General features: G+C 40.0%; 6 protein-coding genes and 2 long non-coding RNA genes across 13 annotated transcripts; 4 read left to right on the top strand and 4 right to left on the bottom strand.

Moving 5' to 3' along the window:
• Window positions 1–4379: 4379 nt before the first annotated feature.
• LOC110968512 (RNA-binding motif, single-stranded-interacting protein 1) lies at window positions 4380–25172 on the top strand. 2 transcript variants are annotated; one of them, XM_022218424.2, is made up of 14 exons: window positions 4380–4696; window positions 7255–7436; window positions 9798–9856; window positions 10954–11045; window positions 14913–15070; window positions 16254–16333; window positions 16854–16969; window positions 21116–21165; window positions 21269–21356; window positions 21635–21685; window positions 22344–22454; window positions 22574–22654; window positions 22761–22839; window positions 24345–25172. In XM_022218424.2, the coding sequence occupies exons 1-13, from the start codon at window positions 4646–4648 to the stop codon at window positions 22830–22832; spliced, it is 1191 nt and encodes a 396-aa protein (XP_022074116.1). In that variant the 5' UTR covers window positions 4380–4645; the 3' UTR covers window positions 22833–22839; window positions 24345–25172. The 2 variants fall into 2 exon arrangements, with proteins under 2 accessions (XP_022074116.1, XP_022074108.1); XM_022218416.2 differs by having other exon boundaries at window positions 22761–25172.
• Window positions 25173–29121: 3949 nt separating this feature from the next.
• Window positions 29122–34592, top strand: cd302 (CD302 molecule). Its single transcript, XM_022218435.2, has 6 exons — window positions 29122–29287; window positions 31408–31533; window positions 31645–31755; window positions 32805–32984; window positions 33123–33140; window positions 33250–34592. The coding sequence occupies exons 1-6, from the start codon at window positions 29203–29205 to the stop codon at window positions 33450–33452; spliced, it is 723 nt and encodes a 240-aa protein (XP_022074127.1). The 5' UTR covers window positions 29122–29202; the 3' UTR covers window positions 33453–34592.
• Window positions 34593–40610: 6018 nt separating this feature from the next.
• On the top strand, window positions 40611–90125 carry LOC110968541 (bromodomain adjacent to zinc finger domain protein 2B-like). 2 transcript variants are annotated; one of them, XM_022218453.2, is made up of 39 exons: window positions 40611–40796; window positions 46815–46857; window positions 67305–67466; window positions 69241–69426; window positions 69856–69987; window positions 70282–70475; window positions 70602–70805; window positions 71118–71786; window positions 72514–72575; window positions 72679–73145; window positions 73341–73625; window positions 74494–74554; window positions 75502–75610; window positions 75760–75861; window positions 76136–76346; window positions 77257–77349; window positions 77430–77491; window positions 77788–77853; window positions 78587–78652; window positions 79039–79083; window positions 79280–79306; window positions 80009–80074; window positions 80737–80877; window positions 81426–81692; window positions 83132–83355; window positions 83890–83964; window positions 84079–84313; window positions 84423–84485; window positions 84575–84719; window positions 84816–85480; window positions 85680–85968; window positions 86106–86261; window positions 86422–86576; window positions 86760–86968; window positions 87152–87284; window positions 87802–87948; window positions 88119–88405; window positions 88661–88804; window positions 88924–90125. In XM_022218453.2, exons 3-39 carry the CDS (start codon window positions 67307–67309, stop codon window positions 89066–89068), a joined length of 6747 nt encoding a protein of 2248 aa, XP_022074145.2. In that variant the 5' UTR covers window positions 40611–40796; window positions 46815–46857; window positions 67305–67306; the 3' UTR covers window positions 89069–90125. The 2 variants fall into 2 exon arrangements, with proteins under 2 accessions (XP_022074145.2, XP_022074138.2); XM_022218446.2 differs by having other exon boundaries at window positions 87149–87284.
• A 1854-nt stretch (window positions 90126–91979) lies between these two features.
• Window positions 91980–133029, top strand: LOC110968557 (WD repeat, SAM and U-box domain-containing protein 1-like). The gene is made up of 11 exons (XM_022218465.2): window positions 91980–92500; window positions 93632–93819; window positions 95883–95969; window positions 97399–97492; window positions 97990–98023; window positions 98192–98232; window positions 98572–98678; window positions 99229–99261; window positions 104205–104381; window positions 131141–131275; window positions 131387–133029. The coding sequence occupies exons 1-11, from the start codon at window positions 92103–92105 to the stop codon at window positions 131536–131538; spliced, it is 1446 nt and encodes a 481-aa protein (XP_022074157.1). The 5' UTR covers window positions 91980–92102; the 3' UTR covers window positions 131539–133029.
• LOC127537017 (uncharacterized) lies at window positions 92398–97644 on the bottom strand. The gene is made up of 3 exons (XR_007946292.1): window positions 97374–97644; window positions 95756–96017; window positions 92398–92516 (listed from the first exon to the last, which is right to left on the bottom strand). It is a non-coding gene; the product is annotated as an uncharacterized LOC127537017 (long non-coding RNA).
• tanc1b (tetratricopeptide repeat, ankyrin repeat and coiled-coil containing 1b) lies at window positions 132861–242131 on the bottom strand. 3 transcript variants are annotated; one of them, XM_022218483.2, is made up of 27 exons: window positions 241991–242131; window positions 230620–230713; window positions 207039–207245; window positions 197529–197633; window positions 181535–181668; window positions 179015–179204; window positions 174291–174629; window positions 164270–164392; window positions 160989–161270; window positions 160538–160692; window positions 156468–156699; window positions 155507–155673; window positions 152636–153243; window positions 151026–151134; window positions 150543–150665; window positions 148264–148500; window positions 147904–148089; window positions 147051–147129; window positions 141061–141194; window positions 139562–139685; window positions 139261–139436; window positions 138970–139102; window positions 138239–138268; window positions 138044–138135; window positions 136603–136749; window positions 135689–135789; window positions 132861–135611 (listed from the first exon to the last, which is right to left on the bottom strand). In XM_022218483.2, exons 2-27 carry the CDS (start codon window positions 230678–230680, stop codon window positions 134012–134014), a joined length of 5874 nt encoding a protein of 1957 aa, XP_022074175.2. In that variant the 5' UTR covers window positions 230681–230713; window positions 241991–242131; the 3' UTR covers window positions 132861–134011. The 3 variants fall into 3 exon arrangements, with proteins under 3 accessions (XP_022074175.2, XP_022074183.2, XP_051814546.1); XM_022218491.2 differs by lacking the exon at window positions 138239–138268; XM_051958586.1 differs by lacking the exons at window positions 207039–207245; window positions 230620–230713; window positions 241991–242131 and adding an exon at window positions 197755–197880.
• Window positions 242132–248842: 6711 nt separating this feature from the next.
• Window positions 248843–252069, bottom strand: dap1b (death associated protein 1b). Of its 2 annotated transcripts, none has more exons than XM_022218511.2 (4): window positions 251892–252069; window positions 249659–249755; window positions 249443–249506; window positions 248843–249350 (listed from the first exon to the last, which is right to left on the bottom strand). In XM_022218511.2, the coding sequence occupies exons 1-4, from the start codon at window positions 251959–251961 to the stop codon at window positions 249234–249236; spliced, it is 348 nt and encodes a 115-aa protein (XP_022074203.1). In that variant the 5' UTR covers window positions 251962–252069; the 3' UTR covers window positions 248843–249233. The 2 variants fall into 2 exon arrangements, with proteins under 2 accessions (XP_022074203.1, XP_022074194.1); XM_022218502.2 differs by having other exon boundaries at window positions 249443–249509; window positions 251892–252064.
• On the bottom strand, window positions 250817–251885 carry LOC127537207 (uncharacterized). Its single transcript, XR_007946829.1, has 2 exons — window positions 251767–251885; window positions 250817–251633 (listed from the first exon to the last, which is right to left on the bottom strand). It is a non-coding gene; the product is annotated as an uncharacterized LOC127537207 (long non-coding RNA).
• Window positions 252070–260913: the final 8844 nt, after the last annotated feature.

Genomic DNA, 260913 nt, shown 5'->3' with positions numbered 1-260913 from the left:
ACCAAACAAAGCTTGCAGTGTATTGGTGAAAATGTAAAAATGCAGGCCACAAAATCAGTTTGTTTAGTTATAATGTTATAATACAAAAATTGCCTCAAAGCTAAATCGACTTTGGGGGTTCTTTGTGTTTCTAATGAAAAACAAATATCATTCATCTTAATAATGGATTTGACTACAGCGTTTTTGGCATAACAGAGTTTAAAGTCACTGGAGAGAGGACTGCGCTTTTTTTTTAATTCTAGTTTTCTCTTTCAAGACCGCTGTGATTTCAAGCGTGCCACAGATAGGGATTGTTCAGAAACAAGCAAAGCGGTGATGGCTGATGGTTGGCTACCTCCACCAAAGTAAACTTCAAATCATTGTCAAGGTGAATGCATTAACTGCTGCGGTGAGAATGTGAACAATGGCATTATGCTGAGGCTGAACAGCACCATACAATGTTTACAATAAAGTTTGAAGAGTTGCCTGGCAGCAGAATGTACACAATGGATCAGCCCAGTGGCGCTGCTCTTTATGTCGGCGTCAGGCCTGAAAGAACTGCCTTTGTACACATATTACTCCTGTGGGACATTTGACATGAGCAAAATGGAGGCCAAGCACCACAATTAAACTATTCTTGCTTCTATTTCCTCAAATGCAATATAACATCCTAACAAAAGTTTCAAAAGTGCGGAAAAATGCTAGTGACAAGTATGAATTAAAAAAAACAAACACTTCTACAAACCACTGTATGTGAGGCTGATTTCAATAACTAACATGCAAACGATTATGTGTGATATTATGTAGGCCTATAATGTGTCAAAACATTTGCAAACCTGTCTTTATGGTTGTTTTTATATCACTATAGTAGTAATAAGGAAAAACTCATGTCAGGAATCTATAAACCTGAACTGTTATGTATCATCAAGCTTCAGCATGTCTTTACAGAACGCAATGACCTGTTTATGAGATGTAATAATGAACATTTCTTGGTGGCTGGTTGCAGTGATTTTCAATTTCTTGCTTCTTGGAGTCATAATTTGCTCTGCCTCATGTTTTCTACATTAAGTCAAGCCTGCGAAAGTCACTCCAAAATTAACGAGTATGTCAGACATTACCTCACATCTGCAGTAAAAGGTGCATAATTATGTGCCTATGGTACCTTTTTATATACATGAATAAATAGGTTTCAAGTGTTCTAATGTTGTGTGACCCTCATAACTGCAAGCATTTGCTCACCTTAACAAAATGATGAACACAGTATTAGTGAAATGGACGTGACAAGGGATGGCATTGCTGTAAACAACAGCATGATAGTATTCAAGTCCTCTAATTCTGTAATTAAAGTACAGATAAAGTACCACACGCTGAGAGATTTTCAAGGATTCCACTAAATGTTATTAAAGACTATCCAAAAATCTACATGTTTAATCTATTCAACCATAAAATATGATGTATTTCTTACTTTTTAAAAAGATCTTCTCCAATTCTTCATTGAACCAGCAAAGTGATTCATCAATTTATGGATAACTGAGAGGAGCTGTCATGAATACCACCCGTTCAGCAGCCCCTCAATTAAAGACCACTGAATGTGGCCCTTTCTCTTTGTGACACACACTTTGGCACTCACAGACATTTTTTGTGGGTAATTTACAGTCACAAGTCAGAGGAAATGAATCTGCTGCTGGCAAAGAGGGGTTACACACCCTGAACCAACCTTTCTGTCTAGCCAGAGAGGTACAGAACTGTTTCTAACAGCTTCCTGGAGCCGCTAAAGCTCTGTGCAACGCTGACTGTGGCAGTGCCACTTCTCAGGAATCTTACACTGGGAGGAAGTGAAGACAAACGTCTCTCAGCCTTTCACAGATTCAGCTGTGAGACTGTAATTGCTGTTATAATTTGTGAGGACAACACAGAGAGCAACACTTTTTCGTATACCTCAGAGTTGCAGAGACTGTTTTCATTAGTTCAGGGAAGAGTGAGAACAAGTAGCGAAGTAGCACAATGTCCTAAAATAACCCTACTCTCTTATTTCCCTTGGAAATACCCAGAGTGTATGTGTGTGTGTGAGAGACAGAGAGAGATATAGAGCATGTTGTATAGTTATGTGTACAAGTTAGGCCTTAGTGATCTTGTAATCTTTGCATCTATGCGTGTTTCTACCCGTCTGAGTTATTATTCATGTGCAATCAAACCATGCACTATAATGAATGGCGGTTTCATTCAGGGGAATTACATGCACTCTGGATATCTGTGTGTTCCTCCACTGCCATTTCAAAATTATCTAATGGTGTCTTAAAATGAGTTAATGGTGTATTGTAGATATTGCAGCCCTTACATTTAAACAGCACATTAATTGCAAATTTCTTTTGCTAAATGACATTGAAAATGGTTCATTTACGGATACTATTAGGTTCATTTAGGGATTACTAGTGCTACACAAACACCGAGATCATAGATAACCTTTCTTTTTATTGCTTCATAGAAGGTGGTTGCTCAATTGCCTCTCTGTCTACCCTGCCCCCTGCCTTTAGTATCCTGGGGGGAGTGCTGAATCAGACCTCTCTCCCTTTTCCTCTAATGCTGACCCACTGACTCCTGTTGGCCTGGTGAACTTCTCTAAAGGAATGGTGACCTTTGGTTTCATTTAAATTGACTTACCAGATATCACTTTTATGAATTTATTTTGGACCAATGCCTTCGTTAACGGGATACTGATATCACAGTAGGCTCACAAAGACTATTTCAGGGATGTTTAAGGCTCAGGGCCCCATTTTTATATTATATGTGCAACTAAAGCACAGTATGTAACAGCAATGTTCTCTACAGTAATTTCACAGTAGTTTAACAAGTTAGTGAAAGAGAATACAAAACAGCTGCTACTCATACCGAAATCAGGAGACTCTAAGAAACTGTTTAGGCAGGCTATGAATGCAGAACTAGACAGTGATTATAGCATTGCGCTTGTACGTTTTTAGAAGGTCGCACCTAATTCACATTTTCTTCCACCAGTGTTGGTTTTCCAATCAGAGGCTGACAGCGGTGGGTAGATTGCCTTTGATTTATAGCCCAGCCTGCCCCTCTTACCTGCTCCAATAAAGACAAACCCACATACACTCAACTACCCCCACAACCAGCCATCAGTCACATTAAGAAGGTCTTACTGCACAAAATCCATAATAGAAGCCACCTCTCTCTGCAAAATTATACTCAACCACAAAACGACTGGTTCATCAACACAAAGAAAAATATTTTATTCAATTCCTCAGGTGAGACCTATTGTTAGAGGTTTTGTAATACATATATCTAGTGCCACGATTCTGTTGCTCCCAGTGGAAGTAGAATTTTTATATATTAAAAAAGCAAAAAACAAAACAAAACAATGTCCTAGTCAATCTGAATTATCTAGAACAAATCTGTATTATTTACTGTTAAATTTAAGTATTAAAATTAAGTGCTGTGAGTGACTGTGCTGTATAGACACAAAACTACACTTTACTGGGGAGGTGGGACAATAGGAGGACAGGCTTTTTCTTTAAAGGCAAATTAAATCTATCTTCCTACACAGCATCCATTTAATTAATTTTTATTGTGCTGTTTGTTATATGGGTGATTTGATCACTTATCACCCATGTCCAGTTGCAATGATCTGAAATTTAATGCCACTGTTAGCAAATTTTATATTAAGGATAGATAAGTTTGCATAATGTTATGAGTATTTTGTGTAAAACTGAGGTACCGTCTGTTTTGCCACTTTCAGTAAGATGTTGATTGGACACTTATGAACGAGTTTTGCTTCTGAGTATGAGATTTTCTTTCACCATATCTCATTTTACGAAGACAAGAAATGTAGCTATGCCTGTTTACGCCTGATACAAATATGCAGCTCATGCACAAAATGACATTAACTTTCTCTGATTTGCGGCTTGTTTGGAACCACATCAATCGCATGACTCCATAACATTGGCACTCGTGTTATTCATATATTGCTACACATGGCATCATTCATTGTACTTAATAACTACCCTTATACAGAAACATGGAACTTGATTTTACCTGCCCTTCTTTATGAAAAAACGAAAAAAATAAGAAAACTATCACATCCAGAACACCGGCGGCACGGTGGAACGTTTGGTATGCATCCGCTAATACATAAACAACAACAGGGGTGGACGACGCGTCTAGATAGCGTGTGTTTGAAGAACAAAGGCAGTGAAGATAGTTTTAAATACAAGGGAGTGAGTTGAAATATGCAAAAAATAATTAATTTACAATTTGTTTTAAAAAATGTCCAAATTGCGATATATTTTGGCAAACAAATGTACCGGTCTCCCCTACAGTATGAGACGGAATGGTTGGTCCCACCGTAGCAGCGCCCGTCCTGCTCAGCGCCGACTGCAAATCAATGAAGCCAGTCATACGGACGGGGCTGGGCGGTCGAAGTTGGGACAATTTACGGAGGTTTCTGTTGCCGGATAGTCGACGACAACAAGGATATGTATACAGCGAATATGCGTAGAAAGCTATTTTCTTGTCCTTTAGCGGAGTAAGGAGGATATCTATGCCAACCAAATTCCTACTTATGCGTGGAGTTTGATGTATTTTGATAGAGAATTGTAGCTAAACAAAACTAAACCTCCCCCCCACCTCCCCGTTCCAACCGAGGATGATTTTTGCTAATACTGGAAACCCGCTGAGGACTCCGTATCGCAAACAGGTAAATACACAAATATTGACCAAAGAACAGACTTTATGTCCACACAGCTGACTCCGCGAAGTCGCAAAAATGGGTCTGTTTGACAGCAGCTTACCGCCCGATTAACTTCATGTAAGCCAAGAAAACTTAGTTGTGACATTTGAAATAGCTAGGTTGTGTTCCTGTGGGTGATGTAATATCCAGATAGACCACTTCTGTATAATGAGAATACCTGCTGCTCGGGTTGTGGTTCAGGTCCAGTAGTATTACAGACATACAGGCCGATGACATGAGTGCAGGCTCAATGTTATGGCTGCTTAGCAAAATAGTAGGCTTACCCTTTCCATTACCATCTCTCATTTAATATTTTGTTGTTGTTGTTGTTGTTTTTACACGAGCTGGTCAATGACACGACTTTACAGAAACTCAACCAAACATAACAATGTCCATTTTGTATGTGCTTGTTGATTTGGACCTGTTTATTACTTTGGTTGGTTTCTGTTTCATTAAGCTCGCGTTTATTTTAATAGGCCACTGGTTACTTTGAATAATTGGACAATACACACCGTAAATGCAATTAATTCAATAGATTTTCTTGGTTTATTGGGCTTCCATCTATTGTACACTTTGTTACACAGCATATAGGACTAATTTTCCACTGATGAATTATCTTTGGCCCAGTTATTTATAGATTTTGAAAACTCCCTTTAGTCAAAAGATTTGAATAAGCATATTTACTCTGCGGTGCTCGTGCTGTTATCCTGTGGCTAGAGCTCCATGGGCGAGGCCTGTTACTGGAAACCCTGTGTATATTTCCAGCTAGGATATGACGGGCTCTGCTGGTCTGGAGCTGGCTGATAAGATGCTGTCCTCTCCCCGTCTCAGTCTCTCACAGTCCTGCATCTGAGTCGTCAGGCAGTTGTGTGAGAACAAAATTTACTTGAAGTCTGTCAGAAAAAGCAGTCAACCGAGTCCCATACTCAGAAAAATGAGGGGCTGGTTGGCGTTCTCTTTTAAGACTACCTTGTCTTGTGTTGGTACGAACAGGCACTGAACTGTATATGATGCATGTCTTGTTTTTTTGTTTTGTTTTGTTTTTGTTTTTTTAATAAAAGCCATTATATGACATGTTTTTGGTACATTTTACAATGCATTTTTGTCTAGCAAAACTTTTTTGGTTGTGCTTGTTCTCCTCATCTCTTTTCCTCCAGTTCAAGTCAGTAGTGTTTTAAGTTGTTGTCATTACATTATGAAGAAACTGGGGGGGGAAAAACACCACCCTGGCATTAACATGAAATTCACGAATGAAACTTAAGCACCCAAGATGCTTTAGCTTTCCGTTTTTTCCAGGATATGAGTCATAATTCAACACTTACCAGTAAAGAATCTGTCTTTTGAGAAGCTGATAATAAGCTGGAATTTCAGTCATTTCTTGTATTACAGTGAAGTCCTATCAAGATTGGCATATGCAGTGTTTCCTTTAAGACTGAGCTGGCATGATGACACATGAAAATTTGGTATTTAGTGGTTAGTACATTTGGGCAAACAATCTGTATTCCATGTTCCCATGCCCCAATAGTAGCAACTGTTGCTTCTGAGGCAGTTAATTAAGACTGAGGCCAGAAAACCTGAGCTGATCAAATCTTTCCAGGTTATTCCTTACTTAAAGTATGTTTATTATTTAACTATGTCACACAGGCCATGCTTTATAACACATGTGATTGGTGGTTAGGATGGAGTAAATACGGATTTCTGCCACCAATCAGTTGGAAAACAGTAGGTCAGACTTGTTTCATGGTGAAGGCATGTGAGGCGGACGACCGGTCGGTCACAAGAGAAGATCCTCTAGGCTGAAATCCTGACTTGGGTTGCTCAATCCTGTCACCACTTCATGCTTGGGATTCCAACAGCTTCCTCTCAGCTTGTGATTCCTCAGAGCAGGGGCTGGGGGATAATCAGTGTGAGATAATAAGGAAGAACACAGATCCTCGAAGTGGATATCTCTGTCAAACAAGTACATCTGTGTCTTGTAAACATAAAGAATAAAGTTCTCAATCGCTAGAGGAATGCTGAAAGTTAAAAAAAAAACCTTGATTAATAGAGAAAAGACACGGTTAGAATCACTCCAATCCTCCTGAACAAATAAAGTTACCCATTAATGTGAGCATTAATGTGAAGAAGTCTAGCGCTACACCAGAGGTGACTGCAAATAGCTTATTTGACACCATGAGGCATTTTGGCATCGTTGTGACACCAGTGTCAGAGATAGAGGTCCCTGTGGACCGATTGTGTTGACTGGGAAGGTGTGATGGGGATTGCTCTGCACACATGGATCACTGCTCAGTAAAACATTAATCCTCACTGGACAGAAACCCACATGATACAACTGTGATGGTGTCCAGTGACCAGACAGATAATTTTTCTACCCTTTTATTTAGGAGAATTTAAACTTATAATTTAACTTAGCCATGTTTAGATACATTTGACACAAAACAATTACCGGTAGATGGATTGATAGTAAACAACGTACAACCTGACCTGCACATGAATTGAACCTATTGTTTCTTCGCCTACTCCAGCCACCTGTCGTCCCATCGTCGCACCCCATGGCTCCACCCAGCCCGAGCACCAACAGCAGCACCAACAACAGCAGCAGCAGCAGCAGCACTGCAGGCTGGGACCAACTCAGCAAAACAAACCTCTACATCCGAGGTCTGTCCCCTTTAACCACAGACCATGACCTGGTCAAGCTCTGTCAGCCGTGAGTACCAAATTTCCTGTCATTATTATCTGCTATTGATCTGCAATGGATTTTTTTAGCCTACTTAGTCTAGTTTCAATTTGCAGGGGCAGTCACTTATTGACATAAATTTGTGAGAGTCCAAATGAGGGGTGAAAAAGTTAAATGTAAGGTTTAAATCTGCGACCACTTTGTATTTATTGTACTGGCATTTCTGAAAATGTATATAATATTGCTGTATATACTGAGGCAGTACTGCAGGCTTCACTTGAATATAAAATGAACAGTTATCTTAAAGACCACACATGGACAAAGAGGAATCTAATATTACGCAGCTTAAGAGCATGCAGAGTACAGGAGCAGAGATTTCATATATGGTGTGTGGATGTGAGTCAGCGCTGGGCTTTTCTACAGCTCTCTTTGTGTGTTGATTACTTTATATATGCCAAGCAGAGAGACTGCCCGGGCGCTTCAGAAATTTCATTTCCTTTTTTCTGAGGCCCCATCTTCACAATATAATACTGAATAAGATCATTTTCAATTCAGTCTTTGCTCCTTTAGAAATATATTGCAAACTGAAATTGACCTAAGCTGTGGCATACACACCTACTGGCCACTTTATTAGGTACACTTGTGTAATGCTGAAAGTCCTGTGCATCACCACCACCCACTATGATCTCAGTAATAAACATAAAGAAGAATGATCTTCTTCTTGCTAACTCCAAAAAACAAAAATTTAAAATGTAGAAGCTTTGGGGAATTTCTGGTATAATTCTTGTAGTGGACTGCACAGGTGTACCAAACAACATGAGCGGATATCTTACTTTGCGGTTGAAGCTGGAGGTCCAAAAAGAAAAATACCTGACTTTCCTATTAAATGACTTTGAGACTCTCATATGGGATACATTTCCAAACACCCTTGAATGCGATAGCAATCATATTCATTTGTTGTGATGTGCCTATACACATCACAAAAGTCTGTTTCACCACTTCCTATGTAAATCTAGGAGCAAACATGATTTTAATTTTCTTGTGCCTTAAAATTTTCCTCACAGGATCACATTTAACAACGTTGAAGTGGTGTTGGGTAACAATATGTAGAAAGAACATGCAAACACACTTAGTTTTGATGGTGCTGTACTTAGTAAGCACGACATGCTCTCGCAAAACGATTTGAGATTAGAGTTGAGCAAAAAGAAAGGTCATAAGGTCATGCTCTTTCACCCAGTTTAGCATCTATCGTAATCCCCTGCTAAAATATCCTCCTGGTTGACTGCAGGGTACATTGTGGCTTGTATCAGTGTCACTTCAGATTACATAGCTCAGAAGAGTCACACTTAATTTACACTACTGAAGCCTTTTTTGAAGGATTTACTGAATTATGAAGTGTATAAACACAGAAATTAACAAGCAGTTACAGAAAGTGATTATGAAGAACCTTTTACTTCCAAAAAAAGCCTAGCCAGTTGTGTGGAAAATCACAGAGATACAATTTTTTAAATGGCTGTCTTTGATTTTTCTGTCTTTGTGACAATTTTAATAACAGATGTTATTTTCCTACACTGCCTCTAGTTTGACAAAGCACTGAAAATGTACATATAGAAGCGCCTAACGCTCTAATCCTATCTTATGCTGAGATTTTTGTGAGAAGGCAAGTTTGGGTTTTTTTCACTTATTAACCTCAAGATTGTTTTTACCAGCACCTGCATGAAAATGTCTTTTAAGAAATGACTTGTCTGGTACTCTGAGGTTCTCATCAGTGCTTTCCTGTGGTCTGCACGCACACTGTTACAGTTCTGTTGAAACTATGGCAACAACATGACCCATAGCAGCGTTCTGAATGCCATGATGTCCTTTGTTTTTGTTCTGCGGTGGTGGCATTGGTCTGCCTATCTGTGACAATGTTTGTGAAAATGTACACAACCTGTTAAAAATTTACAATCTATACAGTTCAGCCGTTCTGTCGAAATATAAAAGAACAACAGTATTTATATTCCAATAATGTGCCTTTACATATAGATGACTCCCCATGTAAATAAATAAAGACATTAGTCTTTCATCATCCCAGCTGTACAAGAGCTTAGCCAAAATGGTACCCAAGTGACCCAGCTGCTCCCAAGAGCGACTTCGGTGCCTCTGTATAGCATTTGATATGGTCGTTTAGTTTGGCTAAAGAAAAAGGGGCTGTTTGAGATTAGAGATTAGTGCTTTGCACACATGGTGGGGTTTTCGGCACCACATGGAAACCGCTTCCTGCTTCTCATATTTTTACAGTGATGTCATGGATTGTTGCTCAACCCTCCCTCTGTGTGTGTTTTATAACTGGCTGAATCTGGTATATAATCCTGCTAACAATACCTCGCCTCTCTGCTCCTCTCTTAGGTATGGCAAAATTGTATCAACAAAGGCCATCATGGACAAGACTACAAATAAATGTAAAGGTGTGTGATGTTCTTTTTCCTCTTTCCAGCACTGCCCTCCTTTGTCTCTCTTTTAATTAAATGTTTAGGAAAGAAATCTAATGGACAGTCCATGCAGGACAGTGTGAGGGAATACATGACTAAACTTTCCCAAAATTCCCCCAAAATGGTAGACATCCAGTTTGTGAATACGATCGAAACATTAAGTCATTCAGCAGCTATGCAGTTTCAGCTTGTGTTATTTTAAGCCACAGCCCTTGTCTGTTGGTGTGACACTGTTCTGCATGGCTCCTGGGAAGAAGTGGCCGACTCTTCCCCTTCCTGTTGAGTAGCATTGTTGGCTTTGTTCCAGTTCTAGTAGACTGCCCATCTGACCAAAGAGGGACTTAGTGATTCTCTCTAGCGGTGATGGGATTAAGAGATTGCTTTGTCACTCTTTTCTGGATTATACAGATGCCAGTTAATTGAAGGCTCTCAGTGAAAGGGGACACCGTTAAAGACCTTGTAGGGATCTGCCTTAATTTTAAATAGAACTCAGAGGTGGCTTTAGCAATAACCTTGTGTAATCTAAAGTTTCAATAAATTCTTTATTTGACCAAAGTCATTGCTTTCAAGAACATTTTAGTAGCAACTAAGACAAAGATTCACATCAGACTTTTAATGACATTGTGACCCATTTCTCAGGCGAAAGAATCCCGGCACATTCACCATCATTTATTTTGAATAGGTTACATGTCACAAGTGCAGTAGAGGCTAATGACTATAGGTACGCCCTGTTTGTACCTCCCAGGACAAAAAACTGACCTGAGCCACTGGCATCTGCACCATCAGCACTGTTTTGCATCTACTTACACACAACCACAGCACACACACGGATACACAACCACACATTCAATTTGATGGGCCTGCAGTATGTATTCCTGAGGCTTAAATATACACACTGTAAAATGACATTAGAACACACCGTATGGTACTTTTGTCAGAGTAATACATTACACTCACTAATGAACTCCCAGTCTACTACCATGAATCACAGAGAGCCCATAGCACACAGTGGTTCTGCCATTATTTGTGCTAGATGCAGCATATTGTCCTAACTGCGCCGCTTGTCTCCTCAGGATATGGCTTTGTGGACTTTGACAGTCCTGCTGCAGCTCAGAAAGCCGTTGCTGCCCTGAAGACCACTGGTGTTCAAGCTCAGATGGCAAAGGTGAGGATTCATTACAGACTAATCCTGATATCACATCCATACAAGTCAGTCACCCAGTAATGCTGTAGTCCCCGATCTGACTGGTCAGGCAACTTAAACCTAATCCTCGCGGTATTAAATAGCACGAATGGAATCGTTGACTGCAAAGTATATGCTCCACAACCACTGGTGTGTTGACTGCTCAGTAACTCCTGAGATCACCAACTTGAATCAGAGTGGAAGCAGTATGTGTATGTATTTGTGTGTGTACTTTATGTGTCTGTGGAACATTTTAGGCGTTAGTGTAATTCAGCACTAGAATTGCTTAGAGATTCACGTCCATCCATTTTCAGGTGCACCAATCTGTTGCAGGGGACTAGTCAAAGTGTTCATGTGTTTAAAAGGCGTTTCTATATCTTTATTGATCATGTAGTTAAAGAAGAAAAATAGCAGGATCAATAGAAATGGTAGGAGGACATGCTTTATGTTTCTTCTCCTGTGGACTGCAGTCACACAATTTTCAGTCATCATTAATGAACAAAATGTTAGGTCATTGTGTAACAGAAACAGTGGGTTGTTGTTGTTTGTGTTGATTGAATGTGATTCCATTGAAGTTAATATTCAGTGAACTGTGAGATCACAGTTACTTTTTTATTTTGACAAGCCATTAACAGTGGGTTTTTACTGCACTTAACAGTAGGATTCTACTGTAAGATTTGCTCTATCAGCATCTCCACCCTCCACCCACTGCTGTCTGAGCTGTTGGTGCTTCATCTGTCTTTCTTTCTTTTTTGTGGCTTTCTTTCTCTCATCTCGTCTCATCTTTTTCCATTTGGCTTTTACCTTCCAAGAAGTCTGTTTGACTCTTGTTGCAGAAATAGAATAGTTAGTAGTGTCAATACATAGCACATTTGTGCCGAGTAAAATTGCCTCGCTCTCTGTGTTTAAATGTATTTGTTATTTTGCTTACGTGCTGTTATGTGGTTTATAATGTATGCAATGGAGTTGAAAAGTTTGAAAGCACATTAAAAAATCTGTCAGATTTTCACATAAACCTGAGAATAATCATAAAGTTTGAGGATTTAGAAATAAAATTAGAAATGCAGGTTTTAACATGTATACAGAATAGAATGTATTTTAGATTCTACTCTGTTTGGGGCGCTAATCAAACGTAAGCAAATGTGAACTCTTTAGATTAAAGGCACAAAGGTTTCTAAATAAAGAATGCAAGACTCCAATCAGCAAAATCCCGTCAAAACAAGGCTGTCTATGAGTGGTAGGATAAGAAAATTAATGATCTCTGAACTGCTTCTCTGGAGGGGAAACAAGGTCAAAGACTTGGGATGGGCCTAGACATACCAGCATTGCACGAAAGATAAGTGGAAGGAATGGAGCAGAAGGGTATATGTAAAGAGAGCGTTGAAAAACAAAAGGAGAGAATGACAGTGGATCAAACTTATAGTGAAACACAGGGGTGCGAATATCCAGAGATTCATGCTGCAGCTGGGCAATGAGCTTAAAAACACCTCAAAGCTTTGCAAGAACTCCTTGAAGACCAAAGAATCGCACAGTCTCGCAGTCACCTGACCTCGAACTCAGTGATCAACGGGGCCACCGGAAGACAGAGAAAGCCAAGCATTCCTGACATCACAGGAAGCTCTTTGGAACTGTGTCAGATCACGCTGGGATAACACAGTTTATCAGGCTTTGCACACACTTGTGGAGTACATGCCAGCTCAAGTGCGTGCTGTCATTAGAAGAAGGAGGGCAGACAAATTCTAAGATTTTCTAAAATGTACGTGCTTTTTTTCCCAGAGTTTTTTGCTCTAATTGTTGAGCTGCTGTTTTCATTTGTAAATTAATGTTTTGGAATACATTCCAAACTGTTATTTTCCTAGTGCTCTCAGATGTTTGGATCCCACTGTTTTTTTTTTTTTTTTGTGTTGTCAATCAAGTGTTGCATGCATATGGGTCATTGATGGATCCCAAAGTTATTCCCTCAGCTGACAGCCCCCAGCCACGCTTTAGTGGGGCTTCAGTCGTGAATGGCGTCATCAGTCAGACTGTAGGCCGTAGAGACTGGTAGTGCTGACAGCAGGATGATGTACATTATCTATCATACGGATGTACTTTCGAAGCACGTCTGTCCATGCTGAGAGTAGCCTTTTGTCCACCCCAAAGAATCTTATTACATGCAGTGTCTCCCGGTAAAATATTATCTTAGTAAAGCCCCTCTGCAAGTCAAGTTGGAGTTTTTGAATGCTGTCAGATTAATATATAATATAGGATATTATCAGATTATGGGTTTTAAAGAAAGGCTGTATTACTTTAGACATTTTACTGGTCTCTGGCCACAAAAGAGGATGTAAATAATGTGCGTTGTTATGGTAGCAGGGACTCAGGGAACAGAGAAAATTAGTTCCCACACAGCACTGAGCCTCATTTCCTTGTCTGGGGTTCTGTGGGACTTCTTGAGATGCCTTCCTGTTGCCATTTTACTTTTTAATTAAAATAGAGCAGCTCTGAAGGGCATGCTCAAGTTTAATCTTTGTATTGTGGAAGGTAAATGCTATTATAAAGTGTGAGCCTTTCATGCTTTAGTCTGACTGTTGCAGAAGTTTGTTTGGGCTTAATGGACTCTCTGACAAAGGTCCTTTTTCCTGTTTTTTTTCTGCCCAGGCACCCTTCAATAGTCTTTCACTCATTATTATTTCAAAGGCAGGTGGTGGGAAGTGATCAGATAAGAGGTTCCCTTCTTTTCACCTCATGTTACTTCACTGAACGTCTTGTGATACTTCACTGTGTGCTTACCTTTTTGTGGATACATACAATGGATTTACGTACCTGGCATTTGTTTAAAAATGTAGCAAACTTGAATCAGTATGAAAAAATGAGAACCTGTTGTTATTTAGTTATTGCATCAATAAAACGTAGCCATTCATCTCACCCTCAAACCTCATTTTAGGTCAAAAGTAAGACTTCCTCTCTAACAGACACTATGTGGTAGTGACTCGTCTGGGTAAACACCAGGTCAAAAGTAAGCTGGAAAAAAAATTATAATCAGGTAATGCAAAGTGGAAAAGGGGTCAGCTTTCTGTGGTTAAGAATTTATCAGTGTCCTCACCGGGGGTTCATTTAGGTTCCACCTGTACACTCTTGTCAGCTGTGCCCATAAGACTGAAAAGGTAAATCATTTTATTCCTGGGTAAAGTAGGAGACTGAAACACAACCATGCCCCCCTCTCTCCGTCCTCTCATCTGTCCTTTAATCGTTATTTGGCGCTAATTCCTCTGATTGAACACATTGCCTGGGTTTGGTGCAGCCTAAGCTGCAGCTCATTCATTGTCCTCTAAATGTGAAATGTTGATTTTTCTGTCACTGTATTACTTTTTGCCATCCAACCTGTCCCTGTTGCTGACTCTGAACAGCACAACACTGATGAATATTAATGGCAAGAGGCTGCTCCCCAGGGACTCCTCGCCGTGTTTTATGTTTCTGCTGATGCTATTAAAATACAGCATAAAATCAGCTGATGTGAGCCTTAAGCCACTATGGGCTGCATGTAAATCTCTACTTATCTCTGCTCATAGTGACCCTTTATTACCTAAAACCCCCCACAGGAAGAAACGGTGATAAGCAGAGACACGATATCCCAATTACTGAGGTTCATCTCAGAAGTATACTAAACATTGAGCCATTTCTATGGATAAATCATAAGGAATTTGCAAGGAAACTCACACTTCCCTTCCCTCTTATTCCTTCTGCTTCACACATTACTAATGCCAATGTGAATGTGAGAATATAAAGGAATGTCTTTGTGTTTCAAGCATTTCCTGTAGTGTAACTATAGTGCGTCTGTCTACCTCTTTTATTTTTCTCACCATGCAGCAACAAGAACAAGACCCAACAAACCTCTACATCTCCAACTTGCCTTTGTCTATGGATGAGCAGGAACTGGAGACCATGTTAAAGCATTTTGGCCAAGTTATATCCACCCGCATCTTGAGGGACTCCAGTGGAGTCAGCAGAGGAGTCGGCTTTGCAAGGTAGGATTCTATGAACTTGAAACAGCATGGAGAGACACTTTTTTATTTGTGCTACGTGTAGAATTTTGTCATAAATTAATCAAAATGATGTCAAATAATACACATTTTTATGAGTAAATTTAATAAATTGTATCCAACTGAAATGATTGACAACCTCCTCTGGCCTTCATTTGCATTTTATAGGGCTTGCAGAACATTTGTTCAATTATTCTATGATCAAACAAGACATTTTTACAAGACTAAATAAAAAGAGACTGCTGTTTGATCAGTGAATGTAGTATTGCTGGTGCCAGGAATTAGAGACAGATGGCAATTTTACCTCCACAACCTTCAACAGAAAAATACTGTTAATTTAAATACAATCGTTATAAGAATACTACAGGATTAGCATCATGTCTCCCAATGATAAAGAGATATTTTAAAATGTCACATATCGGTGCCTGTATAGCTCATCAGGTTAAGCAGGCGACCCATGTACAGGGGCTGGTCTCTGACGCAGTGGCCCGGGTTCGATTCCTGCCTGTGGCACTTTGCTGCATGTCTTCTCCCCATTTCCTGTCACTCTTCACTGTGACTATCACAATAAAAAGGCAAAAAAATAAAATAATTAAAAAAAAATGTTACATATAAAATGGTTTTAAGAAGATGAACCACAAATAGTTTTTGTTAATTTGTTGTCATAAAAATCTAGAAACTGTTTCGTGTCTATATTTCATACTTAAAAACACAAGGCGATGATGTTGACAACAAGGTAGAAAGTGCAGTTCATGTATGGACAAATGGAAACTCCTTTTAAAAAATAGTTTCACAATGACTGGTTGATTTAATTATAGTGGTAATGCTGGCTTCCGCCAGTCTTACTTGCATAACCTGACATCTGACTGAAATACTTGACAGACAAAGCCTGGGTTATGACTAACAAAACAAAAATATCATAGTGTATCATAGGAATTTTTTGTGTGTGGGTGTGTTCTAATAGGCGTGTGGCTAAATGACGACGACTGCACGAGTTGGTTCCACAACATGTACACCGTAAACCAGCAGATAAAGATCTTTTATGATATACCACCACTTTCATCAACCCTTAAAGGGACCAGTTTTATTAAAGCACCTGCTCTCTTCTTACTGCAGTTATCATTAATTGTAATCCCTAATCTACTCTGTGTGTCTTTTCCAACTTCAGGATGGAGTCAACTGAAAAATGTGATGCAGTCATTTCCCACTTCAATGGAAAGTTTATTAAGACACCTGCAGGCGTCCCGGGTAAGAACATACTATATAATAACCGATACAATTAATTTTAAATAACATGTTAAATAAAGGAATAGAAGAAGAATGGTTACAGTCAGCTTAATGTTAAAGGGCAGAGTTGCATAGGCAGGAAGAAGTGGTTGGCCAAATGACTCATGCTTCCAACAGGAGTCAGAGAGTCTGCTGCTAAAGCGCTCATATACACTAAGCCCTAAGTGGCAGAGCATAGACAAAGAAAGCGAGAGAGAGCTGCTCTGTGTGGCCTCCATTCCCTCTCTAAGCTTTTTAATTGGATTATTAGACTGAAATAGTCTCTGCTGGCCTTGCCTCCTTTAGGAAGGGGAGGGGATTACAGCTCCACAGCTGCCAAATGAGATGTCTGTGTTCCCAGGCTGGCTAGTAAATGTGTACTCCCAGGCTGCAGGGAGTGAATGACTACATACCAAGCAGTGACAGACAACAATGTGTGTGTGATACTGTTTGTTAAAGACAAACCCTTCACTTCATTTTATTGCTGTTTCTCTCTCTTTAGCCCCATCTGAACCATTGCTGTGCAAGTTTGCTGATGGCGGACAGAAAAAGAGACAAAGTCACAATAAGTTTGGCCAGAATGGTCGGGCCTGGGCAAGAGATGGTGATTCCAGACTGGTAAGTTCTTCTTAGGATGGAGTGAATAAAGGACGCATTTCAGGTCTTCAAGTAGTGTAACAAATATTCCAATCTACCAAAAATAAAAATAAAATAAAATTCATTGTTCGTTATTACTGAAGTAATTTAAAGAATTGGTTCTTAAAATTCTTCTGTATTCATTGATTAAAACCTGAAAACTAATCTTTGTGTATCATTGTTACATATTTGGATATTTTGTGCCTTAAAATGGCTTAGATGTAACTCTACACTATTGTTTCCATTAGAATGTGCAGATCAGTGCAATCCTTGCCTCTCTTTCCACCCAATGCGTGACTCAAACACTGTAAAACTACTGTATTCTGTGCGATTTGCAAGTTGTAATATTGGAATAATTCTGCCATAAAAGTTGGAACCGGAGACCAGTTCTTAGGAAGAGTGATGATGAGGAAAGCCCCACCCTGCAAAAATGTTTCTTAGGGTTGAGGCCTTATTTCTTAAACTGTCATTGGTACACTGCAGCTTCAAGGAGGAAATACTCAGCAATGGTGGTGACTACTTTTTCTCATGATGTGTCTTCCAACATTTAAAAAAAACCCCACCATATCAATATTTTAACAAGGTAAAAACAAAATATTCAACAAATGGGGTTTAGGAGTGAAGAAAGAATGCATTAATAAGAAATTTAAAAAAATAATTTAAAAAGGCTGCACTCCTTTTACATTAAACTGACAGAATATGATATCATCTGCCCTTCTGTTTCGCTTCTCCTGCTGTGAAGAGACTCTCTTTTTGACAGGAAGCGCAGAGATCAGGAGGACCTGGTTGTTCTGTGTCAGAGTTTCCAACAATTCAGCTAATTTTCATTTATGTAGCTAATTAGTCTCAGTCATTGCAACAATTTGGCTGTGTAAAACACTGAGTTAGTGGAAAAGACGGGACACAAAGTTAAACGCTGGCTTGCAGCTAAAGATGCCAGGTTTCTGAAAGTTTGTATTCAGCTTATTTAACCAGTATTTGAGAAAATGTTTCTGCTTTTTCCTTTCCTTGTGGATTTTCTTGCATGTACAGATATCATCACTGAAATGAGTCTGTCCTCTAGGAGTGTCTGTTTTTAATATCATCACAGTTGACACGCTCTTCCTCTCGCTAAGAACACCACACTTTACTGAGTTAGCTCCGTACTGCTAATTAGCTGTGTTTTAACTTGTCACTTCAGACTTGCGAATGGGTACCTTAACTGTTAACAACAACAGACACAGTTTGTAAGATAACACCTGGGGAGCACTGAGTTTAAGTACATCGCTCCGTTTGTAAAGCCTCAAGTTGGCTAGCTTCTGTTTGGCCTTGCTAACACGGCAATTCACAGTGAGCAATAAACCTAGCACTGCAAAGAACTCTTCCTCTGGTATCTGGCCTCTCATTGAGTGACAAGGCTGAGCCTGAGTGTATGTGATTTGTTGCCAGATCTTTCAGAAGAGTGGAGGACAGCAGCAGCGCTCCGATAAGAACAATACTATGAACATTTGTGGTTTGTAGAAAGATAAGCAAGGTGCATCAGGTGATCTGGACAACATATCCTTTTTCTCCCTATCGTCAGGCAGGTGGAAAGCTGAAGGTAGAATGCTCCTCCCCACTGCTGGTCCTGAAACCAGTAAGGCTTGCAGGGTTTTTCCTCCCTCAAGAACCAACAACAGTTAAAAATTCTTTGCCCATCTACCCAGACTTTGTTTAAAGCTGACTCACTCACTCACTAAACCTGGAACAAACCACATGTCTCCCCACATCATGGTGACTGACTATGGACAGAATTTGGATTTGGATGGTGTGGTTGAGGCTAGACTGGTTAACCTGCCAACAATGGAGCCCTCTTTGACATCTTATCTAACACCCACATACAACCAATGAGTGTCCGGACCCACAGCCATTTCCTACCCAGACACTGCAAATTTTCCACCTGGAAAAAATGTATCGGGCTCAGACATGCACTGCCCTGGCTCTGAGCTCTGTGGCCATTTATCAGGTGATGATTTTGGCAGAGCTTGGAGGACAGATACCACCAGAGAGCGAATCCAGTAATGCTGTTCTATGGTGGCACACCAGAGACCAGCAGTCTTCTGTTGGTACCTGGCGAACCAGCTGGCTATTTCCATCCTGGTGCAACAGATTACGGTTTCAGGAGTGTATAATAGTAATAATGGTCTCTTATTAACGCACTCATATTGGGCAAAGCTTAAATAAATACTGTTCTAAAATGGTTAGCAAAATTGTTGGTTCTTCATAAAGCAATTAAAGGTTAGGACAGCCATTTTTCTGACCACAACTATGCCGGAGAATTAGTTTTTGACAATTGATCTCACAGATGCTTATTATCACATAGAGATTTATGACCTCACAGTCTTGTGTGTACCTGATGCTGCTGTATAGTCTGTCATTAGCCCCCTGCACCGTAAAAAAAATGCGTCCAGGAAATAGCACCACATCAGGATGAAGGATTCCAAATATTGTCTTATCTAGATGATTGTATTCTGATGGAGTGCGCTAAAAAGCAGAACATTTAGTTCTATCATTCATGCTTTGGGCTTCGAAGTGAATGTCTGAAAAACTCACACTCTGAGGCAGCAGTTTTTATTTCTCAAGCTGAGAAGATGTCCGTTACCAGCTGAGCACATCTGTCAGAGCACAGAATGGCCCATTTAAGCACTGCCTTTCTCATTTTCTGTTAGGACACTGACAGGATATTTTACAGCTGCGAGACATCCGAGGTCTTTGAGCTCCAGAGCTTCTTCTTCTTTTCCCTTTGCATCTGAGGAGCAGGGACGGTTTTATACCTTGCGTCCTTTGTGTGCATTACAAATTTGCATGGACTTTACTAGGAGTCTGCATTTATGTGACCAGTTATTTGAATGGGTTTGCCTACTCAGCCAGAAGCAAAGCACTGCCCCAGCAGCGGCTCTTTCACTACATCGATGAGATTATTTCCCTGGACTATACCAGCAAAGGTGTCCTCTGGCCTCAAGGTGTGAGAGACATTTGACCAGGGCTATAGCAACACCATAGGCATTGTTTAAAGAGCAGCTTTTGTGCACTAGCTAATTAGTCAGCACGGTACTCGTTTGTTAGGTTTTATCGTGAAAATGCAACAAAGATGAACCAAAGTTGGAGGCGTATCTTTCATGTTGGTGACTGCTCTGCATTGTGTAAATACAGGGGTTTTTTTCAGGCTCAGTATTAGAAGGGAGGAAATCGGTGAGAGTGAAGGAGAGGACTGTGGGATTGAAACAGGCACGGCAGGTGTTACTTGTGATCTTTATTTATTTATAAAATTTTGCAGGTGGTGTTGATTTAAATATTGTAACTGTAGAGTGAGTGGCAGTCTGGAATGCAAGCTATATACATGCATTAATACACAGAAAATAAGCTTCATTAAATTGAAAACTGGTGGAGGAGGTGGCTAAAACAGCCAAGCAGACCAAAGAATAAAGTGTGGGCGTACCAAAAGTCCTCTATGCTCCCCTGAAATTTATATTGTACATTGATTGGGTGTTGTACCCAGTGAGCTGAATGACAGGGAATTATAATAATAAACTGTGTGCCCCGCAAGAGACGAACCACAATAGCATTTTTCAAACAACTTACATGTGCAGGTGGGACCACACATTCCTTATCACAGGCCGTCTTCTTTTAAGGCGTGAATCAGTGAGGCTGGTGATACCTCTTACAGTATGTGCTGTACCTTGTTCCTCTCCATCAGGAAACAGAAGTTGCCGTCCCAAGTATTTTAAATGTCAACTAACAACATCTGCTGTTCAAGGTATACCACAATATGTTACAGATGAAAAAAATATATGCCTCTACTGAAGCCACAGATTCAAGGGTGGGGTTCCTGTTTAAGCCTAAAAACTGTAGTATCTCTTTCATGCCCTGCATAGTTTGATGTGATTGTACTGATCAGTATTTAGAACCTGCATCGAAAATGCGGTATGTTGCCCAAGTTCAGGGTGGAGTGTTTTACTGCGTCATGCCTTTATCAGAAAATCTTGTGTTGTCTACAGCGCCAGTTTTTCGGCTTGAGAGCTACAGAATGCTTAATGTAGATAATTCTATTGCTGTTTGAAGGTGCAGGCTTCGGCTGAGTTGCTAATCTCGTGTCCTCTTTCTCTCCAGGCTGGAATGACGCTCACGTATGACCCCAGTACAGCTGCTATGCAAAATGGGTAAATCAGATAAACATATACAGCCTATTGCACTGTTGTGGTCAACATATTTCATTCGTACCATACGCAACACAACTGACCACACTTCAATTTGTGTCCACAGATTCTTTCCACCACCATTCAGTATTTCAAACAGGATGATTGCGCAAACGTCCATGTCTCCTTACATGTCTCCACTTTCAACATATCAGGTTGGAATCCTCTTCTTAGAAAGAAACTTGCAGAATCATTTCATTCAGCTCTATACACCATATCTCAGCATTTATGTTTCTAAACCATGTGTCATCAAAATTCAGTGGCTTGTCCTTTGGGGCTTTAGAGATGTAGGCCAAGTATGTGACAAAGGCCACTGTGGCCTTTCATGCTTGTTGCTGTGCCAATGGCCGTAGCATGTGATCCCTGGAAATAGCATCCGCTCAGTGCCAGTGTGTTCACAGAGTGTGTGTGTTTTGTTTTTTTGACGTTCCAGGTGCAGAACTCATCCTGGATGCCTCATCAGCCCTACATCATGCAGCACCCGGTAAGAACCAGATCTGTCCTTGCACTCATTATCACTATCTTCACCACAATTCTCTGTCCCCTTTTTTTTAATCGCCGCCTTCATCAAAACATTTCCCTCTGTGGTTGTAACAGAATTGAAACATTTTTGTGTAAACAGACAGACACAGTATGGGAGAGTAGTAGTTCCACATAAGGTGACACTGATCCTTGAGGATTTTTCAGCACTAAAATGTTTGTGTAGGAATGTAAAAACGACTGCTTTGGAGAGGCTATATAAAGCCGTGTATTTAATGACAGATGCTAAATATCTTAGAACAGATGGGTTTAAATTGAGAGAGAAGAGTCCTGTCTTGGTTTGGAAATGAGCCAGCATAGATGGGAAAAAAACACACTGCTCGGTGGATCAGGCCTTCCAAGATGCTTACAGACAACTTGCTCAACTTGCAACTTTCACCTTCTGCCGTGGGCATGAGATTAGTCGGTTTGTCTTTGCCCGAAATCTGGTCCCACAAAACTCAATATGCATTTCATCCCAGTTGTCATGCATGGTTGTTGTGGCATTCAGTCGGTTTTCTTCAGTGTGTTTTGACGGTACTTTTAGTTAGCAGAAAGATATTCTTCAGATGACTTTGTGTATATACCAGCTGCATGCTTACCTGTCCACACTGTTCTTTTAGGGTACAGTGATATCGCCCTCTATGGACCCATCCATGTCACTGCAGCCCACTTCCATGATGGCCCCTCTCGCTCAGCAGATGAGTCACCTGTCTCTGGGTAGTGCAGGAACAGTGAGTGAATGCTGCATTGGATCAGAAATTCGATCACACGTTATATTCCATAAGTGCTTCATTGAACTGTAAAATATATAGACCACGAATAAGCCCTCTATGTGTCTCTTTTCTTGCAGTTTATGGCTGCTAACACAGCTATGCAAGGCGCATATATCCCACAGTATGCACACATGCAGACAGCAACCGTTCCTGTCGAGGTATGTTCAGCATCTTTATTTCAAATTTTTATTTAAAATATCAGACTCAATTTTATCAAAGTGGCAGCAGCAAAGGATTAAGGTTGTCTCACTCTCTCTCTTCCAGGAAAATGGCACACAGTCACAAGTGGACTCATCCGGCAATCATTCCCCCTATTCCTACCAACAAGCCAAGTAGTGCTGAGGTAACATTTGGACAACAGCTAAAACAATCATGTCTACACATGCAGTGGACGCTAAGGATCTTTCACTGTTTTGCTCAGATTTTGCAAATGTTTAAGCGAGGCTATTTTTGGTATCATTTTCGGAGAGTATATCTGAGTTCATGAAATGATTCAAATTATATTTAAAAAAGTTTTATTTTCATACTAGAAAACGTTTATTTTTTACTAGGGTTTGCCGCAGGATACAAGAAAGAATCATGTGACTAGTTGTGCAAAGTTCTTGGTAGTAAATACGTCTTTTGACTTTTTCTTTCTGAAGTTTTTTTTTTTAATCCAGACATTTTGAAAACGATGTTTTCGTGCTTGCCGTGTGAGTGTTGCTATGGTGAAGTGTTCAGTGTTGTTTTCTTGTAAAGTGATTTCTCTTAGAATTTTAGATTGATCTTGCTGTCTGAGTAAAATATGCCTTAATAGTTTTGATACAGTAGTTGTACAGACCACCACGGAGCGGCAATAAGCAAAAAAAGTTGGAATTTATCGCCTGTGAAATCAGACTTTTTTTAATGAAATCTGTGTTTTCACTTTTCCCCTCCCAAAACTAATAGAAAAGCAGAAGAAATTTGAGAAAAATGCAATGAATTGAATGACTCCAGATCTGATTATTTTATTGGATGCAATATTTATTTCGGCCCTACGTTTTGTTGATGTTGGAAATGTTAGAAATTCCGCTAAAAGGTCATATTTTTAATCTTGCCTTTTTAAATACGTGGTATTGTAGAGTAGCTGAAATCGGTGGGGTGGGGGAATAAGATGGGCAAATGTTTTTTGTTTGTTGGTTGTGCTTTCGCTTTTTTGGATGCTGTTAATTGTTATGTTGACGGGGTATGTATTTTTCACTTTGATTTGAAAAACTAACAGAAAAACATGGACGTATGATTGTGAAGAAAAAAATCGAAGCCTTATATTAGAACTTAGGCAAAAATCCAGCGAGTTGGGGGATAAAATGAGACTAATGCGTGTATTTTATCGCGCCTCACTCTTTGATAGGAAACAAACAAACTTGGCACTTTCAAATGTAGTTTACTTCACCAAAGATTGTTAGATAGTACACTGAGGAAATAGCATCATTTATCTCTTTAACCAGGACATGCGTAACTCTGCAAACTAGGTTGCAGTTTGGACAGTGTGCCTTTTTTATACATTTACCTTCAGTTCTCTTAACTTTTAGTACAGTACAGACACACGCAAGCATGAAGGAAGGCTCCAAGTGCCACAGATGACTTTCATGATGACAGGAAAAATGGGAAATGCAGCATTATAGTAAATATAATAAATTAAAAAGACAAAATATTAAAACTGTCAAATGGCAGCGTGTCTGATATGGCCAAAAAAAGTGATTATATTTTGAAAATATAGGGATAAAGCAAGCATTTTGATTAAGGTGTCCTCCAGTCAGCCTGTGATTCGACCTGGTGGTCAGTCAGATCAGTTATCTACCTCAGAGTTTTCTTTCTTCTCTGTATTAGGTCGGGTTAGCAGGTCCAGCCCGCCCTTCCAGACCAAATGCCACACTCAGGAGCTGGCCACATACAGCTGTTTCCTTTCAGGTTGTTTTGAATACTTCTTGATTTTCCTCAAACCTGTTTTTTTTTTTTTTTTTTAATATCTCTTATTGTAATCACAAAGAAGAGGGCAACGACATGTTTCTACTAATGTCCACACGCTCACTTTTATGGCATCAGATTCCAGAGCCCGATCCAAAGCTTTTAAGATCAACAGAGCTTCGTGGCGTTCACTGGATCTGTTTCTACTTTCAACAGACATGTTTGTTGCTTTGTCTTGGGTCTAGAAAAAGCAGCATTTCCTCTGCAGTTAGCCGGGGTGAGCGAAAAATGTAAAGGGCCGCTGTGATTATACTTGAGATTTCTGTGTAATGCCTGAGACTGACAAGTAATACTGTCTTGTGAGGTTAATGCTGCTAGTGGTGTCTGAACCAAGTGCCATAGTATCTGGGTCAAGAGTTGAAGAGGTGCATCCATGAAAAATTGCTCATATAAGTAACCACCATATTGAAAAGTCATTAAGTTATATGAAAAAGTTCTAATTTATGAAGATTTTTTTGTACAGACAGCTTAAGGAAATAAGAGATTTTCATAGAGCTATATGAAAGTTACTTGTTTTTTTTCTTTATTTTTTACTTGTGCCACAATTACCAGAGGTAACTTGTATGTACAGTTTAAGGACTCTCTCTTCTGTATGTTTGTTATATAGTGTTTGTTGAAGCCCAAGATTGTTGCCCAAGGTTTATTCTGTTAATTTCTTTGACATTTTTGAATAAATTTTTTTAAAAATCAGTTAATTGGTTGCAAGTCTAGTCATTATTTTCAAAAGGATCTTTACAGTGAATCTCGAGTACACCTGCTTTAATTAAGTGCTTCCAATTGGTAACCTTTCATTGATTAATGATGATAGTATGCGTATTTTTTTTTAAAACACTTGAACAATAAATTTGAATATGATGGTTGTTACTGGAGCTTGGCTGCAGATTCAAAGGGCTGAAATCCAAAGACGTTTCTCACTTTGTCTCTCGCTTTCGTTTGATGTTTAATAAGGAAGCTGGCCTTATTAGAATTTGGAAAATGTGCATGCGTTAATGAAATACCTTTCTTGCGACAACTTAAAAATAATGTCTTGCTCACATTATCTTTACAAATCATATAAATTGGCAAACATAATTATATACCGAAAGAAACATACATAGCTCAGTCATTTCTGGCTCTGTCTGAACATCTTATTTCTAAATACACGATAGATTCAAGATGCAAAGATAAAGTGGATTTCCACCGACCATTTAAATTGGAAGAAAAGCAACATCTGTTTAGTTCCCTCGTCAACGCAGCAGCTGACAAAGGTCACTTTGCTGTCAGTTTCCTCCCAGAAAGCAGACTCCGCTAATGTGACCGTGGCCATCTCCTACCTTGCACATTAATCAGTCTTTCATATATCCACTTAGTGAATTATTGAGACATTATTATCTCTTGCTGCTGGCTAGAAACATTTTACCGTGGACTGAGAAGTTGCCATGTATCAAAGGAAATGCTTTCCTCTAAAATGTGGTATAAGATGAGATATTTATTAAACTTATCCCATATTAAATAGCAATCAGATAATTCTAGTTGTCTGAGATCATTTATAAAAGCTAAACCGAGGCTCAGTCTTGTTTTGATACAGGAAAAGGAAATTCTTCTGGCATATCCCTCTGAGGAAGACATTAAACTACTTGTATTGTTGAGACAGACTACCAATATTTATGAATTGCTATGCTTTCAACCCAAAAGGTGAGGACCTATTGACGACTATATCAACACTGTCACATGGTATTGTTGACAACATGCACGGCCTGGACAGGGTGAGTCTGGGTATCAGGGGGTATGACGCGGGGTGGGTGGGTGGATGGGGGCACTGTGGAAGCTTGGATGTGTCCGTCTGTGATCAGAACTTGCCACGGCAGATGGGCCCCCACAGTATCCTGCAGAGTGTTGTGCCACCCTACGGGGAGCCACCAGCTCCAGACGAGGAGCAAAACTCACGCTCCAGCTGTCTGTGTTTGTGCCACATGCGCCTACAAGCAAACGAGTCGAAACCCCCTTTTTCCCCCAGAACAACAACCGCTCTTCCTCTGAGCCTCTCTGCCCTCCCCTTCCTCGCCCAGACCCATTTCAATGTCTAGGAAGAGGAAGCAGCTTTTTCCTATACACTAAAGATGTAATCACAAACTATTCTCATTGTGATCTTTTCGGGCTGCACTGTCGTGTTATTGTCGCACTGATTATTGTACCAGACTGATGTCTAAATAGATACGCTAATAATAAAAGTTGTACTTCCAGAGGGTGGACACAACAACACAATAAATGTAATCAATGCACTCAATACAACCGTAGCCAATTTTATTCAGTTTTGGTTGGTTACCACACTGTTTAAAATCACTCTATTGCTAGTAAAAGTTCTGCTTTCAAATACATATTTGGGTAAAAGTTAGGGATGACAGTGTGAACTGTTGTTTGAGACAATTTTTTTTAAGACTTTATTTTCTACAACTTAAGTTGAAATAGTTTTCTTTTTCTGCACAGACAATGTTTACATTTAGAAAGTCTTGTTGCATTTTAGACTGCATCCAGTGGGGCATCATAATAAAATTTGGCATGATGTATAATTCAACAACAGTAGACAAGTGATGCTACCTAAAATCTGTTAAGTAGCCCACATATATCGATATCGGTATCGGTTGATATCGGAATTGGACATTGGGAGTTGGACAATATCGGCATATCTGTTGTTGTCAATTAAGCCCATATCATACATCCCTAGTAAAAGCATGTTGGTATTACCGGCAAAATGTATGTCAAAGTTGTCACTATGCAGTAAAATGTTCAATGCAACTGTTTTGCTATTATATATTATGTTTTTAGATTAACATTGATGCTGCTTTAATGTGTATGTCACATGTTACTGCTGTAATTTTCACTACTTTATAGACTGTTCAGCATTTAATCTACAACAATGTAGCATGTAGTGGATTAAAAGGTGATATTGTGTATGAGAAGTAAAGTTCTAAGTAGAGTCCTTGAACAGATTGCACCACCAATGATTGGTATTTAATGGTCATTTCACAAATAAAGCTAGTGCTACAAATACGACTTAATGTGCATCCTACTAGATAACGCCAGCGTAATCCAAACCACTGAACCACAACGACAGACAGATACGTTTGCTACAATGTCATCTTGCAGCATTTACAGAGAACGTTTGTTTGTTGTCCCCTCTGAGTGTGAGCTGTAGAACCCTGAGCATACAGCACCATCTGCAGGCTCCTGTGTGCCAATCACACAAAACCTGATCCTGGAGGATTGTAGTTTCTGTTGATTTATGACAATGCAGCAGCCCAGCTACCAAGGAAACATTTCCACACTGTTGCACATCTATATGAGTTGTCTAGATGCTGTATTTTTAGAATGAAAAACAAACAAACATAGAAAATAACGTCTGATCCTCTGAAACCAAAACCGAGTATGTATTATTTTTCTGAAAGAAGAAAAAAAGCCTAAATTATGCCATTTATCATAACAAGAATCTGTAAAAACTGAAAAAATAAACAAACTGTCCACTTTCGGCTGGTCATTGAAAATGCTATTTATGACATGTAGTTCCATCATGAAAATAACTAAATCTGAGCACACAACTATTTTCACCAGTTCCCGAAAAACACAGAAAAACTCTGTGCTTCTCAGCACAACTGAGGAGCCATGACGGACACTCATGTAACGTAAATTAAGGGACTATTCGGCTGAACTGCAGGCTGTATTTGCACATAACAAAGAAGAAATAGCAAGAGAGACTGAGAGGAAAAGAAAAAAATAAAATAAATGCAGCGAGGTTCAAAAACAGTAAACAGAGGAGCAAGTCACCAAGTTGAAGATACATTCAGCATGGTGAAATGTCTTTTTAGTGCTGATGTCCACAGCAGAGTAACAAAAAAAGCAAAATAAAGTGTAAATAATTAAACGTCTATAGTATGTAGAGTCAACATATTTTCGAGTACAATTATAAATATTATTAGTAGAAGTAATAGTATGTTAAATAATCAAGGAAATTCTTTTTTAAAAAAACAACAACAAATATTTTGTTTTTTTAAGGGAATTATGGCATTATAAGTTTGCTTTAAGACGTTTCTGAGTTCTCTCTACTTGTAGTCATGATTATGCTGTTTCCATAGAGGTGCTGGACTGCAATCAATAATGAGGCCACAGTGAGCAAAAACGAAGCAAAAAATCTATAAAATTAAACAAACAAACAAACAAATTTTAGAACATAACAATACTAACAATATTATAATAATAATAATTATTATTGTTATGTTGTAAAATGCATAACCAAGAAAATTCACTTTACACATAGAGGGCTTTATACTGCAGTGAAAAATTAATTACAGTTAGGAAAAATAATAAATAAAATTAAACAAATAATGCTACTACTACTACTACTACTACTACTATTAATAATAATAATAATAATAATAGTAATAAAATGAGAAACTTCCTGGTGTTTTAAGGCTGGATCTGCTTCAATCTTGTTGATAATAAAACACTTTTTAAAACACAGACAGTGTTTCTGTGATTTAAAAGCAGTAATTCAGTGGAAATGAGTTGCTGGATCCGTGCAGACTGTGTCGGTGCGGCGCTGTGCTGCTGTCTCTCTCTGTGTGTGTGTGTGTGTGTGTGTGTGTGTGTGTGTGTGTTTTGTATGTGTGTGTGGGAGGGATCTGCTCACTGACAGTGCAACTCTCACTACTAGTTTGGAGCTCCAACATTTCTTGTGTTCGCCGTCATGGAGTCTCGGAAGGATCGCCTCGGATCACTGCTGTGTTTTGTGTTCGTGCTGTTTGCTCACCTGCAGCTGGCCTGGACGGGAGGTTAGTGTCAGATCTTCTCTCTAAGTTGAACAAACGCGATTTTATGTAGACAGATCTGTGGTTGTGCGCCGTTACGCTGCGTAGGCCCATGTTACAGTAAAGTGTCCTCAACTGCTGTAGCGTTTGTTTGCTGCTGACTTTAACTCAGGAGATTAGGCCTGAAGGTTATTAATCAGTTATCAACTTCCCTGAATGTCGACACTGTTGTTGTTTTGCATTTGGCAGCAAAACTTCTGAACCCACGGTAGCGCACGTAACGAAGGTCCAGTGCTTGTATGTGTTGCGAAACACTTATTTGCAATAAAAAGAGTGTTCCATATTAAAAACGTGCTTTTTGTCTCTTTGGATTTTTCTAAAGGAGACATCATAATGCCCATTTTGCAAAGAAATTATACCAATCCCAATGTATAGATCGATTTCTGGATAGTTATATGGAGCAATAATTGGTAATATTGGCATTTAAATGTGTACAAAAGTTAAAAAAAGCACCAACTGTGAATGAAGTCTTTGTTTCTTAGACGTGCATAGATCAAAATAGGTGAAATAATCTGATGTTCCCAAGTGCACGATCCCATAGAAACCACAAACAGAATCGTCTAGAAAATCATGACAGCATTTTCCAGATACAGTCATTGGCAAAGAGGAACAGTGATCACAAGCTGAAACTTACCAACACTGTGGAAAAGCTGTTGTAGCTTCTTTAAGTTGCGTTTTGACCATGTTAGTGTGGTTCATTTTCTTTCTAGACCTGCTAACAGTGATCCAAACAGCTAAAATCAACTGTAGATACACTGCAGATTGTGAAGTTTGACATTTATTGTTCTTATTGATATGATTCAGAGCAATCACTTTGAACTTTAAAGGGCCAGATTTGAGTGTGTCAATACTGAAAGGGCTGTGCTGTATTTGATGCATAACCCTTTTATAACTCTTAAATGTTCTGTTTTATTGTAAGTTCATGCACAGAGAAAGTCGCATGTGGCTCAGAGCTGATCCAGAGTTGTTCCCTGGTTTTCCAAAACAGTTGTGTTCATTCTAAAAAAGCAGGTGTGCGCAGGAATACCAGAAAATGGCAAACAACTTGGTCGACCAAAGGAACACAAGCGTTGTGGAGGAGCGGGAAATCATTTCCATGGTGAAGAAAAACCCCTTTATGAGTGCAAACCCTTGGGAGACTCAAAAACAAAAAGACCAGATGGCGTTTTTACAAAAACTCACAAAAAAAAGAGACTGGTAGAGTTCTGGGGAAAACAAGTTATATGGGCAATTTAGTCAACAAGAAAGCTCTATGAAAATGATGGAAGGAGGAGAGTGGAGAAGCAGCTCCTGACCCAAAGCATACCGCCTTATCTGGGAAACGTGCCGGGTGTGGAACCAACAGGATGAACGCAGACGTGACCAGAAGCATTGCGTGCTGAGGTTCAGGCAGGCACTTCAAAACTCAATGGATGACGTTTGAATGATCAGGACAATGATCGAAGGTGGAATATCCTCAGCTGACTGAACTGCTCACTTGGTCTTAGACCCACTGAGCTGCATTTGTAAAAGGCCAGACTAAAGGCAAACAGACCTACGAGAACTTCAACAGAGAAACCATCAAGGACATTTGACCCCACAAACTTTGGGAATTATATACTATCGTTCAAAAGTTCAGGATCACGAAAAGGTTTTTTTTTCAATGAAGATACCATTAAGTTAATCAGAAATACAATCTGTACATTGTTAATGTGGCAAATGACTATTCTAGCTGGAATTTTTAATGGAATATCTCCGTAGGGGTACAGAGGAACATTTCCAGCACCCATCACTCCTGTGTTCTAATGCTGCGTTGTGTTAGCTAATGGTGTTGAAAGCCTCATTGATGATTAGAAAACCGTTGTGCAGTTATGTTAGCACATGAATAGAAGTGTTAGCTTTCATGGAAAACATTAAATTTCCTGGGTGACCCCAAACTTTTGAACAGTAGTGTATGTTGAAATGACTGTTCTGGTCCATACAGTTCTTCACCTATTTTCATGCAAACCTTGAAACTCAAAGAGCAAAAAAAAAAAAAGAAAGTGTGTAACTGTTCAAATACTTCTGGTCTGGACTGTTGGTCAGGTGCCAGTTCTTTCTTTCAGATTGCCCTGCAGACGGACGCACCTGGGTGCCGTTTGGAGACAGATGTTACCACTTTGTCCACGGAGAAGAAGACACCATCAAAAGCTACACTTTTGTCAGAGCAAACACCCTCTGTCAAGGCTTTGGTACGTGAGACATTTGAATTCCAAATATTCTGTGAAAGACTAAATGTGCAAATGGGTCATATTCTTAACATGTGTGTGATCACGTTTTCATACCTGCTGGGCTTTTTCTAGAGCTTTTGACCGTCCAGAGTGCTGAGGAGAATGACTTTATCATTAAATATAGCCCAGAGGTGTGGAAAGGAGAGGTCAGCATGTGGCTGGGAATGTATTATGACACAAACAGTAAGTACCATGTGACCAGAGGACACTGAGATAATGCTGGCTGGTTTCTTCAAAGAAAACCTGATTGTCAAGAAGAATGACTGTTTAACTTAAATTACAGTTTTTCTTTCTTAAATTTTAAAAATACTGTCCTAAAACCCATGGATCATCTGGCACTTTTTCCACACTTTTCTGAACAGTTTTAGAACGTGTTTTCAAAAGAAAGAGTGTGAAACTTCATTTTGTGCTTGTGCCAGCTCTTTTTGAAAACTTGCATGACAACAGTGACTCATTTTTCTCTGTAAATCTTGACACAGTTTCACGAAATGTTGCGGAGTTTTTTTTCTTCTTTGTCATGGGAGGTGTAGCAAGAGATGCTAAGCTAACAGAAGCATTAATCCTCGTGTTGTCCTGCGGGTCAAATTGACCCGTTTTAAAGTTTGAAAATGTGGGGAAAAAAATACATTTTCACAGCGATGTCCACTTTTTCAACTTTTTTGGGAAGTTTTTGAACATTTTTTGGTGGAAAAAAAGAAATTGATTTTTTTGTGAATGTTAAAGAAAACATTAGAAGTTTTACTGATACATATATTTGGGGACAAATAAAGTTTTTTGAATTGAATTGAATAATCACTTTAGATATTTTTAAGATTTCTTTTGGAAGATTTTTACTCATTTTAAAAAAAAAAATATTTACAAGAATTTTTTTGCCAAATCTTGGGGATTTCTTTTTTTAAAATAAAACTTTTAAGGGAAGCTTTTAAGGAAATATTATAATTTTCATCCTGAAGGTTTTGAAAATTTTCACAAATTTTGGGAATTTTTTTGCTGAATTTTAGTTTTTTTTTCAGACAAGGAAACAATATTTTTTGGTGCCCACAAATGAAGACAACAGGAGGGTTAAATCACATATCATTTCATTATTATTTTATGTTGTGACACAGAAAATGTAGTGTTTAGAGAAACCAAAGCAAAAGTGATGCTATAGCTCTACCTTTAAATGTTGCTGTTACCTGTAACAGTGGTTGGTTTTCTCACTGGATGGGGTACTGACTGGTGTATCTTTCCAGCTGAAGACATGAAGTGGTTTGGTGAGGACCCAGTGAGATACACCAACTGGGAGAATGCCTTCCCATCAGACCTCCTCCCCATGGAAACATGTGTTGCTCTGCACAGCAAGACTGGAAAGTGGGAAAATGTCAGCTGCACAGAGGATTATGAGAACGGCGTGGTCTGTGAAACAGCACAGAGTAAGATTTAAGTCTGAGTTTTAATGCAACACTTACTGGATTTCTGTTGATGGCTTTATTATATTGTATTGACTTCATAAAATATGTTTGGGATTGTTGCCTCACAATGTGTTTTCTGTTTTTTTGGCTTCTCTAAAGAAGAGGAAGCCAAACGGAGTAAGTCAACCTTTGAGCTCTTTTTTCTCCGCTGTTTCTTTGCTTATTCCTTTGTGATTTTGTGTTAACAGTTGTGACCTTCCTTGCATTGTTATTTGTCCTCCTTTAGAACCTAGCGCACTGCTCTCCGCCCTGGTCATTCTCAGCGTGGTGGCTATCTTGGGAGTCTCAGCAGTTATTTGGTTTGTGCACCAGAAGCACAATCTCGGCTCCACTATCCTCACGGCATTCGAGCACCACCCTCCGTTCCGAGTCCTGGACATGGACCATACCTGCCTGGTGGAGGCTGAGGAGACCGACAGCACACCATAACACTAACCCCTTCACTCTTCTGCTTTTTTCCACTTGCACTAACTAACAATCATGTGTAAATTTCACCGACTGGTGCGTGTTCATCACCTGCCACGGAGTGTAACATCAGGTTAAAGTGATTGTATAGCAGATACTACGGAATGCTTCATTAACTTTTGGGATCGCTATTTCTCTTTCGTATATTAAAAGAAACTTACTGTTGCTTTTTGAAAGAGTAAGGGATTACAGGAAAAGCAGAGCTCTGTTTCTGTTACAATGATTTGCATTCCCACAAATGTGGGACACTAAAAAGAGGGATGAAAATAAGAAAGATCATTGTATGCAGTGGAGATTGAGATTTATTTTGTGTTTAGTTTCAATTATGTAAAAATGCTGGATTCTACACTTTATGTAACTCAATCAATCATGCTTTCATTATACCTTCCCTGCCTGGTAGATGCTCAAACTCCAGCTTGTCACACAGGCTCTCTGTCAAATTCAATAACCTGATCATCTACTGAGGGTTAGTTTTAAGACATTAGAGCCACGTGAGGAATTATACAAGTACGATGAGCATATTGACCTTTATTTCAAAAATCAAAGAAGTGTCACTTTAGCCAGTATTCTTTAAAACAGGAATCCTCAGTCATAAGCTATGAAGGGCACATTTAGATGGATTTAAATCCAAACGACAGCCCGATTTAAGTATGAGCAGTTGCCTATAGATGTAGCCAATAAGGTTAAGTTGCGTAGGCTATAAAGCTAATTTGTGTTTTTGAGGAAAGATATTCCAAAGAGAAAACTTCTCCTAAAGTATTACTGTTATTACAGAGACATTCTGACTAATATCTGTGCATTTGGTCAACTAGTTTGGGCACAATGTTTTTTTTGTTGTTGTTGTTGGCCAAAAGCACACAGCTTCCCCTCTACTGTGACAATACAGCCTGTAAGTATGAAACTGTTGACCTCGTCTGTCACAGTAATTCTCTCCATCCATAGAGTGCATCTGTCATTTTTGGATTGTTTAACTGGTTAGAAGATTCAGTGTATGTTTTCAAATGTGAAGTGTATTCTTGCTCCCCTGTGAAATACAACCTTGGTATTATTTTTTTTTAGAAAGTTATAAATAAATCGTCCCGTGAATGATTCACGACAATCAGATTTTGGTTATGTGTTGGATTTATTGTAGAATTATGGAAGGAGACGACTTCTTCAGGTGACCCATCTTAATATTGATAATTTTAATACATTTGCACAATTTTTTCATTTTGTCATTTTGGGTTATTGAGGGTAGATTGATGGGCTGAATTGCAATAAAAATGAACTCAAAATGTGCAAAAAGTGTGCAATATACGAGATTCATTTGGCAGGATCTGAAGCCTTGAGTGCTTTCATAATAAAATATGCTTCACTGTAAGAGGAACTTCTTTGCTTTTATGTAATTAATCTAAGTCGAAAACTGCTACTAGGAAGCACTTCTTATATTATGTCACCAGTAACTTATAGCTTTTGGTTATCCAGCAGTGCCAGCTGAGAAAAAGGACTGATTCCTCTCTATTCTGTGTGAACTACATCGAACATTCCTGCTAAATATATATATGTCAATGCATAATTAAGGCGAAAAAGATGAATTAGGACACCAAAATTGGGGATAGAGTCTAATTAGTTCTGAAAGGATATCTACATCACTGTCAGCTGAAGTGTCACTCCTTCGAAAAGTCCAGTGGCTCTGTTGACATCTCAGTGTCGCCGAGATGAAACAGAACTGAAAGAAGTCAGCAGGATATCTGTTGTTTTTTCCACTACTTCCATGCACGTCTAATTTTAGACTTCCAAGAAAGCCTCAACAAAGAAATTCTCTTCAAATCTCGGCATCAAATTCCTCTTTGTTGAATATGTTGATGTTTAATGTTTCACATTTGGTGATGAATTGACAAAGGCAGTTGTGCACCAATATGTACGGATGTAGAGAATCACACAGCAACCTTCATTTCGTCTGAGCATTTTTGGTCATTTCTAGATTTGGCCACCAGGTGGGACAGTGAAACACATTTCTGACAAGTGCGTTTGTCCCATCCCTGTCACTGCAGGGAAGGAATGTTCTTCCACAAATGAATTAGATCTGAAAACATGGACAATTAGAGTCTGACACACAGAACATTTACTGTTGGACAATAATCTATAAGATGGCTAGTTTCTAAAAGTAGCACACTAGCTAAAAAAATGTAAGGAAAAACAAAATTCAGAGATAATAAGTACAAAAACTTGAATGCATAGTAAATATGTTTGTTTAATTAATTGTTGATGACAAAAGTTACATAGCCTCGCTGTGGTTGCCAATAATTAACACGTGATGCAAGAAGAGGGTCAAAACAACAGAATAGGACCGTTGACCTACACAACAGGGGCTTTGTGAGGCAGTTTAAACTGTGGCAGTGGTGCCCTCGAGGATGTGTGACGCTGTGTGTACTTGGAGATGTTAAATTCTCATCAAACATTTTGGAATTTAGGAAATGATGACATTTATAAAGAGGCATCTTCAATGGAACTTAAAGGCCTCTATATTCTCACATGAACCAGAAATTGAAACACAACTTACTCTGAGTTTTGCAGGTCTTGATATAGCAACAAGTAGACAACCGAAACTGTATAAACTGGCAACAGAGGCCTATATGGTCAAAAAATGATTTTTGAGAAATACACATAACACTGATTTTCATTTCAGTTAAGTGCGTACAGCTTGTCAAATCTACAGAATGTGTCTTTCAGAATGACTTAACTGGTCAAATTGCAGCAGATATTTATTTTCAAAACTCAAATTTACCAGTTTTCATAAGACCAAAGAGTGATTCATCCTTATGAATATGCAATGAGGTGTAATATATTAGAGTTACAAGCTGACTGGTCTGATAAATGCAACTCTGGATGATGCATTTAGAAAGCCTGGAGTGTGATGGTAAATGTCCCTTTTTTCCACACAGTGTACACAGTCTAGCCCACTTTCAGACATGTGGATCGCTGCCTTTATTTAATTTTTTTTCTTCAGAATTTCAAACAGAATTATTTAAGGCTGATAATCATTCTGTATAAGGTCTGCTGAACTTGCACAGTAATTGTTTGCAAAGCTACTGCAAAATGTTTCAGTAAAAAGAAGTATTCACAATTTCTTGCACAGGCAATTATGGTAATTAGAATAATTATATTCTTTGAAATAAGAGGTAGGGTTTTGATTGAATTTCTGATCAGCCTTTCAAGTCAAATAACTATTAGCTTTTGCAGATGGCAACATATGTAATTCATCCCGTTACATCCCTAAAACATTTTTTTTTCTGTTTACCTGGAAAATATGTAATCTATTGTCACCCGGTGGCACAAAAAGCTGTAATGGCCTATTTTCGCTAAAATAAAAGCACATGAATTTCATTCACACATCTGCCACACCACTGCTCGGGGCAGTAAAAGGTCGATACTGACCCAAAATGACTAATTAAAATGGACATTGGTATGCATGAATAAGACGGGGCATACAGTAGCATGACAGATGGACTAAAAATGGGAGCCACACTGGATCACAAGACATAAATTCATCAGGCATGAAGATAATCAAATTATGTGCCAATAAAACACAAAATGGACCACAAATGAAAGCCCTGTCTTGCTCATAAATGTAGCATTGTAAATACTTAGAAAGGAGCCCTGACACTGGCCTTTATGTCAGAGGATTTTTACATAAAGACCAGATCTCATTTCTGCCTTTTCAGCTTTGTACTCCAAACCCTGTGTCTCTTTCTCCTCAAGACTCTGTTAGGTATCAGTTATTACTGTTTGATGTCCTCTTCTATTCATGTTCCTGTGTTTCCCAGAAAAGGTGTCTGTACATAGAAATACGGAGCATCTGTTTCTCATGTCCTGCTCCTGAAAGTCTCATGTTTCTCCCCCATTCACTATCCTGGAACATGCTCCAATTAACAGAGGAAAACAAAGGCTATGCACGCTCTGCTCTCTGACCAGCCCTTCTAGACACTCCATTTTATGTCAAAAAAGAGATGCTTCACTTCCTTTAAAGGATAACTTTGATTCTGTTCAAATTTGCATATATGATATGAATTACTCTACAGAATGTCACATGTGCAGGGATTTATTTGGTGTGATGCTGAAAAAATTGTGCTACATTATTAATTTCACAATGCAGTTTCAATCTGAATATAGGCTCACATTTTGATATCAGACAACTCACGTGGTGATGCAGATTTTCAGGACTCTGAGTTAAATATTCCACACACACAAAGCTTCAAACTTAAGAGATGAATGCACTCAGTTTTTAGCTCACACACTGTGCCATTTTCTAAATCAAATGCATGTGCAGTGCTGGAAGGCTTTGGTGTTAAAGGGATCAGAGCATTGTGTGCTGACATGATTAAAATCTGTATTATTTAAATATGTCAAGCGAAAACAAAAAAAAAACTGCGGTAGTGAGTCCAACTCTTGTGCCTTTAGGGTATCCTGAGCTTTCTGATAAAATAATAATAAAAAAAAACAAACGCACATCTTAATTTGTTTTCTGTCAGTCTCTGGAGAGATCATCTTTGCTGTGTCTTTGGTATCTCATTATACTTTCTAATCAAGACTCTTTAAAAATCTCTTTAAAGGGGACAGACTATTCGCCCTTCCCCCAGCACGCTGCTTGCATTGCAGCCATCGACTGTGACTTATTATGTTACAAATGACCAAGGTAGGCTGACATTTTGATTTTATGTGATCGCTTCCATAGCTCATTCTCTGCCATTAAAACCCCCTGGACCACAAATTAATCAAATCATCTATTTCCCTCCCTCACCCTCATCTTTAGCCAGGGTTGTGCCTCACTCAGTCCAGATAGTTGCTCCTGTGACTGCAGCATCTACAAATGACGCAGAAGGAAAAAAAAAATCAATGCACACCGGGGACGATGAGCAGGAAAAATAAACACGTTTTAAATTACAAATGCTGATCAAGGATTTGTTTCTCTACATCTTTAATTCAAACATGCCTTTGTGCCTTAATTACTGTATCCAATTAACTGAACCTCACATCCAGTGTGCTTCTGCAAAAGGCGCAGTGCCTTGAACTGAAACACAGCTTCTTCGCTCAAAAAAAGGCAACATGGTGCAACAAGGTGTAATTACAAGTCAGTGTGGTTTTATCGCTGTTTTAATGTGTCCTGAAATAAATCTCATTGCAATAATTTTAACCTCCCAGAAGAAGCTGATACTCAACTTACAGTGTTCTAAGAAATGTATTGCAAAATTATGTATAACATGAAATATTTACCACACTTATCTTATGGGTAAAATGCTTCACTTACACTGTATTATCAGTGTTTGTTGTTGGCTGTAATTAAAATGCACCTCTTTTTGTTGCCTGTTGCTAAGTGTGTTCCTGGTTAATGATCAGAAAAGATCAGATGCTTGTCCTTGACTAAATGGGGTCACTTTATTGGATGAACACAGTATTTTTATGTATCTTATTTTAGCACTCATCAACTTGCATTAATGCGCTTGGTCCTTAGGAGCCCACACTTTTAGACAATTTAAATGGAAGTGTTTGGCAAGAAGCATACAGAATCATTTTCACTGATACACACAGTAATTCCCCTTAACTAAAGACTGAGCTGCAGGTGCAATATAACCACACATTTATTTTTAATTTCATAGAAAAACATCCCTTCATTTGCAGTCCAAGCTGATTTGCACCTTCTGCACTGTCACACAGCAATAAAAGCTTTTCCTACTTTTTGACATGTTCTCATTCACTGGTTAACTGCTGAAATATGTCGACTTTACAAAATATAAACAGCATAAAAATCACCTTAAAAAGCAGCTTTATTCAGACTACTTCATTCCACGGATAACAACAGAAAGATCAGAACAAACTGTTGCCAGCTGGATGCAGGTATGTCAGCCAGAAACTTTAATTTCCACAACTGAATTGTTTGTTGTCTCAGAAATAGTTTCAGATAGAGCTGTATGAAAGGCAATCCACCACATTTTGCTCTAGATAGATGTGTCCAATCGCTTAGATGATCATTTATTTAAGATATCACAATTTGTTAATGAGTCAAGAGGTGTCTGTATTTGTTATCTAACATGCATCTGAGCAACACAGGTAACCTTACAGGGCTGATGCACAGAGAGAGGCGGAATGTGATGGTAGTGCCTCCGTTGTAATCTGTCAACACACGTTCCTACATTAAACTAACTATATGTTTGGCATTATAAGTGAGAAGGTAATGTGGTTTTTAGTACGAGTGGTGCTTCAGACTGACACACAGAACTCTCAACAAGTGGCATGCAAGAAGACAAATGATCAGTCCACAAGTAACATCGGCAGTCTCGGTAACTCTTTGCAGATGTGTGACTTGTGACTGACTTCAGTCTTGATCTACCTCTAATCTTTTCCAATACTGGGTTTTCTCATGATAATCATTCTGTTTTAGATATGCCATAGAGCCTATCATAACAGCAAATACTGATTCCCCTATGCTATTGACAGAAATTAACAAAATATTAGACGCTGCAATTAATTATACATTTTAGCTTTTTACTTGTTCTTATTTTAATAAATTGATATTGCACATTACTTTTTCCCACCCTCTTCTTTGTGCTTGTTGTTGGTTGATGATGCTTTAATGTCTCAAATCTTGCTTGCACAACAAAACTGTTAGACTGCACCATCAAATCTACACACACACACAAAAAAATAACAAAAAAACATAATCCTCAGTGCTGCAATCAGTGAGTATTAATGCTTCCCCTCCTTTATGGTTATTAATCACAAAACAAGCTAGAAATGTGTATGTATTTTAACCTTCTTTTTCTCTCTTTTTTTGAATAAAATTATTCATACTTACCCTATGCCATTATAAAGGTTTGATTCCAGACTATACACAGCTGGATGCAGGCTTGTGCTTTCACTGTCCACAACAGGGATGTAGTGGGAAATCAAAGCAACATGCACCTGTCAGTGAGAGCAGAGTTTAGCCACTATGAAGACCCCCTCAGATCACTGATAAAATCACCAGTGTTGTGGGTCAGTTTGTGCACTCGCAGGCTGCAGAACTAAAAGTTTGCGGTGAAGAAGCCGAGCTGACGTCAGTTCTCCGAGTTGCTGGCAGAGAGTCTGAGCAGAGTCTCCTCAATCTGCGATTAGACACCGACACGTTCAGTCACACTCCCAGCCAGACTCAATTACTGACCGGGGCTCTTCCATTCATCTCCTCCAACAGCGCCAAACTGGGAAGTTAAACCGACACTTCTTCCGTTTCTCTCTCTCTGTCTCTGCGTCTGTCTTGTGAAGGAATACGAGAGGGTTTTTTCCGGCGATAAGGTGAGTTCACAACCTTGGCTCGTTGTTGTCTCTCTCACATTTGTGCGGCTAACAGCTAAGCTAACGCTGTTTGGCTACCGAAACCAGCAGCATCCTCGGCGACACTTGCCACACTCAGCCGCTCCGCGAGTCGATAAAAAAAAAGAAGAAAGTTGTTGTCCGAAAGTATTTCTGGTCTTTTCTGTGTATTTGTGAAGCTTTGAACTTTCCCCCAGCTGTCATTGAACTTTTAAAACAGTGCTCTTTAACGGACTTTAGCAACTAGTTAATGTTATTTTTGTCTTCGTAGCGGATCCACCGTGTGTCCATAAATGATAAGTTAGCTTGGCAGCAGGCTTCTTGTTGTGTAAAAAGTACTGCCCTTTTAATGCTAGTTTCCTGTCACAGTATGTCATGAAATTAGTAGTATAGGTGGGTTTTTATTAATGTTAGAGCTTCTTCATGTTTCCCTACAATGAATTATTTGTTATCAGTGTTAAAAGCCGGGCTGCCCGCTGCTTTCTTCTCCCCCTCTGGATCCTCTTTTCGCTGCTTCCTCCTCAAAGAAAAGCTGCAGCTGCGGTCTGGACTGAAATTTACCCTTTGAGATTATGACAATACCCTCCATTTTTTGTGTGCTTTCATATTAACAACAAGGCATTCGCCATCTTGGGCTACTTAATATAGCACTGTCTATTTAAATGGGTGTTTACCTGATGTAGTAATGAAACTTTGGAGGAGAAAAGACATTAATTTCTGTCGAGGTGCAATTAAAAGCATTTTTTTTCACTGAAATGTAATGTGTTTTGGAGTTGTAGAGGGGATATTTTCAAACTGATTGGGTTGAACTGTAAAACACTTCATCTCTCTGTATGTCACAAATTTAGTCTTTTAACCTTATAATGACTAATCTAATCTGAGAGCCACAAGCACAAACTAGGCCTAACTTCCAAACAGAAATCAGGGCATTTTAACACTGTCCTGATTTATTCCCTGTGCTGTGTATTTTTTTTTTTAAATAAAAGCTGGGCCTACTTATCTTACTTTAAATTTGAAGAAACCTTTCTGTGTGTCAATTCCCAACACAGACTGGCACACATAAGCACAAACTTGAGGAAACCTAATAATTGATGGCTCCTTTTTGACTTGTCATTGCAGGAAAATCACAATTCTTACCACTAATAGCATGAACAATGAATTTGTCATGTTTAACTGACCCATAAGTCATGATGGTGTAACACATAATGCGAAGACTGTAAAACTGATGCAGCTGCAGGGATTCAGGCTTGATTTCAATCATTTTTTAAGAAGTTTTCCGACTGTGACATGTCAAATTACCATTATAGATCTTTTTTCTCGAAATGCACATTTATTATGCCTTTATGAAACTTCGCCACGACAGCATCGTTTGCTCTTTTCATATGCCATGCAAATCAATGTGTGAAACATGACTCATGCAATCCATAGGGCTTGTTTTGATGGTGTAAATTCATCATGCGTCATTTTGTCTCCTCTGGCAGGCATCTTTTGTTTGTTGCACGCTGGAGCTGATTTGTCTTTACGGATGCAATTGATAGTAATGAACTAGCGTGTGACCTCAGTGCAACGCCGTCTCAGTGAAATGGCAGCAAACATTAGTTCTGCTAAAGTTCATCATTTAAATGGCTTCAGTAGCCAAGGCAGCGAGATAAATCAGATCACAGCCTTGATGTGTTATGCATGCATCCAGTAACTGCCAATGAATCAAAACACAGGTAGAAGGTCACTAAATTTGCCTCATATTTATTCAGTGCACACGTCCTTGAAAAGCTCTGCAGACAGAACAGTGGTGTAAACTCCTATTATGAGTCTTTAACACTGGAAAAAAAACAAAAAACAAAGGAGTCACCAACTTGGCATTTTAACGTTAAAAATGTTGCGAGGTTTTGTTCTTTCAGGGTCTGAAGGGAAATGCTGCTTGATAATTCAAACAGCACTTTTAATTTTTGCATCCCTAGGTGCAGTATTTAAAAATATTTTCAGCTCAATCAGTCATGTGATTATAGACAATACTGCTTTATACGTATAGATACTAAAACGCCATTTGAAATATACTTCATGGTTTATCAGCTTTGTAAGATTTTTGTCAAGGTATATTATTATGTTAGATTTTAAAAAATGTGTTTTTCTTTGCACACTGCTTGCTATTTCAAGTAGGCATCACAGTTTTCTCTCGGTATGATCGTACACAATATGAGACGACCCCATTTTTATGTTCCTTTGGCTCTTATTATGGCCTTATGAAAGGACCAAAGGAAAAAAAAATGGGTCTGCTAATAATTGTTTCACCCATTTTCGCCCTGTCTCTCCTATTCTTACCCTTTCCACAAGTTTGCACTCATTAATCAAAGATGCTGGACTCCTGCTGAGGGCTGAGCTGCAGGTTCATCAATTTGGCAGCCGGCTTTCTGTAAGGAACAGTGCAGAGGCTCTTAACACACAAGCATAAATAAATCTATGGTCTTTATATGCAAGCCCTGAAGGTTAATGCTGTATAATTCAATGTACCCTCTTTGTCTGCCGTGATTGATGTTTTTAAACATGTAAGGCTTGACGGGAGTCCCTTTTTGTAGGTCAGTGTTGACACTTTATGATTGGGTGAGCTTGGGGGGAGCGGCACGAGGGAGGTGGATTATTAGGAATATGTCAGGGAGATTACTCTTTTTCACTCATCTTCCTGGTCTATTTTCTCTCTGCCTGGAGATGCTTGTCGCTGTGCTTTATTTGAGCCACTGATGCCTCTGAGATTGAAGTCTGCCTGCTGTGTTAATGCAGCTGATTTTTAAAATGCTAGTGGCCTCCTCTGCCTGTATAGCTGTTCAGTATTTATTTGCGTGCTCTGCTGCAGAAAATTTAAGCCAGCCAAGAATGAATGAATTCAACCTATATTCATAATTCTTAGTCAGATAGGAGCCATAATGTAGATTAATACCTACAGACCTTTAGTCAGGTTGCTGGTATAAGCCATTCCACTCTCACACAAAGACTGTGCCTCAGCAGCCCCATTTTTATTGATCCACATGCATTTAAAATCTGGTCACTGCTGCCACAAACACTTCCCACTTTAGCTGCGCTAAGCATGCTGCAGCAGCCATATTTTTAAATATTAAATTTTGACTTCTTGTTGTCTGTCCTGATAAGAGACCAGAGGAAAGAAATACATCCATCAAAATGTTTGGATCAGCAAAAGCTAAAATATAAAGCTTGGTAGAACTAACTGACTAGCTTTTGCGTTCACTAAAAGACATTGTACAGTAAACTTTATATTGAAATGCTCTCTCTTCATGTCATAATTTTTGAATTGTGAAGAATAAGAAGCAACATTAAGGTGCACACCTAGCCACGCATTACTTCACATACAGATGTAAAGAAAGTCGTTGTGCTCTGAAGTGGGGTGGGGGTGGGGGTTTGCAGTGATCTATAGCTTAGGTGGAGAGGATAATCTAGAAATAACCTCTGAGTTATTCACCTGGCCTGCATACTTCTAAAGTTTCTTGCAGTTAACAGGTGTGGGCCATGCTGCATGAAAACAAAGACTATATTCACTTATATCAAAATCTCTTTTTCAAATATTATTATTTTTTGGGCTTTTTTGTGCCCTTATTGACAGATTGAAAATAGGGGGGCGTGGGGACGGGGGGACGGACATGCAGCAGATGGTCCAGCCAGCCGGGATTCAAACCGGGGACTTGCAGCTCAGGGCATTAGCGCCCATGTGGTATGTGCCCGAACCACTCAGCTATCAGGTCACCCCTAACATCAGGAAAATTAATGCACTTTTATGGGAAAAAATGAAAAACGGAAAACTGCAGTAGATGTGCCATTTCACCCAGCAAATTCCACATATTTAATGAGTGTACTTTTTGCTTAGGCTGTCATAAATTGATCATTAGACCACATGTATCAAGGGCATCTGGATGGCTTATTACCTCTGCTAAACATTTTTTCAGGCCCTGCAATGATCCAGATTTTACAAGGGACATTTTTAATTCATAGGCCTATTACCACAGTATTATTTAACACGTCTTTAAAAAGAAAAAATGTACAAGTTTAGTTAATCCTGTACTAATGGCTTGCTGTCTTCTGAAGGAAATGTTGGTTTGTTTGAGCTGAGAAGATGAGGTTAACAAATGAAGCTCTTTAGATGTTGCAGGCCCACTTGTAGCACACAAAATGTTCACCCTGACCTCACCAGCAAACTAAAACTCCCAAATCATGTAACACAAGGACGGCCAAGGAAATGGTGGAGAAAGAACCTGCCTACTAGTACAGAGGTTACCTTATCTGTTAGTTATTTCCATGACTTAGTAAGCAGCTTTTGTGTAGGGAAACCAGTGTCATTATGTGTTCTTTAAATGACATGGAGCCAGATAGACAGCTGAGTAACCCGAGGAGCTTCAGTCTTGTAACAGTTCAAAGAGTTGCTGCAACAGCTCTTTATTTGAAACGAGAGACTGACCTTTTTATTCTTCATATTGAATGTTTCCTTCATGTGTACAAGACCGTAGTCTCTTTTACACTGGTATTCACACTACACAACGACATGATGGTAAGGTGAATCACTTGTGCGTGACGTACAGTCAAGTGTTGATCGCACTGCTATGAGAACATGGAGGTGGAATTTGTTTTTGTAAAGAGAGAAGTGTTTACACTTCATATGCATAGCTCACTTTGAAAGTATAGAGGGAGAGGGTTACAGAATATCAGAAAATGTGTCAAATCAAAGTGGAGCATCTATTCATTTGATCCAGAGCCTTTATGCTTTTAAACATTTTCCCTGCTTTATCTAGACAGTTTTTAAGTTTTTTGTTTGTTTTTTTTGGGAGGGGGGGTCATGTGAGAGCCATTGTACATGTCATTTAGGTTCCTGGCTTAATCAATTTAAGCTCTAAAAATGCAAGAATGTGACACTTTAAGTCACTTCAAAAGCAGCACATAGGACCTACTGAGTGCCTAAACAACAGCCCCCACTCATATATGACAGAGTTATTGTCGTAAGTAGAGATAAATTTTATTGAAAATGCTGCTTTAAGAAAAGAATAAGCTGTCTTTTCAGTCAAGACAAACCAACCAACACCAAAAAGGCAGAAACTAAATATAGATAAGAGTAGATTTTTTTCCCAAGGATGCACAAAGTACTAATGGTCTAACTTGACACACAAGTATCCTTTGTGCTTGTCCAGTTGTGAAAATACTAAACAGTTTTAAAGTGGGTTGTGGCAGAGACCTATACGAGGATTATTTTGTTGTAAAATGCAGTACAGTAAATTATAAATGAAGAGCACTTTGTCATACTCCAGATAAATGATAACATAGAAATTACAGACATCTTTGTTCCTTGACCTTAAAATGTTCTGGTGTTCTATGGTGCAGGTTCAGTTTAGTTACCCATATGGTTGTAGAGACATCTTAGACGCACTGATTTTGACTGATGCATGAAGACTTGAAAGGATTTGAACTGATTTAAGGACTGAAGCTGGTCTAGGCTTCGTTTCCCTTACATTCCCGACAAAATGAACCCAGATGGTGATGCATAAATAGTATACATGTGGTGGCTAGTCGGAAATGCTCGGAACGTGTGTGTCATAACATCTTTTGTACACGAGAGCAGCTTTGTCATTGAGTGAATGTTATCTCATCAGTTGAAGAGGTATATTTTAAAGCTTGAGATTGGGTTTTTTTCAGAAAGAATTTCAAATGCTAGAATTTAAGGCAAGATTTGACAGTTTACTTTTCTTTCTAATACTAATTACTATTCAGCAGACTATAATCCAAAATCTAAATTTTTTAATTCACATCCCAGTGCCGTGTGTTGGGTCTTGGAGATGAAGTTTGATCTTTTACTGATGTTAAAATTAAATTAAAATAAAAACTCATTTCCCCTGGGGTCCATATTACCATTTTTATTTCATTTTCCCTGAGCTGTCAGATCGCAACAATGCTGAATGCGTAAATCGATAAAATCAAGCAATAAATGACTGCTGTTGTCTCATGTTTCAGGTGGAGAGCGGTGATGTCACAGAGCTGAGCTTCGTCTCATACAGTAAGTGAGCGGTTACATCAGCTCTTCATTGTCCATGTCTGCCTTTGTGCTCTTTGAAGTGTTTCTTTTGATTTTATGTCGGAAAAACCAGTTTGCTTTGTTAAATTGGAAAGCAGCAGCAGCAGCAGCAACAGCAGCACTACGTGGAACACCTCATTTTAAAGTACTATTTAGGTGTAGGATTAGAATTTTCCAATTAGGTTGAGATTTAACAAAGTCCTCCTTTACGAAATTAGTTTGTGCTGCATTATGCTTTGCTCTCATTTTGTGTGTATCTAATTAATTCCCATCTTTCTTAGAATTAGAGTGTTAAGGCTTCAGAGCATATTTAAATCTCTTGGGAAAGAAAAGAAAACTTTTTTGGCTGTGGGGTATTTTAAGATAAATTACTGTGAACCAAAGAGGGGTAATTGGTGGGGTTGGAGCTATTGTTTGGCTTTGTTTTAAAATGTAATTTGGGCTACTTCACACACAGTGGCTTTATACAGATGTTTCGTAGCAGCTATTAAAAATTGAACTGTTGCCTCGAGATAGGTGGTGGGCATATCATGTTTGCTTCCCACCAGGCTGAACTACTCCATCAGAAAGTGGGTTGTGTGTTTTTTCTTGGACTGCTGTGTGCAGTGGAACATTATGAGAGAGTTAATTTGCAGTCCTGCATTTGCAGTTAATTTTTCTCTGCTGTACATTGTGGAGGAAGCGTGAATTGATGAAGTATCATGAAACCATGTTTCATATCAGTGAATATATGAGGACAAATGCACTTGGCTCTAATACTAAATCAACAGTTTGAAGGCTTGAAACTTGAAACAGGCAAACTTGAAATTAATATGTGTTGTATGTAATATATAGCCTAGCCGCGCTAGACAACCCACGGCAAGGAATTTAATTCTCTGCCAGGGTCGGTCTAGTTACCCTCGGTAAGCCTCGAGGTTGGATGCTCCTAAAACTGGCCGACGAATCACCATGAAGTGGAGAGTCAGAAGGCGGGCGTAACTAAGTGACGACAGAGACGATTCTGACAGAAACAACCGGAAACAACCATAGAAACAAGGATAGACAAGAAGATGGCTGCGCACAATAAACCGTTATCTTTCGACTCGGCTTTGGCCACAGCCAAAGATTTAAAGCTATAATTCAACTTGAAAGATAAACAAAGGATAAGATAAGAAAGATAAATAAGGCTTCACCGAACTCCCTCATCCTCTGATTTCCGGCGCTCGAGGAACTACGTCAGCCTATTCGTTGCGCTGATTGGTTGTATACCTACCCAATTGCTGCAGAGTGATTTGAAAGACAACCTTTTAGCCCGCCTGCCTCCTTGTCGAGAGTTCCGAGACCCTTGCGTCTTCAGACCTGGGTCTAGCGCGGTTAGGCTATGTAATATATGCATGCAAGAGACCTCTTTGTTGATTTCAATGTAATGGTGAATTTTGGCTAATCAGATTTATGCAAGTATCAGGACAGTGACACAGTTTTCGTACATATTTCACTGTACAACAGGAAGGAATTGTAATCATTCTTACACAGTTAAAATTAGAAATATTAAGATTGTCTTTAACATTTGGGTGCAAATCCTTTACAATTCATGACTGCCTTAAATCTAAAACCCCTGGACGTAACCAAATTTTAGGTATGCGCCCTTAGTATACTTTGCCTGGGTTTACTGTAACCCTGTCCGCTGCTGTTTGTTTGTGAATCTTTCTGCTTTTTGTCTTCCCTAAGCCAATTACTGACTGGACCAATTAAGAACATTCTCTGCCTTAAGTTTCTTTCATGCTATATTTTGGGTCATAATCCATCTTTACTTTGAAGTGTTGTCCTATCACTTTTTTCCAGCATTTGTCTGAATCTGAGCACAACATATAGATCTTTACCTTTCAGAAAGAACCAACTACTTTATCAGTAGTCACATCATCAATTCGCACTAGTGACCCAGTTTCATTGACAGTCATACATTAGCGTAACATTGCCTCAACTGTGCTCAACAGATTTGCATCTTTATATTCTTCTGTTCTCTTCATTCTAGCACAAATTCTTTTTAGTTTCATCTGTCCAGAGAAATTTGTTCCAGAACTGGGTAGGGTTTTTTTGTTTGTTTTTAAAGATTTTCTCTGGATTTTTCTGCCCTTAAGTGTAACCACTGGTTTGCATTTTTGTGGGAAGACCACTGTATATACATTCATGAAGGTACCTCTTGATTGTAGACACATGAAATAATGAGGAAACAGCCACACCCTTAATCTCCTCTCCTGTTGTGATGTTCTCATCTTTATTATTGTGCAGGAAAAAGACTTTTCAGTTGGAAATCCTTATCAATAACCTGGAAGACTTTAAGAGTCAGATTCATGTAAGGTCTACTTGGATCTGCTGCCTGATATTCTGCTTATGACAGCTCCGTTTCAACGTCCGCCATGCTTTTCTTAAACAGCTTTGAATGGCAACTTGTTAGAAAACAGGCGTGTGACGGCTTTACATACTAATGCATCGTGTATCGAAACAGTGTTCATTAGTGTCATGTCTGTTGCGAGGTGAAAAGTTATTGAATTAATGATTTATCTCTGCCATTTGGAGGCTTGGTGTAAAACTGGCAAACTGAGGCTGGTTTTAAAATGATAGAACAAATTAATTGTGGTGCCTCACATAGTGGTACCAGAAGATCCTACCATCTAAAGTGTCTGTTTTCGGTCAGCATCATCCTTTCTGTAATTAAATCTTTCTATAGAACTGGTGTTGAATTTCTTTTTACAACTAAACCTGCCTTTTTAGTGTTTTCCAAATTCTCCTCCATCGCTTTGTTGTGCAAGTGCAGAGTGCATCTTATGTCCGGTCGTCAGGCACAATGGCAGGACCAAATGGCATGTCTTGTAAATACATTCATAAAAAAACTTGATGTGTTAAAGAACCCATTAATCTGAGTGAATTATGTCATCCAACTCTATTTCAGTGATCAGTTTTCTAAAATTCACATTTTCTCAAGGCTGTATGAAGTCTATTCTCTCCTTTGTCTTTCATCCTCTGATTCATTTCCCAAGTCTTTGAACATTTTCTATAAAACCAAGTGGAACTGCTCGCTTACCTTTTAAGCAAAGACTGCTGAATTTGTGTAATGAAATTCAAGACATGTACACGGCCACCCCCTGATCTAGAGGAAACGACTCCGACTCTTTATGCGACTGACCCTGGAAAGACACGGGTCATCTGCAGCTCTCCAGACGAGCTGAGTTGAAATGGCAATGTCAAAATGAGCTTCACCACAGGAATCCCATCATCATTTAAAGCTGAGCACTCTCCCTTTCATCTGTGTATGTAATACAAGCCCTCAAGGATTTATTATAGCAGTTATCAATAACCCTCCGTTTGCCTTCAGGGCTCAACAGTAACTTTCATAAATAGTTGCCGGGCTGATAAGTTATTGCCAGAAGTTGACGCAATGGTTGCTGCACATTAGGATGATTGAGAACGAACGAGTGCTTTGAAAAAAATGGTGAAATGTATTTTACTTGCTACATAATTTATTCATTCTTTCATGTCATGTTCGGCAGATCAGGTGTGATCAGTATGATTTATTTGTCAGTCGTGTCTGTGGAGTGAGGTTTTGCTTTTTATTGGGTGTAGTGTTAGGTCGGTATCAAGTATGTAATTTTATGTATTCAGGTAGGTTATCCATTCAAGTGGATTTCTTTGGTATTACTTCAGACATGATGCTAATAATAGCGGTATCTTAATGAAAGACAGGGGATCTATAAGATTTATTTGAATGACCCGTTTCATGTTGGTAGTGTGTGTAAAAGAGAGGTTGAGCCATGAAAATGACAGTTTCTCTTCACTTTTTCACATATTTATGTTCTTCAGTTGAACTTCATAAAGAAGGCTGTATTTTGTGACTTTGCCGGAAGAGTGAGCAGGAAATTGTTGTGACTGTGTTATGTGAAGTGGTAGTAAAAATCAGATTTTTATTCCCCACTTTTTTCTGCCCAGAGGGAGACTAAAATATATGCAGGAAAAACAAAGTAAAGCGATGAAAAGAACTCAATAGTAAACCAAAGACTGATATGAATGATGCAATTAGTGGTTTTATGGATACTGCGATGATACTGACTGTTCTCAGAAATTAGCATCTAAATATAGCAGCAAGGTGCATATTGTGTTTCTTTGTGGTACCAATCCAGAACCACATCATGCTGTCTTATATGGCTAATAAAGATGCTACATCCTTTAACAATGCTAATCCTCCCCATCTCAGTCTTCAGTTTATGACTGAGGTTTTTGTTCCATCGTTCTTTATTCTGCATCTATAAAATGATAACACACGGATAATGTCGAGACTGAAAACTCTTTTTAGTTCATAACAGTTTCTTTCAGTAAGTTCTGCATCATGGTGTTTATATATTGTTGTGGTTCTCACTCTTTATTTCCACGGTCAATCACACTATGTCTACTGATAGTTGTAAGCTACAGCAGAAGTTTATTAACTTTTTCATGCTCTCCTGCTGGGGCTCAGTCTACCAGTCAATCACTGCTGTCAGCACAAGCACCAACATGCCCCTGAAGCCATTACAAAAATAATCAATGAATTAAGATGTTATTTTGACAGAATTATCAACTGTTCAGTGACCTCCCAAAATAGTTGGACAGCTCAGCAGCAACACTTGAAAATATTTCAGCATCAATCAAACTTTATTTATAGAGCACTTTTTCACACAGAGAAAGTAACGCAAAGTGTACTAGATATTATCAAGTTCAACTGGTTGAGCGAGTGACCCATGTACGCAGCGGTCTGGGTTCGATTCCAGCTCACGGTCCTTTACTGCATGTCTTTCCCCTATTTTTCTCCTGTCTCCTTTCTGCCTCTTGACTGTGTCTGTCAAATAAAACCAACAAAAGGCCTGTACGTCCGAGTTCGTACTTGCATCGCACACAAGTACAGTCTTGTGTACTTGGTGTTGTGCAGTTTGAGTATTGTGTGCTGCGAAAAAACAAGCCTACGTTAAGACAATAGTTCAGCTAATTAGTTCGGCATAGACGGACCTTTTTCTCCCAGTCATATGAAGTAGCAATTTATGGACTATTTTCCTGACTATTATTTTTCTGCCCAGGATTTTTTGGACAAAGGATGATGCACTGGAGCCACAGTTTGCATGACCCATCTTCTGAATATTATAGAAACTAAAGCACATGAGCATCTATGGTTCTCCAACTCAGTCGCTAGTTGCCACACCTACTTTCGCCCACAGTTTGCTAGCTAGGTATTCATTTATCCAGCAAATGTGTTGCCAGAATTTGTAGAACAACTTGGCGTCCTTCATTCTATTATGAGACCACGTGGAAGTGAATTTATTTTGTGAAAGGCCACATTGATGGAGACCTGAGGATCGGCACCAACACCATCTACAGACTTTCAACAGAGACAAATGGGATTCTAAAGTGCTTCTTATTGAGGATGCTGAACAGAGTATCTCCCTCACACACAATCTTCTTTACCTATGATGCACATTCTTGTTTTCACATTTAGCCTGATTGGTTCCGTTGAAATGTACTCAGATTTACCATACTCTTACTCTAATCAGGTTGGAGTTCTTCCTCTGATTTCCTCGCTGTCTTATTTGATCCTACAGATGGCTCCCTCTGAACCGGTAGTCGATTGTCTTATTTTGAAAAGCTTTTGAAGTGAATTTTATCTGATAATTGCCATTGATTTCTAAAGTGATCCATGTTTTTTGACACGACAGCTTTTGAGAAAGGAAGATTAAGTTTCAGGGCTGACCAGCGAGTGATCTTTGTGCAAACAAACTGTGCTTGACCTTACCCCTGACCTCTTTTCATTTGTCTTCACCATATTTGCAATTGCTTTTAGCTAACTAGTTCCAAGGTCATTTATAGTTGATATATGAAGTCAGCTACCAAGTCATTCATGCAGTTGCCTCTAGCAGAGTAACCACAGTAACACAGTAATAATGGGGATGTTCCACCAAGTTTGACAGTGAGAAGTTATATAATTTAGTTTGTTGCTATTTAGAGGAGTATGCCTTTTCAAGTGACAGCCAGATTATTTGTTTGTGACAGGAATTATTTGTTTGTGCTTGATGTGTTGTGTTGAAGTTGTGTTTTATGAAATATCCTTATGAACCTCATGCAAGTTCTCTGATAGTTTAAAATGTTCTTGGCCTGGTTTTTTGGGCAACACTGAAATAGTCTAATAAGGAATTTGCAGGAAGACTGGGACCATCTCTGAGGTGTGCAGATGGCCTGAGGGAAAATTAGAATTTTTCTTGTTTCCTGCTGTTTCTTCATTGTTGACATTAGGGCTTCATTAGAGCACAGAGATTTCCAATCTTTAGTAATGCACAATAAGAAAGACACTATTTTTTGATATGCTCGATTTGGCCACTGACTTTACACATTTAGCTGTATTTTGGAGTGATATTCTCAAATCCTGCAGAGACAGACAGATCTCAAAACCCTCACATGTTATCAGCGATAATAAAATGCTCACCGCTTCTGAGCAGCATAAATGCCACTTAGCCGGATGAGAGTTTTGTTGGCACCCTCCAGGGCCTGCACAGACAGGATCTGTGGTGTCAGCGCTCAGACAGGTTTAGAGGTGACATCAAGGTGAATGCTGAGTCGTAGAATGGTAGGAAATCATTGATATTCTAACTCAGAGGCTGCAAATGGCTTGGTGGCAGATGGAGTCTTTGTCAGGGAAGAAAAATGGCAGCTAGGGAGCATCAACGCCATTTTCCTCTATCAGCTCTGCTGGCGGGCGGTGACCTTCTGCCGCTCACAGAGATCCCCGAGCACATGATCAGTTATCTCACTTCCATTGTTTACTAAGCTAGTGGAAAAGAATTTAAATGTCAGTTTTTTAGAGAGAAATTGCATGTGTAGTCATAAAAAAGGTTTGTTGTTTGTGCATAATGAGGAAGCAAATTAGGTAGGGAACAAGTATTTGCACCCTTGAAGGAAAAAATAAACCAGAAGAGGTTTGACTGTTGGTAAAGAATTACTGCAAGTGATTTGACTGATCTCCATCAATTTCCTAATCCTCTGGGATCTTGACCACTGCTTTTGTTTACTGGTGGCTTACGATAAACTAATTTACATATTCAGAATCTAAGATAGAATCAAATCACTTATATATATATATATATATTTTTTTTTTTTTTCAGCCCAGCTTGAGGTATTTAAAAATGTAGGTATGTTGGACCTCTTCAAACTGTTAACCTAAGACCTTAGTAAACAAACAAGCATATCAATTAGGACCCTGGAGGGTTAAACAACATTGTTAATGGAAGTGATTCCTCAGGAGTATGGATAGATTGCATGGCATCCATTTGGCAAGCGGTTTTCATTAACATTGTTTGACTCAAAATAAATAATTTGCTAAGATGGAAATGTTTATAATGATTATAATGTTTATGCAAATGATATTAATTTGTTAATGGCCCTTCTCATTACACAGCCGCACAGAGTAAAACTGTGATATGCGCTCATTGTTCTTGACTGTAAACAAATCAGAATAAAATATTGGATGAACCTGGGGAGAGATGAGGAAAATGAACAAACGATGCAAAAAGCAAATGACATTGAGACACCAGTTTAATATGTATGTATTTCAGCTTGATGGTTGATTTCATTAGCAGATCTCATTGTTATGCATTGAGTGTCCTCCTGCAGTAAAATGAATATTGTATAGCCTGAATATTCAGGAGGAAATATTTAAATTTGAGCGGCATACTTGAGGAAAAAGCATTGTCTCCCTACTGGAGATTCAGATTATTTGCTAAAACATCATTTATACACCACATTGCTCTTCCATCATTCTAAATATTGTGGGTTTTTTTTAACATTTAAATTGTTGAGTAGTTGTCTCTGTATTCAGCTGTGATTTCTGACTTTGCCAGCATTTCATTATAAGGTCCCTGTACCAGATCCAGAACATTTTTTCAAAGGTTGCAGAATGCAGCTCATTCAATGAAGAGGCTGCCTGGTACTACGATGATTTAAAGGGATGTAGCATTGTTGGGCTTCATTTCTGTTGCTTCTAATTTGGTAGAGTGGCAGTTGTGAATTTGAAACCGTTTCAGTGTCACAGGCTAAATGTTATAAGGGTGTTTTACACTCTCTAATTTACAGCTTGGTCAGTAAAAATGTCAGTTTCATATCTGATGCTGGCCTGATGTAGAAGATAAAGAGACTTCATGTATTTCAAAATTCTCTTTCTCTAGATCCCAAATTGTTCATTTTGGCCACACAGTCGTGAAGCTGTTACTGACTGGATTTGGGACTGTTAGGTTAAGTAGAAAAAATAGACTAGGACTTCAGGAGTTAAACAGCACATTTAATAACGCAAATGTTTACATTCAGCGGTGGCCAAATTGCACATTTTGTTGATTTTTGTAGTAAAAAGAAGTAATTGCAACAGCTGCAATGAGGACACATTAAAAGGACTGTTGCTGTCTGTTTCACACGCTGTGTATTGTTTGGATCATTGTCCTGTTGTAGATACTATCCTGTACTCAGTATCACTTTCATGACTGACTGCGTCACATTTTCAATCCATGCAGTGTCTCTTGTCCCACTTTAAACTTCATCTGTCCATATAGCTTTATTTCAAAACTAGTCTGATTTCACTGATGTCACCTAGCCTGCTTAGATGTTCTATTGTGTGATTAGGTCACAACTAAAGTGTCCTTTTGATGGTAATTACAATGTAGACCCAGTCTGTGCACAGTAACACGGTGCACCACCACTCCTGCCAGCTAAACCTTCTGGCAGCTTTTTGCAATCATATGGGAGTTTTGCTTTCTGCAAATGGATGTGCCCTTTTGTCTGAACATTTTTTTGGTCTTCTAGATCTTGTCTTGACTCCTGCAGTTCCCCTAAACTGACTTGCAAATTGCACACTGAAAGCACTTTGATGTCTTTTTATAGCTTTGCCCTGTTACTTGTCAATTAGCTTCAGTTTAGATCTCTCATCATTTGCTTAGAGAACTCCGTGTTTGTTGTCTTTTTTAATATTGTCACCGGCTGAAAATTTCTAATGACTATTGCTTTTTTATTTGCTTCTTTTCACTTTAATGATAACTTTTGCATCAGAAATGTTGCCAAACATGCACCAGAGTGGCACGTTTGACAAATTGATAGACTATCAACATTCATTTTCCTGTCTCAGTGACTCATGTTAGGTTTCATTGACCCAGTAGCCTCAGGAACATTTTCTCCTTCTCATGTTTGCTACTTTGGTTGAAAACTGTAAAGACCAAAAACAAAGGGCTTCATTTAAGCCACAGAATTTTTTGTATGCAACAAAATGTGTTGTTAAGTAACACTGATTGTATATTTTGGGAAGAGGTGCAAAGTGTTATTTTAAAACAGAAAGGCTTGATATCTGTCTCAAGTTAGCTGTAAACTGTGAGGTGTTTTTCTGCTTTAGTACCAATCTGCATTGATGTTGTGTACTCTCTTGTGTATGTCTGTTGTTTGTTTTGTTTTGTTTTAGTACTTGTCCAGAGTTGAGCCAAATCATACTGTTGTATTGTAAAAAACTTAACTTGTTTTGTTTGACCAGTTATTTTAAAGAAAGTTTCAAGAAATAAAAGGTGACATATCTTCTTATTTTTTAAAAGCCTTTACATATTGTATCAGTTTAAAAACAAAAAATCTAGTGTCAGTCAGGTGTTTGGGTGTATGTCTTGTCTATATGGTAGAAATTCTGAAAACGATGCATGTCCAAGAAAAAGCCAAAGATCTAGTAAAGTACTGGCCCGTCTCTGTAGGCATCTACCTTTTTGTGTGTCAACATGTTTGGTATATGTGTGTGAGCTATTTCCTCCCCTTTCTCACAGCGCTGTTGGAGTTCTGTTTTGGGTGAAGTGCTTTTGCACTTAACATTTGCGCGTTATCACTACTGACTAAAAGCCAAGTCTCTTAACCGCTTGCATGAGTGTATCTACTGTGTACGCACTGTATCACACATGTGGCTGTTCTAAATGTGATTGTTATAAAGCGAAAGCAACAGTACACCTGAACCAAAACCACGAACAGTGCACACCCCGGTTATATTTCTAGTTGTATGCCAAACAGACAGACTGCTGTCACAGTGACATTAGGTATGATAATGTTTTACTGCTATGAAATGTTCACCTATGGACACTAGTGTTCAGCATCATAGTCACTGTTAGTTTTATATGATAAACACACAGGGTAAAGTAGTGCAAGCAGGTGATGGAAATATTCATTTAGCAGCAGAGCAGAAGCTCTTTTTGTGAAGATGGCAGACAGGAAATTATTTTCCCTGCACATTCATCAAAATAAAAATAGTCTGAGTATCCCAAGTGACTCTCCCACATCTATTGAAGCCACAGCTGCATGTACTGTGCGCTTAGTATTAACTCTCCAATGAATTTCAGGTGTTTTTGAGCACTATTAAAATCAGCCCTTCTTTTTTTTCCCCCCTCATCTCGAAACCATTGTCCTGTTTCATCCCACAAGAATTAGCATATTTAAAATAATGAAATGTCCTATTTAATTTGAAAACCTCTCCCTGTTACTTCTCTGAAATTACAGCGTGATACTCAGTCACATCCTGGTGCCAAGAATAAAGAACTCTGGAAAGCAAAACAGTTACTTTGTTGAAGGAAAGATATTTTCCTTCAACACACTTCAGTCTCTGATAACCTTTGATTTAATGGCTAACAGGAGCAGAATGTCAACAGGGACTGTCTGTATTCCAAAGTGCTCAGTCTGGGGTTCTCGTGCAGCCTCTGTACAGATAACTGTGTTTCATTTTGACAGTCACATAAAGAATTTTCAGAGCATTATAGAATAAAGTGCATCTGTGTTTATCTCTGAATTTCAATCTGTCATATTTGGCCTAAAATATGCAGCAACACAAAGTACAATTCAATCAATCAAATCCATCATTGGGAACAACTCAGATTCATATCATTAAGTAAACAATTTCTATTGTAAACTAGAGCACATAATACATGTTTTGTTCTGCTTTTCTGTTTGTAATTTGTCATGTGCAAGACTAAACAAGAAATGTAAAAGCCAGCTTCTCACAAAGAAGTTGTGGAAATTTTTTTTTTTAATTTCAGTATCTTAGTGACTTGTTTAACTTTACATTTAGGGGAAACGAAATTAGCAATCATTTTTGAGTGAGCTGAATTAGACATTTTCTAGCATTTCTTAATTTAGCATGGTCCAAGCCGCTATCACCAGCTTGTATTGTTTTTATTTTTGTTAGTTTGTTTAAAAATGTTCCTAGAATATCTTATGACTCCGCCAAGGAATGCGGCTGAGTTATGTGACGATCTGTGTTAGTTTGTCTGTCTGTTAGCAACATTACTTAAATACGGACTAACAGATTTCAATAAAATTTTCAGGGAAGGTCAGAAGTGACACAATTGGTGACAGCAGTTGGTTAGATTTTGACGGTGATGGGGCTTATAGTCTGGATCAGCGGATTAGTTAAAGATTTCTGTATCTCTGTGAGATAGTGACACGGCGTCACTGTAAGTATGACAACAAGTGAACACAATGACAGCTGCCTGCTGATGATCACATGATTGCGATGCTACTACAAACCGACTGTTGTGGACCACACATTTTTTGGAAATCATACGACTGAGCAGCCTTGGTGGAGTGCTGTGCTCTCCGAGTGCTTTTCTTGTTGTTTTTGCAATAATAAACATGTTGTCTGGAGAAAATCCAAGTTAAAAGTTTATTTTGCCCCCTGAGCATGACCACTTTATAGCAGGCAGACTTGGAATACTGTCATTAAAAAGCACATTTTTTGTTGTTGCTGTTTATTCACTGCTAAATCAAGAGTCCGGGTGGAGATAAGTGATCAGTGTCTTTGTTTGTCTGTCAGCAAGATTGCACAAAAAACTACAAAGCTCCATTTCATGAAACTTGGTAGAGTGGTAGGTCATGGGCACAAAAGGTTTTCATTCATTTTTTTGTCGATTTTCCCCTCATTCTTCATGAAATAGTGTTGAGTGGTTTTATGTCTGCTTTCATGCATCTCAATGAAGAAGAAATACTTTATAGAACAACTTTGATTTTGTATAATAGTGTAGTATGGTTAGTATGGACACAGATTTGAATTTTGCAGTACCAAATGAAATGAATGTGTTTTTCAAAATATTGTATCAGAAAAGTTGTAAGTGACCTCATCATGCAGTGGTTTTGCACTAGATAGCAATTTTTAATCCGGTTGTTCCACACAGTCCCATGGTATTTGTGGGAACTTTACCCATGCAGAAATGATTAATCCTAGACCTCTGTATGTGGTTTTGCAGTCAGTGCTGGTGAAGGAAATGTTCTCTTCTTTTGTTCCCTTGATTGTAAATGCATTTTTTTCACTGCTTTTCTATTATGTTTAGAAACTGATTTTTGAACGGTGAAGTGAACTCTAAAAAAAACCCTAAAATCGCACACACAAAAATCAGACACCAAATCATAATCTGCATAATGATGGCTCATTCGGCCAGCATGGGCTCCAGAGTTTGTTTGTTTTTTGTAGTACTTATGCTTTTGACTGTGCTTAATTTGCTTTCCAAACAAATGAAGAGTTGAACAGGTAGAGCATCTGTGGTGTTGACAACTTGGTTGAATTGTGCACCTTGAGGAGTTAATCTTTTTCACAGTGAATGCTTTCCAAAAGGGCTACCTGGAAATTCTATCAGTGTGTAACTTATAAAGTACAGCATTTTAACTTTCCTTTTTTTTCTGTAAGGTATGTTTTTTGCTCATATTTTCAAGGCCACATAAACTGTTAATGATGTTTGACTTGCCTACTATGCAGCATAAATGTGTCCATCATCCTAGTAGGTGAAGCAAATGGAACACTCCATTGAAAGGAGTAGATGCTGTATACTTTTATGCTCTTCTATCATGCATCTTGAGTTTCTGACCCCACTGCAAAATGAAGAATATGTGAAAGCTGAAAGATCTAATGCGTCTATTAGTGATCTGCTTGTTTTGAGAGCCCTTCTTGTTTCTTTGTATTTCAAGAAATGGTTATGGGAGTGGAATTAAAATGACTGGTGCAGAGATGTCCTAATGCATTTGCAGCATGTTTTGCTATTGAAAATTATGCTTCCATTTTACTAGTCTGACATTTTACGGTTACAAGAGAACAGAGCCATATTCTTGGGTTCAAGTTCCTGATCATCTCACTTTTTCTATATTTGTGTGACCTTCATTGAGGATATTCAGTGCGTGCTCTGTGCACAGATGTTTGTTTGAATGTAACCAGCATCATCTGCTTCAATAAAGCAGCGGACATATGGACACAGTGTCACTAATGCCTTGAAAGGGACACTCCGGATCTGTTTTATTGCTTCATTTGGCGCACTGCTGTCCTACTTCCCATTACGGTTGCCATGTGATTTATGTTGTGCTCTTTGGGGAGTGAGTGAGAGAGAGAAAGAGAGGGAGGGGAGCTGGGAATGAAGATGCTATGATAGCGATGCTCACCTTGATCCTGGCTGCCTTTTATTTGATCTTGGACATTGACAGTGGGGAGTGATGGGTTAAAAGCACTGTTGAGCCTCATGTTTTCCCGTACAAAAATGCTGTTTGTTTTCCCATTTTAAAAAATGAGGATACCGTAGTGTTGAGCCTTGAAGACTGACAAAACCTTGGACTTTTTATGCTCACTGTCTCCAGCATGACAGCTAGAATCACGTTATGACACTGCGCCACACAACCCCCTACCTATAGAATTTGATCTACTATGTCTCCTAACATACTACAAACAGATTTTTCCATATAATCCACCGAATATATTCCTCACAGCTGTCTGTCTAATAAGCAAATAAACAATCTTAATGTCATGGGAGTGTCTTCTGTTCCAGTAAAATCTAAAATAATTGGCGTCCTTTGCTCTGCTATGCTTTATCTAGCAATGCAGAATGATAAATAACCTCTGCACCAGCATTGTACTCTCATGTCTAATTTGTAGCTTTGTTTCCTGTCAGGTGATTGCACCTGATTTAGATTCAAGGCGCTTTTTCCGTGTTTCATGCAGATGCATTCATTTCCCAATCCTGTACTAACCAACTTTATTTCTTCAAATTTATTTCTTCAATTTATCATTAACAAATACCCATTATAATTATGCTGGTAACAAATCATGGTGAAAATTGATGGGGTAAACAAGGAGGATGTAGTGGGAATTTTTTAATGGTAAAATCACATTGTATGTGAATTTTTATGTAATCTTTCGGTGTCTGCGTGCTTTTCCTGCTGCTCTCTTTCATAAAAACACTGCAAATACCTTGAAGCACCAGCATAATTAGACCAGGAACAGGTAAACTATGACTCTCATGTTTACAGTTGTGTTTGTTCACGTTAAGTGTAGCTTACGGTTTAAAAAATATGTACTGCTTTTCTGGGGATGCCATCTACCCTGTACCAGCTGCATTTTCTAAGCCAACAACAACAGATTAATAGCATCTGATTGGGGATGCATGAAATTACTTGTCCTTTTCTCGCTCCCGACCCCCTCTCTTCCTTCTTCTCTGTATGTGTCTAATTAAAAACTGCAGGCACAGCTATACAGTTTATTGCCAGTGCTTGCTGTTGATGGGGCAGCTGTAGGCAGGAACTGGGGGAATGTGTTCATGATGGATGTCAGACTGTGTAGAACATGTGGGGCTCCTGTTTCCAGGCTCCACGTCCCACCCCCAGATCAGTCCTCATGAAAATGATCCCCATGCAAACTGTGCGCTGCTGTGAAGGACGAATGCACTTCTTGAAACATTTGTCATACTGAGGCCTCACATCATTCATCAGAGTTAATTTGCCACCTTAATGTTTCCAATGTATTCATGGCAGCATTCTATACTTATTTAAAGCTGTCGATCTAAGCAGTGCAATGAAAAACGATGATAGCAGAATGCCTACGCTTTGTGTTTTGCAGGCATTTCTCAAGAGTAAAAATGGATTATTATCCTGGCTGTATCAGCACAGGTGGATCTCTTTGCTTTGCCCACAGCATGCATGTGCTGTTGCATAGCAGGTCAAAGATATTACACTGATGCCTAAAAGTGTATGGCTGAGACAGGAAAATTAGGGATTACATGGTGGTTGAAGGTGTTTAGTAACAAAGGGCAGCTATGGATCACATTTACTGGGACAGTAATGTCACAGAGCATCCCAGAGTCTGTCCAATGTAACCAACACTGTTCAGCCATCTGCTACCCAAGTCCCCCCAGTCAGGGTTGTCGATCAGTTGCTCCATAGGCTCCTTATTTACAACCGTGTGCTTCCACAAAGTCTGGAGAGCACATGGTTTCTTTGAGCGTGGTCATAAAAAAAGGGGCCCTGCTGAAAAGAACGAACCTGAGATGAATGATAAAGCGGCTCTTAATGCAGACTATTGATTGTGAAGCAATGCCGTGTTTTTTTGTTTTCGTCATTCTGCACCACTTCTCTCATGACAGCACATTTAATGTACTTTAGCACCATCAACTGAAAGGACGATGTTTTCCCAAGTGTAGAGATTCCAGAAAAGGATAAATTAGTTTGTTTAGGTTGTGCAGTTACTGAGGAGAACAGCATCACACTTACCTGAGTTTGTCAAAATCATCACCTAATTGTCATGTTGTGTTGCTGTATGTCCAATGAAAGAATGCAAGTATCAAAGAAATCACACAAGATGATCTGTTATTGTTGCTTTTCACTTCTTTTTGTGCAGACTCCTGAATTTATACAGAGGTATGCAGGTGCTGTTAAAACTAAACTACTCTCTCCTTATTAAGTAATGAGTCCTGATTTAATTGCATAAGTGTGTTAGTTTCTATTTTGAATACTTCCATGGAGAACCAGAAATGTTGTCAGACGGGACATAAATTCCCTGCACTGTATCATCTTCAGACCTAGTAGGCAATAGCTGGCCTTGAAAATATCCCTCTGCCTGACTGTATGAGTAATGTTATGCGATGCTGTAGTCTTTCCCCGATGCAGGTCAGTCCAAAGTTTCCTTCTGTGACTGGTCACATCAGTCAGACACAACACTTCATCACTTTCCAGGTAGAGTGGGAGTCAAAGCCAGGAACCATACCTTGTCTTCAGAGGACATTGGCAGAATGAAGAACTGATTGAAACTAATAGAAGCAATGAATTTCAGCTGAACTGTGGGTGTACCACTGAACTTGTTATGTACCAAGCTACTGCCACCCCACACACTCCATTTTCTGTCATCCTCTGACCATAAAAGCCTGCCCCGCGTTGAGCCCTCATTCTGCGCATCTTGTGTGTAGACAGAAGTCGGGGGGGGAAAAGAAAAGCTACACATATAATTGACTTCATCTCAGCTGGGCTGTCGGGTAACCTCAAATAGAGTGACAAGTGGGGGAGTGAATGGCTTTTTAAAATTTCCTTTACTGCAGTCAACTGCTGGGAAGTCTCTCTGCTTTTTACATCCCCGTATCCTCCCATCCAGAATATCACTGAGGTCAAAAATGAATGGTGTTGGTATTTGTCTGTGGTAGCAGAAGGAATTAATTGTGTTAAGTGGGATGATGAGCACCACTGGGGCTCTGTGAGCTTTTGGATCCAGCAGACTGTCAACACTGTCAGACAGTCAAGCAACCATGTATAGAATCAATCAAGGAGCTGTTAATGTCTAAGGAGGTGGCTTTAGCATTGTGATGTAATGCTAATTAGCAGGGCACCAGCAATGCATGGCAATTATAGTCAGAGCTTGACACGTTCTTTAAAATATATAATTATTCACATACTCTTTATTTTCGTCACTTTACTTTCATCACATATTAGTGGTGCAAACACAGAGAGACCTTTGAGTAATTCAACTCTTTATCTGTGAGTAAACAGTGTGAAGATACTTCCGTGTACTGCCTCTTCCTTTATCTTGCGCGTACCTTCCATTAGTTTAAGAGACTGTGTTTGCAGTAGGAATACTGCTGATCCATGTTGATGACTCTGCTACTGGATTATCGTTGTTAGCATCAGCAATCTGTTACTGTGCTAAAAGATAACGTGAACAAACAGGAATGCACACATTTTATGTCTTCTTATGATCTCTCGGTAGCCAAAACAACACAAGATGAAATATGCACAGTTCATCACACGGAAAAACACTTTGGAAAAGATTAAATATACTAAATAGGTCTTTGGGTTGTTCTCTGTCATTTATTTAAGCTTTTGATTTAAAAGATTAGTTTTATGTTTTGAGAAATGGGCTGTCTTCTTGCCAAGACTGAGGTGACAGTTATGCCACTCATGTCTGTTTGATGGATAACATGTCAGCCGCTAGTGAGTCAGCTACTTTAGCTCAAATGTAACAAAATCCACTCGTCATATGTACGTCTGCTGTATTTAATTTGTTTAAAAGTAAAATGATACATTACACTTGCATGTGAGTGTAGATTTATGTGCCAGACTGTTTATTTGGCTCACCCTAGTGCATGTACTGTGAAGACAAGCAATTAATTGATGAAGCAATTAGTCAACCGAGCAATTCACAGCAAAGAGTTTGCTTTATTTTAGCACTTAGATGTAGTCGCTCACACAGGCAACAGACAACAGAAAATCTGCAGATTGTTGTTGACATTAGCAGTCACGAAACGCCCAAAAAACGGAGAGCTGTGTTCTTTTTTTAGAGTCAAATAAATAGCAGATAACAGCAAAAGTAGAAAATATAAATGCACTAAGAAAACTAAGTGCACACTTAATTTAAATTCAGACATTTGATAAGCTTACTGTAGCTTTGAAGCCAACTGTATGTTTTTTGTGTAAATGTTTTTGTATCCATGGCAACATGTCAGCTTAGTTGGTTAGCTTTGCCTCTTCACAGCGGGGAGTTGTTGTGTTTGTTCCTGGGGCTTATTCTGTTTGGAGTTAGATTGGCCTCGCTGTAGTTGGAGACTCTAAGATAGTCTGTTGGTGTGAGCGTGCCCTGTGATGGACTGGCAGTAATGTAGCAGGATTTCCCTACCATCTGTCCAGTGCACCAGTGCATGCTGGGATAGGCTATAGTAAGCGTATTTTCCCATTCCCTCACTAGAAACTGTTTGACTCTTATTTTACTGGTTTGCATAGTCAATGTGTTGAAAGAACTTTTGTATAACTGCACAAAAACATCTTGCAGTGACAGAAATGTGAAAATACATTCATTCTTTAACGTTTAAGGCTTGAGAGATGAGCTGGTATTATGAGAAATGTTTAATGCAGAATTTTAAAATAATACATCATGATAACACTTGTGGAGTGGTTGGACTGTTTATTTGTGGTAGTGTACATTGAAATGATTCGTACGCTTTTATTCTTTGTCTCATTAGAATCTCATTCTCTTGATAAGCCCATTGTTTCCCTGTTAAGAGATATTTTTACTCAGAGACGACATGCTGCGTTGTGTTTGTGGAGTCGAGTGTGAACATGGCGATAATACAGTCTGAGGCATTTGTTCAATGTGTATGTGCTTCCATATGACTGATAACCTGCTGTTTAGATCAAGACTGTGTGCATAAATTCATCAAAATAAAGTTTAAAGGTTTGTCAGCTATAAAACTATGATAATATATAATCTATTTCTGCTCCTGTGCTTTTTTTTTTTTTATTGTTTATGACCTATAAATTCAAGCTTATTTGCTTGTTAAACACATTTTTATTTCTAGTAATTAAGTCAGGATGGCTTTTGTAAACACTGTGATACAGTCTTTATTTATCAAGTAGTTTGGCTTGTATACTTGTTTTTGTTGTTGTTTACAATACTAGATTTGAGGCAACCTATCAAATCAATTCATAGCCATGACATTGACTCAAATGTCGGTTTAATTATTTACCTGTAAAACATTCCCCAGTAAGTCAATCATGTTTACAGCAAATAAAGTTGTATACTGACTCTGAAATGTGTGGACAGTTCATATTCCTGTCCATCTTTACAACATAATTGAATATTTATTTTTATTTGTGCCAGAGATTTTTAATGAATAGTTTTTCATTACCATACTGGACATCTTCAAATGAAAGGGAAAGCGTGATGAAGCAAGGTCAAAACGATGCTCTTTTTTATTCAATGATGCTTTACAGTGTGAGTATAAAAGCATCCTTGTTCTTCTGCATAAACTCCCACTCGCACGACTGCAGCGAGCAGGGTCCTTTGCAGTGAAGCATGGCTGCAGCTCTTTTGTCGTTTGTGTCTCATCAGTGCTTTTCCTGATGAGGGATGATACTTGATATTCAGAGGGTGGCTTTGTCTCCACAAATTAATCAGATGTGCCTGTTTTCTTGTGCAGAAGAGAATCACCAGGGAGATTTGGAAATTGTTGATGTAATGCAAAAAAAACAAAAAAACAAAACAAAGGCTGAGGCTAAAACACAATCTGGAAGCATGCATTTAAGAGGTTTTTATGAAGAATCCACAAAACGAAGCGCAGATGAAAGAGGACAGTAGTACTGGAATCCCTGTGAAGCGATTTGGATGATGGGTAGAATAACAGTGGTCTGAGAGTCGTCGGAGAAAATGGTGGAGTGTGTTACACCTCCCGTTTATTCGTCTGCATGGATTTAATGTAAAGGTTGTGGAGGGAGGAATGAAAATGCATTCCTAAGAGGATGAAGATCCCATTTTCTGTTTAGGCTTGCTTCCTCGTTAAGTGATCACAGCTTATATGGCAGCGGCCTCACATTAAAGAGCCGTGAAGACCTTTTGATATGAATGAGTTGTCACCAGCAGCATGTTTTACGTCTCCGAGCGGGTGTCTGATGTGTGCATGTTGTTTCAGCTTTGTTTTATAGTGTGCGTGTGTCACTCTGTATCTCTCTACTATAATGTTCTGTATATTTCTGAATAATGATGAATGCAAAGTCATGAATACATTAAATCATATAGTTGTAATAAAATAGGATGCATTTCAATGTGTGTTTGATCAGGCAGAAGTCCTCAAGCATGTCTAACGTAACCTTGAAAGTGTATAATAGAGAGCATTTTCTGAGGGTTTAATAACATTGTGCTGGTGTAGTGTGAATCATTAATTTGGACAATCAATGATGTAACAATTGACCATTTGCTGCTATAAAACGCTTGAAAATACCACCTCATTTTCCCATTCACATTAATGTAAAGCATAATAAAGTAGCAAATCTTGACAATTAAAAAACTAAAACCACCAAATATTTAGTTTTTTTTTATGATAAATGACTTCAACAGTAATTTCATTATTCATCAGACTCATAAAAATGTTTTATATCTTTAATTATAGCTTCACATAAGCTCTAAAAATCAATTAATTCAATGAATAAACCGTCCGGCAGTGTTATTTGTATTACTAGTGGACAATATGTTTCCTTAACAAATGCATCTCAGACATTCCGAGTCAGGAGTAGAAGCGCAGCGGTGTTGTGATTTTTTTTTTTTTTTCCATGTAATTTGCATCTCTAAGTGTTGACTGACTTGTGTTTGACAGACATGGAGTCTGCAGAGAGGCTGGCCCCGCCATCACCAGCGCCGTCCTCTCTTCACATGGCCTCGTCTTCAACCAGCTCCTCCCCTGCTCCTCCCCAGACGCTCCCCGCCAAGTACAGTCCAGCCCCCAGTCCTGAGGGCAGCTCCGCTCTCACCACCTGTGGTATGAGAAAACTCCTCATCAGACTTCCTTAGATGTGCACAGCGTCGATGCACAAGAGCAAATGTGACTAGAAGCCATGTCAGTATGTTTTCATATTCTGTCCACATTTTAGACAAAGTACAAACTGTATTTTAGGCAGGTTAAAGCTCATACTTCAAACATTCATCCACAAAGTAGCCTTCAATTCAGTAGCTACTAATACATGTAAATGTGTCCATAATTCTGACTGACTCTTAAGATTGGTCTGCGCTTTATAGCTACACTTCCACATAAACCTTTGAAGAGGCAAATCTATTTAGAGAAGCTATACACCTAAATTCTGTGGAAACACTGATTTTAAATTTTACAGCACAATAAGGGCACCTCTCTTCAGTTTTAATATGTTGCCGACAATTTTGATAGGAAGGCTGTTGAATTAATGAGTGCCAACAATTAAGAATCTGTGTATGCCCTTGTGGATTTCTTTTGACAGCCTTTTGCTCCACTTTATCTGCTGTGATTTGACATGTCTGTCAGCCTCACACTGAGCATGCAGCCACCAACATCTCTTGTTTTCTCTGAATACCAATTGTGGCCAAAGCCATTATCCACTGAGCAGAGGTGATGCATAAGCTGTCAGATTACCCCTGACCACAAAATAATGTGCAAATTTACATACCATGGTTTGTAATTATTTTCTTTTCCTTCATGATAAGATGCACCAAAAAGTAGTGTTTTTTTTTCGTGCTATCACAATGGAGAGCAGAGAGACATTCTCATAAATTATTCATTTTTTACATCCCCATGCTAAACGTGCGCAGAAATTTCCCAGATAATTTATTTTGGGCTGAACACTAAATGCTGAAAGCACATTGGCACCTCTGTAGTCACATTGCTTTTATGAGTGTCAAGTAAATTGAGTTTTTTCAAAGATTTCTTATCGCCTGTGGGAATCAGGAAAAAGATATCACATGCCTATTGAAGACAACACTTCTTTGAACAGAATTCCACTTAAGTTTTCATACTTTTAGAAATCTTCTAACTGCTCTCACTGTGAGCTTATTTAGAAGCATTTTTATGTCGCACCTCCGACTGTATTTACAAAAAAAGAACAAGTGTCTGATTCCACATTTGTGTCTCAGAAAAGGTATGACTATTTTAAAAAAAATTTGATGTAATATTTTCAATTTCATTGTTGTCTAAATGAGGTACGGCAGATTTGTTTACAGATGTGACTGCTCATCTGTTGACCAGGTCTTATGTAAATCCACTTATGAATTCTTTACACTATCAAATTCCGAATTCCGTTGAAGATTTTTGTCATCACTTAAAGAGCATTGCATGGTGTCCGCATTAGAGGTGCATTGCAACCTTATGTCATCAGTAGTCTCTTAGGTCTTCAAACCAGGGTTTCTCTATTCAGACGCAAACACTAAAGGAAGGACAGTGTGTTGAAGGGGATTGACCTGTGGACAGCTTAATAAAAATCCCCTTTTTAGTCTTGTTTTGAGTAGAATTGCTCTATTTTATTTGACATTTTTATACTCTGTGTCTGTGCATTGCCTTTATTGTATCTCTCCTTGTAAAGCACTTTGTGATGTCTCATCTAGACAGGGACTATATATGTAAATGAGTTAGCATCAATTATTAATCACTGAAATATTACATAAATGCTTGCTATTGTACTGTCCTTGTATGTAAACAGGTTGACAAATAACCTGCCTGGACAGCAAGATTTAAACAGTGATGATTTATTGATTTCAGCATTCTTAAAACCGTATGTTTTGTTCTCCAGGTCAGTCACTGCAGATGACTGGGGATGAATGTTCAAATATGTCCGGCAGCTCCAATGGTCTTAACTTAGTCAGCCGCCCTGCTTTTGGTCTCTACACATCACATTCAGGCCGCTCTGAGTTTGGAGGCCTTGGAAGTCTGGGTTTGTCTGCCTTGGCTGCTCACTCACAGTTTGGTACCTTCCCAGGTAAAGAAGCTCAAAGGTTCTTTTGCAGAATTATTTTGTAAAGGAGGTGATTACTTTATTTTCATGGATAGATAAAATGTGAAATGAAATGGGCACAAACTTTGGCACTAATTTTCTCTCAGGAATGTTTAGCTCCTAAATGTATACTAACAGATCACTGTGTGCATTTTGAATAACACAATGACCTAAACACAGTTTAAGAAGAGTGCTGCTTGTCTTATGAAGGATATTTACAGAAACTCTGTAGAGTTTTAGTTCATTTGCAATGGTATATTTTTCATTTAAGTGATAAGTGCTTTTACATTGTTGACAATCTAATCTGTCACCAAAGTAGAAGCAGCACATTATCTAACTCGAAACCTACCTACAGTTAGGGGGTTATCCGTACCTAATTGTACAGAGTCATTTACCCCCTTCCCCTCTTTTCAGATTGGTGGCGACCATCTGAGGCACATACCAGAGGGGCGACAACCTTCTTTCCCCCTCTTCTTGGTCTGCATCCTGTATTTGTATCAACCTTCAAAAGCCATGATCCTGTTGATTTGCAGTCACGTTCCTCAGGTAAAAGAGAACCAGCCTGCATGTTAGTCTCTATGAACAATGATTCCATAGCCATATTTTTGTGCCCTATAAGAGGCATATAAATGAAGAATATACTAATAAACAGCATTTAAGTCATTACAGTGCATGCACACAATTTTACCTTTGAATTACTGCTGTTAACATGATGATCTTGTTAAGTGCAGTTGTTATCTGGTTGTTGTTTTAGCTTATTGTCTTTTTATAGTCCTCCTAATGCGTTTGCCTCATTGCTTGTTCTCTTGAGTATTTATCTAAAGAAATGTACAATGTCAGCTTCTGTAGGTGTGAATGGAGCAGCAAATGGCACAAGTGCTTCTTCCCCTACTGGGAACTCTGCTGTGAACACCACTTTACTTCCAGCAAAGGGAAATAAGGAGAAAACTCAAGCCAACAGTGGTCGAAGTCAAAAACGCAGTCATGTGCTGGGCCAGCTGCAGCAGAAGACCATCCAGAAAACAAAGGAAAAGGTTAATACATAGTCAGACACTTCTTTAACAATCATGGAAACTCACTTCACTGTTCTTAGTTCTGTTCTGCACCTCTCCTCTACTGTTTTACCAAACTAAGAAATGCTGAATTATATCTTTGTTAAGAAACCTAACAAAAGACCACCAGAAACATCCAGCATGAGTGGCAGCCAATCAGGGTCCTTGTCAGAAACCTCCACTGATGGTGAAGAGAGCAGCAGTGATCCTGATGACATGGAGGAAGAAGAAGATGAAGATGAGGACGATCAGAGCAGTGACAGTGAGGACTCGGATTCAGAGAAAGATAGTCCAGTTAAAAAGAAAGTCAGAGTAAGTGTTCTGTCTTGAATTACTGGTGTTTATGTTATAATGTTTAGATATATTCTAAAGCTTGACAAAGATTTTAATTTTTAGGCGTATTGCTAGGTTTAGGACAAAAACTTCTGATGGAAATAGTTCCTTTGTATGTGACGAGTTCAACACTGCTCTGTTAAGTAGATGTTAGTTGGTTTGTCAAAAGCTCAGTGGTGGGTGGCAAACTGGATGTATGTGCTACTGACAGAGCTGCCACTGCGCGGTTCTCTCAGTAGGAGCTGACATGACATTCTGTCTTCTCCCTGTTCTCCTCATCCTCCTACTCAGCGGCTGACACAGAACACTTCCGAGAGTAAAAAGAAGAGACCTTGCACTGATGATGGAAGTACAACTCGAGACAGTCACTGTGGCAGCGTTCCTCTGACTTCCCCCTATCAGCTCCAGTATTCTCATCCTGCTGGCCTGCCTCAGTCCAGTGCACTGTTCCTCCAGAGCCCCCGGACTTTGGCGGAGGAACGCCAACAGCACATTAGTGTCATACAGGCCACAGGACTGACAGTCAGCAACAACCTCTTAGCAAAGTCCCATAGGAAAGCTTGTTCTCAGTCATCCAGATCCTCACCCATCTCTGTCTCCTTCTCCAACTCATCCAGACACTTGCCCAGTGTAACTTCACCAAAGCACTTCAGTCCTTTGTCCTCACCAAAGCATAGCTCTGTCTGCTCCTCTCCTAAACCTCTTGCTCTCTGTTCCTCTAAGAAACCCCTCTCTCTGTGTTCCTCTCGTAAACCCTCACCCCTTGGTTCACTCAAACCTCTTTCCCTCTCTTCTCCACCCAAACCACAAACACTATTGGCCTCGAAAAAGCCTTCACATAAACCCAAATTTCTGATACCCGCAAGCAAGCATCCACAGCCTGTAGATGGCATGAAGGAGAGCAGTGGACACCTCCCAGATGAAAGCTCAGTACACTTGAGCACTTTTAAATTGAAACAGGTGAGTTATAGTCTTATTAACTCTACTGTACTGTAGTGGATTTTGAAAAAATAAATGGCTGCAATGAGGCTTAAAAGTATCTTTTATGTTCTTAAATAGGAGCAGACCTGTTTTGTTTAATCTCCATCATTGTTTCTGTCATGAAATAAATACAAATCATTGTGTTCCTTCACAATAGAAAATTAATGCGTATACGCTATTATCACGGCTTTTATTATGCTTCTTGAGCGTCTGACCAGTACATGATGTGTGAAGTGACAGTGTGTTTAGCTCTAATGGGAATACTTCACAAAACTGACAAGCAATTAGCTCTGTTATGCTTTGGGATGTTTGTTATCAAGAGAGAGAAACTGGCCTCTTTAGCAGGACTCGGTTATTGTCACTATTCTGAGAAGGAGGGAAAATGTTGCAATCTGTAACAAGAGGGTTTTAATTCGTATGATGGTTGTACCTTAAATGCAGGCTTTTGATTGCCAGAGTATGACAATAGCAACAAATACAAGATGACAGCTAACGTCTTATAATGGCACTAAAATATTTTTCCATAGCTGCCTGTTTTTCTTCATTGTTGTTGACAGGCTTGAGCCTGCTCTTCATTGTCTCTGTCATTTATTACACCTTAAATTCCTTCATTTACAGCCCACAATAATGTTATGTGACTGACAGTTTGTGTAATTACTTCCTTTTTGTCTTTGTTTCCCTTTCTTTTTCATTTTTATCTATGAAGTCCCTCCATTCCAAGGATTCTATGAAGCAGGCTTTCTCTCTGCGACCTACAAGCCAAAGCTGGTATAAAAGTCACAATTAAGCTTCCTCTGCATTGCTGCTGACACCAACTTAAATATTTGTCAGATGCACTCAGTAGTCATTTGTTGTCTCTCCCAATCCGCAGTGACACCAACCTCTTCCTGAACCTCCACCCTAACGGAGCGATCCAGAGTGCAGTTCAGGATGCCCCTTTGGCCCTCATCACTAAGCCCCGCAGCCAGAGCAGCACCGCCAACAGCACCCCCAACAGCAAACCTCTCTTGGCAGCTACCAGCCCTCCCTATCCCATGCCCATCAACTTAAGCACTGGCACCAAGGAGAAGTTGGGCAGCTCTGCTTCCCCACTTAAACCATCTGCCTCATCGGGACTTCCTCCCAAATCAAAAAAGACGACCAAGATCCTGCATGCAGGAAAGAATTCTACTAAAACCAGCTCATCCTGTCCACCTGTGGACTTGGCCAGAGGCAGCGAGTCTGATATCCACAGCAGCAAAGACTCAGATGACTCTTTAGCAGATGATTATGATGATGATGATGATGACGACTATGAAGATGATATTGAGGATGAAGATTCTGGCAGTAGCCTTTCAGGTTAGCTTAACTAGACCTTTCTTTAATTTAATAAAGATGCAGCTGATAACAAGTTATTGCTAATAGAAGATGTGAAAGATGAGGTTTCTTCTGGAAATTAGCAGCCCTCTGTATGGTTTGGATGTGTGAGGAATATTAATTAGGATGTAATTCAGTTCTCTCTGTCTCTCTGTGGTACACTGGAATCCCCTGCAGAGTCGGAGAGCAATCTGGAGAGCGACTCTGATGGCTCGGAGGATGATATCAAGGAGTGTGTTGAGACAGAAGCAGATAGCGATGCAGAAAGGAGTCCGCTGAAACGACCTGAAGCATCATTGTCATCTCACAAGTCCTCTTCGAACCTCTCAGCCAACTGCTCCCTGCTTAACCTGCAGATTACCAAGCCTCCAAGTCGACCCAGTAGTTTACTCACCCCCACCACTGTGGCACCAAGCAAGCACAGCACCCCGTCCCCATGCTTCACATTTGCAACAATGCCAGGTAGGAAATCTGTGTTTTTGGAGAGACAAAATACACCAATAGCCCAGCTGCAATAACAGTACTTGGATCTGTGATTCAGGCTTTAGGAAAGTGTTAATAATTCAGGATCATTCCAGCAGTCAGAATAGCATTTCTTTTTCCCTGACTCTTCTCTTTAGAAGAGGATGTGTATTTTTCCAGAATGGAAACACTGATGTATAGTTCACTTCTCAGTAGTTCTTAGTGAAAGCAAGATCTCTGCAGGAAAATGGTTGCATCATTGTTTTGATGACACCCAGCAGCTTTCACTTTAATAGCCCAGGCGAATGCTTTATATATCTGATACTGGATGACTCATAGTGTATTGTATTACTAATAGGGTGGATTCTAACTTGCCATAATGGGAAAATATTCATGTGTTGTTCCATTTAGTCATCCTATGGAATAATAAAAGAATCATGCCTTGGCTGTATATCATGAATTACTGCTGGTGGTCTTAAAGAAACACTTAAAACTCTTAATTTTTTACAATAAGAAAATATATTGTGCATTTTATACTACAAAAATTTACAGCCACTCTTGCAGTAGCTGCAGACCTGTCCCTGTACAAGATCTGTTCCTGTTTTTTGGATTTATTTTGTACATTTCTGCAAACCATCTGCATATTTTTTGTCTTAAGATTTTATATGGATGCTCATATGCATGTTGCAGTTACATATGGAAAACGATTTCACACAAGTACAAAACATGTCTCCTTTTGCAGGAGGAGAAAATGGATGCTTCCCTTAGTTTGTCTAGTGGATACTTCAGTAAACATGGCAGCTTTGTGGATTTGCTCAGGTCCCACTAGAGAAGAGAAAAGCGCTGAGTCATTTTTCTTGTTTTCTAGGATCAGGGAAGAGGAGGAGGGTCACGGATGAGAGAGTTCTGCGATTGCCTCTTGAGTTTGGGTAAGATATTGTGTCTGTACTTTATGATAAAAGAAACAGATAAAGGTTTGATAGTCTGACCATGTCCCATTTGTTCTCACTGCCATATTTGCTCTGTTGTTGGTGTTTATGCAGTTGGTGTTGAAGTAAAATGTCAGCTCACTGATGGCTGAAAAGTGACCTTTCCTAAAACGTCACTTGCAGCTAACTTTTCTTTGTCAAGACGTCTGAGAGTCAAAATAAATGCGATCACATCCGCAAGTTTGCCAAATACAACAGACAATTTAGTTTGCTTAAAGTTCAATTTCTATCTGGTGTTGTTGACACATTTATCCCAGTCAAAAAATGAATAAGAAACATTCTCATCATCTCTTATCTCACCAGCATTCAATATTCTCTGTGGTCTTTGTCAGTTGTCCAGTGAAATTGTTAGTTACTTCTGTTTGAATACGAAACTTGACATGAAATCAGCAGTCATGCCTTGACAATGTAGAGCTCCTGATTTGAGCACAGCGACATCTCTGTCACTGACTGATTACAAGTAGACCACAAAAATGTCTTTGCTTTCCCTTTTGGGGGACTTCTTGAGTAGTGTGTCATAGCGGGCAGGAAATTAAACGAGGCCCAGCAGTTCGACACAAGGGGTTAATTGGATCCAGTCTCAACACAGACATGCAACATTAGCGACTCTCTGCCCACAAATTCTGCAGCCTTGAATGAGGACAGGCTTTCATCTTTTAGGGATGTTATTCATCACCAGGTTCACCAGGAAACGGAGGTCACAAGACCGTATTTCCGACCCTGTTCTGTCTGGAACAACCTGCATGTCTTTTCTGTACGACATAACTGCTCTCCAGAGGAGCTCATGGAACTGTGGGGTTGCCTCACTTGACCTGTGACCGTTTAGGAGTGTGATTACAGTGAACGATGGTTTCATGTTGTACTGTGTTTTCAATTTCTTTGTTCAGATGGCAGAGAGAGACCCGTATCAGGACAGTGGCAGGTCGTCTGCAAGGGGAGGTGGCTTACTTTGCCCCATGTGGGAAGAAGCTGCGACAGTATCCAGATGTAATGAAGGTAAATCGGCAACGTGTAGATTTAAGGCCTTAAATGATTTTTACATACCTTTGGCACAATTAAAGCATTATGTAATTGCTCTTTAATGGTTGATTAATTTATATGATTTATGGTTCTTAACTCTCCTTTAATTATTCTTTCATCTGCAGTACCTAGTCAGGAATGGGATAACTGAAATCACACGGGACAACTTCAGCTTTAGTACAAAAATTAAAGTTGGCGACTTCTATGAAGCCCGGGAAGGGCCAAAGGTAAATGTTACTACATTTTTGTGTATGTTCTTAAGAGGCAGAATCTCCCACTAAATCCAAAATGCAGCCGTTGTCGTATGGACCTAAATTTTAAATTGTAAAAATAAAGAAATTGTACGGACAGAAATTATAATGTCTGCATATGTGCTTGTTTTTAGAACACTGTTTACCCAGAGAAATGAGGCCTACGCTGCAATAGAGCCCAAAGCTATACTAGTAATTTTTAATCATTTGTTTATGTTAATCCTTCCTCTGTCTACTTCAAATTGCCAAGGGTTTACAGTGGTTCTTGCTGGCTGAGGATGAGATTGCCCCCAGTATCATAGCGATGGATGGGAGGCGCAGCCGTCGCACAAAGTCCGAGCACCAGCCGCCAGGTGATGGCACTAGAGCCAGACAGTGGAAGTCTCACCCTCTGAATGTTGGTGAAAATAACTTCCAGGATATCAGCGATGCCAAGTTGCAGCGTAAACTGGAGGCTCAAGGTCAGTTTACGTCTTAGAAATGTATTAACTGCACTCGTTAAAATCCAACTGAAAACACCAGCAGCTTTTGGCATCAGATTGTACCTGTCATGTGCACTTTGTGGTTTGTTGCATTTTTTTTTTTTTTTTTAAATGAGGGTAATGGGCCACCTGGATATATGTCACAAGGAAAATATTTCCAGCTCAGTTAAAACAGAGTTTAATTGTAAATACATGTTCAGCCATCATTGAAATCAGACCAGCTGTATTGTTTAACTGCCAAATGTCCCAGATACCCCTGATGCTCAGTCTGTACTCCTGTTCATCTGCAGTGTCATTTCTTTGCTCTGCTGTAATTCTGGTCAGTTTGAGAGAGATTTTCCTAACATTAGATGATCATTTTTATTAAAAAGGGCTGGATTACCTCCTATGTTTGTATAAACTGAGGATTTTTTTGTTTTCACATTAGCTTAACCAGAGACATCTAGAAGTCTAGAGCTCCAGCATGATATGGTTCAATAAGATACATTTATTTGACCAATCTAAAATAGCATTGGTGAATATTTTGGTGTCGGCACTTTCAAATAAACTTTTCCAGAATCACACCCAGTAAAAACAACAGTCATCTTAGACAAAGCAGCAGTGCTGATTTCTCATTGTAAATGACCATTCTCATTGCATAATGCGACCATTAGACATGCCGTGGCCCTTGAGGCACTTTTCTGAACTTGCTTTTTTGCTCTTAGGGCGGCAGTACCATTTTGCACTCTTCACATAGATATTAAAACATTAACTTGTCACAACATATCCAGGCAGCCCCTCTGGAGATCATCCAGAGGGATTTGGGGAGTATCAGTTGGTCAGTTTTTCATTAAAGTTTCCAACTCAGTAGGGTGTGTGATTTCATATTTTATATCTCATCATGTTGCAGAAATAGCCCGACAGGCAGCTCAGATCAAAATGATGAGAAAACTGGAGAAACAGGCCATGGCACAAGCAGCCAAGGAGGCAAGGAAGCAACAAGGTAAACAGCCACTCTAGATTTACTCTTCTCTCACACTACATGATATGCTGTGTGCAAGGCTAATTTGTTTGTGTTTCCAGCAATAATGGCTGCTGAGGAGAGGCGGAAAAAGAGGGAGCAGATGAAGTTTCTTAAACAGCAAGTACGGATTTTCCATTCCAGGCATTGTTTAGTTTTCCATGCAGGGCTTTATGACTGTCTGCAGCTGCTCTGTTCATATTGAGAGTTTGTGCACTCCAAGGTGAAAAGGGTTTAAGCACAGTTGAATTGCTTTGAAAACTTCACAAGAAAAGTTGCTGTTCCTCAAAATGCTGCACCTTCCTCATCTGCATAGACTCGCTGTACTTCTTCACCCCACATCCTGCCCCCCTCCACCAGTCTATAACATGCATGACTTAACAGTTAATTCATTTGATCTCGCCCTCATCCTTTTACCAGGAGAAGATCAAGCGCATTCAGCAAATTCGTATGGAGAAAGAACTCCGTGCACAGCAAATTCTCGAGGTTCGTCCTGAAAGTTATTGCAGAAACATTTTAAAACACTTCCTTTCTGCTGTTGATAGGATTTAAAAAAACAACCAAAGGCTATTCCTAAATTATGTGGCCCCACTTTTAGTCAGTGCATGTGACTAATGCCTAATTGGTTTTTTGCAGAAGTGCCATTGAATATGAAAATCTCCTCAGACCGTGCTGCAGCTTAATACAAAATACAGTATTTCATTATGTAAGAGGTGGCCCAGAGTTTACCATGGCTAGGTGAAATACCTATTTTGCATTCCCTCACTAATACAAGCTGTGAAGTATTTTAGCCTTTGTAAATCAAATTTCAGTTGACACGCTTGGCAAGTGCCTCTTAACAGGATTTCGTTGAGGCTATAATTACTGATAGAAATTTTGCTTAATTTATTCTCACTGCCTGCTGGTGTTTCATAATAACTGCAGACATTTTGTCTTTGGGTGTTAATAGAAGGAAATAATTGTATCATTGCTCAAGATTTCAGCATGCTAGATTTGAAATAATGAGTGAGCCACATACACTCATTGTACTGTATTGTACACTTTTGAGATCACTCCTGTATCAGTTTCACTTACTGTGTTGTAGGTACAAAAAAGATCTGTCAATGCCATAGTTGGAAAAAAAAACTTATTGTATTAGTTAAACATTGCTGAACCAATGAAATGCTGATTCTCTGAGAGCCTGGCTGTTGCATGACCTCGACCTGTTTTGCACGCACAGGCGAAAAGAAAGAAAAAAGAAGCAGCAGCCAATGCCAAAATACTGGAGGCTGAGAAACGAAACAAAGTGAGTGACATGAGATTTATGTGCAAATTTTAATTGTTTTGGTAACTGTTGCTTCCAGTCTCAGTCTATTAGTCTGTTCTCTTGTTCAGGATGTCCAACTTGCCCCTGAACCTTATTCTTTGCCCCTGCTTGTAGAGCAGTGATTTTGCTCTATTGTAGTGCTTGTCGGTGAAAAAGAGATTTTTGCCTTAATTACTGTAATTAAAAAGATGTTGGATCACTCTTTGAATTATATATGTCTCTGTAAAGGGTGTTTACATTTTCACATCAGATCATCTAATGAGGGCTTGAGATTAAACATGATATTGTTCAAGAAGAGCTGAAAGCATACCACGTCTATATGAATCACAACTATTGTAACTGAATTAATAATTTTCTCTGAATAGGAGAAGGAGATGCGACGACTACAAGCTGTAATACTGAAGCACCAGGTTGGTATTTTGTCCACATCCACATTACAGTAAAATCATTCTTAATGTGTTGAATTTGAATATCCTTGAGATGAACTCTAACTAATCATCATTTTAAGCATTTTATCCTTTGAAATTATGCGTTGGATTGTTTTTTTTTGCATTGAATTTTATGTGTTTTTCTATTTCTTAATACCTTGCCAACTCTTTTTACCAGGAGTTGGAGAGACATAGACTAGATATGGTATGAGTATGTTTGTTTCTGTACATTTAACAACATATTGTGAATGTGCTGTGCTAAATGGTTGCCATCGTAGCCATGAGTAAAGTGTAGCATCAGCTGCAGTCCTAAAATGTCCTCCTGCATGTCTGACAGAACTGTGCACGGCATATGTCTGCGCTAGTGGTCACTCAGAGAAAACACATTTTGTATCTGCTCAATATGATCAAAAATGCCTTGATTCCAGAGAGATTCTCAAAATCCTTGTGTGTGTGTGTGTGTGTGTGCGTGTAAACATCTATACAGTATTTTATATTAATGTATGTTATAATAATGTGTCCTCTGATGTTGCATTCGGTATTCTGCTTGTTGCTGTAACACAATAAGTGCTGCTTATAGCTGCAAACCTCTCAGCTTTCAGTCTGCCTCTTGCCAGCACGTTCAGATTAATACTGTAATGGCTGTTTCTAACTTTGAGCTTATGCTTTGTGTTTGCACCACTGCCCTCATTTGCTTTTTGTCCATCATTGTGCTTTTGTTTTGTTGTTGTTGTTGAAATATTACATGTGTCATTGTCAACATATGGACTGTGTTGAACAGTGACTTCCACTAAATCTTGCACTGTGCATGTCATGTGGTTCATACTGTATGCTGCATATTTTTTTCTTTGAAAAAAAAAAAATAGAAAGTGATAGTAAAATGAAGTTTGTGTCTGTGCTCTGCCAGGAGAGGGAGAGACGCAGGCAGCACATGATACTCATGAAGGCTGTGGAGGCCCGTAAGAAGGCAGAGGTGGGTAACTGAGGACTTAAGCTCATCCCATCCTGTCCTCTCTTACCCTGTTTTACTATTTCTGTCCGACAGTGAGAAGGCATGGCACTGTGTGTACATTGTATGACATTTAATTTGTTTTATTAGAAGAGTGTGACTTACTGTTTAATTTATAATGATTCCAGATGTGAAAAATGTAATATATTTTTCCTGAAAGTGAAAGATCCATGTGTGCACAGATGAGCTGTGGTTTATTACCATTAAATACTGAAGCTAGAAAATGCAGGAGTCTGACTGAAGATGGGAGAATCTGTGAATATTGTGAGCCAAATGAAGTGGAGATTGAAGTTTGTCCAATATATTTTTTTAAAATTTTAATTTTAAAAAGTTCAGGTTGAAGTTATATGGGGAGTAAAGCATTAATTTAGTACTTTTTTTGATGCAATTTCTGTGTACTGTTTAAAAGAACAGTAACAGTAATCTGCAACAACCTATGAAAAATGTCTGAAAATGGTTTCTTAATGCATCTTTTGACCATGCAGCATAATAGAGATCATAGTTTGCAGTTTTGTTTTGTGTAGACTCTAAAGATAATGTGTTGTACTTGACCAAGACACTTCTGATTACTGTCTGCAGTCGTATCATTCGTGTATGCTGTTTGTAACTTTTTAACTTTGCTTTAGGAGAAAGAGCGCCTGAAGAAAGAAAAGAAAGACGAGAAACGTTTAAACAAGGAGAGGAAACTGGAGCTCAGAAGACTGGAGCTGGAAAAAGCAAAGGAGCTGAAGAAGCCAAATGAAGACATGTGTTTAGCAGATCATAAGGTATTCACACCCTCTAGCTGCTGGAAATGAGAGTTCGTGTCTGTCACCATGGATAGATTCCATCTGTGGAGTAACTGTGTGTAGAACGATTGGATTTTCCACAGTTTTTTTTTAAAAAAACAACAGAAATCAACCGACATAATCACTGTAAAAGCTACATACATGATGATTAGAATGGCTTTTGGTAAATTCATGGTTTCATTGTTTCGCTATCAATACCAAAATAGATGCTTAATATCACTGAAAGCATCTGGAGTTGATTAAAAGGGATACAGGTGTAGGTCAAAACACTGCCACCAAGTGGATAATCATGTCATAACACCAACCAGAAATGGCTGGTCAGATTCCTGTCAAGATTTTAGGGTTATATGCATATATTTTATTTAAAGCTATATTTAATTTTAATTATCTTGTAAAAGAGGCTAATTTGATCAATATAACATATTTTTCTTTGGGATTTAGTGAGCACTAGTTGCAAATTTAAATAAAAAAAAAGCAAAATATAACTCTATTTTCAGTTTTATGATTTTATTTGTATTTTTCTCCAGCCACTTCCGGAGTTGTCTCGTATCCCTGGTCTGGTCTTATCAGGAAACACCTTCTCTGACTGCCTGATGGTGCTGCAGTTTCTGCGTAGTTTTGGAAAGGTCCTGGGATTGGATGTAAATTCAAATCAGTGTAAAAGCATGCTCACTATAGGTGACCTTCAGGAGGGACTGCTCAACACCGGGAACAGTATGAAAAAGGTGCAGGACCTGCTGGTGAGCCTGCTAGCTGCAGCTGTGTGTGATCCTGGTATACCTGCAGGTCACAAGGTGAGAGTCTGCATTGTATCGGTTGCATTTGTACAGCTGTTGGATTGTAAATGCTTTCTTACACACAAAAACCCCACTATCCCACCTGAAATATGTATTTGGTTATATGTTGCTAATGTGATGTAAAACAAAATGACATGACAAGTGTGATCCAATCCAAGGTTTATTCATACAAAATGGTATCTGAAAATGTAAAATATGCCCATAAAAAAATAATCATATTCATAAGAATTCTATATGTTTAGTTTTGTATTATTGTGGCATGCAGCGAGGAAAAGACAAAAATACCAGTTGACTGATAGTGGTAGCTGGCCTCTGCATTATCAGTTCTTGTGGTAAATTGTGCTCAAAGATAGGACTTCTCATGATTCCATTTTTTTGTACTTAAGCTCACTCATGATCAGAAATAATTTGATCTACTTGTTCAGTATTGCAGATTCTGACTCAATGGCGTGATGGGAAATAACAATGAAAATGTCAGACTTTCATCTTCAGAAGTTCCTGAGATATTGTCATCCACACATGACCTCAAATTTCAATTCCTCCCAAAACATGTAATGAAAGTGGGTCACCTGTCCTTTAAAAATATATATATATTGGTACATCAATCAAAAAAATTTCACAGACATTATTTTTAAGTATTCATAGTTTATGATAAAACAGTTCAAAGCAAATCAGAGCTGATCAGGCAGAAGGCTCCCTGATGCTTTGAGATGGAACAAATGCTCAAACATAAGCATGCAAATGCCTCTGTGCTCACAAAATGTATTGATTAGTTTTCACTGCTTTAGTTACTACATCACTGTTTTGCAACAAAAAAAAATAGTGTTATTTAATTTTTTTTTAACTTTCAGCAGAGGTATAAGGTGTGTGAGTACATAACGGTATTTAGTCACTGTCCTCCTTTATATGATCCCACATGTTTGTTCCCAGTTTACAAAATACAGATGATAGTTTACTCAGTACTGCAGCTCTGGGGATGTAAATGAACATTCTGTTTACAAGGATATCCTTGTTTAGAGCTCTTGGACATTTTAAACCATAATTTTAATTCATCCCCCAAGGTCATACCTCACTGGTGTGCTGCGGGGTGTAATCATGCCTTTATGTGATTTTACATAATTTTCCTTGTAAGAGGTTGTCTCAGACTGTTGTGTGCACAGCAAGGCAGATATACATACAATATCCCAGCTAAACATCGAGCATCTTCCATAATCCGCACATCCTAGACGTGACACATCCTGAGGGACATTCAAGCACTTAGCGTCATGAAGAGATAATTGCTCGGAAGGACAGTTCTCTGCCGGCCATCAGTTGTGACTAATTGCTAATGGTTATAGTACATACAGTAAATATGAATTCTTGTTTAAGCTTAGCGGTTTGTTAACACTGCAACTAAACTACACTTCTGAAACCCATGATTTAAATTTTTTTTTTAGAGCAAAACCATTTTGGGGGACCACTTGACTAATGTGGAGATCAACCGAGACAATGTGTCTGAGATCCTGCAGATCTACATGGAGGGTCACTCTGAACAGACAGAGGTGGCTGCTCTGGCCGTCAGCCTCAGGACTAAAGCTTTTCAAGCCCACACGCCATCACAGAAGGCCTCTATGCTAGCGTTCCTGGTTAATGAGCTCTGCTGCAGTAAGGCTGTGATCAGGTGAGAACACTGACTCCTTCTGACACTCATATTGTCTGTTTTTTCCTCCATACGACAATCAAAGTCAGTTCAGTTTTTAAAAATAGTCAAGATAATTGGCTTTTGATATTAAATAACCTAACACTAAAACAAATCCTGGTCATTTTCAGGCTGTGGTACATTTTTATCAAATTATAAGACGTGTTTGGCTTGTGAAAGGCATTTTCAGTGCACTATATAAGTGAGTGTTCCTTATGTGCCTGAAGTGAACCAATTAATCTCTGTGTCTGGGTGTGGAACATACCGGCTTGTTTTATTCATGCATCCTTCAGCTGTGATAGAACAGCTGAAGTATGAAAAGGAATATGACAAATCATGATCTGATAGACAGTTTCACAAGGTTGCATCAAACTACACATCATCAATTTTTCATCGGTGCTACACTTTGAAACACATCTGGTGCACTCTGCAATGCCCTGAAACCGCCTCTTGCTCCTTTTATTGTAGAAAAAGGTCACAGAAATGCCACTTTCAATACTGTCCGATGTTTTTCAGTGAGATCGACAAAAACATAGATTATATGACCAACCTGAGGAAGGATAAGTGGGCTGTCGAGGGAAAGCTTCGCAAGTGAGTATATAAGTCATCTGTTTTGGGAAGATTCTGCGCATATGCTTTTTATGTTAGTACATGAGTGAATAGCACAGGAATTCTTCTATATGTACATTTTTTTTGTTTTCAAAGATTGAGGAGCATTCATTCCAAGAAGACAGGGAAGAGAGACAGCAGTGTAGGAGGAGAGGACAACCACACCTTTATCATCCCCACCGTCAGAAGCAAATGCAAGAGGAAAGAAGGGGACAGCGAGGAAGAAGAGGACGACGATGACGACAGTGACGACCAAGGAGACGACGATGAAGAGGAGGAGGAAGAGTCAGGGGGAAAGAAAGGGAAGAAAGCAGAGATATGTGAAGAGGAGGTCAGTAGCAGCATAATGCTTTCACCGGAGCCAGTGGCTAAATCAGTGTTTGTTATTGTAAATGTCAGCCGGTCCACTGGCCTCGCAGTAATGAGATCTGTTCCTCTAGGATGACAGTGTACACTCAGCCAGCATCGAGGAGCTGGAGAAACAGATTGAGAGAACATACAAGGTAAATTAAACCCTGCGAGACCATTTTCTCTCATGATTTGCGCGTGAATGGATTCATAGTTCAGTTTCATGTACTTTCTGTCACTTTAGCAACAGAGTCAAATTAGGCAGAAGCTGTTTGACTCCTCGCACTTGCTGCGCTCCGTGATGATCGGCCAAGACCGATACAAGAGACGTTACTGGGTCCTTCCCCAGTGTGGTGGCATCTTTGTTGAAGGCATGGAGAGTGGTGAAGGTGCAATTTTCTCCAATTTTGTCCCTGTTCAGCATGTACAGAATAAACCATTCTTGTCCACCGTGCCAGAGCTGACATTACTTTCTTTTGACTCAGGTTATGAGGAGGTGGAGGAGAGGAAAAGACAGTGGGCCGCTCAGGTGATAAGGGTGAAAGAGGAGCAGCTTGAAGAAATAAAGAAGCCAGTGGTCTCCAGCTCAGCACAGAGCACAGACGGTGATACAAACATGCCAGGGAGCCATCGGGACAAAGACAATCTTTTCCTCCAAAAACCAGGCTCTTTATCTAAACTCAGCAAACTCCTTGAAGTTGCCAAAATGGCTCAAGATTCAGACTTTAATACCCAGAACAGTAATTCTGCTGAAGTTTCTACCGCTGCATCTTATCCCTCATATCCTACCTCAAAGACAGTCACTGCTCAGCAGGGACTGATAGATAAAGCAGATCCTTCAGTACCGTCTCTGCTTAGTGCTTCCCAGCTCAAAAACAGTCCCTGGATGACCTGCAGCCCTCAATCAAGTCTGCATTACGACCAGCTGTCCAAGATACTGACTGAAAAAAACAACCAGTGGTTTAGCCTGTTGCCTCGCTCTCCTTGCGATGAGTCCTCAGTGACCTCTGGCTCCAGTCCCCCAGCTTCCTCCTCTTCTCCACAACCCATCAGGGCCAAATCCCCCTCCTTCCTCTCCCCTAATCTGCTAGATACAGCCAGCTACAACATGATTGCTGGGATCAATAACATGCAATCACCTATTCTTCAGGTTGGTGGATAACAATCATGCTATTTCCATCTCCGTTACAAATATGAAGTTGTGCTTTTCATTTAGTCCATGTTTCATGACCATTTTTCCTGTGTTGGACAAACGCTTCATTTCAGCTTTTGCCTTAAATAATATGGACATGGTATTGGAATAAAATTGTTGTCTAATCATTATTATTAAAAATGTATTTTCCTCTCAGCAAGGAAAGCCTGACACTCCTCAAAGCAGACCAGCACTGTTTGACGTGTTCAGCTCAGCAACAAGTCCCAGCCAGCCCACCTCTGGCACTTCTCTAACCCCTTTGCTGGATCTAGCCACCCAGCATGGAGAGGGTAAAGCAAACAAGGTCCTCTGTCTGGCGAATAAAAACTCTGTCAACCAGAGTGAGACCCCAGAGCCACCGAACGACAAGATTAGTTGTGTCTCATTCCCTGCTGTGGAGGTGGCCAAGACCCAGGACTACCCTTGTCCTCAGCCTATTCCAGAGGGTACGAATTGTGTACTGCCAGTATTCACAGTTTAGATAAAGACACATGCTGTAGTGTTTGCCATTAACACAAGTTCCGTATTTTGTTAAAATAAAAACATAATATGATAATAGTTTGTAAATCTGTGTGTGTTGTAGAGATGCTGCATGGCTGGTGGAGAGTGTCCGACTTGGAGAACCTGCACAGTTTGGTCAAAACCCTCCACAGCCGAGGCATCAGAGAGAAGGTCTTGCAGAAACAGATCCAAAAACATATGGAGCATATGAGCTCGCTATGTGGCAGCAGTAAAGATGGTTCGTTCACGTTCCTTCCTTCAGATTCAACAGACTTGCAGTGAAAAACAAACAAATGTATTGCTACTTGATCTTTTGTATGCCACATCTGGATATATAAATACATTGCTGACAGCAGGAAATGGTTTGCTGTAAAGTTTTAATTTATCTGTTGTGGCAGCAATTGATGTATCAGAGCTGGAAAAACAGGAGGTGAGCAAGGACATGGTGGAGAGCTGGTGCGTTGAGGTGCAGGCCCTGGAGGTGGACATCAGCCTGCTGCGGCAGGTCGAAGCTCTGGAGAGGAAAGTCATCTCTGCCAGCCTGCAGGTCAAGGTACTGGCAAACAGGCAGCCTACTCATTCATTTATTTTCATCTTAAACAGATAAACTATTTGTGTTTCCAAATTGATGTTATGTGATTTAATTTGTCAGCGTATGCTTCGATAGGCTCGAGTTGTTGGCATTGCCATTAAATAATGTGTTGTGATGGACACATTTCTCTGATGTCTCCCTCAGGGTTGGATGCCCCCTGATCCCCAGTCAGACAGTAAAGATCTGGTCTATCATGAGCACAAGCCCTTCTCTTCCCCACCTCTGGACAACAAAGGTCAGAGAGAAACCAGTCAGGAGGACTTTTCTGGCTCTGTGGTGCGACGGCAGCCCAACAATCCTCTTGATATAGCAGTAACCAGGCTGGCAGAGCTGGAGAGGAACATTGAGCGAAGGTACCCGAGGAGATTCTTCAATACAACCTTTTAAATCATACTGGATAATAATCTGTGTTTTTATTAGAAATAGTGGGTAACTATGCTTGATACATCATACTGGACAAAGTATTAACACTTTATAAGTAAAACCGACTTATCACGCACTTTAAATGCGTCTCAATTTCTGTTCCCTTAAAGCAGTGAGGACGAGGTCGCTCCTGGGATGAAACTGTGGCGTAAAGCTTTAAGTCAAGTCCGCAGCTCAGCTCAGCTGTCGCTTTGCATTAGACAGCTGCAGAAATCCATTGCCTGGGAACGAGCCATCATGAAAGTGGTGAGTGTCATCTGGTTTCTCTCTCGATCACAGATTTGTATCACACATCATTTAATCATACATACACTGCCCGTCAAAAGCTAGGACACACCCTCTCATTCAGTGGTTTTTATTTGATTATTTTATACATTGTATATTAACACTGAAGATATCAAAACTATAAAAGAATAGAAATGGAATTATGTTGTAAACAAAAAAAGTGTTAATCATCAGCATTAATCTACAATGTAGAAAATAATCCGAATAAATACAAGCATTGAATGAGGAGGTGTGTCCAAACTGTTGACTGGTATTAAACATACATTTATAGCTCACACTAAAGATGCCTCTTTAAAATTAATAGTCTTTTTGGCTGTGAGGCTTCTCGTTCAGGTTCATGAAAACTAATGTATTAGTGATTTTTTGCACAGAGTTATCTCACTACATTTTATACTGAGGGACAGTATGTCAGGTTGAATTTGAAGGTACATATAGAGCAGGATGCTTAGTTGCCTCTACCTTTTTGTGGTGTTTTCAGCACTGCCAGCTCTGTCAAAAGGGAGATAATGAGGAACTGCTTCTACTTTGTGACGGCTGTGACAAAGGCTGCCACACTTACTGCCATAAACCGAAGATTACTACAGTCCCTGATGGAGACTGGTTTTGTCCTACTTGTGTAGCAAAGGTACATCAACATCCCCTGAGTGATTGACCATCAAGCGAATATTCATTCCTCTTCTTCTTACATGCCTCTATTACTCTATATTAGTCTATCTATCAGAGCAATACACATATATGTGGCTAGATGGCATGTTTTGTGTGCATCTACAGTCTTCTGTGTGTTCTGTCATTCAGGAAAGTGGTCAATCCCCTCGGAGTAGGAATCAACAGAGCCGAACAGCTGGAGGAGGAAAGAAAAGCACTGAGGTAAAACGAAATAGTAAGCCATCTGTGGTAGGAGAGCTCATCAGTGAGGAGCATGCCAGCAGCAACAGCATGCCAAAGAAAGGTACCAAGGAGTTCAAAAAGAGGAAAGGAGACGACAGCCCACCCAGCTGCCAGGCCAAATATGACAGCCCTGTCCCCTGTGCAAAAAAAGCCAAAACACCCAAGGACGACAAAAACGGGTTGGCAATGTGCCGGTATGTACAAGTGCATATTAAACGCATGCAAGCAGCATTTATTTGACCTCATTGTTTTGAGCTCTGGTGATACAACTGCAGAACAATCCATGTGGAGTTATTAATCTGCCACGATCCACACATCAGTTTATCGTATCATTTCACATCAAATCTAAAGTCATGTGGTCAGAAAAAATCTTATGACGCTTTAAATAATTTAAAACTACATCAGATAAATCTGATTTATTGTGCTCACCTTTATTCGTTTCCTTCCAGGATGCTGCTGGCTGAGTTGGAGGCCCATAGAGATGCTTGGCCCTTTCTCACACCAGTCAACCTCAAAGCGGTCCCTGGATATAGAAAAGTTATCAAGAAACCCATGGACTTCTCCACTATCAAGGAAAAGCTCACCAACAACCAGTATGTGTTACTATCACAGTGTTGCTGTTTGGGAAGATGCTTTCATGTTTTTATGCATAGTTTTGATTGATATTCTGCTCACCAGTTGGAATAATTAAAACCTTTTCTAATGGTTGCAGGTACTTAAATTTGGAGACCTTCATCATTGACGTGAACCTCGTTTTTGATAACTGTGAAAAATTTAATGAAGATGACTCCGAAATTGGACGAGCCGGCCACAGTATGAGGAGATTCTTTGACAAACGATGGACTGAGCTGCTGTAGTAAACATTTTGAGCGTGGATGCTGCTGTCTACATATCAGACTTCATCTGTGTTGTCGGAGGCCTTCCCTTAACCTTTGACACCAAATCAATGCAGAGTTAGAATAACACTGATGAGCAGCATGAACGGAGAAGCTCCTGGTCGATGTGGTGGTGAAGAAAAAAACACTTTGGATCGTTTCTTAGTGCAATACCATTCGTTATCAACATGCACTGACTCTTCACTCAAAATTGAATTTGGGGAATCAAAGATTTCCATTGTAGATGCTTCATTTACTTGTTTTTTTTTTAAAATAATTATTTCTACTGTATAGCTTTGTGTGTGTGTGTATTTATTTTGTCAACTATTTATGTTTCAATCTTTTCTAAGAAAAGGCAGAAAATAGCACCCAGCTTTAAAAAAAAAGACAAAATAATGTTTTATGGACTATTAATCAAAAATGAATTGTTTACAGCTCTGCAACTTGAGGTTACCTGCAGAACTACTATACATCTGCTTTTTGAGTTCATTGTGTAAAATGCAAAGTGGGATCGCTGACAGGTCACGTGTTAATTCTGTTACAAGGTTTTTTTTTTCCGCATTTACAGTGTGTACTTACTGCGCAGTCTTGATGAAGATTGTGCCGTTGCATAAACATGATTGTAGCACTTACTACGTGTGAATATCCGCTCAGAACACTCCTCGGTATTGTAGTGCCTGACCTCTGACTGTACGTGTGTCCTGCACAGTAACTGTAGGAAAGCTGTAAAAGTCTTAAGAGCCTTTCCTCTGAATTGACGTGGTGCATATATTGTGTTTCATCTCCAAGCATTTCCTTCAACCGGAGCCTTGTCAGACATCCTGTGGACAGACGTGAAACCTGCACTGGGCTTAAATCCAGCTGGGAGTCAGACAGTCTCACGGTCCACTGGAGGCGTCTCCAGACAGCTGAAGTCAGAAGACTTGAAGTAACTGTATTTTATTATGAATATTGTGAAATGAGTAGTGGCTTTTGTAGGAATATTATTTTTAAATAGTGGGTTTGTGGATGGTAAAAATAAACCTGTTTTGCAAAATAACAGCAATAAGCAGCACTACTTCCACTTTGTGAATGTATTATTATTACTGTTAGAGACTTTTAATGCCATTTTGCTGCTTTTGAATCAGGAATTTGAAACATTTTCTCTGGATCTGGAGTTAGCATTTCATCGAGTGCCGCGTAATTTAAGCATATTGACTCAGTTACTGTCGTTCAGTACAATTCTGAAATACTTACTAGTACTTTCCTTGAGTATTTGCATGTGCAGTAGTAACTATAATTATTAGCTTACATCAGAGTTGTTAAAATCAGCTCCAACCCCTGTCAACACCTGTGTCCAAGTTTCACTGAATGCAACTATGGTGTCCAAGAGCAAGTGAATGCAGCATCATTGACCATAACAGTAACAGCAATGCTTATAACAACAGTCAGTTGGATTTGCAGTCATCTGTAAACAGAACTAAAAATACTAAAGGTAAGTCTTGTACCTTTTGTTGATGGAGGTGCACACACACACACACCTCAAAATGTTTACAGGAGGGGAAGTTTATTTGTTGCTTCCAGCTGTTTGTAGGAATCTTTCCTCTTGAGTTTATTAAATACCGGCAGCATCAGGATCAATAGGAGCACCTCCAAAGCGCACATTTCAGCACAACTTAACACAGCGGTAACTTCATTAATTACTTAAAATTATCTCCAACACAGCAGCAGCTACATTTAAATCAGTGCGCATTACAGCCGAGTCCAGAGCTCCATTACAGCTGGATATTGTTTTGTTGTAGAAGTTAATCTGTTTTTAAAGTCAAAATGAAGCATTTCTTTCTGTTAGGTTGATTTAATAGTTTCGCAGCAGTGACGTTCTTGTGCATGCTGCTTCATCATAGATCTTAAATTCTGATTAAACCAAAACATCACAACAGGTAGCCAGGTGACAGTGAAAATACCTTTTTATTGTAAAATAAGCTGCTGTAGTTACACAAATTATCACACACAGACAGAATTTTTAATTTTGAAATCACAGTTGCGTTTTGCATATGGGTAAACTTTTTATTGTTATTTATTTTCCTTTATTTAAACAGGAAGTCCCATTCAGAATAGAGACAGACCTGACCTTTAAAAGCTATACAAAACAGATGCATGATAAAAAGAATAAACAATAAACACTAAAACAGATTGACAGCTGTTCAAAGACAGTGGCCTCTTGAGAAAAACATTGACATTCCTCCTTCACTGTATTCTTTATGATAATCTTCAACTCATTAATGGATATGAATGTTTCTAGTTTAACAGTTTTTGAAGATTACTCTGACCACGGTGCATGATGGGAGAACGCTGTGTTGCCGAAGTCTGTTTTATCCTTCAAATAGCTATTTTTTAACAGTAGTCACCTGAATAACCAAAATGTTTACTGTTTTTTTTGTTCAATCAGTACACATCAGATTAGTAACTTTCACTGTACAAGGAACAAAGTTGTATTTACATGGCTTATGATATTTTGATGCTTCAACAGATAAATGGAATTCCTAAAATTCAGTTTAGATTTTTGTGGGCTAAACCCAGATGTTCCACTTGGTCCATTATTCCACATTTCTGGAGACACCCCTGGCATCATCTTGAACAGTTATAGGGGTAAAAGCTTTTTACGCATAAATACAATCTTCTTCTTTTCCTTACATCAATAATCAATATACATCAATATATATATATATGTATCAATAATCAATATATATCTTTATTTACAGTGAAAAAAACTTAGCTTGTGAATTGTTTAATTGTATAAGAATGGGCAAACACTCGACTATGAACCTTGTAACGCCATATCTCCGGCTCACATGACTGATAACAGCTGCACATAAACAGATTTTATAGCTGCGCTCAACCAGGAAGTGGAGAAACAAGCAGCAACATTGTACATTTGCTCCAAAGGGAAGCAGCGGGCAGAATCAGCGGATTATTTGAGCACTTTGCGCCACCTTGCGATCGATCTGCTGCCTCTGCCGAGCACATCTGTCACAAAATGGTGTCCCTAATTCACACTCTTCGACATCACACGGACGAGGTCAGCTGCTGCGCCTTTTCTCCGGCTCTCCTTGCGACCTGCTCCGGCGACAAAACGCTTCGCCTTTACGACGCGGCGGACTTCTCCGAGCTGCCGTTCTCTCCTCTGACGGGTCACGGCTACGGGGTCCACTGCTGCTGCTTCAGCTCCTGTGGCCGCCACCTGCTCAGCTGCTCCACGGACGGTTGCATCATGGTGTGGAGCCCGGAGACAGGTGAGGTGGCCGCGGAGCTGCAGCACCCGGGCCGCAGTCCGCTCCGAGTGTGCGCACTGGCGCCGGACTCCTCCCTCCTGCTGGCCGGGGCCTGCGATGGCACCGTGGCCCTCTGGGACTTCACCTCCAAGAGTCTGCTCAGGTACAGTGTGAGCAACCTGTCAGCAACAGCATTAAATCAAGGCCAAGTTTTCTTTCAGCTTTAAAGTGACTTTTCAAAGTATCTGTCCATAAATATTTCACATTACTGTAAAGTGAATTGTCATTTAGTAAGAGTGTAACAATCAAACATCTCAGTGAATCATCCGTTTTGAGCTCCTTTTCTTTTTTTTGGTCAGGAGAATAGTGATGAATGTCACAGGTCACATCTTCAAATTACTTGTTTAATCTCATTATGTTACTATGATATCCATCAAAAGCACCAAACCTGCAAGTGAAAAGCTGAAATGCTCAGTATTTTTGCTTAAAAATAATTAGTTCTATCCATAGTGTGGACTACAGTATGTTCAAACTTGACTGTCAGGTTGAGAAAAAGTTCCACAAGTTGAGCCTGAAGGTTAATTCTTAGCCTTGGAAATTGTAGTTTGAGACGGACTTGGTTTTAATCTTATCTCAGCTGTCATCAGCAGGTGGAGTCATTCCACAACTGTCCTCCGATTCTCTTCTGATAGACATATGTGATGCTTCATTTTCCTGTCAACCAGTGAGAAACATTTTTAGATCCTTAAACTATAACTGTACTGTAACTCAAGTTGGTTTCTCCAGGTGTGATTTGGGATTGTCCTAAATTTAGCATCGTCTCAGGTTCGTTGATCTAATTGTCTAAATAAAGCATCAGAGTGACTTCCGGATATCATTTTAAAGCAGGTTCAACTTCAGGTTGCTGCTCTGTTAATAGAAACAACTGAGGCAAATGAAGACCAGAGCGGACAAACATAGGAGTGGCCAACCTAATAATGTTGATTAAATAAGAAGTGAAGACAAAAAGAACACTTTATGTAGATTATTTTCAAAATTGGTCTTTTATTCCTGTGATTTCACTGCAATTGTGATTATTGTGCTCCGTTACAGCTTTCTCAAGCCTACTGAGTCTCTCTGATTAGGATTCACAGGTGGTTTAATTGAATCTCATTACACTCAGTGCAGGACTCCACAGCCTAGAACACATTTGTTTCACAGAGCTACAGCAGGATTGCATGTTTGAGTTCTGCTCCTTGCTTTTTACACACCTCCTGATGAACTTTGCTGTTAATAACAAGCGTATCCCTCACAGATGCAGCGCAGTAAGCGAGGCTAGTGTTGTGGCTTGCTGCTTCTCTCCGTGTGGTCAGATGTTTGTGACCGGCTGCACCCACGGAGACCTTAAAATCTGGGATGTGGACGTCAGCCTTCTGCACCGTGAGAAAGACGCCCATGACCTGGGAGTCACCTGCTGCAGCTTCGCACCCCAGTTCAAAGTTGGTAAGTTGTGTTTAAAGGGTCATTTCACTCAAATCACAGCTTATTTTCTGTTACAGTCCCAGTTTTAGTTGGCTTAGGTTTCAAGATATTTGCCTTTTGAGATTTCCGCTCCCACTCAAATACAATGATGGGTGAATGAAAGTTTGTTTATAGTATGAAAAGCATGGACAATTTATACCTGGTGCTGAAAAATACAGGTGTTTTGCTCATTCTATACCAGAGTAAACTGAACATCTTTAGGTTCTGGTCTGTTGTTTGGATAAAACTAGCAACTGGTAGAAGTATTTCACCATTTTTTTTACTATAATTATCAGTACGTTTATCGGTTGATATGCAAAGTTGAACGGAATATATCATCCTGGTTACTTAAGCTATTGCAGTTTCTTTTTGCTCTATTTTTTCAGTGGCAGTTGTTTTTGTTTAAAATTAAAGAGCCTATATTATGCTTTATTTTTTCATTTCTTTTGAAATGAAAATAAAAAAAATGAGTGTCTTTGCAGCTTTTTGCCTGCAAACTTAAAAAGCCCATACCAGAAGAAGTTAAAAACCATCTCCTTACCGACATACAACGTCTCGTTTGAAGTCTGATCTCTTCTTCTGTTACTTATCTATGTCACCATGTTACACATTAGCATACCACTTGCCTTGCGGTTAGTTTGGCACAACCTTGAAACAAAGAATGAGCAACTTCTGTGTTGTCCTCTGTTATTGCCTCACTAGAGTCATGTCTCTCTGTTTTCCTCATAGGCCCAAAACCAGTTTTCACCTTAAAACCTAATGTACGAACGCAGGGCTGTTCGTGCTACACTTGGACCGCGTTGGTCTGCGCAGATGGTCGCATTGCCCCCCATGTCGAACACACAAATTTGGCAGTTTTATTCCATCTATTTACAGATCGGACATTAACACAGTGTCAGTTAATGTTCCTGTGGTGTGTCGAGCACAATGGGTGAACGTAGCGCAGGATTTCTGGAGAATTTAAAACTTCCCACTGTGCTCCATCAGTAGATGGCTCGTACATATCAAAGCACTTCCAAAGTCTGGCAGCAGGTACTTTAACTACGACTCCGTTAATGATGGATTATGAAGGTGTGGAGGACTGAGCGTCTCCTCGTACCATCCTTTGACGACAGCAAAATATATGTCGCACTTCGTAGTTTTGGGACTTGTTTTCCATTTTTTTAAACTTTCTTCACACCCAAAGCTCTTAAGGGAAAGCGTATTTGAAATTCATCATCATTTCATCGTAAGACAAACAACTAGACACAGATCTGGCTATGAATCACCAGTGAGCTATGTGTTTACACTTACAAGTAAACTGCTTATTTCTTGCAAAACTGATGTTGATCACTGTTTAAGTACTTAGGTTTTTCTGTTTGTTTGTTTGTTTAAACACTTCCGGGTTTCTGCTGGTAACTCTTGTTTTTAAAATTACAGCACGGTATACTGCAGACTTGAGGAAAGTGTGCAAAAGGGGCCTGAGTTAAACGACACTCATGCATCAGCCCCAAGTCTTCATATTTAGTGGGAACATTATGGCTTATGATATGTAGCATACTTAACTCAATTTTGTTGGGCCAGCTGACCAATCAGAGCTTTCTAGTAGTGAGCCAAGACATCCTTATTTTTTTTATCACTGAAGCATGTAAACATGTTCTAATAGACCCCAAAAACGTGTAAACCTGCAAATGTGCATAATAGAACTCTTTAACTGTCTTTTGTGGTTTAGTTTGAATTAATGCTTTAAATTTTTACAAAAAAAAAAACTACTTAGATTTCCTTTTTTTTAAATTTCCTTCCTTCTATTTCCATTATATAAATTAACTCTGCACTGGGAAAAAAATGAATGCCTCATCTATCATAGTGTGCACTGAATAAAAGGATACATATTAGCTTAGCATCAAATATCTGCCACTAATCAAAACACCATTCATACCAGTATAAAAGATGCCGGCATGCTTCACAAACAGGCCGTCGGATGATATTTGTCTTCCTCTGTCTATTAGACTCAGTCGAGCGTGAGCATTCAGAAAGACGAGATGTGGCTTCTTTTTGTTCTGCAGATGGCTGCTGTGTGGAGTTTCGACTGGCCTCCTGTGGGCAGGACAGCCAGCTGAAAATATGGATTGTTTCCCAGCGTGAAGGAGCAGGTAGGCAGACCTCTTTGCCCGTTCCCTCAACCGAATGCTCCCTCACCCCTACGAGAGAGGAGTGAGCGAGAGAGAGAGAGAGAGAGAGAGTGAGTCTGCTGCCGGCTTCAACCTTGAAATCTCTCTGCAGAATAGAAGAATTTTATTAGAGTGGAGTAAATCAGCTGCAGACTGACTCATTAATAATGGATCACTTTAAGACATTCTGCTGAAATGCAGCAGAGGACAGTGTGTGTGTGTGTGTGTGTGTGTGTGTGTGTGTGTGTGTGTGGGGAGAGGAGTTGGAAGGAAATCAGGTACATACATCCGCTGTGACATTTATATCTTGTACAACCGGCAGCAAAACAGGAACATTTTGTGTATGTTCATAGGTTGAGTAACCACGCCGCAGACTGTATTTTCCTTATGTGTGTGAACATGCCATGTTGTTAGGACCTAAGATGGGTTGCCGTGGTAACAGGGGAGGATTTGATGTGTCCCACATGGTGACCCGAGTCCATGGAGACTTCTCTCTCTCTCTCTCTCTCTCTCTCTCTCTCTCTCTCTCTCTCTCTCTCTCTTTTTTAAAGTCTCTGAGCAGCTTGCAGAAGGACGCAGAACAATGTCTGTCCTCGTTTGGTTTCTTTAGAATGTGGCTGTTCAGATGTGGAGGAGGTCACGATCAGCTTGAGTTCGTGAAATGTGCGTTTATCTCGTCTCGGCAAGAAGGAATGCACGCTTGAACTGCTCTGCCGCTATTTTCTGAAAAGGAGACTCAAGTGTCGGTGATTCAGGGAAGCAAGGGGGCAGTTTTGCAGCTTGAATTGCCATCTATGGAACATTTTCTAGCCTCTGCTTACTTTATATACAAGCCCTATATCTTCATGGCTTGTTATCCAAAGGAGATGCGCTTATTCCTGATCTCAATGGTAGCTCTGTGGGCTAAACATTTTAATATTATCAATTTTGTAGTGTGTCCCAGGCTGACACCTCCCATCCACACATCACATTTGTGCTTTCGTTTTTCCCTCCTCTGTAAGCTCTACTAATATTTCACATCAATCATGAATATGTATGGAAGTAACAAATTAGCCTCCCACTCAGAACAGTATTTTAAAACCTAATGGAGAAGACGGAGGTTTCATTTAACACAAGTGCGCTTACAGACCGATAATACAAATACTGCTACGGACCAATTAGTTGGCACATAAAATGAAATGCGCGGGGGATGTGAATGTTTTAATTTTTAGTGGCGCAAATAAAATCTAGTTTCCAGGCAGCTGTCAGCAGGTGGCACAGCAGCAAGAGCAAAGAGCGTTAGGGGTTATTGGAAAACCTGAGGTGATATTGTGGTATTTTTGGGCAGCTGCGGGGGGTCCACACCAGATCGAATACAGTCATAAATTTGCTTTGCCGTATTCTTACCTCTTTGTTTGTGTGTGGCCCTCAGCCTATGTCATGACGTTGCTTCACGCTCTCACCGCCCAGTCGGCTCCAGTTCTGTCCTGTGCTTACTCCTCTGACGGAGATTTGGTCGTCTCGGGGTAAGACACTCATCTCACGCACGCAAATCCTCTTCACATCTGTGAGCAGCACTAATAAACATCTCCCCGCTTCAGCAACAGAATATTGATTCTTGTGCCTGTCAGGTCATGTTTCATAATGCCATTTGTTTTGATTATTTGCTGTGGAATAATTTGCTCATTTGGGACATATTAAGTTTAAATTAATCTCTCCTACATGTATAAAGGCTCGTTTTTTTTCTGAGCTGTGAACAGCAGATGCCACTGCTGAGCACTGATCCTGCTGTTCCCTTAGTCTGCCACAGGAGGAGTGCATTTTGCTATTATATAGCTTCTGTTGGCTCCTTCTGCTGCTCCTGGCTTTGTTTCAAACATTCTGAAGGTTAATCTGTGCTGTTTTTTTGTGGTTCTGTTTATTTTTTGACCAGAATCCAATGTTTCTTTTAAAATTCTGCAGTGTAAATGAATGCATATGGATTCTGCAAAAGTTGACTTTATTTACTCCACTTATTCCACAGCTCCGTGGATAAAAGTGTTGCAATATATGATGCGGTAAGTGAAACACAAACACTCTCACCAAATGTTTTTTTTTTCTTTGTATGTGTGTGCTGCTTCAGTTAACTGCAGCAGAGCGGGTTTCTAAACACTAATTCGGAGCCTCTGTAAACACGCATGCCAAACATTCCGTTTTGTCAGTGTTTGTTTGTGCTTTGTTTACAGAACCTGGGAACCCTGCTCCACACTTTGAAACAACATGACAGGTAAATGACCTGACCTCCCTCCGCCATGCAATCTCTGCAGCCATCAGGCCGGCGGCGGAGCAGGAGTCCCCAGCGTTTCAGATCAAATCGTGTGATTTTTGCTTGATTAGCTTTTCCCAGAAGCACTGGGTGCAGTGATGCAATGGTATATTCTCCAGCGCTGCTTTCTGCACAGTCATTGATGTGGCACCACGGGTAAGAACCAGCAGAGCGCTTTGAAGTGCTTGAAAGGATTTAAGATGCTGTGCGATCTAAGACTGGAACCTGACTTTTAAGGCTGATCTCTTCCTGTGCCAGTTTCAGTGTCATACACAACCTTTACATCCCTCCTTCCTGCAGGTATGTGACTGCCGTCGCCGTGTCTCCCACCTCTCCTTGGATCGCAACCGGCTCCATGGACCGATCGGTGAACGTGTGGAGAATTGGAGATGGAGACGGGATAACGGGTAAACACCCAGCAGAGAATTGTTTAACTTGGCGCCAATAAATGCACAATCACTCAACATTTTTTATTTTTTTAAACAGACAGTTATCAGTGGTATGAAGCCCAGAAGCCATTTGCAGCGCCAAAGCCTCCCTAAAGTGTGTTTTGGGAGATATCCAGCCGGAGAAGCTCCTATTACATGTGCATTGCTGTCTGGCTTGAGGAATTGTGATAGATGTTTATTAGTGCAGCAGGGCAAACTACCTCTGCGCCTCTGAGAGCTGTTGTTATGGAGGTGAATGCTCTTTAAAACCAAAAAAAACCCTGTTCCAAGCCGACATGAAAGAAAACATTTGGAATACTAAATGAAAAGGTGCAATCGTCAGACATCTGGAGGCCTTGAAGCTTCACGGGCACGGCTCCCATCAGGTGGATGTTGACGAAGCAAATTCCATCTGCATGAAGATCTGCCTTTATTATGCCTCTGCCTCATTCTCTCTCCGGCTCCCCTTTAATCTAGTTTCTTTCTCCCTTTCTCGCACATTAAACTTATTCTCTTTTATGTTTTTCAGCAGCAGCCGAATCAAAGCAGACAGTGTGCCAAGGTAAATAAATGCATCTCTCTGTTTTGCCCTCAGAAATCTTCAGTTACTCACGGTTCCTGTTTGAGCTTAAACCAGTGCTTTTTTTTTGTTTTACTGCTTCATGCGAATGATTCACATATCTGTGTCTCGTACTGCCGTTTAGATGATTTAATGTGTGGATCCCACTGCAAACAGCTTTTCTATTGTTGCATTGCGCTATTTTCTCTTTCTGTTTGTGACAGAAGGCTTTTTTTGTGTGATTTTCTTTGTCAGGCGTGTGTGCTGCATTGTGTAACCCAAATCAGGTGTAGCGAATGAGGATCCAACAGAATGAATAAAATGAAATGACGACTGTCTGGCATGAAAGGATAAGGCTGGCATTATTCAGTGTTTCTCTTAATGACAGTAAATCCCATGAAAAGACCAAGAATGTCTTGGTCCGTCTTTCAAATCTTTCTTAAGCCTGTTTGTTTCTACTGAATGGGGGGAAAAAAGTGTAATCAACATTTCTGCAAGAGGCTCAATAATTTCCTAAAACAAATGGGCTCTGTAGCATTTAGTCAAACTATGCTGAAATATCTCCTGCTGTGAAATTTGGTACAGATTTGAGTCTCTCCAAGATTTAAAACAAAAACACTTGTTTAGAAGAAAATATCAGCAAAACTAATGGCAGTCCCATCAGCCTCATACTGTGTAGTTGGTGCTAATTTGCAAATGTTGTGGATGCAAATATTCTCAAATGGTGAATGGTGTAAATAATATCTTTTTAGCATTGTGTTAGCTGTCACTTCCCAGAGCAACTTTATTTGTACAGGTATAGCACCTCTCAATAAGCCGATTTGATTTATAAGAGGCAAAAAAAATGGCACAATGACAAGATGTTGAAAAAACAAGAGAGAAAACACAGGACTGAAATATAAAAAGACAACGAAAGATGCCATGAGCCATTTATAGTCAATGTACTAAAATGAAAGATGTCGCCTCAGGGTCTGAAAAGTGAACCCAGTATGGAAGTGACTTAAACCTGCATTCTGTCTGATGGCCACCAGGCGGAGACTCCACCAATCATTGTATACTAGTTAAAGAGAAAATGTCGTCAATCTTTGGTTGATTTGCTACCTCGGGAAACATTTTCTCGATGAATTTATGGTCTCAATCGCTACTTCACCAAGTCTTCTTCGGTACAGCGTGATTATTTTGAAAAGTTTGATTCCATTTTGACAAAAAATAGACTAGGAAGTGGGGTATGTTTTATGGTGGGCTGCCTTGTGATTGACAGGTTGCTACAGTATTGCTGTGCATAGTGTTCTTAAGCTTTCAGTCATATCCACCTCTCATTTGTCACTTCTGTGCTCAGAAAATATAAAGAGATTAACATACTTACCCGCTTAGTAAGTGAACAGAAAATGTCTCAGCGCAACATTAAATTTCCATCAATCTGACTTGTGAACATCATTTTAACTTAAACTTTAGAAACACAGCAAAATATGTGTGTAGTTTTTGTTTTCCCTCACTTTGCTGTTAGGGAAAACATGTTAGCCTGTTAATGCTCTTATGAAAGTGTTTAAGTTCTACCCAGCTATAGCCTCGCTAAGATCTGAGCAGCGAGACTGATTACTACCTGTGGTCCATAGGCTTTTAAATAATTATCAGCAAAAAAAACTTGATTTTTGACTGGAGTTGACTGTTTTTGTCCTTGTTCCTGATATGTGGCTCATAGAGACTGAATACTGCCTCTCCATGCTCTGTTTTTACTCTGGGGACAGTAAACAAATCTGTTCCAGGTGACTTGAGGCATCAGGATGGATCATAATGTAGCAGAAGTGGCCCTAAAACATTTGTTCTTTATAAGCCTGTAGTAAGTTTAAAATTAAAATCGACTAAAACAGGAGTAATTAGTGGCTCCATCTACAATTATATCATTTTCAGCTGCAAATTAATATGCATTAGGCATGCTAGGGAGAGTTTACAGCAGCAGGGTGATGTATGTGGAGCTGAAAATAATTCTGTGCTAATGTTTATGGAAATTAAGGAACATGTCATCCAGTGCAAACTGTTGTGTTTTTATAGTTTTTGGCCAGTCACGAGGCCCCATGGCACAGAGAAATGTGTCATCAGGTTTTAGCTACACAGGCAAAACTTATTAGTGGGATCAGTTCATTGTTGGTTTTGGTCTTTTCATGGAATTTGTTGACAATAAGAAAAATAGACTACCACCAGCCTTATCCTTTAAGCTATAAAGCATTGAGATGTTAAGAAGGGATTCATGCGTTCATCTGTCCTAGTAATTAAACACTGCAGTCTGAGCTGTCCCAGACTGCAGTGAAGCACTGAGGTTTTCATGCTTTTGGCACAGTGTTTCCATGACTCAGCCTCCTAGACTAAGAGACTCCAGACACTATCAGCCAGGGCTGCAGAAAGGAGGTGGTATTACGCTGCTTGCTGTTGTGCTGAACAATAAGTGAATGTTTCCACTGAGTCTGACTGCTTGGGGCAGAAAGCTTTAATCATGCAAAAAAAGAGAAAAAATCAGGGTATATCACAATAGTCCTTTTTCATTTTGACTTGTCATAGTTGGGGAATCACGGTTATATTAAAGATTAAAGATGGCTGGATTCCACTTCCAGGAGGCCCTGCTTTTGGCTTACACTTACAGGTAATCGGGTACTGTTTAACAGTCAGAACCACTGGATGTCACTAGAACACCAGTGTCTCAGACCAAAACAAACGGGCATAATGGCCTCATTTCCCCCCATACCTTGAGTTACATTTACACCCAGAAAGGCTGGTTGCACAAGTTGGCAAAATATAATAGAGGCACAACCATTAGCCCGCGCTAGCATTGCTAAATACCATTTCCACAGTCCTTACATGTGGAAACAGACACACAAAGACCGGAGCAGAACAGACACTAACAAAGAAGGAAAAGCAGAGGAAAGCTTTGAAACAGTAGTAGACAAGTACACAGGTAGTTTACAAATAATATACCTGTTTTTAAATTTTGCCATTTTTTTGGGGAGCACTTTTGCTTTTCCAGTACAGTGTTGGAAGCCACTCTTAGTCTGTTAATAAAGGCAGGGATGGCCAAGATTTGAATGGGAGGGCTTGCAAACACTAGTCACTGGTGAAAAAGCTCCTGTCATATCTCGACTGCAGTTCACCTGGTTCTTTGGTCTGCTGTGAGCAAAGTTAAATTTAGTTGTCCATCAGACTAGACACTAGGTTTGACACATCATTGTAGAGACACCATCCCTACTGTGAAGCATGGTGGTGGCAGCATCATGATGTGGGCAGGCTTCTCGACAGCAGGCGAGAGTAGCAATGGAAGGATTGTAAAGGGTCAAATTAATGCGCCAAATACAGGGAAATCCTGAATGACAGCCTGAAGCAGTCTGCAACAGAACTGTGACTTGGGAGAAGATTTATTTTCCAGCAAAGCAATGACCTGAAGCATACAGCCAAAGATACGCAGGAACCTTTTACAGACAACAAGATGAATGTTCTGGACCGGCCAAGTCAGAGCCGAGACCTTAATTTAATTAAGAATTTGTGGCTGTACTTGAAAAGGGCTGTTTACTCACTGTACTCTTGTAACCTGATGGAGCTGCAATGGTTTTGCAGAGAGAAATGAGGTAAAATTAGAGTCGAGGCTGATTGAGATCTATCAGCACAGGCTCAATTCTGAAATTGAAACTAAAGGTGCATTATTGCTATTATGCTTCACGTTTTTAATCAACTGGCATTACTTTGTAGAAATGTGTTTTTACTTTGACAGAGAAGAATCTTTTTTGTAAATTCTTGTCAAAAAAAAGATTTTTTTTACCATGATTCAGTGTTAAAATTAATGAAAGGGGAAAACTTCCAGTTGCATTGAATTTTTATAGCCACTGTGTATCGTTACATAGTGGGGACTTGTTTTGAAGCTTTCTTTTTGTTCAGACCCTTGCAAATAATGATGGCTCAGTTCCATTAAAGGCGCATTTAATGGAACTAAGCAACCATTATTTTCCACCTGTTGTTTTCCTACTGTGACAAGTCACAGTATCTGCTGTGAAAAAGGTCCATTCGGTATTCAAGAGCAAGTCTTCTTCTAGACTGATTAGTGTCATTCAACAATATCACACAAAGAAAAACAACTCCTAATCAGAGGTGCCAGTTTCTATATAAATGGAAGTCTGATTGGATGAAAATGCAGCTCAGCCCCAGACCTGTTTTCAGGGAGCAGAATGTTACGTGGAAGAAAAATCTGAAATTTGAGCCGATGGTTATTTCTTTCAGGCTAGCCTAGATAGCAAGGGGTGAGGGGGGGGAACCTAACGGGTAGTTAGTGCGGTAATGAACTGCACCTCCCAGTCTTCAGGGTCATCCTTCACAAGGCTAATGATCAGCAGTGGGAACTGGGAGGCTGCTGTGAGGCATCGGCGGCCAACACACAACACAACGGGCTGCCTTGCATGATAAATGACAGCCGGCCTTTTTACGCCGAGTGTCGTGAAGGTTGATGAGCTGCATGCTGGCAGTGTGAAATAACACAAGCCCAGCTTTGATTTTCTTCTCATTTGGTAGATCTCACGCTTGTACGTGAGGTCAGGTGTGTAAGAATGTTTAGCTGTGTGTTGTGGGGGCATAAATCTGTTTGTACAGTCACATTGCGGGGACCAGCATCTCTTCTGGGGACAATAAACAAGGCCTCATAAATTACTGTATTATAGGATGAAGTCTTGGTTGGGGTTAGCGTAATGTCACTGTACTCTGAAGTCATGGAAACCACACTCTGTTTGTGCGTGTGTGTGTGGGCGCACATGAAAGTAATTATCACTCCCATATTACCACAGAGGGAGTGTGTCCTCCTCTGTGGAGTGTGAGGGGAAACTGTTTGCAACTGATATGTTTTGTAGCAGGAGATGGAGGCGTACGGCAATGTCAGAGCACTTCCTCCCTTCCTGTTTTGTGTGTTTTTGCAGGAAAGAAGTTGCCGGGTCACTCCAGGCTGCTGCCCCCCGATTGGTCCGAGGAGGATGTGCAGAGTTGGTTGAGCGAGGAAGGACTGGAGGAGCTCGTCAGTATCTTTAAAGCCAACAACATCGACGGACCAGAGCTTATCCAGCTGAACAAGGAAACAGCAGCCGAGATGGGAATCGGTGAGGACAGAATAAAAAACAGTCACGTACATCAGTGTACATTGCACACACACACAAACACACTCCCTCCCTCTCTCTCTCCCTCATGGGCACATTGGGATTCAGTGTTTTTGTGGGGATTTACGCCCTGATCCTAAAACATGACAAGACCGAATTGGAAAGCATGATATAAGCTGCTTTCATCGATGCTCTGGTTTATTTTTTCCCTACACAACTCCTGCCAAACAACGATCTGATTTAGGGACGTGAATTTCTGTCTGCTTATACAATCGCAAATCACGCTGGGAGGACAGCGCCCTGCAGGATGGCCTTTACCTCTCGAACGGTGATAATCCCTCTCACAATAAGATTAGTCCACTCAATGGACGTCCAAGGTCGCAGTGTGGAAAGTCTCCATACGAACTGTAGCCAGAAAACCGTACTCGGCGGAGTAGAAGCAGCGGTGGCGCAGTACAGGAGCGAATAGTGTACAAGTGTCAGCATCATTTTCCCCACTAAAGCAGTTTTGAACTAATTAAACAGTTCTCGCTAATTCACTTTCATGCAGACTGTTAAATTGATGCCACTTTGTCTGTGAAGGCCGTTTTGACTATAGTAAGTCATTTTTATATCTGGGTCTTTGTGCAAATTAAACAAATAAGATTTAATGAGTTAATTAAAGAGCCATAGAGGAGCTTGTTAGTGGATTTTATTAGATTCAGATAGATCAGAGTGATGCTGCACAGCTGACCTGCTCCTGAGGGGAGACTGTTCAGAGTTTGGGATCAGCTACGAGAAGCAGAATCCTCTCTTGTTTCCTTTCCTGACCATATTCTCTACAAACGATAGGTTCTCAGCTGAATTATCTGCAAACCTGTTGAACCGTGTATTAGTGACATCACTGAATGAAGCCGTGCAGAGTCACAGAATACAGCATAAAATCTGTGTCTCACCTTGCCTTGGAAATCTACATTTATTCAGTTGGTGATGCAGAAAATGCTGAATATGTTTGGAGGCTGGGTCCTGATGGACACATATTGGTAAATTGATTACTCTATTGGTGTTTAGCACAGAAAATATTCAGTTGATATTATTTTATTTTAATTTGGCGTAAAGCTGAAGTGGTTTCCTCATATCCTTCGTCATGTTACAGCATCAGATGAAAATGTTTAAATAGTTTCATGAGTTCTAATGTCATAGGCAGCTTGATGGCTTTTCTTCAGCATTCTGTTTTTCTTTTATAATGGACAGCTGTGAAGAATATTTAAAAAGCCCTGTAACAACCCATTCCTCTTAACTGAAGTAGGCGGAACACAATCAGTCCATTCTGTGAGGAAAAGGACTCCGGTAATGTTCAAAGTGCCCCATTTAATAGGCGCATTTACAAAGCCTGATGAAGACAATCATTGTGACGCCTGTCATAACTGACATGTTGTGAAATGTTGAGCTGTACTACAAAGTAAGTTCAACATATCCACGATATCTTTTGTTAGCAATCACATTCTGGTATAGTGGTCACATGAAGCGGTAAAGAAACGGAATTGGACACAGATGACTAATCACAAACGTGGACAGCTGGAGTCTAGAGGTCTACAACCGGGGTGTCAAACATGCAACCCACAGGCCAAAACCAGCCCTCCAGAGGGTCCAATCCAGCCCTCAGGATGACTTTGTAAAATGTAAAAATTACAGAGAAGACATTAACTGTAAATTGTAAATTTGTAAAAGTAAAAATTTAAAATAAATTCTAGATTTTGACAAGTTATTTTGATCATATAGTAAAATCCTAAAGTAATTGTTCATTTGTCGCTTTATCTCTCATTTTTTTGTAATATTTTGTTTTGTTTTTTTGTCTTTTTTCTGACTTTTATCTGTCATTTTGTGTTTACTTTTTGTCTCGCTTGTGATTTTTGTCTTATATTTGTCATTTTGTGTTTCGGTTTATTCCTTGTTTTGTGTATCGTTTGTGTCATTTTGTGTTTTTTTTTGTCGTTTTGTTTCTCGCTTTTCTTATTTTGGGTCTCGTTTGTATCATTTGTCTAATGTTTTGTCTCGTTCTTGTCATTTGTCCATTTTTTTTGTCTAAGTTTTTGTCTCTTTTACTTTTTGTATCGTTTGTCTGATTTTTGTCATGTTGTGTCTTGATTTTGTTGGTTTTTTTTGTCTGACTTTTGTCATTTTGATCATAAAGTAAAACACTATATCATTCAGTTCCAGACACCTGTGATGAAACGTTTTGTTCCTTTGTAGAAATACACTGCGATCTGGAAGTTGTGATGTGTAAAGTGAGGCATTACTATTGCTGAAACTGAGCTTATTTTCTTAAGAAATTTCAGATTGTTCATGATGTTCTGTAAAAAGATAGTTCTTTATATGTGAACATTTTCAGAATATTTTTAAAACAAAGGAAACATTTGGAGTTGTGCTTATTTATAGGTTATTATGTTGTGATTTTACTGGTCCGGCCCACTTGAGATCAAATTGGGCTGAATGTGGCCCCTGAACTAAAATGAGTTTGACACCCCTGCTCTAGAGATAATACAAACTACAAGTAAGACAGCTGCTGAAGCCAAAGTCAGGAGGGAAAGCTGCAAAAAAAAAAAATCCTCTGTGTGAATATATAATTAACAGGCTTATCAATATCACTGTCTCGTTGTGTATAAATTGCTTAGATGAAGTTTCTTACTTAAGATTCCATATTCGGTTTCATTATCATTGTACATCTCAAGATTATATAATGAAATTACAGATGTATTCCCTTTAAGCTACTTTGACAGCTAAAATGAAGAATAAATGATGAAGCAATAAAATTAAAATTCTTTTATAGCAAAGTGAAGGATGAGTTCGGTAATCTCACATTCAGTCTCATTCCTTTGCTGCGTAAGACAGTTTTTATTAGCCTCGTTCTTTGAGCTGGCAGTGTTTTGGCAAAAGCAGAACAAATGTAAAAACATCATTCAAACCAATAAGTAGACTTACTGCAGACCTTAGGGTCAACAAGCAGGCTTTAAGGCTTTAGTGTTTTAATCAGTCTCTGTTTTTGCATTCTATCACTCCACACAGGCATATTAAACAAAGAAATGGCTTTGAAATTGCTTGCTGCTCGAAATACTCTGACCTTCCCCTCTCACTGTCTGCAAACTGAGCTCTGAAGGATCTTCTAGGAATGGTAATGCTGTTTTTCCAGTAAAGTTATTGGTCAGCAAGGGGTGCTTCAAAGTGTGATGATCTGTTATTATGACATAACTGGCTCAAGAGCAGGTGGAAGCAGACCAAAGTCTTAGTCCAGAAAACCCAGAGTTAAACATGAAGTTACCTTGCTAACACCTTCTCCTGCTTACAGGCCTCTTACTGCAGATTCAGACAAAAGGAGAACATTTCTGAAGAAATCTTGTCCCAATGCAGCTTTTGCCAGTTAGTATGTCCTGCTATAATTATGCATATGGTAGCATTTCTATAAATACATTTATTTTGAAAAGCTAGCATGTTTTAATATCCCTGATTAGTGCCTATGAGCTTTTATTTTGAAAGTGTAGTTCTATCAGCCAATCAGCTGAGAGTCACAGTTTGCTTGTAGTGAGCAGAGCGGATAGAGGAGCAAACAGGCAGACTAGACTGTCACAGCTTCCTACGCTCTTCAACACTTTCTACACTCTTAAACCTACGTAATTTAACCAGCATATACAATTCTATATGGGTACTCACCAGTGAATATTCTACGACTGAAATGACGAAGATGATGATGAATTAGCTGTGCAGTTACTGATGATGATGAGATGAACGTACTGCACAGTGAGGATGGACAAGGCTGGATGCTGAACGCTACGGTTGCTGAGCCAATCAGCGCCCAGTGCTGTACGGTACGCATTTTATTTAGATTTAATCTACTTTTAATATGTTTTGATTATTGTTTTTTAGATTTTTACTCCAAGGAACAGCAGAGTTATGTGAGGATCGGCGTATGTTTGTGTATGACTCTGTCTGTGTAAAACATTACTCAAAAACTGACAAACGGATTTGGATGAAATTTTCAGAGGATGTCAGAAATGACACAAGGACCGCTTAACGTCTGGATCAACATTTTGTTAAGGATTTCCCATTGCAAGATATAGCTGCCAGCATGGCGTCACTGTAACCATAACAAGAAGTGAACACTGTCAGTTACCTGCTGACAATCACATGATCGCGATCCTACTGCAAACTGTGATTTATTAGTTGGAAATGATACGAGGAACAACTGATTAAACTGTGGGGTGTTTCTGAGTCCCATCAATTTAGTCAGACAATGGTGAAGCTCCTGATGTTTCACAAAGCCTTTATTTATGTTTAGCCGTCAGCCTTATTTTGAATACAAAGTCACCTTTCTGTCCTTTACTCCTTTCTTCACGAAACACCGTTAGAGCTTGTGCCCATTCCAGCTGCTTCTAAGTTTAGACGCATCCTTTGCTAGACAGAAACAGCGTGGAACCCTTTTCTTTCATCTCTGCGTGAATTTTCAGACTTTTGGGAAGTGTCTTTGTCATGTCAAGAAACCGCTTCTTAGATAAACACTTCCTGTGCCGCTGGAATGGTTACAAAATAAAAGCTTGTAAGATTAAAAATACGCATTCAAAACAAAAGCATGGAGGGAACGGTTATTTTAATACTAGCAAAACAAAGCCTTGCCAAAAGTGACGAACTGATCAAAAGACCTTCATAAGAGTAATTTACATGCAATTTGGTATCCATACACACCATGCACATGCATAACACATGCCTGTGCTCAGCACAATGTCATTTTTTATTGAAGATTTCATCCGTCAGAAATGATACATCAACTGAGGAGCCTTGGTGGAGAACTGCGCTCTCTGAGTGCTTTTCTGGTTGTTTAATATGTTGTCCAAAAATGTCACTAAAACGTCATAGTTTAGTATGTTGTCCAAAATATGTCAAAAATATCATAGTTTCGTATGTCGTCCAAAACAGGGCTGTGCAGAGGCCTTTGGACGGGCAGGTGCTCAAATGTAATCGGGGAATACGTGGAGCATGAATTTGAAACACCATATAGAAATATACCTTACAGTATAACTTTCTGAATTGCAGGAATCCACATTCATGTAGAGCAGAACATGGAATCAGTGGTGCAGTGGTTAAGTCTCTAGACAATTAATCAGAAGGTCACTGGTTCAAACCCTGAGGTGGTTACCATTGGGCCCTTCAGAATCGGTTGTTGCTAGAGGTACGGACCCGTACCTGTAGCCTGTGGACTATGGATACGGCACTTGCCATTTGTCAATCAGATACGCGAGATCTGGTCACGTGACTCCCGGTAGACGCTAGCTGTACGGACCCGTAGCATCGGTATGGACCCTAAACCTGACCCTAACACTAACCTTAACCTTTGCTTACCTTTCAACAGTTTGCAGTGGTTAGCAGCTTCTTGACTCGCGAGACTCGCGTACGGGTCCGTATCTGTCTGGCAAATGGAAAGTGCCGTACCCGTAGCCTGTGGGCTACGGATACGGACCCGTATCCGTAGACACTACCTTCAGAATATTACTATTTTGAAGCTGAATTTCGATCACCATTACACACTGGACTGTTTAACCATTGCTACTCTTCCTGGTATCCTTGCTTTTAAATTTAATACCTTGTCTACACATATACTGTATCGCCACAGATTTGCTCCATGGTGCTGATTCATAATCTGTCCTTTATTATTCATAGTGCTAATAATAAAGTAAATAAAATATACAGAAATTATGTATTTTAATGTATTTGTGCTTTTATTCAGTTTGATTATCGACTTTGCGCAAGACAGCAAAGTTATAAAAGTTATATATTTTATATTTGTGCATATTATATTTAATTTGTTTGTATATACAAATGTTATAAACAAGTCCTGATATCTTTAAATGAGAGGTTGAGAAAATCACAATTCAAATTCTTACTGCTATTTTATTTATACTGCAAGACTGCAAAATACATGTACATATCCATCCATTCTCTGTACACCGCTTTATCCTCACTAGGGTTGCAGGGGGGCTGGAACTTATCCCAGCTGACTTGAGCGAAGGCAGAGCCTTCTGCCTGACAGGTCGCCAGTCTGTCGCAGGACTACATATACAGACAATCATTCTCACATTCACATTCAGGCAATTTAGAGTAATCAATTAACCTCAGCATTTTTTTGGACTGTGGGAGGAAGCCAGAGTACCCGGAGAAAACCCACGCATGCACAGGGAGAACATGGACTGCAGAAAGATCCCGGGAAAGCCGTGACGCGAACCAGGGCTCTTCTTGCGGCAAGGCGAAAGTGCAAAATATGTGCAGCCCTCTGACATGATCATCCATCCATCCTCTACACACCGCTTTATCCTCACTAGGGTCACAGGAGGTGCTGGAGCCTATCCCAGCTGACTCGGGCGAAGGCAGGGGACACCCTACAGGGCTACATATACAGACAGACAAACAATCACACTCACATTCACACCTACGGGCAATTTAGAGTAACCAATTAACCTCAACATATTTTTGGACTGGGAGGAAGCCGGACTGCCCAGAGAAAACCCACGCAGAAAGATCCCAGGCCCACCCTGGGATTTGGACCAGGGCTCTTCTTGCTGCAAGGCGACACTGCTAACAATTACACCGCTGTGCAGCCCTCTGACATTATCACTGTTGGTTTATTTTTCGGTGGAGCAGCAGAACCCTTTCCACAGACAGCTTTCCTGCTTGTTTTAACCAGTTTTCTGCCTTCACTTGATTCTACCAACACTGAAAGGACTCTGATAGTTCGGTAAGTGTTTATTTTATGTCGTCCAAAATACGACAAAAACGTCATAGTTTAGTATGTCGTCCAAAATATGTCAAAAACGTCATAGTTTAGTATTTCGTCCAAAATATGTGAAAAACGTCATAGTTTAGTATGTCGTCCAAAATATGTCAAAAACGTCATAGTTTAGTATGTCGTCCAAAATATACCAAAAACGTCATAGTTTAGTATGTCGTCCAAAATATACCAAAAACGTCATAGTTTAGTATGTCTTCCAAAATGTCATTAAAATGTCATAGTTTAGTATGTCTTTCAAAATATGTCAAAAACGTCATAGTTTAGTATGTCGTCCAAAATATGTCAAAAACGTCATAGTTTAGTATGTCGTCCAAAATATGTCAAAAACGTCATAGTTTAGTATGTCATGTAAAATATGTCAAAAATGTCATAGTTTAGTCTGTCGTCGAAAATATAACAAAAATGTCATAGTTTAGTATGTCGTCCAAAATATTGTCAAAAACGTCAAAGCTTAGTATGTCATCCAACGAGTTGGAGCAAGGTGTCCAGACAGCTCAACTGGTTAAGAAGGTGATTCGTAAACAGAACTGTGTCAGAGACGCAGGATCGATTCCAGCTCATGGTCTTTTACTGCATGGGTTTCCTGTTTTCCTCTCGATCCTTGGTGGAGGTCTGCACTCTCTGAGGATGTCATCCAAAATATGACAAATACATCATAGTTTAGTATGTCGTCCAAAATATAACAAAAACATCATAGTTTAATATGTCGTCCAAAATATAACAAAAACGTCATAGTTTAGTATGTCTTCCAAAATGTCATTAAAATGTCACTGTTTAGTATGTCATCCGAAAATGGAAAAAAACTGTCATTTTTTGTCCGAAAATCACTTTGAATTTGTAGTATGTTGTAGTATGTGGTCCAAAATATGACATAAACATCATAGGTTAATATGTCATCCAAAATATGTCAAAAATGTCGTAGTTTAGTATGTCTTTCAAAATATGTCAAAAACGTCATAGTTTAGTATGTCGTCCAAAATATTGTCAAACATTCATAGTTTAGTATGTCGTCCAACAAATTGGAGCAAGGTGTCCAGATAGCTCAACTGGTTAAGAAGGTGATTCGTAAACAGAACTGTGTCAGAGACGCAGGTTCAATTCCAGTTCATGGTCTTTTACTGCATGGGTTTCCTGTTTTCCTCTCTATCCTTGGTGGAGGTCTGCACTCTCTGAGGATGTCATCCAAAATATGACAAATACATCATAGTTTAGTATGTCGTCCAAAATATAACAAAAACATCATAGTTTAATATGTCGTCCAAAATATAACAAAAACGTCATAGTTTAGTATGTCTTCCAAAATGTCATTAAAATGTCACTGTTTAGTATGTCGTCCGAAAATGGAAAAAACTGTCATTTTTTGTCCGAAAATCACTTTGAATTTGTAGTATGTTGTAGTATGTGGTCCAAAATATGACATAAACATCATAGGTTAATATGTCATCCAAAATATGTCAAAAATGTCGTAGTTTAGTATGTCTTTCAAAATATGTCAAAAACGTCACAGTTTAGTATGTCGTCCAAAATATTGTCAAACAAGTCATAGTTTAGTATGTCATCCAACAAATTGGAGCAAGGTGTCCAGATAGCTCAACTGGTTAAGAAGGTGATTCGTAAACAGAACTGTGACAGAGACGCAAGTTTGATTCCAGCTTACGGTCTTTTACTGCATAGGTTTCCTGTTTTCCTCTCTATCCTTGGCGGAGGTCTGCACTCTCTGAGTATGTCGTCCAAAATATGACAAATACGTCATAGTTTAGTATGTCGTCCAAAATATAACAAAAACATCATAGTTAAATATGTCTTTCAAAATATGTCGAAAATGTCATAGTTTAGTATGTTGTCCAAAATATTGTCAAAAACATCATAGTTTAGTATGTCGTCCATCAAATTGGAGCAAGGTGTCCAGATAGCTCAACTGGTTAAGAAGGTGATTCATAAACAGAACTGTGTCAGAGATGCAGGTTTGATTCCAGCTTGTGATCCTTTACTGCATGGGTTTCCTGTTTTCCTCTCTATCCTTGGCGGAGGTCTGCACTCTATGTCATCCAAAATATGACAAATACATCATAGTTTAGTATGTCGTCCAAAATATAACAAAAACATCATAGTTAAATATGTCATCCAAAATATGTTGAAAATGTTGTAGTTTAGTATGTCTTCCAAAATATGTCAAAAACGTCATAGTTTAGTATGTCGTCCAAAATATAACAAAATTGTCATAGTTTAGAATGTCATCCAAAATATGTCAAAAACGTCATAGTTTAGTCTGTCGTCAAAAATATAACAAAAACGTCACAGTTTAGTATGTCGTCCAAAGAATTGGAGCAAGGTGTCCAGATAGCTCAACTGGTTAAGAAGGTGATTTGTAAACAGAACTGTGTCAGAGACGCAGGTTTGATTCCAGCTCATGGTCTTTTACTGCATGGGTTTCCTGTTTTCCTCTCTATCCTTGGCGGAGGTCTGCACTCTTTGAGGATGTCGTCCAAAATATGACAAATACATCATAGTTTAGTATGTCGTCCAAAATATAACAAAAGCGTCATAGTTTAGTATGTCGTCAAAAATGTCAGTTTAGAATGTCATCTAAAATATGTCAAAAACGTCACAGTTTAGTATGCCATCCAAAACGTAACAAAATGTCATAGTTTAGTATGTCATCCAAAATGTCAAAAACGTCATAGTTTAGTATGTCGTCTAAAATATGTCAAAAATGTCATAGTTTAGTCTGTCTTTCAAAATATGACAAAAACTTCAAACTTTAGTATGTCGTCCAAAATGTCATTAAAATGTCATTGTTTAGTATGTCGTCCAAAATATGACAAAATCATCATAGTTTAGTATGTCATCCAAAATATGTCAAAAACGTCATTGTTTGGTATGTCATCCAAAATATGACAAAATCATTATAGTTTCGTATGTCATCCAAAATATGTCAAAAACGTCATAGTTTAGTATTTCGTCCGAAAATGGAAAAAAAGTCATTTTTTGTAAGAAAATGGACAAAAACGTCATAGTTTAGTATGTCATCCGAAAATCTTTTCCTCAACTCCAGTCTGGTCCACTTTTTGGAGCGATCTGGTCCACGTTTTCCTTAACTCCAGTCCGGTCCACTTTTTGGTGCCATCCGGTCCACGTTTTCCTCAACTTCAGTCCGGTCCACTTTTTGGAGCGATCCGGTCCACATTTTCCTCAACTTCAGTCCGGTCCACTTTTTGGTGCCATCCGGTCCACGTTTTCCTCAACTCCAGTCCGTTCCACTTTTTGGAGCGATCCGGTCCACATTTTCCTCAACTCCAGTCCGGTCCACTTTTTGAAGCGATCCGGTCCACGTTTTCCTCAACTTCAGTCCGGTCCACTTTTAGGAGCGATCCGGTTCAAGTTTTCCTCAACTCCAGTCCGGTCCACTTTTTGGAGCGATCCGGTCCACGTTTTCCTCGACTTCAGTCCGGTACACTTTTAGGAGCGATCCGGTCCACGTTTTCCTCGACTCTAATCCGGTCCACTTTTTGAAGCGATCCGGTCCACGTTTTGCTCAACTCCAGTATGGTCCACTTTTTGGAGCGATCAGGTCCACGTTTAGCTCAACTCCAGTCCGGTCCACTTTATGTGCCATCCGGTTCACGTTTTCCTCAACTCCAGTCCGGTCCACTTTTTGGAGCGATACGGTCTGGAAAAAGCCATAGTTTAGTATGTCGTCCGAAAATGGACAAAAAACTTCAAAGTTCATTTAGTATGGCATCCGAAAATGGGCACAAAACGTCATAGTTTAGTATGTTGTTCGAAAATGCAGTAAAAAAGTCATAGTTTAGTATGTTGTTCGAAAATGCAGTAAAAAAGTCATAGTTTAGTATGTCATCTGAAAATGGAACAGTCATTTTTTGTCCGAAAATGTACAAAAACGTCATAGTTAGCTCTGCCAAGGAGGTTATGTGAGACCCAACGTTTGTGTGTCCGTCTGTCCGTCTGTCTGTCTGTCTGTCTGTTAGCAAGATAACTCAAAAACGCCTGGGCAGATTCACATGAAATTTTGAGGGGATGTAGACTATGGTAAGAGGAAGAGCTGGTTTAATTTTGGTGGCAATCCGGAAAGTATCCTGGATTCTGGATCACTTTGAATTTTTTAGTATGTTGTCGTATGTGGTCCAAAATATGACATAAACATCATAGGTTAGTATGTCGTCCAACAAATTGGAGCAAGGTGTCCAGATAGCTCAACTGGTTAAGAAGGTGATTCGTAAACAGAACTGTGTCAGAGACACAGGTTTGATTCCAGCTTGTGATCCTTTACTGCATGGGTTTCCTGTTTTCCTCTCTGTCCTTGGCGGAGGTCTGCACTCTATGTCATCCAAAATATGACAAATACATCATAGTTTAGTATGTCGTCCAAAATATAACAAAAACATCATAGTTAAATATGTCATCCAAAATATGTTGAAAATGTTGTAGTTTAGTATGTCTTCCAAAATATGTCAAAACGTCATAGTTTAGTATGTCGTCCAAAATATAACAAAATTGTCATAGTTTAGAATGTCATCCAAAATATGTCAAAAACGTCATAGTTTAGTCTGTCGTCAAAAATATAACAAAAACGTCACAGTTTAGTATGTCGTCCAAAGAATTGGAGCAAGGTGTCCAGATAGCTCAACTGGTTAAGAAGGTGATTTGTAAACAGAACTGTGTCAGAGACGCAGGTTCGATTCCAGCTCATGGTCTTTTACTGCATGGGTTTCCTGTTTTCCTCTCTATCCTTGGCGGAGGTCTGCACTCTTTGAGGATGTCATCCAAAATATGACAAATACATCATAGTTTAGTATGTCGTCCAAAATATAACAAAAGCGTCATAGTTTAGTATGTCGTCAAAAATGTCAGTTTAGAATGTCATCTAAAATATGTCAAAAACGTCACAGTTTAGTATGCCATCCAAAACGTAACAAAAATGTCATAGTTTAGTATGTCATCCAAAATGTCAAAAACGTCATAGTTTAGTATGTCGTCTAAAATATGTCAAAAATGTCATAGTTTAGTCTGTCGTCCAAAATATGACAAAAACTTCAAACTTTAGTATGTCGTCCAAAATGTCATTAAAATGTCATTGTTTAGTATGTCGTCCAAAATATGACAAAATCATCATAGTTTAGTATGTCATCCAAAATATGTCAAAAACGTCATTGTTTGGTATGTCATCCAAAATATGACAAAATCATTATAGTTTCGTATGTCATCCAAAATATGTCAAAAACGTCATAGTTTAGTATTTCGTCCGAAAATGGAAAAAAAGTCATTTTTTTGTAAGAAAATGGACAAAAACGTCATAGTTTAGTATGTCATCCGAAAATCTTTTCCTCAACTCCAGTCTGGTCCACTTTTTGGAGCGATCTGGTCCACGTTTTCCTTAACTCCAGTCCGGTCCACTTTTTGGTGCCATCCGGTCCACGTTTTCCTCAACTTCAGTCCGGTCCACTTTTTGGAGCGATCCGGTCCACATTTTCCTCAACTTCAGTCCGGTCCACTTTTTGGTGCCATCCTGGTCCACGTTTTCCTCAACTCCAGTCCGTTCCACTTTTTGGAGCGATCCGGTCCACATTTTCCTCAACTCCAGTCCGGTCCACTTTTTGAAGCGATCCGGTCCACGTTTTCCTCAACTTCAGTCCGGTCCACTTTTAGGAGCGATCCGGTTCAAGTTTTCCTCAACTCCAGTCCGGTCCACTTTTTGGAGCGATCCGGTCCACGTTTTCCTCGACTTCAGTCCGGTACACTTTTAGGAGCGATCCGGTCCACGTTTTCCTCGACTCTAATCCGGTCCACTTTTTGAAGCGATCCGGTCCACGTTTTGCTCAACTCCAGTATGGTCCACTTTTTGGAGCGATCAGGTCCACGTTTAGCTCAACTCCAGTCCGGTCCACTTTATGTGCCATCCGGTTCACGTTTTCCTCAACTCCAGTCCGGTCCACTTTTTGGAGCGATACGGTCTGGAAAAAGCCATAGTTTAGTATGTCGTCCGAAAATGGACAAAAAACTTCAAAGTTCATTTAGTATGGCATCCGAAAATGGGCACAAAACGTCATAGTTTAGTATGTTGTTCGAAAATGCACTAAAAAAGTCATAGTTTAGTATGTCATCTGAAAATGGAACAGTCATTTTTTGTCCGAAAATGTACAAAAACGTCATAGTTAGCTCTGCCAAGGAGGTTATGTGAGACCCAACGTTTGTGTGTCCGTCTGTCCGTCTGTCTGTCTGTCTGTCTGTTAGCAAGATAACTCAAAAACGCCTGGGCAGATTCACATGAAATTTTGAGGGGATGTAGACTATGGTAAGAGGAAGAGCTGATTTAATTTTGGTGGCAATCCGGAAAGTATCCTGGATTCTGGATCACTTTGAATTTTTTAGTATGTTGTCGTATGTGGTCCAAAATATGACATAAACATCATAGGTTAGTATGTCGTCCAACAAATTGGAGCAAGGTGTCCAGATAGCTCAATTGGTTAAGAAGGTGATTCGTAAACAGAACTGTGTCAGAGACACAGGTTTGATTCCAGCTTGTGATCCTTTACTGCATGGGTTTCCTGTTTTCCTCTCTGTCCTTGGCGGAGGTCTGCACTCTTTGAGGATGTCATCCAAAATATGACAAATACATCATAGTTTAGTATGTCGTCAAAAATGTCAGTTTAGAATGTCATCTAAAATATGTCAAAAACGTCACAGTTTAGTATGCCATCCAAAACGTAACAAAAATGTCATAGTTTAGTATGTCATCCAAAATGTCAAAAACGTCATAGTTTAGTATGTCGTCTAAAATATGTCAAAAATGTCATAGTTTAGTCTGTCGTCCAAAATATGACAAAAACTTCAAACTTTAGTATGTCGTCCAAAATGTCATTAAAATGTCATTGTTTAGTATGTCGTCCAAAATATGACAAAATCATCATAGTTTAGTATGTCATCCAAAATATGTCAAAAACGTCATTGTTTGGTATGTCATCCAAAATATGACAAAATCATTATAGTTTCGTATGTCATCCAAAATATGTCAAAAACGTCATAGTTTAGTATTTCGTCCGAAAATGGAAAAAAAGTCATTTTTTGTAAGAAAATGGACAAAAACGTCATAGTTTAGTATGTCATCCGAAAATCTTTTCCTCAACTCCAGTCTGGTCCACTTTTTGGAGCGATCTGGTCCACGTTTTCCTTAACTCCAGTCCGGTCCACTTTTTGGTGCCATCCGGTCCACGTTTTCCTCAACTTCAGTCCGGTCCACTTTTTGGAGCGATCCGGTCCACATTTTCCTCAACTTCAGTCCGGTCCACTTTTTGGTGCCATCCGGTCCACGTTTTCCTCAACTCCAGTCCGTTCCACTTTTTGGAGCGATCCGGTCCACATTTTCCTCAACTCCAGTCCGGTCCACTTTTTGAAGCGATCCGGTCCACGTTTTCCTCAACTTCAGTCCGGTCCACTTTTAGGAGCGATCCGGTTCAAGTTTTCCTCAACTCCAGTCCGGTCCACTTTTTGGAGCGATCCGGTCCACGTTTTCCTCGACTTCAGTCCGGTACACTTTTAGGAGCGATCCGGTCCACGTTTTCCTCGACTCTAATCCGGTCCACTTTTTGAAGCGATCCGGTCCACGTTTTGCTCAACTCCAGTATGGTCCACTTTTTGGAGCGATCAGGTCCACGTTTAGCTCAACTCCAGTCCGGTCCACTTTATGTGCCATCCGGTTCACGTTTTCCTCAACTCCAGTCCGGTCCACTTTTTGGAGCGATACGGTCTGGAAAAAGCCATAGTTTAGTATGTCGTCCGAAAATGGACAAAAAACTTCAAAGTTCATTTAGTATGGCATCCGAAAATGGGCACAAAACGTCATAGTTTAGTATGTTGTTCGAAAATGCAGTAAAAAAGTCATAGTTTAGTATGTCATCTGAAAATGGAACAGTCATTTTTTGTCCGAAAATGTACAAAAACGTCATAGTTAGCTCTGCCAAGGAGGTTATGTGAGACCCAACGTTTGTGTGTCCGTCTGTCCGTCTGTCTGTCTGTCTGTCTGTTAGCAAGATAACTCAAAAACGCCTGGGCAGATTCACATGAAATTTTGAGGGGATGTAGACTATGGTAAGAGGAAGAGCTGATTTAATTTTGGTGGCAATCCGGAAAGTATCCTGGATTCTGGATCACTTTGAATTTTTTAGTATGTTGTCGTATGTGGTCCAAAATATGACATAAACATCATAGGTTAGTATGTCGTCCAACAAATTGGAGCAAGGTGTCCAGATAGCTCAATTGGTTAAGAAGGTGATTCGTAAACAGAACTGTGTCAGAGACACAGGTTTGATTCCAGCTTGTGATCCTTTACTGCATGGGTTTCCTGTTTTCCTCTCTGTCCTTGGCGGAGGTCTGCACTCTTTGAGGATGTCATCCAAAATATGACAAATACATCATAGTTTAGTATGTCATCAAAAATGTCATAGTTTAGAATGTCATCTAAAATATGTCAAAAACGTCATAGTTTAGTATGTCGTCCAAAATATAACAAAATTGTCATAGTTTAGAATGTCATCCAAAATATGTCAAAAACGTCATAGTTTAGTCTGTCGTCAAAAATATAACAAAAACGTCACAGTTTAGTATGTCGTCCAAAGAATTGGAGCAAGGTGTCCAGATAGCTCAACTGGTTAAGAAGGTGATTTGTAAACAGAACTGTGTCAGAGACGCAGGTTCGATTCCAGCTCATGGTCTTTTACTGCATGGGTTTCCTGTTTTCCTCTCTATCCTTGGCGGAGGTCTGCACTCTTTGAGGATGTCATCCAAAATATGACAAATACATCATAGTTTAGTATGTCGTCCAAAATATAACAAAAGCGTCATAGTTTAGTATGTCGTCAAAAATGTCAGTTTAGAATGTCATCTAAAATATGTCAAAAACGTCACAGTTTAGTATGCCATCCAAAACGTAACAAAAATGTCATAGTTTAGTATGTCATCCAAAATGTCAAAAACGTCATAGTTTAGTATGTCGTCTAAAATATGTCAAAAATGTCATAGTTTAGTCTGTCGTCCAAAATATGACAAAAACTTCAAACTTTAGTATGTCGTCCAAAATGTCATTAAAATGTCATTGTTTAGTATGTCGTCCAAAATATGACAAAATCATCATAGTTTAGTATGTCATCCAAAATATGTCAAAAACGTCATTGTTTGGTATGTCATCCAAAATATGACAAAATCATTATAGTTTCGTATGTCATCCAAAATATGTCAAAAACGTCATAGTTTAGTATTTCGTCCGAAAATGGAAAAAAAGTCATTTTTTTGTAAGAAAATGGACAAAAACGTCATAGTTTAGTATGTCATCCGAAAATCTTTTCCTCAACTCCAGTCTGGTCCACTTTTTGGAGCGATCTGGTCCACGTTTTCCTTAACTCCAGTCCGGTCCACTTTTTGGTGCCATCCGGTCCACGTTTTCCTCAACTTCAGTCCGGTCCACTTTTTGGAGCGATCCGGTCCACATTTTCCTCAACTTCAGTCCGGTCCACTTTTTGGTGCCATCCTGGTCCACGTTTTCCTCAACTCCAGTCCGTTCCACTTTTTGGAGCGATCCGGTCCACATTTTCCTCAACTCCAGTCCGGTCCACTTTTTGAAGCGATCCGGTCCACGTTTTCCTCAACTTCAGTCCGGTCCACTTTTAGGAGCGATCCGGTTCAAGTTTTCCTCAACTCCAGTCCGGTCCACTTTTTGGAGCGATCCGGTCCACGTTTTCCTCGACTTCAGTCCGGTACACTTTTAGGAGCGATCCGGTCCACGTTTTCCTCGACTCTAATCCGGTCCACTTTTTGAAGCGATCCGGTCCACGTTTTGCTCAACTCCAGTATGGTCCACTTTTTGGAGCGATCAGGTCCACGTTTAGCTCAACTCCAGTCCGGTCCACTTTATGTGCCATCCGGTTCACGTTTTCCTCAACTCCAGTCCGGTCCACTTTTTGGAGCGATACGGTCTGGAAAAAGCCATAGTTTAGTATGTCGTCCGAAAATGGACAAAAAACTTCAAAGTTCATTTAGTATGGCATCCGAAAATGGGCACAAAACGTCATAGTTTAGTATGTTGTTCGAAAATGCACTAAAAAAGTCATAGTTTAGTATGTCATCTGAAAATGGAACAGTCATTTTTTGTCCGAAAATGTACAAAAACGTCATAGTTAGCTCTGCCAAGGAGGTTATGTGAGACCCAACGTTTGTGTGTCCGTCTGTCCGTCTGTCTGTCTGTCTGTCTGTTAGCAAGATAACTCAAAAACGCCTGGGCAGATTCACATGAAATTTTGAGGGGATGTAGACTATGGTAAGAGGAAGAGCTGATTTAATTTTGGTGGCAATCCGGAAAGTATCCTGGATTCTGGATCACTTTGAATTTTTTAGTATGTTGTCGTATGTGGTCCAAAATATGACATAAACATCATAGGTTAGTATGTCGTCCAACAAATTGGAGCAAGGTGTCCAGATAGCTCAATTGGTTAAGAAGGTGATTCGTAAACAGAACTGTGTCAGAGACACAGGTTTGATTCCAGCTTGTGATCCTTTACTGCATGGGTTTCCTGTTTTCCTCTCTGTCCTTGGCGGAGGTCTGCACTCTTTGAGGATGTCATCCAAAATATGACAAATACATCATAGTTTAGTATGTCGTCAAAAATGTCAGTTTAGAATGTCATCTAAAATATGTCAAAAACGTCACAGTTTAGTATGCCATCCAAAACGTAACAAAAATGTCATAGTTTAGTATGTCATCCAAAATGTCAAAAACGTCATAGTTTAGTATGTCGTCTAAAATATGTCAAAAATGTCATAGTTTAGTCTGTCGTCCAAAATATGACAAAAACTTCAAACTTTAGTATGTCGTCCAAAATGTCATTAAAATGTCATTGTTTAGTATGTCGTCCAAAATATGACAAAATCATCATAGTTTAGTATGTCATCCAAAATATGTCAAAAACGTCATTGTTTGGTATGTCATCCAAAATATGACAAAATCATTATAGTTTCGTATGTCATCCAAAATATGTCAAAAACGTCATAGTTTAGTATTTCGTCCGAAAATGGAAAAAAAGTCATTTTTTGTAAGAAAATGGACAAAAACGTCATAGTTTAGTATGTCATCCGAAAATCTTTTCCTCAACTCCAGTCTGGTCCACTTTTTGGAGCGATCTGGTCCACGTTTTCCTTAACTCCAGTCCGGTCCACTTTTTGGTGCCATCCGGTCCACGTTTTCCTCAACTTCAGTCCGGTCCACTTTTTGGAGCGATCCGGTCCACATTTTCCTCAACTTCAGTCCGGTCCACTTTTTGGTGCCATCCGGTCCACGTTTTCCTCAACTCCAGTCCGTTCCACTTTTTGGAGCGATCCGGTCCACATTTTCCTCAACTCCAGTCCGGTCCACTTTTTGAAGCGATCCGGTCCACGTTTTCCTCAACTTCAGTCCGGTCCACTTTTAGGAGCGATCCGGTTCAAGTTTTCCTCAACTCCAGTCCGGTCCACTTTTTGGAGCGATCCGGTCCACGTTTTCCTCGACTTCAGTCCGGTACACTTTTAGGAGCGATCCGGTCCACGTTTTCCTCGACTCTAATCCGGTCCACTTTTTGAAGCGATCCGGTCCACGTTTTGCTCAACTCCAGTATGGTCCACTTTTTGGAGCGATCAGGTCCACGTTTAGCTCAACTCCAGTCCGGTCCACTTTATGTGCCATCCGGTTCACGTTTTCCTCAACTCCAGTCCGGTCCACTTTTTGGAGCGATACGGTCTGGAAAAAGCCATAGTTTAGTATGTCGTCCGAAAATGGACAAAAAACTTCAAAGTTCATTTAGTATGGCATCCGAAAATGGGCACAAAACGTCATAGTTTAGTATGTTGTTCGAAAATGCAGTAAAAAAGTCATAGTTTAGTATGTCATCTGAAAATGGAACAGTCATTTTTTGTCCGAAAATGTACAAAAACGTCATAGTTAGCTCTGCCAAGGAGGTTATGTGAGACCCAACGTTTGTGTGTCCGTCTGTCCGTCTGTCTGTCTGTCTGTCTGTTAGCAAGATAACTCAAAAACGCCTGGGCAGATTCACATGAAATTTTGAGGGGATGTAGACTATGGTAAGAGGAAGAGCTGATTTAATTTTGGTGGCAATCCGGAAAGTATCCTGGATTCTGGATCACTTTGAATTTTTTAGTATGTTGTCGTATGTGGTCCAAAATATGACATAAACATCATAGGTTAGTATGTCGTCCAACAAATTGGAGCAAGGTGTCCAGATAGCTCAATTGGTTAAGAAGGTGATTCGTAAACAGAACTGTGTCAGAGACACAGGTTTGATTCCAGCTTGTGATCCTTTACTGCATGGGTTTCCTGTTTTCCTCTCTGTCCTTGGCGGAGGTCTGCACTCTTTGAGGATGTCATCCAAAATATGACAAATACATCATAGTTTAGTATGTCATCAAAAATGTCATAGTTTAGAATGTCATCTAAAATATGTCAAAAACGTCACAGTTTAGTATGTCATCCAAAACGTAACAAAAATGTCATAGTTTAGTATGTCATCCAAAATGTCAAAAACGTCATAGTTTAGTATGTCGTCTAAAATATGTCAAAAATGTCATAGTTTAGTCTGTCGTCCAAAATATGACAAAAACTTCAAACTTTAGTATGTCGTCCAAAATGTCATTAAAATGTCATTGTTTAGTATGTCGTCCAAAATATGACAAAATCATCATAGTTTAGTATGTCATCCAAAATATGTCAAAAACGTCATTGTTTGGTATGTCATCCAAAATATGACAAAATCATTATAGTTTCGTATGTCATCCAAAATATGTCAAAAACGTCATAGTTTAGTATGTCATCCGAAAATCTTTTCCTCAACTCCAGTCTGGTCCACTTTTTGGAGCGATCCGGTCCACGTTTTCCTTAACTCCAGTCCGGTCCACTTTTTGGTGCCATCCGGTCCACGTTTTCCTCAACTTCAGTCCGGTCCACTTTTTGGAGCGATCCGGTCCACATTTTCCTCAACTTCAGTCCGGTCCACTTTTTGGTGCCATCCGGTCCACGTTTTCCTCAACTCCAGTCCGTTCCACTTTTTGGAGCGATCCGGTCCACATTTTCCTCAACTCCAGTCCGGTCCACTTTTTGAAGCGATCCGGTCCACGTTTTCCTCAATTCCAGTCCGGTCCACTTTTAGGAGCGATACGGTCTGGAAAAAGCCATAGTTTAGTATGTCGTCTGAAAATGGACAAAAAACTTCAAAGTTCATTTAGTATGGCATCCGAAAATGGGCACAAAACGTCATAGTTTAGTATGTTGTTCGAAAATGCACTAAAAAAGTCATAGTTTAGTATGTCATCTGAAAATGGAACAAACAGTCATTTTTTGTCCGAAAATGTACAAAAACGTCATAGTTAGCTCTGCCAAGGAGGTTATGTGAGACCCAACGTTTGTGTGTCCGTCTGTCTGTCTGTCTGTCTGTCTGTCTGTTAGCAAGATAACTCAAAAACGCCTGGGCAGATTCACATGAAATTTTGAGGGGATGTAGACTATGGTAAGAGGAAGAGCTGATTTAATTTTGGTGGCAATCCGGAAAGTATCCTGGATTCTGGATCACTTTGAATTTTTTAGTATGTTGTCGTATGTGGTCCAAAATATGACATAAACATCATAGGTTAGTATGTCGTCCAACAAATTGGAGCAAGGTGTCCAGATAGCTCAACTGGTTAAGAAGGTGATTCGTAAACAGAACTGTGTCAGAGACACAGGTTTGATTCCAGCTTGTGATCCTTTACTGCATGGGTTTCCTGTTTTCCTCTCTGTCCTTGGCGGAGGTCTGCACTCTTTGAGGATGTCATCCAAAATATGACAAATACATCATAGTTTAGTATGTCGTCCAAAATATAACAAAAACGTCATAGTTTAGTATGTCGTCAAAAATGTCATAGTTTAGAATGTCATCTAAAATATGTCAAAAACGTCACAGTTTAGTATGTCATCCAAAACGTAACAAAAATGTCATAGTTTAGTCTGTCGTCCAAAATATGACAAAAACTTCAAACTTTAGTATGTCGTCCAAAATGTCATTAAAATGTCATTGTTTAGTATGTCGTCCAAAATATGACAAAATCATCATAGTTTAGTATGTCATCCAAAATATGTCAAAAACGTCATTGTTTGGTATGTCATTCAAAATATGACAAAATCATTGTAGTTTCGTATGTCATCCAAAATATGTCAAAAACGTCATAGTTTAGTATTTCGTCCGAAAATGGAAAAAAAGTCATTTTTTGTAAGAAAATGGACAAAAACGTCATAGTTTAGTATGTCATCCGAAAATCTTTTCCTCAACTCCAGTCTGGTCCACTTTTTGAAGCGATCCGGTCCACGTTTTCCTTAACTCCAGTCCGGTCCACTTTTTGGTGCCATCCGGTCCACGTTTTCCTCAACTTCAGTCCGGTCCACTTTTTGGAGCGATCCGGTCCACGTTTTCCTCAACTTCAGTCCGGTCCACTTTTTGGAGTGATCCGGTCCACATTTTCCTCAACTTCAGTCCGACCCACTTTTTGGTGCCATCCGGTCCACGTTTTCCTCAACTCCAGTCCGTTCCACTTTTTGGAGCGATCCGGTCCACGTTTTCCTTAACTCCAGTCCGGTCCACTTTTTGGTGCCATCTGGTCCACGTTTTCCTCAACTCCAGTCCGGTCCACTTTTTGGAGCGATCCGGTCCACGTTTTCCTCAACTTCAGTCCGGTCCACTTTTTGGAGTGATCCGGTCCACATTTTCCTCAACTTCAGTCCGGTCCACTTTTAGGAGCGATCCGGTCCACGTTTTCCTCGACTCCAATCCGGTCCACTTTTTGAAGCGATCCGGTCCACATTTTGCTCAACTCCAGTATGGTCCACTTTTTAGAGCGATCAGGTCCACGTTTAGCTCAACTCCAGTCCGGTCCACTTTTTGTGCCATCCGGTTCACGTTTTCCTCAACTCCAGTCCGGTCCACTTTTTGGAGCGATACGGTCTGGAAAAAGCCATAGTTTAGTATGTCGTCCGAAAATGGACAAAAAACTTCAAAGTTCATTTAGTATGGCATCCGAAAATGGGCACAAAACGTCATAGTTTAGTATGTTGTTCGAAAATGCACTAAAAAAGTCATAGTTTAGTATGTCATCTGAAAATGGAACAAACAGTCATTTTTTGTCTGAAAATGTACAAAAACGTCATAGTTAGCTCTGCCAAGGAGGTTATGTGAGACCCAACGTTTGTGTGTCCGTCTGTCTGTCTGTCTGTCTGTCTGTCTGTTAGCAAGATAACTCAAAAACGCCTGGGCAGATTCACATGAAATTTTGAGGGGATGTAGACTATGGTAAGAGGAAGAGCTGATTTAATTTTGGTGGCAATCCGGAAAGTATCCTGGATTCTGGATCACTTTGAATTTTTTAGTATGTTGTAGTATGTGGTCCAAAATATGACATAAACGTCATAGTTTAGTATGTCGTCCAACAAATTGGAGCAAGGTGTCCAGATAGCTCAACTGGTTAAGAAGGTGATTCATAAACAGAACTGTGTCAGAGATGCAGGTTTGATTCCAGCTTGTGATCCTTTACTGCATGGGTTTCCTGTTTTCCTCTCTGTCCTTGGCGGAGGTCTGCACTCTTTGAGTGCTTCGCTAGTTTAGTATGTCGTCCAAAATATGACAAAAACGTCATAGTTTAGTATGTCGTCCAAAATATAACAAAAACATCATAGTTTAATATGTCATCCAAAATATGTCAAAAATTCAAATGCAGAGTTTTGAAGGGACTTTAGACGACAGTTTGCTTGCAGCATGAATGCCACTTTGCCCAGTAGAGCTGTCTGTAGCCTAATTACGAGTACTTCGTGCCTACTGTAATCACTTAACTAGCTGCAGTACAGTCCCACCCTTAATCACGGTAACAACGCCCTTTTGGCTGTTGTTGTTTGCTTTGATTGGCCAGCAGTAGACACAGGTTTTTGTGTTTTTTATTAAATAAAAAGAAGCAACAGTAATTTTCCCCTGAATGCTGCTCAGCAATGCAAAACATGTCTTTTCCATGTGTTTAGTATGGAGGACAGCTCTCGTCATTACCACAGAATGAGGGCCGAGGAAACACCAGATTGCCACGTTTCCTGTCCTTTTTTTTTTTGCTGCGTGCACCCAACAACTATCCTCCATGCTTGCTGTTTGTGTAAATGCGCGCACATACGTAGACATAGCACTCACTCACACATACCAGACACACGCAGAGCAAATTAGATTCCAGCGCATTTTACTTGATGAAATATTCATGAATCTTTGAGTAAGGGGGAGGAAGAAGAAGGAAAAAAAAGTTTCTCTCCGATATAATTCAGCGTATCTCTGCGGAGACGGCCTCGTTCTGCACTTTTATTGGAGCATTGCATCAAATTATCAATCTAAATGTAAAGTGGACAGTATAGGGCTAATAGCTTGTGTCACCATGAAAAAGATGTGGGAACTTATGGAAATCATAAACGAAGCGTTACCCTGTTAAGTGCAGCTTCTCCCCTCCAAGAGACGTTTATTGGATGAATCAGAGGACCTAATGGGTTCAGTGGGTTTCGTGCAGAGACAGTTTCTTGATCGAAAGCTGTCATTTCTCCAGGATCTTTAGCATCGGACTGTTTTATTTTAAATTTGAATGCAGTATTTTCAAGCCTCTAGATTCACGGTAGCTTGGAGTCTATGTGATTTGAATTCTGTCCTTGCTCTACCTCTACTTCTTCCTCTCTGAATGAGGACAAAATTAAGACCGCCTCGTAATGTTTCATTTGCTGCAGTATGTGGTGAAGTATCCGGCCCCCTGCGGACAGGAGCTGATTGTTAAGATCTCCTCGGTTTGTTGGAGGCTGATTGTGTCCTATAAACACATGAAACATCCTCCGAACATGACCCCAATCAATCATGGCGTGTAGGAAGTGTCTGAGAAAAAGACACATGCTTCAAAATCCTCCTTTCTGGTCTGGATTCTTCACATCTAAAGTCACGATTAAGCTCATATGAATCAATAATGAAGCTCAGCACAGCTCAGAAATTCTTTCTTTTCATCCACTTATCCAGGGTTGAAGCTGCGTTTGAGGACGCTAAGGTCATGGCTTTTCTTGAGAAGAAGTCAGAGGAGGTGAATATTTTATAGGCTGATTTCATATCTTTTAGACTCGCTGTATTCAATCTGGAATAGTCTCGGGTCAGCATATAAATGATAAAAGGATTATTTTCCCAGCAGATGTTCATGCCTGGCAGTGAGCAGACCTGATTGCTGCTGAAAAGGGAATTTCAGGATAAACAATTCCATATTCATTTCTGGGTTGAGGAACTATAATGTTTTAGACACAGGAGGCTAGAATATTCTTTTGGGGGATTTCATTTTACTTCAGTGAATTAAACTGCTGTTTTTTGGTGCATGTAAAAGATCTGCAGACTCTCTTCTATAGGAAGTGCTGCTCTTTGTGTGAAGTCCGAACTTTTCTACCTTTACTTGTTTTCATCACCATGCAACACATTTGAACGACGTCTGTCTCGCACTTAGTTTCAACGACCAAGCAGCTTCCGTGCAGTCCGCTGTTATTTCATCACTAGATCCACTTCTGCTAGATATTTTTGGTCCCTTTCAGCTATTTTTTTTTGTTTCCACTTCAGTCTAGCATCTGACAGCATTGACAACAATATGAACTAAAAATAGAAGTCGCTGCACTTCTAGGAGCACGTAGGGAATAGAACAATGCAGGTTTTTGTTCAACTTTAGGCTGAATTTTACATTGAAGTTGGTGCCATTAGAAAAAAGAACACTGCTACTTCAAAACGGACAAGAAAGCAGAAAAAAATGGTGCTCAGTGTCTTCTGAGTTTAACCACCATAACATCGACATCCACACAAGTGTCTACACTGGAGAAGGCACTTTTTTCTCCCTCGAATAAGGTTCTACTGGGGCATTCTTGCTGTCAGAATCAACAGAAACCATCAGTTTGCACTAAAACGGTGTTTATATTGGGTCAGCTGCCAATCAGAGCAGACCCGGGGTCCCTAAAGAGACAGGAGCTAAAACAGAGCGTTTCCGACTAAGATTGCAGCAGTGTACATTATGAGAAATGTAATGCGTTTTTTGAATATTAAAGTGTGTAAACATATTCGAGTAGACCCCAAGAATACCATTTTAAAGCTGTAGCATATGCATAATATGGGCTCTTTCATGTATTGCTTTGATGACCCATTGGTTTATCTGAAAATGCAGACAGAGAAGGACAAAGGAGAATTAAATCAACAGATAACACACTGCCTTTACATCAGTGGAGTTTATCTTCCCTGATGGCATGGGCATGTTCCAAGATGCCAAGATTCATGGGGCTCACATGGAGAATGAGTGGATCAGGGAGCATGAGACGTCATTTTCACACGGATTGGCCTCCACAGAGTCCAGACCTCAGCCCCACTGAGAATCTTTGGGATGTGCTGGAGAAGACTTTGTGCAGTGGTTCAACTCTCCCATCATCAATACAAGATCTTGGCAGAAAACTAATGCAACTCTGGACAGAAATAAAGCTGTGACTGCTGCAGAAGCTTATCGAAAAGATGCCACAGTGAACGTATGTCGTTCCAAAAAGCTAAAGGTGGTCCAACGAAGTATAAGAGTGTGCGACTTTTTTTTTGGATGGCAGTGTACAACTGAAAGAAATACAACGTTCTGAAAACTTCGAATATTTTACACAGGCCAGGTTAAATCTTACTGTGTAATCATTTAGCTTTCTCTCCTGACTGCACTATGAAACTAGAAATTGTGTGATAAGGAGGGATTATCTCATGTTTTTGTTTTCACTGCACCTAACAAAATCCTCCAGACCAGAGAGTGCATGACAGAAAATATCACTGCAGCTGCTTCCACCATCTGAATGAAGCCGTAACGCTGCCATTATACACAGACACACCACTAATCATGCATAGGTTGTCCCTCCATTTCGGCTGCTGCTGAAATTTGCAGCTGATGACAAACCGAAATGGTTGCTGTCAGCGGGCAGAGACACGCAGCTGTGTGCAGAGCGATCCTCCTCTTTTGGACCTGCTGGAGTTTTAATCTCCAGTAGAATAATGAGAGGTGTTAACTTGGCTGAGTTGCGAGGCCATCATCACACAGCAAGGTGTCTCTCTCTTTGTGCTCCGGTGCCGATTGATCGGAAGCGGGTCCAGATTTATTCATGCTTTTGTTTTATCTGAGAGAGCAGAGAGGACAAAGTCAGTCTGCACAGCGCCCGATGCTTCACACATTCAGTTTGACAGAAAATACTGTGGAATAACATTAACGTGAGAGAGAGTTAACTCTCATGTTGTCCTGCGGGCCAAAATAGACCCATTTTAAAGTTTGAAAATGTGGGAAAAAAAACTTATTTTCACAGTGAAACTTCTGATGTCAACATTTATGAGAAATCTTTGAAGATATTTTGGTGGAAAAAAAGGAAAGTTAAAAATGTTTCCTAAGAATATTCACAAAAAGATGATTTTTTGTGCATGTTCTTAAAGAAAATAGAAGTTTTACTGATATTTATGGAATCACTTTAGATATTTTTAGCATTTTTTTGAAGGATTTTTACAATTTTTTAAAAAATTGAATTTTCTTGCCAAATTTGGGAGATTTTTTTAAATAAAACTTTTAAGGGAAACTGTTAAGGAATTATTTGAAAATACTTCGAAGGTTTTGAAAATTTCCTGAAATTTAAAGATTTTTTTTGCTGAATTTTTGGATTTTTTTCAGACAAGGAAACAATATTTTGTGGTGCCTGTAAATGAGGACAACAGGAGGGTTAAGTTGGTCTGCAATGATGATAAACCGGAAAAATGAAATGTCGTATTGCATTTGATGTAAATCACCAGTCAGGCTTAACAAAACACTGAAAACTGTACTGATTTTTCAGAGTCTGTGGGCCTCCGTGGTCGTCTCCTGAGGAAAGTCGACGCCCTGAAGGCAGAGCACAGCGGCTCTGGAGCCCCAGATGAATTTCTGTGTCCAATCACCAGAGAGTTGATGAAGGATCCAGTCATTGCTGCAGGTTAGTTGACAAATGTTGAAGAACACTGACGTCTCAGTTTTGCTGCCACTGTAATTCCTACATATTGCACATTATATGATTACACGCCATCACAGTGCATCTGCTCCACAGATGGGTATTCCTATGAGCGAGAATCTATCGAGAGCTGGATCCGAGGCAAGAACAAAACCAGCCCGATGACGAACCTGCTCCTACAGACGACGCTCCTCACCCCCAACAGATCTCTGAAGATGGCAATAACAAGATGGAAGTCGAGCCAGTAGCTCTAATGGCTCAATTGTCTGAACTGAAAAATGTACAGGACACCAGGTCCTCATCCGATTGCAAGTTATTACCGTTTTATTCAAGATGTCACATAATCAAAACCTGACATTTCACATAGTTCTGTTTAGCCAAATGTTTGCAGATGTAAGTATTTAACCCTCCTGTTGTCTTCATTTACAGGCACCAAAAAATATTGTTTCCTTGTCTGAAAAAAATCCAGAAATTCAGCAAAAAAATCCCCAAATTTCAGAAAATGTTCAAAATCTTCAAGAAGAAAATTACTTAAGTTTCCCTTAAAAGTTTTATTTTAAAAAAATCCCCCAAATTTGGCAAGATAATTCTTGTAAATATTTTCAAAAAAATAGCAAAAATCTTCCTAAAAATTCTGAAAATATCTAAAGTGATTACATACATATCAGTAAAACTTCTAATATTTTAAGAACATTCACAAAAAAGAAAAATCAACAAAAATCCAGCGAGTCCTGCGGGTCAAAATTGGCCCATTTTAAAATGTGAAAATGTGGGGGGAAAAAAAAAAAAATTCACATTGAAACTTCTGATGTCCACATTTTCAACATTTTTGGGAAATCTTTGAACATTTTTGGTGGAAAAAAAATGTTAAATGTTTCTTAAGAACATTCACATAAAAATCTTTTTTGGGAATGTTAAGAGAACATCAGAAGTTTTACTGATAAAAATGTGATCACTTTAGATATTTTTAGGATTTTTGGTGAAGATTTTTACAAAGTTGTTGGAAAATATTTCAAGAATTTTCTTGCCAAATTTGGGGGATTTTTTACCAATAAAACTTTGAAGGGAAACTTTTAAAGAATTATTGGAATTTTCTTCCTGAAGGTTTTGCAAATTTTCAGAAATTTGGGGATTTTTTGGCAGAATTTTTGGATTTTTTTCAGACAAGGAAACAGTATTTTTTGGTGCTCGTAAATGAGGACAACAGGAGGGTTAAACCTGCAGTGTGGAACTTTTCTGTCCCATCCGATAATGAGATTAATTACAACAAACTGTCAATATATGTCTATGATGCTTCCTACCTTTTCCCACCACAGGCTCCATCATACTACTAGTTGCCATAACCATCTCTGGAAAACCAATTATGGACAGTCACCATGAAACTCATCGCTATGGGACACCAGTTATAAAATACCACATCACTGTGAAGTAAAGAGTTTCACGTGGCTCTGAGGGGCTTCATCAGCAGTGTGTGAAGTCGTTTGGAAAAGACTTGAATGTAACAGACGTTTATGTCGAAGTCCTGCACTCCAGCTTTAACTTAATCAGCTTTTAAAAGAAAAGTCAAGAGTTTTTCCTCAGTGGGTCTTTTATTTCTCTCTCCCATGGTGGCTATGGCAGTAATGTTCTATTACAGTATGTGATCACAGCTAATAAAGCTCACAATACTGAAAACATGGCAACAATTGCATTTAACGTACATAATAAAATAGAGCGGATGGCACTGTGCCCCAAAACCATTTCTGTTTTTATAGATTTTTTCCTTTACTCTGTAATATAAACTGCAATTGTAGCATGCACTTAAATCTCAACATTATTGAGAATCATAAAATGTCTTAGTAGCTGTGCAAAAATAACTATATAAAATATATTGCTTTTACAATTAACCAAGCCATTGGCGCTGTAAATAAATTAAACTAGACAGCAACGACAAGCAGATACAGAAAGGGATTCAGTGTTAATGGTGATTTATATAATGTACAAATATATTTAACAAATGTTTTGTAGAACCTTTAACACCATTTCAACAACATTGTGCCTAAAACTCAAAATACACAAGTATGAACTTGTCAATACACTTAACATAGACCTTCACTGAAAAGAAGGAGGTACATATTTATAGAATATACACAACATGAGGATCTATAACATCCTTCGTAAAACACAGGAATGCCCGTCCCTTAGACTTTTTATGAGGACTTTCTCTTCTTTATTTCTCCACTCAGCACCATGGACGTAATGAACACAGTTCAAAGCCCATTTCCAGTCTTCCATTCAGAACTGTTCCATAATAACATTATGCTGTAATTGAATATGTTGTTTAAGCAGTTGCAGGGCCTAACTGTGTGTAAAGTGCTCGCTGTCACCACTTCGCTGATGGGGATTGTACAGTACATGTCCAAATACTTCCTTCAGTGCAATGTCTCCAGCTTGGCTGAATGACGGCGGACATGTCGTCGTGTAACAGAAGCTGACAGGCCTAAGCGGCAGATTGGGACGAGTAAAACTTGGAGCTTTTAGTACACTTGCTTGGTGTCTGTATTCACAGGAAAACAAACAGCTTGCAAACTGTACTTCCTACAAGGCTTAAAAGTGAGACTGTACTGTTTGGGACTGGTTTAAAACTAATTAGAACAAGTCCTCTTGCTTTAGGATTTCGCTAGTGTATTCTGTGTGTTTGTGTGTGCATTGTGGCCTGTAAGAGAGATGAAACAAACACTTTTACACATTCGACTCTATAAATGATCGCTTTGGTTTCATTGAAGCTACGTGAATGGCAGGATTATCTCGGGCGAGGCCAGGCTGCTTGGGCTTACTGTCCACGAACGTGTGCGGCATAGCCAGCGCTGGCTTGGACTCTTTGTAACAGTTGGCAGCTTGGCAGAACTTTTCTGCAAATTCCTTGGCATGCATGCCGTTTTGTAAGCTACTCATTGCCATGCCACCCTGAGGTGGTGGAGGTTTGTGCTGCTCCTGGTAAGTGCTCACTGTTTTACCGTAAGAAAGCTCGCAGTCGACGGGCTGCAGGTTCATCGCCGACATGTTGTGACACACGAGGCCGTCAGAGGAGTGGTTCAACCAGCTGCGACCGACAGACTGCAGGCTGGGGTGACCCTGTAGGCCGTGCTGCTGCTGCTGCTGCTGCTGAATTTGCTGCAGCTGCTGCTGAAAGCGTGCCGTCTTGTCAGTGATGCCCATGAAGGGTCTGGGTTTGTACTCTGCCGTAGAACTGGCCTGCTGGCTGTGCTTTGCTTTGTCAGAGATCTTGGTGCGGACATCAGGTCCCAGCTTGCCGCTGTCTGACAGGCTGCTGCTGGACGCCAGGCTGCTGGTGGAGCTGGACACACGCATGCTGCTGCTGCTTCCTCCCTGAGATCCAACTGCACCACACACTCCTTCCTTTCCTGGGTCAGCGTGGCTCCCCTGGAGGCCAGGACCAGAGCAGGCCAAGCCATCCAGAGAGGATGCGGAGTGGGCAGACAGCCGTTCTTGTCCCAGACCTTTGGAGCTGCTACAGGATGAGTAGGAGGCCTGGGACAGGTGGATGTTCTCACTTTCACAACTGTGACCCATGGAGGTGGAGGCGGCTGCCATCAACATGCGGTTCCCGTACACCGGCTCGTCAGCTGGAGGCAGAGGACTGATGTCGATACCTGGGCCCGGCTTCAGCATGCTGGACATGTGTCGGCTGGGTAATGGGCTGGAAGGTGCGTAAGATTTGGCCCCTGCTGAGCGGCCCCCCACAGCTCCTCCCCCAGCCTGCATGGAGTTCATGTGCTGGTTGGTCTTGACTATCTGGGCCTGCTTGGTGGGCTGTAGGACCAGACCCTGCTGTGCCAGCGCCTCCCGGTGCTCTCGAGGGTACCGGTGGGGAGGAAGCCTGTTGGGGCCCGGAGGTGAGCTGGGAGACAGACTCTGATGTCCCAAACTGTTAGTGATCATTGCTGACTCAGAGGGTAACACTCTGTTGAAGGGGTAACTGTTCTGGGACCAGCAGGCTTCACCTGTCCTGTCGTGCTGCAGGGAGTCCTCCTCTTCCTCCTCCTCCTCCTCTTCAAGAATGTCCCTCTGTCCATCCACGCTTCGAGCGAGGCTGTGCTCCGACGGGTCCTCCTGACCGTCATCTTGCTCCTGGTCAGATTCGTGGCCTCCTGACGCCTGGCTGGAAGCGGCTGCAGCCCCGGCGAGGCCTCCTTTGGTCTGAGTTCGCTGCATCTGCTTACACTCATCTTCGACTCGAGCCAGCAAGCGACGGATTTCCCTGTTGTTGGGGCACAGCTTGGCTGCTTCATGTAGGTCAGCCAGGGCCGCTGTAAACTGTCTGTGGACGGAGGAAGGAACTGTTACAAGATGCACAACAACTATGTAAAGCTGCTGTGGAGCTGCTCAATAGCTTACCTGCTGCTTCTTTTAGCTCTGGCGCGGGCATAGTAGGCCTCATAGGATTTGGGTTTCAGCTCCAGTGCTTTTGTCGCAAACTCCTCAGCCATCCCGAAATCCTGAAGAGCAGCATCAGTAAATTACAGCGAACCGGTTCTAGCTGTAGCGGCTGTTAATGAGACTTTAATTTAACCAAACACAGCTTTGAGGGCAGGTTTCATCTGCTTTATGTCACGGACAATATTTTCAAACATTAGATGATAGCCTAATTTGACTGATAAAATATCTCCAACGTTTTAAATTCCCCGTTTGAAGTGATAAAATAGCTGGCAGGCACCCCAGGTGGAGTTACTGTAGAAACAGACAACCCCGTGCTGCCTGTTTTGCTCATATCTTCTGCCGGCTCAAGGCATGTTATTGCAGAAACAGCTGGCTGGCTACAAAAGCCTTCCTGCTCGACTTGGACTTATGTAAACAAATTCTTTCTGCTGAAACAATTATCCAAAAATAATATACAAAGACCAAAAAGCTTTTAAGAAACTCTAATTCTCTTGATGTTTGCTCTGAGGTCATTTTTGAAAATTTTAGTCGAGCTTGTTCTGTAAAACTTCCCCAAGCCGGTAGGCGGGCACAAACAGGTACTAGAAGTGTTTCACGAGGAGACTGTAGCCTTCTAGCCACCTCCCCTGCACGTGCTCAAATTATTTCACATGCTAGAATTCCATAACATTTCAAACTATTAAGGATAATTGCCAGAGAAGTGCCGTTTCTTCACCAAACATCCATTTAACAATAACAATATTATTACACTAACAAAAATCTGGTGAGTGAAATGCCTCCTCTAAAGGCACTGAAGGATCGTTCTAAAAATACAGCGCTGGCTGAGGAACAAAGACAATAAGGAAAGTGGAGGGGTCTCCTGAGAGGCTTACATTGGTTTTTCTGCGACAGCGGGAGAGATTGAGGTACAGAGAGACCCTCAAGTCTTTAAATGCCTTCAGGTCATCACCAAAGCCTTCTCTAGGAAACTTCCTCAGGGCGTACTGGTACCTCTGGGCCGCCTCTTTCATCTTCCCTTTCTGGAGGACACACGGAGGGCAAACGTACAGTGAGGAAGAACCAGAAGGAGAAGTGGAAAATGTGGGGGAGAGAAGCAGGGCAAGGTATTCACCAGATACTCCCACGATATCTGCTCGCTGGCTCAAGCCCTCCTCTCTCATCAATCACACATACAAGCTCAAATAACACACACACACACACACACACACACACACACACACACACACACACACACACACACACACACACACACACACACACACACACACACACACTTGTAGGGCTGTGTCTGTGAGGACATTCATCAACATATTACCTTACTCTAACCCAAGCCATATTCTAACACCATGTCTTAAGCCTTTAGAAGGTGTTTTTTTCAACCCTCCTGTTGTCTTCATTTACAGGCACCAAAAAATATTGTTTCCTTGTCTGAAAAAAAAAATCCAAAAATTCAGCAAAAAAATTCCCCAAATTTCTGAAAATCTGCAAAACCTTCAGGAAGAAAATTCCAATAATTCCTTAAAAGTTTTCCTTCAAAGTTTTATATAAAAAATCCCCCAAATTTAGCAAGAAAATTCTTGTAAATATTTCCAGAAAAATGAGTAAAAATCTTCAAAAAAAAAAAAAAGACATATATATCAGTAAAACGTCTAATATTTTCTTGAAGAACTGTCACAAAAAAATCAACTAAAATCCAGCAAAATTTGCTGGATTTTAGTTGATTTTTTGTAAATGTTCTTCAGAAACATTTAGCATTTCTTTTTTCCACCAAAAAATGTTTAATAATTTCCCAAAAATGTTGAAAATGCAGACATCATAAGTTTCACTATGAAAAATTTTTTTTCTCCCCCTAATGTTTAGACTTTAAACCGGGTCATTTTTGACCCGCAGGACAACACGAGGGTTAAATAAATAAAAGATAAGATGGTCCTCACTGCTTCTCACAAAGATAGCTAAACAATTACACGCTAACGACTGACACGTTTGTCATTCCAACTACTAAACTCAATCTGTAAAATGTCAGACATCGATCATGCCACCTCTGGGAAGTGGTGCCGAACATGCACATCTATTCATTTTCTAAGTTGAACTAAGCTACAAAAAGATAATACTTACTTTATTGTGCTCAACTGAATTATATCGTTTAATTCTGCCCATACATACTTAAAAAAAGACACCATCTTATAGCTTTGTGAATGCCTACGTCTGTCTTTAAGCAGCGGAACATCTCAGGAATATGAAACATTTTATTAATACGGGAAAAGTGCCCTTTACAGTTGACAAGAAGTGATTTCTGCGCCGGTTGCACATTACCTTGTAAAGCAGGTTTCCCTCCTCCATTAGCTTCTGCAGAAGAATGATGAGAATATCAGGCTTGGAAGTAGCCATGGCCCAGGCAGCGTTCCCTGTGGACGAAGAAGGCGTGTTATGTTGTCGTTTGTGGCGGGAACAGATGCTCACCGTATTCTCTTGAAATTGGTACAAGGTAAAGTTACCTAAAGATTGTACCTGATCGATCATAAGGAGACGTTCTGTAGCCTTAGTTTATTGAGAGCAGTTAAGAAAAAGTTAGGAGGGAGAGAGCGAAGAGAAGAGACGTCATGCGGCGGCAAGACTTGTCATTGTCGTGAAAGGAAAATGAGTTAAAGTGCTGTGTGACTATATACAATTATGTGTCATTCAACTTTAAATGGCCTCGTATTTGCAGCAGTAAATGCATGCAGTCTGCGCTCAGGGAAAACGTAAAGGTTCAGCCCATTACTAATTTTTTATTTTTTTTCAGAGACAGAGTGCACTGCAGATAAGCCGCAGACCCAGATAGCTTTATGAATGTCATTTGGGTGATAAGTCACATTCTTAAATTAGTCAAGCAGCACATGAGGGAGAAATGAAACTGACGTAGCACTAAAGTGAGGCTGCACACATACGCAGGCTGAACAGTGAGCGAGATGCAGGAATTTTTCCACAACATTCCACGGAATTTGCCTCAGCTTATTCTTAGCAACATGAGATACTGAGCAAGACACAAACAAGCTTGACAGAGACAAAACAGTTAGTGTTTACTGTGAAAGAACTCGGTGCCCTATAGACAGTTTTGAGGGCTCACAGACCTAACAGTTACCAAATGGTGTTTCACAAACCGAGCATCTCCACACAAAGCTACATGTTGGAAATAAATACAGAAAATGCTCTACACTTTTAGCTGCTTTTACACTCCAAACAAATAGACATGTTCTTACCCAGCTTGGCCCCCTTCTTCAACAAAGTCACCACCACCGACGTGTTTCTACAACCTATTGCCCGATCCAGAGGCCTCATCCCACTATGGTCCACATGCTCTATCACTGCTCCTCTTTCCACCAAATACTGGACCTACAAGAGACCGCAGACAGTTAAAACACACACCAACAATGAATCCACAGTCAGGAGCTGGGCTAACACGCAACGGTATGTGTTCAATAACGGCACTGGAATGTGTCTGGGTGACCACTTACGGATGTTTTCAGTAAATCTAAACCAGTTTCACTCACAATCTCCGCATCTCCATAGAAAGCAGCGAGGTCCAGGGGAGTTCGTCCATTTTTGTCTGTGTGGTCGATGACCGCACCTTTCTCTACCAAAAACTGCACCACATTCTTATGTCCTTTTAAACATGCCCAGCTCAGGGGCATCAGTCCCTCCTTGTCCATCGAAGTTAAAGATGCACCTTTGAGACACACAATAATCATTAAGCACTTCATAACAGCACACACTGTTAATTGAATGCATTCAGCTAATGGGCGTTCGATGCCTCGGTGCATTAGACTAATTAGTGGACGCTCTGCAGCTCACCTTTAGAAAGCAGAAACTCAACAGTACTCAGGTGACCCTCACAGGCTGCCACCATGAGTAGGGTCCTGCCCTGCTTGTCACTGATGTTTATGTCAGCACCGTGCTGCAACAGCAGCTCTGCAATCTAAGAAACAGAAAAAAAAAGGTCAAAGAACAGCTAACTCACCTCCAAATAATTACAGTCCTTCTAAGTTGGGTGTTTACTGTTGTGATAAGTTAAAAAAACAGCAGTTTCGACTTATATGAAAAATAGAGACCCCATAGTAAGAATTCAAAGCAATGAAAGTCAGTACTACTTTTATTACGGAGATAAAAATCTGCATTTTTTCAGTACTAAATATGCTCAGCTATATTTTTTGTGACAAACTTGATAACATTTCTGGAGAGAAGGTCTGCCATTCTACAGACGTGTTGTCTTTTTTCTTAAGAAACTCTTGTGTGATTTTGGCATGATGTTACGGAGCTCTATCCAATGTCAGATCCCTCTTCTGTCAAGTTTCTGCAAACTGGGAGCCGTCAAGACAGCCAGTATTTTGGTATAAACACAGGAATACATTTTTGCCATCTATAAATGTCATCTCCCCAACAGCTTTTGCACTCATTCAGGCCAATACCATCACACTCCCACCTCTGTGCTCCAATGCCAGGACTATGCATCCACTGTGGTAGTCCTGACCAGGTTCACACAAACTCCATCTGAGCAAAAACAATTCTGTCTCGGTCTCATCTGACCAAAGAATGTACTGTATTTATCAAGTTTCTTTTCATGTATTTTTTGCAAAGTTTGATCTTGAAGTTCAATGCTGAAGAGCAGCTAAGGTGTTTATCTTGGGTGCAGTTTAAGGAATTTCATGTTATACAGTGTCCTTCACACTCTGGCCTGTCACGGAAACTAAGATTTCCATTGAAAGACATTGTGTCAAGTCTGAAGCACTTGGCTGACCGTTTTTCAGAGCTAAACTCTGACAGTAGCACGTTATATGTAGCGTCACTTTAGAGAGGACTGCCATGGTAGCTCTTATTAGTGGTATTATCGCTTTTTCTATACCTCCCGATTACTGGTACAACTGCGCCGCTGACCTTATCGTAACCTTTTTCATGTTTGTGAAGTCTCACAATCAGATTTTTCAACTCTTCTTCTCTAAAACTGCAAAAGTTGTGATGTTCACAAGTCATTTTTCAAACATGGTAATGCAGTTGGTGTGATATGTTGTATTGAGCTTCTACTTTGGGGTCTGTATTGTCAATATAATCTCAGAAGTGTCTGTTTTTGATTGCTTACAAGATGAAATACTCAACTTGCCAACTTAGAAGTAATACAGTCATTGAGAAGTGATGTTACCTGCAGTCACTTGACATGTAAGTGATTTTTTCACAGGGGTGCACTTACTTCTGTTGCAGAATGTACTACAGGCTATTTGGATGAGGTTCAGAAGAAAAGCATTACGGTGTAATTTTAGTTTGCAGCAGTGAGGTTATTGTCACTTAGCAGCTCTCACCTGCCAGTGTCCCTGTCTGACGGCACAGAATAGAGGAGACACCCCCCGCCGGTTGACCTGCTGCACCACCGCCCCCTGCTCCAACAAGAAGCTGCAGACCTCCATCTTTCCCCGGCCAGCTGCAGCTGTCAAGGCTACAGTGAGGAGAACAGGACACGCACACACATTTGTTTACGCTAATGTAGGAATGACTTCTTGCTTAGGTTCGTCCAGAGGAACCAGTTGAGGTGAGGATACAGTACAGTGCTAAGATAAGAGAGGAACTTTAAACCACCCCTCTTAACAACACTCAGCTTGAGAGGACCATGTATGGCAAAAAGATTAATGAGCACAGCATGAAGTGTACACAGTTTTACGCTGGTAATCTGCAGTATCCCACATCTTTTAGTAGGCCTTGAGTATGTGGAAAATGGAAAGCTTGAATGTAAATACAGACTCCAATTAACAGAATGTCTTCTGTCTTTTGCAAGAAATTAATTTTAAAAAATGAGCAGAGAAATGCGAGCTAATGTTTGGTGCTAATTGAGTTTAAAAACAGATAATTATAGTTATGCTTATTAAACTCATTAAATTCATGCCTCAAGTTCCCTAAGCATAGCAGAGATGGGAATTCAGTCATTTTATGCATCAGTAGACAAACATTAGACAACAAAGTCAAACAATTCCGTTAAACACCCATTCTTATTACACTATGCATCTTTCTCAAACCAAGATTAGCTGGAATTAACCGTCTAATTAGTTTTAAACAAAGCAAAAACAATAATCAAACACTGTATTAAACAGTTCTTGTAAGGAAAAGACAGATTCTTGAAATGCTGGATGCTTACAGTCAGTCAGCAGACGGAGCGGTCTTAAATGAGTGCTGGTTATCCAAACAAAGTGAGATCCGCCGAAAAGAATCAGAGCAGATCTGCTCTCACATTCACCTCCGAGATTTAAGGTACCGCTGAGTCTCCATATCTGACTGACATCATCCATCTGGATGAACAGCCATCAGAGCCAAACAACCCCACCCTCCATCTGCTCAAAATATGGATATCCTCACACACTGCACAGAACAGAACAATAACTCCCAGCAGCTAAATTTAGCCTGTTTGTGCTCCAGGGAGCAACATTAGCAGCACTCGGGATGGTCCTAGGTTACAAAGAACACAGAACAGCTGGATGGTTTTGTTGATGTGTGAGAGCGATGCCTGTTTTTGCACAACTCATTCTATTCCTCGAAGTTCTTCAAGCTTAGCGCAATTCCCATGTATTCATGCCAAATTGGTACCATTTATTCAAATCTTCAGTGTTCTCACCAACTTTTTTTTCATACTAGAGCATCTCAAAATTTCTCTTGTTTGAAATAAAGAGCTCTTTTCTGGAACTCTGATCATTTATTTCTTCAGTGTGATATGCTGCTTCCTTTATCTTCTGTTTTGAAAGCTATTCATCAGCCTTGTCTCAGAACCCCTCTGCCAACTCCTCTAGCTCACCTACAAGCTACCTTGACAGTGTCTTGCGGAGGAGACTTTAAATCACTGTCTGATAGTAGATTTACAAGGTAAACGCATAATGCCCCGTTCCACCACCACTGCACCACCAGACGAGAGAAGCCCAAATAAAATCAACAGCAACACACAAGTGAAGATTTGCAGATTTAAAAAAAAAACAAAACAACAACCCTGGAACATTTTTCTCCAACACTGACAAACACCTACAAGTATTCTTACCCATAGCTGGTGATATTTCAGTTTGCTCTTGCTTCTGTTGCAGCTGCTTAGTCTTCTAATACTTTTCTCAAAGTCAGATTTAGTATTCAGAAATTCATTAAAAAAATTCAATTAAGTGTGATTCAAGGCTTGATAAAATGTCAATTACAAAAGGCTCCTGGAAAATTTTAAGAAGCAACACAGACATTGATTTGTAAAATGGCAACTTAAGCAGAACACACACACTCTAGGTTTTGCCTCTACCTTTGAGGAATTTAAATGATGTCTGAAAACAGTTTCTTTTACTTCAAATATACAGACTCAGAAATGACAGAGTACAAACTAGCACAACTTCTAAGGCTTAGGAAGGCTTATTGTAATAAAAGTTTTTAATTTTGCATTTACAAGTGTAGTAGTTTAAAATGCGCTTCATGAATATCAACTATTTCGTACACGTAAATAATTTGCAATAATCTGGAGACAAGGTTTTCATTTAAAAAAAAGGTAAACTGTGTTGGTCTCAGCAAAAGCACAGTTGTTTTAGGAATAATATGCAATTGTTCTACAGCCACCTGAGCATATCCACAAATACAGTAGCTGTCTCCTACCTAAAGCTGTTCTGTGATTATACAGTCTAAACACTTGCATTGTATATTCAGTGTATTCACTGCTTGTCTTCTTCATTTAAGCCTCCTAACTACTAGAAGAGGCAGTCACGCTTTCTCTAATACCTGGAGATCACTCACTCCTGAAGTCGTGTGTTGAGAAGCACTAAGAAAGCCTCATCAGCATGGGCAGAACATGAACAGCAAATCAAAGACCAATATACCAATTAAGAGCGAATCCATCATACTGGAGACATAAATACTCAAACATATGAAGAAAAATGATAGAAATGCTCACTCAAATAAAAGAAACAGGGTTTAATTTAAATGGATTACTGCCATGACAACATGGTCTAACAATAATATTCAGAGTAGTAATCCTCTTTTTACTGCATTTGTCAGAAAAAGTAGAACCAAAAACGCACAAATTACAACACGGTATGTTATTTAGAAGTGATTGCACTTTAGCAGCATAAACATTTGTTCGTCTTAGCCTTGAGCCAGTCCTGCTGCTGTGTGTTTACAACAACTAGAAACTAGAATGACTCTGTGCTGTTAAATTACAGTTCTTTGAATAACAGGGAAGCGTTTTGCATCTTAAGAGGGGATTTTAAAAGATGGAGCTTGCACAGATGTACAATCCAATCTGCCTCTATTTAAACACGGGAGACAGCGGACCGATTTGCATCGAGATGTGATATTTCGCTGAATTTTAAATATGCCATAAAGTTTCACAGGTTGTTATCCGAGAGCCGTTTCAGAAACAACAACGAATGACCGGTTTTCATGGGGATATTTTGGAAACTTTGTCAATTTTTGAGATTGTCTGCATGAGAGCAGAAGGACTGGGTTATTAAACCTGCGGCTGAAGAGTACAAAAGGGATTTGAGGTGAAAGCGTGATTTAATATATTGCTCAGTGCTAATCATTTCTGGTGTTTGGATCGAGTCAACATGAGCTGAGTCATTCTTGCAGTCTTGTATTGAACTCCATGCAGACAATGCTGTATCTCTACCTGCAATACACCACTGTAAATATGCAGAAATATTCCCCCGTTTTTGACTCAGTGGGCTGAAATCTAGATTATGGTCATAATTGTGTTTACTAATCTGTTCCCTCTGAATAAAGATGAGCCTGGTTCTCATTTTAAATTACTGCCAGGTGGTTGCAAATATACTTGAATATGCCAAAGGTTTAGGACTCGCTTTGTTTCAGGTCAGTGGCGCCACAGCTTGGCACAGTCCTGTGACCGGCTATTTCATTATTTATGAAGCAGTGCCAAGAGGTGATGGCGGTAATTGAACATCCACTTTATAAATAGAGCTGAGAGGTAAATAATGGACAGCTACAGGTAGCTCCAATGTTTATGAGAGGTTGATTACTATTTAGGCTCCAAACTGCCACTGATTGGTTGCATTATTTCAGTGATAAGTGTTTTGAAGATAGTGATCTAATGCACTTTCGTAATGGTACTCAGAGGGATAGCTATAGGCAAGCAAACAACTAGAGGCTAATAATACGTGTGACGTTTTCATAGCAACATTTGCACAAGTGTATTCATACAAGCAGCTACTATCAGTATCACTGAATCTTACTTTGCTCCATTAACATCTGATTTATATTTCTGGATATTTCTGAGAGGCAGTCTTTTTTCCCAGGATTGTAGAAAAAAAAATCTGAAGTCCAGCAGTCAATTAGCAGGGCACAAGCACCACTTAACCACATTGTGGACAACCTCTCCACTAAGAGGCTGACCTACATTCCTGCAGCATCAAACCTTGAGAGCTAAATCCTCCTGGCTCAGAATTGAGATGGACACAAAGAGACTATTCTTAAAATTCTCATTTTTAAAAATCTATTCTTGTGTGAACACACAAAAAAAACCTCAAACACTGTTGTCAACTAAGGCAGGATGTTATTTGAATATTTATAGCTCTAAAGCACTTAACTCTTGGGGCAGAAGCTCACACAGAAGATGAGAGGCAACATTTCAAACGTGTCCATCATTTCGACATATTCTACACTAATATACTAACATCATCAATAATACTGTCGCTCTCATATTGGACGCGTTTAGAATTTGCATAAATTATCAGAAGTATTTTTAGGACCTAAACAGGTGACTGGAAAATAAAGCACAGTTCTGTTTTTGGTTCATCTATATTTAGTATGTGGATTTCTAGAAAAAAAAAATAGGCTGGTGCTTGTGGAAAAAAAAGAAGGTTATGACCAAATATTTTTGTACATTAGTGACAATGATTGTAATATCAATGCAGAACATTTTTCAGCACAACACTTCTAGAAAGGCAAAAAAAATAAAATAAATAGAAGTCACAATGCCTGGGCCTTTCAGGCAGGTATGGTCTTGCAGTCTACTGTGTAATTTATGTCGAACTACTTTCATGTACACGTCTCACACCTGACAGCCACATCCTGCTTTTACGACTTTATGTTGTTTCCTGCTATGCCATTTGGCTTTTTCTTTACACTCTTTCCTCTGTCCATTTCAAATGATAGTAAGCCTTCTGAACCTGGAAAGTATGTCATCTTTAAAAATAATTGCCAATATATCCAAGCTACAAATTGCAAACATAAAAAGAATCGTCAGATTGACAGTTCTTGATCTGTGAAGTGCCATTCTTTTGCAAAATGTAATGAAAAGTAAGCTTAAAATCATGATGTTTTATTAAAAATGTCGCTTCTGAAAGCTCCCCCAAAATAAACTGTTCACAACAACCACATGTGGTAAAAAACAGAAAACTCTGTGCTTCTTTTTGCAACTGTGAAGCCAGCAATGGCTCAACTGAACTGAACTGAACAGAGACGTATGAAAGTAAACAATTGTAGGAAGTATTAAAATATCTATGGTATGTAAAGCCATAATTTTTTTTACCAGAATAAGTCGCAACTGTTGGCACTTGGAAAATGTTGCACGTGTTGATTCCAAGTTTTTTTTTTTAACTTTTGTAAAAAATGCAATTTAAAAAAATCAACTTAATACATGCATCATGCACAGAAGACATTTGTAAATTTTCTCTGCTTCTAGCCATGGTTCTGCTGTTCTCATGGAGGGGCTGGAATTTTTATTGCAATGGAAAAAAATAAAAGAGTAAAAATGTGAAAGGAGCAAACAAAAGGCCAAGGAAACTGCTCGGGTTTCAGAGGCTTGATCCAGCTTTCAAATAGCCTACAAAACCTTCTCCGATAACGAGGTTAAACTAATAGCAACAGCTACCGGCACACATTAAATTTAAGTGCGACACATGGTTAAACAATTATTATTCAATGCACCTTGTATCCTAAACGTGAGTAGAAATGTATAAAACAGATGCTGGTGGTAGCGTCTTAACATAAAGCACACGGGGAATACTGTTGCTGAAATCCAGCGGCTTGTTGGAAAACAACTCTTCAAAAGAAATGCTGTGCTGACCAAACTGAGTGGAATCCCACACAACAACGCGTAACACTTTTACCAGAACATACAGAACAAGAGAACTTATAACATCCATAGAAATATACACACATTTGGGCTGAGTGACCTCTGCAGAGAACAAAGAGCATCGCTGTGCAGAGCAAAGATGCAGGACTTTCCACTGCAGCATTCAATTACAGCAGTGTGGTCCAGAATGCTAAAACAGCAGGCGATAATACAAGAGAGTCATGTAATGCAAAAAGATTGATGAGAACATACCTGTCTCTCCCCACAGAGTGTCATGACTATCAATTTGCACAGCATGGTCATTATTCAACGCCAGCAAGCCCCTCACAACCTGCCAAAAATAAACGGAGATTAATGACGTACCGTTTCAGCATAAGATATCAAATAAACCTTCGAGAGGTTACAGTATACAAAATGCAAATTTGAAGCAGAATAACAACGAAAATGTGATACCTCTATCCAAGCAAATGATTAGAAATTAATCTCAGTAAAGCATAGAACTTATGGACCCTGAACCGCCATATGAGGTTATGTGAGTTGGGTCCAATCTGATTAATAGCTGAACTTTAACAGGGTCTCGTTCTACATGCAGGTTGACAGCTTAGCTTGGCCCAGTTCTGTTATTCGAAGCCAGGCCTCGCGATCCCATTCCAGCTAATGAGGAAGCCAAAATAAACCCCGACTCTACATCGCACCTGGGCAGCTAAACGCACTGCGCTGTGATTGATCCCCGAATCCTGCAATCAAGACATGCACCGCTAAAAAGCACCTTAGACTTTAAGCCATCATCGCTGAGAACACAATGTGCTCAGATTTTATCTATAGTTCGCTCAACTCTTTAAAAACTCAGAAATTCTTTGTGGAAGGCTGCTATGAAAATTTTATGTGGAATGGAATTTCTGCCATACACAGGGTGGATTTTGTATGTGTGGGTCATTCGACATTTTTTTCTTTCAAATACAGTACAAAGGAGGACATAACAACCTCACCTAAGGTCTTATTTTAATAACATCCTCAGGTTCATTAATTGTTTTTATGAATGCAGAGGCCTTTAGTGTGTGCCAAGTAAAATATGTACATATATATGTGTGTGTATCAGTCAGACCTGTGTGTGTCCCATGCTTGAGGCTGCAATCAAAGCCTGCTGCAGAGCTTTGTTCTTCAGAGAGCAGTCCTGCTGCTGCCCCTCAGCACTCCATTCCAGCTCCAGCAGGAACTGAATAATCTCAGGGTGTCCTCGCAGTGCGGCATGGACCAGAGCACACTGGCCACTCTTATCTACATGCTCAACCTGGCAGAAATACAAGATTCTTGGTTTTAAGCACAGAAACGCTGAAAAAAGAAGTGCTGCATCAGTACAGCAGATAGATATCTATCTGGGCAGCTAGCCATGGCCTGAAGTCCAATGTGTGTAATCACAAGGTAGACAGTTAGAGCGATAGAGTTACAATAGCAAACTCCTCACCTTGGCCCCCCTCTTACAGAGCAGCATGACTAGTCCCAGGTGTCCTGCAGCTGCTGAGAAGCAGAGCGGGTTCATACCATTTTCAGACACAACATCAACACTGGCACCAAACTCGAGCAGCAGCGAGGCAATTTCCTGATGACCGAGGTGGCACTGGACGCAAAGCACCGGGGCGTTGTTCAGGACTTCTGTGCGGTAATTCACGTTGGCTCCACCCAGCATCAGCAGACGGCTTACCTGATTAACCAAATGAAAATGCAAACACAGACAGGTGGTGTTGGAACAATGTTATCAAAGTATTACCATCTGTACGCTTGTATTACCTGCACACAATTCTATCTCATATTGCATTTAGAAGCTCTTTTATGTAAATGCCAAAAAAATATGTCATATTTCCTTTAACTAAATTGAAAATACATGTAATGGCCAAAATTATGTAATGAAAGACTGACATTAACATGCAAGACTTAGCTATATTTAACGACCTGCAGGGTTACGGACAACGTTTTTACTGGTAGTACTGGTGCTTGTCACAGGCATAAAACATCGCTCGCTCAACATTTGTTTATCGATAGACACTAAAAATTACCAATGTTTCCTAAACGCCCCACATTGCAGGCTGTGGTAGCTGCTGCTTGGTAGCTGTGGTGTTTTGACAGGTGTGTGGCTACAAATTACTTTGAAAAGCGTTACAATGGGGCATTCTAATGACAGACTGGACCAATATGAACCAGAGTGATTTTTCTCTTTTCTTTGAATACGCTCCGCATTTCATGAGAAAACCGCATTTTTAAATACCACAGAACACCAAAGCTATAAAAGTACTACTTTCCACCACTGTGGTTAAAACAGTAACTGTCTGTGCCAGTTACTGCGACACAAGCACAGCTTATTGATCATCATGCACTAGCAATGCAATGCAACCACTTGAAATTTTAACCTGCACACTCTCAAAAAAAAGGTTGCAAATGCGACCAATTTGGTGGCAGTCTGGAACCCTGACATGAATCCTTATGCACTCACTGTTTAAGTTAAGACAATAAATCTTTCGCTCTTATGACTCAAAGATTTCTAGATGACTTCAGTATATCATTGACTAATTTAAACAGCAGCAGAATTATCCGCCTGCATTTCACTTCATAGCTCACTGTGATGCCCCTTCTGCCCCAGTTGAGTCTTGAGATTTTTCTCCAAGCAAAGGTCAGACACCAAATAAAGTGGTCACAATCTACTGAATGCAATTACTACGCGTGTTATTCTCTTCCATGATGAGGAAATCAATAATAAACGCTTAGCCAAACAGAACCAAATGAGTATTCAACAACACGAGATGAAACTGTGTGTTATTTGTTGGCTCCTCAGTAGAGCAAATTAAGAGCGAGGACAGAGCAAGGTCATTCTGTAAATGCCTCTGAGTGATTTTACACGTACACACAATAACTCGCAAATAGACAACAAGTGATGGAACCCTGCTGAAACAATAACGCTAATGGCAAAGAAAAACGGAGGATAATTTCGCTTCAAGACAGAATACATCATTTTGACATAATAGCTTTCCAGGAAAGGCCAACGAGTATGTCCCCTCAGAACACAACTTGAAGGTGGTGCATAGGCAGTTGTCTTATGGTAGAAGCGTAATAGGCTCTACTGCGAAAATTAGCATCAGTCAAATTAGTGATAATAAAGGACCGCTGATAATTACCCTTCCCTGCATGGAACTGCAGAAGCAACGAATTAACAGTGAGGGGTTAAAAGTGTAGCTGAACGTCTAGATTAAAAAAAAAAATGCAGCCAGATTAGAAATTATGTTTAGCGTAAAAAAGTTAATTTCTGTATGACTTTCTGTCCTTCGTTTATCTTGCAATGACCTTTTAATACACATTTCCTATTTTCTTCTTCCTGGTCACATGTCATCAGTTATCTACTTCCCAATTTCCTCTAAACACTTTTAATTTTCCATGTTGCTTATATTAAAATGAAATTGTCTGGGCAATATCTGGTGGATAATTGGCTATTCACTCTGTGTAACGGGGGATTGACTATACCAGTCTGGAAAAAGTCAGTCACTTCATGTAAATGATGTCAAGCAACGAGAAAAGTTATTTAAAGGCTATATGAAAAAGAATACTTATATGAAACTAAAAACAACAGCCAAGACTGCAAATCCATGACATTGTATAAATTACTTTCCAATTTTAACACCTAATCAGCTGTTGGACTGATTGTTCCACAACCATCTGACACACAGAAGCTGCAGACGACACAGAGAACATCTTTACCTTGACATTGGGTGTGTACAGGTTTCTCAGAGAGGCCAAGGCTGCAGAAAGGCCATCGGCACTGCAGCTAATCCACAAAGCCTGCAGCACACTGGATGACACGCCTGTTTTCTTGCTCAGACCCTGCACACACACACACACACACACACACACACACACACACACACACACACACACACACACACACACACACACACACACACACACACACACACACACACACACACACACACACACACACACACACACACACACACACACACACACACACAAATGCATATATGAATACACAAACACGCATAAGTAACTTCAGAGAACCTGAGCTGCACAAGCTGTCAGTGTTTCTCTCTACATCTCATGGCTTATCCTCTGGTTACCCATTGTCACAATATACTAGTACAAAGTGAACACCAAGAAATTCCTGCAAAGGGTGGATTTCAAATGAGGATTAATGTGTAGAGCATGTAGGCTTCATAGGTGTACCTTGAATATGTGTGCTTTGAGGATGTGATGTCCCAGCTCCATTGTCTGCTGACGGTTGAGTTTCCCCTCTTGGCGGGATAACATGAACGCCATGAGAGCATGGCCGGTCCTGGGTTAAAAAACAACAGATAAGACACTCAGCTGTCAGGACTAAGAATGACTGTTCATTTACTTATTTATTCTGGTGATGAGCAGCAGCTTGGCATTATCACGGACAACTATTTTATTCTGTGCTGGTTTGAATAAGTTTTGAAAATGCTGGGCAATGCCCCACTGAAGGATGGAGAAGAGTGTAAAACCCCTGGGTTCTCCCATCCTTCACTCTGGCACTCTGGCACTAATTAATGCAAAACTTCATTAAAAGCGTATGCATGATTGCAGATCACTTTGATCTGGTTAAAATTCCCTCCATTTGTGCTCAGGCACAAACAGAGAGGCACTGCAGCAAGCTTTTGTCTGCATGTGCATCTCCTGAGCCAGACTACGAGTCTTTGTTTTTTTAATGATGGAGTTGGACGGCTGTGAATGATCAGAATATGAAGCTCAGCTCTGGTCCATTCAGAGACATTATTGTGTGAGCAGAGGTGAGCAACAGGGAGGGGAAAAAAAGCAGGTCGAAGTGACATCATTCAACTTATTAAGTGTTAATGACTAAAATCTCTAATATATTTGCAGCTCCAGAATTACAATTAGGTAGCACTACTGATGTAGATGAGCCTGTTTCACAGGGCAAGAAGAGCACGGCAAGACAGTCATAGCTGGAATACACAACAGATTCATACAAGAGCATGCATTATGTAAATGTTTAGGTTAACATTTCCCATACTGAATTATTCACAGTTTTGAAAAAAATACTTTTATTTTAGTCGGCTTCTTGAGGTCTGATTTAAAGCTTACTGCATGTACAGTAAACACTGGTGGAAGCACACACTAATAAACGTATTATTTATAAGGCTTTAAATCCAACCACATGTGATTATACATTTTCAAGTAGTCTGTTTATAGAGGCACAATGTAGTGCGTGTCAGTAGCGTCCTTGTAAATAGTTTTTTACTCGTAATGAATTGAAACGTTGCTATACAGTACATTAAGAACTGCATTACAAAGAGATGGTTGTTATGATTGCAGTAAATACCTGGAGCATCTCAAATGCAATTTCCATCTCAGAAATGAATCATGTTGTATTTTTTGATTAGAGCATTCTATCCATAACACTTACCCATAACACACACACTAATCACTGTAGTTTACTTTGCATTCCAGACAGCAGCCATGATTCACACATTTCACACAGCTAAATGCAGAACCACACTGAGATGGAAAAAGTTCAAGCACAAAATACAGAATTTGTTTGTACATTTGTCTGAGTCTGTTGTTTTTACTCAAAGGGACACAACTCAAACAGTGCTCCCGGCTGCACTCAAATTACAGTTAGGACATTCTTCATTAGCATTACTCCAACTTCTGCAGATTGTTCGAGGTCTATTTGTGATGCATTGCAAGAATATTTTCTGAATGCATTACAGACTTGTAATGCCTGTAATAGAAGCCCATAAACATGAAGGAGAGCTACTGAGTCATAGCATTTGCTTACAAAGCAGGGGACTGACCTGGGGTCACAGAGGAAGTCCGTACTCTCTCCATCAGCTCTCCACACCAGCCACTCTCTGAAGGAGGGGTGGCAAAACATCCGTGTCTTGTCCCGCCGTTTGATGAGGAAGCATGAGAGCAACTCCATGCGTTGTTGAAAGTCCTCCCATTGGAGCTCCCCTTGGATGAAGCCGGCGTTGATGGCCTGGAACAGCTGCTCATCAGTCAAAGGGTGCAGTGAAGCAAGTGCCACATTGAGAATGGGCAGCGAGCGCTCAAAGGCTGAATTGGTCATGAATTTCATGTTGCACTGTAACTGGTACAGTTCAGCCAGGGAAACGGGCACGACTTTGTAGCTGGCACTTTTGATCACAAGGTGTCCCCTCTCAAACAGGTCCAGGGTGAGTTTGAGATACAGGTAGGAGCCCTGGCTGCGGGAGATCAGGTGGCTACTGAGCTTGCCAACTGTGAGAGGGTCTGCTTTGCCATTTAGGTTAATATTGTTCATGATGTCCTTGCTGCCATTGATACGGTATTGGATATATGCATTTAGGTCGTTGCTTATCTCTTTGTTGTCAGAAAAATCATCCAGGGAGATCTTAGAGAAGGGCAGACGGCTGGTGATCTCCTATAGAAAAAAAGTAAAGGTGGTCAGTGACATATAAAAAAACGTAAATTTGAGCTACTTCATTTCTTTCTCATTGAAAAGCTGCCTACATTAATGGAAGAATGTAACAATACAATCTCAGACTCAATAAGTAATATTCTATTTAGTTTCTGCAATATAAATTATATTCCTTAATACCACCGCAGACAAATAGAAGCATTATGAAGAAAAACATTCTTTACATCCTGAGCTTCCATTTAAAAAAAGATATCTGCTTGTGTGTGTTTATTATCAGCTGAGCTTCTTTGAACAGTAGGGAACCAAGCACGCTGAGCTATCAGGCCAAGGCAGACACTTGTTACTGTTGGAAATGTGGCTATGAGGAAAACAGGACTGGGAAACTGAGTATTAAGAGGCAGGGGATGGATGGGATGGCGGCTAGCAGGCAAGCAGAGGTCTGAGCCAGAGCTTACATTTCAATCTATGTCCTGGGGGTCGGAGAAATCAATGCACCTTAATCCTCCAATCCTCTGCCTGTCTGAGGCTACAGAAACATTGCCTCAGCGAGATAACACTTCTCTCTTCCTCATCATGACAAGCTGCAGACACATTCAGACACACATGTATCCCCACATGCACAGACTCAATGAAATGTGCGGACCATAATCCACAAGATAGGTGAAGTGCAAGCAACACCTCACAGATATGCCAGATATTAGTCTGGCAGGCAAAGGCCAATGTTCTGAGCCCCTTCTCCAAGGTGAGATCCTATTCGTCTGGACAAAGCACAAAACAACAGCATGACACTTTCATGTAACTTCTATGCGCAAGTATGGTTTTGTGACTGCAAATAAGAAGTATTCTCATGGCTTTATCTGCAAGAAGAGTATTATCTGGCTTCACAACTGCCATATAGAAGATTCCTCCTTTTATGTATGCATCAAATTAAGAAAGCCAGTGTGATAGATAAGCTTTATTTATCCACTGAGATCACACACAAACGAAAACAATCACACACATTACTAAAAATATGAGCCAGTAGGGCCTTAAAGTCAAGGAATTAAGTGTCTGTAACTTCAAAACCTGGTGCAGCTTATCCCAGTAGCACGGTGTGAAGAACAGGAAACCAGTCTTTCTCAGTTCAGAGTTTGTGTCTTAGAAGCTCAGAGAGCAAAACCTTATAAATGAAGACGCAGGTACACTGGTGCCTTCTAGATGCCAGCGATGCTCACCCAACCTTTTCATTTAAGTTAGAGTGCTGAGTGCAATAGCTGTCTGCAGTAATGAATGTAATGGCACTGTGGCAGACAGCGTCGGGTGTTTAAAGTGTAGAAGCACCAGCATGAACATTCAGTAATCCACTGTAGACAGTATGGTGGCTTGTATACAGTCTTTCCACAGAACTGTTTTCAACAAAGTGCACTGAGAGCAGTCAACTATAATATCCAACAAAATCTTTCCACATCATAAAGTGATTGTGATGAATTAATAAAAGTGTATAAGAAGTGAATACAAAATATCCCCATTACAATATATTGATTTAGCGCACACAGATTTTGCCAAGAGCTGAATAATAAACGGTTCACAGTTGCAGGATAAAAATGGACTAAACTTGCTTTTTAATGCAGTGCATACTGATGGGCAGTACTCAAGGCCTGGCTTCTGCCTGAGCATTAATAACATAAATTTTGGATGTCAGTCAGCAACCACATTATTATCCCAGGCTCAGTGCTTCATCCCAGCAAAGAAAATCAGTTGTCGTGTGGCTCATCGGGCATGTCAAAGCCTCAGCCAGTGCGAGTTCAATACAAGCCCAGAACATCTCTGTAACTGGGCAACCCTGTGTCACCAAGCTAGTCGGCTCAAAGTGATTGACTGCTCTTTCCTGCCATGCAGTCTTGATTCCTGGGTCACTGCGTGTCAATTCTCTCTTGAATGTTCCTGGATACGCTCGACTCTATAGCGGGTGGAATATGACAAGCAGGAGCAGCTCAGGAAAACCTTTCAACTTTCACAATTGTCAAAATTTACAGGGTCTGATGTCAGTTAGTGAGCGTCTCGAGAAGTGGCAGCAGATCCAACTTGATGTCTGCTACATTAGATAAGAGTTGTTGTTGTTTGTTTTTTTTAAATAAGCTCAACTACTGTAAGACCTGATTATATTTCCCATAATAAAAACTGTTTTTAAATGACAGTGAGCATTCTGAAATTTCCCAGAAAATATCTATCTGGCAAGAGTAAACAAGCTCAGTGCACAGTTTTTTAGTAATGATTTCTTCCTTACCAGCAAGTTTACCCGGACAGTGACCACCAGTTTAAGCCAGGAGGGGAACTTGGTAATGATCTTAGTGATGAAGGAAGCAATGGTGTCTCCGTAGTCAGGCTTATGGAACTCGGCTTCATTCAGTCCATCTATCAAGATAATGTGGTCCTCCTCTGGAATTCTCCGCTCTGTAAACACGTATGAAAACCACCAATGTTAAGATAACGTGCCGTGAGGTGCAACTCGTAGCAGTATTACCTCAGCCACAATGTGATGTGATGAAATCGCAAAGAGGAGCTTTATTTCACTGCAGTAAATAAACTTGGCTCCCTTAAACATGTGGTGAGAGTGAATAATACGGGGAAGATTCATCAGCTATCAAGCCACTTCCCCTTTTCAAGCCCCAATGAAATGTCAAGCTACATTTGCTCTGTAAATAAACAGTAAATATTTTCAGTGGCAGCTGGTTGAGGTCCTCTGTGAAATTAAAGAAAATAAAAATGGTGCTGGTATTTGGCAAGCATGAAAGTCTTATTTGGCATTCCTGTAACATCGACAAACTTGAGCATCCTTTTTGTCCAAAGCAACTTGGCATTCAGTCGTTTGCGCGAGGACATCAACATGAATCAACACTTCCAGAAAAGAATACTTAGAAAGACAACAGTACAGAGAGGTACTGTAAGTGAGGCAAGCAGGAATCAAAACTGCCAACTTCTAAGCTCTGCTCTCTGATTGGATTATCAAATCTTACGAAGTGAGGCATCGATATCCTGTACTGTGACGGCTATCTCTGTAACAATAATAATGTTTTCAGGGAGATTTTCCACCTGCAGGGGTTTCAGATGGCCTTCAAAACTACAAACTAGAACATCAGACAAGTACGCACACTCTGGAAGAATAACACAGTAAATGGGCAATTTGGGACACAATTAAAGAAGCCCACGTGAATGAAATAACAGAATCTAAGGCTAAAATGTTTTACCTTTACGAAGGTTGGCTAATGGCTCCAGGACTCCCCTCCGGAAAGCAGCCATAGGATCTTGGACACAGGAGCGCAGACTGAGCATGCTCTGGAGGTGGGGCTCTTTCAGCAGCAGCTCTCTATATGCACTGAGCTGATGTGCTCTGCACAGCAGGGCTGCGATGCTATGTACAAATTCTGGTACCAAGCAAGTGTATGTGTTATCTGCCTGGCAATAATGATACGCCACCACCTGGAACACAAAGGGAAAAATAGACAAACGGGTGACGGCAGGGTTTTTGAGATTTAGGAAGAATCATAAATATGTTAAGAGGTATAGATCAAAAATGTAAATTAGTTTTGGCTTGACAAACAATAGTGCAAAGCTGGTAAGATTGAATTTGCACAAGTCAGCAACTCTGGTGACAAATATGATGCCTTTCTCATACTTTTAAAAAAATACACATAGCCTCCAAAAGGCCACATACAATTCTTGAACTAAGTTAAGAACATGCTTTTGTCCACAAAGAAGGGATGATGAAGTAACTGGGCAATGGCTGACCACCTCGGATAAACTCTTTAAATTGGAGCCAGTAGATCCCGGGTGGAGTTCTAAAAGAAGAATGTTCTGTGTGTGAGCAGGCTGCTGCAGTGTTCCAAGGAGGTCTGATTTAATAGGAAAGAGAAGGGACAGAGGTGGGAAAGAAGGGAAGAGAGAGGCCCTTGGGATGTATGACTCTGTACTAATTACAGTCCAACCTGGAGGAGCTGACACACTTCCAGGGGCAGCAGGAGGAGGAGCAGGTGACCTGTTCCTCTGCTGGCTCTACCTCTGCTGCTGCTGCTGCCTATTACTCAATCAGCAACGATGACCAGCTCCTGGAAAAGTTACTGACTAAAGCCTTGAGGTATCAGGCTTTTCAAAAGAAGTTTTTAAGTGTGCTGTGAATTAAAAATGTTTGGACCTAACTTTCCGCCAAGCCATACCACTCAATTCTGAATGTGTGTATATATATCCCTCTATGGTTTAAAAAAAACAACAAAAAAACAGAATAGATAGAATCCATGTGTGCTAATAAATACACCAGAACAGTTGGTCAAAGTTGGCTATGAAGACAGAGCGAGATAAGAGAGGACTGTAAGACTTACATAAGCAAACAAACAAATACAACTCCGTCATCAGCACGCATACAATTGCCAGCATTTTCTTCTTTTGCCGTCAACAATTTTAGAGGTCTGGAATTAGTTTAGGGAGGGAAAATATGTGGTAGTCAGTCAGAGAGAATTGAAACTAAATTAAACTAAAAGAAAAAGATTACAACTGATTCACATAACCTTTCTAAAACTGTCAAGTTTTACACCGCAGTGGGCTTTCTGGTGCACAGAATGTTTGCATACCTACATTAAAAGTGTTATCCACAACAAAAAAGATTGTCATGTGGTGGTTTATCCCAACATAAGCAAATGTCGGAAAGAACACTGACTGTGGAAAATAGTTGTATTAGATCATATTATTTGTTACACACGTTGGCGGTTTTATCAGAAAGATGTCGTAACAAAGCAACAGAAGAAAGCTGATGAACCGTGGCCGGCAAAGGTGGAAAATTAAAATAACTTGATGTTTGTATAACACAATAACTCTTGATGGGCATCGTAGTGCATCGATAATGTATTATAGCATACAAGCCATGGAGTCAACTGTCCCAAAGAGCAATATGAATTTCACCACATGATGCAACATTCTGCAGTGAACCTGCAGTAGTTAATCTACAAGCATAACAAATAATTTATGTTGAGAAACAATGCCTCAAGTGCGTTTGTGTGATGGAAGCAAGATAGAAAACTTGTGATACACCATAAAATGTAATAGCCTCTGTGCCTCTGTTATGAGAACACTTTTAAATCAATGATTAAAAAGAACTGGCAGAATTTGACAGAAGCTGCTCAGTGTTGCATCAGTGTTCACACATCACAGGAACAGAGGCCCTGTGAGAGCGCCTATTGGAAACACTTTACACAATAATTGGCTCAAGAGATATTGCTTGGGTTTTACAGACATTTAGATGAACCTCGGTGCATGAAGTTGGCTGCCTGGTGCATGAATCGTCCCATAGGCAGAGGCAAACTGTGCAGCATTGGGCTCATGCACCATGTCACTACTTAGGAGGCATCCCTGACAGGCTAAGTGTGTTAAACCCTGAAGGCGCTACAAGGACACACGGCTGTAACAAGTAACATTGATATAAGGGCAAAGCAGGGTAATGGCAGATGTCCAGTCCAGTGAAAAAGTACCATTAAAAGCCATCACCCATCAAAGGAGCTTACAGTGTGCAATTACAAAGCTATTCAAATCAAGGAAATGTCATTGAGAATAAGGCCAGACAATATAAAAGCTAAAAAACACAGAACGATAAAATGTTTCATTTCTGTTCATACTGGTAATTGCTGGCCACTTTCAGTTACCTTTTTTATTGCATCAAAAACTAGCAGAAAATGTCTTGTTTTGAATTTAACTGCTCTATTTTAAATTTAGGCATTTTAGCCTGTTTATCAAGGTGCACAGCTAATAGTTTTAATGCTCTCACAAGAGTGACAAATAGAAACCGGAAAAAAACACAAACAAAAATGGTTTGCATCTGATGCATTTAAGTGAAACTCTATTAAAACTGTTCTCTTATTGCTTTTGATCGGCTGTCTATTACCTGATGCATTGCTACTGTTTTATCATCCAGGCCAATTTGAAAATCACAAATCTCCGAAACACAGCACTCCCCAGTATTCCCTGTAACAACTGTCAGCAGCCGTAGCAATGCCAGAGTTATTAAATGTGACTTTCAGTCAGCTGTGAATATTTCTAAAATGTACTGAATATGCAGGAACTGCATGCTTCAATACTCACTGGTGTTCTTTCATAAAGCGCATACAAGAACAGGTGGAATCAATAGTCAGAAACAGGACTGAGGACCAAAATGGAACTTTCTTTAGACGTAGAGTTAATAACTACAAAACAAATTGACATCTACAAGCAGTAAATCCATGAGTATAGTCAAAATGCAGCAAGAATATATTTTTTTACTTGTACAGTGAGGATTTGTCTGCCCACAGAATACTTTTGTTAGAGAAAGAAGCGCAGAAATATGGTCTATGCCTGGTATGTCTGTTTATATCTTTGCTGCCAACTCTAAAGCAGACAGGTGGTGTACAATACTGATGAGAGTGGAGCTGACCAAAACACAGAAACATTCAAATTATTCACTTGCTACTATACATAAACAAACTGAAATATGCTTTCTAACATTGATACTTTCTTTCCAAGACATGTATGAGAGGATGCATACCAACATCTAGCCCACTGTTAGATATGAAGCTACAGCCAGCAGCTAATTAGCCTCAAAAATACTAGAAACAGGGGGATGCAGCAAAATCCACAAACCAGAACTCAAAAATATGTCTGTTTAGGATGTGCAAAAAGTGCAACAGCAATTTGTTTACCCTGAAATTATTCCAGCTTACTTTGCATCTGCATAGCCTGCAATCCCGATAAACACACCATACAAGATATAAAATCAAACTTTTTAGGAGTTTTAATTTTCAAATTATGTGTGTCTGCAGAACAAACAAACAACCATTGTAAGTTAAAATAAATTACCTTGTCAGTGCTTTTATTTAATTCAAACTACATCAATCTGTATAAGTTAGTTACATATAGTTTCATGGCTGTTTAATTGTTGGTACAAATTGCCTTATATTAGATTTAAATGTTTAGTAAAGATGACCTAACTGCCAAGACTGTGGATACATTATAGATATATGTTGAAATAATAATAACCTGGTTTGCTTTATTCATTCAACTCTTTTAATCCTTGATGGTTGAATAAACTGAATGGCTTCTTGGAACCTGTGTTTAAAAATGCACTCCTTATCAGATTTCTGTGAGCAAACAGTATCATCATAGTTTTTTCAAAACGTTTTAAAGATATTGTTTGGGATGGATCAATATCTGCTTGAGAAAATTGTGTTTCTCATTCCAGGTTACTTTATTACTGTGATTCCTTTTGAATGCTGAGGTACGGCGTTGGCTACAGTCATACCTTTGCAGCCAGACGTTTGACAGCCTCCTCCCTGCGTCGCTGCATCTCGGGGGTTCCTGGGCAACTGTTGGTCCTCAAAGTGTTGGTAGCACTGGATGGTGGGGTGGGCTGTGGGGGCTGGCTCATAGGAAGTTCTGTGCTCGGTCCCGCAGCAGCTGAAGGACACAAGAAAAGACAAAAATATAAACTAACATGGTTCCATACGAGTATGTCATTTAATCAGTTTAGAAAGATTACTTGTCATTCAAAACTGGCTGTATGTCGTCAAGACAGGCCAATGTTTGTGAAATCAATTTTACATTAAGTAAGGGAAATGGATTTTATATTTAGTATTTTCTCAGTTCCTTTCCACACTCTTCGAGCCATATTAAAATGAAAAAATAATAACACTGACTGCAAACGTGCAGCTCATGTAGCGCTCACATCCAAATCAAATACTAAAATTACTTACTTTTAGGGGAGGCACTGGGACTGTTGGAGGCAATCTGGCGCATTCGTCCTCCGTGGCAGCTCAGTGCTACAAGGCGGGAGATAATGGCCGTCTTTCCATAGCCCACGCTGCCCACCACTACAGCGCCGCAGTTCTCGGTGGACTCGCTGGCCTTCAGGACATCTTCCAGCTGCTGAAAGAGCCAATCTCGGCCCACGAAGACGGAGTCTGTGGTGATGCTGGGAACCTCAAACAGCAAAGGCTTGAGCATGATGTCCACAGGTTTGTAGGGGGCAAAACGCGCTATGGAAAAGGAAGAGCAAATTGCAAAAATTCAAATTAGAATTGTACCGTTTTTATTCAAATAAAAAACAGAAAATTTACAGCATCAGAAATATTACGTTCATTAGTTTGCCTTAGGTATTAATCTCACTTTTTTTCCCAAGTCATCAATCATTTAACAGAAAACTTTGTTCCTTTTAATGGCGGCCTGACGCTGTTTTACAGTCTTAATTTACCCCAGAATAAATTAATCTTTCATCCGTTACAATCAAACCTGCAACACTGTAGCTATCTACCAGTTTCCAAGTAAAGTATCTCAGTCACCACAGTGTACCACGTACATCAAAAATCTAGACATTGTTGTTGATTAATGGTAACATGAAATCACAATAAACGTGGACTTGAAAGAGGACTCTATCTGGTCCTCTTTAGCCCTAATTCGATCTCATGACACTTCTTTACTCTGGAACTCTTGAAGCTTTGATCCCACTAATACTGGTATCACTTCAACCACTAACACTAATGCTGCCACTACTGCTGAAGCTACTTTAACAACATTTATCGCTACTACTCCTGTTTATGGATTAACTTGTATTTCTTTTTATCTAAAATAATATCTCTGATTACGACTGTATTGAAAAAACAAATATTCCTTTTGGAGAAAATTCATACAATAGCAAGCATTTTTCAGAATCTAACAACTGCCTGTAATGCTTTACAGATTTAAATAAACATTCATTTGGAACTTGTAAATATGTAATACTTGAGCAAAAAGTTGGCTGCTGTAAACTTCATGCACAAGATGTATTATTGGGAAAGCAACCAGGCAAATATGGATGACAAATACAAATATAATTCTTTTAAAAAAGGACAGAAAATTAGTCAGGACATTAAAATGGTGGCTGTTCACTCTCCTTTATCATGTACTCTCTATTGTCACTGTATTGAACCAAAATGAATCAACGATAATGGTCCAGAACAAACACAATTTATGAATTCTGCTGTGGATTAAGGTTCGGAAGTAATTTCAAGTCATTTTCTGGAGTACACACAATAAATACTGTGTGCTTCAAATGCACCAGACATATCCTTCCTCCTCTCTCTTTCCCTCTCCATTCATTTCTATCCAGTGTCATTAACTCTGTGTCTTCTCTCTCTCATTGCTTGTGCTTTTCCCTTTTTGCCCTTTCTACCTCTGTATCTCTCTGCAGATATCTCTGGCTTATCTTTTCTCTCTCTGCTCTCCCTTCACCCCAACTGATCAAGACAGTCCACCTTGAATTTGGTTCTGTTGGAGGTTTCTTCCTGTCAAAAAGCATTTTTTCCTCACCATTATCACCAAGTGCTAGCTCGAGGGGGGACCGCTGGCTTTCTCTTGATAATACTCTAAGACCGTCACCTTTCACTCGAATTGAAGTGTTGGCCTTTTTCTGTAAAACTACTGATAACTTTGACCTGACTTTTTGCTATAGCTATGGGGCCATCTCTCGCTTTCGCCCATCATTCTTAACCCTTTACGCTTCAGTGCTTCGTAGGTGTACCGCCGGCGGTACACCTACTAATTTGCATAGGAATTTCAAGAATGTCCGACGGCTGCAAACCCGATTATATAAACACTATACGCCGATGGAAAGCTTAGATTCTCATGAATCCGCCGGTATAAACCACTTTCAGATGCGATTACCACAGCGGGTGAGAAAAACACATTTGTCCGACAAAAACAAATATTCATCCATCCGTTCTCTATACACGGCTTCAAAGCACACAGCGCGACTCACATTTCCGGGTTCATTATTACACACAGAAAAAAAGATTCCACAAAAAACGGCCATAATCCGACCTTTTACATCCAGACAACACAAGCCAGTAAACTATTTTGTCCAAAACATGTCCTGAAGTCGGTATAAAATCCACGAATCGGTCGTTTTCAAGGAAATGCACCTCGCGATGTGCGTCCAATATTCCCCGTATTTTTCGTCATTTTTTAAATTTAAAAATAGAATATTAGCGATTTTTTTGTACTGAAAACGGCTGGAAATGACTGAAGCTTAAAGGGTTAATTCACTCAAGCCTAGATAAAAATCCAGTTAGTGTGAGATTGTAACATCAAGTGGCAGTAACAGAGCAACAACGCTAAATACATTCAGACATACAAAAAAGAGAAAATAATTTAGTCTCACCAAACACTGACTTTTCCTCAGCACTCCCTTGTATATTAAAATGAAGTCACTGATATTATGCTTCTATATCAACTTCATGTTTAAAGAGGTGTGAAAATAAAAGAGGACATTTTCAAAGGAGGCCTAAAATGGTCTGAATATCTAATGATGCCTCGTTCAGTTATTCATGTTCTCATCAAATATTAACTGTGTGGGATTACTCTCAGTGACACTGAGGATTCCAAACACTTAATCAAGATAAAGTTGGTTGAACAAAGGAGGTATTAAATGATTTTATACGTAAAGCTGGGGCACAACCGAACAGAGACGCTTTTGATAGCATAGCATAGTATCAGTCAGTGCAAAAGTGTTTATACAAGGCAGCGTCTAAGTATTTGGACCACTTTGCTGCAGCGCTGCACTCCGGTGCTCGAGCTTTGACATGAAACAATTACTGAGAAGTTAAAGCACTGACTTTGCCTTTAATTTGAAGGTATTTACAATAAGCCATTGACCACATTTCTACAAAGTACACTTAATAGTTTCCTGTATTCTGCAATATTGTCCAGTGTTTCTTTTTAATATTAGTTACTTTCAACAAATCAGCTCTTACCACTTTATAATCTGCTAATAGCAACTGCAAATATATATATATATATATATATATATATATATATATATATATATATATATATATATATATATATATATATATGTCTATAAACTGGCATAGTAACACTATTACCTGTCAAATAACATACAAATAAATCGTAACTATCACAAAATAAGTGATGCTTTTTCCTCCTAAATAGGATTGGTTACCTCATGTGCATCTACAAAAATAATGCATAACACAGTCACCTTTTGAATCCTGAGGTGGTCTTCCTCCTGTGTTATGCCAAGGCAGGCGAATGGACGTCCGCAGGGGGGTGTTGCGTTGTTCATCGAGAAAGCTAAGGTCTTCCAGCTTAGTGGAACTGGTTGCTGCGGACACAGAAAAAGAAGAAAGTAAAGCTGATGCTCTGGTTCATCTTCAGTGCATTTGTCACAACAACCACAAAGAGTAAGACAGATGTACACACGAGAGAGAAGATGAGTGAAAAAGAGCCAAGCCCCTGTGCTGTGACATTTGTGGATTCCTTGAGGCAGTTTGTGCAACTACATGCATACTGTGACAGAAAGAGTAGCAGTATCCAAAAGTCAAGGCAGTGATGGTCTGTTTTTGTTTTTATTTGAGCTGACAGGTACATACAATAAAGCAGTAAGAAGTCTGTCTCCACAAATACCCCCCGCTGGGCTGTTCAGAGATGGCAGATTACCCATACCTTCTGTAAAAATTCAGTCAGTATTGACAAGCTCATAAAGTGTTTCACTGCCTGTTCACCGGCTAATTGCTTACAAATTGCTCATCAATTTGGAGGATTACAACTGTAATCTCAGTGCAATAATGCAGAAGACAGACCACAATATCTTCAAATAAGTAAGCATTTTACCCTGTGTTCATCTTTCACCATCTTCATCTCGAAAAAAAAAAAAATCCAGTTCACCACTTGGATGTCTCACATTAAATTCTGTTCCACTTTCATTCGAATTTAGTTTAATTTTGTAGGAGAAGCACTCTCAATCCAGTAGATGTTTTCAATCCCTAAACCGAGAACATTTCATTCTGAAACTTAACTCTGCAGATGAAATACTTGACGAGGCCGTGATTACAAAGCAATTCAACTTGTGATTTGAAGTAGGGCAACAAGGTCTGTCCTCCAGTTGCTGTTCATTTCTCACCAATGTGATCTACGCTCTCTTGGCCCCGTTGAAGAGCAGAATCAAAGCCTCTGTTTTCTTCTTTATCAGCCTCAGCTGGGAGAGACTGTCACAAACACTCAACTGCTCTCTTCTCTCCCTCTCCCCCACTCGGTCTTTAACTTTCTCTCTGGAATGCCCCACTAATTAAAACCCATCTGTTGGCAGCAGTAACTGAGGAAATTGCCATCAATACAACTTCAACTGAATCAGAAGTAGAGAATTAAATTCAAGTTAATTTTATTTATATACACGAAAACATAATAGAAGAAATCTCCTGAAGATTTTGCAATAAAATAGGGCCCCTATGTTGCCTTTATTACAGTGGAATATAAAAATAATAATAATTAAAAAAAGCAAATAACCATCATCTGAAGCCAATCAGTGCTATGAAATGCAGCACTAACACTTTGGTCAATTTGATCCTAAAGCTACATGTACTTACATCCAACAGCAAAGCCAGGAAGGACAGTGGGAATTCTCAAAGCCCTCCCCTTCTCCCCAGCATGGAAATACTTGGGCAGCCATACAGGCAAAAAGGCAGGGTGCAGACCCTCAGCTAAATCTCTGGAGAGTGCTCCCAGAGGATGAGCTCACCGTGGGCACAAAAGCGATTCCTCTACCCCAGTGCTCCCATGCAGGCACACTGGCAGCTGAGCAGAGGGCTTGGCTGCCCCCTCTCTAATGCTCAGCCAGCCACAGCACCCACAGCATTAGGCACTTGCTAAATGAATGCAACGCTTTCCAAAAGAGCATCACCCTCCCTACACTTGTAACAAACATGCGTACATCATCTCTGTCCACGTGCTGCATGAATTTGCATGCACATACACGCTCAAAATTTGGTGAGCAAGCAGCGGAGAGTGAAGATTGAAAGAATTAGAGGAAATAAAAACGGAAAACCAAGAGATTCAGTTTCTAGTTGCTGATTACAGTTGTTCAATCGGTAGCTGCTGCGGTATTAATCAATGATCCTGGCTGGAGCGGGGGTGTAGTAAGGATAAGAGAGCAATGTGGGGGGAAAAAAGAGGTAGAAGAAGCAGTAGAATAATATATCAGTTCAAGAAAGAATATGCCATCAATACTGTCGGAGGTGAGGGCAAGGGAGATGCATGTACAGACAGGGAGAGAAAGAAGACGGACAGAAAATCAATTCTAGAAAGCAAATCGCCACTAAAGCCCAATACTGACATCAGCAGACCACAAGAAGACATCTGTCCTGCCTATCTATTTTGATATCTTTAACTGTTTTTATGCATACAACAAAACAACTGAGGGTAATGCTCCATTTGACTTAAGTGGCTTTAATGCACACGATCTGTCATTTCGTTCTGTGATAATGCATCCTGCACCATAACCATTTTTCCTTTTTGTTAAGTCATATTGCTTCTTACAGACAATTCTTTCAAGGCCAACAATACCCACAGGATTCCTTCATATCCTTCAAATCCTCCACTTCAGTTCTTTTCCTCCCCTCGCTCTCTGAATTCCTTCCTATTCTTGCACATCTCTACTCATTGATAAAACGTACATACGATACCTTGAAGTCTGTGTTCGCAGTGACTTTGAAGCTGTACAAATGTGTCAGACTTGTATTCTGATGAAAATGGGATTCTTTTTTCCTCAGGCAGGTCTGCCCTTTGAAACCTTCTGTTCTGTGTTTCCCATGACAGAACAGAGAAGAGGACTGAGCTCCTTTGCTCTAACCACTGCCCCCTTCAACTCTCTGACTTGACTCCCTTATCTTCTTTACCAGTGTATCCACTAAAAGGGAGTCAAACACTCCTGTCCCTTACCTTCAGGCCTTTTGATCTACCAAGTCACACTGTAAACCATTGTGCCATGTTGTATGAGTACAGTGAGAGAAAAAGACGGTTTCAAGTCAAATCATTTCAAGTTCGTTACGCTGTTAATTATTTAAAAACACACATTAAATAGGTTAGTTCATTAGGCTGTTTGAAAGACATATGGGGTGCCAGGGTTTCCCCTCAAAAGAAGTTTCTTTAAGCCAGTACCAAAAAAAAATCAGCAGGCTGAAATGATAAGAATGAATATTTTTTTTATACTTGAAGTTTAATTTACTCAAGCATTATAGACAAGTTTTGCTCATCAAATTGTCAGAAACCTGTAAAATGCATGGGTTTCTTTCTAATAAGGTAACACAGACTCTTCGCCTTTACTGTACGTGGTCCATCATGCATGCTGCTGTGTGTAGTCAACACCCAAAGATTCATTCTGAGCCAAGAATAAACCTGGATGTGAACTCTGAACCTAAATTATCAGCCATCCATTTTTTCTGTAATGACACATTTCTGAAGATCAAGTCACTTGTCTGTATTCTGGCCATACACATGCTGTATATAAAAGATGGATTGAGCCATTATGTCATGAATTAGTTTGTGGACTATTGTTTTAAAGTCTTGAATCTGGAATTTCGTCATCATCTTGGCCTTTTGACATAAGATATGCCAAACGAGGACACTACAAGTGATCATACAGCAGAGACTTGTCAATCACAAGGTAGCCATGTCCTACAGCATTCCAGGCTTTATCAGCTATTTTCCTCTAAACACTACCATAATTTACACGATGCTGGACTGAAAGAGACTTAAAACTTGCATATGAGACCATAAACTCATGAGGTAACACATCAAGTGAGAAGAAGTGTCATTTTCTTATAGACTTTGACACAATCAGATTTCTTTTTGCAATCTTACAAGTCACCTCCTGTTGGAAATTGAAAAGAATGCATGCGTAAGTCACTTAAAAATATTCTCTGCTTTTCATTCCTCGAGGCTACATGCATCTCTTAAATACAGTCTGTAGTACTAACTGGTTTAACATCACTGCTAGCTCACATCCTTCTCTGACCTGACCGGACCTGGAATTTAGCTTTGGTACATCGAAGGTAAAAATAAATATGTTAAACAAAGTTGTCCTTTATGCACAAAGTCAGCACTGTTCAACCGAGACATATTGTTTCCAGTTGCTGCATGCACAGAACATGTTCTTGCCATGATACACGACGCAAATGTAATGTTTACCAAGTTCACCATCTTGGGTTAGTGTGTGACGATAACATGAATGCCCATACAAAACATCACGGCAGTCCATCAATAGCCGTTACATCAGTCAGGACAAAAGTGGTGGACCATCCTATCAACTAACCAACCAACAAACAACCACACAGACTGACACTGCAATAACAACAGTCAGGCAACCATATACTTAAACCATGTACTAAAAAGCAACAATAATTCACAGCATTAACATAAAACGAGAATAGATACCTTAAAGCTTTTAATCAGTGTTAACTTAAAACACAACCCAGGTGAGGTCATTCCACACCACAAAAACAGACTTGGAATAGGAAGATTTTCACGCCATCATCACAGTTCCTGTCCAACTACTACAGAATTCTTAGCAGACGAGCGTTATCAGTCAAACCCAGCCAAATGACTCCGTGGTGGCAGACAGCAGTAAGCTAATATACTGTTCTTTTAAGATTGAACATTTGACAAGTCCTGATCTGTCAATGGAGTGCTGCTGAGCAGAATTTAAATGGCTCTTCAAAACCCAAATAGACTGATCTCTGTAATGGGTTTTATATTTCTCCTGCTGTGACACAAAGGCACCAAAACAATTCTCTGGAAATGGACATTTCAGAAGATGTCTCTGACCTTTGCAGAGTGCTGGGAGATATGAATGAGTGATCCGTTTTCTTTTTGTTTTCATTTCGGTTTCTGAACTAAACCGATCAATCTCTGCATGAAGCTGAAAGCTGAAGTGAATTCCATGGTTACCTGGAGACATTACAAGTACTAACAATATGCAGGCATGTCTCTAAACAAACTGATACAGCCACAAAAAGACAGCAAACATCATGCTCTCAAAAATGACCTGAAAAGACGTGAGATTACAGCATATCAGATAATACCCTTACAGTGTTCTTTCCTGCTCCAGCACTACAGACTCCAGCATTAAGATAAAAAAAACATACCTTGCTTTATGCTGCAGTGCTGCACCTCCTTGAGAAACATGATTTTCTAATTACTGTCTGACCTTTGTAAACATCTTTCAATCACTAATTGTACTCACAATGAAAAGATGGAGATGACTTCAGTCTCTTTAATAAAACACAGATGCATTTAAATAATACCTGGTCAATGTTCTCAAAGGTTGTTGCAGAAAAACAAAACATCCTAGAATTTGCCTGACAACAGTCCACAGACGTAGGTGAGGACATGGTCCAACAAAGAATCTTGGATCCATGATCTTTGGTGATGAGAGCCTGGAGCATGAGTTCTGCCAGAAGAACAGACGACTTCAGAGTACAAGTAAACAATGAGTGTGTGCGATACCTCACTATGGCTCAGACCACAGAGCTCTGTTGAATAGCTAAACACCACAGATGCAGTGTAGCACCATTCCTCAGCCACAATGACCCTAACTCAATCTCCCTGTCTGAGCAACCCAACCACAAGCTGCTCAAGCAAAGATTTCAAAACTATGGAATGCCAGTGGCCAAAACTAATATGGCCCTTTGACTCCGTAAGCCTTTAAAAAGCTTAACTTGAAGGAATTAAAATAGAATTCCTATTACCGCAGTACAATAAAGCAAATGGGTGGAAGAGAATGCAAGACACAAAGATACATTTTGTAGAAGACAGGAGGCGTGTGTGCTTCAAAGATGCTGCTATATTTCAGATTTGAAAGCATCAACATATGACATGTGTTAGTGTCAGTATTGACTGCAAGAAACAATGAAACAACTGAGACCAGAATGATGAAACAATTAACTCAGTTAGTTATTAGCATTGCTGATGTTAAACATGTGGTCAACGACGCAAAAAAATCATTAAATAAATGTGGAAAATATTTAGTTTCATTTGCATTTTCTGCACAAAAAATACACTATTATCTTATTTTTTAGTTTCACAGCACTATCTGATGATGCCATTATTTTTTGCATTGCAGTTTAGGAACATATTTGGCAAAAAATTGTGTCTCCTTAACACAATAGTTTTGTTGCTTATTTCTCCCCCAGTCTGACTATTATTGCACACTGATTTGACAGCTAGACAATGATACCTGATAGTTACTGAACTGAGCTGTAATTTATATTATTGCACCATAATTAATAGAAATAAGATTTGGTCTTGAATCAGACATCATGAGCCAAACTGAAATCATTTTTATGTAGCAAATTGTACCTCCAGCAGAAAATGTTGTTTGTTAGCTGTCTCAGCAGGCCTTTAATAAGGGGTTGTGGAAAGAGGATTGGATTGCACTATTCACATGAGGTTTACTGTGGTCATAGAGGTTATTTAGCAGTACCCAAAAGTCCAGGAAAAGCCGTACACATTTATTCTACACTCTCTAAATACCTTGATCTATGTTTTTTACATTTCTTACATGTGATATTACGACCATATGTATGTATTTTGTGATCAAACAAATAACTTTTTGTAGTGACCACTTTGGTTGCTGTTCCAGTAACTTTTAAATGCTAAGAATAAGAGCTCCTTAGACTGCTAATTAATAATACAATTATGAAGTGCTACTACAGAGACATTTGAATTCAGCCCTTGTTGCTCTTACAGTTGGTGTGTGCCAACGTCTATCCAACTTGCCACAGCACATGTAGGCTCCTCACAACGCTGTTCCCACAGAAGCCCAGGAACACCCCGGCCACATACTATGTCTGTGTGTTTTCTCCAAGACAGTGCAAATGGCACTTGTCTGCAATATGTGGACATTCCTTCTACACACATAGCTGGCATTCTAGAGGCCCAGCAATGCACCAGTTGATTGGTACAAGACAGATGAACAAAACACACTTTACCACTAAGAAGTTGTGACCTTTGAAACCACTGCAACCATGTACAATTTCATGTAATTCTCTGAACTCTTTTTGTAGTCACCTTGATATTCCAAAGTTAGGGTAAGTCAATCAATACAGATTCCACTATTCTTCAAACCAAAGAGAGACCAGTCACCACATGAAGGAAAATAACTTCACTTTAGCCGTTTGTAAATCCACTCTCCCTCTTCTGGTCATTTCTAAAAGGGAGCATAGGACCATAAATAATTGTTGGGATGTAAATAAAACGAGAAAATCATGAGCCTTTAAACAAGCTCTCTCTCAATATCAGTATCACTTGAGATTTCACAGAAATCTGCCTCTGACATCTTGCTGTGTTAAAGCCATTTACCATGGTTTCAGATCTGGAGGTGTTCAAAAATTACTTACTCAGACCAGAAGATGACAACATATTGATTCTTTTGTTTGAGATACATCATGTTAGCCTACAGTAGGACACACACCAAGGTTTAGGCAAACTGAGTGAATGTACTAATGATAAATTCATTTTCGTTTTTGTTTCACAATGGTAATTTCTCCTTTAAGCTCCGTCCTGCTTCAGTAATTACTTCTTTAGAGTAATTATTTCTTATTGAATACAATTTCCTTGAACATCATCTGAAAAGGCGCGCTGTCCCTGACACACAATGACATCCACACAGAGTGGTTGGGGCCATAAAAGAAGTTGTCTCAGCATGTCCTTGATGTCCTCTCCCAGGGTTTTGTCACACAGCGTAAAATCTAAGGTGTGAATTCTGCAGCTCCCCAGAGGGCAATGCTGCATAACTATGACATCAGCCCATAAACTCTAGGAGCATGCACGGAAACAAGCACACAAAGTGCAAAATATTTCCTGGTTTGTTAGTTTTATGAGCCATTGTGTGTCTGGACCGTTCAGGTTTATGTCACATAAAAATAATGACATGTAAAAAGGGTATAGACTCTTGGAACAATGACCACTGAACAGGTGTGTAAAGCACAACAGATCTAACTGTGGGCTACAGAAACAGTACAAAAGCAGTTTGCAAATGCCGTGCCCAATGTATGAAATACATATACACAGTTATAGCGTGTATTCTGTAACTAAGAACAGGCCATGCATCAACCATGTACTATTGGTTCTGCTGCTATTTATTATTCCCACTCTCTCACATACAGTTTAAGATAACACTGGAAGGTTTTGGCAAACACAACAATGACAGTATCTTCATCAGATAAGTAGACTACGTGTTGATAATTGTAAGAGCGCTGAGACAAACATCGATCTAGCAGTGGACACAAGTGAAAAGTTCCTATCTTTCATCAAGATCCAACCCAAGTGATGCCAGAGCAAAGTATTCCAATTTGAACCAAATAGCAGCTTTAACATCCAGTTGAAAGAGTTAAAGCAAAACAACATATACAGAAAACAAAACATCTCCTAGCTCACAACAATACATCTCCTAAATAAAACCTTATATTCACACGTTTAGTGATATATTGCTCATTCGCATCTCTGTTGGATTCTGATGTTTTTACTGTTGTCTCATTACTATAGGTTTGTTGACTCCTATCTCTCTTGGCCACTGATCTGCCCTGAGGCTACATTCTTACGAAAATGAGATTGTTTTCAGTTTAAAACGAATACAATATCCATCCATCCATGAGCATTTTAGCCGAAACACAAATCTGAAAACACAAAACATCATTTTAACATGAAGCAAACGGTTGGTTTCTTTGTCAGATAATACTACTACGAAGAAGCAAAGAAAAAAATGGACCAGATAATTCCTTAACTGCACAACAGCTGCTAGAATAAACAACAATATAGGCAACAATTGAAGTTGTTATCCATGTTGACTCAAATCCTGATTGTCAAGGTGAATGTCTTTATTTTCTACTGAAAGAGGACCAAGTTATAGGGGTGAGGCAAATCAGAACAGAAAAACAAAGTGGCAACTAAGATCCAACCAAAAAGCAAAAATGGGTGTTTGCATCATTGACTCCAAAAGCCTTTGTTGAAAGGGTAGTGTCAATACCATTTTCAAATGAAAACACATTAGTGTGATTGTAGTCTTGAGTCCATGTAAGTTTTAATGTTCCTTTCTGTAGTTCAGTAGAATTGTCTGTTTATACAATGTGGTCTAGCATGTATTTCAGCTGCACTATAAACTGATCATCTGTTTATTTTCTTTGAACGTGAGTGTTACTGTACCATCTGTATAATCTAGTCCATCTTCCCTGAAAGACAGTGTATTTGCATCCTGTTTAAAGTAATCCACACTTTACATACTACCAATCAAACATTCAAGTCATGTTCTTATATTTACACTGCTGTTATTTTAAGTGTCGGTTCAGTCTAACAATAGGCATGTGCAGTTCTCCTGGGTATAGAGTAAAATCATCAGCATGTGGTTGTATATAGAGCTATAGACTACATTATTGGTGGTTTGACAGTTCATTTGCACATCAAAATCTAACAACGGTCCCTGACTTTGGAAATCCCAAAGGTGTGACAGAGCTGAAAATAATAGTTTCCAAATACCAAAGCACCCATGGCACTCAGTGAAGACTTCTGTGTGTATTAGTATCAACTTAGTCCCAACCTGCGTTTAGACATCACTGCAGTTATGAAGATAAAACAAAACATGTAAAGTGTATGGTGATTTGACAAACAGGGCCAAGGTCAAAAGCAACAACAGCAGTGACAGAAGAAAGAAGTATGAGAGAGACCTGGGAATAGAAAAGGGGGGGAAAGACCTGAGGGAAAAGAGGGTAGTGAGGAATATCAACAACTGTGACAGCTGTGTGGATATGGTGAGCTGAACCACAACAGGGAGGTTCCAGGGCAGGAATGCAGAACAGATCAGGCAGACCGTGGCTTGTGCTTAGGTCCGACATGGCAGCCTGAGCTGGGGCACAACACACAACAGCTGCCTAATCCCAAACTTCTGCCTTGATATCCCGCTCTGAAAAGCACAACCTGTTCTCTAAAACTACTCACTCCTTATTTCTTCTGCAGCTACACATGCTTGAGCCCTTCTGCGTCTGTCACTTCCTTGAACTAAAATGACGTGCCACTTGTCAGCCTTAGGCACACGTCGTATCATAGTGTCACAATGTTGAGTTGAGTGGCAGTGCAATGCAGTCAGACAGTCACGAATGAAAGGTATACAGACGCCTTCCTGTACACCTACAGACACCCAGATTGTCAAGAGATCAAATATAAAGAGTTTCTACCTGCTACAGAGTTTGGCCTCGGCATCATGAGGGAAGATGATGTCTGTGGTGGGTATGGAACGGGTCCCTCAGGTGTATGACCTGGAGGTTGTGGTGGCCCTGGTGCTCCTGCTGATATGTTGGGCTGCTGCTGCTGCTGCTGCTGGTCTGTCCTGGATGGGGTGTCGGCTGGTGTTGCCGTGGCACTGCTGGAGTCTTCTTCAGCCACGGGAGAGCAGGTGTCAGCCCGCACACTCTGCGCCAGGCCATGGCGCCCGCTGCCTCTCAGGCTGCCATCTTTACTCCACTCCAGGCTGGATCCACTGCGGTCGTCATTTTCAGAAGAACTAGTGATGGTGGCTAAGAGGAGATGAATAAAGAACAGGGAATATGAGCCATTGAGGGAGGTGAGATGAGGGAAAGACGCTAGATGTATCGGAGTAATGTTCTTTGTGTGCCATTAACATTTATCTGTCTTAATCTTTAGTAAGATACTGATCTGTAATGAAACTTTTAACTTTAAATAACACACTGCTTTTCTACATTGCCCTTATCAACACTATTCAAAATCTCATTTTATATTTACTGCGACAGTCTGCTTGCACTAATGAAAACTGGGAAGCCATGATGGGATAGATTTGTGGAATTCATTTCTAGGGCCCAGACTCTTCTAATGACTTTGTTCTTTTCAAGGATCATCAGTCGAATACTTACGGATTCAATATCCTGCGGTGTATATGACGACTAAACGCAGTAGTAAAGAACAAAAGTTCTACTTAAACATGGGAAAAAAATATATAAAAGAGGAGCAAAGGACTATTTTTCAAAAACAGTTTTGAGTTCAGACAGGTGTTTTGCTCATATGAGAACAAATCCTTTAATCCTCCCTCAGGCCAGCGCAGCCATCTAACACAATCCTAAAAGCTGAGTGCAGGGCCAAAGCTACACAATGACAGGCAGCTGGATATAGAAACATCAGTACGGTCAGAGGACCGGAACTGACCGACCAGCTGGCTATGTTTGCATCACACATTGCTAATCTGGATTTCATAATGCAGCGGCACATTGCATCACCACTAATATTAATATCACCGACACATCCTTGATCTTGTGATTCTTATGCTATTTACCTTGACAAATATGAAATCACTCAAAGCAGCACTCCCATCTAGCCCCAGTCTGAGCATGGTGTTAAAAGTCATCATGGTGTAGAAAAGATTAGCGCAACTGCTAACTTGGTTAAGCAGTAGACCTGAGCAAAGAATACATTATTATTTAGAGACACCATATCTTTTGATCACATGAAGGCCTGTGTGTAGTCATTACTTAAAGTCTGTAACAAGTCCTCCTCCAGGTGCCCTTATGCTGGAATTCCTGTGGGAGCTGTTTTGCAAATGTTAAGACATTGCTAAACCTCACCAATGCCACCAAGGAGCTTTTAACGCAGTACAAAGCCAAATTAATGTGCTTTTGAAATCAGAGTCGGAGTGAAGCTTCAAAGAACAGCGAACATTAATCACAGGCAGGAATCTGACTTGTGGATGCACCGGGGCTTTGTTCTTTTTGTTCCTGCGCAATTTTATCAAGGTGGGTGGGTGGGATGCTGTAGACCAGTGGTTTAAAACACTCCCCCAATCCACTTCATCCATGCTCAAAAGTGCAGAGTAGCCTAGTATAATGCCATAGTTAGCAGTTTAACAGTTCAATTCTATAGGAAGCATGCCTCCCTCTGCTGCAGATATAAGACTCTGCTGGACAAGTACTGCCAGTGGAGAGTCACAGCTTCAAAATCTGCAAGAATTCAACTAAGTTTCACACATGTAGCTAATTAGACCTAACCATTACATGCAATTAGTAATACATTTAGGGGTTTAGGGGGTGAAAATGTGAACCATGGGCAAAAAGCAGTTAAGGATACTGCAAGTTCTGAATGTTCAATAGGTGTTTGATAAACCGCTTGTACAGTATCCATCAGTGATAGTGTTCCTCTACTTGAATAAAATACAACCTCAAGTTGGTTTCATCCAGCCTTGTGTGTGTGTGTGTGTGTGTGTGTGTGTGTGTGTGTGTGTGTGTGTGTGTGTGTGTGTGTGTGTGTGTGTGTGTGTGTGTGTGTGTGTGGCTCATGCATCCTCACCCCATTCCCTTTGTGACCAGCACAAAAAGCAGAGAAGGGCAGAGAGAGATCGGAGCAAGAATACCCAGGAAGAACTGGGTTTTTAGTAGAACGATTTTATTTCATATTAGCTTATTTTACATCCTTCCTGTAACCTGGGGATCCTCAGGGTAAGACCTCTGCTTGTAGACCAACATCACATCCCTCACAAAATTAATTCTGATTTAACACAAGCAAAGCAGCTTTAGAGTGACATGGAGTACAACACATTCAACATGACTGTATGTCTGATCCTGGGTGGCCTCAGTGCTCCAAGCTGGAAGATACGACATCACAGCTTAAATAAATTATTTAACAGATAGCGATGATATTGCTCTGGGGGGGACAGAATGACTGACTCACGGTAATCAGTTATGTCAACTCTGGAGTATTGGATGTCAAAGTGTTGTGTTGTATCAGACTCTGGCACGCTTTATTTTCTGCTTCAGAATTACCATGTCAGCCAGTTAAATGAAAATGTTCTATCCTTGTTAGTTCACACAAGGATAAGGAAAAATGTTAAATCTTTCTCCCACCTGCTGACTTTTTTCCCCAAATCTACCAGTGCCTTGAGAAAAAAAGAAAAAAATGTTTTACTGTCAATAACTGCAGGATCATGCAGTTGCAATTTTCATTTCAATCCTCTTCCAAATATTCAAAACCCATTTTCAGAATGAAATCCTAACATTTGTATAGCCACTGGGGGCTTTGTGAGTAGAAATGTCAGATGAATTAATGCATCAATAGACTATGCCATCTTACTGTCAGCTTGTGTAAATCCCCAGATGTCTTATAGGGCTATTACTAGAGATACACCACGACATCAAACTGTGGCAACTGTCACCTCAATGCTCTCTCATACTGGAACAGCTCTATACTGACTTGGTAGAGGATGAATATAATGTGACACAAATGCTATTCACTCCCAATAAATCTAAAAGAATGCTAAATGACAGCACACAGGTGTGCTTTCTTTCGTGTAAATCACAAGAATACGTGAGGTAATGGTATGAGCTTAATTGGAAAGTCTGCATTAGTTTGTAAGCAGCAGTGACGAATTTGTGTTAAAGGCTGTATCATGCAGATTTAATGCTGAAAAAATACTATGAGGTCTTCAGAGCCACTGGCGTTAACTTAATTTCTGTCAAACTTAAGAACAGATGTAGCCACTGGTAAGTTGGCAGTGGCGAATCACAGACTGGTGTGAGATTTTTGTAATTTCTGTGAAGTGGGTTACCAACGGGCCTTACTAAATAATGAGCCTAGTTTCCTGGAGGTACTGCAGGTAGTTTAAAACAGATATTAAGCCAGGTTGAAGTGGGCTAATTCAAGACTTTGTATAGCATGCTGTGCAGGGGTTGATCAAAAAAATTCAAGACTGTTCAAGGCGTGCACCCATAAAGCGAATTACGGTCATGTACATGCAACATCACATTACACAGTGCTATCAACTTCAGGACCTGTACTATACATGTTTTTGAGATAAGTGGTAAGTGAGCATTTGTGAACAAAGTAGAAAAACATCACATTCTGTAAAAGTTAGCAGCCTCAGATGAGGCAACCTTCCTGTCTAGGATCATCACTGGTGATGGCAGGTGGGTCTGCAGCTACCACCCAGAGAAGACATGACTGTTTATAAAGTTAAAGAGGCCACAGTCTCCAAAATCAGATAAGGCATATCAGGTCAAGGCACACCAGGAGCATGCTTGCATGCTGAACCAGAAATGAGTCCCTCAGAGTTGGACTGTCATCTGTGACATCTCAGGGGTCTGAGGGTGAACATTCAACGCAAATGTCCTGAACTATGGCGCAATGACAAGTGAGCGCTCCAATGCCCTGTTCACATATTTGGCCAAAACAACATAATTGTCACTCCACACTCTCCTTTCTTGCTAGAGAGGACTCCCGGTCACTTGCTCTTCACCAAAGTTAAATTCATATGAACGGGTGACACGATCTAAGAGATTCAGCCCTCACTGCATATGGTGCTTGACATGTTTACATACCAGGACATCCAGGGAGTGTTACAAGCAATGCAGAATTTCTGGGAGCACTGGAAGTGCTGTGAAAGCTGTATCGCTGCACAAGAAAGCCATATTGACAGCAATGGAGGTCAAATTTAAATCAGGTGCAGTTTTTGATTTTTACAGGCACACTCTTAGCTTTTTGATCAACCCTCATATGTTGTATAGGTTGAAAAATGATAGTCTCTTGAATAGTTTCACTTCTGAATTATCTTCAAAAACTGAAGACAATTGCTTAAAATACAAATAAACTGTACTACTGCACAGTAAACAGTGTTCCTACCATTTTCACCAACCATATTGTTTATATTCATATGTACTTGCTAGCAGTTTATTTTGCAGCCATTTCCTTCCTGGCTACATCATGTTGCACATTTTCTTAGCCAATTATCAGAGGAATTCCACTCATAAAACATTACTCTATGGCTATGCTATGGGTCGAATCTCCACTGGGTACCATTTACGTACGGTCACAATGATTTACGAGTCTCACAAGTTTTTCTTGTACCATAAAAATTGCCTTTGGGGAAAGATGACAGCGTTATTAGATAGTCTCAGTTTCTCACCTATGATCCCACTGTCCTTGCTCTCAAGTGTGGAACTGGGGCTGGTGATAGTCCCGCAGGGGCTTGAGCGGCTGAGTGGGGGACGGCTGGTCGTGCTGTTGAGGGTGGAACATGGGCTGTCAGTGCTGGGAGACGCCGTGCTGCTTGTCAGTGTGGAGCAGGGACTGATACCCTGGCTAGTGAGAGAACACTGGGGAGAAGGAAGGAGTCACCAAAATGAGGAAGGGTCGCCAAGAATGTGCTCTACTAATCAAAGATGTCAATGAAGTATGAGGTCCACTCAACATAAACTATCAGCTGGCAACAGGTTCACATTTTTGTCGCATTAGCAGCAATAAATACAACTAAAATAATTTCCTAACCTTATTTGGAGAGAGAATTAAGGTAATTATTTAAGAACTGGTTTGATATAAGCTCACAGTGTGTTTGACCTGGGTCATGAGACAGCAACGCACAATATTCCTTAACAAATAAACAAGTGTCTTACATGCGAGCATGACACACAAGCCGAAGGGCATAAGCACTGTAAATGGAGCAAGGCTTGAAAATTACACACTCCTATAAGGAAAGAAGTCTCTACTTTGTTGTGACACAATAGATACCTTTCTCATGTCATCAAGCCTGTGTGACAACCATACAACAGCTGAATCTTTGTTTGAGATAACTGACAACCGTAGAAATCTAAATTAAAGCTGGTTTCTCCAGATTCTCCCTTCAACTGTACTCTGATTCAAAACACAATACACTGTATCTTAAGAAGGTCCATCACTGGTCCTGTAAGAAGAACCACATGACACCAGAGTATAATTATCACTAAGTTTTGAAGTAGCTCCTCCCCTGTCCTTTATCCCTCATTCACGTGACATTCAATACATTTTTAAAAACTTAACTTTTTTCACCAAGGGGCAATGCATTCAGCAAACAGCAGTAACTTTACAGACAAATTACATAGATACATAGACTAAATCAATTACGTATTTCCATATAAAGTTCTGCAGCAACTGTTACATGTTAAAGGTCAAATGAAATCAATCCTCATCCTCAATAAACCAGCATTGCCACAGATATTTGCCTGAGGGACTCTCACCCATAAGTGCTTGTCAAGCTGCACTTACTACAGAACAAAGCAGTGCACTGCCTCAAACTCCAACACTGAAAAGTTAAGCAACCAGTCACCAATCATTCCTAACTCAAGAGTCTCTTTCATTTATTGCACGTTGCCATGGTACTAAAATCAATTATGCATTGATAAGTCTGCTTTTATGAACAGCAAAATTTTTTTCTCTTATTTTACACACCATGACATTTTTGCCAAAGAAAAATAAGAGGTTTGTGGCGGCCAAAAAAAATCTAGTATAATTAAACCTAACCACATTCTCATAATAGTAAAGCTCAAGTATGGTTTGCAAAATTTTGCAAGAAGTGCGACTCACCTCTCATTAAAGGTATAATGCCTGTTGCTGTTTGAAAAATGTACACATTTGTACGATGGAACAGTGAAACTATACAAACAGCAGACAAGGAAGGATGCTGAATGCCTAGCAGCATGATTAACAACTTCTGGAATGCTAATATAGCTATGTAACATTTTGTATTTTGAGAGTCCCACCTATTTTTATGTGAGTAGTTCTGTCTGCTTATGTCACTTAAACACATTGAGAGTCGCCTTACTGACATTTAAAAAATTGCTGCAAGGCAAAAATAAAAACGCTGAGTTAAAGACATGTTGTAAAACAGCAGTATGAAGGAAAAGAGAATTGCTGGCAGATGACAATAATGTGTTCCTCCTCATTTGAGCTCTGAACACACGGGAACTACAAGGCAGAAAAACAAACAAAGTCAAATCCACTAAAATCTTATGTTGCCTGTCTCCTCTTCTGACATCTCAACGAATGAACGTGATGCATTAAATACTTTTTAAGCCTCTTACTCGTTTCTAGAATTGCCAGTTTAGTGTCACAACGTGCACAAGACACAAGAAGAACAAGGAGAGCATAGCGTGCCGGGCTCTGCTCTTCACACAGCCCCAGCTTAATTAGTAGAGCCAAACAAACTGAGGCTCAGACCTAACATAACTCTATTTCTGGACCCCGGCTCAGACGCTCTTGTTACATACTCAAGAGCCCCTGGAATAGCACTCAAGTTTCTGGGAGACTAACACACCGCACTGGAAAGCTTGCACAGAAATTAAATCAAATGCAGTCAGTTTTAAATATGCAGTTACTTTCTTCAGAACATATTTAACAGTTCAAACAAAAACAGTCTTGACAGTTACCGTTGCTTGTTGTGACAAAAATATAAGTCCCAGAGGTGCCTCCTAAAACCTCATCCATAACGCACAAGGGAAAAATGAATCAAGTTGCAGCAAAAAAAATCCATTCTACTGTTACACTGTCACAACCAGCTTCTCCCCTCATCCTTTCCCTCTCTCCTCTATCTCTCTATCTGTGTGCTGCAGCAGTGGCAGCAGCTGCTGCCGGACGAGGGAGGGAGTTGGAGGGGAGGGAGAAAATGAAATACCTTCTTTTCATTCTTGTCGTCCATAGGTATGCGTGCCGTACCCGGGATCCCTTCTCCCAGTAGAAAGCCCAGCCTTGTCATCAGTTCCTGAGTGGCAGGGGAGGAGGAGCTTGGCTGTTTCTCTGCTTGCAGCTCTAGAGACGAGAGGGAGAGAGAGAGAGAGAGAAATGCTCAACGTTAGCGGGCAGATTCCCTCTCTACTGGATGGCCCACACAGGGCCAAACTCCCTGCCCTGTCCTCCTCAGCTCTGTTCCCCTCTCAAATGTTATGCTGCACTCTCCAGCTGCTGCTGATGTGGTGCAGACCCATAGAGGGCGAGAGGAGAGAGAGAGAGGAGAGAGAGAGAGGAGAGAGAGAGGAGAGAGAGGAGAGAGAGTGTGGGAGAGAGTGTGTGTGTGTGGTGGGGGTTGTGGCTTCAGTGTGTATGAGGGTTTTTTGAAAGAGTCTGAATATATGTGAATGTCTAGCATTGTTAAAGCAAAGACTGTGTGTGTGTGTGTGTGTGTGTGTGTGTGTGTGTGTGTGTGTGTGTGTGTGTGTGTGTGTGTGTGTGTGTGTGTGTCCTGCAACATGCCTCGAGTGCCAATTCCAGGGCTTTCTGGTTGTTTACAGCTCTCACTCATGGAGCCTCTGAATATCAATGAGTGGACATAGGCTTTCTCCAACACAGCTTTAACTGTCTGTGGTCCTCATTCTCATGCCTTATTTCTACTTTAGGCTGCAATTTCAAGGTTGCTGTGCCGTCAACAACGCAGAGACTATTCAACTGTTTTTTTCTGTTTACACACACTGCCCATTTTTATAAGCTCAGGGATAAAATAATGAAGACAAAGAAGAAAGTTTGTGCAAATGTGTTTTTATCATAATCCACACGTGTAGCATGCAAATGAAGTGTGGATGTCACAATTCAGTGAAGTCAAAACATTATCTCAGAGCAAGCAGACAGCTTGATGATAGCGCGAGAGGCATGGTGAGAGAAAAAAGAGAGAGGGAGAGGGAATGTCCAAGGTACAAAAGCTTATTATACAGCTCTCTGTCAGCACCTTTTCCTCCTCTCCTTCATTTTCGTCTTTACTCTCCATCTTCCACAGTTATTAATAATGTTGACAGTAAATCTGATTAAATACAAACAAGTCCAGTGGCCCAACGTGCTGCCAAGCTCTGGTGAAGTCAAAATCCAATCATCGGACACATAAATCTTCGGGATGCAAAAATACAGATAATGTCTTCTTCTTTAAAGGAAATGCAATAACTGCTATTCCGATACTCCGAAGAGCAGATGATTCTCCAGCTTGGTAAAATTAATTGGTCATGCAACATCCAGTAAAGAAAACACAACGGGAGAAAGGTTGGAAATGCCTAATTAGTGAAATAAAGTGTATACACAACTAAACACCTTTAAAAAAGTGTTCCCATCCACCTTGTTATTGCGACTGGCTGAACTTACATTCCTGAAATCTGAATGCATCAAACATCTAATTGGCTACAATCATATGAACACATCTCGATCTACTACACTCAATATAGAATGTGCCTGTAAAGCCATTTTGGACTAAATATTTAAAAAGGTCTTCACTGATCAAATGTTTCACTTTATATGCGCAAACATATAATTACTTAAAGGGAACATGTGTTTTGGTGCATCTTTTCATGAAATGCGCTTTTAAAAAGTCCCTATTTATCTTACACACGCCCTTTATGCAGCTCCTCACTTGAATTCTTATCTGAATCATAAGATGTTTGACATCAAAGCATAAATAAAAGAAAAATCACAGTAAGCATATTAAAATTGCTGAACACTGGAATGCCACCTGTAAGTCCATATCAGACGGATCGTTTCAATAAAGTTCAGTAGAGCATAAATCCCCACAGAAAAACTGAAGCTGTCTTCTTCTGCTTGATCTTAATTTGTAGGACAAAGCATTTTAAACACATACTCCCAGCAAACAACCTAAAATTTAGATCACTCTGTGTGGGTTGTTTTTTTCAACTGTTTAGGCTTAACTACTGCCTATCAGATTAACAGCTGTAAAACATTCTCTAATCTTTGTTAGTGTTTTGTTTTCTATCTTAGACTGCTTTAGGCTGTCTATGATTGTATTGTGTTACTTTGTAAAGTCTATTTGCTGACTACTGCATCCTAAATGTAATTACACGCGATTCTTAAAATGCATTTTTTTTATTTTTGGAAAAATGAAGGCTATCATGTATAATCCCAGTGATTTATTTCTCATGAGAAGTTGGGCATACAGTCTGTGAAGCCCCTTAAGGCATTTTTAAATATATATTTGTGATACAGACACATAAATAACATTAGCTTGACTACACATTTTAAAGCTTTATTGTTCTGGTTCTGCTGCACAATCGCTACAATACAGTCAAATCCCTTGATATTTATTCACACACTTGATGAATAAAGCAGATTTTGAAAACAAAGTTGTAAACATTACAGTAGTCAATGCTTCAAATATGTTTCACCCTGCAAAGGAGCTACAAAATCTAACACAGAGGTGTCTGCACACCACATCTACACAATCACTGCAGTTTCAAGGTGAAAACAAAATATTAGTGTTCTCCGATAATAGTTTTCGGAGAACATCATGATGTGACAGTGACGTCGATCTGTGACTTTTTGGATGTAAAATGTCATCACCTCATGATTTGGCGTTTGTGTGAATTTGTGTTGCAATTACCATATGAATTCTTGAATTGTGTTTGAGGTCACAGTGATCTTGGTCTTTAACCATCAAAATGTTGAGTTGGATAATTTGTGCCAAATCTGAAAATTCCCTCTTAGTGTTCTTGAGATTTTATATTCACAGGAATGACAGACAGATAACCCAAAAACATAATACCTGAGGCCATTACTGTCACCAGCACAGAGGCATAAAAACAAAGTTATTATTCCCCATTCTGGATTTTGCTATGCCCTTTTCAGCAAAACAACCTCACTCACACTCCATGTTTTGAGGTTGTATATTACATACATATTCACCGCAGATCAGATCTTTCTGCTCTGTTGCAACAACAAGCTCTACTTTCATAATAAGAGCTTATTTTCATGATTCATCTGAGGCTGTTTTTTTCCCTGACTATTGGCTGGCAAGCATGGTTAGCCAATATCACATGAATGCAGTCAGAATCTTTAACTGAGAAAGGCCTATTGTCATTCATGGAGTGAATCCCACTGCTGCTGTATTCACAGTCAGAGAAAGAAAAAGTGCCCATCCTAAACCTCTACGACAGATTGGTTAGCAAATGGAAGTTTTGTAATGGGCACTGCGGAGGACTTGCAGATTGAACCAACAACCTTGTGACTAATTAACAGCCTTGCTCTCTCTTGACCAAGCAAACTAAAGCAGCTAACAATGCTCCAATATGCAGTGACTCTAGTTTTATCCATTTTAGAGCTTAGTCCATCAACAGACCAATTATCAGCTAACTAGTTTGAAAAAAAATTCTACACAGTGTCAAGTTTCAGCTTCAGTTTCATGTACATCCTTGGGTTCTGAGCCTTCAGTCAGACAAAACATTTGAACACCTTTGATACTGCAAAGCTATGACATATTTTCACTAGATTCCTGACACTTCAATCAACTGATTGAAAAGATAATCAGCAGATTATTCAAAAATGAAGGTAATCATTAGTTGCAGCCCTGTTCCATTAGCTGGTCTGTCTTATTCCTAAAAAGTTGATGAATTTTTACCCAGACATACAAAGCGTGTCTAATAAGCTGATTGCACAAGCGATGGGAACGAATTCACCACTGATTTTAGAAGACCAAAGGTTCTTGAATTTCCTTGAAATTTTGTTATAATTAAACCACAAAAAGCTACTGCTACTGTAGTTACAAGAACAATTTAGTCAAGAAAGAATACACCATGCCAGGAATTTATCACAGGCATCTGTACAAAGCTAAATTAGCCATTAAGGTCGGGCTAAGTCATGTGCCTACATCCTTCAGGCAAGAACAAAATGTGTTAGACAAGACATGTGAACTGTAAGCAATGCTTGACATGAACATATCTCCAACTCGAGGCTCTGTAGAATATTTATATTACCCTTTGACACATCTGTCCACTGGGTTGCCTGGTTTCTAATGCTTTTGTAATGCTGGCACTGCCTCAAGGAAAGTTACACTACTTCATGGAACTGCCTTTAATTTTGAGAAACTGAACTACACATAGCTATAGGCCTGTAAGGAAATAATTCCATAAGCCTAGAGGTTTCACACTGAATAAATTTAAGCCTTTGTGTATATCGTAACAGACAATGAATGCTAACCTAATATATGTTATACTTGCATCCCCCTTTTTGCCCTGCAAATATAATGCCGCAGGAAGTCCATACATTGAAAATCTATTCTTTATAGGGAATGTCACCCTGCTCATTCAGATGCTTTAGAGGAGTCTTAAGGGCACTGGTGCAAAGACAGCGCTGAGTCCTGAATGTCGACCACAATGATTTTATAAGACTTCACACAGCAATATCATAAAGTAAAATGGAAATAACATTTAAATATCATTTCCCACTTGCCACAACATGCACAATATAAGATGGTAATTCAGTTTTGAGCAGATATCATCCGTACTGATTGCCGTTTGTGGTCCGATACTTTCAAGAATACAACCGTACATTGTTAAACGCTTCATCAGCTTTTAGTAGACAGTTACAGATAATGGGAATTGGTCTGAGGTCTTTAAAAGGGACACCTTACACATCAGACATTTATGGCCACCGTACATTAGCAGACAATGACAGGTGTTTTTTTATGAGAGTCTGCCATAAGCATGGCTTATAGTTTTGTAAATGCTAATACTACTTATTTGTGATAACTAGAAACTATGTTGAATCACGCAATGTAATTTTGTTTTTTTACTGGGTTTGAAGTTGTTAATTTTAAGACAATAACAGAAAAGTGCCGCAAAATGTAGCTGAAAAAGAGTGCAAAGCTGTATTTGCGTGTGCTCTGGACTAGTGTCTGCATTGTATTAAACTATAGCCAGTTTGTGGATTCAGTGCCTCTTTACCGTTGTATGTCTGTGTGCTCACCAACCTCAGTTGATAGTTTTGAGGTAAATCTGTTTAAATCCATCACCCAGCCTTTATTACTAGGCCCTGACAAGAACACTTTATCTGGTTCTACAAAACCATTTAAAGCCACCTGCATCTGAGGACCAATCAGTTGTCCCAAACTGTGCTGGGTTTGTGAAAGACCTGGCGTGGATGCATCACAAAGGACTGAATGGCTGACATCATGACACACATAGCACTTACAAGCCAAATCATAGACTCCTGGGCCACATCAATAATAACATCTTCAGCCAGAGGTCTCAGAAAATCAATACGCTACCAACATAAGTTAGAACTACTGCAAAGGAGATCCACAGCTAGACACAAAACCTTCACTCTATAATAAAATTTCCACAGTATTCTGTGCTTATGCATTCCTGAATAACCACAGAGAATCTGTGCTATTAATGACATTACTTGGGCAAATGGTGAGTGTATTTGGACTGTGTGATGTGTATGACTCACTATGTATTCTGTTCATATGCCTAAAAAAAACAAGGCAACTGCATACTGCAGCGAAATGTTTAAACCTGACTTCCAGCATGTCATCACCTATTCTTCCCTCTTTATCAATTCATCTGTTGAAGGAAATGCCAGCAAAATAAAAATAATGGTCTCTATATTGTTTTGCTTCTACTTTCACACCTCTAAGTTGCTCAAAACAAGCAGTCTTATCTGCAGGCTAGTCCTATCTGTTGTTGCTTGCTCCAGGGCACCTCAGCTATGGCACTGACGGAGAGGCACGTCTCATTCTTTTGCTTTCCTTCCAGCTTTCTCCAACCCATTTGTGGATCAAATCAGCTACCTTTCAGTCATAAGCTCTATTCTCTATTTCCTCTAAACCGATACCATCTAAAGCTTATTGGATAGTAATTTCCTCCAGAATGACATTACTAATATCAGTGTAATCACTGCTGCTAATATAATATGTTTTAGGTGCTGAGCAGTCTGCATGTGAAATTCAGGGTTTACCAGTTAGCTTTGTCATTTTCCTCAGATTTTCTATGAAACATTCTCAGTTGTGCCTTTTCATGGATGTGATAGCTGTAGAGTGCATTTAGTCCAAGCTGAACTTGTTATGATGTATGTCTCCCACTCAGTGGCAACCTGAGTTTAAGGCCATTCAAGTGCTGCAAAACTGTATGTATCTTCCAGTGGAAAAAGAGGATGAATGTCAACTAGAGCAATGTTATAAGACAGCATGCACTTTAACGCCTGTGGCATGGGACAGCTAAGGAAACTGAACTCAGACTGTGGTGTAAATCAGAAGTTAGATAACCATTATATCCTTGAATTGCAACAAAAAAGGAATAAAGATCTATATCCCTCAGTCATGTTCTCTATGTTCCTCTGTCATTATTTTTTGAAAACAGCAGTGAAACAGAAATTTTTCATAGGCAAGACCCACTTTGGTGCATCTAATTTTGAACTAATTAACCATGTTGTGAAATGTGCACATTTTTTTGGAGCCAATGACAGAAGCAAGTGAAGGGTTTATTAGTGTCTCAAGATGCCATGCATTCTTGAAAAGGAATGGTTTATTGATTTAAAATGCTATCAGCAGTGGAGCATTTCTGACTGTAAGTGTTCTACCTGTCTGCATACAGAGATTAGGTCAGCTCTAGTTTCACGGTAATGCTCATTAGCTCTTTTACCTGGGGCACAGCAGGTTAATTAAACATGTGTCCACACAAATATATGCTGAAGATGTACTGTAGATGGTTATGTGTGTGTGAGTCTCTGTGTTTGAGCATTCATTTTTCCCTCTCAAACATATATCGACACCAGCCATCAACAATTAATTAAAGCAAGATTTTTTTGCGGATAAGCTGCCTCAGTAATACAGGTTACTCAGTAGAGATTATTTGCAAGTCATTGTTTAATAGTTTAGTGTCTCCCTCAATCTTAGTCAAATTTAAGGCATCCTTTTTAATATTTACGCTCTGTCAATTTGTATATATATGACAGGCTAGTAAAGCTTCTCACCGGACGTAAACAAAATCATAACTAGCCATTTTGTTTCGGTGGTAGCATCGTCAACTAGAAAAGCACTCAGAGAGTCCAGACCTCCGCCAAGGATAGAGAGGAAAACAGGAAACCCATGCAGTAAAGGATCATGAGCTGGAATGGAACCTGCGTCTCTGACAGTTCTGTTTACGAATCACCTTCTTAACCAGTTGAGCTATCTGGACACCTTGCTCCAATTTGTTGGACGACAGACTAACCTATGATGTTTTTGTCATATTTTGGACCACATACTACAACATACTAAAAAATTCAAAGTGATCCAGAATCCAGGATCCTTTCCGGATTGCCACCAAAATTAAATCAGCTCTTCCTCTTACCATAGTCTACATCCCCTCAAAATTTCATGTGAATCTGCCCAGGCGTTTTTGAGTTATCTTGCTAACAGACAGACAGACAGACAGACTGACGGACACACAAACGCCGGGTGTCACATAAACTCCTTGGCGGAGGTAATTAATGAGACCTTGAAACAGTGTAGAATTTCTCTACAAACAGCCTAATAAGCCCCAGTTAGAGTAGCTCTCAAATATATGGTGACTAGATAACAAATGTGTTATTAAAAGTTTCAATAGGTCACTAACAACACAGAGCAATTTCAAGCAGGGTCATTGGATTATGACACGTATGCAGCCAATCAACAGCAGTGTAAATGGAAATTTACATTAAAATAATCAGCTTAATGAAGTCAATCATTTCTCAGAAACAAAGAAAGGTAATCTGTGACAACACAAATCTAAGCATTTCCTAATTTTCTGCACCAACCCTGCTGACATTCTGTGCAGAATTTGAACAGTTGTTGGTTTTAGAAGCTCTTTATCCTGACTTACAATCATAATTGTGTATATATAAAGAAACAAACTGAGTTATTGTTAACCTTCTTACTTAAAACCTTCCGTTTCCCACTGAACACAATACCATCAAAAAATGATGACTACAGTCAGTCAGTAGCATGGCTCTCATAAAATACTCACATTTTGATTAACCTACTTTACCATTCATATGTCTTCACTTAACTTCATGACTTAATTTGAGATAGGGGAGCAAAATTGGTTTTCCATTCATGTGACACTGGACACTTTAGGTGTCAATTTAAGACTTCATAATGGGAAAAAACTAAAACATTACTAATGATTCTGCACCAGGCAAAATGAAACTGTAGTAGTAGGCCAACTGCAACTTTGTAAGAACACGTGAGTTAAAAATGCTTTTCTAAATGGAAGGCAGCACTTAAGTAAAATGGCTACCCAAAGAAAATTTACCTCCTGTTCTACATAAAGTATCTGATTTGTCATCTCCATCTTACACTACCCTGAAGATATGGAAAACCAGGGATGTAGCTGGAACCACTTTGTTATTCCAGTAACTGTACAACAAATGGAGGCAAAAACAAAACAACATCGTTATCTGCTGCCTGAGGAAGTTTATGAGCAGGTGTGAAATAGCAGCTGTGTGGTTCAGTGATAGAAGAATGAAGACGGAAGGAGGAGGAGCAAAGGAAAAGTGGTAGAGGAGGGGGAACACCACGAACAGACTGGCTCCACAGAGCTGTCTTAGCTCTCTCCCTGCCGAGAAAACAATCCAGCCGGTGCTCATTAGCAGCTGGAGTTTCATTACCACAACAGTGGAGCCTGTTTAATGAACCCTCAATGAGAGCATGCATCCTGCTTCCCCATTTGAGTTCAGAGGTACAAGGTGACGTGCCCCCCTCAAGCAAGTTGAGCGCTCTTATTGCACATTCCAATGTTACAACCGCAAATGTCCTTTGCTGCAAGCATAGATGGAGTGTCCAATGAGACATTACAGCAAATGAAGTTGAGACTATTGATAATAAAGTATCTTCAAATAAAACGAGGCCCATGATGGCATGGTTATAGTAATCATGGTTTGACTGACATCTCAGGCTTGACACCCTGCTGTAGCTGTTATTATTGTTGCTGTAATGATGGCTACAGATGGCATTTCATTAACCAGTCGAGCAACACAACTGAAGCTTTCTCATACAGCAGTTCAGCCCTGTGGGCCAGAGGGACAATGCTGTGAGAATCCTCTAAAGATGGATAGTACGGATTAATGAAGCTCCATGATTTAGTAAGAAAAAGAAAATTCATAGAAAGATTTATCTTAAAAAGCTGATTAAAAGAAAGAATCAAAATTGAGCAGCTGCCACAGAAAAAAGACAAAATGACCACTCTGTTATAGTCATCCATTCACTTCCACTGTAACAAAGTGACTGTTTCCCTAAACAGTAGATTGTGAACAAAGGATGCCTAAACACAGACATAAGATCTATTAACTGGCAACAAGTGGCCAAGATTATACAACTGGATTGGAGTACTTCTAATGATGCTAAACAAGGCGAGCGCATGAGCTACTTTATGTGTAACTGATTTGAGTTAGGCTATCTTTTTTTTTTCTTTTTTTTTTACAACCCCCGTCACACATTATTAGTAAATTTACTTAACACATGCAGCGTGATCACTCATTCATCTATTGTTTATTGATAGAATTTCAGCACAGCTTTTATTGGTCATGCTGTCAAATATGCAAACATACAATACTGGCTGTCAAAGCAGATGCAACATTTACTATGTTGATATGAGAACAAAATTCTAACTGATTCTAGCTTGATTTAAGACATGTGCTGGCAGAAGGTCATTAATCCTCACAGAAGACATTATCAGGGAGTCCACCTCTTTCAGTCACTACAATTATTAACTACTAAGAAGCTCCATCTGGTCATGCCAACAGGTACTACCAGTAATCTATAATACTGAAGTGTGTATTATGTAAGATAATGGTATCAGGTATTGGCAGATTCTATATGAAATTAGTCAGATAAGACTGGTGGCAAAAAAGGATTGGGCCATCCCTAAAAAAAAAAACTATACAGTGACCTTGACCTTTGACAAACAAGTTAGAATTAGTTCATCTTACAGTTGAAGTGGATATTTGTCCCAGATGTAATGAAATTTTCTCAAGGCATTCATGACATATTGTATCCATGAGAATGGAGTAGACACAAGCAGGGTTCTCGCCAGCACATTTCAGCGTAACAGGCCGTTACACTGTCAGTTTAAAAGATTACGCTGTGATTAGGGCCGCTACGCTGCCTTTCAAGTTGTGGTATTGTGTTTTGAGCACATTTGTTTCCGTAATATTTCCATATTTATGAGAAAATTTCTTTATTGGGGCAGTTGGGGCTGTGAAAGAGAGTTATTTTGACAGATAACACCATGTGCGTTTGTTTTTATCGACTGGGTGCCTATCTAGGTTAATTTATGTCTCCCCACCTCAGCCGTACTTTCCAGTCAATTGACCCGTTCCCGTCTAAAATTAAGAGTCGCTTCCAATCTCGGGGTTACAATTAGCATGTCTCGGTTGTTTCCGTGATGCCATGTATGGTGAATAGTGACCTAAATCACGAGCATTTGGAGCATCTGCGTGACGCTTATTGGCTGACATCTGGGCCGGCCGCTTGCGAGGGGCGGCATGGCTCAGTGGGTAGAGTGGGTAGAGTGGGTAGAGTGGCCGTCTTGCAACCGAAGGGTTGCCGGTTCGATCCTCGCCCCATCGTGTTAGAGGTGTCCCTGAGCAAGACACCTAACCCCGAATTGCTCCTGATGGGGTCGTGGTTAGCGCCTTGCATGGCAGCTTCCGCCATCAGTGTGTGAATGTGTGTGTGAATGGGTGAATGTGATGTATCATGTAAAGTGCTTTGGGTACCTTGCAGGTATAGTAAAGCGCTATATAAATACAGACCATTTACCATTTACCATTTAACGAAGGCTATTGCGTGTGCGCATAGTGTCGGGCCGTCCCGACCTGCCGTTACGCTGTAAAAAAATCCTGGTGAGAACCCTGACAAGGTTGCAGTGGCCTTGACTTTTGACCACTAAAATCTAATCACTTCATCCATGAGTAAAAATTAACATTTGTGCCAAAGAAGTTGAAGAAATTCCCCCAAGGGGTCCCTTAGATATTGCATTCACAAAGAATGGGGCAGACAATGAAAAACAATGCTTCTGGTCTTCGCTGTAGTTGTCATGGAGGCGTAGAAAGAGGTCACCAGTGGTGCCATGGTTTCCTACATTTGCAGAAACATTCCTTGCATGCAGCCCGCCAGCTGCATGCAAAACTCCTGCTGTGTCTGTAAGAACTTGCATCAGATTTCTGTTGTGATAGGTTTCAGATATCAGATAATCAGGGAAAGAAAAGCTGCATTTACATAATTTACTTCACATGTAGCGCCATACAACTGGTGACAACATTAGGTTGAGTAATGTACACCTTGTGGGCTGTCATGTCTTGGCACTTATTAATCCTATATTGTGCCAAAAATGACAAACGTAAATACTGACGATACCTACATTGAGAAACAAATTCTTACACTGTTTCCTAATTTAAAGTAAGAATGATAAAGTGACAGAAACAGCTCAGGGAGTGACATGGTCTCAAAAGGAATTAACTGACTAGTTACATGCATTGTACAACAAATTAAACATATGGTCAGATTACGACCAGTACACTTATACTAGAAAAGCAAAAGAAATGGCAGATGGGTTAAGTAGTGTAAATTCACAGCATGTTAACAATATAGGCCTGACCAAAGTTTCAGCATTGACCAGATAATTAATACATGAAGAAACAGGTGTTAACTGTTTGGGCCTAGGTCTCACTGCCAGCTGGGGGACTTGAAAAGAGACATAATTGTGGAAGAGAACAGAACCTGTGGTTCAATCTTGATTGACAGAGACAGGACTCAAAGACCACAGCTGAAACAATTTTGTTGTACAGACTGTTGGCCGCCTGTTGCAAACACACTCATGCACACCAACACACACATGCATAAACAAAGATAAAGGCTCCTGCAGGCACATAGGCAAAATAAAAATACACACAGGCACAAGAAACTCAATCCTTCCTCAAAGACAGTGCCCTGTGAAATCACTCTATAGTAAGTCAAAAGTAGGTTTCCTTTCTTAGCTTATAGCCCATTTTGCTGGTCCACAACACAGAGTATAAAAAAGCCAACAGTCCAATCCAAAAGAAGAGCAAATGTTGTCCCCTTGCAAATTTTAATGATATTGTAGCCAAATGAAGCACAGATACAAACAATAAATCACACTGCCTTAAAAACACTAAAAACACATACAAATAATGCTCTGCACAGCCTAAAATCCTACAAATAGCCTCAGCTGCACTCAACAGATTTGTTTCCAACTAAAGATGTGGCACATCTCATCACATTCAGGAGAAGCATCCTTCAGCACACAAACAAGCAAACACCTTCTCACAGCCTGTAAGAACTCACTTGATTTGTGCCCTAAATGTCACACAGTTCTCATGCGGCAAAACTTCCAGTGGATTTTGTAACTCAGATACACTCAGGCGCTCCATCAACATTCTACGCTGACGCTGACCTTGTTAGAAATCCTGCAGTGTGAAACAACCATCTCATCCTGCCATGTTTACCCTTTCTGGTAACTAGGAGACAACACAAGTTGACAGATTCTCTCTTTACAGACAAAATAATAGAGAATGTGTTCTTGTCACATGCCGCTCGTGTTGCATACTACTCAAAGAGAAATTCGTTGCTGTAATAGACCTACAATAGACTCACACAGTGGCTCTCGCTGTATGGTAAGCTGAAATTAAAGAAAAAAAAAAAAAAACGTGTGAAGTTGTCCGCATGGAAGCAAGCGCGAGCTGTTTAAAAGCCTGTCAGCGAGGTAAAGAGCCACACTCTACTACAGATGGGCTATCGCAATTAGCCATCATTAGGCTAGAATTTATACAGTGCCTAATTATACATAATTAGTTGAGCAAGTTGGCCCATTCCTGCAATTTCTCAGCAGTAAACTTGTTTTACTTGCTAACTTTCGCTATGAGAACCAAGAAGTAGGAAGTTTCTGCTGGCTTGCCTACTGCATTTATTGAATAACAGTTCTCAGCAGCAATAAAGGGCAAAAGTAAGCAGCTGTCTGACCTTAAAAACAGATTGGTTATTTCTTCAGTTCTTTGAAAGCTGAGTCAATATTTGAGAACATGTACAAGTCACTCCCAGAGAAAATCAGAGAAAATCAAACTGAAATGCCTTAAATGCCTGAAGCTTCACAAGGAGAAAGACTTCTACTCTGATTCCAACAGTTTTGGGTGATATATATGCACTCAGTTAGGCTGCATACTTAAGAGAAAGCGATGTCATTTCTTCTTTTGTCATAAATTCACCAGATCTCCATCATTGGAAGCAAACCTGAATAACAACAAAAGGCAAAATTCAGTTAATACTCTTAGCTCAGTTTTTGTGCATCCCTGCCTTTGACACTGAAGCAGCTGGAAGGTTCTACACATTCTGTGAGGTGGCAAAAAGATTGTCTGGAGGTTTGATCGGTAGTTTTGTCACATACATGTGAGACAGTTACTGTCGTTTCAAAAAATATTCGGATTCCCTCACTTATGCACACTTTATTGTGTTGTAGATTTCATTTTAAACAAATAAAGTGAATATTATTTACTTTTAGTCCACACTTTATTGTCCACAATGACTAAGTGAAAGCCTGTTCTTAGAAATTCTTGCAAATGTATTAAAAAACCCAAACTGAAACGTGTCATTCACAAATGTATTCAGACCCTTAAGTAGGTTCTTAATACTAGTGTAAGTGTAACTGTGCACAAAATTGCTGCTTTACATTCACTGTGAGCTCGACATGGTGGCCGATCTGTTGGCCTGTAAAGTGTGAGCAGAGAAGCCACAAGTTCAGGCTGTGCTGAAGGGCCAAGTAAAATGTAAAGAGTTAACACATCGTACATGCTTGATCAAATTTGCACAGCGTCAGCTCAGCTTCCAAGGCTAACTGTGCTAGCACACAACCAATAGACAAGAACTGCTGCACTGCCAATACGACACTTCATGAAGGTTCCAGCTTCACTTCTGAAAGTGACTGTTTGGGTAACAGAAGAAAGCTTCACACAGAAACTAATGCTGCATATTGAAACCTTTGGGATGAATGTACGTACCACCTTTTGGACAAATAGAACGTCAGGTCTTCTTGACCAAGACCAAGTTTTACGCGTCTGGATCTTTGATGGAATTTTCTGGGAGACGCTCTCAAGCTCCATTGTACATAATGGGAAGCATCTGTAAAATGCCATTTTAGGTGTCTCTTCAGACACTGCATGGGCATTCAAGCAGGGCTTTGGTTGGGCATCTCCAGCAGGGATGTTGTCATACTGTTCAGTGAATCATGACCAGACAACCAGCTCCAATAGAATCCTGGTGGTTCCAAACTTGGTTTCAAATTATTGAGGTGCACTGTGATTTAGAAATGATTATATATCCCTGTCCTATTTATGCTTTACCACAATTTTATCACATTGGTCTGAAGCAAGTTTCCGAGACGGCATGGCTTGGTTTTCATCCTTACATGAGATAGTCGAACCTTGTATAGAGACAAGTATGTGCATTACTAAACTATGTGTCATCCATGTGATTTGTCACAAGCAGAAGGACAATTCCAGCAAACAGAATGGACGTGACCACAAACTGCAGTCTGAATTGAAAAAAACCTTTACATTTTTAGTCAATTTGGGAGGAGGGGGGAACCTACAAACATGTTTTATTATTTGGTTTACTGAGTGCAGAATTTAAAGAAAATTCTGATTTTATCCCTTTAGAATTTTATGTTAAACAGTAGAGTGTTAAAAAGTTGAAAGGTTCTGAAAGCTTCCTGAAGCAACTGAAGCCATGTTATATCACCTGAAAAGTAATTTTAGTCTACAATGAAATTAGAGAAAAGGCAGTACCAAACATACAGCGCCTTTCTGTAAACACAAGTAGTTTTTTTTTTTAACATCAGCTCCCTTTGAGCATTAAGATTAAATGAGACTGTTACTAAGACAGCAGGGGCATGCAAATGTATATGTGCTACAAGAGGGATTTTGGGTCTGCAGCGAGGAAGGAAGCAGGGGGAATAGTACAGAGGTGTTGCGGTACAGCGAGAAGGGGGATGGGGGCGTTGGTTGAGAACCATACAGCAGATTTGCACTCAAAGACTGTTTTCATGACTTCTCCAACTGCATATGTGCTCTCAATACTTCAAATTTACATCTCATTAAATTAGCCTGCAGAACACTGACTGTTATGAGACAACATTTATCTGGTGTCCACTGTTTGCCGGTAACCTGCTCTGAGCTCCGTGCCAAATGAATGTCAGACACACCCACGTGCTTTGGTATGTCACAGTCAACAGCGACTGAGCAGCGCAAGGTTACGACTGTCGACGCATGTGAGCCATGTAGAATCACAGGGTACTCTTTTTGTATTGCCTTTTGCTAAAGATAACACATCCTACATCTCTACTAAAGACTGTGAGAGGAATCTGAGCCCGACCTGCTCAGCTGGAAATCCAAACAGAGCACTTATTGGAACATTACTCCTACAGACACAAACACAACACTAAACACAAGACAGAATAGGAGGCAGTACCGTTAAAGGCGCACCTTGCAAAAGTGTAGAAACAAAAGTATACATATATAGTTCCTGAGATATTAAAGGACTTGTCCTCATTACATTCTCATGAAAGAAATGAAGTGCTTCAGTCAGACAATATATCTCAACAGTGGAAAACTGACTCCTCTTTAAAATAAACATGCATTATTTTCTTTTTAGTTTCTACATAAGGGACGAGTTCAATGAAGAGGGCTGAAATGCACTGGTACTTTCACTGACTCATGCAGAAACTGATGTGACACTTAAATGATTATGCCCTATTCCTAAAACCGTGAGCAATACATCAGACTACAGCTGACAACCTGTATGTTTTAATCTTAAGGCTGTTTTTAAGTATTTTTTCGACAAACAATAGCAGTCAGATACAAAAACCAAAACTCACCATTGCAGGATTGCTCCTTGTTGTCGGCCACCTTCCTCAGTGCTGACGCGATGGCATCAGAAGGGACACGAGGACTCTCTACATACTTGGGCTTCCTGATAGGACCTGCCAGCACGAACAGAAGACAGAGGGCGAATGAGAGAGGGAAGCGCGTCCGACAGAGAGAGCAACAGAAAGAAACGCAAAGGAGGAGAGAATGAGGGAAACGGAGAGAGAGAGTTCTCACAGGATTAATATGTTCCAGATGGGACTAGAGATGAGAGGCAGTGGTGTCTTAGTTGGACAGGCTTGGCTGCACTCCGTAGCTCACATAAAAACTCACTCTCACACTCTCAGACAGCTCCCTGTGTTGATAGCAGCTCTGGTCTGTCTGACAACCAAGAATATTGTCTGCATGGCTGGAGACTACCAGTAAAACACTGTTAGCTGGCTCTGGGAATGTAAACTACAGCAGGAAACCACAACAATTAGCCATTTAGTGAACTAAAAATGAGTGCACAAACATACACAAGAAAACTGCCCAACGTGTTGTCTTGCAAGTTGCTCTATCACGATGCAGCCCTACGAAAGTATGCCCTTCTTTTGCTGCATCTTATGGATAGATTAAGGTCCACGTGTCCTGCTGGAAGTCAGATGATGTATCTGGGACGGTGTTACAGTCCTCTGAGGAACGCCTTTGTGTTTGGTGAAGAGGTTGGCTTGCTGCTCTGTTCCCTCTGCTCACACCATGACAATATTAGAAAATCCCACAGCTACAAACGCAGTGCTTGCTCACAGTGCCAAACTTTATGACAAAGCAATGACACACTTGCTTCCCTAGAGCCACAGCTCCTTTTGCAACGTTTCTCTCCGAGTGTGCAGAAAGATCGACCCGTTTTCTATTGTATCTTCTGTAAAAACTGCCTTTTAATCATCCCTGAAAAGGCAGAAACTAAGGTTATTTCATGGAGTGGTAGCAAAGGACTACTAATCTTTCCCAAGAGTGCCAATTTAACTGTTTATACGTGTGTGAGATTCAGTTAAGACACTAGTCTAAACACTAAGCCATGAAACAAAACATCTCCCAAGCAACTAGCTGTGTACATTTTAAGTTCTGTACTTGAAGCCCACATTTTCCTGTGTGAAACAAACATAAATTCCAGAGTACAAACGAAAGAGCAAAAATTAAACTGAGGGGGAAAAAAAATTGAAAAACAGGAGGTAACTGCATAATGTAGATACATAAATCTATAAAAAAAATAACAGCAAGCTCTCCCTTGCACCACTCTTCTTTACTACTCAGCCTTGACCTACTGTAACCCAATCTAAACCTCATCCTCCTCCAGACTCCTGTTATCAGATGACTGTATGCGTAACCCCCGTCATAACATAAAGAATAGATGGGACAACAGAGACAGCCATTTCCTATTACCACACTTGATAACCAGCCACTCCCACCTCAAAGAATTCCTTTGAATCAGAGTGAGCAATCCTTAAACCACTGCTGCTTGATGCACAGTGCCATCTATGGATATACAACTTGAAATGCATAGTGGGACACGAGCTTCTGCCACTGTATACTGGGTGTATTCTCGTTTGTGACCAAATTCCTGAGGCAGTTAAAGAAAATCCAAGCAAAATCTGACAGCTGAAAAAAGTTGCCTTTCTGATGAGCTGCAGGCAAAGGCTATAGTATGTAGCAAAGAAACAAAGGTGACGATAGTGGTCTTTTAAAAGCACTACAATCAAAGGACTGCCTGTCCAGCACGTGAGATGTTACAGACTATTTGATTTGGGCAGATAGATGGGTTTTAAGCCTGAAGGAGACTGGTCCAGTGAAGCATCCACAAAAGCAATCCCAGTCAGCCTGCTATTTGGCAGACAAAGCCAGAGAGTGTCCTGAAAACCTCCATTCATCTGTGGATGGTCAGGCTCAACCTATTACCCAGGAGTCACATGGCTCCAATTAAAGCGGAACTACAGAGACAGAGACGGCTATATGTGAGACACACTTAGTTCAGGTAAATATCTTGGACGAAAGGCAAACTGCCTAATATGTTCCGTTGACTGTATTTCATCTAAAAACAACAGGGGGCACAGTTTGAGTAATCTAAACCACATGCTTAAGTTCACATTCAGTTTACACAAACTGCCAAGAGGAACACTGGATCCACACATGAAATAAACATGTGGCTGGCTATCAGGGGTAATTTTAGGCCACATCTAAGGGCTGATAATATAAAGAAGAGGCAAAAGGTCTTTCAGCAGGACTCTGATGCCTGAGCATCACACAAGGCACAGAGGAGTTTCGTCTCCATTCAAAATCTCATATCAAGATTTAACAGGGTGCCATTACCGCTCTGCCCTTCTAGATGGAAGCACTGACGAATAAGCAATTGCAGTTTATAACAGGCATGAAAAGGTCACAGAAATGAAAGCGTCAGATATACGACCCTTGAAGGACAAGGAGAGAAAGACAGAGATGACATGCAGTCTAACTTTCAGCACGGCTAGGATGTAATCTCAGGAATGTAAGCCCATTTACACACATATTAATTAGTACACAATATAAAATATTACGCATAGGACATGCATTATAAATGTTTATTATCCAAACTATTAAAAGAAACATGAAGAAAATGATCAGAGGGAGGAATGCAAGGATTTTTCCACTCAACTATCAACTCGGTGGCATCTCGACATTCAATCTCAGAACCAGACAGAACAAATTAAAATGTATGAAGCCTCAGTATTCTGAATATAACCCATGCAGACTGGACAAAAGAAAAATGTCTCATTCTGACATCTTCCAAAAAGTAGGAAAAGTGCATTTGATCAACGAAAAAGCTAGAAGAGTAGACTGCAAAAGACGTCCCTTTGAATCTGGTGAATCTGAGCACATCTTTCACCACTGAACCGTCCCTCCTTGGACCATTCTTAGTAGATACTCCTCACTGCTGGACAGAATCAGCCCACAAGCCTAGCCATTTCAGAGATGCTCCAACACAGTTATCTGGTCATGACAGCTTGGCCCTGATTAAAGTTGCTCTGCTCTAAACACATGCACCTTTCTCCCAGATTCTACTTACTGACTATGAACAAATTTCTCACTTGCAGTATTCTTAAAGATAATCAACATTAGCTGCTTCATCTATGGGAGGAAACCTGGGAAATTTGATATACTGTTGGAGGAATCCTTGATTTTTATGTGACGAATTTGTATTACACTGTTAGCGGTTAGTGTTGCTCTGTTCTTGAGTCCTCAAAGCTCCAGTATCAATCAGGCTCAAGTACCTCTTTGCTCAGCAATTCCCTGATACCACAAACACTCCAACCTTTTCATTGTCAAATAAAATGTTTCTTTAGCCCAGCTGAATTGCTCAAAAATAAACAAAAATGATCATCAACTAGAGACTCATTATGTTCAATTGTAAAGCATGAAATATCACTAATAAAAAACAGAAATGAAGACAATAAGAAAAACAGTGACAGAGTAGTAGTCATGCACAGTCATTCGGTCAAAGTACAGATATTTGTCCAAAAGCACTTGTTGCACTACCTGCTCACTAACTCCACATAAAATATTCAGCTTCAGTGTACAGTAAATGCATGCAGCAATGTGTATCTATGTAAATGCACTTTACACAAATGGAAAGAAAAGCAGGTAAACGGACAGTATAGGAGGAGATGGACGAAAGAAGAAAAACAAAGAGGAAAAGGAATCTCTCTGGGGTAAAGCAGTTAGGCGAGCTGTGACTGCAGAGGACTCACCGGTATTCACTGTGAGACTCAGGAATCCGTAACCAGCAAGCTATCAGTCAGCAGACACATGCGCACACACACATACACATGCCAAACAGTCAAATACCTATCACCAACAACTTACAATGTTCAGTCAATGCTAATGAAAGAGAGGATTGTTCATGGTTAGGAAGTGATCAAGGAGGTTTCCCAGCATTCTTCAAGATGGACTCTGACTTCTTCACATTTCAACTTATCAATGAGACAGTGTGTCCTCTTTGTGCAACCGAAAGAGAATGAAAGCAACCTCACAACTGACGTCTTTATGCTCTGAAATGTTAAAATGTGTCCCACTCAAAAAAAGAAAAATATATTCAGGCAAAAAGGTTACATGAAAATGGTATTCTGAATGGTGCATGACAAACTTGGTTATGGGCTTTACTCATTCAGTGTCTGGAGTACCAGGTTTCATTAATAGTTACTGTAAAGAAGCTGTTCAACTCTGAATCTTAAACAGTGTAACTGGTAACTGAAAAATAGTCTTCTCATTTACTGTGGGGCAAAATAGCTGCGGCAGATTTTACATCTTTTCATCATTATAGTAACTAAACAGCTGACAAAGACTTGCAGTTAAGGTGCTTTGTGAACTTAAATCCAAATTCTATTTATGATTCATGAGCCTAACATATTGCCATTATCCTCTCTGGTTAATGTGATTCCTGCACTGCACCACAATGACAGACTGGTAATCTTTTTTGAGCACTACATGTTTAATAGTCTAATTTCACACATCCCTTTTCACAAGGTGGTTTAAATTATGTTTTAGTCTCCGCTGTGCACTTGAGTCATACATTTTCAACAACTCAAGCAATGCAAAGTAAGCGAAGAGTCTCCCTTTCCCCTCACCCATTTACAAACTATCTCTACGATACGCCACTATATCAAATGAGCATCCTGATTCCACTGACTGGCTTAGGAAGCAGTGCCAGTTTATTGAGCACTGGTCTCTGGGGCAGTAGGTGATTTGAGATTTCACTGCGGATGAGAAAGGGGTATCGCACGTGATGAGGAACCAAAGCTGGGGTGTAGTGAAGTGCGGTGGAGTGGAGAACTGGATAGTACTTTTCACAGGGTGCTCATCAGAGGAACCTTTCAAAGGATCCCTGCAGCCTCACAAGGTCTTTTACTCCTCAGCTCTCAGAAAGGCATCAATATTCCCCCTGGGGCTGCCTGGTTACTGTCAAAACCCCAGAGTTGACTTCAGGAGAGCTCACCTCAAAGGGGCTACAACTGGCTTTGAAGAGAGTTTCTACCCCCTTGACAGCACTGCAAAATAAACTGTACTCGTGTTGAAGATGAATGATATATCAACACTGCACACACCCAAATGATGCTTCCTATTTGTTTTCAACAGTATTTGTTTTAAGCTGGACAGGATGTGGGAAAGAGTTAGTTATAAAAGTTTATGTCACGCTGAATGCCAAACAATAACCTTCTCTTAGAGGAAGTAGTTCTGACTAAAGCAGACAATGCCTTTGAAATTGCACAAGCTGCTAATGGCTGCTCTGTCACTGAGGCTTTACAAAACTGTGCAAATCTATAGAGAAATCCTGAAGTATTTCACCAAATTGCTTTTACCTACTGTCTGGAGCCTCTGAGATATTCGTGGAGCAGAGGTTAATGATACTTCAGAACATTTTTATGCAGCCTGCGGTGTTATTATCCCCTGCAGCTACAGCTAAAGTTGCCTTCTTATTCAAAATCGTGATCTCATAGAACACAGGACATTTTACAAAATGGCTAAGGCATCATCCAAAACAGAAATGGACTGTACAGTGGCTCAAACAGTTCACCACCACTAATAGACAGAAGTCAAGGAACTCCCTGCTGCTGCCACAAAACAGAGACAAAGAGGACATAAGAAACAAAGAGGCCGGTGGGGGGTCACTGGCTTATACACATACAAACAACAGGGCTAGATCTGTCAAGCCAAAAGCTGTGGGACTGTTACAGGTTGGAGAGTAAAACAGGAGGAGTGTAAGAGGGATTTTACCCAGCTCAATAACATCAGCAAGGTGACCTGAATGTCAAAAAAAAGAGATTCTCCAAGCCTTTCCACAGAAGACAGTCTTTTTAAATAGCAAATCATGCTCTCTGGTGGTGGTGAGCAGATCTGCTAGGCTAATCGATAAATTAATCATCTCCTGAACCCACAAACGGCAGAAGCAAAAGGCAATTAACCTATTTTGATATACATAACAGCCTCCCAGAGAATGTTATCCATTGGACCGCATTGCATATATAGCAATTAAAATGATGCAGCCCATGATAGCAATAAATTAAGATGAATTGCTGTTTTATGATCCTTTGCAGGCTCATGCAGAAGCAAAGCATGAGGCTAACTACAGAAAGGTCATCCATCTCCTGTAATAGCAGCATCAGTATCACCCCTGCTTCCACTGTCCTTCAGCCTCTCAGTGCAACCTCATTGCGACCAATAACTTACCAGCTATGCCTGACATACTCTTTACTGCTGTTCACACCAAGTTGTTGCAAACTGTTGCATATTGAGCAGCATCATAAACTCTTAACACACAACCCACTAAGCAGTGTAACATTAGACACAGATGCTTTAAATACCACAATGGCACAATAACCTATTACAACCAGTGGAGGTCACTGTGGAGATACCCAGGAGACTTTCAAGAAGTGAAGCACAAGGAATTTTAAACTGTTGAAAAAGACATGAAAAGCGCATTTACTGTGTTGTCGACTGCGCTTGATCCACTTAAGAAAGAGGCTCATGATTTTAGACACGACCTTTGACCTGCATTTGGGGGGAGCAAAAAGAGCAGGGGGCAAGTTAGGTAGAATGAGCAGTAGACATTCAGCCCAAGGAGGGTCTTTAAGAGGCCTTGCAACAGACAGTAAAGTCTGGGTGCTGTTGAACACATGTCAGAGTGCTGTGTTTCATGGTTAAGCTCTGGGGTTAGCTGATCAAAGCAGTGGCACTCAACGCCACTAGACTCTGCGGCTCAGGCATCCGTCACACTCCTAATTAACTCAATGTTTCTCTGTTGTCCCCTGTGAAGTTTTCATGAAAAGAACAACCACCGAGTTGGGGCCTTCCAAACGGCAATAGATTATCCGACGTGTCAGGAAATGAAGCCCAGCCGCAAAATGCATTCTGATTCTGTGAAACCACTTCCCCTCAAAGACATCAGTGATGGCTGCATGGGAAGGAGATCAAACAGATGTGTGAACAACTGCACCGCTGTATTTAATGAATGTGGGAACAGTGATTTGAGGACATAATCAAACTAGTTACCGGGACTAGTTGAAATGTTCAGAATATATGACTTAGGAGTCAAAAAACATTGTTCTTTTATTGGTTGTAAATATTTGCCTACGGCAACAGGCAGGATGTTTATTCCCGGAGGACGACTCTAAAGAGTAGTTGGTTGTTAAGACAAACTATTTGGAAAATTCATGAATATTCATGTGAGCTTAGCTTTATAAACTTAGATGTAATGTTTCCTTCTTTCCAGTGAATTGCTTGTAGAAATGCTTGCTTAAAGGTACTGAATCATCCACATCTTTATGCTCTATGCACCCGCCTGCTAGCTCTGATTTAATAAGAGCAGCCACAAAGTCCAGCACCTTTGTGAACTCTACCCCATGTTTGTGTTGAAATGGTATCAATAATCCCAGCATTCCTGCAAAGAAATCATACATAAATCAAACAAACTAAAAGCATGCGCGATTTTGTCTCTAAAGAAACATCTGCATAGCATCAATAGATCACAGATTTATCTAAATTCCATCCACTTTGAGGACAACATGCTTGCTTCAACACAGATCCATCTTAAATTGAGTATATGATGTCACCTCTCTGGCTCAACAAGAAGAGAAAATGTTGATTTCCTGGCAGAGCTGAGTCATTTCCTGCAGTATGTGTTTATTAACTGGAAGTGTGAACTCTCCCCCTACGGCTTTTCACAGTTACCTGCGAGGACAGTGGAGGAGAGCCTATAGACCCTCCCCCAACGCTCTCTCACTGGTGGTCCTCCATGACATCCTATCTTGTCAGTCCATTTTTTTTCCTTTTCCATGCCTCAGAGCACCCCAAGAGGGAATACGCTTTTAATGAGTGTTTCCCTTCCCCTGTCCCCAGGGCCCATTTCACCTTCACAAACCCAGTCTCTTCTCTCTTCATCTCTCTCTCTCCCTCCCTTCATGTCTGTAAATGCACAATTCATCAGCACTTTAATTGGTGGATTTAAGAGAACCTTTGCAAATGATTGTATCACCTAAGAAAAATCAATAGATTTAACTTCAGTGGCAGCTAAGCAAACAAAACTCTACTTGGCGATTATAAACTGTTTGTCTACTGCTTAATGGTTTTCTTTTTACAAGTGAACATATTTGCAACTGTGTTTCCACTTTCCATTTAACATTTGCATAAGGCACTGCATAACAATTTGAGGCCTAGAATTCCAATGTTGGGTTCTGAATTATGCAATGAAAACTGCAGAAAACGTGCATAAAAATCAGGGAAGACAGCGAAAACACAACAGCAAACACATTTCCATCCTAAAAACAGCAATGAAATGCAACAACAGACCTACATTTTCAGCTGAACAACAAAATGACAGTTACTGAACAGAGATGTGATCTTCAACAGCACAGGTTTGTATAAGAATCAGGCCACAGTATCAACTTCCCATTAACTCATCTTTACACAAAGCAGATCAAAGCAGAAAGCAAACTAAACAATGGCTTGATAGTCCACAGATGAGTGCCACATGCGAGAGGGGCCACATTGACCACTTAAAGGATTTCTCTCCTCTTTGCCAAGTCTCCAGAATACAAAGATTCAGGTTGAAACAAGTTCAGCTACAAAGGTATTCTTTGCTTTGAAGCACCCCACAGCTGCTGACAAACATGTTCTCAACATGGTGGATAGAAGAAGTCTGGGAGGACTTAGATCAAGTGTAAACACACGCCTATTACCAGCCAGTAAAGTGTAAACACACAGTTGCAGAGATCTCTTCTTCGACACAAAGTGATCAAATACAGGGGTGACATGGCAAAAACAATCCTCTCTAAGCAGATGGAGCTCACAGTCGAACTGGTGGGATCCAGAATGGTCCAGCTGTCCTTATTTTACAACTGTTCCATACAGTGTGACATTTATTTTTCCAAAAAGTGACAATTACTCAAAATTGTTTGACATGTTTCAAAGAGCAATAAGTTAAAAGCTGCGCAGGAGAGTTTTAGGGCTGAGAGAACCTGTCATTCCTGGAGGGCTGTCAGATGTTCAGCAATTATACAACGGCACCTGAAGGTAGACGAGAGCGATGGCTTTTACAGGAGGCCCATTGAGACAAATGAAGCTTCCATTATGTGACTGAATTAGTTTTCAAAAAATAAAAAGAAGAGAAATAAACCAAATGCTTGCGGCACATTTAGCTCTTCTTTTTTATACTTGGCATGTGGTATATAACAAATTTGTTGTTACTTTGATGTCTTGCTATATAATAAAAGATTAGAAACCAGACAAACTGATTTTCTTCCCGTTTCTTGAACAATGATGGCACATTATAAGATCCTTATTGCCAAAAAAACATTTTAAAGTTAAGTAAAATATACCCTGCCATCTTTGAAATTTGATGATTAATCCAGTACAATATTCAGTCTAAAAGCAGCTGAAATGATGAGCAGTAAATACCATAAGAAGTTTGAAAGAGAATGCCTGAGAACAATGTGAGGGAAGTTCCTAAAGGTTACCTGGTGATCTCTTGTTGGGGCGTAGGGGCATCATGTAGGACTGCCGTGGCAGCAGAGGCGAGGAGGGGAGAGACATGGACACTCCTTTAGCAAGGCTTAACCTGAAAACATCATCTTGGGCAGTGGGGAGGCCGCTGCCAGGCCCCTGGGGCTGGGGGTTTCCCTCAGGTGGGAATCTTCTTTGGGCACTATGGCAGTGAACATCGCCTGTTGAGGAGAAGCACAGACTTGTTACCACTTTGACAAATAGCTGTGAAATTTAACAGCTGGGAGGAACAAAGAATGAAGTAATCTAGGCAGATACCTCACTAAGAACAAAACACACACCTAATGTAGGGTTATATTATACTATTTCCAATGTGTGTTACATTATTGTACTGCACACTTGCTAGCAATATGTGTGAGAGCAGAATGCTTATTAGGATTTAAAAATAAAAAACAGAACTCCACACCTGTCTTTTACCCGTGGTTTGGACTTGAGAAAAAAAACATATGAATTATTACTTTGCTTTCCTTACCAGTTTATTTCACACCAGACATGCAGTGCAAAAGGTGTTCTTGGCTTAACGATGCAATTTTCAGGTCATCAAATGAGTTTTCACAGATTTCACACAATATCATACAGCTTTTTACACCCATATAGTTTCAAAGTATTCAGTTAATGGTTATGCAACCTTGTTACACAGTCGGGTCCCACAGGCTTGCAGAGAAATCAGCTTATCAAGCAGGGCTAAAAACGTATTTCAGTAAACAGCGGAGAGGTCCCTGACTGACATTCTCTGGAATTACATGAACAACAAAACTAAAATATTGAACACACATCTACATTTTCAGAGATTCAAATCTTGTAGCATGTGACTTAAGACAACTTGAATTACAATACTTAACTCACTCACTCCACTCTAAGAACTGTTGGCAATGAAAACGTTTATTTAAGTCGTCAGCTTGCGTTGGAAAATAAATCAAATAATAATGCACCTTCCAGATGAGCTCCCTCTCAGCCCCAGTAGTCCATTACAAAGCCTGCATTACCAATTCCACTGTCAATCTCTCACTTCATTTTACCCTCACTCGTAAGTAAGACCACGAAAAATACTTTAACTCCTGCATCTGGAGCTGCAATTCATATCACAGAGGGAGAAAGACATTTTCTTCCAGCAGACAACTACAGGTTTAGACTTGGAGGTGGGGATTCTAATCCTACCCAGTTTTCACTCAGCTGGAGACTAACAGAACCTCATCGTCTGCAAAGAGGAGAGAGGACATTCAGAGGTCTCAAACCAGACCCATGTATCTATAAAGATAACTGAGAAAGTATTTGGCTTCCGCCTCAAAGTACAAAATAGTTATAGGACTGAATGTGCTGGTACCAGTGGCCACCCTTCCCCTAATTCCTGCAGTACCCTCAACAAGACTCAGGAAGAAAGTGCTCCTAAACTTTCTTCAAATCTGCAAAACACATGGGCAAGTTCCCAGGACACTCCTAGGAAATTTGCAGGGGTGAAGTGTTGTTCCACAAACGTAAATCTGGAATCAGTTGCAGCCTCCTTGCCAGCCCCCTAGCGTATGCCTTCAACAGGATGGTCAGTAATACCCCAACACCTTCCAGCCCTGCCTCCTATTTAAAAATAATGGAACCACCATTTCAGTCTATAAGCACTCTCCCCTATTTACATACAACACTAAGTCTCAACAATCGCCAGAGCCTTCAGGATCTCAGGACAATTTTTTTTTAAATGCAGTGTCTTGCAACAGAAAAGGTTCAGCAAGTAATTCAGTGAGTTAATTACTTCAAGAAAAACAGAGACAACTGTTGGTGTAAAATCAATCATATACTACTAAATACCTGCCAGAAAAAGACATACAAGACAAGCCTCTTCATAGGTTGTAGGGGAAATAAATAAGGAAGACTGGTAGAGGTGAAAAAACACCAAACAGATCTGTCTCTGGGAAAACAGGCCCATATAATATGTACTTAAACCAGGGGTCATGGATCTGTGAGCATTTCTCATGCCTCTGAACACATGAGAAGGACATCCAAGTTAGTAAAGCAAATAAGGCTGTGTCAATGACCACAGAGGTGAGATAATACATAATTCACTAAACACACTGGGTACCTTGCTGGAATATCATTGGGGGAAAAAAAATGTGATTTTGAGAGGTGTCTTCTCCCTTCTTCCCCCAGAGGGCATCGAAAATTTGGAAAGCAAACACGTCTATTCACTGGGCTCATAAATATTTAAGATGTTCATTTTTAAGATTATCAGATAAAAAACAAGTGTAAATCACTGACATCCCTCACTTTGCTGAGGAGTCTGAGTCAGTGTCACTGTCAGTCGCCTCCAAAACTACCTAACTGTTGTTTGAGTTAAGCATCTCTGACCTGAGGCTATTTAAAGTTTGTAAAACTGGAAGCAGTAGTGGTGGTGTAGTTAGGATGCTGACAGAAGTAATCCATCACAGTGGGCAAATAAGGGACATCAAGGTTGAATAAAAAGCACAATATTTCAGTGAGAATTTGTGGTGACATTTTAAGAATGTAGAGATTCAGTTTTTACAGTTTTGTCTATGACATTTTTTTCTTTGACACTTGTTATAAAACTACAGTAAAAAATACGAGTTGTTGTAAAAAAATTGTTTATATATACATTTCCTTCGTTCAAACAAACTTTATTCACTGAGAGCCTGGTTCACAACAGTTTGAAGTAGTTCAACAAAATAAAACCCCGCAAGGTTATGGCTTGCAGGAGAAACCAGAGTACAACAGCCTAAGAAACCATCATAGGTCCTGACAACAGCTTTGACTAAGCTCTAAAAGTAATCACTAAAAACACAAGCCTTTCAGCATGTTTACAGCTGTACATGACATCGACACTTCTATCTAATCTTGATGGCAGTGGGAGTATGCACACATTCTTTGTTTTATGTAAAAAGACAAAAATGTAATACAATCTTTAAGAATTTAAAATAGAAAAACTGATAAGCTGGTTGTGGTGGTTTGCAATGCAATTCAGCTGTCCAGAAACTGCTGGCATGCAATTCTAAATTAGTTTACAATGTCACTGTTCTCTCCATTGCTATCAAGTTAACATCTAGGGCAAGAGATTTCCTAACTTTTTCATCTCACCTATCAAAACATGGGTATTAGCAACACAAAGCAGTTTGCCGCAGTCTCTACATGTGGCTTAGCTCAGGAGTTACAAATGACTTTACCTGGCTACCAGCTTGTTCTCTAGATGGAAAAACAGGTTTTGCTTTACTAAAAACTAATTCTGCATGGAAAGACCATTCTAGCTGTGGAGCCGACTGACAGCAAAGTAATGTATTCTGCAGAATCAAAGTTGCCCACTCATCATGGCCACAAATTAAAATGTATGACTTATCAACCTCAAGATAACATATAATACCTGACTAGTAATGGAGACCATACGTCAGTAGACCCAGCTAAATCATAACTGCAGATGCGGTGAACCACAGTAATGACAATTAGCTTCGGTTCTGTTTTGAGGACTTCAGCAAATTAGCACAGACTCCTGTCTGCAGCCCGAGGTTTGCAGAAATCACTGCAGACTCAAATGCAAAAGGCAAGCTGCTACCAGCACCCTACATCTCACTTTGGGGAAATGAGTGGGTAATTGGACTGCTGGGCTAATCAGAAACAGAGACCCCTTTTCTCCATGCCTCTGCCTCACTAGAGGGGACACAAAGCTGTCCTGTGTTTTAAAGGGCTCCTAAACAAAGAAGAATGCCAGACACAGGAAGCAGAAGGTTGCAATGACACCTCTGCATGCCTGCAGACGTGGAAAAACCTGTGAATGATCCAAAGATCACTCAGCAAAAGCCAAGACCTGCTGTCACCTTGTCCCGAGTGGGATGTCTGTGTGTGTGTGGTGTGTAATTCTAGGTCACATATGCAAATAGGAATGACATGATGCAGGGACTAAGTCAGTTTCTCTCAGTGGGGAGCATTGAGTAAACCACATGACAAAGGTTAATCCTAGCATTTCAACTGCTCCTACATCATTAATGCTTCCCGTAAGTGTGACGGTTTGGGGAGTTATTACTAGATGAATCTCCTTGGCAGGCCAAGGGTTAAGGGACTGACCGCAAACTCTACATCACCAGTATGTATCAGTTGCAGATCTTCATTGCGTGTCCTTGCTTATGTTTCCTTTTCATTATTTCCTTGTATGTCCCAACTCTAACGCTTAAGTCAAGCATAAAATACTTTGCAAATGTCTTTCAAGGGTTCATTAACAATATCATTAACATAAATGGTATCTTTACAAAGTGATTATGAGAAAATCCCTGTGTGGCGGATCTAAAGAACTTAACTACAGATCAAAAACTGGGAGAAAAAAAAATTTCTGAAAATGGGACCCTTCTACTTTCTTAAAATTACTTTTCATTGGCTCCCGTGACAGCACTTTGGTTTTTACCTGGCAAAGTGCAGCAACAAATACAGTAAAGACTCCATAATGAATAAGGTATTATCTTTGATTCTGTGTTGGGTGATTAAAACTGTTGCTGTGCAACACACCACAGCCCTTTGTAGGGGGATTTTGACAAAGGCTACACTGGCTATACAGTAAGAGTTGCCAGCTAACTGTTCACTTGCTGAAGTCACAGCAGGTCGTGGCCGATACAGGTTTCAGCCATAGTGCATGTTAAAGAGATTATGACAACGTTGTAATTTTGGTAGTTGGTTCTGAAAACAAGAGGCACCACATTAAAGCTTGTCATCCAAGTGCTGGTGAATAGGCAGCCGTGTGTCATGGTGACTGCGCTGCCATCTGACCGATACTATATAACGCAGAGGGACACAAGGACAGAAACTCGCCAGTGCTATTTCAGTTACTTTCCAAAACCCTGGTTGGGGCAAGGCCTGCAATTTCAGCCCCTGCTGTGGTCGAGGAAATCAGCCCTTTCTAATTATACAGTGCTGCCCCAGGATGATGTAAAAATGATTACAGTCCCATGCATGCTCTTTCCTCCTCATCAAAGTGAAGGTCCAGTGCCCACGAGGACATGCCCAACCCATAAAAAGAGTTCAATATTATTTCAAGACATTGATTCAAAAAATTTATATTAAAGCACAAATCAATTATTTGACCAGGTCAATGTGAGTCAATCATAAATGCGTAATCCAACCAATGCTCTGTCTCGCTGTCTCCTACATTGGCAGCAAGGCCGTAACGATAGACAAACTATACTTCTTATTAAGATTTCACAACAGGGAAATGTAAAGTCTACCTAAATGCATGCTGATCAGAGCATTGTTTTTGCCTGATAATCAATTGCATGCCTCCTTGTTTCTCTTGCAATCTGACTGCAATATGTGGTGACAGTCAAACTGATCATCTGTCATATATAAAAATCAACAAAATAAAACCAGTTTCTTCTCTAATGCATGGCCTCAGTGTCCTATTTTTCCGTTACTAGCCTACTAGGTACTGGTCACACAGCTAAATTGTTTGAAATGTCTTTCATGGGAATAAATCTGGATAGTGTCTTTCTCCTCTCATGTAATTCTGTACCATGGAATGTGATCTGTCACTCATTGTGAGGGAACAGCCCCCCTGACAGATATAGGCACTCTCCACTGTCCAACAGAGGTATACCACATGGCTTCATGCCAGATAACAAATAGGCAGCATATAAAACTTAAAAAAAAAAAAAGACTATAGTGTCTTTTTTGGGAGCAGCTCTGTTCTAAACACACTTGTGTGTCACCACAATGGTTTAAAAAGAAATACAAATGATGTCCACAACATAAGAATTACCACTTGTCAAATTGGCACCCAATTACACTGGTCAGCTACACATTAAAACCCTATATCAAATATTGTGTTGGACCCCGATATGCCCCCATTAAGGTGTGGAATCATAATCATAATCATAATAACTCTGAAGGTTTCCTTTAGTATCAAGCACCAAGATGTAAACAGTAGGACCTTTGAAGTCTTGGAAGCTGAGGTGGGGCCTCCCTAACTTGGACTTATTTTTCCAGCACATCCTACAGATGCTTGATTTGTTAGAGATCTGGGTAATCTGGAGGTCAAGTCAACACTTTGAACTCTTTGTCATGTTACTCAAACCATTCCTGAGCAATTTGTGAAGTGTGGCAGGGAGCATTGTTCTGCTAACAGAGCCCATTGTTGCCATGCTACATGGTCTGTAACCATGTTAATGTAGGCATTAGGTTTCAAAGCAACATTCAGACAACAACAACAAAAAACAATATCCAAGGTTTTCCAACAGAACATTGCCCAGACCATCATACTGCCTCCTCTAGCTTGTTTGCTTTCTTTCCATGGTACCAGCTGGTGCCATCTCTTTCCCAGCTAAACGACACACACAAACCCAGCACACGTTGTACAACATAAATGTGGTAAATGGTCCAGGCCTGACACTCACATGCTTATTGTAGGTGCTTTCAGCAGCAGACACCAGTTAGCATGGTGCCTCTATTATCCTGCAAGTTGGAAAACACTGTTCTGATATGTTTCTCCCATAGCCAGTATTAAAGTTTTCAGCAACAAATGAAATAAATATGCTTAAATGTGCTTTTATTGAGCAAACTGCATGTGAATACCCAACCAGATGAACGGAAAATTCATTTATAAATTACATTGCAACTGTAGGAAATTAAAGTTTAATTCCTCCTGCTCACTGCCCTTAATATATTTTTCTTCTAACCTCAAAAAGACATCTCTTGACATATTCCTCTCATTTTCTCTCCGTTGCCATCAGATTGAACCCAATTATTCTGACAGTATCTGACTACTAGCTCCATCTCCACCAGCTACAGCTCCACCACATGGTGTGAATGCATGGCCCATGTATGCAGAGCTCCATCTGATGGGTCAATGTTCCCATGCTGAGTGTGAATGCATGACACATGTAAATCCCAAGGCCTGTTAAAGCTGGCATTGGCAAGTCTATGCAATGCAGCAAGGTCTCAAAAATCCTGATTTATGCCACAGACAGAATACCTGATTTGGTGGAAAGAACAGTAGTGTGTCTCTGAGCTCGCCCTGTGCCTGTAGCATTCATTTCAAACCACCTTGACTGATACAAAGTAAAATGTTTAAAGTGTAAATTACAGTACTGGCTGTTTAGACAATATGATGCCGTTCTGTTTTCTCTCCATACACATATACTGCACACATACACAAACAAATATTAGCTTCTCGCTGGTTAATTTTATGGCCTACAGAGAAAATGAAGAAGGACTATAATGAATGCAGATTCTTTCAGTCAACACACAAAGCACGATGACCATAGGACAATCCACCAAAGAGGAGAATTCTTTCGCTAGACTGAGTGCCAATGTGGATTCCCTGTGTACTTCCGAGACCAGGGTGACAGTCTCACAAAAGCTGTCATGGTTAACACACAGCAACCCACAGGGAGGCGAAAGAGCCAGACAACAAAGACTACAGAGTGGGGGAGGGTCTTTGGTATAAGTCATCTATAATGTTGAAGGACAAATTAGATATAATATGTTAATAACATGCAAATCTTCCCGTTTCAAAATTCAAAAAAAATTTTGAAACAAAAATGAGTTGCTAAAGCAAAGCCATGCTAAGCCACATAATCTGTGAAAAACCATGGAGGCATCACTGCTTTTCCCTTGAGGCCATTCTAATTTCAGACTGCTTTACTCAGCCAGTGGTAGCCATAGAAACAGTCAAAATACTGTATATTAGCCTGACTAAAGACTGTGAAACACAGAACGATGTAAGTGATAAAGAATAAAGCAAACGACTGTGTTAGCACACTTGTTTAACTTTCATTCACTTTGATTTCTGGTGTAGAAGAAAGCACAAAGGAAACAAAGGGCAACCAATGCGACACTTCTGTGCAGCAGTTTTGTTTACTTTTCTTTGCATTATATTAGTTATACATTAAACCTATTTTTAAAAATGCTCTATTGTATTTATCTCAACTATTCAGAAAGCAACATTTAATTCTGTATGAAATTTTGTCAGTGTGGTACATCCTGTTCACCAAATAATTACTGGGAGAAACAGTGTAACTTATATAACGTATCTACATTATCCCAGAATGAAAATTTCAGAAAACAAGGTAAAACCAGAATGTTTTGGCAATGCCCATTTGTTAACTACGTCATGGGCGATACTAGGGGCAGCCACATAAGCAAAGCTCATGTAGTGTTTTCTTAAACCATGTCAAAGCAATAGCTAATCCTATCTGGATGTTTATCACTGCAGATATGCGACCACACGGATAGATTTAAGCATATTGTCAAAGTGCTCGAGTACTGCTGCAGTGTGCATCCACGTCTGTCTCTTGTGCCTGCCCTGTATAATCAAGTCCAAGGAGCACTTGTTTAGGAATTAACTGCATGGCGATCACCACTAATTAATGGACTTGCAGGCCGACAAAGAGCTACTCAACAGTGACTGTCCATGACCCAATTCCCAGTCAAAGCCTTATACTGTATTATTTTTTCTTACTTATGATATGCCATCATTTGAATGCCTTAATTCTAACGTGAAGAGCAGGATTTAATGTTTAATTAAAACATTTCTGTGATGTTTATTGATTCTGTTGCACCGAAAAACTACTGAACCAGGACCCCAGAACCTAGGTGAGAATTTTGCGCAAACTATTAAGAAACTGCCAATAACTCTCCTGTTTTCTACTAACAAATTTAAAGTTTGCATTCAATCATCAAATTGCACTAACTTTCCAGTTAGCTAGAGACATTGTATTTCTCGTTCCAAAGAATTAATCATCTATGCTGGTGGTCTCTGAGGAGAGAAAACAACTCTGACAGCGTCTTTAGTTTTAGCTTGTCAGAAACGGGAACGTTTCTGCAGCTCTAAATCCTCAACTCAAAGTCTTGGGCTCTTGATAATGAGAACAAATTAGCAGTTTTACACAACGTTAAGATGCTGTGGGCAAAGTAAGACTGTCAAACATTTTAAAATTAGAAAGACAGAGACTGTCTAGCTCCATCTTTCCCTCTGATACACAGCTCTGCAGTAACTCTGGATCTCTGGAATGCCTTTCCCAACGGCCCCAGGGAAAGAGCGAGTGACAGAGAAGGAGTACGAGTGTGTCTTGGGGAGAAGAAGGAAAAGAGAAGGGGGAGGTAAAAGCTAGCACTGGGCAGGCACCATGACATTTCCCATTCCTCTTCATAAATCGCCAATTTAAGTGGTTATGGGGAAAAAATGTGAGCCAGTCAGTATCTTTATCGTGTTTTATTTCAGGGTTTGTGACAGGGAAGCAATAGAAAGGCCAATAAAGGGACTGACAGTAGAGAAATACTGTATGTCACATAATAGTAGGAAATGTCAGGTGGAGCAGATTTTAATTATACCATGGTCAATGAGTAAGAGGATATTCCTAGAAATGCCAGTGAACTGCTCTGACCTACCCGAGGACAGTTCTTACAGAGGGACCAGGCAGGTGTGCACAATCCTAGCCTGTGATTGCACACAATTGTTAAACCTGCATAGACCTACAAACTACAGCATACCGAGATCCCACAAAGCTATGATGTGTGTTTTCGTGGCATCAATCAATCTCACAGTTGCTGCCGAGTACTATTCTCAAGTTAAATGCAGAGAAAGAATTACTGGCTTTCTACCTCTAACATGTGGCAGGTAAGAGGTAATTGTGGGTTCAACTGCTCAAAAAGTGCAATAACATGATTTGAAAATCCCATGTTTTGCTATTTAGGAGGAGATAATCTATCAAACTACTGTGCTGGTTTCTAAAGTAACATTGGATTGGTTCATTCTGGTTCAGATACAAACTTTTGTACGTTACCAAATCAGGTAGAGTAGGGGTTGTTTTTAGTGAAGAGACAGAAGAAAGCACAGCAGCAACACAAAAATCCCCCTCTATTATCAATTCAATCCAAAGAATTGGACCCCACAACAAAGACATGAACACACAAACCTTCATCACAAACACGCTGAATTATTTGAATACACACGTGGACAAAATTGTTGGTACCCCTCAGTTAAAGAAGGAAAAACCCACAATTCTCACTGAAATCACTTGAAACTCACAAAAGTAACAATAAATAAAAATTTATTGAAAATTAAATAATCAAAAACAGCCATCACTTTTGAATTGTTGATTAACATAATTATTTAAAAAAACAAACTAATGAAACAGGCCTGGACAAAAATGATGGTACCTCTATAAAAGATTGAAACTATTTGACCAGAGTGACATGATTAACTCAGGTGTGTCATTTAATTGACATCACAGGTGTTTCCAAACTCATAATCAGTCAGTCTGCCTATTTAAAGGGAGACAAGTAGTCACCCTGCTGTTTGGTGAAAAGGTGTGTACCACACTGAACATGGACAACAGAAAGCGAAGGAGAGAATTGTCCCAGGACATCCGAAAAAAAATGATAGACAAACATCTTAAAGGTAAAGGCTATAAGACCATCTCTAAACAGCTTGAAGTTCCTGTGACAACAGTGGCTCATATTATTCAGAAGTTCAAGACCCACGGGACAGTAGCCAACCTCCCTGGACGTGGCCGCAAGAGGAAAATTGATGACAAATTGAAGAGACGGATCGTTCGAATTGTATCCAAAGAGCCCAGAGCAACCTCCAAAGAAATTAAAGGTGAACTCCAAGGCCAAGGTACATCAGTGTCAGATCGCACCATTCGTCGTTGTTTGAGCCAAAGTGGACTTCATGGGAGACGACCAAGGAGGACACCACTGCTGAAAAAAACTCATAAAAAAGCGAGACCGGAATTTGCAAAAATGCATGTTGACAAGCCACAAAGCTTCTGGGAGAATGTCCTTTGGACAGATGAGACCAAACTGGAGCTTTTTGGTAAGGCACATCAACTCTATGTTCATAGACTCAAAAACCAAGCATACGAAGAAAAGAACACTGTCCCTACGGTGAAACATGGAGGAGGCTCAGTAATGTTTTGGGGCTGCTTTGCTGCATCTGGCACAGGGTGTCTTGAAAGTGTGCAAGGTACGATGAAATCTGAAGACTATCAAGGCATTCTGGAGAGAAATGTGCTGCCTAGTGTCAGAAAGCTTGGTCTCAGTCGCAGGTCATGGGTCTTCCAACAGGACAACGATCCAAAACACACAGCCAAAAACACCCAAGAATGGCTGAGAGAAAAGCGTTGGACTATTCTAAAGTGGCCTTCTATGAGCCCAGATCTGAATCCCATTGAACATATGTGGAAGGAGCTGAAACATGCCATTTGGAGAAGACACCCATCAAACCTGAGACAACTGGAGCTGTTTGCTCATGAGGAGTGGGCCAAAATACCTGTTGACAGCTGCAGAACGCTCATTGACAAATACAGAAATCGTTTAATTGCAGTGATTGCCTCAAAAGGTTGTGCAACAAAATATTAAGTTATGGGTACCATCATTTTTGTCCAGCCCTATTTCATTAGTTTGTTTTTTTAAATAATTATGTTAATCAACAATTCAAAGTGATGGCTGATTTTGATTATTTAATTTTCAATAAATTTTTATTTATTGTTACTTTTGTGAGTTTCAAGTGATTTCAGTGAGAATTGTGGGTTTTTCCTTCTTTAACTGAGGGGTACCAACAATTTTGTCCACGTGTGTACATGTTAAATCTGAATTACTTGATCTAATCTAACTTCCCTTTTTCAGGATTCGATTCAATCAGGTGGCTAGAATCCGATCAGATTACTTCTGAACAACTGGGTCCCGATATCACAACAGGAAATTACTGTGTTCTCAAGAATAACAGCTCTATTTCCAAACAAATGTGTCACTGGATGGATTCATTCAATTCTACAGATATTGTAGTGAAAAGAAAATGATACACACGATCCAAATGCAAATGTTTCACCATCCCAATTCTAAATGAACCAAATGGCTATACTAAATCGCCAAGGATTTGGATCTGTTTCAACTTGAAAACAAATTAGGGCAAATCCACTGTCCAGAGTCCTGGCTGGAGAGTTATTGCTATTCATGCCACTATATTGTGTGACCATGAATGTCTCTTTGCAGGCATTCTCAGTACCATACTCTTGACAGGTGGGGCACACTGTTCACTCCAACAATAAAGAAATAAACCTTCTCACCTCCAATCAAATCTGTTACAACACTATTCATAATCAGAGCCTTTTGAGAGAACACACACTTACTCAGTAGGCTTTGATGTTGTCTGCTTTGACATTGTATACCTTAGGTAGTAGTAACCTGTAAGAGATTTTACCTTCTATGGGTATGACTAAAGGCTTTGTTGAGAAAAAAAAAAGAGTTAATGTAGTGGCCCACAACATAACAGCTGCACTCCATCTATTTAAACTGTTATAATGTTTCCTAATGTTGTTCTTACATAACTCTCTGCTAGCATCTCTGATCAACAGTGTAGGAACATAAGGATGTTTTATGAACTCAACTACAAAGGCGTGATTTGTAGTGTTGCTGAGCCAAACATGCAATAATGCTTCTACAGCAAAGCATAAAAATTCTCACGTGGGTCTTACATGAAATTAATTGCAACAATGTCCTCTACGATTCACACAAACAGCTGCTACAGTATAAGCAAAGGACAGACGGATGACACATGTTCATGATACGATCAAATATTTTACTGCTGTGAAACCAGCTCTGGAGTCACTGTGTTTCAACATGGATGATTCACAATGCAGCCTGGTAAGAGAGAGATTTTCAGATGTCCCATGTTCTCTGTTTTTGTCAGTCAAGATATTTCTACAAAGTTCTACAATTCCTGTTGTTTATCTGTTAGAAATATGAATAAAGCAGTTCTGAGACAAAGGGGGGATTTATTTCCAGTCAAAAGTGCAATGTGGTTTGGAGTCGTGGGTTGCCATGGAAATCTGGTTTAACAACAGATTTGGATTGCCATTAGCACAGATCATTAGGCAGAGCTTCTTCTGGGGCCAGGTGAGGTCATGAGAACACCACTAACCTCTGGACAACAGTCTGTTCAGTGATGTTAAATGGAAAAGGATGCAGGACAAAGGCTGCCTACCCAATCCTTCCAAAGACCCTAATCCCAAAAGCAAACATGGACTAGAGGAAAATCTTGCAGCTTTGTGCCATCTTTGAAAACCCTTAATGGTAAATCTGTGCGAATTCAGCAGCAATCAATCTTGCCTCATTTGATTTGCTACATGAGATGGTAGGAAATTCTTTTGAACCACTAGCACAGTGATGATGTCTTGACTTATCATGAAGGTTAAAATAAAACTGAAGCTGTATTATCCCTTCTGACACCAAGCAGGCCTCTTCCAGCAGCCATACAGTTTTCACCAGTACTTTTATAGGCTTTAGTCGATTTCACAAAGAGAGTTTTCAAATGAAAACTGATCCTAAAGTGGCACATTTAAAATAACATAAATGTAAATGTGAAGAGGGAGCACTCTATGCAAACCAGTCCTCTTTGCAATCAGCACTATCCCCAGTTCCTTTGAGGCTGGGCACAAAGGAACCAAGGTCATTAGTTCAGACTGTCTCAAACCCTCCTGAGCGAGGGATGGCAAGACATTCATCTGCAGAGACAATTACAAAAAGAGAGTCTCTGTGTTCAGAAATGCAGAACAGAGCAGTGCAGAGTAAAGTAGGATTGAGGCGAGAAAAAGGGGGCCCCAAGCCCAAGACTGAACAGAGGTCTCAACAGACACCCACACAAACTTTTCAGTCAGACACTGTGACAGCATGAGTTGGTGTCTGCACAGAGAAGGCAATAGATGAGAAAAACACATCCCTCAAAACTCTTGGAATATTATCAAAGTAAACTAAAGCAAAGTCAGGCAAAGAACAGACTGAACGTAGCATGTCCTATGGGTGACAGGATGGCCCTCGAGATAAAACGGTAGACTTCAAGTGCTCATTTAGATCACAGACAAAGGTTGTTGAAGGTATGAAAGCAAAACGGAAAATCAGACAGAAGGAATGTGTCTGCTCAGGAAGGTCACGCTGTAATTAGAAAAACCTGCAACCCACTGACCTCTCCAGCCAATGAACTGCCATGACAGCCACTATCAACCCTTCAAAGACCAACTAAGAACACGCTGGCATGTTAACTGATAAACAGTTTTTCCTACTCTTTGAAGTAGCAAAAGAAAGTACTTGGCGATGGATGGGTGAGGGGTGAGCGGTAAGGAAGTGGGATGTGGGGGTCTTCTGCATGTATTGTTGCATGTGCTGTATATGACATCACCCTGCATCTAGCGGATCCTCACGTATTTGTCTGACTTCTTGTTCATTGCTGCGCACACACTTCCAAGGTCAAAGCCACCATCGATGCTGAGTATCTGGGAACTAAATTAGGGGAGTGGTTACAGGCTACTACAGCAGACAGTGGGCCACTGGGAACCTGGAAGCATTTCTACAAATTCCTGCCAGAAGCCATGGGGAAACAAGAGCAGTGCCAAATTTAACCAATAAGCAGAATTTATGGAGAGTCCCAATAACATGTGAGCCGATCAGATTGCGTCATAAACCCCTCCTCACATACCTCTCTGATGTCAAATGTCTCCGTTGACCACTTTACAAAACTGACAATTTGACATCCACAACCACTTTACACTGTAATTTGATGGATGTACAGAGGTGAGAACAAGGGATTACACTTCTCTTTCTTTTTTTCCCCATTAGTTATGTAACCACAGCACTTTGATGTTCACAACTCAATGTCTCCCAGGAAAGACTGTCTGAAAATGTGCACCAAAATCCAAGTTTTTAAGGGATACTAAGCCTCCCACCCTTCACTACAATGGGAGGCTTTTCACTCACACCTTCTAGAATTGCCATTCAATTGAAGTATAAATAGGTTTTGATTTCCAAGGTGGTTGGAGAGCACACTGCAGGAATTGCTCCTGAGGGACCATAACTCCAGTGCACTTAGTTCTCCTCCATATTGCTGGGTGGATATCACTAAAAGACTTATATTTCAACAATTACTGTCAAACAACTACACTCATCAAGACTATAATGAGACATAACAGCTTCAGATACAGTGGAGAACCATATTCACAAGTAATATTTTTGCCATTATGTATTTGTCTATTACAGCAATTAAGACAAATTGTAAGTAAAAATGCACGTATGACTGTCAGGTGTCAGAGAGTGAATCTTCTCCCAAATCTTTGTGATCAAACAATCGTTTCCATGGTTTGAAACAGAACCGAGTCAATCAGACTTCTGTAGGAATTAAGAATCCTTAACAGTCAAAATAAAACAGCAACAGAAATGCAGGCAAAACAGATGAGACTGGCATACTTGTTAAAGCCACTGTAAGTGTACTTAGTAAATTGCTCATTTTATTTACACATTTCTTTGAAACATGAACCTGCTCCTGACAACCACTACACTTGTCATTTAGAGTAAAATTATGAACACGACACATTATTTGTTGGTTGATAATAACAGAACAACATCATCTTCTCAGAAAACCATCTTTTTTAATATGATGTCGAGGTAGTGAAGTGAAAAAGTGGAAATTCAGTGTAATTATTAGAAAGACTTCAACACCTGCCATGTAGTGGAACTCGAAAGGCGGTAATTCAGACAGAAGACTTTGAATACACAATATGTTCTGATAAAAATCAATGCTTCTTTATTCCTTTCTAATTAAGTGCTACATATTTTAGTGTTTTTCAGGCTATTGGCGAAGAAATAAAAGGCAAAAAACAAAAAGTTGTTCTCAAGATTGTTCATAATACAAGTGTAGGTTTTCTTGTGAACGTGTACTTGTCACACGCACATCTGACAGCATGAACAGTTATTAGGATTGTCTGACTGCATTTTGACAACTAAAGGTAGATTTATAAGCATGGAATGTGATCAGAAAAGGATTAGCTTCATAGCCTTCATTCTTAGAAGTCTTTAATCATGTGAAGCCATGAAAACCCCAGTGAGACTGGTCAACCAGGTTCACTGCTTTCCTCAAGAGCCCTTATTTTGCTTTCATAGGCAGAGACAGGGAGTGTCTAATGTGGATACACCTGAGGTTTGTGGGCGTATGTGTCTGTGTGTGTGTGTGTGTGTGTGTGTCTGTGTGTACTTGTACATGAATGTGTGTGTCAGTGAAAGATGTGGTTTGAGCTACGCCCTGCTAATCGTTGCCTGCTGGCTGCACAGTGCTTTGATAGTCGCGTAGGTCTGTGCACTCAATGGTCTCCTTTGTAAATCAGGTGCATTCTTTTGCCACCATTTTAAGCCATACAACAACTGTCTGGACATGAATATCTACCCAAACGTGACTGGGAGCGAAAATGGCACAAAAAAAACGAAGAAATATTTCACAACTTTGACCAAACTCAATAAAAATAGAAGAGCAAAAGATGGTAAATTAGATATAACCCCACATGTCTGCAGAGGTGATTTAACAATCTCTTTGATTATTTAGACTTAAAAGCTCAATCGTCACACTAAAAGTCAAGTAGAGCCTTACAGCTTAATGTGTTTTTTCAGTAGGAAATGTTTTCCAAAGGGAAAATCATGGGCTGATGATAAAGCAGACAGTGGTTCTGGTTTGAGCACTAGATATTATGGTTAATCAAAGGACGTTAATAATGTGTCTTGAGATTTGCTTGCCTCCATCTCCGCACACATTTATGTCTCCATAAACGTGAGTGGGATAATGTCATGTCTGCCTGTCTTTCCTGTACAGGTCACATATTATATGTGATCTTTAATCTATGAATCTTGTGACTGACTGTCTGCAACTTGTTTGCCTTCACAACATTTTGTGGAAATAAATTTACCAAAAGAACAGTTTGTCCTTTGTTTAGTTCATAAACATCCGTATCGGTGCTAATAAAAGCACAGAAACACTGCACTTCGTTGGCTAAATACTTCCTCTACTCCTCTATTGCTATGCATACACAAGCTTGATCCAGCAATTACATCAGGACTACACCATAAAAGGGAGTTTTCTTTACCCTTACAAGCCACAGTACAAGGAGGTAGCATGCCTCAAAATGGCTGCGGTAGATATGGATAGAGAAGAGGCTGCCACCCAGACATTCACTGAGAAGAACCAGGCTTACACATGCACTCAGACACTGAAACATGTAGCAGACGCTGTACTGAGATGTGTTTGTTAATGTCAGAGTGGAGGGTCAGCAACCATATGTCAGAGGGAGAATTCACTGTGATCGTAGTCTCACTCATGTTGGAAGACTGCGCCGAAAGCAGCACAGAACAAATACCTCAGACTGGAAATGAAATCTGCTTCACAAATCATAGTAGCATGAGGCATCTCATTTGCAAGAAAAGAATGAAGGAAAATTTTAGGTCAAAAGATAGGTGAGTGTTTAACTAATGTCGTCTTCCAGATGAGCAAACATAAACATTTCCATTTCTGATCACCCACAAGAAAAAGCCCATTAATAAACTGTCATAGCCACAACAACCACTAACAAATAAAAAGCTATTTTTCTTTGAACTGTCCATCAAAAGCTCTTTCTTCCTCGGACAAATAACTGCTCAGTCACCTGTGGTTATTGTTTATCAAGGGAAGTCTTCCCATAACAGTCAAAAATCCTGATGCAGCAGCTGAAAGAGAAAGAGTAAAGACAACAGCGAAGGAATCTCTGCAATGTCAGCTGCTCTGCTGAACTGTAAACCCCCCCAGACAGGGAATATGGAAAACTGAGATTAACATAAAAGACAATGTAAAATATTAAAAGAAAAATATGATTACCTTTATCACCACCTTATTAACAAGTTTAACCAATACTGTCATCCCAGGGTTATTTAAATTTTTAAGAGGCAAGCAAAATCCCACTTTGTAACCAATTTGCTGTTGTCTGACCTTTAGCAACAAATCACTGTTTCATGTCAAAACACCCAAGAAGCTCACAGAAAACTGCAGAGACAGCATGTACCACTCACCACCACAGCTGAGGCAACAGAGTACTTCATGGTCTCTCTCTCTCACACACACACACCTCTACTTTGTGCATAGGTCCACTACACCATGAGCATCCTTTCATCTTTCATTTAAGCTTGCTGAAATTAAAAATAAATGCTCTCAATCAGGTATTGCTCTAACATGATTAGAGATTTGACATTTCTGCAACACATTGTTATTGTGCAAGTTGTTTGTCGTCATTTCTTTATGTTAGAAAAAGAAAGCCCATCCATACTGTGACACACTTTAATGAGAGCGGTCAAATGTTCACTCTCCATCACTTGAAATGAGCACAGAAGTGTCATTTTCTCGGCAGTGATTCGAAAAAGTCCAAAAAGTCAAGAAAATACGACGAGCCTTATCTTGCTCTTGGGTTCACAGTGAATGTAGGAGGCAAGGAGAGACCGCTGTGTGTTTTGTCAGAAAACTCTCGTATTGGACAGTATGAGACCAAACAAATTAAAAAGAGAGAGATTTTACATCCCAGATACGTCAAGAATCCACTTGACTTCCTTCCGAGAAAACTTGTTGAATATCGTAAGTGGGAACATTACATGGTAAAAGCCAAGGGTGGGAATCTTTGGCACCTCACAATTCAAAAAGAATTACGACTCAGGGGCTACGATTTGATTATGAATCGATTATTGATGCATCTTTAATTTACGTATATTGTAGAGTGTCAGGATAGCTGTGCTGGTGAAATAGCATCAAGATGGGATGGTGTATCCGGCCCTCCAATGTATGGCAGCAGTGCATACATTACATTTAACGTGGCTCTTGTCCAGTGTCGCTTCAGTCGTTGACGGTTGTAGAAGCTGAAGCATTTCCTGCTTTAAATTAGAAGGAGCTGTTCAGATCTCATGGCGAGGTGGGGTGGCAGTCAGCCAGGTTTGTTTTACTCTTGGTGCATGTTGGCGTGTCCGTGTGACCGCACTTCTTAGTTCCGCACTAGGGCTGCAAGTAACGACGCGTCGACAAGTCGTCTGAGCGCGGATACGTCATCAAAAGCGGAAGTGGAGCGCGCAATGCAACAGAAATCACCTTCCGACCGGAGTGCAGAACACGGACGGACGTCGGCACTGCATCGTGCATGTATTATGTATGCACAATGCAGCGCCGACGTCCGTCCGTGTTCCGCGCTCCGGTCGGAAGGTGATTTCTGTTGCATTGCGCGCTCACTTCCGCTTTTGATGACGTATCGCGCTCAGACGACTCGTCGACACGTCGTTAGTTGCAGCCCCTATTCCGCCACTATTTAGAACTTCTGTATTTCTTTAACAGATTTTTAAATATTAGAAATTTGGACATTTGTGACTCGATTCAGATTCGTCCACATCCGAATTGCGATGCATCGAAGAATCGGAAATTTCCCCTCACCCCTAGTAAAAGCTGTATCAGTGAACAACAAAGAACAAACAGCGTCATACAAGGTCGCATACAGAACCGCCAAGTGCCCAGAAACCACATACACTCGCTCAGGAATCTCATACTCCCCTGCTGCTCTTGATATCTTCATATGGTGTCAGCAATGAGTGATGAGACAACTGCCACAACATTGTTCTTTTGCCCCCAATATGATGTTTTTAGGGCGCAAAAGTTTTTTGTCCGCCAAAGGAGGCCTGAAAGAAAAGTTTGAGAACCACTGCTGTAGGTGAAACTTTGGAGCAGATGTAGTTGCTCTTCTCGGTTCAGCCAGGTGCGTTTGTGGTTTCTGTGTTGGTATGACCAAACAAACTGAGAAAGCCCTGCCAACTGGTGGTGGGTGCATATTGTGTGTACAAGGGCTTGTGTGTGCTGGGAGTTCGAGGAACAAACAGCTGAAACTGTTATCGGCTTCCAAGAGTGCACGGCAATCTATGTTAGTGTGATTAACACTGCCGTCACCCACAAAAGACAGACAGACAACTGTCCAGCAGCTGTCTCAAGCAGCCAAACTCACTGAGCGGGAAGACCAAGTTGGAAGGTTTTCAGAGGTATTACCCAACCCACGCAGTCACACAGTCATCTTCAGCAATTAAAGCGGAGTCAAAAATGCAGTTTCTTTAGGTCACATCATGAACTGGGAAACTCATGAACACTCACAGGGAAACAATAACAGTACGTGGTCATACAATTCACTCAAGACAGCGAGGCTTTAAAGGGAGGCCGTCAGTGGGGCCTCTATGAAGGGAAAAATGGGACCACTCAAGCCACTGTGCCAGAGAGAGCATTTAATCTGAGTGGAAAATTCAGACTCACGTGTCCATCCAAGTGTGGGGATGCACTAAGTTATGAGCTTGTAAGTTCATTATATTTAGGAATGTCCCTGTTTACTTGTTTGTGCTGGTGAAGAGAAGCCATTTATTATCTGTGCTATGGGCTGCCGCAATTCACCTCAGTCCAGATGTGCTTTCACAATATACTTCACATGAATCATTTAACAGACTAAAAATGAAACCTAACTGTCAAGATGTAATTTGTTTTTTTTGGTTCAAACTGTTCCGAAACTGCAATATTAATAAGTAATACTGTTTTCTTGTGCCCCAAAGAAAATCACAGCCAAGCTGAGGACACCTTCTACATTTAATATTTATAGAATTACTACTATTACCTCTGAACACTGCCATTGAAGAATGTTTGGATCAAGAGGAAAACAGGATAAAAACAACTTCACACAAATTTGCCTCGTGGAAAGACACTTGAAAACAATTTGATCAACTTAAACCAATAATCCTCAAAGCGAGCAATAGATCCTCAGAGAAAAAACAGTTAAAGTAATATTTGATACTTTAAGATCCGTCTTCCTGCAATCCCAAATCTATTAGCTGTACTGAGGCCTACTTCTGTAACCCAGTTACAGTTACCACGCTCTCGGAAAATGTGAACATCAAAGGCAACTGGTCACAGCAAACCCACTCCTGGAATGGCAGACCATAAAAAAAAGTACTTAAAAGGGATTAAAATGGCCAATTCCAAACAGATTCCTTACAGAATGATGCTAAGAAAGGCAAATGTGGAGGAGGAGGAGGAGGAGGACGAAGGATCTAGGAGGAGTGCAAGATGGAGAGACTAAATTAGCAAACTGTGTGTTTTTTGTGGTCTTGGCAATGGGGAGATCCCAAAGGAGAGCTAATGACTGTAGTGGTATCTGGCATGGAGGCCAAGTTTCCTTGACTGTTTTAAGGTTGCCTCCAGTCCATAGCCACCAAGTCATGAGCAACATATGCTGAGCTATCTTGCAATTATACCATTATCAAGGTCTTTCCTCCCACTTATTTCCATTATATGTTGCTGAGCAGATTTTACAGGACTTCGGGCCTTCTGGGCCTTCTGAGGGAAGCAAAGTCTGTGCAGTCTGGCCTCTAAGAATGCTAGAGGGACTGTGAAAACAACAGATTTGACTAATAAACACAATTTTCATTGATCTGCATGAAACTGCTAAATCTGCTGAGACAAAAATTATTATTCCTACCAACTGTCAGGCATAAAACGCTAAAAATTATTGCCTCAAAAATCTCACAAAGCATGCTGCCCCTAAAAAAGTAAACTAATCTTTAAACAATTCAGCAGTTTAATCCTACCTCAGCGTGCCAAGGAAATAGAAAAGTATATAATGAAGTGTGTGGCAAACTGCATTTCAAACAACATTTCATTATGACACACATTTATTTTGCAAATCTTTTGGATCAAAATAAAATCTCTATTCAAGCAGCGCAGAAGGTGTAGTGATTATTTTATGTGCAATATGGTACTATCTTCTCTGAGAGACAATTAACTCTACTGCAGCATACCCAATGTGATTAACACGCTTCACCATCAGGATTTCTGTGTTGCTCAATTTCATTTAGAGCCGAAGGAAAGACTTGAATTTACAAACAAGTTCTCTTCTTCAAGGACAATAGAGAAGCAAACATGACATGGTGCAATACGCAATGTCAACTAAGAAATATCGCCCTTGCTAAGTTTCTTAAGCACCATAACCAAGACTTTTCAAAAGAAATGTTGCTCAAATTTATGCCATATTATCCACGTTTCTTTGAGTCCTGCTAGATAAACTGTTAAGCCTAAAAATAAAGAGATGTGCAGTCAGGATATCTGTCCTATGCCAAGGACAACACTGAGGTAAGTGACCGCTGCTAGCCGTTGTACATCTGTGACCTCTCATCTGTCTTAAGAGCCCTAAACAACAGAGAGGAGTGTCCAGATTTTATTGTCCCAGCATGAGAAAGGGAGACAGTGCTGCTTTGGCTTGATGGATGAGGTCCAACTGGGAAGTGAGGCTGGGATAAAGAAGCTGTATCCCGCCATAAATTCTGCTGCACCCAGCCTTCACATACACAGACCCTCCTGTGCTTAAGTGTACATATGTGTGGGTGTGTGTGGATAACAGAGAAACTGTATTATCAGGTGATTCATTCATGTGAGACAGGTTGCGACAGCTTTATAAAAGGCATTACCAACAATACAGCCCTCTCAGTCTGTACTGTACTGGAAGAGTGGTGGAGGTGGTGTGGTGGAGTGGAGTGTAATAAAGCAAGTCAGACTCTTTCCCCTTTAATTTTAGCACGGGGTGCTGAGTGAAACGATCACGTCAGACAAGGCAGAGAGAGCAGATCTATGACACATGTACTACTGTTACACTGAGTGTTTGAGCAGACTGCTGACACCAGCTCTGAGGTGGTAAAGCAAGTCCAGGCAGGTAGATGCAGTATAAGCATAAATGGTCAATTTGCTATGTCAAGACAGATCAGCGGAGGGGGCCCATTCAACGAGCAAGAGGCGAGTCAACAATGTATTGCTGAGACTGACTCATTATTAGTCATGTTGGAAAATTCGACGAATTTCCAAAGGAAAACAGCTGTTATGACACAACAGTCAGGCTGTATCTACAGTCAAAATTACAGATAGCCTCCCATTTTGAACTGAAAGTTATAGACGAAACAATGAAATCAGGATGCAGTGGGATGTGTCACTGGTGTGCGAGGGCTCACACAGCTGTAATTTTCTCCATATCATCCCCTAACAACAGTGCAACAAGAGCTTTATACTTCAACTATGTATCTTGGGCCTTTCATTGTGCCTGTCTGTGGCATAAAGCTTTGTAATAAGAAAGGAGCACTAACTTTTTTCATAATCATAGTACATATTGCACAAGGTGCTTTATTCAATTCCATTTTAACTATGATGATAGCGTTTACAACAATCTTTAAATGAAGCACTTGAAAAAACACAACCCAAAAAACGTTGAACTTTGCATAGCTTCCACAATTTTATCTCGTGATTTTGTTAGCTTCGGATTTAGGCCTTTAGTTTACTTTCTGTTCTCTTGTAGTTCATTTTGTTTCAAATATTTTTATTAAATTTTCCATACATGTCATCCATCAAGCAATTCCATCATCTTTTTCTTTGTTTAATCGAATACAAGAGAACAAATAGACAAGAGAAGAAAGAAGAGCCAGAAAAAAAGAGAGAAAAAAAGAGAGAAGGACAATAGAACCCTCTTGTAGCTCATTTGAACTTACTCAGTGTTTTAATCTCAGAATTTTTACAAAGAACGCTGGTATTTAGGACATATAAAGTTTAGTCAGGAATGAATTTATCAAACACCGAGAGTAGGGTTGGTGTCTGAGTCTTGGGGGGTTTTGAGTGTCTGTTTTTCTGGAAACTCGCTTGCTGTTTTTTCTTCCCGATTTTACACATACCTGAATCCTTCTTGCTCCCCTTGCCTCCATCTCTGTTCTTCTTCAGCACTGCTTTGAACATGGCAAGATTCCTGGAATCCTTTCTTTTGAGCCCCTGGGGGAAGAGAAAATAAAAAAATATTCATTCAAGCACAGCCACAACAAGACAAGTGACACTAATGACATTCCAGTTGTTTCATGGGAAAAAAACAGAGGCATTTACCCCTCTTTATTTGAAAATAAGATAACCACTGACACCCTAGGCATCCACATTGTTTTGTATTTAAAACTAACCAAACAAGATAAAATACGTCCTCAAAAAACTAACACAGCGATGGCAAAACAGTGCATATCCGCATTCCATACTGCTGAGCTGGCCACCCGACTGGAGTTTTCCCACAGAGCTTCCAATCCTGCAGGTCATCAGTGGAGGGGCGCATGGAAAGAATGCTCCAATATTTAAACAGAAAAGGACACGTTCTGCTATCTTGTTATGCAGGAAAACACTGAGTCAAATGCCCTGAATTCCACATGTAATTGATGCTATGTGGCTGAACTTGGGTGTTTACAACTGATATCCGTGGTTGTTCCCAAGCTAGTGCGCATTTTTAATCCTTGGAGTTAAATGGTATAACATGAACTCAAGGTCCAGCCTGGATGTGCTTGTTTGCTTTGGAATCATTTATAGCTGGACAACGGTAAAAACATTCCTAACCCAGCTCAGCTAAAACAGTTAATTTGTGGGATTCTTGGTTTGTAACCCTCTAAACACATTATAAGCTCATACAGTGTACTCGACTGTATTAATAGCATCAGAGCAATCTTTTCCAATGAAGAGAAAAGAATGGTTTCAACCAAATAGGGTATGCCATCTGCAAACAAACACAGTTCTCAATCCCAGATGCCAGGCTTTAAATATCTAGGCCTTCTTACTGCTGCTGTGAGAGTGGCTATTGATTTGCTTTTTTATCCTTGATGGTGTCAGATGAAATGGTGAAGCAAAGTCTCCATCAAGTGGTTATGGGAGGTGGAGGTGTATGGGGCAAATCCTGAGGAGTCTCTGGATCTTAACTCAGCACCGACTGGTCAAAAAAATAATGTTTTCATTGAATTTTATTCCAGCTACCCGGACTTATTAAATTTTTAGCTTCATTTGAACATTCGTGGTAGAAGCTGCTTTTTTTTTTGCATCCTAACACTTCTTGTATTCAATTACGTGTGCTCGAGTGCACAGGTGTCTCAATCTACACCATGTAGGTTTATGCACATGGTAAAAAAAAAAAAAAAGTGCATACAAAGGAACTGGTGAACTGCATGAAATACATTTTAGAACTGTGTCTCTCTGAATTTGGACAGAATAGCGCAGCTCGTGATAGCAAAGCACAGTATATAATATATTGGCCCAGTCAGCAGAGGTGCCAGCTTACTGTGTAGGAGCGAGCTGCTCATCTCCACAGTAACAATAAACATCACCCAGGTTCACCCAAAGGAAATGAGAAACGCCCTCTTGAAACTCAAAAAGCCAACATGACAAATTCCTTCCACCCCTCCTCCCCCATCCCAGCCACACACAAGTCAGTAACCACTCTGAGAATAAGACACCTTCTCTTCAGCCATGACCATGCCGATATCACACTGCAAAACCTCAAAGTCTTACCAAGTCTATTTGTCTTATTTTTTTGTTAAAATGTCTCATCCCACTTAATTTAAGATAAATTCACAAGCGAGATTCCAGCAAGATAGAGGGATTTGTTTTAAGACAATGCATCTTAAATATCTTGTAAAGTCAAACATCTTGAAATCATCTTGTTTTGAGTTGAATTTTACAAGAAAACACAAAATAAATTTAACCCTCATGTCATCCTGCGGTTCAAATTTACCCATTTTAAATTTTGAAAATGTGGAAAAAAAATACATTTTCACATTGAAACTTTTGATGCCCATATTTTCAACATTTTTGGGAAATCTTTGAACATTTTTTGGTGGAAAAAAAGAAATGCTAAAGATGTTTCTTAAGAACATTCACAAACAAAATCAACCAAAATTAAGCGAAATTTGGTGGATTTTGGTTGATTTTTTGTGAATGTTCTTAAGAGAATATGGGAAATTTTTACTGATGTATATGTAATCACTTTAGATATTTTAGGATTTTTTTTGGAAGATTTTTACTCATTTTTTGAAAAATATTTACAAGAATTTTCTTTTTTCTTTTCTTTTCAAATTTGGGGGATTTTTTAAAAAAATTAAAAGAAATTAAGGAATTATTGGAATTTTCTTCCTGAAGGTTTTGCAATTTTTCAGAAATTTGGGGAAATTTTTTTGCAGATTTTTTGAATTTTTTTTTCAGACAAGGAAACAATATTTTTTGGTGCCTGTAAATGAGGACAACAGGACAGTTAACACACCTGAAATTAGGAGGTTACATAAAAGCAAAAACCTATTTTTGAGTGAAAAACTTATATTTTTAGCATGTCTGGCTTTTTGGTAAAAATATAGCTTAAAATAAGTCTTCCCAGCTAATTTAGAGATTTCAACATTCTAAATATATCTTATTTCAGAAAATCTTACCAAGCCATTTTTCACTTGTTCTATTGGCAAATTGTTTCATGTATTCCAAGGTAAAAGTTGCTTGAAATAATTTTTTTTCTTGTTTTCAGAGGGGCATTTTTTCCAGTGCAGACATTTCTATCAGGGATGAAATTAAGATGTAAATACGACTTAGTATATGTTATCACTCTGTTAACACTGATTTAACAAGGATAGGGTTATTATAATATACAGCGTATTATGAATCAACCAAAAGTATTTAAATTCCAGGGAGTGGACAATGCAGAACCAGTGCTACATACTTTAACAGTATAATAAGAAGTGATCAGACAGAGTAATTGACACATTCTTGCCAACTGAACAGACAACTATGTAGAATGTGCTACTACTTTTATGCATTTCTAAATATAACAATATAATTATCTATTCATGATTTGCTGACATAAGTCACTTAGATTAAGTCCTCTGCATTCATGAACAAAATATCTGCAACACTCATAAGTCAATTATGTGTTGATCGTTCCTAAAACTTGAGTTGTTTTTATTGGCAGCAGATGCGAGAGACCCTGAAAAGGTTAATGAAATTAAAGTGTGGATCGTACCACCATAAAATGCAGCTATGCTTAAGCTACAGTGGGGTATAACTTCATCAGACGGTCTCCTCAGAGAAGAGGCATGGACTGCATGGTATGCACAAAGATGGGAATCAAGATTCCTGAAGCCCTCAAGGTCAGGTCCATCCCAGTACATCTAAGCTGTGCTTGGATATTAGCGTGGCCCCTTAGAAGGGGCTCTCAATATTACAACAGAGCAGTCAAAGTCCCACAGAGGCTCACAGGTCTTTACGGACACATGCTGGATGAATAGACAAAACACCCTCCCAATATTCACATTTGCCCAGAGAAACAGCAGAGTATTGTGCTCACAGTGCTGTCTCTTCTGTTTACTTGAAGAGAACAACAGCCTCATCGTCAAAAGTCTTCAACAGGCTCCAAAATGCCCCAGGCAACTGAAAGGATACACACCAAAGACCTCATCATTAAGGCTGCTTCCCCACTGTTGGCATTTTCAGCCAGACATATGTCAGCACTAAAACCTTCCCATGTGGGCTGTCTGTTACCTTGGAAAAGCTCAAGGTAGCGAGGAAAAGGACTCCAATGACAAGATGTGGTAGAATGTCAAGATGGTTTCTTTTCAGAAAAGAGAATTGGAGCCAGGGTGATTAGAAGGCGCCTCGGGTTATCAACATGTGTTTTCTTCAGGTTACTCTGTATGTGATAGAGTTCAAACCTATGCAGGACGTGAAGCAGAAAGATCCTCACCTGCACAATGCTGACATGCACATGTGGTTAATGGGGCCATCTGGCTATACCACAGTCATCTGAGAAGACAGCTATGTGGAAATGGGAATTGTTTGTCCCGATAGCCTCTGGTGGGGAAGCATCTCACATACATTGACGGTTGGTGAGTTCGAGCCTGCTTTGTCCACTATTAGGTGACAGACAATAGAGAGCTCACCCTTAAGCTCAGATCAGCTTTACCACTCTTCCAGCACTGGAGCAAACAGCTACTTTCCACCTTGTGCGTTTATCTCTTTCCTGTTGAAATGCCCTGCCAGCTCTCGTCATCAACTGATTCTACATGAATGATCACCCTCAGATTCCACACTGTTGTCATAGCAACTTGGAAATCCTCATTATGAGCTGACCTTCAAGCTGGTTTATTAAACACAGCCCAGAACTGAACTAGTGATAGTTTAAAAATTGTCATGTGAACTTCATAATTATCTATTCTTTGTTGTCCACAGTACAGGAAACAGGGCTGGCCCTGGCCTGCGAGTTCAAGTGCTTCCATAAACAATGGCAAGTTAGCTAACAAACCTTTGAAGGAGGAAGTGTAGGGAGTAGGTATGGAGGACGGCACAGTCTGAGTGTGAGCCACTGTAAACAAAAGGTTGTTATTCACACTAATGTGAGTGGGAGGGAAATAACAAAACAAAAAGATATTTATATACTAGTCTACCGGTTTGACTCAAGTGTTCCTGCATTCTTTCAACTTATGCCAGCCTAGGTTTCATGGAATATCTTAGAAGATATTAAGACTTTTAGATTATTAATATAATACAACCCCAGAAACAAATCATACAATTATGACTCAACAAAGTACAAATTTATTGAAAAGCTTTAACTTGTACATTGATTGTGTTGAGCAATAAAATAAATGACTGTGCCAAAAAACACTTTCAGTTTCCATGACTTTCAGTAGACATAACGTGTAACTCACACAAAAACATCCAAACCTAAAAAAGCTAAAGCAACATTATAATAATTGCAAAAACACTAAAGTGACAGTAAGGGTTTCTTGGGTACCTCTGGGTGTGATGTGGGTGCTGCACAACTTGCAGATACCGAGTATGAGCATGTAGCATCATTGTTTCATTCGCTGAGGAAATGCTTGTCAATTAGTGGCATTTATCAAAAGCGAGACGAACAATGCTTTGATGCAGGAGTTTCCAGAACAATATGAGGTGGATAACAGAATTCCAAAAAGGCCAAACAATCTGTGCTGAACACATTAACGACGTAAAAAAAAAAACCCTAAAAGGAACAGTAGTAGCATGTAATTCAACCAGCGCTCTCTGGTTGCCATTTGAAGGAAATAGTCTGAATGAATGCTGAGCACAAGTTGTAGCAGCCTCAAGGATTGTGTTGAACAATGAATGTTAAGCAATGAAAATGTCAAAGAGAGCCACCTGAGGCCTTCACAGGCTACTATGTTGAGGGCAAAAACATTTTGAGGGGAATGAACTGTGACCTGGCAAACAAATTGCTCCTGCAGTTGAAATGCACACACAACTCCTAAAAGGTCCTTTGAAAAAAATCTGTCTCTAAAGAATGTCATTAAGCATCAAAAAAGGGGCAACTCTATCAAGCTTTTGGTAAGTTTATACAATATGGCATTTCCACCACAGAAATTTTCCCAGGGCATTAAGAAACTTTTAAGGAAATAAGGCATTAAACCTGCATTCTGACTGAAGGAACCAGGCACTAGATGTATTTCCTGTATGAGAAGGACACTATTATTGTCAGCGTTGGGAATCTAGACAATACAACAGCATCATAACTCAAGTTGCAGTGTGCACATGCTGTCATACTTGGAAATATGATCATGCAGCTGGCTCTTCTTAGAGAATATAACACATTTCAGGGTAGAATTCTTTAAAACTAAAACAGGCTGCTGTTCACTCTTGTTTACTAACTTCTAGATGGTGGGAAACATGCCGTTTCATCAAAAGCACAGGCAGATTCAAAGTTGTAGCTTGGGGCGAAGCAAGGTAGTTTCTTACTGAGGAGGACTCGGTGAAATTAAAAGGGATAAGGTTGATCTACTCGTCAGACGGGCACGGGAAATTACAAAAGACAAGAACAATGGCCAACAGCCACTGAGTGAGCTTTTAAACTTTTAAGTGTCTGTGAGTCATTGGAGTCTAAGGAAGAAAAACAAAGAAGAAAGAAAGAAAAGTCATTTTGGAAAGATTGATTTGCCCTCTCAGTCCTCTTATCTTTGATACAGCTGATGGGTGAATCGTTCAGTATAGGATTTCTGCTCAGTATGAGACTTCTATTCGATACACCTTGTGATCCAAACAATTACGAGCAGGAGTCTAAAAGTACACTAAACTTTGTCTTTCAGTTCAACCATGCTACAGGATTAGCATAAATTGGTCAGCCATGACATGGAGCTCACACTGAGCGTAGCTAAACATGAAATCTGAATGGCTTTGTCCACCAATGACACCACCAACTTTAATCAAACTCTTATTGACAGTATGCCAGTGTTTAACTGTTACAATAAGAGAAGTGATGTTTTTTCACTGTTAAACTGTTAAACCCCTAAGCAACACAATAAATGCTGTCTCAGCAGTGGCAATGAGTAAGCCTGTGTCTTTCCATTTTGCTCAAGAAGTGTCAAGACATGTCTTAGAGGGCAGCAGATTTAACTTCACACTGAGTAACAATCATCTCATTGGAGCTGCATTCTGTAACTTTTAATATCACAACAGAATGACCTTAATCACTCTGCTATCGATTTATGGTAGCACTAAACTGTTAATGAATAAAGCCAGACCATTGCTACTTACACACAATTTGACATTTGCCTCCCAGGAAGAATGGTATTTGATTAAGAGTTAAACATTAACAGGCAGTGGTTAAAGTCTACAGGAAGTACCTAAAGCACTGGGAGAGATTCTAATCACATTAAGGTTTGTCGGTCAGAAGGTCACAGGAACAAACCTGACTCGTATTAAGTGAAAAGGAGATGATGTTAAAGTTATTAGGAATCCAGCAATATAGCAAAGTTGAAACCATGGACTTAACCAGCATACCTAGGAAGCCAGGATGTACGCCAGCAGACATTCAACAGGCCTCAGAGCAAAAAGCTCTTTGCAGATAAGACAGCCTCGCCACTTGTCAATCTTGGAATGGGGTTTTATTTTTAGCCCGTCACTTTAGCTAAAGAGCATAGCATTTACAGCACAGAAAAAGTGTCTGCAAACAGTCAAAAAAGGAAAGTGGACTTATCGAGGAAAAAAAAAAACTTCTTTCAGGTCTTACTTGTCATGTGAGACAAGCTACTATTCAATCATTTATGTGCACTTGCTTATGTTACAGCACTAAAATGAAATGATTTTACAGATCAGGTTATAGCAGAAACACATAAAAGTCGAGATGTCTGCTTGTGAGACAAAATAAGATTTCATCAATTCATTGGTGTATGTCAAGCAAGGTACAACAGTCTTGCATCCAACGAATCGTCACTGGTCTGTGGTCAACCCAATCACCTCCCTTTCTGCATACTTCCAAAAGATAACTATAAAGACCAAAAGAACTTAAAAGCAAGTCCAAAAATAAAGCATGCTGCACAATGGCTGCTGTGAAATGGTCAAAGAACCATCATGTTTGGCTCTGTCTGCTCTCTTCTTCTGCAGCATGCTAACTGAGTGTTTGGGGTAGACCACCGGGTGTCCACGCCACCCACAACAGAGCCGGCGAGCAACAACAACTTCCAGACAGACACCTGCTAAGGAGATTGTGCACAGGTCGCCGCACAATCCCCTTACACCCTCCTGAATCTCAGCCTAGAAAATCCCAGTGGAAATCAGAGTAATTACATTATTTAAGTAATGTCAACTCAATCAATCACCAAATAAATATTACATTTTTGTAAACGCGTTGTGTTCTTCTTCTCTTGCTTGCAAATAACTCACCACACATGTCGCATTTCATAGTTTATAACACCTCACTCGTTCTCTTTCCCCGCTCTGTCTCCGGGGCTTCAAAAAGGCTTGACAAAAATGTAAATCAGTAACAGCTGTTTCCAAGAAGCGCTTCCAAACACACACGTGAGTTAGATACACAAACGCTCGCCTGAGGGCATACATACACATGCACAGACCTTGGAAACATACCTTGTACATGCTTGCTCACCTCAACACAGGCAACAAAACATTGCATGTGTTTCTACTATGATACACGTGTTACTTGTATGTAACTCAGCACAAGACAGTAATACCACCACAGAAATACAAAGGCAATTCAAAATGTGTGGCTGTCACGCTGTAATGTTTTAATAGATGACCTGAAGGCAAATGGGGCAATTAAATGGCAAGGCAAGTATTTTGATACATAAGCTGCCAAGAAACTTGAGCTAATGAAATTACACGATGCTACTTTGCCAAAAGGACTGTGTTTGAGTTTTCATCCCAGTGCAAAATTTCTTTGTTTTAACTGTGAATAGTTAGCAAATTCAGAATTAATGGATTCATATAATGTTGCGTCTGTGACAGAAAATGGGCAATTAAAATACTTTCACGGTGTTAGGTTTTTATGATTACTTCAGCTATCGCATTGCAAAAAATTGTGCAGCCAAGAGCCGAGCATGAAACACAAAAAACAGCACACAACTGCCTCTGCTTTGTTCAAGTTCCAAAAGCTCAAGGGGTAACTGATTGTCTGCTTCTGCTATTATGCCATTATTTCACAATATGCCCTAAAATCACCTTAATGCCTTTGAGATGTAAAAGTTTCTTGGCCGTGTAAAGCAAATCCCACTTACATTATGAAAATCGCTCAGACACAGATCGCAAAGGAGATTGATTCCTTTCAGACTCATGCGGAAATCAATTATCTGCTATCATAAAAATCCTGTGGTTGATACCACACTGAAATCCAACTGGAAGCAGGCCAAGAGTTTGAATGAGTGTCTTCACACACTTTAACAGATCAATTCAAAGCAGAGAAATGTGGTAGAATTCATTGAAAGCGTGCACAATAGGTTAGCTGTGAAGCAATATAAAGTCTATTCTGACTACAAACTTTGCGCTAATAAAACTACCACACTGTCACAAGGCCAGAAACAAGCTAAAGTGCAGTAAGATTTGATTGCCCTCAACCACGCCACATTTCCACACCACTACACAGACGATTCATTCACAATCTGGGTTAAACAGCATGATGACAGACGGGGTCCTGAACCCTTCTCGCCACTATAAATCTGGCTTTCCTGCTGGGATTACGCTCTATTCCTTCGTAATAGGACAAAATCATTATCCTTATCAGCAACAACCCAGTATGCGCTGTCTGTCAGGTCACTGGCTCCAGCAACTTTCCCTCCTCAGCCATAACAATGCAATTCTGATGCCAGCATCTGTTACTGGCCAACTGGCGGGGGACCATGGGAACCGGGCTCTGTAGAGAGTGGGAAGCAGACTCTTATGGCACTTTCAATAAGATGAGTGCTCTGTAATGCAAACATCTTATAATAGACAATTGGGGTGGCTGTAGCATTGGCATGGAGGCATGCAAATCCACTCTAATGGTTCCATTATCACCGTAAAATTGCCTGAAATTGTGTTGGAAAGTTAATACGGAGCATATTCACATTAACCGACTGCGAGCATGATTGTCAGAACAGAAGCAAAGCCTGTTCCACCTGTTGAGTTGGAGATGGAAAATCAACACCGTCTGTAGAGTAAAACTGCCCTTGAAGCTACACTGAAACAAGTAATTCAAGACAGGAAATGGCAAGTGCTGCGGTAGGTGTTTTCAAGGTAGAGTGCTAGGAGATTGTGGAGTTGTAAAGACTTCATAGCACACTGAATCGACGATTTCCTATGCTTCCAATGATCAAAGCTTAAGCCTGACATTTACAAGCAGTTTCTCAATAAAGTAAAAACGAAGCACTGACTTTAAAGCACCTGCTAGAGATGCAAGTGTATTCCTTCACTCAAAATATGCTGAAAACAGCAGAAAGCATATCCAGCCAGTGGTCAAACTTCAGTGAGTCAATTTATGTGGGTGAACAAGATTACAGTCCCTTAGCCTTTAGTCTACTACTATATCTGGTTTGGGCTCTGCTTCCAGCAAAGAACCACATCCAATCACAAAATACAGACTAACATTAGCATCAAACAAGACCACAGAGTTAGAAGAAAAGTAATGGACTTTGTGTGAAACATCTGCACACTAATGAGAAGACCATTACAATCAATATTATTTACTTTAAGAAAGTCTGTTCATCCGGAGAAAGTTTAAGACATACAGAAACACATTTTTAGTTATTCTACAATGGTATGTTGTGAAGAGAAAGCTCTCCTGGACTGGAAATAATTACTTTTTTGAGTAACCAACTGATTGCTTACCTAATAAAAAGTCAGGAAATAGTGAAAGACATTCAGCACAACTTGTTTTAACTGATCAATGGTGTTAAACCCACATCCACAGTATATGAATAAATTGACATACAACTATAAAATGTGAGAATTTGAAGGCTTTTAGGGTTTTGTTATTGGATAAAAAGTACAATTTTAAGATGTCAATGTGGTCTCTGGACCATGTGGCATGCAGTTTCAATACTTTTTGAGATACTACTGGGTAAAATATTGAAAAAAATATATCAAAAAGCTACATTTCCACCCTTTTGAATGGAAATTTTGTGTATGATATTTCATATTTTTGCTGGAGTCTGAAGTTATGTGTAGATTCATTCAGTTTTGGTCACCCACACAACTTCTTTTAACAAACCAATGCCAAACCCACGGAATATACATGAACTAGTATGCAACAATAAAACATTTGAAATCTTTTTGGGTTCTGTGTTTGGGTAAAAAGCACAACTTGCAGATGTCAGCTTTGTCTCTGGACCATGTGGCAGGTGTTTTCACTACTTTGTGAGACACTACTGGTTAAACCATGGAAAAAATACCAAAAATGCAGCCTTTTTTGAATTAAAATTTAGTCCATAATATTTAATATTACACTTGAATCAGGAGCTATTTGCAGATTAGTTCAGCTTTTGTTTGTTTTTGGGGGGATTACTTCCCCAATTACCCAACACAGTGGCAAAAACATTTTAGCATTGTAACGCCACAACAACGTGGTTATTATGGTAAAAATTAAACAGCTCAGGCTCAATTAGGTTGATTAGTTTTGGCGTGTGTGTGTGTGTGTGTACTGGCTAATGCTAACGCCAAACTGAACGGAGACGTCACCTGTGGGAAAAGTGTGACTCCACTAAGCTGGGGAAGGGAAAAGTAGGTCGCGATAGGGAAAAAAACAACTACAAATGGCTTGAATAACTGTGACAATCTTGAAATGAAAACACAAAAACAGTTAGCTGTCAGTCCCGCTGGTCTGGGGAGCAGCTCAGTGGGCATGCCCCGACATTCCTCCCAACTAACTGCCACTAAAACTCTCCAACATCCCACCTCCTACTTCTCCAAACTACACACGCCCACGCTCATTTAGTCGATTTGGTCAACTTGAAAGCACAGTTGAGGTCCTACCTGATAAATGTCATGGATATTAATGTATCCCAAAAAGTTTTCCCAGTCCTCTTCAGCGTATCTCCACACGAACTCAGTTCCCACTTGATCCAACCAAGGTAGGCTCCGGGACGCGCGGCTCCTCCTCCTCCCGACATGAGGTCATCTACAGGGAGGAACATCAACAGAACAAACCGCTGCCTTCCTCCTCCTCCTTCCTCTGTGCATGCCTCATGGACATGACAGGATGCTGCACATGCAAGCTGCAGGACTGAAATTTGAAGAGGGGAAAAAATCACACACACAAAAACTTATCTTTTCCCTCAAACTTTAACACCTATTTTCTCAAAGTGAAGCAGAGAAATTCCTCTGATAATCAACAACTCATTATAAATTCAGCATAACTAACTAAGCTTTTCCAAGTAATTAGTATTCGACAAAACGTTTTTTTTTTCTTGTAGGAAATCATCTGGAAATTACAGAACTGTTGAGAACTTAGAAAAAAAAGCTTGTAATTGAGCATTTAACTCAGAATATTTTGCCATACAGAAAGCACTGCCATTTCTTTTCCCATAATCAAGGTCTAAATGCTGGTAAATCCATTTCCGCATTCCTCGGAATATATTTTCTGGTGGATTATGACTGAATCCAGTGCTCATTTATTCATTTAGTTGGCTTAAAAGTAATTTTTCTTGAAACACATCCAGTCTAAAAATTCCTGAACCACCCTAAATACACTGATTATTAGATGAAATAGATCTAGCCCCCATGTTTGATTGGCTAAATCAGCTTTGATACTGGAAGCTACCTGTGAAATACACCGGTAAACACTGTACTGTACTCACAGTTTTAATTTTGACCTGTTTTCAGTTTGTAAAGCTTAATACTGAACAGAAACATGACTGATAAGCTAATCAATTTCCAGAAACCAGTGTTAAAGTCATTTATATATGAAATAATGACAAATATTTCCTGGTCTCAGCCTCTTAAATGCTGCTCTTACTTAAAAATTTAAGGTTTTGGACTGTAGAGTGAAGGTCACACCCTGTTCTGTCATTTTATATTTCAAATACCTGATATATTGATACAGAATCCAGAGTACAGATCAAAACATTATTCTTATTACAAAGTATGTGTTTCTCTTCTGTGCTGATTGTATGTTTTTAGAGTTTTGCCGCTGCGCAGATGAAGATTTTACATGTGACACATAAAGTTGCATCATAAAACATGATGCATGGCTACATTAAGCTTTCCAAGGGTGGGATGAATAACATGGCACCACCTGGCCCGGCTGCAACATTAAAACGCTGCATCACATTAACGCTTTATCACTCTGATCGGAGTACATCTTTGTGAAGAAACACATTTACCCTTGGTAATTTTGCATCAACGCCATCTATTATTTTTACGCTGTGGTACACTTTTCCCTCTACTTCCTGAAAACACACACATGCAAGCGCTTTCTTTAAATAGTCTCATAACAGCCAGGCATCAAATGACCAGGTGCCTTGTTGTTAGCAAACTCAAGCGTGTGTACCGTGTAATTTTCTTTTTGTGGATGTGCATTAGAAGAGGAACAAGAGTCAGAGCTTTTATGTAAATTAAGCCTTTATGGTTTAAGGTCTGTATTAGTGGCTCAGTGTTGAAAGCACATTAGCTTTATGTATACAAATGTATGCATATAGATTCATTTAAATGCTAGTTATAGAAAGGCTAAAGTGTTTTAGGTATAGAAAATTACCTAAATGAGTAAAAAGTGCCAATTAATGCTGAGGCAACTGGATTATTATAATCAAACACTGTCCAAGCCTTTCTATACTGTTGGATTCCTCCTGATTTTGTCACTAAAGCTTAAACTATCTTCTAGTCTCTGGCGACCTCATGAGGTAAAAGTATTTTTTGCAGCATATGGGGAATCAGTCACACCAAAGACAACTAAAGTGTAATTTTTGCATTGTTTAGCTGCAAAATAAGGAGGCAGTCTTCATTGTTGTGCAGCAAACCTTTAACCTTTCTGTTGTCCTGTGGGATGATTGACCCGTTTTAAAGTTTGAAAATGTGGGAAAAACTATACTTTCACAGTGAAACTTCTGATGTCCACATTTTCAACATTTTTGGGAAATCTTTACACATTTTTGGTGGAAAAACTAAATGTTAACAATGTTTCTGAAGAACATTCACATAAAAATCAACCAAAATCCAGCAAATTTCAGTGGATTTTGGTTGATTTTTATGTGAATGTTCTTAAGAGAATATTAGAAATGTTACTGATATACATGTAAACACTTCTTATATTTTTAGGATTTTTTGAAGGATTTTACTCATTTTTTTGAAAATATTTATAAGAATATTTTAAGGATTTTTTTTTTTGGAATTTTCTTCCTGAAGGTTTTGCAAATTTTCAGAAATTTGGGGAATTTTTTATGGAATTTTTGAATTTTTTTTCAGATGAGGAAACATTTTTTGGTGCCTGTAAATGAGGACAACAGGAGGGTTAAACATGGTGAGATTCTGGGTATGTTCTGGGGTCACATTTCCTCTGTCGGCCCGCTGCTCTGTTACACTCTGTGTGTTTCCTCAGCAGTGCAGTGGGCGTCACAGGGTCAGTGAGGCTCCTCAGATGGCTGGGAATGGGCAGACACTGGCAGGGAAATGCACCATGTCTGCAAGTCAGAGGACCACCAACTGCTCCACGCCTCAAACAGAGCCGAGGAGGTCTCTGAACTTCACACACAGATGGTATCAAAGGCGTGTGCGAACAGCATGAGCACCAGCGAGAATTTAAGGTCAGCTCATTGTGTTTACAAGGTGATCATCGTGAACAAATGAGCAGAAATTGTTTGTGGATATGAGGATCTGATACACACAACACACAACAACAGACGCACACTTGCAAGTCGAACCTGTTTGGGGATTGTATAGGGTGGCTATTGTGTGTACACACATGAAGGGATTTTTACGGAAAGAGATACTCTTAGACACAAAGGTGCATTCTGCAGTGTCAGGTGTTCATAGGTAAAGCATTACTCAAAGGCAGTGTTCAGGCTTCTCGGTTAGGAAGCTCATAAAGCCTATAAATCAAAACATGGAACTGCAGAGTTCTGTATATACAGGACAATACTTGAGCACACAGAGCAGGCTGTGAGGAAGCACATATTTTGAAAGAAACATTAATATTGATTTTGTTTGATGCAGTTTTTTGAAGAAAAAGGCTAACAAGATTTGAAATAAGCAACATGTATGGCAATGAAAAGTAATCTGATCTAAAGGAAAAGGCTAGATTAGATGTAAAACACTTGACCATGCACTTTTTTGTAATCTGAGATAGAGGTTATTTCATAGAAACACCGTTTTTTTTAATATATACATTTTTGACTTGCTGTAGTAGGAAAATCACAGGTAAGGAATTAAAAAGAAATGCAATTAATAAATTCAAAAATAATCAAATGATTGATTGATGAATTCAGATATTCTCATTCTGACTCACTGCCATGACCCACTTGAACATCTGAATAGAACAAAATAATCTATATTAATGTTAAGGCCTTCATCTAGCCTAGCCACGTTAGACCCATGTTCTGAAGGTACAAGGGTCTAGGGCCGCTCGACAGGGAGGGAGGCGGGCTAAAAGGTTGTCTTTCAAATCACTCTGCAGCAATTGTGTGGGTATACAACCAATCAGCGCAACGAATAGGCTGACGGAGTTCCTAGAGCGCCGAATTGTGGCTAAGTCCCATTAGCTTCCCAACCAGCGGAACCAACTGGTATATTAAGGATTTGCCATATCCCGTCAGCATAAGTCCAAATACGTCTTTCTTCTCAACGAAACACTTCAGTGCCGTCCTTTATTTATCTTTCAAGTTGAATTTTAGCTTCAAATCTTTAAGGGCTGTGGCCAAAGCCGAGTCGAAAGATAACTGTTTATTGTGCACCGGTTGTTTCTGTCAGAATCGTCGCGCCTCTGTTGTCACTTAGTTACGCCCGCCTTCTGATTCTACACTTCATGGTGATTCGTCGGCCAGTTTTAGGAGAATCCAGCCTCGAGCCTTATGGAGGGTAACTAGACCCACCCTGGCAGAGAATTAAATTCGTTGCCGTGGGTTGTCTAGCGCAGCTAGGCTAACCTTCATCACTTTTACAAGTCAAACGTCAGCTGTGAAATGTACCTGAATGAAAAGATACTTTTACTTACTGTCCTGTTATCTATGTTTAGCACAAATGATTAAACACACATGGTAATAAGTAGCTTTTAGGTGGAACAGCTATTATAGGTGTTGATAACAGAGCTTTTTTGAAAAGCTTTGTGTTTTCACATTTTTTGACTAATTTTATAAAAATATTTTTTTAAAAAGGAAAGCAGGTGAAAGGTAACATGATCAGTAAGCTTTTCAGATTATATTTTAACAGATACGTGATGAATTTAAACAAAAGTCTGAACCCTGACCCATGCAGCAAAGGCACTGGGTGGCTCTGTCATGCTGCAGAGCCATTTTGCTCACAGGATAAAGGTAACCGTCACTACAAATGATGAAATATTTCTATCCTGATGAAAGTAATCTCATCCAGGATGTTCCCATCTGTAAGGTACAAGGGGTCACTGAATGGTTTAGAAGCCACCAGCTCTGACCCCATCTGAACATCTAGGGTAGATTTTGGACGACTTCGACCACAAAACCAAATGAGGGAATGTCTCGTGGAAGAACGATGTTTATCCCTTCAATAAATTTCCACAAACTTGGAGAATCAATGTTAAAGGCGCATTAAAGCAGTTCTGGTGACCTGGAACAAGAAAATGAGTCACTTTGTGTTGGATTTTTTCCTTGAAACCCATCTGAATATGGATTAGTGACTGCAAAATATGAACCGAATCAAATAGGAAAACCAGGATTGGTGATACTGGTTTTCATTGATTTTAAGAAGGCATTCCACTCAAATGACGGAAACAAAATGTTGCAAATTCTACTGGCACCCTCTATGGAATCCCTCCTCCTACCGTTGAAGCAATAAAAGTTATGTATGTCAACACTTCTGCGATAGTCACGATTCCTGAGGGCAAGATTCGGGTGTCTCCATAGACACTGGAGTACTCCAAGGTGACCCTCTAGCACCCTTCCTCTTCATCATCTGCTTAGATTATGTACTGAGGAGTGCAGTCTTGTCCTCCGATGGTCTGACCCTAAAGCATCGACAAAGTAGAAGACACACTGAACAAGTCCTCTCAGAACTTGCATTCGATGACATGGCCCTCCTGGAAAACACTCTCAGTGAAGCAGAAGACCTTCTGCATCAGGTAGAGTGAAAAACAAGACAGATTGGACTCCATAGACAAAATTCATGCACCTTTACCCAACATTTGATGAGACATTGCATGCACAAGAAGGGTCAGATATCAAAAAAGTTGATGATTTCCTATATCTTGGAGGCTTGGCAAAGCTTGGGGAGCATTGCACTGTCAAAAATATGGGTATCTCCAATTACAATGGCAACCAAAATGAGAGTATTCAAGGCATCAGTGGAATCCATCTTGCTCTATGGATCCGACTCCTGGTCACTAATGAGGTCATTCTCAAAAGGAATTGATGGGACGTATACCAGAATGCTACGGATGGTACAAAACATCTCACCAACAAGTCTCGATACGGCTCACATCCACGCTTGTCAACCATCATTAGCCAACATAGACTAGCCCTGGATGATAGACGTGGTGAGACACAACGAAGCAGCTGGTTGAGTACTGTTATGGAAACCTGATGCTATCAGAAGAAGACAGTGGTCTGGAAGGCAAAGAACTTTTAACTGCAATGCTGGACAAAAGGAGCTGGATGAACTTTATGTCACTGGTTGCAACTGACTGAATCAAATAGAAATAGTTTGGCACTAATAAATGTCAGAATGTTGGGTTTGCTGTTAGTTAATGTGTCTGAATAATCCCACAAAGGATGGTTCAAATAAATGACCAGGCGCAAAAATAAAATATTCATTTATTCATTCTCTCAGTGTCTGTTGCCACCCAGCAGCTCGTTCTTCACCACAAACCTAACGTGATGAAAAAGTAAAACCTATAATGTAAGCGGGCAGAACAGGGGAAAGTGGGACTCAGAAAAATGTTTATAATCCATCTTCTTTATATCATTGTCCATGACGCCAGACGGAGTTCATGAGTTCATGAATACACGTCCGGTTTCATAACTTACCCCAGAAAGTTATTAAAACCCAGGAAGCGCTTATTTGTCTGCTTGGTCTTCCACAGAGGTGACCGGCGTCACAGACACAATTACTTTGCAGAAACCAGCTGACAGAATGACATGACAGTTTCTGCAGCTTGTTCCACATAAACAAACCACTGGGTGGTTCTAGTGTTTCCTGAATTTGGAGGTTCTAGATTTGGCACAGGTACAAAACGGTTAAGATGTAACCTAAACTCCCACTTATTTTGTCTAAAACTTAACTGTTGTTCTGCATTTTATGGGTGCAGTTTGCCCTCGAGTAAAGCTGAGCTGGTTCTGTGGTTCTTACCGACAAGACCAAGCTAGCCTTTATGGAAAGTTCTAGACCGGCTTCTTTTCTCTCTCGCTATTTATGACTCACTGCTGGGATCATAAAAATAGTTTCTTTGGCAACGCAGAGGGGTGGTTTTGTCGGAATATTACAATGGAGAGGGGTCAATCAGTGCAGCTGGTTGCTACTGTAGCGCACAGGGAAGTATTTACAAAAGTGTGTAAAAAGGTATTCATTTTTAGACTGCAATTGTTTCTCTGCATGCAATTTGAAGTTTGATTTGAGAGCTACAGTGCATAAATGGCTATTTGCTGCCTCCTAGTGGACATTTCTATGTTGTGAGCGAAGAAATAAGCAGAATCGGCAACACAGTAATGCCATGCAATTCTGTTTTTTAATAAATTGAACATATCTGCTGAGCAATACATAGTGAAAATTTATCTTAGAAAAAAAAGAGCAGTCTCTTAACCCTCAACTTCAAACATCCCCAGACACCATCTGTTTTTCATCATCTTGTAAATACAACTACAGCATTTCTCTTCCAACACTAGGAATGATACAATAAGTGCTGGTTTATAGTTTTTACAAGCACAGACCAGAAGAATCTCACATTTCCTTCTAAGTAAACTGAGCCTGATGAAAGCTTTCTTTCCCCCCTAAACACTTTACAGACAACTCGTCAGTCCCCTCGTGTGCCTAACACTCCATGTTGGTGCGTCACAGTCGATTAAACGTGGTTTCTCTCTGGGGTGTTCTGAAAGAGTGTTCAACACTTCCTGGGCTGCTGGATGAAGAAGGTCTGAGGGGCGTGATGCTTCTCCACTGCAGGACGCACCTTGCTGTGCCTCGTGCTCACCGGCACCTCTGGAAAGTCGTGGCTCAGCTGCGAAACATGAAGGAAGGAGCTTTATTATCTACGAGGCTCTGTAAGCCAAGTAGGAATGAAGTGACTTTTTACAAACAGTTGTTGCTTACCTTGTCAAGGGTTCCTGCCAGAAGTATGCCAACTTGTTGCATCCTGTTGGAGGTGGCCAGGGACCTGCTGCACGGGTTTCAAACAGAGCACAATTAATTTTGAAGCAGATACATGGACAAAAAGCTGCTGAAAACTCCCACACCTGAAGGTCTGAAGTAACATTCCTGGGGTTTACACTAAAAATGATGCGTTGTAGATGCAGATAAGGAGCTTACCTCAGTTTATCAGATCTCTTTGTCTCCTTCTCTGGAGTCCCATGGGTGGCACTCTCTTCCAAGCTTTTCTTGGCCACCCGTTTACCTCCAGCTTTTACTGTTAAAGAACACAGGTACAATTGTTGCAGTTTGCGAAATGCAATTGTGTGTCTAGTGGATTTTAAAGAATAACGAGGAAAGGAGAAAAATGGTCCTTTACAGAAACTATGTTTAGTCTGTAATTGATGGCAGCAAAACTGAAAAAGGGCAGAAGAAAAGAAAAAGATCCAAAGACGACAGTTTGTGCTGCTGAGCGTGGGCTGGACCCTCGCTGTAATTTAAACATGTTCAAGTGTTCGCTGTGGTTTTACAAGTTAAATCGTGAAATATTCTTTTTTTGCCAGAATATTGCCTTGGACCATTTCTTTTTGCAAAACAAACAAACAAACAAACAAAAAACAGTTAGAGAAGCACAGACAAAGACACCCCCCCCCCCGAGGTAAACAAAAGTGCAAACATGTTAACAGCTCATTGTTTGGTCATCTGATAAAACTTCAGGAGGTGGAAAAAAAAGCACAAAGTGTAGAAACACTTTGCTACACGTGGAGTCTATGGATCAAAAATGTATACTTCAGTAAGAGTACAAAAGCATCAGCATCAAAATATACAGAAATTAACAAGAGTGATCACTATGCAGAATGGCAAATTTCAAAATAACATTACTGGGAAATTGTTGATACATGAATTTTCATTTTAATGTTGGAGCTGGTAGACGCTTTATATAGTTTATCTGACGGGTAACTTGTCAGTTAAAGCATTATTTTTTATCACAACATATTTTGGTAATTACATTACATTATTAAAATAAAAGCTGCACAATAACTAAAGCTTGCATTTAGACTGTGGTGGAGTACAAACTGTGGGAACTCTAAAGCGGCAGAAAATAGAAAGTAAAGCACATGTGACTCATGACTGAACTTGAACTACAATAAATGCACTTTGTTTCTTTAAACCACTGTAAACGGTGGTTCAAACGGTGGTTTCCAAGATGTGGGTTGGAGATAAATCGGAGAAGAAGAAGATTAAGTTTCATATTCCACCATTTTTTTAAAGAGTTTTGACATCTGTTCATTCATTCTTTCATTTCTGTTTTTAAAAAAGGGAACTGAAATAATTAAAAAAAAATCATTTAACTACTCAGTTTGTGTTCTGTAATGACACAGAAGTAGATAGGTTTCCTTTTAAAAGGGTCAGTGAGTCAAAGTCACTTTAAACCTGTAAAACCCACTGCTGCAGAAGTACAACATAAGTTTTATTTTTTAAATTTTTTTTGCAAATTTTCATACACACACACACTTTTTTCCTATATTTGGGTCTTACAGGGTTAAATCATGGTGCCTCCAACTGTGTCAATACTGTATATTGAGCTTTAATACACTTAGTATTTCTATAGATTTTAAAATTAGAAGTGTTGTTTTATAGTATTGTGCAGAAAGTTTTTCAGAGTATATACTAACTTCTAATGCTAATGTTACTAACCTGCCTGTCTTGTCTTCTTGCTATTATATGTAAGCGGCTGAACACTCAAATTTCCCTTGCATCTGCATATATATATATATATATATATATATATATATATATATATATATATATATGTAAACCACTGATCTAACAGTGATCTTTAAAAAAAAAGCATAACATGAACAGGTTACACTTTTTTAACATTAATTATTTAAAAACTTGACAATACTCGCAATGTTTTTTTTAAGTATTTACATGTCAAGCACACGTGCAAAAGTTAGCAAATCAGAAAAATAATAATAATCAAAATTTTTCTCTGAATGTTCAAGACTTGCATCAATAATTAGACAACAGTGCAAAGAAATGAAAGCATCACGACAAACGAGCAAACCACAGACAGTGATGCAGGGTTCTGCAGGCTGATCGTGCAGGACTCCGCCTCTGAGAACGTCGTGTTACTTTCTGTGGACCAGGCCTGAAAAAACAACATGCGGGCTGCAAACTCAGATTGATGCAGTTTATCACAGCAGTCACCAAATCACTGCAACGATGGGAATAAAACAAAGACGATGCATGTGGAAATGTAAGAGTAAATGCTCGATGAGGACCTGCGGGGGAGCTGCTTCAGCGTCTCTGTATGTGGGTCGAGCAGTGAGGAAGAACAACAACAGCTTTGACTCGATGCGGTTTAAAAGTGTTGAACAGACGGAGAGGAGTGAGAGGAAGAGTTTACCTGCTGGAGGGTGGCCAGCTTTCAGCAAAGGAGTCTCCTTCGCTCCAGATTTGGAGAGTTGTTGCACCATTTTTTGGGGGGAAAAGTTTCTGCGAGAAAAACAAAAACAGCGAAGAAAAAAAGCACCAAAGTCAATGTGAAGCAAACGCCCACTCCCTTGTTTTTATGTTCACACTGTGATGACGTAGAAGGAAGTCTGCGGCCACCGGAACGCCCATCCGCTTTTTTTTAACAACTAAAAATAATTTATTGAAGAAGTGAAACTGGAAACTTGCATTTGTGAAATTGCACATATAGTACACATCCTTTTATTTTTATTGTACTTTTTATTTTTTTTAAATAATTTTGGTATTATATATAATTGAGGAACTTTTGAAGTTTATGGGATACATCTTGCATACATTTTCACTAAAAATAATGTTTTTTGTGTTCATTATGATCATCCATCCATTCTCTATACACCGCTTTATCCTCACTCGGGTCGCTGGAGCCTATCCCAGCTGACTCGGGCGAAGGCAGGGGACACCCTGGACAGGTCGCCAGTCTGTCGCAGGGCTACATATACAGACAAACAATCACTCTCAAAATCACACCTACGGGCAATTTAGAGTCATCAGTTAACCTCAGCATATTTTTGGACTGTGGGAGGAAGCCGGAGTACCCGGAGAAAACCCACGCATGCACAGGGAGAACATGCAAACTCCATGCAGAAAGATCCCAGGCCCACCCTGGGATTTGAACCGGGGATCTTTTTGCTGCAAGGCAAATGTGCTAACCACTACCACTGTGCAGCCCCATTATGATCATGTCCATAATTCCATAATTATTTATTATGGAAACAATCACTTCTTAATAAAAAAATTACTGGATATCACCAAAATGTCAACAAATTGCAGCAAAAGTATCAAATAAGATACTTGTCAACTATGTTGCAAAAAGTCCCACAATTATATATTGACCCACATTGTCACTGTACACAAAAACTGTACAACGGACTTGGTGACAGCATCTACCTGTGTACACAAACTCATGTAGCACCCTCCTATGTTTGGCCAAGAGAAAAAATAATCCAGAAGTATATATGATATGATATGATATGATATGATATGATATGATATGATATGATATGATATGATATGATATGCATTCTTTATTTTTGTGTCATGCACACAAGCGTGCCCAACCCTCATGGCTTTACAAGACACCAATATACTAACATTGCAGCAATACATCCAAAACATACATTATTCTGTTGCTCAGTTCTCAAACTAAATTTGTTGCCTTTTATCCCAAGCCTGGCAAAGAAATTCTGCCACAAAAAAGGTTCCTCTTCTAAAACAAAACTCCAGTTTTTCATGATCATCCAGCAAAAACAAATCAAAATAAACAGAGGACATCTTATATATGATAAGTATAAGATTTTTTTAAAAACTTTTTAGCCCTTAGATGCGGGTGTGATTAGACCCTACACTCTTCCATAAGTGGGTCAAAAATGACCTGGGGTCTGTTTCACGAAGCAGGTTCAAGAAACTCTGAGTTTCTTCCGCGACTCTGAGTTGATCTACTCTGAGATAGAAAACTCTGAGTTTTCGGTTTCACAATGGCTGATATGAGTTGGGTTAATTAACTCGGAGTAGTTTGATCCGGAGTTACGCGCGTGCACCGCAACTCTGAAAAGACAGCATCAATGGAACCCTGATTTGACGAATCACCATGGAAACGGGGAAGCGAAAGGCTCAGGTTTTGAAATGGAAGTTTTTAACGCGCTCATATGGCGAGTTTGAACACGTTTTTAGAAAGAAGTGCAACACCGCTGCAGCTGCAAAAGAGAGAGAGACGGCGTGGAGAACACTGCTGCCCGGATCAATGCGTAAGTTTAAATGTAGTCCTTTGTAATCGTAATAATATTACAGGGAATAACTGTCTGAATGGCAGCCTAGTAAGTTATTTTATTTAGGTGAAATCCCACTGGGGAGAAGCGCACGGGGCAGCAGCTTAAGATGAAATATAAAAACATTGTTCAAACAGGTCAGACCTCGGCATTATCTCATGGAGGTACTTCATGTTGATCATGTTTTACATTGTAAAGTAGCCTAAATATTAAGTGGCTGTTTGACTGTGCAGTTGTTTTATCCACACATAGTCTAAATGTCTGCATCCATATCATGTCCTGTTAAATAATTAAGCCTATTTAAACTAACATAGACTTCTGCTCAGCCAACAGAAAGAAAGCAGATGCCTGTAAAACGGTGGTATAAAAGGTATATATATATATATATACATATATATATATATATATATATGTATGTATGTATGTATGTATATATATGATTATTTAGTTCTCTTTTGTGTCTTTTTTTGTCTTTTGGCCCCTTCACACCACAAAAGACCTTGTAACTGTAAGTAGGCAACACTCCAAAGATTTATCCAAATGGTAGTTTAAGTTTTATACAGAGGTATGTTACTGATAGTTCTCTTCCCATTCAGATTTTAGATGGAATATAGAGTGTGCCATTTCGCCTACACTGAAGTATTGCACATTCTCATCCTTTTTAACAGTGCATGGCTGGACAGCAGCAGGATGGTCCCTCAGCTTCCACTGCAGTGAGATGGATGTTCAGGAAACACCAGAGGTTCATTCTGTGGAATTCATGTGCAACTGTATAATTTAATGTCCTCTATGTATTCCCAGTTATCAGTAAAACAGATTTACAAACTGCATTTGCTGAGAAAAATCCAAAAAACAGTACTTTTACTGCTGTTTAGGCGAGATGCCACGGTTAATGTCACTGTTTAGTGGTCGGTAACTGGCGGCCCGTGGGCCAAAACTGGCCCGTCAGGAATAATATCTGGCCCACCAGATGATTTTGAAAATTTGATTTGGCACGGAGCCAAGCCAGTCTGTCACTGCCCTATAGCAAATGTTAGTTATGCTAGGTCATGTTCAGTGTACAGAAGAAGTTGGCTGTTGTAACCATGGTGGTTGTGCAGTAAACAACTTTAACCTCTTAAGACCTGCCATCCACATATGTGGACATGTTTTTGTTTTTTGATTTTTTTTCAAAAGGGCCTATTGTTAATACTAATAATAATACTAAAATTATTAATATTATCTACTTCTACTACTACTACTACAAATAATAGTAATAACAATGTAAATCTAGTATATATATATATATATATATATATATATATATATATATATATAATGTAAATGTAATAAACATAATAATCAGATATTAGATATTATCCAGTTATGTTTGTTGGAAATGGTTACCCCTTATCCCAAGTAAGTAGAAAAAACAAAACAAAATGCAAACCAAACCAAAGCTCTTTGGAGGTTAAACAGTTTGAACGTGTGGACCTGGTATTATTGTTAAGATGCAACAGTTTCATTAGTCTGGATTTTATAATCCTTTTTCCTGGTTTGAAAAATCAAGCATGTTGTGATCTCTATCACCTGTTAAGACTAGGCTAATTAACACCTAAAATACCTTCTTCTTTGTGCAATATACCAGAAGAACCAGAAGGCTGGTTTCAAGGCTGATTGGTTTAATATACTGACACTGTGAGCATGACATGTCTGGATCTGTGGTCTCTACAAGAAACATATTTTGGCAACACATTACTTTCAAAACCTGAGGCAAAATGCATGATTGAAAGATGTAACTGAAAGATAAACAGCATAAGACATGACAGTCCAGTAACGGTACAGTCAGACCAAGTCAAAGTCTACAGAAGTAGACTTAGATATGTAGAACATATAAATTGTAAAATTGTTCCTCAAAATTGTAGCACAATTGTTTATATGCTTTTATTCATGTATCATGTTTACATCCCTGGCATCTTTCCCAAAAAGCAACATCAGCTGTGGCATCTTTGTGGCAGTTGTAACCCACGCCTGGTAAAGGCTGTAATAATCAAGAAAGCACGCAGACAAGTTATTTCAAACAGTTTTAGTAAACATATTTTCTGGTGACAATCCACACACCATGTGTAACAACTGAATGAAAATGGAAATAAAATAGCCTATTTCAAGAGACCTGAAGATGAATTTGTTTCACATTACTCCAGTCTGCTAGCCTAGCCGCGCTTGACAACCCACAGCAACGAATTTAATTCTCTGCCAGGGTGGGTCTAGTTACCCTCCATAAGGCTCGAGGCTGGATTCTCCTAAAACTGGCTGGACCAATCACCATGAAGTGTAGAGTGAGAAGGCGGGCGTAACTAAGTGACGACAGAGGCCTGACGATTCTGACAGAAACAACCGGCGCACAATAAACAGTTATCTTTCGATTCGGCTTTGGCCACAGCCCTTAAAGATTTGAAGCTAAAATTCAACTTGAAAGATAAACAAAGGACAGCATTTAAGTGTTTCATTGAGAAGAAAGACGTATTTGGACTTATGCCGACGGGATATGGCAAATCCTTAATATACCAGTTGGCTCCGCGGCTCCGCTGGTTGGGAAGCTAACGGGACTTAGCCACAATCCGCCGGTGCTCTCGGAACTACGTCAGCCTATTCGTTGCGTTGATTGGTTGTATATCTACCCAATTGCTGCAGAGGGATTTGATAGACAACCTTTTAGCCCGCCTCCCTCCCTGTCGAGCTTCCCTAGACCCTTGTGCCGTCAGAAACATGGGTGTAGCATGGCTAGGCTACCAGTCTGCCAGCATTTGGTAGCACTTTCTTCCCTCAAATAACTAGTGTCTTTAGCGCCCCTAGGGGCAACGACCACTAGTTCGGTCACCGGACAAACCACAGAATCGGATAACCCCATCCACATAGTAGTAGTAGTAGTGGCATCTCCCCAAAAGAGTGACATTAATCGTAGCATCTCGTCCAAACAGCGGTAAAAGTAGCCTGGCTTAAAATGTGGCATCTCTACCAGACCGTGGCATTAACCGTGGCACCTCACAGTGGCATTAACCATGGTATCCCCTAAACCAGTGGTCGGCAACTGGCGGCCCGTGGGCCAAAACTGGCCCGTCAGGAATAATATCTGGCCCACCAGATGATTTTGAAAATTTGATTTGGCAGGGAGCCAAGCCAGTCCGTCACCGCAACACGAAACTCGCGTGGTCGGCTGCTGCCGGGCATTTCCGCGTTTGCGCTGCTGGTCGGACACGGTTGTACCAGCCAGATTTCACTGAGCAACAGTGTGTGCAAAACGAGTGTGTCTCGGGAGTCATTTTTAATACATCTGTGATCAGAATTGAGACGTGTGTCCCAAGCAGCAGCGATCAGCTGTAGAAGCTCCGCTGCTCGCGGTATCGGAGCGCACCCCCTCGCAGGTTGGCCCGCTGTTCGATTGTTTACAAACATTTTGTCCCGAAGCCCCATCTACTTGCCGACCCCTGCCCTAAACAGTGACATTAACCGTGGCACCTCTGCTGGCATCTCCAGAGGCCACTGGAAATGCCGCTGCGGCAGTGGCATCTCGCCCAAACAGTGGCATTAACCGTGGCACCGCAGTGGTGCCACAAAAAGTGTCGCTGCTAGCTGCCAGTGCCACAAATCGGTCTTGCCTCTACTGGGTGAGAGCATGACTACGGCTGGTAATGTAAATGTAAGGACGGATTAGGTTGTTTATGTAGATTATGGACTTAAAACGATTACGAAACCGCTCAAACCGATAATTGTCCGGAAATGCGAGAACATTTATGCTCGGTCTGATAACAATCTACCGATGAATCTTTAATTATCTGTTCAGTAATGCTGCTCCTTTATCCACTGGATCGTTAATAAAAGTTGTTCTACGCCAAAACTCGCTCGCTTATTGACTGAATGAACGAGGAAATGAAACAGCGTGTGTGGCTGAAAGAGGGCGGAGACAGAGAGAAACTCGAGGTTTTCTCAGATAAACCTGCTGGCGACCAGGTTAGAGTCATAGAGTCTGTTACTGAGGTAACGGACCGAGAGTTTAAGTTACCCCTCTGTCTCAGGGTTAAGTTACCTCGCTTCGTGAAACGGAAAACTCTGAGTTTCCCTCATTTCAGGGTTAAGAAACTCAGAGTTTTCAGTGAATCTGCTTCGTGAAACAGGCCCCTGTACAAGAATCAATGCGCTTTTGTGCTGTTTTGGTTAAGAATAATTATTTGTGTCATTGCTTTTTGTATTATATTTTGGAATATGTTTATTTTTCACTATATAACTGATTTTTAAAGATTCTTTTAAGGTAAATAATCTTCCTGATCGATGACATTTCTGACATAGTGTGTGTGGTCCACATTAAATATATTCCTGACAGCCACAACTCATAAGAATCACAGGTTTCCATCAGATTCTATAGGAAATGCATGTGGGTCATTTTTGACCCATGTATGGAAGCTTGAAGTAGTGATACGAATATTATAATTTCTTAATAAGTATAAAAGGTAGCTTAAAATGTAAGTGGAATGATATTAAAACATTTTCTTTGAGGAATACCTGCAACATGAAATAAAAACAAGTTTTCATTACAAAGATATTGCAAGAAAACGACCTCCCAGAGTAACTCCTGACCCACTCATCTTAATTCACCCTTAGATGAATTTATTAATTCTATTTCAGCTGACTTTTTTTTTCCAAAGAATAAACGTGTGCTACCAATCACAATCAAATGAATCCTCTTCTGAGGGTCCAAATTAAGCCATGTCTGCCTGACATTAACATTCATGATACTGACGTTTTAAAGGTCCCTGCAACTCTTCACAGGCAGCCTGTTTTTATCAAAAACCACAATGAGGTTGGGTGAACCTGAAGGTTTGCTGTGATCACGTTACCGCTTATTTGCTCGGGGGGGAAACACATCCTCATATTTTGTAGGTGTGTCAACTCAACAAGCCCAACAGGTACAAATAAACTGACAGGAGAATCAGAATTAGGTCAATCAAACACAACTGAGAGCAGCTGTGGAGGTGTGACCCTGCATGAAAAACTGAAGAACTCACCTTTTTCACTGCACATACTTTCGCAGGAGAGAAAGCACAGATACTTTAAACATCCCATATGGTGAAAATCTATATTTTTTGTGTTTTGCGGTTGTTATAAACTTGGCAGAGTAAAGTGAAAGCTGTTAGATATGAAATTTTTTACTTCTGTTGTTTTTTTCATGCCCCCGACAACTAGATTCCAGCTTTACATGCTGTGTAAGAATTTGACCTAATTCTACATACCAAGTGATTAACCAACAGTCATCAAACTTCATCTCATCCTACCACTTCAATGCTTGCAGGTGAGCTGCCTTACAGCCCATCAGGTTTGGTAACTTTCTAGAGCTGCTTTTGTTACCTCTAGCTTCACTTGTGCTCCACCAAAAATTAGCCAAAAATTAGGAGGAGTCAGGAGCTGCCAAGATTGTGACAACAGGAGTCAACACACTGAGCTTTAAAACCAGTTTTCAGGAAACTGTTAAGTGTTGTCACAAGGGTTTATCCACCCTTATGTAAAGTCTATAGCCTCACTATGACCACATATATTATGGTCAACATATTTTTGTGCTGGTGTGCATTTTCTACCCTCTCAATCATTTTAAGCTAACAATTTATATAAATTTTTGTAATATTCAGTGCTTATTAAAAGTATGGAAGTTGTCCCCTTTTATTGCCTCTCTACACTGAATCATGGTCAATTCACTTTTTTGACAAGAGTTTTACAAAAACCTCTTTCATGCTAGTGTAATATTTCTCCTAAATAATGTTAATTATTTAAAATTATAAAATGTGAAATAAATGATTGCGTACATATTCACTGTCTAATTACAGGACTGAGCCTGTGTGAGTGGATCTCAATCAACCTTGCACATCTGGATTTTGCAATTTTACACCATTCCGCTTTGCAAAACTGGTCAAATGGTCCAACACGGTCTCACGGGGATTCGTGAAACTGTCACGTCAGTTTTTGTTTCGGTTTCGTGCGCACCAACACGATGTCGTCATGTTTTTCGTGCCGCTCACCACGAGCGAAACCCGCTGTGGTAATCACATCTGAAAGTGGTTTATACCGGCGGATTCATGACGATCTAAGCTGTCCATCCGCGTTTGCGGCTGCCGCTGCGGCCGCCGGACATTCTTTAAATTCCTATGCAAATTAGGCGGATTCATGACGATCTAAGCTGTCCATTGGCGTTTGCGGCCTCCGCTAGACATCCAGCCGCAACAGCGGCCGGATCACATCTGAAAGTGGTTTATACCGGCGGATTCATGACGATCTAAGCTGTCCATCGGCGTTTGCGGCCGCCGCCGCAAACGCCGATGGACAGCTTAAATCGTCATGAATCCGCCTAATTTGCACAGGAATTTAAAGAATGTCCGGACAGCTTAGATCGTCATGAATCCGCCGGTATAAACCACTTTCAGATGTGATTACCACAGCGGGTTTCGCTCGTGGTGAGCGGCACGAAAAACATGACGACATCGTGTTGGTGCGCACGAAACCGAAACAAAAACCGACGTGACAGTTTCACGAATCCCCGTGAGACCGGGCTGAATGGTCACACAGGGATCATGAGTCAGCAGCACTTTTCAAGTCCTGCCATATATTATCAGTCTGACTCTGCCACTCCAGAACATTCACCTTGTTCTCTTTAAACCATTTCTTTGGCTTCGGTTGTATGCTTCGGGTCATTGTCTCAGTAGAAAACAAGTCTTTTCCCAAATTGCAGTTCTCTTGCAGATCGCATTAGATGTCCCAACACTTCGATGCAATAATCTTACCTTCTGCCTTCCAGGGCGTGCTGCCAAGAATCATCTTCTCATCATGATGCCGCCACCACCGTGCTTCACAGTGTGATGGTGTGTTTGTGTATGCCAAACACAGCATCTTCTCTAAACGCCAAAAAGCTCAGTTTTGGTCTCAACCAAAGAACCTTCTTCCAGTTGACTTCAGAGTCTCCCCTATGCCTTCTTGAGGTTATATTCATGATTTAATAGGAGTTTTTCCCAGCAGTGGCTTTCTCTCAACAGTTGTATGCACAGTTTCAAGGGGTTGAATACTTATGCAATCATTTATTTTCCATTTTATGTTTTAATTTACATTACT

The sequence above is a fragment of the Acanthochromis polyacanthus genome, chromosome 14, assembly GCF_021347895.1.
Source record: "Acanthochromis polyacanthus isolate Apoly-LR-REF ecotype Palm Island chromosome 14, KAUST_Apoly_ChrSc, whole genome shotgun sequence".
Classification (NCBI taxonomy): domain Eukaryota; kingdom Metazoa; phylum Chordata; class Actinopteri; family Pomacentridae; genus Acanthochromis; species Acanthochromis polyacanthus.
This window is presented reverse-complemented; position numbering and strand designations above follow the sequence as displayed.

Bases quoted from the DNA above. Each gene is read 5' to 3' on its own strand.
- dap1b (XM_022218502.2), bottom strand. From the start codon at position 251,961: ATGGTGCAACAACTCTCCAAATCTGGAGCGAAGGAGACTCCTTTGCTG. The intron at 249,510-249,658 runs GTAAGCTCCTTA...AAACCCGTGCAG, and splicing joins AAGAGATCTGATAAACTGAG to CAGGTCCCTGGCCACCTCCA. The intron at 249,351-249,442 runs GTAAGCAACAAC...CATGTTTCGCAG, and splicing joins TGGCAGGAACCCTTGACAAG to CTGAGCCACGACTTTCCAGA.
- LOC110968541 (XM_022218446.2), top strand. From the start codon at position 67,307: ATGGAGTCTGCAGAGAGGCTGGCCCCGCCATCACCAGCGCCGTCCTCT. The intron at 76,347-77,256 runs GTCAGTTTACGT...ATCATGTTGCAG, and splicing joins GCGTAAACTGGAGGCTCAAG to AAATAGCCCGACAGGCAGCT. The intron at 84,486-84,574 runs GTAAATTAAACC...CTGTCACTTTAG, and splicing joins AGATTGAGAGAACATACAAG to CAACAGAGTCAAATTAGGCA.
- LOC110968557 (XM_022218465.2), top strand. From the start codon at position 92,103: ATGGTGTCCCTAATTCACACTCTTCGACATCACACGGACGAGGTCAGC. The intron at 98,024-98,191 runs GTAAGTGAAACA...CTTTGTTTACAG, and splicing joins GTGTTGCAATATATGATGCG to AACCTGGGAACCCTGCTCCA. The intron at 99,262-104,204 runs GTAAATAAATGC...GTGTTTTTGCAG, and splicing joins AAAGCAGACAGTGTGCCAAG to GAAAGAAGTTGCCGGGTCAC.
- tanc1b (XM_022218483.2), bottom strand. From the start codon at position 230,680: ATGTTCAAAGCAGTGCTGAAGAAGAACAGAGATGGAGGCAAGGGGAGC. The intron at 179,205-181,534 runs GTATTTCATTTT...CCTTCTCCCCAG, and splicing joins ACGACAAGAATGAAAAGAAG to TGTTCTCTCACTAGCCAGGG. The intron at 151,135-152,635 runs GTCAGTCCCCTG...TTTTTAACCCAG, and splicing joins GACTTCCTCTGTGACCCCAG to GACCGGCCATGCTCTCATGG.
- cd302 (XM_022218435.2), top strand. From the start codon at position 29,203: ATGGAGTCTCGGAAGGATCGCCTCGGATCACTGCTGTGTTTTGTGTTC. The intron at 29,288-31,407 runs GTTAGTGTCAGA...TCTTTCTTTCAG, and splicing joins GCAGCTGGCCTGGACGGGAG to ATTGCCCTGCAGACGGACGC. The intron at 31,756-32,804 runs GTAAGTACCATG...GTATCTTTCCAG, and splicing joins AATGTATTATGACACAAACA to CTGAAGACATGAAGTGGTTT.
- LOC110968512 (XM_022218424.2), top strand. From the start codon at position 4,646: ATGATTTTTGCTAATACTGGAAACCCGCTGAGGACTCCGTATCGCAAA. The intron at 15,071-16,253 runs GTAGGATTCTAT...TTCCAACTTCAG, and splicing joins AGAGGAGTCGGCTTTGCAAG to GATGGAGTCAACTGAAAAAT. The intron at 21,686-22,343 runs GTAAGAACCAGA...CTGTTCTTTTAG, and splicing joins CCTACATCATGCAGCACCCG to GGTACAGTGATATCGCCCTC.